Genomic DNA, 288358 nt, shown 5'->3' with positions numbered 1-288358 from the left:
CTGACAAATGTTTACTGTATTTTTCATTTCAATAACAGGCCAAATAACAATATTCACTCGACAAGGCATTGAATTTTCCCGTAATTATAGTAGCGTGCTCTTCAACGTCAGCCGCTCTATTATCAGCAACGAGCCGCTAAGACATTCGCTCGAAACACTTACAGGGGTTTTAATTTTTGGAGGCAATGCCGTTAGCAGAGTAGTAAATCAGAGGATCAAATATGATGTGTTCACGACTCCGTCTTTTTCGCTTTTGCAGCATCAGCTTCAATGCATGCTATAATTTTTTTGGTGTGGCCGCACTGAGCCTATCTTGTAGAAGAATGTGCTAAACAAATAATCATGAAGCCTTCTACAAACGACCTAAAAGAGTCATGCTAATAAGAAACAGCATACCTTCGTGTTCCTCGGTGCAACGCATATAACGCTGTAATTGATGGTGCACAAAAAATATGATTGTAGTTACAATTAGGTAATCTATTTTATTTTAGAAATATGTACTGGTTCTATTGTACTTCGGCACACAGAAAAACTAAAAAAAGAAGAGCAAGACTGAAAGCGAAGGAATGATATCCCACATGTTCTAGATATGTTGCTCCTTTCCATCGCTGCGGGTTTCAAGGCTTTTGTTTCGTTTGCAATACTCAACTGACCCAGTTACAACCCCACAGACCAAAATCACTTAGAACGCTTGCTCATCATTCAAGACAGGTGGTTCAAACCAGCTAAAAATTGGAGAGGAGCCTTCTTGAGGAAAAAAAAAACATCCACTGCGGAAGCCCTGGTAAGGTTTCATTGCTAAACACTTAGAGACAAAAATATTTGAACATATTTTAGGCTCACCTGCAAATGATACATGCGCGACTGGTGAATGTCCTCATAATATGCACCACCCAAGCGGCACTCGTTTGTGGCTTATCAGCTCCACAGTGAGCGGGAACTTGTCGCAGTCGCACTCGTCACAACGACCCCTCGGTACGCCCGAGATGTCTTCGGCCACAGTGGATGCCACAGCCATGACGTAAAGGGTTCGTGTAGAGACTGGAAATAATGTTTTCATTTTTTATTTTGCATGCAAGAACAAGAATATTTGTCAGGAACTATCCAAGTGGACACAGCCATATACGGTTTCTGCATAGGTTATTGTCGAACAGAGAACGTAGCTATGTTTGCAGTATATTAAGTTTGAGGACGCGCAGAAATGGCATAATTTTTGCGGGCACATCATGATGTAAGAACTTAATCAGCACGCACGCGTTGTAGGCAATTGTTCTGTCGTGCTACCAAACCTGACGTCCACAGCATAGATGTGGCGGCACAATGTCTGAATACCAGGTCAGGCATGTGTTCCTCCCTTTCTTCCCTCCACGAATGAAATATTTTGTTAACTAATATAAGGTGCCGCAATATGGTTATGTTATAAAGCGACAGCAGCGTTAGCTCACGTTATTGCTAAGACAACCCCTGTCACTTCCATTCTCTATGTCAGCGTGCAAGCTAAGGGTAGCGTGAACATAACATCTGAGAAGGCAGACGGCACTGCAAGAAACATGAAACAACTACCTCACGTACACAGCCAAACCTAGGCAGTGCGGCCGCCAACGCCTTGAACCATCATTACCATTTATGCTGAATGACATTTTACTCGCGCGTTCTCCTTGGTGCATTACGTGCGCGCAAGGGGCAAGGACGAAGATTCCCGGGACGAAGATCCCGGTTTCGCAAGCACTGTAGATCCATGCTACCTGGCAGAATAAAACAACAGCGGGAATAACCCACAAGTTTTACAAAATACCGAAAAGTCCAAGGTCGCAAGCTCCTACAAACTTGCTTGGAAGTTGCTAAGCGTGTGAGCGCGAGGAGATGGCAAGCGGCAAACACGCGGTCGCACGGTGCGAATATTCACACCCGCTGTCAACTAAAGCGACCGTCAATATACTACTAAGCAACATACTGTAAGGGGGCATACAGATTACTGGGAAGCTAACACGCGAACCAGCAACGTGGATGCAGTCAAATGTCGAGCGGATTCCAACGCACGAGCGCGCAAATTGACGCCGATTGCCGTTTACCGATTACGTTTCGCCAAAGCAAATTAGAGTTGCACGCTACTAATAAAAATTTCAGTGCAGAATTAGACAGCATAAATGACGAAGTACACATAATTCGATGTGCCTAATCGTCCTTTGTCTGGCGATCCGCAATTAGGCGGAAAAACTGCTATCATTCCGTCATCTAGATTGCTCTATTACGAGCGCTGGAAACAAATCCGCTGGGATGGTACTCAAATTAAGCTATCGGACTATATAAGCAGTAATGTCTTCGTAGAGCGAGTTCAGCAGGCGTGCCTGAATTCAACTGAATACATAGGGCAGCGTAGCGGTATCGTACCCGATACAGTGGTATTCTTGGTTTCACTGAGCAACATTCGTAACGCGCACATAAATATGCAGCACTCACCTTTTCTTTTTTGCGCCTCCTGGCAACTTCACCACTCCGCTTCGTCCAGCAGCGAATACAGTGATACAGCCACAGGATCGGAAGAATATCGCAGTCGGTCGTCCACACAAAGTAACGGTTTCCTCCTGTTTCCGCTCAAACTGGCCGACACCACACCACCTCCATTTCTAGTAGTTCAAATCAGGCGCGGCACGCGCCACTGTACTGCGCCTGCCACTGGTTGCGTTGGTGAAGTAGAACGTTCACAACTAGCGGAAGAAATGCTCAGAGATGGGGGCGCTGCGATCGTTACAAACGTTTGCGCCATAGAGTTTCTCACTACATTACCTAGAGGGGAATCTGGCGCTGCTGAGTTGTGGTATGCATGGGAATGCCGGTATCTTGTGGATTCGGATTGGCATCGTTCTCGTAGACACAGGACACCTTGATGACGCGCTTGGCAAGTACCATTCCGTCTGTCACAATGATTCATTTTCTACCAGAACAGCACGTGAAAAGCTGGTTTAGCTTTATTATTACGCGAAAACATGTTTTGTTTAACTATGAGAACTTGTTATTGTGTGTATGACTACATGTTACGTAAAAAGTATCAGTGGGCCGCTAAAGTTGGAGGACAGACGACAAGGTTCGCGCTCGCTTTGAAACAGTTGGCCGTCTGTTGTTGCTTTTCTTCGCTTGGTCATGCATTGTAGGTGAGTAAAGATGTAATATGCGTGAATGGAAACATTCTATGAAGATTTTACTTTGAGAACACGTTATTTGCGTAGCCATATGCACGTTTTATACGAAGCCTCTTACAACACCAGCCAACACGAGCCTCGCAGACACATATACCGTCATTCCCATGACGGCACGGTGCCCCCTTAAGAAACTCCCATAGACGGTGGCGCCAGATTACCCTCTAGGTGTTATAGTGAGAAACTCTATGGTTTGCGCATTCCCGTTTTCGCACTTTGGTGTTGTAGCAGTTGCAGCCCCACTGTACTGCGTGTCACAACGCAACGCAAACCGCGCCGGCGAGAAGAACTCGTCAGACGTCGCGCATGCGCACGTGGAGGTATACCGATTGGATGGGTGTCGTGGCCCATGGAACAGCGCGTGAAACATGGAGTGGCGTGAAAACTCCGCGGCCGTCGGCGCTTTTTTTTTTTTTTTTTTGCTGTCCGGAAAGGACAACGCGCCGCGCGCCCTCAGGGCACAGTGTTTAGGTATTCACAGGTTAATACGTATACTTGCGAATATATATATATATATATATATATATATATATATATATATATATATATATAATCGCTTAGAACGTTAATTAGTACTGAAGTTGTTTCGCGCTGCTGGCCGTGAGCGCGCGCAACTATACGTAATTTTTGAAGACAGCTTTTCAGCGTTGCTGTTTTCAATAAGCACAAAATGAGCGCTGCTTCTTTTGCTGCGTTTCCTTGACCACAGCAAGCCTGGTCATTACCGAAAAAATATAATGCGACACTCTTTGATATACACATGTCAAGATTACTCGCACATAACCAGGGGAAAGCGTGGCACAATTTATTAGAAAGTAATGTAGCGGACCGTTTCGACACAGTTCCTTTCCTCCTAAACGCCAGCTCTGCAGGAAAATAATAATCAAGGGAGCAGCAGGAGACGGAATTCGGGTCATTCAGTGAGCTACCGTTACCATGAAGAAATTGATGTTTACAATACGAATTTTTCCTTTGTTGAAGTGCATAATTTAGAAAAATAATATGATATAAGCATTAATGCACAAGGTTTACTGCAGATACTGTGAAGTATTTGAAGTTCTCAAAGTTTAATTTCGTTCCCCACTTCTGAATCGTATAGAGTCGACTGTTCCCTGCAAACTGATATTTTTGTTTGCTTGTGGAAATGAAAGAGCCACCACGAGCAGAAAAATGAAACCACACTTGCATGTGCATAAGCATGCGGAATGTGCCGCAACGTGACCCAAGGGCTCATTATAACTGAAGGCTGTAGTCATTCACACATTGCTGAAACGTTGAAAACTGTGTATCGTACTAGACCACAGCGAGCAAATGGCTGAACGTAGAACCAAAGCTGTTGTTTCTATGGTGCTACTTGTTAGTCAAACGCACAACACGCGATAGCCTCAACAATTGTTTCGTAACCAAGGTGTCCAGAAAAGCGCGCTGTCCACCCGAAATTCTTGAGCCCAGGCAGTTATGGACTTTGTCCAAACACCAGAGTGGGCACCGAAATACGCCAGACCTTCTAGAATTCAAGTTATTAATTTTAGAAGCGCTGAAGTAAAATCGAGAGACGAGCTAGTTGTTGAACATTTGTCATTGAAACTTAAGCGCAAACTGAGACACGCAAACGAGAGGGCAACGACACCAACGCTTTGGTGTACTGTGCGTCTGAAATTAGTGACAGCAAGACCAGGTACACAAAGGCTGTTTGAGCGTCACAGAAAACCTGACAAGAAGTTCCTGCAAGTTCTGCTTTAAGATATATCCTTTGCTTGCGTCGTTTATTCTTTTTACGGCGTTGTTGAACAGGGATATTGTTTTATGTAAAATGACAACACTAAACATTCTCCTTAGCAGTTTATAAATGTCAACTGCTTTAAGATAGCTTCGCAGATACAGCATAAGTTTTTGTTTTTCATATGTCATGTGTCTACGTGTCAAGAGGGTCTTGGACCAAAGAGTGCCAAATTTATATGTGGTGCAATGTTGTAGTTAATGCACGATACACTGCACACTTCACTGCAGCGCACGAGTTATCTGGAACAAGAGACAAGCAAAAAATAGACAAACGCACTGTCTAGAAGTTTTACTGGAACGTAAGTGGAACGATAACTGGATCATACAACATTGCCTCCTCCCCTTTGCGGAGTTCCAGATAAGAACGATGAACATAAAGAAAACAGAACGAACGTTCCACATAAGATCCACTTATATGTCTCGTTCCACTTATTAACAGTACGGATCCAGATAAAAATATGTGGATCACACTTTTAACTGGAACTTACATGGAACCATATTAAGAGTGTAGGAGCACTCTGCAAACAACGCAGATGGTTTTGAAGATGAGGCATGCGCTGGCGCGCACTTTACTCCCGCCGGAGTCAACGTCGGAGACACGAGCGCCGGCAACGCGTCCCTACGGCACCAGCCAAAGCGTCTACTACGACGTCCGCGATTCTCGTGGCAGCTCTCTTGTAAACGCCGCAGTTGTCTCCACTCTGTACGAAACGAAGGGCGAGGAGGACAACGAGGCACTGTCGCAGCCGCCGGAGAAGAACGTCCCTCCTCACTCGCCTCATCGCCCTGCCTCCTGTGCCAGCGGAGAGGGCACGCATACGGGCCGTGTTCCTCGTTCGCGCACACGAGATTGAACCGCGTTCGCCTGCTCACCCACACACGCTTTCGCTCATACGGAACCTCATGTCCATATATTTGCTTTCGAAATAAAAAAAGAGTTACAGCAGTTTACTGCAGCCACATTTCCTATGTAGATGCCTTCGTATTGGCAGCACACGGGAATGCTGTAACGTTTACAACTTCACTGTGAACTAAGAAATTACAACAAGTAAATTAAACTCGGCGTAGTGATAGAGTCATCTTAGCGGCCAATTTCCGTATATTTTTTTTCCAAAATACCTACATAAGATTGAGAGCTACAGAGCAATCGTGAGAAAGGGTAGCCATAACTAGCTTCGCTGTAAAAAGGGAGCGTGAAGCCGCAAACGACGACAACGTTGCCAGAACTGGCTAGACTATGAACTGAGCTTGTTTCTGCTCGCGATCGCTGTTGTTTGTGACTCTGAATTCGCAAAGTTATAAAACGCGAATTCTTGCCACTTTCTACTTCCTATATTATAAAATTTTGTGCAACAAATGTGGTGAGGCTCTACATAGGCAGGAGAGTCCATTTTAACGAAAAAAGTTCCCTTGGTGGTTGGCGTGAAATGTAATTTATGACGTCGGCGCCATCGCTGGTACAGACACAAATGTGGCTCTAGTAACAGGAGCCTGGCCGTTCTTGCAAAATAACCCACGGAAAGTCTTTCTGGGGGTAGGGAACCGCCCCCACATCACCCTCGCGCTCGTATGGGACGCCCTTTGATAAGAATGCAGTAGGAAGCGCGTGACAGAACTGATAGAAGTGAAGCACGTGACAGGCTTCTTTTAAACTTCAATTTATGTTAGGAAAGCGTGGCGACTTTATTGTTACGCTTCTGAGCACTCAAGAGAATTGTGAAGAAAAGCACAGCTCAACAGTAAAATCAGGGGGCGGACACTCCGTATACATCCCATTGGCCGTTTTCGAGCAGACGCTCTTTCGACGCTAGCGCCAAGGTCCCCTTCAGTTACGGCCCTAACCAATGGGCGACGCGTTAAGCAAAATGGTGGCGCACATGATTGTTTACGTTGCCATGGCAACAGCAACAGCAGCCGCGCGGCGCCTCCTCTCCCAAACGTTTTTCTTTCCTTTTTGTTTTTATTATGCCGACCCGCTCCACTTCCTTTCTCTCTTTCCCAATGCCGCGCGCGCCGCTCACTTTTTTTTTGTTTTTACCCGTAAGCGGCGCGTTTTTTCTTTTTTATAGCGCGCTTGTTACCGCGCGCCACGCGCCAGCTCGCAAGCAATGCGCGCGCTACGCCGCGCTTTGGCATTGCTTGCGAGCTGGCGCGTGCTGCGCCGTGGGCTATGCGTTGGCACGCACGCAGTCTTGCCCATACTTATATTATACCAGCATGTGCCGGGACATAAAAAAAATTCTACTTCCAACACAACAGATGTTTAGTCTCGCTTTATTGACTTCGTTTCCGAAAAGAGATTTTTCTTACAACGTGGTGTCATACACGCTCAAAAAATGAGCAAAAGTGAGAGGTGCATGACATATACAAGAGTACTAAAGACAAAAGTTCACAGATGGTGAAATAACAAAAGAAAGCGTGCAGTGAAAGCGCTAGAAAACGCGAAGGCCATTTCATGTACACACATATAAAAACAAGATTTTTATATAACGTCCTCAAGACCTAAATGTAGACAAGCTCCTGATATGTGCACTAAGATATTGCACAAAATCGGACGACGTGTATGACATAGTCATGACAACTATAAAAAGGGATAACTCACTAGTAATGGCAAAAACAATGACACGCAAAACACCTGAAAGATAGAATAAAATGCTAACATTGTTTGATTGAGAGCCATACCAAAAGAAAGCTTACTTATAAATCTGCACGAAAGTATATGAAATGCTTGACATGTTCATTACTACTGAACAAATTGAAAAAAACATGGCAGAAAAAAAATAACATCGTACTAAAAACTGAAACACACATTATCACATTATTTCGCACTTGGCCACAACTTGAGTAACGGTGGCAAAGGGAACAGAAGATAGTCGGCTTTTGCAGCCCTGTATTACATGTTCCGTGCACGTCTGCAGCCACCTATATCCGATCAGTTCCACAACGTCCGATTCCGCCAAATTTATGAACATGATCGCTCAAGACCTACTTGCAGAAAGCCTGCGGATCTTTGTCACGTCCTGGTGTCTTATCGCGGCGTCTTTGACTTTGAGGATCGCCCCTGGGACAGGCTTCTCTTTATCACAAAGACTGACATCGCTGATGATAGTCCTATCCGAACGACGACCATATCGGGTGTCTCACGCAGAACGCCAGTTATCCAAGCCAAAGTAAAAAATATGCTAACCAAAAGTGTAATTGAGCCCTCTTTGTGTCCTTGGGCATCGCTGGTTGTCTTGGTCAAAAAGAAGGATGGCAGCTGGCGATCTTGTGTCGACTACCGTCAACTGAACCAAGTCACGAAAAGAGATTTGTACCCTCTCCCGCGGATCGATGGCGCTTTTGACGGCCTTCACGGTTCAAACTACTATTCTTAAATCGACCTCCGATCTGGTTATTGCCACATTTCTGTTGATGAACTTGACCGTGAGAAGACTGCTTTCGTTACACCACGCGGCCTTTACCATGTTAAGGTTTCGGCTCTCTGACTTTGTAATACCGCAGCAACTTTCGAAAGAAGGATGGACTCTTTCCTTTTGGGCTATAAGTGGTCCATCTGCTTATGTTATCTGGGCGATGCGGCGTACGTTTTACAGCCACCTCAGTCGCATGGATGCTATTTCTGAAGTTTTTGGGGAGGCTGGTCTTCAACCTAACTCTTATCTCTTTTGGACGCCGCCAAATGATAGTTCATGGCCACGTTGTCAGTGCTACCGGTATACGTGCTGATGCTGATAAGATTCACCCAGTCAAGAACAATCCTGCACCCAGCTCAGCAAACATGAGCGCAGCTTCGTGGGCTTATGCTGCTATTTTCATCGGCATATTCATTTTGCGAGTATCGCCCGCCCACTGACTGAACTTCTCAAGGAGGACGCGGTATTTCTTTGGGGCCGCGAACAAGCCGACGCCTTCGACACCCTCACCCGCTTGTTAAAGACGCCTCTATATTAGGCGACTCTGATCCATCGGCGCCAACTCAAGTTTGCACAGACGCCAGTGGCCATGGCATAGGTGCTGTCCTCGCCCAACAGCAAAATGGAGTCGAGCGCTTCATTGCCTACGCGAGTCACTTACGCGCCCTTTAGAGCGCCATTTTTCTATCCCTAAGTACGAGTGCCTCGCTCTGACGTGGCCAGTGGCTGAAGTTCGCTCTTACTTGTTTCGCCGCACATTTTCTATGATCATGACCACTATGTCGTGTCTTGGCTATCGTCATTGAAAGACCCGACACTCTGCCTTGCTCGCTGGGCACACAGACATCAGGAGTATTCTTTTGTTGCGGTCGTCAAGTCCGGTCGCTTACATCTGGACGTCAACTGCCTGTCCCGTCACCTCGTCGCAATTCCTGACAACGACAAACAGGATGCCGGCACTAGCATCCTGGCTATTTCTGACTTTCGCGACATTGATCCTGAGCAGCAAAAGGACGACTCTCTCCGTTCGATCATTGAGCGCTTGACTTTAGGACAATCAGCTCGCTCAATCTGAATGTTTCTGCTCGATGGCGACATTCATTATCAAAGCAACATGAGCTCTGATAGACCAGATTTCGTCATCATGGACCTCGTCCTCTCCGTTCTACTGTTCTTGCTGAGCTCCACGACGAATCCACTGCCGGACTCATTGGCACCTCCGCACCTAAGACAGAGTTCGACGTCGCTTCTTTTAGCCAGGCCTTCACTGTTCCTTGACACGTTGCGTTGCGGCTTGCGACCACTGCCAGCGTCGAAAGAGGCCATGTGCGCAACCTACTCCCCACCTTCATCCAATCAATGTTCCCACAGAGCCTTTCTTCCGTGCCTTCATGGACCTTCTTGGCCCCTTCCTCACATCTGTAAAAGGAAACAAATGGATAGCCGTTGCCACACACTCTGTTGTGCGCTATGGCATTACACGGGCCCTGGCCGCCAGCGGTGCTACAGATGTAGACTTTTTACTTGAAGGCTTCATTCTTAACGATGGCGCTCCAAGGCAGCTGCTGACAGATCTTGGCCGCTACTTCCTGTCTAAGTTGACGACGACATACTTCGTGCCTGCGCCATCGAAGCAAAGCTGGCAACCACATATCACCCAGGAACGAACAGACTGGCTGAACGACTGAATCACACGCTTACAGAGATGTTGTCTATGTAAGTTTCAGCAGACCACGGGGGTTGCGACAGCACATAGCCCTAAGTGACATTTGCGTACAATTCGTCACGTTATAATACCACGGGTTGCTCGCCTTTCTACCTATTATTTGGTCGCCATCCAACTCCGACTTCTCACACCTTGCTACCGTCGGTGTCGAGGCACCATGGAATACGCCCACAACGCCAGTGGTTGGGCTCGTATAGCTCGCCAGATTGCCTGTGATCGACTTACAATGGTTCAGGCGTCACAAAAGACTCGCTACGACAGTCGCCACCGGACCCTTCAGTTCTTTCCCGGAAATCTTGTTCTGCTGTGGACACTAAGTCGCCACGCGGGCCTGTCCGAAAAACTGCTGTCACGTTATACCGGGCCCTACCGGGTATTGCAAAGATTAGGTCGATTAAATTACGAAACCGCCCCTATTAACGACATGCCGTCCTCGCTCTAGCTACGAACAGACATCGTCGACATATTCTGTTTAAAACTGTACTGTTCATCCGGTCTGCTGTCATTCAAAGAAGCACCGGCACGGCTCTCTAGCCCTCGGGGGATATGTTACGGTGTATATAGACAGGACCATACGCGGAAGAGGGAGACGAAGAGGAAGTGGAAGACTAGCTCTTCGAGCTGTGACTTTGTGCCAGCCTGCGCAATTATCGCTAGCTTCTCCCCATAAATAGTCCTAATACATTTGCGCATCAGGCTTCCTGTTAATAACACCATAGACACTCCCGGCGAATGTCGGCCGTCGGCTTCGCCGGCACCATAGTGTGTCGCATAAAGTCCAAGAGTGATAACATCGCGGCCGCGCGTCTTATGCTGTGGGTAGGAGTGAAAGCGTGCATAGATGAGCCGAGGAGGTAGGAGGGGGGGGGGGTCCTATTTGGCGCGTGCAAGGCAGGAAGGCAATAAGAAAGCGCTCCATTTGAATTAAAAAAGAATATGCGGTGTTTCGTGACAAGAACACGATCTGATTATGAGGTAGACCGTATAGCGGGGGACTCGGGAAATTTAGACCGCCTGAGATTCTTTAACGCGCAGTACACAGGTGTTTTCGCATTTCTCCCACATCGAAATGCGGCCGCCGTTGCCGGATTTCGAACCCGCGACCTCGTGCTTCGCAGCTCAACAACACAGGCACTAAGGAACCACGGCGGGTCTCGCTCCATTCTCCATCGTGCGGAAGGCTGTGAGCGGAACCGCAGAGAAGTGGCCAGCTCGAGCACCATGCGCTGTCGGGATCATATAAAGGGTGGCTAAAACAACTGTGATCGTCTGCAAGTCTCGCCTTGCCATCGGAAGAAGAGAGATGGCGATTGCGACCTGTGCGTCTCCGTCGGTTGCGTTGCTGGCGAGCGTTATCAAAAAACGACATGACAAGAGGACACGGCGCAACGCGTTCGCCATTAGCGAAGGAGAGTTCCGAAGCCAGGTTAGGCTCCCCAAAAGCACAGTGTAATAAATTTGCGGCGAGCTAATACGTCTCGGACCACAAGATTTAGTAGCGTTGACACTGCGACGCAAGTGCTGTGCGCACTGTGCCGTTCTTTTTTTCGCCAGGTTTCTTTTTCAGTAGTGCGTCGGGAATGTGGAACCTATTTGGCTGTCGCAACCGTCAGCCAGCCGCCTGACTACTGCAGTCGCTACAGCCATTAGGTTCCCTAAGAAGTTCAGCCCCGGCGAAACAAACTCGTATTAGAGCCGCGACATAAACCCAGAGAACCGCCAAGGTAAAGTACACCTGGTAGCGAAGCTTCCATAGGAGCCCATGGCTGTCAAAAAAAAACATGGCGGCCCATCGGTGGTTCTGGGGCTTAGCGCCATCTGTATGTGGTGAGAACACTTCCGGCGGAAGAAAAAAATATTGTGACGCCATGTCCGTTAAAAACAGAAGTGACGTCATTTTGTTTTTGAAGGCGCGAAATTTGTTTTGTTGGCTTGCCTTTGGAGCTATATATTCAAATGCCCTGCCATTCGACTTGATGGGCGTTTCGAGCTTTCAGCGCGGAAAGCGATGCAGGAAAAGGCCAGCCATACGGTTGTGGAAATCACACCCCTGCACAGAACATTCTTTGGAGGCCGACGAAAGCTTTAGGTGTAGAGTGCTGATCCTATCGTAGGATGCCAAGCCCGTCGGCCAGCGCAGTCGCACGAAAACAATACACAATTATCTGGCGGTCGTAACTCACTGCTTTTGACTGAACAGATTAAGAAGCGATGAAGCTATTCGTGTCACCAAGTTCAGACATACTTCGACAAGCATAAAAAGCACAACGCGTGAGGGGGCGTATTTCAACAGGTCAACTTTACGAGCGCGCCTTCTTGTTCATTTCAAGACGTGCATTGGATTGCGAGTGATAGTGTTGTCAACGGCCCCTGTTACGATGGGTGATGAAAAGAAATGATTTTATTAATAATAAAGAATTCAAATAACTTGTATTTTCTTACCTTGTCACGAATATATAGTTGATCAGAAATTTTATTTTCCTTGAATGATTCTAACTTTGTCTCGCTTGAATTAAAAGACGCTTTTTCCTTTCCCAGTATTTGTTTCCTCCGAACCTAGTCGCACTTCAATCGCTGTCCCCATAACCCCCGTTGCTGATATCGGTGGGAACTTGTACTGAACCGCTTTTCGCCCGAAGCTTCGCGACCTATTTGAATCGACCTTGGAACCGCTTTGATTGCTTAACGCATGGCGCACCACCTAGGGGAAAAAAAAAAGTTATGCGTGGCTCTGCTTTCGCAAACACCAGAAACCAGCGGAGCGGGGGAAAGGCCAGTAAAGTAAAGTAATGCGAAACCGCGCACTCAATCTAACTTTTTCTGGGCTTCCCTAGCTCCGCTGGTCTCTGTGAAAGCAGAACCACGCATAAATTTTCCCCCGCGTTCCTTGTCCGCGCAAGCTCTCGCCTGCATTCTGAGTGCGCGTCGCCAAGGTGAAATCAAAACGCGCTCGTTAGCCCGCGAGGAGACCATAACTCGAACGAACACTCTGCGGTGTTCAATGAGACAGTAATGCCTTATTTTTTCCACTGCGAGAAAAGACCGCCAAAGCGAGCGCGTGGGTTTTTATTGAAGAGGAATGAGGTAACACCCCGTGTCCCAGTCGCGCCGCTCCTTTTCCCCCGCTAGGCTCCGTATTAGTCATGTCGACGGACGTAATAGAGTTTTAGTTGAGCGTGTTTACGCTCCGCTGTGCAGCTAAGCCTTGCTGAAGCGGGAATACGCATGCGCCGTCCGCTTAGCCGTAAGCGGGCTAGTGGAACGAGAAACACGGTCCGCTTAGAAGCTGCCTGAGTGGAGTGTGCCGCTAGCTTTGGCTAGCGTTGGTGTCAGAAAGGATTGGATTGGCTGGAGAAAGCAAGCGCGCTGGCTGTCACGTGGCGTCCCTCAAGACGGCGCTTTATTTTAAATTGGATACAATGGACCGGCAACGCATTACAAGTGCACGTCTAGATACTTCATGGAGAAAGAAGTTATTTTTACTGTATAAGAGTGATCAATAGGTGTTTTCATTTTTTTCATTACCCTGAGTTTGGCCAGGGGGCGCTGAAACTACCAAAGGTCCGCTCCGCTATGCTAAACGTATAACTAAAGCGTGAAAATCGCCCACCGCTCCGCTGTGGCTTGCCGGGCAGCTCGGAGTGGAGCGTACCGTAAAGACGCTCAACTAAAACACTCTAATGACGGATGCGAGTTCGCGTTGACAGAATGAATGCCAGCAATCCTTTCTTGCATCGTATATGGAGCCACGTTGGGCGAGAGGGTTAGTGTGAAAGGAAAAGTACCGCTGGAAGGGAACGATAACTTGAAAGGAAATATCGGCACGTTTGTGCTGGGATGCAAGGATAAATGTGCGCACAAGCAGGTGCGCAACTTTCTCCGTCGCTCTCTGAATTGTTCGCAGTTTCCCATGTAGCCCAAGCGTTCAAGTGGCCTAACTTGCCTGTGGGATCATCTTTAAGACTAGGGTGGCCGCGATGGTATCGCAGGCCATAGCACGTTTGTTGACGGCAGGCGTGCTTTAGCCGATGGATTTGCATCATCATCAGAGTTGTCACTCGATTCATCCTTCGATGCTTCGCGGTGGAAGCACTTTCGTTCTGTGCAAGAGTTGGCTGTTTTGCCGTGGCAGCTTATCGTCTGCCATCTGAACATAATAGGACCTCAGCCCTGCTGGTGCTAGCACTCTGGCCTTGCGTGATCATCAGTCCTTCTTTAGGCTCACACGTCATTCTTGTGCAGGCGCGGGAAGGATGTGCGATTGATGCTTGTCCGTCTGTGCTTCATTAGCTCCACAATTGGCTCTTCCCCAAGGTCTGGCAGTGGGGTTCGCTGGCGGCGTCCTTGAATCTCTCCCGGAGACCGACCGCCTTCCAGAGGGCTTGCCCTGTACCCCAAAACACCAACCCTGAAGTCCTCGTTAGCCTCACAAATTTTCTGCAAAATTAGTTTGGTAATTTGCACACCTTTTTCGGCTCGACCATTTGACATTGGAAACGGCTGACTCAACGTGACGTGAAGGAAGTCATACGCTTTCGTGAACTATGGGAATTCGCGACTGGAAAACTGGAGCCCGTTGCCCGGGCATAACTCGACGGGAGCGCCGTATCAGGCAACGATTGCCCAGTTCTTTCCAATTACCGCAGCGGTCTTGGTCCCGTGCAGCAACCCGACTTCTGGAAAGTTGGACGTTTCGTCGTATGCGCACAAGTTGTATCGCACTGTGTACTGCAATATATCGGCTCCAATGCGGAACCATGCGCGAATCGGCGTTAGACGCATTAATAGTGCTTCTGACGACTGGCTATATGCATGGTTCATATAATGTGAACATTTTTGGATGCCTTCCAATATCACAGTCGAGGCCTTGCCAGTACACTAGCAGTCTTGCTCTTGATTTGCATTTAGTTGGACCGAGATCACCCTCATGCTCACGTTTTAGAATTTCTGGTTGTATGTTGGCTCGAACTAGAACCTTTCTCCCTTCAAAGAATATTCAGTTAATTACCGAAAGCGCAGAAGCCACGGGTATAAGCTGGCCTCTGACAGGTTTCCTTTCTGTAATCTGCTGCAGGACAACATTGAGGTGTGGATCCGACGCGGTCTCTCGTGCTAGACAAGCCGTCATCTTGTCACTTACGAGTGCTGCCACGAAACTGATGGCATAAACTTCGCTGTGACGTCGCCAGTGCCGGTGCTCTCGACAGCATGTCCGCCAGCTGCATCTGTTTTCCGGGAACAAACAGCAGGTTGTTCGAAGTTCGAAGTTTATAGAATACTTAGTGCAGATTCAAAAATATTGATACTTAGTACAAAAAAGGTCCCGTAGTGTAAACACTGTACGGGGACCGTTTATAAAACGTAAAAACACCAATACTACTTAGCAGCAAAAAAGTAGCCAATTATAAGAATACAAACATGCGAATACATATGCAAATAGATAATGAGGCAAAAGAATAATACAATGAAAAACATAAAACGATATAATCGTACTTCAGAAGTCTTAAAGAAGGTGTTGCACCTTGGGCGGCATACCGGCAATAGTTTTCTTGGCAATATCAATCAGAGGCATGTGGTCGCTTTCAAGTAGCAACGGACGACCATAAATGAAGTCGGAGAACTTCTCACACCGAAATAACAGGGCAAAAGCCCATTTTTCTGTCTGAGAATACCGTTGCTCTGTATCTACCAGAGCTCTCGACGCGTGAGTCACTGGCCTTCAGCCGTCCTCACAATCCTTCAGTAGTGCGAATCTAAGACCGCTCTGGGAGGCGTCTGACGTAACTTCTGTTTGCTTGCGTGGATAAAAAATTGTAAGTGGCGGTCTCTCGCTTGTCATGGAAGTCCAGAAACAAGAAAGGGGCTGGCAGATGGAATGGCACACTGTGGTATAAAATTTTTTAAACAGGGTTGAAGTACCTCAGACAGGCTGGCCAACGTTTCGATAGGTGGACCTATCGAAACGTTGGCCTTTGACGAAGATAGGTCCACCTATCGAAACGTTGGCCAGCCTGTCTGAGGTACTTCAACCCTGTTTAAAAAATTTTATACCACAGTCTCTCGCTTAGTGATTTGCATATGGTTCTGAAGTCTTCGTTATGATTGTGTGTCTAGTCAAACACTGCGTCCTGCTTCATAAGCGATCGCAAAGCAGCCGTTTTCTGCGGTAGCAATGGCACGAATTTGCTGAAGTAATTAACCACGCCCGGCAACCTCTGAACTCTCAGATGCCAAGTGCCGATGCCAAGCCTCTCATCGGGCCTTGGCATCGGCACTAGACTGGGTACTAAGGCCGGATTTGAGCCGATTCCTTTGTGACTGATGATATCGCCTAGAAATTGTATCTCTTGCACACCACACTGGTATTTTTGTGCATTGACCGTCAAGCCTGCGGACTACGCTGCTCTTAGCGCGCTACGAAGCCCATGGTTCCCCAAATTAGCACGTCGTCCACGTACACGCGTGCGCCTGGCATGCGATCAAAAATTTCGTTTAAAGCCTCCTCAAATAATTTGCTAGTCGATGCAGAGCCGACGGAGAGACGAAGTAAACGGTAGCGACCAAAGGGTATTGCAAACGTGCGCACTTTTGATGAAGGCTGATCTAACTGAACTTGATGGAAGCCGGCGTTGGGGTCGAGACGAAAGAAAAACTTCGCGCCTATAACCTTAGCCTTGATGTCTTCTCCGTGGGGCATTTGATAATGCTCCGTCTTTACAGATGTATTTATATTTCGCAGGTCCATGCAAACCCGTAGTTTGCCATCTTTCTTTCGAACAATAACAACGGAGCTTACCTAGTCCGTTGGCTCGCCAACTTTTTGGGTGATGTGATCTCACTGCATGCGCGTCATTTCGTCCAGCAACGGTCGCTGCAACACCAACGGAACCCTTCGCCTCGGCTGCACACTTTGGATAGCGTCTTTTTGCAGCACCATTTTGTACTCGCGTGTGACACGCCCGTTCATTGAAAGAGCTGAGGGAACTCGTCGAAGACTTCTCCGCTTCTTGCCGCCACGGCGCCTACGTCTCGATGAAGTAGTCCAAGGCGTTCGATCGCACCCAGTCCCAGGATAGCCTGGTAATCCTTCTCCACCACGAAGAAGTCGGTGCAGATCTTTCGGTCACCGATGACCAGACGATGCCGCATTGCTTAATGATGCCACCATTGTATGAGCACAGAGTTGCCATGCTGGATTTCAGGGGTCCGACGCTCAGCTTTCGGTACACTGGTCCGCTTGAGATCCTGTGTCTGCCTTCATAGACACCTCTCTTTTGCCGATCGTTGCTTTGACGAGCCAATGGTTGCCCGAGCTGACGGCGCTGATTGGGACGTCTAGAACGTGGAAGTCATCCTCTTGCTGTATTTACGCGACACGAGTCCTTCATCTGTAACATATGGCGAAGTGGTTCAGTTCATTGCAAGTACGACAAACTTTGCGGAACGCTGAGCAGCGTCGAGGTGCATGCGATCTTCCACACCGGGATGCCCAAGTCCTTGCCGAGGTGGGCACCATGCTGCTTGGTTTCAAGTGACATCCGCAACTTGAGCTCCATCTTCTTTTGACCACGACACGCTCTGGCGCGCAGAAGACTCGGCATCATTGGGTGTTGTGATCGCTTTTCCAAGAGTTGAATTCTCTTCCCACAGTAGTTCCCTCAGCTTCGCCAAGTTCTTGACAAACACTATCTGGTGTCGACTACGTCCTCTGTGAGACTGCCAAAATTACAGTACCGAGCTTGCTTCTTCAGATTCCGCAAGAAACTCTCCAAGGGTTCTGCTTCTGCCCGTACTCTGGTATGGAACACTTGCCTCTCATGAACCTCGTTCTGTTTCTCGATGCAGTATTCTTCAAACTTGGCGACGACGGTGTGGAAGTCCTCCTTCTTCTCTCCCTCAGTGAATACGAAGCTGTTGAAAGCTTCGATGGTGTCTCGCCTGCCACGCCCATGAACAACGCTGTCTTTGCCGCCTATGCTCGTGGCTTTTCGGTGCACTCCGTTGCTGTCCGCAACAGTTCAATTCGCTGCCTGAAACGCTTCCAGCTTTTTCCATCATCTTCGGTTATGCATACGACGCCGGTGGCTTAACGCCGTCCATGGCGTATCCGCAGGGCTCTCTCTGGTGCGATGCTTCAAGGGGACGCCCACTAATGACGCCATGTATCAGTCAACCGTGGGACATAATGACGGATGCCAGTCCGTGCCGAGGGAACGAATGCCAGCAATCGTTAATTGCTTTGTATATACAGCCACGTTGGGCGAGAGGGTTCGTGCGAAAGTATAAGTACCGCTGGTAGGGAAGGTTATCATGAAAGGAAACGTCGGCACGTTTCTGCTCGGAAACAAAGAAAAATTTGCGCACAAGCATGTATGATACAGGCTCCACCCACTCTCGCCGCGTCGCTATGCTGCGCGATGCTATTTTTATACTCTGCTTTCACTCTCGCTCAGATCTCTCTCCCCCAGCATGGCAAAGCTGCGGACGTCAAGATAAACCCTACGAGGTTCTAACAGCTCCACTGTAAAATAAAACGCGGATAAGATTAAACCACCAGCTGTCTCCGTCGGAAGCTCACAGTTGTTACTGGAAATTGAATGCGCAAATGTTGCGTTCGAGCCAATATTTTTTAATCAAATTGGCTACATTCTTCAATTACCACAACATCAAAGTTCAAACAAAACTGATGACGTCGAGCTTGCGGCAGAACGCCACACGTTCACTGATCTCCCTCGCGCCGCGACCTTACACACTTTCTCCGAGTGACGTAACCCAGACGTAATAGCCGGAGCGAACCGGTTTCAAAACGGACCACTGTAGAATAGGGCACCTGATTCAAAAAGCAATGAAAAAAATGAGGACCCATTCCACCCTGTGAAGGCACTTGACGAGCGAAGCTGCTAATGTGGTATAAATTATGTTGGTATACAGCTTGACACGACGTCGACGGTCTGCTTTCCGGCGCTGTTCTCGACGTCGCTGATCGTCGAGACTCTATTATTCAGGCATACAGATCACGCGTAGCCTTCCCATAGCAAAATGGTACCAAAATTACCCATGGTCGCCTTATCACGCATGCATTACGGCATGCACAACATTTTACGTACACGGAGCTGCCGACGAAGGGCTTTTACGACGCCACTCTAAGGACACGGTTGTCAAGGTAGCTGCAATGGCGCGCCGTTTAGACGCACGTAGCCGTTAAACCGAGACTCGAGGCAAGCGACGATATGCGTTGACCGGGGCGCATTCGAAAAGAGGGCACAAAGAAAACACGTTTGTTTGTAATTTGCTATTGCGCACAGTTCCTAGTTAAGTAGTTGAGTGAAACTTGGAATGACTATAGTTTTGTTATGGCGGACAAACATGGGGCTGTCCGTTTCCCTCCTGCAGAAGCCCAGCTATTGATAGCCAGACAGGAATTCCACGATACTTACAACTTCACTGTGAGCTAGATAATTGTCACAAATAAACGAAACCCAGCGTAATGTTAGCCATCTCAGCGGGTAATTGTCATCTAATTTTGTTTCGGATAAATGCGCAGTGCGGCCCGAAAGGCGAAGCACTGATTGCGACAGCAAATTAATAGATTAGTACGATCTAAGGACAGTTGTTTTATCAGCAGTATACATTTGTAAACACTTGCTTACTAACTAAATTTACAATGATAGAATGTATAAGCGTGACTCACCGAGGATGTCAAAAGAAACAGACACACAGAGACAGCGCTGTCTTTGTGTGTCTGGTTCTCTCTACGTCCTTGTTCAGTCGGGCTTACTCATTCTGTTAGTGATTCAGATCGACTAGCCTGCCAACGTGTTTTAAATAAATTAATCAGCACGGTGTCACGCGCTCACAGGAAAACATGAACACATCTCGCTGGAGGAGAGCGGAAACTCGCTCTGAAAATTCAGGGGTCAGGAATCGTGGCGGCTGGAAGCAAATTGAACTTCATGCATTATTCGTTTCAGCGCGAAGGAAACGTCAACAGCACAGCGCGTAGCCTGCTACCGGCACTACGCTCTTAATCTGGATCCACATAAGATCCACTTAGTAGCTGGAACTTTTTTGCAAAAAAGTTCCGCTTATATATTTGGAACCACGTTCCACATACATTAAAAAGTAGATGAAACGGTGCACCACATATTTTTACTTATTAATTATGTGGATCATCGTTCCACATAAGTGTATATGGAACCCTGTTCCAAATAAAATGGTTCTTTCAGTTACTGGAACGTTGATCCAGATAAAATAGTCATGGCTATATCCGGTGCGCCGTTCCAGGTATTTTCAGACCTGCTTTTTATATAAAACAGTTTTCTAATAGACAAGAAACTATCTATGGGTTCCCACTTCTGCAGTATTTCTGCTTTCCTCTGTTGGTACAAATTGAGGTCATATGCCAAGCTGGCTGATGCATTTGTGTCAGAAGGGAACCACTGACAGCATTTTGACAGCACAGCCTTGGCATGTGGCCTGCGGTGATACCAACAATTGAAAAGTAGAAATTTTAGCAGCAGTGTAGTCCCTGGCAGTTCCCAACAGTTGCCTATTAGAACACAGTTCTATATAAAAGTAGCTTTGAGGTACCTGGAATGACACAGTCGAAACTTTGGCTTCGCCTGCCGGATCCTGCTCTGGCCTTTAGCTGCATGTAAAAGAAACGAAGTACCTAAATTAAAATACCTATGAAACAAATTATTACACTGCTTTTCAAAATCAGTAAACTTTATTGAGTGGCAGTGTTGCATACACTTATGATATGTCCGTCTCAAATTTAATAGAAAATGACTAGTCAACAAGGAACAAATACCAAAAACGAAAGGAGACTAGGCACTAAGTGGCATTCACACGTATGCCTCTATATTAAAAAAGTGGGTAATAAAAATGGCCCGAGACACAAGTGCACCACATGCAAATAAACTTGCACATTGGCTGTGGAACAAATAAATATTAAACAGAGACTATAAAATATTCTGGCTGATCACACAAAATGACGTAACTCAAACGCGCAAGTATCTGTCTGCCATTTACCGAGTTTACGCATCCCCATTCCAAAAGAATTCAGCACTCTAAAATTATACAAAAAAGGCATAAAACAATGGGTTTGTACACTTGTATTATCACAAGACCAATGAAGAATGTAGTGGATGAGTTATTAAAGGGAAAAAACAGTGCAAGCCAAAGCAAAAACTGGGCAGAAGCACGTGCCAAATATCACAACAAAAACTTGAACACTAGAAACAATACAGTTGGCAGATCACCGACGTACGTATAATATAAAGCTAATTGTGACCAAACCACTTTTCATAAACACTCTGAAAAAGCCTCCCACTTGAGGCAGATTACTTGTCCCAGCATTATGTAGTTTGGTATAACTCATCCCAAAACATTAATATAACAGCTAGTGTACACGTTTATAAAATTTTATGCACCAAATAGCTGGAAGAATGTTACACATTTTAAACATTAAACAAGGCAACAGCGAAATACAATGGTAAGAAATTCTGGAAAACAAGTGAGAAATTTTTATATAACTAAACAACTCAGCCTTGTAAAATGCAAGTAAAATATCCTAAAGGAAGAAAAGAAAAAACAAGCCATCCTTGAAACATGCAGCCGACGCTTTACCCTACTGATAAACAATCGTAAATAAAGGCACAAATTCACAGTATTGCAACTGACATGTTGCTTCTACCTACCAAACATTTAGCACATGAATATTAGGCCTGACTGCTTCAGGTTTTTCAACAGAGACTACCTTAAACGAGATCAAGCCACTGTCAAATGGCTCACCCTTCACAACAACTGTCTGCACAAGTCCTGAAAACTATCCAAAAAGCGTATGGGTACGACAAGCTTAAAATAAAATATAAAGTCAACAGGAGGCTGACTGCTTCTCAGGTGATGATGCACGTGTTTTCCTTGCAGGCAATTTTGAAGTTGCCATTCTCTTTCAAAATGCATGCGCCTGGCGGAGACCTGTTGCCAAGCTATCGTGCCTCAAAAGAAAAGAGAAGCAGCAAATTTTAACTACGCAATGGCTTTAAATTGTGGTGTTCGTGATAACACCCTTTTTATAAAACTAATAAGCTATTTCACTGATTTCTTGGTTTCTCTTCTTTCAACCCTGCAAAAGGTATTAGTGTGCACAAAAATTCTATGAGCATGCAACATCAACGGTTTCTTAGTGTGAATGGAATCGCTGCTTCACTTCTGGAAAAAGCGCTACGCTTTTCCAGTTGAATGACCTTAACATCAATTGGAGTCTACAGCCTTGAGGGATTTTAGTTAGCAGCCAAACAATATACTAATCTATGTGTACTTCACACTTCGTGCACCTTTCCACTAGAAATAAGTGTCCTCTTTACTCCATTATGTGCTTTCTAGTGATGTTATGATGCTTAACATAAGAATGGCAAGAACCTGTACATAGAGTATTGTTTCTGTTCCATGTACTGTGAAGACAATACCTTCAGCTGCAAGTTCATTCACTTTTAAAAGAAAGTCCTGCAGCAATTCTGTTTGACTCAGTGGTTTTAGGATCATTTGACTGGCCTTCTCCAAGAAAATTGAAATCGTTAGTGAACGCTTCGAAGGTGGGAAATTAGGAAACATGATATAGAAAATCGTCAGTTTTGCACAGGCCCCTCGCTTAATTTTTAATGAGTTAGCCATATCCACATCATAAAATGAAGTACAAAATTTATTTTTAATTGAAAAGCTTTACAGCATATCTATTTTACTTAATTCCAAGTACTTATATTTTCAGTTTTTACAAAAATTTCAAAGCAGATTACAGTTGTGAGTTTGCTTCGTAGGAGGGCTGGAAGAGTTGTAAGTTCTAGAAACCTCGCTAAACCATGCGTCACAAGAAGGCAAGACTGTGCACAAAGCACTAATAAGCATAACCAATTATAACACTGTAGAACACTTAAAGTCGAATGAGGTGGGGGTGCTTGTTTATGGGTGCGAGAGTGCTATTTTTTCACCTTGTGGTTAACAAGTGCGCAAGAAAATGGGGATGAAAAAAGAACACGTACAAGACGTGGGACTTCGAACTTCCAAATGCCGTACTACCAAAATCTAGTTGGAAGTTCGGCACCATGTTGTTGTACGTGGACCCTTTTCATTCCCATTTTTTTCGCCATTGTTAAATCATGCACGAACTTGCCCACAGTAACCTTTTGCGATTTTTCCATCCTAGGAATGGCTTAGGATTACACTGACAAATGTTTACTGTATTTTTCATTTCAATAACAGGCCAAATAACAATATTCACTCGACAAGGCATTGAATTTTCCCGTAATTATAGTAGCGTGCTCTTCAACGTCAGCCGCTCTATTATCAGCAACGAGCCGCTAAGACATTCGCTCGAAACACTTAAAGGGGTTTTAATTTTTGGAGGCAATGCCGTTAGCAGAGTAGTAAATCAGAGGATCAAATATGATGTGTTCACGACTCCGTCTTTTTCGCTTTTGCAGCATCAGCTTCAATGCATGCTATAATTTTTTTGGTGTGGCCGCACTGAGCCTATCTTGTAGAAGAATGTGCTAAACAAATAATCATGAAGCCTTCTACAAACGACCTAAAAGAGTCATGCTAATAAGAAACAGCATACCTTCGTGTTCCTCGGTGCAACGCATATAACGCTGTAATTGATGGTGCACAAAAAATATGATTGTAGTTACAATTAGGTAATCTATTTTATTTTAGAAATATGTACTGGTTCTATTGTACTTCGGCACACAGAAAAACTAAAAAAAGAAGAGCAAGACTGAAAGCGAAGGAATGATATCCCACATGTTCTAGATATGTTGCTCCTTTCCATCGCTGCGGGTTTCAAGGCTTTTGTTTCGTTTGCAATACTCAACTGACCCAGTTACAACCCCACAGACCAAAATCACTTAGAACGCTTGCTCATCATTCAAGACAGGTGGTTCAAACCAGCTAAAAATTGGAGAGGAGCCTTCTTGAGGAAAAAAAAAACATCCACTGCGGAAGCCCTGGTAAGGTTTCATTGCTAAACACTTAGAGACAAAAATATTTGAACATATTTTAGGCTCACCTGCAAATGATACATGCGCGACTGGTGAATGTCCTCATAATATGCACCACCCAAGCGGCACTCGTTTGTGGCTTATCAGCTCCACAGTGAGCGGGAACTTGTCGCAGTCGCACTCGTCACAACGACCCCTCGGTACGCCCGAGATGTCTTCGGCCACAGTGGATGCCACAGCCATGACGTAAAGGGTTCGTGTAGAGACTGGAAATAATGTTTTCATTTTTTATTTTGCATGCAAGAACAAGAATATTTGTCAGGAACTATCCAAGTGGACACAGCCATATACGGTTTCTGCATAGGTTATTGTCGAACAGAGAACGTAGCTATGTTTGCAGTATATTAAGTTTGAGGACGCGCAGAAATGGCATAATTTTTGCGGGCACATCATGATGTAAGAACTTAATCAGCACGCACGCGTTGTAGGCAATTGTTCTGTCGTGCTACCAAACCTGACGTCCACAGCATAGATGTGGCGGCACAATGTCTGAATACCAGGTCAGGCATGTGTTCCTCCCTTTCTTCCCTCCACGAATGAAATATTTTTGTTAACTAATATAAGGTGCCGCAATATGGTTATGTTATAAAGCGACAGCAGCGTTAGCTCACGTTATTGCTAAGACAACCCCTGTCCCTTCCATTCTCTATGTCAGCGTGCAAGCTAAGGGTAGCGTGAACATAACATCTGAGAAGGCAGACGGCACTGCAAGAAACATGAAACAACTACCTCACGTACACAGCCAAACCTAGGCAGTGCGGCCGCCAACGCCTTGAACCATCATTACCATTTATGCTGAATGACATTTTACTCGCGCGTTCTCCTTGGTGCATTACGTGCGCGCAAGGGGCAAGGACGAAGATTCCCGGGACGAAGATCCCGGTTTCGCAAGCACTGTAGATCCATGCTACCTGGCAGAATAAAACAACAGCGGGAATAACCCACAAGTTTTACAAAATACCGAAAAGTCCAAGGTCGCAAGCTCCTACAAACTTGCTTGGAAGTTGCTAAGCGTGTGAGCGCGAGGAGATGGCAAGCGGCAAACACGCGGTCGCACGGTGCGAATATTCACACCCGCTGTCAACTAAAGCGACCGTCAATATACTACTAAGCAACATACTGTAAGGGGGCATACAGATTACTGGGAAGCTAACACGCGAACCAGCAACGTGGATGCAGTCAAATGTCGAGCGGATTCCAACGCACGAGCGCGCAAATTGACGCCGATTGCCGTTTACCGATTACGTTTCGCCAAAGCAAATTAGAGTTGCACGCTACTAATAAAAATTTCAGTGCAGAATTAGACAGCATAAATGACGAAGTACACATAATTCGATGTGCCTAATCGTCCTTTGTCTGGCGATCCGCAATTAGGCGGAAAAACTGCTATCATTCCGTCATCTAGATTGCTCTATTACGAGCGCTGGAAACAAATCCGCTGGGATGGTACTCAAATTAAGCTATCGGACTATATAAGCAGTAATGTCTTCGTAGAGCGAGTTCAGCAGGCGTGCCTGAATTCAACTGAATACATAGGGCAGCGTAGCGGTATCGTACCCGATACAGTGGTATTCTTGGTTTCACTGAGCAACATTCGTAACGCGCACATAAATATGCAGCACTCACCTTTTCTTTTTTGCGCCTCCTGGCAACTTCACCACTCCGCTTCGTCCAGCAGCGAATACAGTGATACAGCCACAGGATCGGAAGAATATCGCAGTCGGTCGTCCACACAAAGTAACGGTTTCCTTCTGTTTCCGCTCAAACTGGCCGACACCACACCACCTCCATTTCTAGTAGTTCAAATCAGGCGCGGCACGCGCCACTGTACTGCGCCTGCCACTGGTTGCGTTGGTGAAGTAGAACGTTCACAACTAGCGGAAGAAATGCTCAGAGATGGGGGCGCTGCGATCGTTACAAACGTTTGCGCCATAGAGTTTCTCACTACATTACCTAGAGGGGAATCTGGCGCTGCTGAGTTGTGGTATGCATGGGAATGCCGGTATCTTGTGGATTCGGATTGGCATCGTTCTCGTAGACACAGGACACCTTGATGACGCGCTTGGCAAGTACCATTCCGTCTGTCACAATGATTCATTTTCTACCAGAACAGCACGTGAAAAGCTGTTTTAGCTTTATTATTACGCGAAAACATGTTTTGTTTAACAATGAGAACTTGTTATTGTGTGTATGACTACATGTTACGTAAAAAGTATCAGTGGGCCGCTAAAGTTGGAGGACAGACGACAAGGTTCGCGCTCGCTTTGAAACAGTTGGCCGTCTGTTGTTGCTTTTCTTCGCTTGGTCATGCATTGTAGGTGAGTAAAGATGTAATATGCGTGAATGGAAACATTCTATGAAGATTTTACTTTGAGAACACGTTATTTGCGTAGCCATATGCACGTTTTATACGAAGCCTCTTACAACACCAGCCAACACGAGCCTCGCAGACACATATACCGTCATTCCCATGACGGCACGGTGCCCCCTTAAGAAACTCCCATAGACGGTGGCGCCAGATTACCCTCTAGGTGTTATAGTGAGAAACTCTATGGTTTGCGCATTCCCGTTTTCGCACTTTGGTGTTGTAGCAGTTGCAGCCCCACTGTACTGCGTGTCACAACGCAACGCAAACCGCGCCGGCGAGAAGAACTCGTCAGACGTCGCGCATGCGCACGTGGAGGTATACCGATTGGATGGGTGTCGTGGCCCATGGAACAGCGCGTGAAACATGGAGTGGCGTGAAAACTCCGCGGCCGTCGGCGCTTTTTTTTTTTTTTTTTTTGCTGTCCGGAAAGGACAACGCGCCGCGCGCCCTCAGGGCACAGTGTTTAGGTATTCACAGGTTAATACGTATACTTGCGAATATATATATATATATATATATATATATATATATATATATAATCGCTTAGAACGTTAATTAGTACTGAAGTTGTTTCGCGCTGCTGGCCGTGAGCGCGCGCAACTATACGTAATTTTTGAAGACAGCTTTTCAGCGTTGCTGTTTTCAATAAGCACAAAATGAGCGCTGCTTCTTTTGCTGCGTTTCCTTGACCACAGCAAGCCTGGTCATTACCGAAAAAATATAATGCGACACTCTTTGATATACACATGTCAAGATTACTCGCACATAACCAGGGGAAAGCGTGGCACAATTTATTAGAAAGTAATGTAGCGGACCGTTTCGACACAGTTCCTTTCCTCCTAAACGCCAGCTCTGCAGGAAAATAATAATCAAGGGAGCAGCAGGAGACGGAATTCGGGTCATTCAGTGAGCTACCGTTACCATGAAGAAATTGATGTTTACAATACGAATTTTTCCTTTGTTGAAGTGCATAATTTAGAAAAATAATATGATATAAGCATTAATGCACAAGGTTTACTGCAGATACTGTGAAGTATTTGAAGTTCTCAAAGTTTAATTTCGTTCCCCACTTCTGAATCGTATAGAGTCGACTGTTCCCTGCAAACTGATATTTTTGTTTGCTTGTGGAAATGAAAGAGCCACCACGAGCAGAAAAATGAAACCACACTTGCATGTGCATAAGCATGCGGAATGTGCCGCAACGTGACCCAAGGGCTCATTATAACTGAAGGCTGTAGTCATTCACACATTGCTGAAACGTTGAAAACTGTGTATCGTACTAGACCACAGCGAGCAAATGGCTGAACGTAGAACCAAAGCTGTTGTTTCTATGGTGCTACTTGTTAGTCAAACGCACAACACGCGATAGCCTCAACAATTGTTTCGTAACCAAGGTGTCCAGAAAAGCGCGCTGTCCACCCGAAATTCTTGAGCCCAGGCAGTTATGGACTTTGTCCAAACACCAGAGTGGGCACCGAAATACGCCAGACCTTCTAGAATTCAAGTTATTAATTTTAGAAGCGCTGAAGTAAAATCGAGAGACGAGCTAGTTGTTGAACATTTGTCATTGAAACTTAAGCGCAAACTGAGACACGCAAACGAGAGGGCAACGACACCAACGCTTTGGTGTACTGTGCGTCTGAAATTAGTGACAGCAAGACCAGGTACACAAAGGCTGTTTGAGCGTCACAGAAAACCTGACAAGAAGTTCCTGCAAGTTCTGCTTTAAGATATATCCTTTGCTTGCGTCGTTTATTCTTTTTACGGCGTTGTTGAACAGGGATATTGTTTTATGTAAAATGACAACACTAAACATTCTCCTTAGCAGTTTATAAATGTCAACTGCTTTAAGATAGCTTCGCAGATACAGCATAAGTTTTTGTTTTTCATATGTCATGTGTCTACGTGTCAAGAGGGTCTTGGACCAAAGAGTGCCAAATTTATATGTGGTGCAATGTTGTAGTTAATGCACGATACACTGCACACTTCACTGCAGCGCACGAGTTATCTGGAACAAGAGACAAGCAAAAAATAGACAAACGCACTGTCTAGAAGTTTTACTGGAACGTAAGTGGAACGATAACTGGATCATACAACATTGCCTCCTCCCCTTTGCGGAGTTCCAGATAAGAACGATGAACATAAAGAAAACAGAACGAACGTTCCACATAAGATCCACTTATATGTCTCGTTCCACTTATTAACAGTACGGATCCAGATAAAAATATGTGGATCACACTTTTAACTGGAACTTACATGGAACCATATTAAGAGTGTAGGAGCACTCTGCAAACAACGCAGATGGTTTTGAAGATGAGGCATGCGCTGGCGCGCACTTTACCCCCGCCGGAGTCAACGTCGGAGACACGAGCGCCGGCAACGCGTCCCTACGGCACCAGCCAAAGCGTCTACTACGACGTCCGCGATTCTCGTGGCAGCTCTCTTGTAAACGCCGCAGTTGTCTCCACTCTGTACGAAACGAAGGGCGAGGAGGACAACGAGGCACTGTCGCAGCCGCCGGAGAAGAACGCCCCTCCTCACTCGCCTCATCGCCCTGCCTCCTGTGCCAGCGGAGAGGGCACGCATCCGGGCCGTGTTCCTCGTTCGCGCACACGAGATTGAACCGCGTTCGCCTGCTCACCCACACACGCTTTCGCTCATACGGAACCTCATGTCCATATATTTGCTTTCGAAATAAAAAAAGAGTTACAGCAGTTTACTGCAGCCACATTTCCTATGTAGATGCCTTCGTATTGGCAGCACACGGGAATGCTGTAACGTTTACAACTTCACTGTGAACTAAGAAATTACAACAAGTAAATTAAACTCGGCGTAGTGATAGAGTCATCTTAGCGGCCAATTTCCGTATAATTTTTTTTCCAAAATACCTACATAAGATTGAGAGCTACAGAGCAATCGTGAGAAAGGGTAGCCATAACTAGCTTCCCTGTAAAAAGGGAGCGTGAAGCCGCAAACGACGACAACGTTGCCAGAACTGGCTAGACTATGAACTGAGCTTGTTTCTGCTCGTGATCGCTGTTGTTTGTGACTCTGAATTCGCAAAGTTATAAAACGCGAATTCTTGCCACTTTCTACTTCCTATATTATAAAATTTTGTGCAACAAATGTGGTGAGGCTCTACATAGGCAGGAGAGTCCATTTTAACGAAGATGTTCCCTTGGTGGTTGGCGTGAAATGTAATTTATGACGTCGGCGCCATCGCTGGTACAGACACAAATGTGGCTCTAGTAACAGGAGCCTGGCCGTTCTTGCAAAATAACCCACGGAAAGTCTTTCTGGGGGTAGGGAACCGCCCCCACATCACCCTCGCGCTCGTATGGGACGCCCTTTGATAAGAATGCAGTAGGAAGCGCGTGACAGAATTGATAGAAGTGAAGCACGTGACAGGCTTCTTTTAAACTTCAATTTATGTTAGGAAAGCGTGGCGACTTTATTGTTACGCTTCTGAGCACTCAAGAGAATTGTGAAGAAAAGCACGGCTCAACAGTAAAATCAGGGGGCGGACACTCCGTATACATCCCATTGGCCGTTTTCGAGCAGACGCTCTTTCGACGCTAGCGCCAAGGTCCCCTTCAGTTACGGCCCTAACCAATGGGCGACGCATTAAGCAAAATGGTGGCGCACATGATTGTTTACGTTGCCATGGCAACAGCAACAGCAGCCGCGCGGCGCCTCCTCTCCCAAACGTTTTTCTTTCCTTTTTGTTTTTATTATGCCGACCCGCTCCACTTCCTTTCTCTCTTTCCCAATGCCGCGCGCGCCGCTCACTTTTTTTTTGTTTTTACCCGTAAGCGGCGCGTTTTTTCTTTTTTATAGCGCGCTTGTTACCGCGCGCCACGCGCCAGCTCGCAAGCAATGCGCGCGCTACGCCGCGCTTTGGCATTGCTTGCGAGCTGGCGCGTGCTGCGCCGTGGGCTATGCGTTGGCACGCACGCAGTCTTGCCCATACTTATATTATACCAGCATGTGCCGGGACATAAAAAAAATTCTACTTCCAACACAACAGATGTTTAGTCTCGCTTTATTGACTTCGTTTCCGAAAAGAGATTTTTCTTACAACGTGGTGTCATACACGCTCAAAAAATGAGCAAAAGTGAGAGGTGCATGACATATACAAGAGTACTAAAGACAAAAGTTCACAGATGGTGAAATAACAAAAGAAAGCGTGCAGTGAAAGCGCTAGAAAACGCGAAGGCCATTTCATGTACACACATATAAAAACAAGATTTTTATATAACGTCCTCAAGACCTAAATGTAGACGAGCTCCTGATATGTGCACTAAGATATTGCACAAAATCGGACGACGTGTATGACATAGTCATGACAACTATAAAAAGGGATAACTCACTAGTAATGGCAAAAACAATGACACGCAAAACACCTGAAAGATAGAATAAAATGCTAACATTGTTTGATTGAGAGCCATACCAAAAGAAAGCTTACTTATAAATCTGCACGAAAGTATATGAAATGCTTGACATGTTCATTACTACTGAACAAATTGAAAAAAACATGGCAGAAAAAAAATAACATCGTACTAAAAACTGAAACACACATTATCACATTATTTCGCACTTGGCCACAACTTGAGTAACGGTGGCAAAGGGAACAGAAGATAGTCGGCTTTTGCAGCAGCACATAGAAAACATTCGCAGAAAGGCTTATTCCTCAATCAAAAACCAGGTAAAACTAGCCAACACGACTCTTCTTTCTACCCGAATGCAATGCTTAGCAGTAAAATTACGTCACTTAAGGCACTAAGTCGTACTTACTGGGCTGTCCTTTGTATAATAAACATGAACTGCAAAAATCTGCATGTAGGACACTTGCAATGCTCATGCTTTCCAGAGGAAAAAAAGCGTATCATGCCTACACATGAAGGTTGTTCACGCGGTTTTCCCATCGGGGGTTACTGAGATAGTACACAAACACTAACAGTAATTTTTCAGCTGTTAGTTGGTTTGTAGAACGTGATACACCGAAAAAGCACTGAGGGCGGTATGGAAAGCTGGGCAAGTTACTGAAGTTGCAGAATGAGACTTGGCACAGAAAAACACAAGTCAAAGACCAGATGACAATGAGGAGGAACATCTATTTGTCAGCTTTCTCTACCGGGAAGAGGCAAGTGTAGCACAATCAAGGCGCAACGACGTCCGGAGCCTCATGGAGTACACAAATGGACAGGGCTGTGTTCGTGTACATGCGCCTTCTGACGTCCTTGGGTCTGAGCGCTCACCTGTTGTCTTTGGGCACCCGGAACAACCTTGCAGGGCTTGTTTTTGAGATATTTGTGCACCATTGCACGATGCACAAGAAGTACGAGTCGTGAAACGGGTGAAACATCGCGGAGCACAAGCACACAGCTACCGAGGAACACAGAACTGACGAAACTAGCCACGTCGGTCAACGCACAGCAGCGCACGCATCTCGATGACAGCAGATAACAAAAATAAAGCGTTACGTAGCGGACTAAGCAGCAGCCGGGCCGGCGGGGATGGCACGGCAGCGCGGCGCGTAGACAGTCGAAGGTGAGGGAGTTGAGAGTGTATTACGAGAGAGGGCGTAGGGAGAGGAGTCGAGCAGCGGGAAGGGCTTGGCCACCTGGATCGGCGCGCGTGCGCGCGATGATCTACGAGGCCATGCAAGGGAAACGGATTTTTGCGTCGCCCATTACAGAGATGGCGCCAATTTCCTGTGCCACCGGAACCGCGGAGTGTCCTCCCCCTGGTAAAATCACTGCATAGGTACTCTCACCGTCGTTCTGCCGTGCTGGGCAAGAGGTGATTGCTGTGGCTACGCACTTCGGCTACAACTTCATCTACGGCAAGTAGGCGTTTTCGTGGAGCGCAGGAGTTATTTGAACACCTTGTTACTGCGGCCGAATCTACAGGCTCACTACCAAATTTAGGGAAGGCTGCCCAGCAGTTGTTACTCTGCCAGCTATGACGGACATTGACGTGGACGTGCTATGTCTCAACTTATCTCACTTACCAGTAGAGGAACTACGAATGCTAGAATTCACCAAAATCCTTCCGGACTTGTGGCTCGCTGGTGTCGCGCAACGTGACGCCGTTGCGGGGATCCGTAGGAGTTTGCAGGACATCAGCACGCTGGCAAAACGGCTCAACGACGTGGCATGGATTTATTGCTGGCTCATTCCGCGTGACAGGCTGCATTCTTGGGTGCTCTATCGCTTCAGCGGGCCCACAGCGGATGCCAAGGATTTCACGCTTCACAAGAAGATAGCGAACGCGTTCTGTTCGCCCGGTATGAGCAACGCATTTCAATGTTTGACTTACCATGCTGGGCGCTACGCCTGCTTAATGACCAGAGAGCCCGAAAGCGGGGTGGAAGAACACTGTGTCATATGCTTGTGTGCCTGGGCCGACATACCTTACCTGGCCGTACGTGTCGCCGGAGTTCAAGATATTCCAAAACTGCGGTCTGTACTTAAAGTTCTATTGGAAGGCGAGCTCTACCAACTTATCATTGGCTGTCACCGAGACCTCAGCACCGCTTGGGCTTGCGCTGTCCGTGACTTCAACTTGCGCCGTGCAACATCACAAGCGAACTACATGATCCCGACGACACCTGGACGACGTCTCTAGTGCAGCGGTGACTATCTTACCTACACTCTGGTAAGATTTGTTTTCATTCTCACCAATTAGGTGCACCAAATGACGCCACGGTACGCATATAAGCTTCATAGAATGTGTCTCCGGTGCGTGGTTTCTCTCGTACGTTTAAGCTGTTTCCATAAATTCATCATGATCATCATCAGCCTGGTTACGCCCACTGCAGGGCAAAGGCCTCTCCCATACTTCTCCAACAACCCCGGTCATGTACTAAGTGTGGCCATGCCGTCCCTGCAAACTACTTCATCTCATCCGCCCACCTCACTTTCTGCCGCCCCCCGCTACGCTTCTCTTCCCTTGGGATCCAGTCCGTAACCCTTAATGACCATCCGTTATCTTCCCTCCTCATTACATAAATTCCATAAATTCATCAGCATAAAACCAGTCGGCACGTATGTATGTTGTGGGACATACAGACTCGGAAACATAGCGCAAAAAATTACACAGGGACAAGCAGGAACACAGGACGAGCGCTAACTTTCAACAATTCATTTATTCATTTTTGCGCTATGTTTCCGAGTCTGTAAGTATCTCACCAACACGCCCAAACTTCTTCCCTGCTGTTGTGGGGCAATTGAGATAGCATATTATACATTGGCTTTGAAATACTGAGTACTAAAATATACGCCAGTTCGTTATTCGTTCCTTTTGTTGAAGGCAATATGCGAACACAGCAGTCATGTTTTTTATATCACTAGACTGAGTGCATATCGTGAAACTGTTTTCATGTATAAATATTTCTACTACATATCTTCCATAATTTACCTAAGCCTGCAGCATCCAGACTGCGGAATGTTTGTGTCACGAATATTCGTTTTAAGTGCTATAATGTGCGATTCATGGTGCGCGCGCAAGCAGAACAGTGTGTAGCATCCTCGCGGTGTTCGTCGACGGGCTCCGCAGATTTGCTTGAAACAAATGTAAACACAAAAGTGCGTTGCAACATTTGCCATAGCTTTACATTTCGGGCCGGTCGTTGGCCGGTCGTTGGCACAGTGAACCAGCCTTTTTTTTTTATTCTTGCAGTAGAAAGAGCGCCTGCGCGAATCCATTTACGTGAGTCACAGAAAGAATCTGGCGAAAAATCTTATTTTTCAGCGCAGAGAACAAGACAACCATATAAACATTACGCAGGGCTACCTTTGTGGTTCATCCATTAGATGGTATCTAACCAACTAAACGAACAGCACAGCCTTGGCGACAGACGTAGCACCTGCTATAGGTGGGAGAAAAGCGTACGTTATGAAAATAGTGTGACATATTATTGCCTTGTTTTGCAACATTCACCTGCATCACCGTTTTTCATGTTAGTCTGCAACGATGATTGCCCATAATTACACGCCGTGAGCGCGAGCGTGACAGTGAATAATTATCGAGTAGCCTCAAGTGATTCCAATATCGAGACGATAGCGCGCTTGTTCTGGTTTCAGCGAATGCTGCAGTTCTGGGAGTTGTCAGCGTCAATCTATTAAAATAATGTTAATCATAGTTCGTTGTGATTCTTATTCGGGTGTTAATAAATGCAACTGCAATTTTTATCAAAAATAAATGGGGCACATTTTACGCCCTGTGAAAATCAATGTTATGCGTAGCATTTTGCAGGCAACTAGACATCGGGCATTTTTTAGGGTACAATTTCTACTGCTTCCGCTCGAGGCGAATTTATACATGCCGATTGTTGGGGTCTATGCATGTATTCAACTGGCTTTAGCGAAGGAAACACGAACAGTGATGTGACCTGCGACGAAGTGTTCTATGACAGTACGTAGCCACGCTGATGTCATCCGGTATATGATAAGACAATGGCATTTTTAATCTGACAAACGAAATCCTAAAGCATGATTAACTGGGGCCTATCGGGAAGTCCTCAGAATATAGCGCACCTTATACGTAGTGTCAGCTGTTGCGCGGAAAGTACTAGGGAACGTTGGCTGATCGCTAAGTTGAACCTGACATGGCACCCCAAAGGTCGAGCTGTGTCGAGAAACGAAGTCCAGAAAACGGAACGGGACGCACATGTTTGAAAGCGCTGGCTGGCTTTCGAATGATCGTACACGAGAATGCGTGCAATTGCGGTCTAATTATTGTTAATTTTTTTTAAAGTTATAGTGGCTTGATGGCTAGAGCACCCGGCCGCTGTGCTGTTCGGCGCAGGTTCGATTCCGACATCGGTCAATAAATATTGTTGTTTCAGTAAAACGAGACGAGACTAGAACCTACCTACCTACCAACCGCAAGCTGTCTGGAGTGCGGAAAGGGATGATTCGCATCAAATTGTCCTAGTTGAGTTTTTGTCAAGTAGTCACGCAGTTGTTTGTGGAAATATCCCTGGAGTCTGTGAGAGGTTATTCCTGTGAAGGAATATCCCTGTGAGTCTGTGTGAAGTAGTTCAGAGTGTTTTCGGCGGACTGCAATCACCGGTTCAGCTGAGGCAGACGTTGCTGCTGGAACTCCTGTTTTGGATCAGGTTTATCCACTCTTATTCTAAATGAAGACAAAAGTCATGGAAATGTGGGTTTGCCTGTGTGCCATTAGCTCCCTGCTTAGGCCGGTGGCAATTCCGCGTTGCCGTTGCATAACGTGCCGAAAGTTGTTGCTGAAAGTTGTTGTATGGCTTGTTTTTTTTTTTCCAGAAGAAAAACATCGAAATTGAAGAAATACTATGTGTGCAGTAAGAAGGCTCAGATTTGCTCTCGGGTAACCTGCTGCTACAACTGAAATTTGCTGACGTATTTAGGAAACTTAAAATGGGCATTCCGGAAGTTCTGCGTTTTTTTTTCGCACGTTTTTGCATTCAATAAAATCCCACTTGGCAGGCGAACGTTCTCGCGTTGTGACTGTGTAAAACAGTTGATAGTGCAGAGATGGCGACTTCAGTATACGCACCGTAATGATTGCAGCAAAACGAGTTTCTTGGAGCATTAACGCTAATTGGAAGCAACATGCGCAACACTGTTTTTCGCGTCACAGTTGGCCACATGCTGACATGTTTTAATGGACAACCACACATGACGTCAAAATGAATTTATCCACTGAGATTCCGTATATCGCGATATCAAAAGCCTCAGAAAGGTCAGCCCAGTAAATCCACACCCGATAAGAAGGCTGAAGTGCTAGCATAGACGACTCCAAGAAATGCAGTAACCGACGGTCTCTTGAACGGAGTGAAGGCCCTCGGTCGGCCATTTAGGAATTCTTTTTTTTAAGTTTTTGAAGCAGGCATTACTCGCAGACGTTCAGTAGGAACCTTTTTTCCCGTGCGTCTTCTGTAACAGCGCAATAATATTTCTCTTAAAGCTCACCTGGCGGCATGTGTTATCGAAACGCAACACAGGTATTGCACCCTGGTGATACGAGGTGGGTAGAATATGCTATTTCGTCTAATCATTTGTGCTGGCTGCCGGATGGCCTACAGAGGGACACTACGACACCGAAGGTGTTCACGCATGCGTGAATAATAGGGTAACAACTGCTGCTGAAAGCGTTAAAGAATATCCGTTATGGAACTTAACAACATAAAAACGGAAATATATTGGCAAAAGAAAAAAGAACGCGTGGGGAGGGAAAGGAAATGCATTTGAACGGGTGTAGTGCACCTTTGCTCCAAAGTATAGCAAAGAGACAGCATGGCCAAAAGTCTCGTTGAGCATCGTTTCTGTCACGACAAGAATACTTCCCGACGCAGTTTCTGACGTAGTTCATGATATCGCTTTAACACTCAATGCACGCTCGACTGCACACTGCTAAAGTATAGACTGGATGATACGAGGTGTTAAGTGGCATCCAACGAATTTGCTTCTTTTGCTGCATTATGCACTACCTCAGTCAAACGTCTGACAATACCGGATGGCCGCAGCCTGCGGCGGGCATGTCTTTTAAAAATTATTTGTAAACTTGCTGCGGTCTGTGGAAAAACAGACAATGAAAAATTGCAACCGTTTGTGTTCATTAAATAATCAAATCACCGGTTGGTTGCGCAGTCAGATAGAGCGTTATCACCACAGCGAAAATATTAACACTGGCGAACGCTTACTTACTCTCTCCTTTCTTCGATGTGCTTGCTCACCGTAAGAAAAAATGAGAGTATTTATTTGTTTGTTGAGCTATTCGAAATGAATTGCAGAAGGCAAGTGCCAATGAGAAACGATGTGGATACATAACATGGCCAGACGAGTGCGTCTCTGCAGTTGTACTGAATACGGTTTTCTACTAGTTATGGAAGTCGCAACAACGTCGTAAAAGTTCGTATGGCATGAGAAAGGTAACGCCATGAACTCTGTGCGGCATGCCGCTGAAAACAGAGCTTAAGATATGTGATCCAGTCGATAATAAAGCGTTTCACTATGGCCCCTTCCACACGTATCGACAAGCATCACAATATCTAATGGGTAAGTCTTCAGAAATATACAGATGGCGAGTCCGTCAAATAATTTTGGCGTGCACTAGAGTTAAACTAATAAGGAACACTTGTTATCTAAACAAATGCTAAGTGGTCGGTTTATTTTATTTATTTATTTATGAATACTGTAGCCTCACTTCAGGGCCATTACAGGAGAGGAAAAAATAAAAATAAAAATTTCAACACCCACAATTCAACGTTATACATCATTGTCAAACACAAATTACAGGCAGGATGAACAAATATACACAGAATACCCGTAAGCATGATCGATTCTTAATTATCCCGTTGCCTGTAATACAATTCCAATAGACTATGAATTCGTTAGCATTTTGTGCTGTTAGAGTGCAGTCCGGAAGGCCATTCCATATATTGATACACGAAGGAAAGAACGAATATTCAAAACCAACAAGGCGTGTTTTATAAGGCTGTACACTAGCACTGTGGTTTAACCGCGCACTGTGTTGTAAAGGGGGGTGAATGTATGTTTCTTTGTTTATTTTTATTTGATTTCGGGTTATCTGGAAAAATAATTTCATGCGTTGTTTCTCTCGTCGTGTTTCTAGCAATTCCAAGTCACAACATTTCAACATGTGTGTTACACAATCGGCTCTCCGATAACGGGAACAAACAAAACGCACCGCGGTTGTCTGAATTTTTTCGAGTTTATCTCGCAAGTACAGTTGGTGAGGGCTCCAAACTGGGTAGGCGCACTCCCAAACCGGGCGAACAAATGTTTGTACGCAATGAGCTTCAAATGTGGTGGTGCAGGCTGCAACTTTTTCTCAAAAAGAACAGTTTCCTGTAAGCTCTAGAGCAGACCTCTTCGACTTGGAGGCACCAGCACAAGTCATGATTAATGATCACCCCTAAAGCTACGTACATTCAACAAAGAGAGCCAATTTTATAGTCAATGGACGGCGCAGTTTTCTTTCTTGTTATATGAGCGAAGGTCGATTTCGAATAATTTATTTTCATTCCTAATTTTATGCACCGGTCATGTAAACCTTGGAGGCACCGATTAATTTTCCTTTGGTCCGTTTTATCTGCCACAGTCGTATAAAGCAAACAATCGTCGCCAAAAAGTTTCATTTTAAGAGGTGATTCCAGAACACTGGAAATATCATTGATGTAAATCAAGAAAATAGCGGCCCCAATACCTACCCTTGTGGAACCCCAGACAATACTTCTAGTGGATCAGACATGATTTTTTCAATCCGGACGGATTGTACACGACCATTCAATTAGGCTGCAATCCAGTTCACAATGTCTGGAGCAATACCTGCGTTCTGGATTTTAAAAAGCAATTTACCATGCGGTACCTTATCAAAGGCCTTTGCGAAATATATGCAGATGACGTCAATTTGTTCGCAGGCATCCAAAGCTAGATAAAAATCACGAACCGTCTTAATGAGTTGCGATATAGTGGATAATCCGCTTCGAAATCCATGTTGTGATGAAAAGAAAAAGTTATTGGCTTCAAGGAAAAGAATGATATGCTTTGCTACTGCATGCTCTATAAGCTTAAAAGTCACAGACGTAAGTGATATGGGACGATAGTTGCTAACTTGATTTCGACTGCCGGATTTAAGAACCGGAATCACAACACCGCTACGCCAATCTTCAGGCAGTGAACTGGTTTCCAAGGATTTCCTAAAGATTATGGTTAAGTAAAATGACACCCATTCAGCATATCGCCGTAAAAATTCAGTTGAGATCCCGTCTGGCCCGCTTGCTTTCTTGGCATCAAGTGTAAGGAATTGCTGAAATGTGCCTGCCTGAGTGATTTCTAGTGGGCGCATTGCGCAGGCGCCCTATACACTGCGCTCATTGTTTCCTTGCTCTGTTCTCATCTTCGTGAATACTGACTGGACGAATACGTTGAAGCAGTCTGCTATTTGTGTCTTTTCCGTGATCGTTTGAGATCCGCTTTGTATCAGGTGTATCTCTTCTTTTTTTTACCCTTAAGTGCATCCAAAACTTTTGTGGCGAAGATTTCAGGAACCTAGGAAGCGTTATGTTAAAGTATTTTGCTTATATTCCCGTAACGCTAATTTTAGTTGAGCACGCAAATTGGAAACCTGGGCTAGGTTTTGTTTATTTTGGCGTAATCCTTTTATTCTGCGTTTTAAGTGCATTATTTCCCGAGTTATCTATGGGCTATGCTGCTTTGTTTTTTTCATGCGGGTAGGAATAAATTTGTCTACGCAATGCTTGACGATTCCCTTGAAACGTTGCCACAATTATTCTACAGATTCACTAGATGACGCAAGTTCAAATTCACTAAATGATAGACCTAAGTTATCTACTATTGTTGTATCGTCTGCCCGTGCGTAGTCGTTTATAAGTTTAAAAGCAGGTAATCGCCGTCGACTGGGTGTATCGATTGGTATATCGACAGATATCATTTTGTGGTCCGATATTCCTGGTTCAACTGACACGCTATTAGCAGCTATTTTGCAAGATAGGAACACAAGGTCTAACAATGACTTAGAATATAAAGATTCTCGTGTATTTTCTTCAACAATTTACCGTAAATTATGATAAATCGTAATTTCCAGTAGTTTTTCAGCACTCGAAACTTCCGTATGTCCGGGCGAGAGAGTTTTCCAATTTATGTGGGGTAAATGTGTATCTCCAGTTATTATTAGCCTTGTATTATTATTCAAATGAGAGCACAAAAAAGCGTTTAATTCGCCCAGGAACTCAGGCGTGGTAGCAGGGGCCCTGTATATTCCCCCCACTATGAACGCAATGGCACCTAATGAGATTCTGCACCACACTGCTTCTGAAAGGCTGCAGTCTATTCTTTCTGCCCTAACTGATGCTACAGCTACGCCCCCACCTCTTGAGCCCCTATCCCATCTGAATATTTTGTACCCTGGAGGAACAGCACAGTCATCGGGAACTAAACTATTCAACCACGTCTCTGTAATAATAACTACGTGTGGATTATGAGAGAGTAATATAGATTCAAGTTCTGTGATCTCATTTGCAATACTCCGTGCATTCAACAAAATAAGATGTAGCTATGCGTGCTGCTTGGAATTAGAAGCGCCCTCCGAAGCAGTAGTTACAGAGAAGCAGTGCAATTTTGGGGCAATTTTGTCCCTGCTTTGCGCTATCTCCCGACGCTGTCCTCGTGCTTGGTCCCAAACGCACCACTGTCTTTCATTTTCAGTTTTTCGTGAATCAGTGAAACTTTCACCCCTTTAGCTCTTTCCGAAGCAGCACTTTCCCATAACCTCTTTCGAATTTCTACCGCTTCTGGTGCATAGTCAGTGCTGAAGGAGTAGGAGGATCCCTTTAGTTTGTAGCAGTGTCATATCACGTGCTCCTTTTCCTTATATTTATAGAATCTCGTGACAACCGGCCTCCTTTTTCCCTCTTTAATCCTGACGAGGCGATGTATTCTTTCTATCGTCTTTACCTCGATGCCGAACTTGTCCTGAAATACCTCTTCCGTGACAACTTTTTTCAGATCACTCTGTTTCAGAGGCACTTTCGTCGACACCAAAAACGAGAATATTGTTGCGTCGGCTCCTGTTTTCGTATTCGACCGATTCGTTTTTGTGTCAACCGGTTTTCGAAAACACCTTGTCATGGGTTAAGAATATTAGTGCAGCAGTTCGTCTATGCGTTCGAGAAGGGTGGTAAGGCTGCAATTTACGTGCTGGAAGCAACGTAGCCGACACCCGTGCTTAAAAAAGTTCTTGCTGCACGTCCACGTTTTCAGAGAAGGTATTCGGCAGATAGTACATTTTAGTACCAGTAAATAAATACAAATACTTCTTGCATTGCCGACTACCTCCGCTACCCGACAAGCCGCGATGGCTTAGAGGCTATGGTGTTGCACTGCTGAGCACGAGGTCGTGGGATCAAATCACGGACGTGGTGGCCGCACTTCGATAAGTGCGAAATGCAAAAATGTCCCTGTCCCGTACATTGGGGCTGCGTTAAAAAAACCCTGGTGGTCAAAATTGTGTCGCCGTCCGCTACTACGGCGTACCTCATAATAAAAGGGTGGTTTTGACACGTAAGGGCTCAGGATTCATTCACCTCCTCGAACACGTACTCAGGATGCTCAATCAGCTCTGCATCTTCCCACGAGAAGAAAGTAATCCACTTCACAGCTGTTTCTCGGATGTCTTCTTCATCCTCTTCAGCGTCTCGCTACCGTAGAGACTGCTCGGGTAGCGAAAAAAGCAATTAAAATTGAGCATTGACCATATTAAGAGTATATGGGCGAAATTCTTTACCTGCTGCCACTAATACACAGAGGCAGAGGGCTGCGCGGGCAGCCATTTTCAGTTGCATACTAAAGGCGGCGCGGTCTGCCAGTTCCAGGAATATAGTCCTGTTGCCCGAAAGAACAAGTGTTATCATGTCATCGACTGTCTTGTTTGATGCTTCGAGGCATTGCGCGATAAACTATATATCTGGAAGTGGCACTACATGTTTTGCCAATGACATAGGGCTGATTATGGCTAAAGAAAAAAAACGTGGTTGTACCTTATCCTGCTCTGGTACACAAACTGAGCGTTGGTACAATGAACTCGTGGAGCGTAGTCTGCCCCACGTGACTCGCTTCGACTGTTGGGTGGCATTCTGTAGGCATACTGCGTGATGTGCATAAACAATCGCTATTTGCTCGCAATAACATAAGGTAGATCTGTCACCTGAACATCCTTATGTTTTTCCTATTGCTCTTTTCTTTCATATCATCTATTCGCACCATGGCTGGTGAATGAAGTCTTTAGCTTTCTTAAAATGAATGTTTGGGAATTTGTTTGTCATTTTAGTCTCTTTAATTTTTCTTTTTACTTGCATTGGTACAATGACTGTGCTCTACAGAGTTCCCGATTTTCAGTACTGCACTTTTTTATATTTGCTGTTAGTGTTCTCTACCATTCTTTCAAGCCTGAAGCCTGGTACTTAGGCTGTATAAACTTTTCAAATAACTATGTCCCAACTGGGACAAAAATGTAAAATGCAGATCATACAAAGCTATTGTGCCTGTTACATTATTGCCGCAAACCAATTCATGTCACTGAAGCTGCTTGAACACAGTGGCAGGATAATTAGACGCCACTTATTTAATATCTCTTCCTCATTTACCTTAGAACTAACCAAAGAGGAAAATTAAACTGAATAATTTACTACCGCGGCATGTATTAGTGGTAATGAAGTGCTGGGGCCTTTTAATAGTGAATAGATATTGGGACGTGCTTGTGCATGGTGTAAATTTTCTTCAACAATCCATGCCATCTATTCTGTTGATTATACTCGCCCAAAATTCACTGTTTCAAGGATGTGCACTGAATTTGTTATTTTTTTCAGGCAAAGTCAAGCCACGAGAAGAAAAATACGGGCCGAGAAGCCTGTTTTGCTGCGCATGAATTGGGACAATATTTTGTACCAAATTTTCAAACCGCGCCTCTACTTTGAACGTGATGCTAACCGAATATCGTACGTCTGCCAGCACTCCAGAAGGAGCCGGTTCCAGAATCTCCTTAGCGTCAGCACGAACATCCTCTGATCGACTGTCAGGATAGAATGCCTACAAATAACCTTTTTATTTTTTTGACGAGTGCTTCCCTTATGTGCTCAGACTATCTGTAGACACTTTGTCACACGATATGCACCTGAATAAAGATGATCTTTGCGTCCATCACCCTCTTCGTCGTCAGCCTATTCAAGTCGTTTTCATGGAGAAAATCTGTGAGCTGTTTTCTCTAATCGTGGTTCCACTCAAGTAGATTCTTTGCTGATCGAACCCAAACGCCACCATTGTGCTATGTTCAAAGGAAGCAGAAACGCAAGCATCAAGTCGTCATATTTTCTTGAACTTTAGTTTCTTGCTTTGCAATTCATGTACTTGTACCGAAAAACGCGAAACGTTTCGCCGTGAGGACTCTACGCCAGCCTTTTTATTTCTTCAAAACGTATTGTGTGCAGCAACCTTCCCGCTTGGGTGGGTACCACAAACACTCAATATTGAAATGGTGATGACCACAACACCCTCAACCCTTGCATCATTAATCAAGCGCTGAATTATTACATATTGGTGTCATCAAGCGGAGCAATCTGACCGTTCAAATGCATAATTCAATCTTGTCGGGTCACCTAAGTCCTGTAGTGCAGCGCGCGTTGCTTGGTTGCCTTACTTATTCGGGCATAAATGGCAAAGCCTCCATACCACAGGCTACCATGAAGGCTGGATCGTATGGTGCACCCTATTGTCGTGTTTTACTACATAAAGTAAAGCGATAGTATGAGGGACGTTCGGAAAATAAATGTTGTTTTTTTTGGGGGGGGGGAAGGGGGAAGGAAAAGATCCTACGACAGGTGAAACAAACAATCGTTATATAAGAATCCATACCGATTGCTGGTTCAGCGACGGAAGGAGCGTCAGTGGAGGAATGGTGCATGCGCAGGGCGCCGAACAATGGATTAACGGCAGACCGGCGTGCCTTAGGTCATTCGAGTAGAAATTACGATGGCAATGAGACGTGTACTGACTGCTTCGTCGCCAATGCAAGTGCGTGCTGCTATCCGGTATGAATGGGCACTGCGTTGAAAGCCGCACTCTCGGGACAAGGTCTATCCAAACAGGTCGCTAAGCGTCGGGCGAAAAGCGGCTCAGAACAAATTGTCACCGACATCAAAAAGGGTGGTTATGGGGGCAGTGATTTAAGCGCAACTATGTTTTGAGGGAACAAACATTGGGAAAGGAAAAGCGTTTTTTAATATAAAGCGAAACGCAGTTAGATTCATTCAACGAAAATAAAATTCCTTAGCAAGTTGACATACGCCTGACCAGTAAAGACAACTCTATTTTATTTTATCATCAATAAATAAATTTTTTTCAGCGCCCATCGTATAAGGGGCGTTGATGCCGCTATCGCTCTAAAGCAATGTAGCTCTTGAGGTGTTAAGAAAAGCGCGCTCGTAAAGTTCATCTGTTACAATACGCCCCCCTAACAGATTGTGCGCTTTTGCTTGTCGACGTTAATCAGAATTGCGTGACGTTGGTAGCTTCATCGTTTCTCAACCTGTTCTGTCAAAAGTAGTGAGTTAAGACCACCAGATAATTGCTTACTTGAGTTGTTTTCGTGTGACTGCGCAGGCCAACAGGCTTCGCGTCCGACGGTAGAACCAGCGCTCTACACCTAAAGCTTTCGTCGGCCTCCAAAGAAAGCACGTTCTGTACAGGGGTGCGATTTCAACGCCCGCGTGGTTGTCGTTTTCTTGCATTGCTTTCCGCGCTGACAAGCTTGAAACGCCCACCAAGTAGAATGGCGGGGCATTTATATATACAGCTCTAATGGCAGACCACCAAAACAAATTTCGCGCCCTTGAGAATATTATGACGACACTTTTGTTTTTAACGGATATGGCGTTACATTGTTTCTTCTTCCGCCGGAAGTGTTCCCTCCTCGTACAGATGGCGCTAAGCCTCATGAACCGCCGGTGAACCGCCATATTTTGAACGTATGGGTTTCTATGGAAGCTTCGCTACCCGGTATGCTTATCTTGCTCGGGGCGTCCCTTCCAAAAGGACGCGGAGGTGGACCAGGCTCTGCGACGGTTCCTTGCATTGCAGAGCACAGAGTTTTACAAGAGTAATTTCTTCGAACTGATTGCAGGCCACGACAAGTGTCTCCATGTACCGACTATGTGGAAAAATAGTGCAAGGTGTATAGTTCATGGTGTATTTTTTGGCAGCAAACTTTCAATATCGAAATAAATGACGAAACTTACTTTCGGAACGTCCCTCGTATTTGACGTGTTTGTCTGTACACCGAAAAGGCAGCGACAACGATTCTATGCTAACACTTTTGAGCGGTCTGATGACACATTGCGCCCTGAGGACTCTTGATGAATCGGAACGCTTAAATAGATACCGGAAGAGCTCCGTGCTCACATATTACGTTGTCAAAGGGTCTGATGTTTCACATAACTCTTAATTATCACAAATTCGTTTGGTGGTGTTAGGTCACTTCACACAAGCTTGCAAAGCAGGCACTTTCATAATTTAGGCCTGGTTGATCACTGAACCAAACAGAAGAATGACCTCAAAGGCTCGCGCTGGCGAGCGATACGGCGAAAATGAAGGTAACCATCATTAGCAATGGACATTTGGATTGCATAACTATGATAACGTGATTCCATAAATAGCGTGACTTTCTCTAAGGATGTAATCAAAAAGAGTTAGACTAGTAGCACTCAGTTCGCGGAGACTCATTCTGCACGGTAGAGGTGGCCACGGTTTTTCTTGCAATTTGCAAAGGAGCTTACGCTGTCCCTTTTTATTTTTATCGCATTATTGTTAACTCGGGGTTGATGCAGCACTTTCTCATATTGTGAGGGTGACGTGTTATTACGAAAAACCGCTAAACCAGGCGCCTTACTGAAAATCCGAATCTATAAATGGAAACAAAATTTCTGATATATATATATAGTCATATCATCAGAAGCCAACAAACACTGACACCAAGGAAAACATAGGGAAAATTACTTGTGTTTAATAAATGAAATGAAGAAACGATAAATTAATGGAAATGAAAGTGGATGAAAAAACAACTTGCCGCAGGTGGGAACCGACAACCTTCGCAGTGGGTTCGGTTCCCACCTGCGGCAAGTTGTTTTTTCATCCAATTTAATTTTCATTAATTTATCGCTTCTTCATTTTATTTATTAAACACAAGTAATTTCCCCTATGTTGCCCTTGGTGTCAGTGTTTGTTGGCTTCTGATGATATGACTAATAAAAATCGGGCCCCTCGGTTAAGCCCCTTTCTTCTCGTTTATATATATATATATATATAATATATATATATAATGTGCGTGTGTGTATGTGTGTCTATGTCTCTATCTATATATATATATACATATGTGCTTATGTATGTATGTATGTCTGTATGTATGTACTTACCCCAACGGAGTTTGAACAATTGTGGTATTCCTTAAAATTTTCCGAGGCCCTATATTAAGTATGGGAACTTTCACGCCAGCACGGCACTTTAACATGCATTTCTGGGGCAGCGTGCACCCTCGGCGTTAGCATGTTCATGGCGCCTAAAGAAGCCGCTGTACAGAACAGCACACCTCCAAGTGACCTTGCTACGAGTTCGCCTAGAGGGCGCAATACCAAATCCCGGCCGCTGGGGCCAGCGGCGGCCGCATTACAATGGGGGCGACACAGAAATGCAATAAACGCCCTTGTGCATTGGGTGCACAATAGAGAGCCCCAGCACGTCAATATTAATTTGAAGACCCCCGCTTATACACATATCGTAGCTCAGGCAAGTAAAACCCAAGATTTTCATTACCTTAGGTTACAAGTTCGCCTAAAGTTTAGTTATTTCAGCCCGCGTGATTTAGCAGACTTAGTTTCATGACTTATTGTACGAACGCCGCTGCGAATTAACGGAGACCAATCAAAATTAGTGAGTCGAAATAGGTGGCAGCAAAGAAAGTTATGCGCATGACTGCGTGCTCTCGAGAATGAAACCATTAGCAGGTACACACGAGGATCACAACATTTAGTAACCTGGCGTGATTACTATGTGGCTGTGGTGTTGTCCAGCTAAGCACGAGGTCGTGGGATAGAATGCCGGCCACGGCGGCCGCATTTCAATGTGGGCGAAATGCGAAAACACCCTTGTACTTAGATTTAGGTGCATGGTAAAGAACCCCAGTGCTCCAGATTTTCGCAGTCTCCCTCTACAGCGTCCCTCGTAATCAGATCATAGTTATGGCTCGTAAAATCCCATATATTCCTTTAAAATTGAGTAGTGCCGAACAGCAATTAGTCTATTCGAAACGCGACTGACTGTAGCACGACCGCATGCGTAGTGCGCAGTCATCTCACCGTCACCAAAGGCAAATGAAAAGAATAAAACTGCATGTAACCCGCAACCAGTACAATACGAAGTGAAACAAAACACGTTCCCGTAACGGCAAGCGTGCGAATTAGCGCAAGAACTGAGGGAAACCAATTCGAACCGGGAATATTTTTGAACGGCGCCACCGCGCCACACAGACATTGCAGAAAAAATAAATATAGCCAGCGAACTATACTGGCTACAAAAGTTTGCCAAATTGCGTTCGTGATCGCAAATAATGCAGAAATGGCGGGCCTGTGGAAGTGGAAAGAAAACAGTTCTCTGTCGGAAGCTTAGTTACGGGGCTCCTATCTAAATACATGAAAGTCGCTTTTTCGGCGACCATTTGACGAAATATGATGTTTGCTGCGTTTGAAAGAGAGAGCTAAAAACTAGTGACTGATTGCAATGAATTTTTATTGAGGCCGTCGATATGTTTTATAAAGGTTCTTCTCAATTGGAAATTCTTAGAAAACAAAACTATGAAGTATACAACTACGTAACTGAGCCATGAAAAACGATATCACAATTTTGTAACTTCTATCTAATAATATGTCTAAAGCGGACAAAATAATGCATTATATTTGCCTCTCAACTAGATCACTAATGTGCGAATAGGACGTTTGCAAGAATCTTGCAAACAATGTAACAAATTCATGCAAGATGTAAATTGATGAACCAGATTCGTCCGCTTTGGGTGCTATAACGGATGCAGTTGACAGAACTGTCCTATCTGTTATTAGTGCCGAGCTACGAATTTGTAAACCTCGTGGTTCCATTTTTTTCAAACTCATCAATTCTTGAAAGCTCTTTTTAAAACATTTGAACTCAGTATGAAAATGTCGCTTATAACAGTCACTAGAATTTAGAAATTTCTCACCAATGCAACAAAGTTCACTGAAATCTGCCCAATGGTTGTCTCAAGAAAGGGTTTCTTTCTTTTACATGTATTTTAATAGGCTGCAACGTGGTTGGGCCCGAGCCGAAACTTCCTCTAAGCTTCTGCATACGTACAACACCCGCTGTGATAAGCCTGTCAGGCGTAATTAACTCTCCCTAATGTCCCGCTAACTCTATCTAACGGATTTCACAGGGCACGGGTGACTGTATTAAACTAGGAATTATAGTTTGTATGTGTAGGTCTCGAACGCGTGTGAGTATCAGGGAGTAAACATGAAAGCGTGTGAAATCACCCACAATGTAGAAAAAGCATTCGTTTATTTGTGAAAGTAGATATCTGAACATTTAATTAGGCACCACGGCACGCTCGCAGTATACTTTACGAGGTTGTTGTGCAAAAATGACATGCTCATGAAAAGAGGAACTCGAGGTAACAATCCTCATAAATAATTCTTCTGAATGGAAAGACGCAAAAATAATCCCAGTGCATAAATCCTGTGACAAGACAATCCCATCAAACTACAGGCCAATTTCCTTGACCTGTACCAGCTGTAAAATACTCGAGACATTTTCCTCAAATTCTTTCGAAATTTTGTGGAAGACAGTGATCTGCTACACTCAAACAAGCACGGATTTCTGAGAGGTCTATCGAGCCTAGCGCAACATGTCGAGATAATGCATGACCTGGCCCAAGGTACTAACGAACACTGCCAAGTTTACGTAATCTTTATGGATTTCCCAAAGGCGTTCGATGGGGTTTCCCATGAAAAGCTAGCTTGACCGCTGGTCCGCAAACTTGAGGATGGGCCTGTGACTTGATGGATATTAGGGGATTTGTCCGGCCCTGAACAATTTGTGCAATGTAGTGATTACGTTTGTAACACGTTAATTGTCACATCGGGTGGGCACCAGGGATCCCTTTTAGAATCGATATTACATTTCTTGTTTATAAATGACCTGGCTGTTAGCATTAACGCAAATATTATGTAATTCGCAGACGACTGCGTATTCTATAAGATGGTTAAAAGCTACCAGTGACAAAATTGAGCTGAACGTTGTCCTGAATGAAGTAGTAAGTTGGTGCTCTTACTGGCAAACGGCGATTAATTCAGACAAAACAGTTGCGAAGTCAATTACGAAAAAGAAAACAAGCTTAGCCTTTCCATGTGGTTTTGATAACGCCACGCCCAGAAATATACGCCAGTACAAATGTATTGGTGTGATATTAACTTCTCATCTGAGCTGGATAGTTCACACGGAAACAATAGCCGCGAATGCCGTGAAATTTCTTTTTCTTTAAGCGGATGCTGCGGCACGCTGACCGAACCTACACCACACTTGTCCGACAGATCCTAGATTATGCCAATATAATATCGTTCCCTTTCACAAGTAGCAGTATCAGTATGGTTGAAAATGGGCAGCGCAAAGCGATTAGATTTATTTTTAACCGCTATGAACGCTTTGATTCCACGACAGGTTCGCTACGCCGTCCAGGTTTACCCTCTCTCCAAAGTCGAGCTAAAATTCACCGCCTGATGTTCTCATATATGCTACTGCACAACTATTTTAAAATAGACGACACAAGATACGTCGGAACTAAGAAATCCAAGCCACCTACGTCCTACACATGATCTCACTCTCCTAGAATATTCGTGCAACAACAATACGTTATATTCTTTCCTCCCTAGATGCATTCGGGTATAGAATACTTTTGACCGACTTGTACTCGAACAGCGAAGAATTGATGATTTCCTGGAACTGTTGTATAACTCACTTAATGCATACTCATAAGCCTGATGTCATTGTATTTGTTTGTATTCTCCAAATGAAGATATCTTTTTTCTATTGGCATGCTTGCCAATATTCGTATTCATACTTACTGTTGCACTCATATTTCTTTCTTGTTTTGTACTTGTTTAGCAAATTTGCCGTTGATAATTACCATTATTCTAACTGCCCCCTTATGTGCTAACTTTTTTTTGTCTTTACCCCACTCGTGTAATAACCCTGTGAAACGGCTGACAGTCACTTCAAATAAAAAATAAATAAATAAGGCGCTTTTGTGCAGTACCCACTCTTTTTTTGTCGGCGAAACGCTGGCACCAACGAGACAGGATCCACTTTGCGAGTGAAAGGTGTGATACTGCGTTCTTCAAGGGTCAACAAAGCTGGTTGGTTAACCACTGCAACCACAAAATTTTGTAGGACGCTTAAGCTTCGCCTTTAAGACTGGAGCGCGATAGCATTCAAATGTCCCAGACTGCTTCTCGCGCTTCCGGCAACTGCATCTTATGGAATCGTAACGTTTGCCGAGAACCGCTGGCGGCGAAAGCTATGCACGAAGGCGAGCTTTCTGGTAGAAACGCTGCCTCTTGTTTGGGCCGCGATGCGACGGAGGGGAGCGCCATCTTGAGGTGTTGCAAGGAACCGGGCGCGTCTCTTCATGGCCTTTGATATTGGCGCGTGCCAGTGCGCGCAAATGTAGGAGGGCATGGCCGTTTATGAATTTTAGAAATGCTGGAATATCGTTTTGTGTTTGAGTTTCCGCGTAACCGAGCTATGTTTTCTCTTATATTCAAATCCCTATCCTACACTATCATGTCTGTAGGATATAAGACGTACTGTACAATTTCTCTGAGTATTTTACTGTGAAAAATTATGTCAGTTCAGCAACTCCTTTGCGTAACATGAAGGGCCTGCGTGGTTGGATATGCGTACTTCGGAATTATTTTTGCTTGAACGACGGTCTACAGTGGACGTACGACGCCGGCCGAATTTTCTGCGACATTGTGCCCTTAATGCTATCGCGTTAAAATAAAGAGCATGCTCGAAAATGTTTTAAATTAAAAACAAAGGCCCCAACCGACTTAACCGAGCAACCAGCGTCGCTTCCCACCAAAAACAGATATGAAAGGGTGAAAGATTGCAAAGGAAGGCGGAGAAATATTGCTAAAAGCGGAAGGCAGAGCGAGGTTGACCTCACGCGACACTCTCTCCATCACTCCCTCCATTACTGAGAGAATGATTGGTAATTTTTGTGGAAGCCGGCTCTACAGCGCGGCCTCGTGGATCTCCCGCCACGAGGTCCGACCGAAAATTTGGCGTAGAGGTTTTCAAAGTGACATGCTGCTTGATTTTCAGTATATACTTGTTCCTGGGAACAAGCCGAGACCGTTGGTGTGCTGCTGCGGGTAATTTTTTGGCGATTTGCACTTGAAAAGCATTCATGAAATGTGGAGCAGACGTACCCTTATGAAAATGGATTTAGAGTTTCTTTAGAACTCCTAATGAGTTCCTATGGAGTCAAAAGGTACTCTATAGGAACTCGCGATCTATAGAGTCGTCTGCATAGAATCTCTATAAGAAGTCTATAGAAACCTTTCTATAGAAACAAGTCATTTCACACACAATAGATGTTCTATAGAGGGTGTATTGACGTCCTATGTACTGAATTCTATAAAGTAAGTTTTATAGAATGTCTTTAAAACTTCTAACGCGACCTGTCTATAGAATGGCTCTCCATTCGTTCTCTATAAATGTTCTATAGAGATTGTATTGATATCATATGTACTAAATTCTATAAAATAATGTCTATAGAAAGTTTTTAACACTTCTAATGCGGTTTGTCTATAGACTGACTCTCCATTCACGCTCTATAAGCAGTCTATAGAGGGTTTATAGTCATCATATGTACAATATTCTATAAAATAATGTCTATAGAAAGTTTTTAACACTTCTAATGCGACTTGTCTATAGACTGACTCTCCATTCACCCTCCATAAATGTTCTATAGAGGTCGTATTGACATTTTATGTACCAAATTCTATAGAAAAAATTTTATAGAACGTTTTCGGAAACGTTCTATAGAGGTCGTATTAACATCTTATGTGCCAAATCCTACAGAAAAATGTTAATAGAACCTTTTCAGAACTTCTAATGCGGCCTGTCTATAGAATGGCTCTACATCCTCCATAAAAGTTCTATAGAGGTCGTGTTGACATCTTCTGTACCAAATTCTATAGAAAAATTTATAGAACGTTTTCAGAACTTCTAATGCGGCCTGTCTCTGGACTGGCTCTCCATTCCCGTTTTAAAAGTGTGCCATCATATGGCATACGTACTGAGTTCTGTGAAGGAACGTTTATAGGAAATTAAACAAGCTAAAGTGCGACCTGTCTAAGAACGGCTCGATATTTTCACTCTATAAACAGTACCCAGTATCCAGTGCATCGCCGGATTATGGGTCCAGTGCCGCGCGCTGGATGCATGGGGCGCTGGGCAAGCGCGGCGTACTGGGAGGCGCTGGTTACTGGTGCGAAAAACAGCTCTAGCGCGTTAAATACGCGGTGCCTGGACACCATATGTATTTTTTTTAATACAGAAAGCAACAGATAGCATTTTAGTACAATATAAATCGAAAAAATGAACATGTAAAAACAGAAGTGCTCTGACCAGGATTCGATCTTCGTACCTGCAGATCCCCAGCCCGACTCATTACCGCTACGCCACGCCAGCTTTTTTTTTCTTTATTACATGGAAAAGAAAACTGAAGGTGTATTACAAAGTGGACACAACTACACACTTAAAACTCAGGCAAACACACACATGCATCCAACAAGTGCATCCAGTCTGGCGGAGGTTCCTGCGCAGCGTAGACACTTCTTACATAAGCAGCACTTTCGCGAAAGAAGGACTTTGTAGATCGCGGGCTTTCGGCATGGCGGTCACACAGTCTACTTCTCCATAGGCTATGTAAGCCAAGTACTATGAACATGTCATAGGGAGGACCACCCGTAACCTTAAACGGTAGAAACCTAATTGTATATGGAGTCATGTCAATGTCCTTTTTGAGCGTCCGTTGGAGAATGTCCCAAAAGAATACAGCGTCCCTACAGTCTATGAAGCAGTGATCTATGGTTTCGGCACGTGGACAGAGCCGACAGTTTGTTGACCACGGCACAAAGCAGCCTCTCGAGTTCAACCAAGTTTTAACAGGGAGTGTTTCCGAATGTAATTTAAAGAAAAATGTTTTTACTCCAGGAGGTACACACATTTTTCGGACGCGCTTAAGTACATCCTGATAAGGTTCGTTTCTTATTTTTCTTGGTGGTACAGGCGTGAGTTGTAGTTGCTGGCCGATAGCGCATCTACCACGTCTGTGCAAGACTTCTCTCTGTGAAACTAAAACTGCTTCTCGATTTTGATAAGCTAAATTATCCGCCCATGTCCCTATGCCACGCCAGCATAGGGACATGGGCGGATAATTTAGCTTATCAAAATCGAGAAGCAGTTTTAGTTTCACAGAGAGAAGTCTTGCACAGACGTGGTGGATGCGCTATCGGCCAGCAACTACAACTCACGCCTGTACCACCAAGAAAAATTTGCTCTCCGTATTCAATAGTGTGCTCGGAAGTGCCATAACATCGACTGCGATGGGTATTTTAGCTTCGAAAAAAAAAGAAATAGCCGTTTCTTGTTCTTCACGCGAGGGGTATGCAATGTTTTCTTAGTTCAGTGATGCCTTTCAGTCTACACGTCTGTCTAGCGATATATATTCGTCAGAGAAACGCGGGCTAGTGCTGGGAGCCTTCGGCGACAGCACATATACCTGCGTTTATGATGCGTCACATCGGCGCTCCTCACTTCTTGTGCTGGCACTGTAGACATGAAAAAATTGTTTATTTAAAAGCACCGATGCGAAATCTGAAATATAAAGTAATTTATCCTTTTTAGACTTCTTGATTCTTGAGGTTAGACGCGCCGATAGCGTGCAGACGGACTCGGCGGATACGCTATGCCTATGCTTCGATGGGGACTGATCTCGGCGCGGGTAGCTGGCGAAAGCTATAATGTGTGTATTTGAGCCTCAGAACTCTTTTTAGTACAATAGGGAAAGTGGAAGCGCACGAATCGCCTCAGCCTTGTTATCGGTGGGGTAATATCAAGCAGCGGTAGGCTTCGAACTCGGGGTCCGTTCGAGCGCGTCTGAACGACTTCTGGATTTCATGTCCACTCCACAACACTGCGGCAATGGCGATAACTCCCAGTCATACGTTACGTGCGAACTACTAAAAAAGCGGCGTCCTCTGCGTTTGCGTGGTTTCGTTAAAGAATTTAACTGTCCGCCCTGTCAAAAGGTAAAATGCAAAAAACGAAAGTGATTTTCAGTGTCACATGTGCAGGAATAAACATAAGGCAGCTCACGCACCTTTATTCCATGCTGCGACACGATATAGTTCTATGACCCTAAGATATAGCGTTATTTAGGACAAGAGACTAGTATCAAGCCATGAAATTGTATAAAGCATTTAATATTCAGCAGCGCTCGTCCTTGCGTGCTGGAGCCAGCGCGGCACAAACACAACCAGCGCCGTTTCCAATGCGAGCGTCTCTTCCAGTGTGACCCAGCTCTTATCCAGCGTTCTCACTGGTCTCGAGTGAGTCCCAGCGAGCGCCAGCGTACCCAGTGCGATCCAGTGCTTAAAAAAAAAGAAAGAAAGAAAAAGAAGAAAGAAAAACGCGCTGGTTTCACACTGGAAGGCACTGGAAGACCCAGCAATCGGCATTTCAGAGGTTTTTTACTATCAAGAGCATCGTTAAAAAGACACTCATTGACCAAGGCAAACATCACACTAATCGAAATTAGGAAAACCAAATAAATATAACGGAAGCGCGCATTGTGGTTTATATCGCATACGCAGGTAAATCACAAAGATGTATACCAAGAAACACTAAGCAAAACTGCGCCTTAGCAATCGCGTCATATCTATTTGCTGGCATGCAGTGACTGCAGCACTTGGGGCGGAAACAGATCGAACGCCGCCGCACATTTCTGGCACATACCACTCAAATGCGACAAATGCACGCTGCAGAAACGATTTTTTTTTTTCAAGAAATCTTGAAAAGTCACAGACCACATGAGCGCGATCCGCGCATGTTAAGCGCATCGCCACGAAAGCAAGATAGGGAACACATAAGCGTAACCTGTGCCTCACGGGTAAAATTAAACATCATCGTATATACGTTGTTGTGCGACGGACACAAGCGCACGGAAACATCACACACTGCACACGTGTACCTCCGAGGTTGTGTCGACAATTTCTGGTCTACATTTAAACGACAGCAGGAAGTTACTTCAATGAGAAACGAAGTGAGGGCGCAGGCACTGCAGGTAACGGCTGCGCATAAAGTCAGGGTTTTAAGGCCAGTGACCGAGGTTGAAATCGTTAAAATCACACCGCAGCGATAGCTTACACAGGGTAAATTGTCGAGATCTTGAAGGCCATGCTTTTTGCTGACTACACGTGGCATAAGCGATTCAAAAGCAAGAATACTGCATGTAATTTATTTCTGCCCTAAACTATAGCACACAATATGAGCATGTCAATGTTTCTTCTTGTCTAGCAACACATGTATGTAGTTCGGCTCAAAGGCCGGCTCAAAACGACACAAAACCTGCTGTAGCGGGTATTATTGTAGGAATCACGGAGGCCACGGCAGCCGCACTATTATACAGACGGCGCTGGCGGCGCCGGTATTTTCGTATTCAACGCGACAGGTAGAATACGAAGGTACGGCGTGTTGTTATTGCTCCGTCTTCAACGGTTGTTGTGCGGGCTGCGTCGATGTGTTTGTTTGATCGTGTGTTATTAGGTTTGCTGTAATGAAATGAGACGTAGTTCGCGAGCACGAAAGTGCCAGAAGATGGCTTGAGTCTCGCTGTAAGCACGCCGTATGCGTGGCGCGCCAGCTAAATGTGGACTAGAGTGTACCTAATGTGGACCAACGATTTTCATGCCATGGAGTGCGTTCCCTTTGTCTCCGCTTGTGTTCGTGGAAAGTTTGGTGGACGGCGCAAAGAAGTAATGCGTATTATTAGCGCGCCTCAGCTCGTCCACTACCCAGCGGCTTGTATGCTGCAAGTAACATCGCAGACGCATCACTGGAAACTTGGAGAGTGCCTTTCGACCTCGTCGTACTGTTGAAACGGTAAGCAATCGTGCTCGCCAACTACACGTGCGTTCATCCGTGTTGTGTGTGCTTCCCGTGTGTGTATAGAGTGCCTTGCGAACGTAGTAAGTGGAACACCCACGACAACAGTGAACCCTGTGCTGATACTTGTTACGCGCTGGTTGTAAGAATTGTGTACGCAACTCTATTGCCACAGTGCGGAATTGATAATCCTGATAAGTGTTTGCTTCCCCTGAGAAAAGTTTCGGAAATCGTGTTCGCCTTGTGCAGTTGTGCGTGAGCTCCCGCTTGTCTGCTAAAGTTGCATAGTAACGACCCGTCTACCTCTTCATCGGTTCTTTCTTCAATGACGTTTCCTCACTTATAAATGCTTCGACGTTGTGCACAATCTCTGCTTACGAGGTTTTTGGCTAACGAACAGGTCTAAGAAAAAAATGTAAGCCAATCACAGCTTGCTACTAGTACAGCTTTATTTCCAAGGCAAGATGTGTTGACATAACTGACTTAACTAAGCATGACAGGGGAACGTTGCCTATACTAAGTAATGGAAAAAAAACATTAAGTTTAGATTGCAATCTGCTGCTGCGGTGCGTCCAAAACTTTATTTGATGTAGAGGTCCGCATTGTCATGACATTCGATGATTTCAAGCATTTGCTCTCTTTCCACATTAGTGCAGACATTGTTTTCGTGACTGTTTTAGGTGCTGATTGCATGTTTTCACGATATCACAGCTTTATTGTGCCACTGCTATAAGCTAACATAGAATTGATTTTGTAGTGGCGAGGCCGTGACCCACAACATAAACTACAAGATCGAGGAGCCCCAAGAAATGCAGACCCTGTGGATATATGGCTGCAGCAGCATGGCGTGTGATCTGGATGGTCATGACAGGTGTGTATGAAATGTACGTGTTCCAAAAAGGGGGCTTGGTGTCATTCATGGTGAAGTTTGTCAACACATTACTTAATGCAGCATACTAAAGAGACTAAATATTTATGCAACCTTATTGAACTTGCTACCTATTAGTGTGCATAGCCATTATGCCCACATGATTGTGTTCTGTATAAAACTATACCCAACCATTCCTGATGTTTAGTATTTCTTTTGCGTAAGTTGCTTACCTGCAAGTTACATATATTTTTTGCTTTGTACATATTGTATTTATGACTTTTTATTGGGGTTTTATTCTTTGAAAACTATTTCCTATGCTGTACCCCTGCCATTTGTTGGGCGTGTTGGTAAATTGAAAGCATATTTAGCGCCAGCAAACAAGGACGTAAGGGAGACGACGCATTGTGTTGTCGTCTCCCTTAGGTCCTTGTTTGCTGGCGCTAAATATGCTGTACCCCTATTTGCATAATTTTTTTCTGTTTGTGCTACAATCTCGTGCAGTTTTCTGTGCATGTAGGAATTCGAAGGGTAGTGGACTAAATATGTCACAGGTCTAAGCACGTAGTGTGCACATCTTTGTTTATCAATGATATCTTTACAGTTACTTCTCTGTTCCCATAGTAACAGCCACTGCAAAATACACATTTGGTGAGCTTTAATTTCTTGAAAATTAATATGAAGGTCAGTATTTACTAAGCTGCATTTACTTCTGTAGTACATAGGCACAGACTGATATGGATACCTTGTGATCTACACAGGATGCCTTTTTTGTTTGTTGCATTAAATATTGGGGCTCACCCACATCTCTTACTATATATGTGGTATGCCTCATCGATTTCACTTGTCAGTTTTTACGGTGGATGAAAACAGATGAACAATTGTAATCCAACATGAAGCCCCGTTGTAGAAATGTACGGCCAAGTTGGATGACCATACTGGTCTTTTAAATGAAATATGGTGATTTCTTATACACATGAGAAGATACCAGCCCGTTTGCCCTATGTACGCTTGACCACATGTGAAAGGGATACAGTGCACTCACTGCCTGTGACACACGACAAATTTGGTGGTATCTTTCACCGAGCAAGCCTCCCTTGCCTGCTTGCCTTTCTCAATTTCTCAATTCTCTTGCACACTGCTGTGCATATGGCACCCTGACAAGAAAGGCTTGCTTAGATACCACTAAATTTGTCTTGTCTGTCAGGGGTAGTGTAGTCTATTCTTGTGATCATGTGTATATTTGGTCAAATGTACATGCAACAGATTGGCCGGTGCCTCAACACGTACCTAAGACAGTACCATAATTCACTCCCCGGATCAGTATGTTCGTCCCACTTGACCATGCACCGATGGGACTGGGGCTGCGCGCCAGATTTAGACTGTTCAGCTGCGGCAACCAATTGACCAACAACATCACTGAGGAATGCCACATAAAAAGACTGGGTCACAATCTGTTTACTGAATTGTCCGCACCCTTCGTAGTAACAAATTTGTTTGTTGCAACTAGTTTTAGACACGTTATTTCTTGTTAAATTTTCTGCTTGACCTATAGAGCAGTTATGCTATCAGTTTTCAAAGTTACTTGATTAGTATAATTTTTGTTTCCTGTTTTTCACGTGCCAGGTTGCAAGAAGGACACTTTTTAATTAAAACTGAATTAACTTTTCAATTGCAATTGGGCAGTCTTATCATTGCGTTTAGGATACATATCAGTGTACATACCCGTACTAGATTAGAAACTAATTGTTTCAATAACTCAAAAAGCACGAATATACTGTGTCCATTGTATCTGACAGTGACACCGCGACTGTGTTCCAAATACCACAAATTGGCAGTTATCCATCATAGTTTGCGAAAACAACTTAAAACATTATTGTTCCCCATACAATGCATACTTAGATGCATCGTCATGATTGCCCAAGCTCCATGTGAGAAATTTATTATTCGCATATTAAGCATAGTACATACCAACTATGGCTAATAGCGGATGGAATATTAATTTTGTCTACCGCTCAGCAATAGAAGCCAGTAGGTCATTCCCTTCTTTTAAAAACAAAATTTTTCTATGCATAGTGTGACATCTGTATAGGACTCTTAGCTCATGGGTTTTCCTGCTTGCTTATGTTATAAATGGGAATGTGTTGTCATTGCAAGATGAGATTAATGTGTGACTAGGCTGTTGTCGTTCGGAGATGCTTTTTGTCATCAGCAATGGTATTCTACTGCCAGGCACGTTGGCCCAGTGCTGATTTCACCGAATCTTGGGAAAGTAAAAATATTCTCAAAAGTGATTCTCAAAAGAACTGCCACTGTTTGGCAGAGTGGTGGGGAGGTGGGGCATTCTGCCACCTTTCTGTTATAATTTTTTTCTGAAATACTGAAAGGAAACTTAGCATAATGCTACAACTATATAGATATTTGTGGCATATTTGTGCCTGCTAATACATTATGAATGAATGTTCATTACACCTTTTGAAAATTAATTTCAATTTTATTTTCCAGGCTCCACCGTCGCCGTTACTAGATGGACCAAATGAGGCCAAAAACTAGCCTTTCCTCGCTCCATTCCTGGGAAGTGAAATAGCAGGTGATCATGTAAGAATGAACTCGCAACCGTGTGGGCAGTAGCCAAAGCTCCCTACAGTTCATGCTGGTGGTGGAATGATAAGACAAACCGCAATATTTATTTGTTTACTTATTCACTTAATATTTATTTATTCATATCTCATGAATACTGTGCAGTTTTTTTAGCAAGGAGTCAGGTAAAATAAAGAAATATTGTTGCATCAAAGTAAACGTTATTTGAAAAAGCATAATTCACGTAGCACGAATTCATGGAAACTGTAAATTTTGAAGAAACAGAGCAGTAAGGTTAACAAATCTTATATAACAAAAAATGAGATCACATTTCTGTTGCACCCAATACCATAATTTAATCTGTCAAATTAGAGGTACCATATGCTGCTCTAATATACAATCACTAATTTATAAGTAGATGCGTGAAACTCTCAAACGTTGCAACAATTTCATGTAAGCTGTAAATTCATATATACAGTTTGTTGACTTTAGACATAGCAGATGGAGTCTGCAGAACTATGATATCTCTTTCTGGCACAGAGACGGGGATTAGCAAGCTTCGTGGTGTTATTTTTCTTAAACCTGCCAAATAGTTCTTCCTGCAACAGGTAGAATTCTCAAATGCCGCAAACTTAATTTAAATGAGTGCTGTGGTTGTCTTAAAAGTATTTCTGTATTTTGGATGTATTTGAGTAGGAAAATTTACAGAATTAACGAACTTGTGCTAGCTCTTTTTTTATTTACAGTTGCAAACTAAGTCCTTTTCCTTCAAGTTTTGCTATTTTCAGCAAATTTTAATAAAAATTGATGGTGTTAATGTAAAAAATATAATTTAAACATTTTTAAATGTATCAAACCTCATCAAATTTGGTTGCACAGTTGCCGAGAAAAACGATTTTACTGTTCATGTGCATTACATAGGAGCTCCTGAGCTAAATCTCTTTAGTCATTGCGTGTGTCGGTCTGGTTTGTATTTCTCACCCTAATTAGAATATTGGCTCTGATCTCAAAATTGTTTCCCTTACAACGAAATACGAGCTTTTAAACTTTTTACGATATATGCTGTACTGCTCTATGATAACCCCTGTTTGCCACATTTTTGCAGGGCCTACCAGTGCTAATTTTAGACATAAACATAGACTAAAATGCTGTGTGGTTTCGGTATATGGTGTACTTATCTGTGAAAGCCATTATTTGCCACATTTTTGCAGCGACTGCCAGTGTTATTTTTGCTCATACTAAAATGCTGTGTCGTTTCGTCAGGCTGACACAACATTGCAGTGCACTTTCATATCAGTCTATTTTCAGGCTTTAGTATCCAAACATTTAATGTGCACTGCTGGAACAGGCACTCCTTTTGCAGTTTTAATGGTATGGTTTCTTGTCCTAGTCAAGCCTGTTATTGCGAGGTGTCAACTGTAATCAAGTCTGCCACTGATTCTTTTACCTCATGTTTCGTGTGTTTGCACCACCAGCTTGACCTGAGAAGCATGTTGGCAGCTACAGTTTGTGTGTTGCAAGTTCTAGTCTGAAGTGTGTATGTCACATATATGAAGCATGTATCTAGTCTGAAGTGCAATAAACATTTCAAACTGAATACTTTGTGGTTGTAGCACCAATTATTTTGCCACTGCATTTACTGTAGTCCTTATTGCCTACAGTAGAACTTTGGTAAATTGCAAGTACTTTACACACATCGGCCTAGCTTTTATAGGCATTTGCTTGTAGGGACTCGAAAGCAACTGCATAGAAATATTCTATAGAATTTTTGTCTTTAGCATCTCTAACGCAACGCGATAGAAATATTGTATAGAAATTTGCCTTTAGCATATCTAAAGCAACTCGACAGAAATATTCTATAGAAATTTGCCTTTAGCATCTCTAAAGAAACTCGATAGAAATATTCTATAGAAATTTGTCTTTAGCATCTCTAAAGGAACTCGATAGAAATATTCTATAGAAATTTGTCTTTAGCATCTCTAAAGCAACTCGATAGAAATATTCTATAGAAATTTGTCTTTAGCATCTCTAAAGCAACTCGATAGAAATGTTCTATAGAAATGTGTCTTTAGCATCTCTAAAGGAACTCGATAGAAATATTCTATAGAAATTTGTCTTTAGCATCTCTAAAGCAACTCGATAGAAATATTCTATAGAAATTTGTCTTTAGCATCTCTAAAGCAACTCGATAGAAATGTTCTATAGAAATGTGTCTTTAGAGTTCCTATAAGAATGCGGTGGCCAAATAACTTTTGAAACTCTATAGGAAAATTCTATAGGCAATCAAAATAAACACAATAGAGTTCTATAGAGAAAGTTCAAAACACTTTCTAAAAAAACACATTAAAAATTTTTGTAAGGGTAAGGTGCGTCCGCTCCTTCCGGCTTCGTTTTCCTCCTCCAGCTTGGAGATGCTCAGATTATTTTTGGCATTTCGCCCGGTTACATAATTATTATCAATAAAATTTCTTCTCAAATATTATTTGCATGAAAAGTGTCAATACGAAAATTTTAGAGCAGCATGAAAATTATAGTGCAACATGAGAATCTTGCGATGCAGCTTTCTGCTGCTCAATACGTGCTACACAAAAGTGCTTTACGGAGCGTGAAAGGAGCCTTCCAATACACGTGAAGTGGGTCGAGCGGCCAGTCGCGCGGTGATTTTGCGTGCATTTGTGGGTTTCGTTCAGGCTGAAACACTTTTATGGAGCGCGTATTGAATAATCAATTATGCATCGGGACACCTGCTGGTGGTGACATCGTCGCAACCTAAATAAGTTCGGGAAAATTTGTCAGTATCCCATCAGCATTTCTAACTCTTCGATGTGAATCTTTAATTCCACACAAATTAGGCCTAAATGATCCGGCAATGATCACAGCGTCTTGAATCGCTTCATATCAGGTCTAAATAAAATAAACACAAAGTCAATACCCTGCATGACAAGAGCTTCTACCTTCACGTGATCTCCACCAAATCCAACTTCTACTTCTGTCCAGTGCTGTAACCTTCTAGTTGTTCCAGCTTAACTTTGAACACTAACTATTCTTCCTTCACACACCTCGCTGGGTTGAACAAGTTCCTGATTTACCACGGTTAGGGATGCTCCAGTATCAACCGGGGAGTCCACACTATTTCCATTAACCACCATTTCACCAATTAGGGATATTATTTCAAAAGGTATACATTTTCAATCGTTTCACAATGGTCGGACTCGGTATTAAAGAGTTCTACCGTTTTGCCATGTGCATCAATGCTCAGCGGTAGAGTACTATGCCTTTTGATGGTACGATCAATCAGATAATCGCTGGACACATACTTAAGGCAAGCAAGTAAGTCATCCGTGGAGGTTGGATGGTGTGCACAAACCTCTCTTTGCGATTCGATAGTCATGCCATAAATTTTCATTTATGCCTGCTGCTGCAACAGCGCTTTCAACAAGGCTTTATTTATTTGCTCAGCCTCATTCTTGGAATCTATCTTTGAATGTCCCGGAAACATAATCTCAAATTCAGACATAGAAGCATCGATTCGTACCGCACCTTTCTCAACAAAGGCCGCTTCGTTCAGTTGACTCTTCTCAACGACGATGCGAAGCAGTTCCGATGAATTCGCTGATTCCTGAAGCAGCCGGTCTTCGCCATCAAGCTGGTTTTCACGGTTGCCTGCTCATCTGTTCGTCTTACCAACGTTACTTCAAGCCATATAGTCGGCTGCGCCAAATATAAAGTACAAGTTAAAATACACTGCATTATTTCATCATCATAATCATCCGCCTGGCTACGCCCACTGCAGCACAAAGGCCTCTCTCATACCTCACCAACCACCCCGGTCATGTGCTAATTGTGGCCATGTTGTCCCTGCAAACTTCTTGATCTCATCCGCCCACCTGACTTTCTGCCGCCCCCTGCTACGCCTCCCTTCTCTTGAAATCCAGTCCGTAATGCTTAATGACCATCGGTTATCTTCCCTACTGATTACATATCCTGCCCTCGCCCAATTATTTTTTCTTTTTTTCAACTAAGATGTCACTCATTAACTCGCGTTTCTTCCATCAATCAGTGTGCTCTTTTCTTATCCCTTAACGTTACACCCATCATTCTTTCCATAGCTCGTTGCGTCATCCTCAATTTAAGTAGAACCCTTTTCGCAAGCCTCCAGGTTCTGCCCCGTACGTGAGAACTGGTAAGACACAGCTGTTATACACTTTTCTGTGGACAGATAATGGCAGCCTGCTGTTCATGATCTGAGAATGCCTGCAAGACGTACCCCAGCCCATTCTTATTCTCCTGATTATTTCAGTCTCCTGATCCGAATCCGCGGTCACTACCTGCCCCAAGTACATGTATTCCCTTACCACTTCCAGTTCCTCGCTACCTATCGTAAACTGCTGTTCTCTTCTGAGACTGCGAAGCATTAGTTTTCTGCAGATTAATTTTTAGACCCACCCTTCTGCTTTTCATCTCCAGGTCAGCGAGCATGCATTGCGGTTGGTACCCTGAGTTGCTAAGCAAGGCAATGTCATCAGCGAATCGCAAGTTACTAAGGTGTTCTGCATTAACTCTCATCCCAAATTCTTCCCAATCCAGGTGCCTGAAGACCTCCTGTAAACGCGCTGTAAACAGCATTGGAGAAATCGTATCTCCCTGCCTGACGTCTCTTTTTATTGGGATTTTGTTGCTTTCTTTATGGAGAACTACGGTGGCTGTGGAGCCGCTATAGATATCTTTCCGTATTTTTACGTAGGGCTCGTCTGCACAATGATTCTGTATTGCCTCCATGACTGCTGAGGTTTCGACTGAATCAAACGCTTTCTCGTAATCAATGAAAGCTGTATATAAGGGTTGGCTATTTTCCCCACATTTCACTATCACCTGATTAATAGTGTGAATGTGGTCTATTGTTGAGTACCCTTTAAAGAATCCTGCCTGGTCCTTTGGTTGACATAAGTCTAAGGTTTTCCTGATTCTATTTGTGATTGCTTCAATAAATATTTGTAGCCAACGGACAGTAAGCTGATCGGTCTATAATTTTTCAAGTCCTTGGCGTCTCTTTTCTTATGGATTAGGATTATGCTGGCGTTCTTCCATTTCGGTAAGCTCGAGGTCACGAGGCACTGCGTATACAGGGTGGCCAGTTTTTCCATAGCACTCTGCCCACAATCCCTCTTCTATTAAGTCATCAGTAAATAACAAAATATAATAATAAAATCGCAATCTCTTCAAAATAAAGGCACTCGATTCATATCAAAGAACTACTCGCGTACGGCAAGTATGACTGAAATAATGAAATCTCTGAAGTGACCTCTTCTTGAAAGACGTAGAATGCTTTCCACTCCGTAGTTTTTCCACAAACTGTATCACGGCCACTCTTTCTTTGCTATGTCCCGTATCACGCCAGCGCATCGCATATTCCCACCCATTGACCACCAACTGAAAGTCGAATCCATCCTTGTTCGCACTAATCTCTTCTTTCATTCGCCTGTCGTCCTCGTCATCCATCAATGTAATCTCATGCCTGGCACCATTGCATCTGTCATTCATCACGAAGCGTTTCTACCCAGTCTCACTTTGAGATGTAGCCTTCATCCTTCCCCTCCCCACTTTATATATATACATATATATATATATATATATATATATATATATATATATATATATATATATATATATATATATATATATATAACTACTCTGTAAAAACTGAATGCTTGTTGATGCTTGTTGCTATCTGTATTTATATTTTAGTTTTTTTTAGAGCGCAGCTCTTTGGCGTCCGTTCCTGGGTTTCGCGTCGTCGTCGTCGTCGGCGTTGTCGTCGGCCTCGTAACCAGCTCGCCGACGAATCTGCTGCTCCGCCGCCGCGCATGCGCGCTGTCGGCTCTCCGGGCGAGGGAGGATGATGGAAGGGAGGAGGAGAGACTGTGGAGGAGGGCTGGCTACACAAATGGCTCTTTGGCGTCCGTTCCTGGGTTTCGCGTCGTCGTCGGCCTCGTAACCAGCTCGCCGACGAATCTGCTCCGCCGCCGCGCATGCGCGCTGTCGGCTCTCCGGGCGAGGGAGGATGATGGAAGGGAGGGGGAGAGACTGTGGAGGAGGGCTGGCTACACAAATGGCTCTTTGGCGTCCGTTCCTGGGTTTCGCGTCGTCGTCGGCGTTATCGTCGGCCTCGTAACCAGCTCCGCCCCCCTTTCATCCCCCCAGCGCTAGCAGCGACCGACTGATACCGCTTTCGTGAGTCCGCTACCGCACTCACGAAAGACGTCGTGCACTTCCTGCAACTCGCATTAACCGTCCATCGATCCACACCGATGTTAGTAGTGGGGGACTTTAATGTTGACATAAAGACAAACAGCAATTTCCTAACACTTATGCGGGAGAACATCCCGTTCCTCTCGCTCGTAACGCGTCCCACGGCTGTGACAACCTCGCGAGGCACTTGTATAGATCTCGTCTTTGAGAATCAAGCATTGGTGTACCAAGTCGAACATATATCAGTCTATTTCTCCGACCACAAAGCTTCCTTCATGACTGTCAAGAACTGTTAGTGGAGTCTTTGTTAAAGGAATACGTGTGAAAAATAAAAAAAAAATTCTGTGATAGCGCACACATGTGTTGCTCGATTTCTTTGCCTCAATCTATCGAAAACGTGAAACAGCTTATTTGCTGCGCTCAAATTTCGCATTAGGAAGTAACGTAATCGTCGGTAATTTTTCTTTTCAGCATGCTCTTAACGGCCAAGGACATCTTTACATATCGTAGTGCTGCGTTGCTCTGTGCTTACCGTTGTTCCCCCCATGTAGTGCCTGCCCGGGCCTTTAGAGTATCTGAATAAGTACATAAAAATAAATAAATGCTGCACCGCTATCCGTAATCAGGACAGTGGGCGCGCCATGACGCAGTACAATGTTGTGGACAAAAAACTTGGCAACTTCAGCAGCAGTGGCCCGGGGTACAGCTTTGGTCTCGGCGTAACAGGTTAGGTAGTAGGTTATGACGATTATCCAGTTTTTATCCGAAGATGAGTAAAAAATGCACCTAGGGGATCCATTCCCACTTGTTGTGTTGGCGCTTGGCTCGGGTCCAAAGGGTGAAGCACACTAGCGGGCTCGACGGGTGGTACTACACGTGGCTGACAGTCGCGACATGTTTTAACATAATGCGGAACCGACAAAAATTGCCGTGGTCAATATTTTTCTAGAGTATGTGCGCTAGTATTTGGTGAAACCTAAGTGTTCGGCACAGGGATCGTCGTGACATGCCCGCAAAACTTCTTCGGGCCATGCCATGTGGACGACGAGAAGGAATGTTTCATGACTGTTTTCAAAGTTTTTCTCGTACAGTACATTGTTGCGAAGGCAGTGTGATGTCAATTCGTGTGGCAGCGGGCGTGGGCTAACAACGTCAGCTCCTCGAAGATATCGGATAAGAGGAAGTGCTTTGTCTGCACGTTGTAGGTAAGTCATCCGTACGGAGTCAACGACACCAAGAAGCCCCATATCTTGCTTAAAGTATGATGTTGTCACTGGAGTGGGAGCACGTGACAGCGTCGCTGTAGTTTTGTCCAGATCGCTAGACTACAGTTATACTACTAAAGGCGGTGGCTCCAACGGGCGAGGCGACCTGATGGATCCCTGAGAATGGGTGTCCAAGAAGATTCAGTGTTTAAGAAACTTGATTTCCTGAAACCTAAAGTGACATTTTTCAAGCTTGATGCTAAGATTCGCCTTGCGGATAGCATTAAGAACGCCTTTCAGTCTTGGCAGGTGTTCATTAAACGCGCTCGAAAACGCAACGGCATCGTGCAGCTAGACCAGGCACGTCTGGCACTTCAGCGAGTAGAGTCTCTATCACTCGCTGAAACGTAGCGGGAGCGGAACACGCCGAACTTCATCATCATCATCATCATCATCATCATCATCATCATCATCAGCCTGCTTACACCCACTGCAGGGCAAAGGCCTCTCCCATACTTCTCCAACAACCCCGGTCATGTACTAATTGTGGCCATGTCGTCCCTGTAAACTTCTTAATCTCATCCGCCCACCTAACTTCGTGCCGCCCCCTGCTACGCTTCCCTTCCCTTGGAATCCAGTCCGTAACCCTTAATGACCAGCGGTTATCTTCCCTCCTCATTACGTGTTCTGCCCATGCCCATTTCTTTTTCTTGATTTCAACTAAGACATCATTAACTCGCGTTTGTTCCCTCACCTAATCTGCCCTTTTCTTATCCCTTAACGTGACACCTATCATTCTTCTTTCCATAGCTCGTTGCGTCGTCCTCAATTTATGTAGAACCCTTTTCGTGGGCCTCCAGGTTTCTGCCTCGTACGTAAGTACTGGTAAGACACAGCTGTTACGCCGAACTTGGGGGCCTTTAAATCGTATAGCCCGTCAGGGTTCACAAATGCAGTTTTCTCGCGTTCACTCTCATCTATTTCAATCTGTTAGCACGTGGACTTAATATTTAATGAGGTAAAGAAATGGGCATAGCGTAGATGGTCGAAGGCGTCTTCCATCCTTGGCAGCGGGTGAGAATCACATTTGGTGACTTTTTTTAAGCCGTCAGTAGTCAACAAAGATGCGTAGTGTGTAGTCAGAACGTCGGAAGACGCCCACAGGTTTGTCGAATACTTATCACATCAACAAAAAGCATTTCTTTAACCTGGCCTTTTATCGCCTCTGTCCATTGGCGACACTCGGTATGAACGTTGACGAATTCGCTGTGCCGACTCCTCTGTTAAAATACGGCGTTTCAAAAGGGAGCTGCGCTGAGCTTTAGCTTCCGTGGGGAAGTATCCAGAGAATTCGCTGATGAGCCCTATTCGCTGCGTATGGAGTTCCGAAAAGCCGGCATTGATGTGAATGCGGCTGCTGAGGGTGGTAGCATTTTTCACGTCCGGTGAAGTCACTTCTAATGTGACGACGTCGGAGAAGTCAGAAATTTCGCTGACGCAGGCGACAAACGTACCTTGAGGGAAGTGCCGGAACTCGTTGCTGAAGGTCGCAAGAACTAGTGAACGTTTGTTCTGCAATTGAACAAGTCCTCGAAATATGCAGATGTACGGTTCAAGCAGCAGCGAAATATTTGCCTCGGCAATGCCCTCGTAATCGTCGACTGCGTCGCAGGTTGCAAGGGCTAATGCGCTATTCCTTGGCGGTAAAGTCACGTTGTCGTCCACGATGCGCAATATGTTGTCGTGACTTTCGTATTTGCTTCTTGTTATGGCGCGCGCAGTCGAAAACGTTGCCCAAGACTCTTGCAAACAATTGGCTCCATCGTCCTGCAGGAAGTCCATTCCAAGAATCGGGTCTCTCGAACAACTTGGTAGGATAATTAAATCTGCGAGGTACGTGAAGCCGTGAATATTCACTCGTGCTGCACAGCTGCCCACGGCATTTAAGACGTGGCCTCTGGCAGTGCGGACCTGTGACCAGTGGCGTAGCAACAGGGGGGGCTGGGGGGCCGTGGACCCCGGGTGCAAGGGGCCAGACGGGGGGGGGGGGGGTGTTGTCATACGCCTGAAGACGCCCCTCTTTCTGCCGGCTTGACTGGGCGCAAATGGCAAAGAATGCTCAGGTATCCAGTAGCCCGAGCTCATGTACCCGATGCGTTGCGCCGAAGAATTGTAGGCTGCAGCTCTATCAACACCCCCCGAAATACTTGCACGAATGTGCGGGCTAAAAAATTTAATTCGCAAAATGGTCTCTAAACTGTTCGGCTTAGCGGAACGTTCCATGTGGGGTGCACTGCACTCATGCCGTGTGTTCATGCTGGGAGCAGGCGCCGCTAAACATACAGTGAGGCGTTGTAAGGCGTAGAAGCTCTTGGCTCCCTCTTCCGTTCAGAACGCGCAACGCAGACGAACAAAGAGCAGCAAGAGGGCGTTCAACGAGCGCGCCCGGCTCTCGTGTTTACGCTGAAGCGTTCTATGAGAGCGACGTTGCATAAGTGCGGCCGTGAAAAGTCGCGAATGGGATTCTCTGGATCGTCTTGAGACTCGGTGCGGCCGAAGAGTTCGGCGGCGAATGACTCGACAGGCTGTATATAGTCGCGGGCGCCGCGATGTTCAGCTCGCTTTTTCTTCCCCTCTCGCGCTCGCTCCGAGAAGCCGCTACGCTTTCCTTCTTACCCTCGAAAGTTTAAGAAAACTGTTGTTGTGTGACTTCATGTCACAAGTACAGTGTCTGTGTCCGCTGCGCAGAATTTTACAAGAAAAAAACGTGAATTTTGTAAGGATATTTCCTTATATTCTATGAAGTTACGTGTCTTTGTGATTGCTAAGAATTCGGTAGCGTGAAAAATATGGCAGAAAAGTAATAACCATATCCTTAATAATCCCTCAATTAGTACTTATAGAGGAAGCACTTCAATTCAATAATTGAGGACTCAAAGTCATATTATTAACTCAACAAAAGCTTCTTAAACAAAATCGTTTTGAGTGCTACAACCTACAGTACTTTGGCACTACGGGCGGCGCCCAGTATGGCAGGAGCGAAAGAAATATGAAATAGTGGACCAGTGAGGTCCAAGAATCGTCAAGAATCGACGCGAAGCCTGCTCTATTCTGTTCCCAATCTTTTGGTGGCACCGCAGCTCGGATAATTACGTTTGTCCGCATAGCAGCAAATAAAAACAAGGCGTTATTGATCAGAATGAGAAGAACGCGTAATTGTCATAACATTGGCGCCCGCGCAGCAGGGAGGCAGGTGGCGTTTTCCGTTTTTCTAGTATGGCGGGGAGATCAGCGTCACTCAGACGCAATTTAATTTTCGTTTTCGTTCAGGGCTGCCCACAGCCAAAAATACTGCGGGCCGTAGTACCTACGACGATTTTTGTGAAGTTGTTGCTGGGCAAGATATGAATGTCGGCCTTCAATTTTGCAACTGAAATGTAGCCGCTAAAATTGGTAGTTAAAACTTTATAGTTTTTTTTATTTGTGACGTGACCTGTTTTTGCCACGATTCCGCATTTGTATTGGTTGCCGAGCCTTACAGTCTGACAGAAGATGTGCACATGCGCTTATCACAAGTTATCAGTGCAGCACCCTGTGTTATTTGGGGCACAAAAAACAGCGTGTACTGGCCTCGAGCTGCCCTTATGAAAATGAACCATGAGTTTCTGTGGAGGACGTGATGTGTTCCTAAGGTGACATCAGACATTCATAACAGGGGCGTAGCCAGGGGGGGGGGGGGCTTATGGGGCTTCAGCCCCCCCCGAAATTTTTTCGTGTTGCCCATGCACCGCCGACCAAAGCGACCCCCGGCGCCGGAAATCACTCTGGATTTTGTCTAGAATGTCTTTTTGACGCTCGAAAAGACATTTAACCGCGAAGATTGCAAACTCGGGCTGGATTTCGTGGCAACGCCCATACACCGGCAGTCACATAACGCCAAGCAGTCCCATCCGAGCACAAAGTTTAAAGGGCGCTTTGATGGTGAGCGGGCTCGCCGCGGCATCTCACTGAGGCCACGGAATCTATGGAGCGCATGGATATCAATTGCGAAACTTTATAGGTATAAATCTCATAAGCTCTTGATGTGAAAGGTGCATTGACATTTCCAATGTTGTGCTTTAGATTTTGTTATAAATATTTGACGCCAAAGGTCCATTGACTTTTCTAAAGACTTACATCGGAACATACAACGAGACAAGCCAAATCAGCACACCAGCAGACGAGTTGACAAAGCAGGCAGCGAGGTCCAATGAGACGAAACGTTGGGGTGGTTCATTTGTGCCGTCATGTCACATAAAAAAATATCAACATTTTTTTAACCTACGCCAGAACATCCATGTCAAGACACCAAAGCCAGCCAAAGTAACTACCTTCTTATTTATTTTTTTTACTTTGACTTTTATTCGCGAGGACACATTGAGCCTCTTCAATTTTTTTTTTTTGTTCTTGCTACCCTACCCGCGGGCTGCCAGAGCCAGCCAGAGCGCATACGTTTTTCTCGTATGGCCCCGACCCCCGTGCGGTGCATTTCGGTGCGTGTTCGGTTTGCTCTGGCCGAGTGCATTAGTTTTGGACGCTTTCTGGCTAGCAGACGAGAAAAAAATCAATGGTCGCTCGCCGCCATCAGTGTGGGGACTCGAAGGATCGCACCGCATTCCTTGAGCGGAACCTTTCCGGAAAGTCTTGTTTCGCCGCTGTAGGATACTGAGCATTATGCGTATGATTCTCAGTGGACCAAGTCTCATGTTTTCTTCGGTATTCCTTCCGTAGCCCCATTAGGTGCCCGAAGTAGGCATTCGATTCTGGCCAACATACTTTCCTATGCGTTTTTTTTTTCATTTCGGTGCCTCCGCCTCACACAAAAAAATACATTGTTGCGGCGCAGCGAATTGTCGCATGGTGAAAGTTCGATTTTGATACTTCTTTTGGGGAAAGTAATGGGCGACGGGACGCTTCAGTTGACGGATACGTTTATTATATTATTGCGAAAGCAATTATATGGACACTCCAGGCGCATTCCTGCCATCGCCCTCACGTTTCGTATAAAGTCCAAGGGTGATAACATCGTGACCACGCGCTGCATGCTGTATGCGTGAGTGAAAGCGTAGGAGGGGAGGTAGAATGGTTGAGCCGACGATGGTGGCTCAGTCTTGTGTGCGCAAAGGAGAAAAGCGGGCAGCAAGCGCGTCGCCTTCCGTAGCGCGCAATGCATCGGGGGGAGTGGATGGAATGGGGGCGGAATCTAGGATTCTGTGAATCTATGATTGTGCAACATGTTTATTTGCCTTGTTTGACGCATTATATACAGTTACTTCTTCTTAGATACATAGACTCATTGGACACTTAAATGTATACTTAAATATCTTGTTGCGAGGTTTCGTGTATACATGCAGTGAACTTTGTTTCCAGTGACACTTTTTTGTCCTTTATCAAGCCGTATTTTCGCATTTCTAATGTACGAGGGCGAGTCAAATGAAAGTGAGCCTACCCTAACCACGCAATAATGGTTCGGCTCATTACCTGCGAGGCATGCGCGTAGGAGAACGGCATGTCTCATTTACAAAAGTGACACGCAGGTGTGAAAAATGTTCTTTAATGCTCTCATACACTGGGTTGAATGTGGTTGCGTCACATTATGGACACTTCAAAAGTTGAACAGCTCGGTGTCGCGAAGTTTTTGACAGCTGAAGGTGTTTGCAAAACAGAAATTATTCACCATATGGCTGCCGTGTACGTTGAACACTGCATTTCACTGACCACTGTGAAGCGTTGGAGCAAACGGTTCAAAGGACGTTGCAAAGACATTCTAAGACCGGGCCAAAACCATCGTGCAATCATCCCCCCCACAATTCCAAAGGTTCATGAGCTGCTGAAACAAGAACGGAGGATAAGCATCGATAAACTGGCAGACCGTCTGAACATCAGTCACGGTTCGGTTCACGCCATAATTCATGAGCTTCTCGGTTATTGGCTCTTTGGTGCGCAATGGATCCCCAAGATTTGGATCCATCGCGAGAAGACGGAGAAGTTTCGCGCTGCCTTGACTCATCTGATCGGGTATCACAATGAGGATGACGACGTCTTGTTTGCAACTGTGATCGCGGACGAACCTTGGTGCCACTACTACGAGCCTGAAACACGACGGCAAAGCTTACAGTGGAAACATTCGAATTTACCACGCCGAAAGAACGTAAAGGCCATCATTTCCGCTGGAAAGGTGTTGTTGACTTTTTTTTTTCGATCGACAGAGTCCATTACTGATAGAATTCACTAAATCTTGAGAAGCTATCAATTGTTTCCGATATTGTGAAACGCCAGAACGGCAGCGTGTCGCAATCAAGAAAGAACAACGTGGAAAACTGACGAATGGGGTCATCTTGTTCCACGACAATGCCTGTTCCCACGTCGCTTATGTGGTTAATAGAAAACTGGCAAAGTTCAAGTGGGAAACGCTGCAACATCCGCCATACAGCTCAGACCTGTCACCTTGCGACTTCTACATTTTGGGGCAACCAAAAGAAACAGCTCAACGGAACCAGATACAGACTTTTTGAAGCAGCAACCCAAGGAGTTTTATAAGACGGGAACCACGCGACTCATTAGTCAATTGGACAAATGTCTAAATTTTCACGAAGACTACTTTTAAATAAGGTACCCCGTTGTTGGCTCATTCATTTGACTTGCCCAGATATATCTTGCAGAACTCCTGCTTTTTATACGTGCTCTCTGTCGCGACTATAACTTCGGTGCAATTACTCACGATACACGACAAGGGACAGCTACTCCTGCGTAATACATTGGAACAAACGACAGCGTCATTGAGATTTTTCACTGGCCGTTGCATATATACAAAAATGTACGCACGGTTCTTGAATGACAAAGTTTCATTAACATATTTGTCCTCAACTTGTTCAGTTCATTGCCTTTTAATTTTTCATATCAGCGGCATGCACTGCTTTCCTGGTTTCGAACTGCTATAGTTCTAAAGTTTGTGTAATATTTTATTTACTGAATAACTAGACAAAAAACATGGAAGCATTGACGTCAGTTATGTTGGGCACAATTTTTGGCACATACGAGCATAATATTTTATGAAAAAATACATATTTTACTTGTATTTACAGTGCGTAGCTTTCAAGAATTCGTTTGCAGCATCTTTGGCAATGACAATGCAGTTATTATTTATGTATTTGATCCCTCGATAAATTGTTTAAGAGGAAGCTTTAGCTCGGGCCCAATCCGACGCGGCCTATTCAAATACTTGTAAAACGCAGAAGCGCTTTTCTGAGATAATCCTGCTAATCGCTTTTATTGAAATTGGTTGCATTTGAGAGAGAAAGCTATATCCTAGTGTCTGTTGGAAACAGAACTTCGATTTAGGGCCTGAATTTTGTTTAAAACATTTTGAAAAACTCGAAAGTTTGAAAAAATAGAAGCACGACGTTTAAAAATTATTAGCTATACATGAAGAACAGATATTTTGGTTCTGTAAACGGCATTTATTATAACAGTCAAGGCGGACAAGTTTGCTGTGTCAATTTGTAGCTTACGTGAATTGGTTATGTTGTGTACAAGGGTTCTGCAAAAGACGTATTTCCACAATACTAAATTTTTTTTGAGATTCATGTGTAACATATCTATTTTGTCCACGGTACATGTACTATTAGATGCAATTCACATAATTCTTATATAATTTTTCATTGTTGAGTCACTGAGTTTTAAACTTGGTAGTTCCGTTTTCTGAAAATCTTCAATTTTGGCCAATTTTTAATAAATAATTGACCGCCTAAATGAAAAATTCGAAACCAGTAGTCACTAGATTTTAAGTTTTTCTTTTAAATGCAACAAACCTCATCAAATTTGGTGCAATGGTTGCCGAGAAAAACGAATTCTTCTTGTATATGTGTTTAGATAGGAGCGCCCGAGCTAAAGCTTCCTCTTAAGGAGGAGGTGGAGCTGCAACGTGCAGCTATATATATATATATATATATATATATATATATATATATATATATATATATATATATATTGGGCCAGTGGCGTAGCCCCCCCCGAACAAAATATCTGGCTACGCCACTGATTCATAAGGAATGCATCGTCTAATGTTTTTTGGCATCACAAGTACATCAGAGACTCAAATGACAATGCACCTTAGGATTTCTGATGAGAGGAGTGTACAGCTTTTTTGTGTTATTGCTAATGTCAAAGTACATCATACATGAATGTGTACGATGCCAAGTCGCGAAAAATTCTTTGTAATGCGATAGCATTAAATGGCTCATGAGCCGCAAAATCCGGCATTGTCGGCGTGAGCACTCGATGTACAAAGAGGTTACAAACTCTCAACCTTTCATGGGAGTCGAACTAACCTACCTTTGGCGGCAATTAAGGCTACGAACCCACCACCTTTGGTGTTGATTAAGGCACCGTTAATTAAGAATGTTATTTAAGATATGGTTAATTAATGCACTCGAACGCACGTACGACTCTTAGTGGAAGTCGAAGCCTGTTAATTAATATGTTAATTAAGGCGCAGCTGATTATTATGTTGTTAATTAAGACACTCGTATCCACGACCCTTGGTGCTTATGAAGGCGCTGTTAATTAACGCGCAGTTAAGATGCAGTTATTTGAGGCACTCGAACCCACGACGTTTGTTAATGATGACAATGCTAATTAAGGTACAGTTAATTACGATCTAGGAATTAAGTCACTCGAACACATTACCTTGTGTGGGAATCGCACCCACGACCATTGTTGTTAATGAAGGCGATATTAATTGAGGTAACGTTAATTAAAATATAGGCAATTAACACCCTCGAGCCCACGATCTTATGTTCTAATGAAGGTGGTGTTAATTAAGGCGCAGTTATGATACAGTTATTTGAGGCAATCGCACCCACGGCCTTTGTTAATGAAGATGGTGCTAATTAAGGCACAGTTAATTAAGATCTAGCAATTCAGTCACTCGCACCCAGTACCTTGGGTGCGAATCCAACCCATGACCTTTGTTGTTAATGAAGGCGATGTTAATTAAGGTATTGTTAATTAATATAGTCAGTTAAGGCACTGGATCCCACGGCGTTTGTTGGTAAAGGTTATGTTAATTAGGCATATTCAATTAATATATAGTTACTGAAAGCACTCGAACCCATGATCTTGTGTAGGAGTTGTGCCCACGAATTTTGTCGTTAATGAAGGCGATGCTAATTATTGTACAGTTAATTAAGATATAGTTGATGAAAGCACTCGGACACATGACTGTTGGTGGGAGTGACCATCGGTGTTAATGATGAAGCTGTTAAGTAAAGAACCGTTAATTAGGATACAGTTAATTAAGTCACTCGGACCCTTGGCCTTTGGTGGAAGTGGTTCCGATTCATCGTTAGGGACAGTCTAAGAGACAAAAATGATGGAAACGATATAACACAGCGTGAGCGCCGAGTACTCAGGAAACGCTTCCGATATATCAGGGCTAGGCACAAAACAACGACGTCATTTTCTTTCCTTTTTAAAGAGCATTGTAAGATGGTGTTACCCCGTTATCACATTTGGTAAACAGTGCAATCCTATAGCGTATGCCTTGTTCTGAGCAGTTTGATTTCTCGGATGTGTTACTGGTCTTTAAGTGGCAAACCGACAATTGTGCAGATTGACATAATCATGACATGGAAAACTGCGCGTAAAAAATTATGGGGTTTTACGTGCGAAAACCACTTTCTGATTATGAGGCACGCCGTAGTGGAGGACTCTGGAAATTTCGACCGCCTGGGGTTCTTTAACGTGCACCTAAATCTAAGTACACGGGTGTTTCCGCATGTCGCCCCCATTGAAATGCGGCCGCCGAGGCCGGGATTCGATGCCGCGACCTCGTGCTCAGCAGCGAAACACCATAGCCACTGACCAACCACGACGGGTAAAAAGAAAAAAAAAGAAAAAAAACTGCACGTAAGCGTCAGCGTCTATTTGCTGGAACGGAGGAAGCCTAAAAACAGTGAAGAAGAAACAAGGAATCGGCAAGAATCAGATGTATGGGTTAAGAGACAAAGCCGGCAATATCATTACTAATATGGATGAGATAGTTCAAGTGGCTGAGGAGTTCTATAGAGATTTATACAGTACCAGTGGCACCCTCGACGATAATGGAAGAGAAAATAGTCTAGAGGAATTCGAAATCCCAAAGGTAACGCCGGAAGAAGTAAAGAAAGCCTTAGGAGATATGCAAAGAGGGAAGGCAGCTGGGGAGGATCAGGTAACAGCAGATTTGTTGAAGGATGGTGGACAGATTGTTCTAGAGAAACTGGCCACCCTGTATACGCAATGCCTCATGACCTCGAGCGTACCGCAATCTTGGAAAAACGCTAACATAATCCTAATTCATAAGAAAGGAGACGCCAAAGACTTGAAAAATTATAGACCGATCAGCTTACTGTCCGTTGCCTACAAACTATTTACTAAGGTAATCGCAAATAGAATCAGGAACACCCTAGACTTCTGTCAAGCAAAGGACCAGGCAGGATTCCGTAAAGGCTACTCAACAATAGATCATATTCACACTATCAATCAGGTAATAGAGAAATGTGCGGAATATAACGAACCCTTATATATAGCTTTCATTGATTACGAAAAAGCGTTTGATTCTGTCGAAACCTCAGCAGTCATGGAGGCATTACGGAATCAGGGTGTAGATGAGCCGTATGTAAAAATACTGAATGATATCTATAGCGGCTCCACAGCCACTGTAGTCCTCCATAAACCAAGCAACAAAATCCCAATAAAGAAAGGCGTCAGACAGGGAGATACGATCTCTCCAATGCTATTCGCAGCATGTTTACAGGCGGTATTCAGAGACCTGGATTGGGAAGAATTGGGGATAAAAGTTAATGGACAGTACCTTAGTAACTTGCGATTCGCTGATGATATTGCCTTGCTTAGTAACTCAGGGGACCAATTGCAATGCATGCTCACTGACCTGGAGAGGCAAAGCAGAAGAGTGGGTCTAAAGATTAATCTGCAGAAAACTAAAGTAATGTTTAACAGTCTCGGAAGAGAACAGCAATTTACAATAGGTAGCGAGGCACTGGAAGTCGTAAGGGAATACACCTACTTGGGGCAGGTAGTGACGGCGGATCCGGATCATGAGACGGAAATAATTAGAAGAATAAGAATGGGCTGGGGTGCGTTTGGCAGGCATTCTCAGATCATGAACAGCAGGTTGCCATTATCCCTCAAGAGAAAAGTATATAATAGCTGTGTCTTACCAGTACTCACCTACGGGGCAGAAACCTGGAGGCTTACGAAAAGAGTTCTACGCAAATTGAGGACGACGCAACGAGCTATGGAAAGAAGAATGATAGGCGTAACGTTAAGGGATAAGAAAAGAGCAGATTGGGTACGGGAACAAAGGCGAGTTAATGACATCTTAGTTGAAATCAAAAGAAAGAAATGGGCATGGGCAGGACATGTAATGAGGAGGGAAGATAACCGATGGTCATTAATGGTTACGGACTGGATCCCAAGGGAAGGGAAGCGTAGCAGGGGGCGGCAGAAAGTTAGGTGGGCGGATGATATTACGAAGTTTGCAGGGACGGCGTGGCCACAATTAGTACATGACCGGGGTTGTTGGAGAAATATGGGAGAGGCCTTTGCCCTGCAGTGGGCGTAACTAGGCTGATGATGATGATGATTATGATGACTGCAGTACTTGGTTGAAAGCACATCGTACGCCAGCGCACATTTCTGGCATATACCACATAGGACAAATGCACGCTACCGAGACATGTGGGTTTTTCGAGGAATCTTCGTGGATAGCACGATCAACACAGAAGGCACGAGCGACAGTAGTGCAACCCGCGCAGATTAAACGCACTAGCACGAAAGCAAGATACGGACGACAGGGGCGTAAGCTGCGCCACTCGAGCAGATTTGACGCTTTCCGACTGACACTGTTGCAACTGGCACTAAAACATCGCACACTGCACACATGTGTCCCTCGGAGATCACGTCAACGATGTCTGAGGCCATATAGTTGATGTTAACGACAGCAGGAAGTTATTTAAATTGAAGTGACGGCGCAGGTAGCACGGGGAGCAGCGAAATGCGTAATTCACGGGTTTTATGAGAGCTAACCGAAGCGAAAATCGTTCGAATAACGTCACCGCAACGGCTTTCTATAGGGTTAACATTTTCAGATCTCGAAGGCCATGCTTTTGCTGTCTGCAGATAGCAGAAAGGATTCAAATTGAAAATGCGTTATAGAATTTCTTTCTATGCCAAACTATAGCTTACAATATAGACTCATCTGCGGTTCTGCTTGTCTTGCAACAGCTATGCGCAATTAGGCAGCCGCACAAATCCTCAGATGACGCTAGCCGAGGCATTGGCCGGCCCCAGCCGACCTGTTGGTGGCGCCACCCACCATCCCGTTTGCTATCCAATCCAATCCAATAAGCTTGTCGCTCTGTTTTCGAGTCGGTCGGGCGTGCGAGCTGCAACGATGTGCTTGTTTGATCGTTTGTTTTTGTGTTTGCTGTAACTAAATATGACTTAGTTCGCGTGCGCATAAGTGCCACAGACAGCTTGTGTCTCGCTGCGAACTCGCCGTGTGCGTGGCGCGCCAGCCAAATGTGGACCAACGATATTCATGCCGTGGAGTGCGTTCCCTTTGTCTCTGGTTGTCGTGGAATGTTGGGTGGACGTCGCGAAGAAATAATGCGTATTGTTAGCGTGCCACTGCTCCTCCACTATGCACCGGTATGTCTGCTGGGAGTAACATCGAAGCATCGGCAACTTGGAGGGCGCTTTTCGAGCGCGTCGTGCCATTCAAAAGGTGAGTAACCGTGCTTGCTAACTACACACGTGTTGTGCGTGCTTCTCGGTGTGGGCATAGGTTGCCTTGCGAACGTAGGAAAGAGAACTCCCACGACAACAGTGAAACCTATGCCGATGCTTGCTGGGTGTCAGAGTTTAGTTGCGCGAATTTATTGCCATAATGCGGAATTGAAAATCTTGATAAGCGTTTTCTTCTGATGAGAAAGATTAAGTTCGGAAATAATCGTGTTCATCATGCGCGCTTGTGCGTGAGCTCCCGCATTTCTGCTGATGTCGCATAATAACGACTCATCTACCTCTTGACCGATTCTCACTGCAATGACGTTTCCTCGCTTATAAATGATTCGACGTTGTAGATAATCTCTGCTTACAAAGTTTTCGATTTAGGAGTAGTATTAGGAGAAAAGAAATGTAAGCAATCACAGCGTGCTACTGGTACAGGTTTGTTTTGAAGGGGTGTTGCCATAACTTTGACGTAACTAAACATTACAAGGGATAGTCACATAAAGTCATTAAAGAAACTCTAGAATCGTTATGTAAACAAACATTCAGGTAATGCGCTGCTGCTACGTGTAAAATTTTGCCTTGTTGAAGGGGTCCCCGTTATCGTGACATTCATCAGTGACTTTGACTTTGTGCTCTGTTGCCACCCTGCACCAGTGCAGGCATTGTTTTCGTGACTGTTTTTACATGCTCCTTGCATGTGTTCACGATGTGATGGTCTTATTCTGCCACAGCTATAAGTTAACACAGAATTCTCTTTGTAGTGGTGAAGCCGTGACCCACAACAGTGTCCACATAACCCGTGGCCATGGCTGCAGCAGCACGGCATGTAATCTGGATGGACATATCAGGTATGCTTTAAGTGTACGTGTTCACAAAAGTGGGCTTCGGTATCATTAGTGGATAAGTGTATCGACATATTACTTAATGAATCTTGCTAAATAGGCTAAATATTTATGCAACTTTATTCCACTTGCTGCTTATTTGTGTTTGTAGACATTATGCACACGTAATCTTGTTCTGTTAAAACTACACCTAGCATGTCCTGACGTTTAGTATTTTTCTCGCATCAATTGCTTGGCTGCAAGTCCATTTTATTTTTGCCTATTACGCAGTATGTTTCATTTTTATTTTGGTTTTATTTGTTTGGAACTGTTTCTTATGCTGTAGCATATATTTCCCTGTTTTCCTTTCTGCTTATGATACACACATGTGCTGTTTTTGTCCATGTAAGAATTTGAAGTTTAGTGTGCCGTATATGTCACAGGTCTAAGCACGCAGTGTGCATACCATTGTTTAACATTGATATTTACAATTATGTCTGTTTTGTTCTCGGAATAACTGTCACTGGCAAATACACATTTGATGAACTCGAATTTCTTGAAATGAAATAGGAAGGCCAGTATTCATTGTGCTGCAGTTACTTAAGTAGTGAGGTCTTTTCTGGTAAGCTTTCTATTTTTTCTCTCACTTTCTTCGTGTTCTTTTCTTTGCAAGCTGCCCCTATTTATGCTGGTAGGCATTGTAGCAGTTGTGAGTGTGTCTAGTGCAGCAATGTCACAGCTAGGTTGCACACACTACAGGATACCAACAGATACCCATCACTGTTTTTGTGCATTTCTGAGAACCAGCTGTGTCCACTCGGCAAAACTTGTAGTGTCTATTTGAATTTGCCAATCAGTTCATGTAACTTTTCAGGACAACATTTACGCAGCGAGGGAAGGGAGACCACGCAACATGACCTTGGCTAACAACTGTTTAAGTTGTTGGAAGGACTAACAAAAATAGCACTCGTTGTGCACCAGTTCATTTGAGGGATGGCAGAAGTTGTAATACAAAGGCATAAAATCATGATAAATGGTGTTTGCATAAAAAGAAGTAAGTGAATCGGCACACACTAATTTCTATCCCTTGTAATCTACAAAGGATGCCTTTCTTCATGCATTGATAATGGGGGCTGCCTGACACTTATTGCTGTTTATGTGGTGTGCCTGACTGATTTCTCTTGCCAATTTTCATCCATGGGTGAAAACAGATCAACAATCCTAATCCGGCCTGAAGCCCCATTGCGGATATGTGTGGCCAAGTCGGACGAGCATACTGCTCTTTTGAGTGAAATATGGTGATCTCATAGGTACATATTTAGGCACCAGCCAGTCTGCACTATGTACATTCAGTGGCGTAGCAACAGGGGGGGCCGGGGGGCCGTGGGCCCCGGGTGCAAGGGGCCAGACGGGGGGGGGGGGGGGGTGTTGTCATACGCCTGAAGACGCCCCTCTTTCTGCCGGCTTGACTGGGCGCAAATGGCAAAGAATGCTCAGGTATCCAGTAGCCCGAGCTCATGTACCCGATGCGTTGCGCCGAAGAATTGTAGGCTGCAGCTCTATCAACACCCCCCGAAATACTTGCACGAATGTGCGGGCTAAAAAATTTAATTCGCAAAATGGTCTCTAAACTGTTCGGCTTAGCGGAACGTTCCATGTGGGGTGCACTGCACTCATGCCGTGTGTTCATGCTGGGAGCAGGCGCCGCTAAACATACAGTGAGGCGTTGTAAGGCGTAGAAGCTCTTGGCTCCCTCTTCCGTTCAGAACGCGCAGCGAAGACGAACAAAGAGCAGCAAGAGGGCGTTCAACGAGCGCGCCCGGCTCTCGTGTTTACGCTGAAGCGTTCTATGAGAGCGACGTTGCATAAGTGCGGCCGTGAAAAGTCGCGAATGGGATTCTCTGGATCGTCTTCAGACTCGGTGCGGCCGAAGAGTTTGCCGGCGTATGACTCGACAGGCTGTATATAGTCGCGGGCGCCGCGATGTTCAGCTCGCTTTTTCTTCCCCTCTCGCGCTCGCTCCGAGAAGCCGCTACGCTTTCCTTCTTACCCTCGAAAGTTTAAGAAAACTGCTGTTGTGTGACTTCATGTCACAAGTACAGTGTCTGTGTCCGCTGCGCAGAATTTTACAAGAAAAAAACGTGAATTTTGTAAGGATATTTCCTGATATTCTATGAAGTTATGTGTCTTTGTGATTGCTAAGAATTCGGTAGCGTGAAAAATATGGCAGATAAGTAATAACCATATCCTTAATAATCCCTCAATTAGCACTTATAGAGGAAGCACTTCAATTCAGTAATTGAGGACTCAAAGTCATATTATTAACTCAACAAAAGCTCCTTAAACAAAATCGTTTTGAGTGCTACAACCTACAGTACTTTGGCACTACGGGCGGCGCCCAGTATGGCAGGAGCGAAAGAAATATGAAATAGTGGACCAGTGAGGTCCAAGAATCGACGCGAAGCCTGCTCTATTCTGTTCCCAATCTTTTGGTGGCACCGCAGCTCGGATAATTACGTTAGTCCGCATAGCAGCAAATAAAAAATTACCGACGATTACGTTACTTCCTAATGCGAAATTTGAGCGCAGCAAATAAGCTGTTTCACCTTTTCGATAGATTGAGGCAAAGAAATCGAGCAACACATGTATGCGCTATCACAGAATTTTTTTTTATTTTTCGCACGTATTCCTTTAACAAAGACTCCACTAACAGTTCTTGACAGTCATGAAGGAAGCTTTGTGGTCGGAGAAATAGACTGATATATGTTCGACTTGGTACACCAATGCTTGATTCTCAAAGACGAGATCTATACAAGTGCCTCGCGAGGTTGTCACAGCCGTGGGACGCGTTACGAGCGAGAGGAACGGGATGTTCTCCCGCATAAGTGTTAGGAAATTGCTGTTTGTCTTTATGTCAACATTAAAGTCCCCCACTACTAACATCGGTGTGGATCGATGGACGGTTAAAAAAATTACCGACGATTACGTTACTTCCTAATGCGAAATTTGAGCGCAGCAAATAAGCTGTTTCACCTTTTCGATAGATTGAGGCAAAGAAATCGAGCAACACATGTATGCGCTATCACAGAATTTTTTTTTATTTTTCACACGTATTCCTTTAACAAAGACTGCACTAACAGTTCTTGACAGTCATGAAGGAAGCTTTGTGGTCGGAGAAATAGACTGATATATGTTCGACTTGGTACACCAATGCTTGATTCTCAAAGACGAGATCTATACATGTGCCTCGCGAGGTTGTCACAGCCGTGGGACGCGTTACGAGCGAGAGGAACGGGATGTTCTCCCACATAAGTGTTAGGAAATTGCTGTTTGTCTTTATGTCAACATTAAAGTCCCCCACTACTAACATCGGTGTGGATCGATGGACGGTTAATGCGAGTTGCAGGAAGTGCACGACGTCTTTCGTGAGTGCAGTAGCGGACTCACGAAAGCGGTATCAGTCGGTCGCTGCTAGCGCTGGGGGGATGAAAGGGGGGCGGAGCTGGTTACGAGGCCGACGACAACGCCGACGCGAAACCCAGGAACGGACGCCAAAGAGCCATTTGTGTAGCCAGCCCTCCTCCACAGTCTCTCCTCCTCCCTTCCATCATCCTCCCTCGCCCGGAGAGCCGACAGCGCGCATGCGCGGCGGCGGAGCAGATTCGTCGGCGAGCTGGTTACGAGGCCGACGACGACGCGAAACCCAGGAACGGACGCCAAAGAGCCATTTGTGTAGCCAGCCCTCCTCCACAGTCTCTCCTCCTCCCTTCCATCATCCTCCCTCGCCCTGAGAGCCGACAGCGCGCATGCGCGGCGGCGGAGCAGCAGATTCGTCGGCGAGCTGGTTACGAGGCCGACGACAACGCCGACGACAACGCCGACGACGACGCGAAACCCAGGAACGGACGCCAAAGAGCTGCGCTCTAAAAATGAAAGGGGGGCGGAGCTGGTTACGAGGCCGACGATAACGCCGACGACGACGCGAAACCCAGGAACGGACGCCAAAGAGCCATTTGTGTAGCCAGCCCTCCTCCACAGTCTCTCCTCCTCCCTTCCATCATCCTCCCTCGCCCGGAGAGCCGACAGCGCGCATGCGCGGCGGCGGAGCAGATTCGTCGGCGAGCTGATTACGAGGCCGACGACAACGCCGACGACGACGCCGACGACGACGCGAAACCCAGGAACGGACGCCAAAGAGCCATTTGTGTAGCCAGCCCTCCTCCACAGTCTCTCCTCCTCCCTTCCATCATCCTCCCTCGTCCGGAGAGCCGACAGCGCGCATGCGCGGCGGCGGAGCAGCAGATTCGTCGGCGAGCTGGTTACGAGGCCGACGACAACGCCGACGACGACGACAACGCCGACGACGACGCGAAACCCAGGAACGGACGCCAAAGAGCTGCGCTCTAAAACAAGGCGGTATTGATCAGAATGAGGAGAACGCGTAATTGTCATAACATTGGCGCCCGCGCAGCAGGGAGGCAGGTGGCGTTTTCCGTTTTTCTAGTATGGTGGGGAGATCAGCGTCACTCAGACGCAATTTAATTTTCGTTTTCGTTCAGGGCCGCCCACAGCCAAAAATACTGCGGGCCGTAGTACCTACGACGATTTTTGTGAAGTTGTTGCTGGGCAAGATAAAAATGTCGGCTTTCAATTTTGCAACTGAAATGTAGCCGCTAAAATTGGTAGGTAAAACTTTATAGTTTTTTTTATTTGTGACGTGACCTGTTTTTGCCACGATTCTGCATTTGTATTGGTTGCCGAGCCTTACAGTCTGACAGAAGATCTGCACATGCGCTTATCACAAGTTATCAGTGCAGCACCCTGTGTTATTTGGGGCACAAAAAACAGCGTGTACTGGCCTCGAGATGCACCACTGGAAAAGATGGTGCCACCGTCGGCGTGACGTGCTATTAGGGATCACGTGGACATAGCGGCCGCGTCGGCTGCTTCGGAAGCGCCGCAGCGAGCGGAAAACGAGAGTTTAAGTTCCCTCGTACGCTGCGGTCCTCATTTAGTGGCGAGATTTTCCCGCTTCGGGTGTCTCCTTTACAACGATTGAAAGCACTACAATAGGTAGTGGCTGCCTTTGAAGGCGCGCAACATGGTAGGCTACCGCTCGGTGCCGCAGTGCCGGACGTACGCAACGGAGCCCGGTGTCAGCCTAATTCATACGTAGCCGCAGGACAAGAAGCTGCGTGAAGCTTGGCTTGCGAAACATAAAACCGACAAACAGTCATCGGCTACAACTCGGTTATGCAGCAAGCACGGACGCGAGGAAGATTTCTGCTACGGCACCGGGTCTGCGATGTTCGAAAAACCCGCAATGAGACGCTCGCCCGAGTCCGCTGCCCGACTAATGTCATGACGGTTTGGTATATGAACTTGTCGATGCTATAGATACTGGCAAGTTCACTGGAGGGAAAAGGGAGCGGTAAGACGCACATAAAAAAAAGCATGGCATATGATCATGTTTGTGTTACGAATTAATGCACTGGATTACAAAAAAAAGAAACGGCGGGAAATCGCACGCTGAGAACACTGATAAACATATAGTTCGACGCAACTCAAAAAATAATATTGAAACGTCCAAGAATTTAGAAAAAAAAAAGATTGAATCGTCGCGACGGCACATCACAGTCCCCGTAGGCGTCGAAGTCTCTACAATGAAATTATTTTTGAACAGCTCCGATAGCGCCCACGCAACAATGGTTGCTTGTATACTGTCAAATGCTCGTATTCTTCGGCCTAAAGCTCATGGCACGGTGCGAAGACGCGCACGCGGCGAAAGCGAAACAGTGCGCGGACAGGCATGCAGACGCGCGGCCGGTCGCTGTGAAGGTGTGCGATCGCTACATTGAGGCTTCCTTCTATTACGCTCCATTTAGTTATACACCCTTACAAAAATCATTGTACACTTGCTGCAGAAATTCTGCATACCCCGAGTCACCCGGGATGCAGAATATCTGAAGACAGGTAACAGACTTTCTGTCACCCCCTGTCACCTCCCAGCGCCCAATTGGTACACCCTTTCTGCAGAAAGTCTGCATACCCCGAGTCACCCGGGATGCAGAATATCTGAAGACAAGTAACAGACTTTCTGTCACCCCCTGTCACCTCCCAGCGCCCAAGTGGTACACCCTTTCTGCAGAAAGTCTGCATACCCCGAGTCACCCGGGATGCAGAATATCTGAAGACATGTGACAGACTTTCTGTCACCCCCTGTCACCTCCCAGCGCCCAATTGGTACACGCTTTCTGCAGAAAGTCTGCTCAGTCTCTGTAGCCGCAGGATACAGCATTTCTGCAGAAAGTCTGCTTAATCTGTGTAGCCGCAGGATACAGCATTTCTGCAGAAAGTTTGCTCAATCCGTGTAGCCGCAGGATACAGCATTTCTGGGAGTCTGTCGAGATTGTGGTCACAGGATGCAGCATATAAGCAGACATTTGACAGAATTTGTGCAGCCCACCTACCGGGAATCGGCATGCACGCATGCAATGAAATACCAGATGCAATATGATTTTTTTATCGATTTGACTTTATTTGACTGGTTTGCATATAGCTTCACTGTTTGTTGTGCTGTGACAGGCACTAGCAGTTAGTGGGGAAAAAATGTGTTTTTTTTTCTACTAACCTTATTTGCCAGTGCCTGTCACAGCACAATGAACAATGAAGTAGTAGGACCTCTTTTCCAGCACTTCATTCCTCGGAACAGGTGTCATTCCTTGCTCCCATTTTTTGCAGCATAGAGCCCAGGCTTCTCTTTACTTTCACATCTGAGCACTTGAACCTGCTGCATGTGTATTCTGTAAAAGAATGAAAATTAATGTTCAAGACATTATTTAGGGACATATCTTGAGAAGTACAACCCTGAAATAATATGACGAACAACATGTCTTGCCATATATTGGCAAAACACAAGGGTCATACAGCTTGAACTATTTCCTGAATTTTGGTCAGCCAACCAAGATGACTTGGAATTGAGATTAACTGGAATCCAGCATGCCATATTGCAGTCAATATAATGCCAGTCAGTGCAGTAAGATTTGTTAGTGGTGCTGACATCAACACAGAGGCAACAACATGCTGGGATTCTGCACTAAGAATCACGAGTTCAGCTCCAGTCTGTGGCGGCAACAATGCATGTGAAGGGGCAGCAAGGCATTGCAGCTGGCACTGCACACCGAAGTTTTTCTGTGCATGTAAAAATGACTTAGTTGGATCCAGCTAGGTTACTTTTAGTATCCTGTGGCAAGTGCAGTGTAATGCCCACCAGAAGCAGGCATGCAAGATATTTACAGCAGCAAAATTTTTTCCCCAACTCATTAGCACTTTCATTTGTAGCAATGAGCACTTTCAACGGAAACATCCAACCACTTAGGAAAACACTGCATAGACCATAATAAGGCCTACCCACCTGTTTCAAGGTGAAACAGGTGAAGAATGCAGCACTGTATTGGCAACAATAAACCATGGAGAGCCAATAAGACACAGCAACATCCAGACATTAAAAAAATACTCTGTAGAAAGAGAGAAAAGGAGTGTTGACCTAAAATGCACTATTCCAGTAGGTCAGAAGACATTTTAGGAGAGAAAGAGTTGTATGGAACACAGAACAAAAGCAACTAGCTAAATGATATCTAAGCAAAAAGTGGTACAGTTGAGCTGGGCGTGTAATAGCTCTTAACAAGGTGTAGATTGCAAGAAAAAAAAATAGATATGGAAGGCTGCAAATAGGAAACCTGTAGGCATAAACTGCACTTATACCAGGATCATTGTTTTTATTTTCAACAAAATTTCTAAAATTCTGCTGTTGCAGATATTAAGATTTTGCCTCTGCAGTTGACTAAAAAAGCAACATTACATGTGTGACTAACCACAGCACAAAATTTGGCAGTTTACAAATGTATGCTAATTGCTTTAAGTTGCCTTAAGGGCACATATTGCAACAGCACAATTATAGCCATTGATATCCAAGACATCTTTAGTTAGAGCTGATTCTCTATACCAGCACTGCATTCAGGGTATAGGAAACTGAAAATGTGTGGTAGAAAGCATTGGTGCACCAATCACTGTCCTGCTGCAAAAAATTAGGGGTAACTGGGACACCAGTGCATCTTGCAGCACACTTTAACGACACAACCTTAAAGTTTGTGCTTATTGAATTGCTAAAACTGAATACATTCACATACTGATGAACTACTATTGCTTATTAAGTGAAACAAGTGCCACAAAATCAAATTACAAAGGATAAGTATCCCCACAACTTAGCCTTCAGCTATTATTTGTTAAACATGTGATGCCTGCTATATAAGTGATACCAAGTGGGAGGTGCAATGATGGCATTAGCAATTCCTGAAAATTCTGTTCAGAGATAAAAAATAAATGGTACAGCATGGAATAAGGTGCGTTGAAGAACGATAGAACAAATAAAAAAAGGCTTGATTCCTCTTGCAGCAAAAATGATTGAGGCTGACACAAATGATGGTCATAGCGGGTTTACACATACTTTCAAATTCAGAGTATCTTACGTATGTCGAACGCAGCAAATGAATGATAGATTACACGACACAGTGCTGTAAGGTCATCAAGCTGAACAATGTGGTTTCTGAAACCACACATTCCTTCATAAGCATTTGTTATATTAGGGTATACTGCAAACAAGTCAAGCAAGGTTACAAAAGCAAAGGGCAAAGTGCTTTGTGAGAGATAGAACTTCTTCAGAGCTTCACACAAAGGCAAACAATCAGCTATTGCTTGTTTTTTAACCTGACTTATCATATGCTAGAAAGAATGCTCACATCTCAGCAATGAACTCGCCTGTAACTACAGAGAATGTCTTGAAATCTAAAGGATTGTCGCAAAAAATTGTTTAGCCTAAGTAACCTTGCTCATCCTTGCTTTATTGCTTATGCACAAATTTTGCTCCACTTGTTACGTCTTTTTACATGAGAATAGCTTATAATGGTTACGTCAGGTTAGTTAGCAAAAAAAGTTACATACCAAGGACTGCAGAGACCCTCTTCTGGTCCAAGGCTGGTTTCACCTTGTTTTCTTTATGGCTGTTTGCCTGCCGGCCAAAAAGTGTCTTGTTGGCAAGCTCCTCATCAGTGAAAAGCACCCTAATCAGTGCCCTTGAGAATTTGCATGGAGCATCATGGTAGGTTTGTTCCAGCCTCGTCAGTGTGGCCTGAGACACCATGACGCCTCCACCAATATCTCGTTGCTGCAATAAGAAAGAACACAAGGCGTGGGTATGTTCACAAAATATAACTGCGTAGTTTGACTACAGAACACCATAAAATCTAACAGCAAACTACCTTAACAAGACCCTGGAATGGCTTATTTCGGTTTCAGAACAGTGATGAGGCAGGGAGTATTGTGGTAAAGTGACCCTTTTGCAGTACAATTTTCTTAATACGTTGACTATTAAGGCATGCCAGTAAACATTGCCCTCCTCCTCTGGCATGTCAGGCTGTGTTATTCCTCCTCAATATGTGTGTGTCACAGCTGGCGGCTCAGCCCGAGCTTCTGGAGGCATGCATCATCCTTAGAATGACAGAGAGCTGAGCTAGTTGGTAAGGATTCATTATGCAAAAAAAGAGGTGAGGCGTGCAGGCAGAACACAAGAGTAGAGAAGTGGCGTTCGTGTTGTCCACTTCTCTGCTCTTGTGTCCTGTCTGCACGCCTCACCTCTTTTTTGCATAATGCATCATCCTGTGATATTATTCTCGTCTACTTCCACTTGCGAGTTCGAGAAGAGCACCAGTGACGCGGTTGAGCTCTTTGAGCCATCAAGCATCTCAGTTTGTTTGGTTTCTCCCCGAGCAGAAACGGACCCCAAACTGTGAGTGCGAATTCAGATTAAATGCAGAGATGGCATTTGGATCTCACACCAACACGTTGCTGACGACGACAATGCCTGTACAACACTGCCTAGCCCGTTGGATTCCTCTGATAACCGAAAGTAGGTCGCTACTGTGGTAGCTGACAGTCATTTGCCTTAGTATTTGAGCGTTTTGCGGCTAAATAACATTTCACTATTATTTTAAAGTTCGGAATTAAGTTGAAGCCTGCGTTGTTGTGATGTCACGTTAAGTATGTTAAAGAAGCAGGGTTGGAAAAAATCAGCATACAGCTGTGTCACATACAGATTGCTAGCAATCAGGCACATACCCAGGAGGGGGCCCTTCCCCGCCCGCGCCACCACTCCTCACACACATTTCTAAAGCACCACCTGATCAATGTTGAGACTTAACAGCTATTCGGCAGTCAACATTTTGCTGCCTTTTTCACTCCTTTTGGATGGTGGTAGTTATCGGCATCTCCAGGGGTGTGACGGTCAGTTTTCTCATCGATTCAGTGCCCGCACTAATAACTCAAGATACGTTCAGTCACCATCTGTTCAACGGTCACGCACATCGCTGTTGCTTCGTTAGTTCAACCTTCTTTGTTTAGATTAATCCAGGGACCAGGAAAGGGATTTCGTTCGTGGTCAGCTGGTCTGATTATATGTTCGAGGAACGAGCTGCAGCTGGAGAAAACACCACTTGCGTTTAACTTTTCCTTTTGCTTCATTATTTCCTCAAGTGACGGATCGCTGCGACGCTGGCAGAGCCTTGGAACCATATATACCCGTGATATGTATTAGATGAGGTGGAAAACAAGATCATACGAAACAGCATCCATAACCAAACCCTGCAATAACATTTAAACCCATAAGCAACATGACTGTCACCCGTTACATAGTCTGGTTTTTCGCTAATTGCACAGCACTTTTCGTGCGAAATTGGCAACTGGAAACAAGAGTTACAAGTAGTTGAGAAATTAAGCAATATACTAAAGGAGAGAGCCAAGGCAACAACCAAACAGGAAGAAAAAGCAAAAATGAACTAATTTAACCGTCGTTTGTGAAAATATTTATCGATCAACGTCTTTTTATTTAAAGGACATAGAGAAAATGCCGCCGGAAGTGCACAATAATGCCGTGCATTTTGAATGATGCTTCTACAGTTATCAGTCGAGCCACCTAATGTAGCCACTTCTCAGCTGTGTGTTTATGCAGGCGTTTTCCTAACCTTGCGCAGTGGGCACAGTACGTCTAGAACTGCAGCGTTCTGCGCTCTACGCGGTTGTATGGGACTGGCGGTCAGGCATCGTTATGCAACTTCCCAAATGACAACACGAGTGGGTTTTGGCACTTAACGTGGTAGAGCAGTAAACGAGGGATTAAAAAAAACTGTGATTGTTCCACAAATATATAATTCTCTATAATTCTTCCAGAGATAATTAAAAGAACGCTACTATAGTCGGATACAATTTAAGTCTGCAGTGAAGCCCCGCCCACGCCTTCATAACCGCCAGCCACTGCTCCTCCGCAAGGCTGCAAATAATTCGTACTTCAAACTTTTCCTGTTGCGCAAATCAGGCGGTAACCACAAAAATAAAATTAGTAGTGCGTAATTTTATATGTTTTCCCTCGCCCGCTATAGTGGAATGGCGACAGCCTACTTCTTTATTGAACCGAAATAAAATGCTTGCTTCGATCGAACTATTTATCTTCAAGTTTCACTTCAGTTGGCAGTAAAGTTTCATGAGCAAAACCGGCTCAGCAGTGAAACTAACTGTACCGCAGACTTTTGAAGATTAATTATGGAGTTTTACGTGCCAAATCCATGATCCAATTATGAGGCATGCCGTAGCGGGTGACTCCGGAAATTTGGAGCACCTGGGGTTATCTAATGTGCACCTAAATCTAAGTACATGTGTGTTTTCGCATTTCGCCCCCATGGAGAATGCAGCCGCCGTGGCCGGGATTCGATTTCAAGACCTTGCACTTAGCAGGCCAACACCATAGTCACTAAGCAACCACTCTAGGCAGACATTTGAAGAGTGAAATGCTCAGACTCCATACACTTTGGCCATGTCTGTTGTACACCTCACTGCTCCTTCCGATGAAAAGACTCTTCAAGAACAGCGGATGCTCCGGAGCTATCAAGTACAATGCCATCTTGAAAAAGCCGCATGATGATGATTTTGTTTGCTTCTCTGATTGGCTAGCAGAGTAACACAACCTCGCGCAGTCTGTGTGCCTTGGTTGCCAACTGCTGTTTTTTAAGTTGCATGCTACTATATAAATCATTATTTTACACTTTCGCTTGTTTTCTTGTTCTTGGCAGTGTTCTTCTGGCGCTTCTTTTTTGCGCGAGTACATTTGATGTGGTTCCTTGTTTGCCAAGTAAAGGAGAGGTGTATCTCACAGACCTACCTGTGATATACACCTTATTTCATTTCTCGTTTGTGGGTTTACGCATCTTTATGCTGAATGGTGGACATTATTTATATTAGTACTACTAAAGCTACTCGCCTCTTCATTTGCATAGAAAAGTTACCTTGGGTTAGGACCCCCCCGAAAAAAATCCTGGGTAATTTTTGTGCGTGTGAATCTACATGTGTAAACAGTACACAGTTAACCCAGAGCATTCAAACTGTGTCCTCAATGTAAACTTATGGAAACAGCCGTGCACTACATGATCTGCGTGATGCTGATGAATGCAGCCGTGTCCGCATAACGGCCAGTGAACATATCCACCCTTGCGGGTTACATTTCGAAACTAGCGAATTAGGCATCAGGGTGCACTCCCCAGGCGATACAACCCGAACACTACCCGGTAATGGGTTCGGGAGCGCCTGTACCTATTTTTTTTTTTTTGATGGGTGCGAGCGGTGGGTTTCGAACTGTCCACCTACCGCTGCCGTGGCGGCCACCCTATACACTCGGCCACGACTGCGGTCAATGTAAACTTCCCTTAACTATTTAGTGCATTTGTCAAAATAGTTTCAGGGTCCCTTTACTTAGGCATTAATTAAACTGGTGCTGAGAAGTTGATAAACAAGTGCTGCACACCACAGATCGAGCAAGTTATTGCAGTAAAACTCTTACCGTGTTCTCTTCAGGCTCGGCAGGCTTTGCCCCTTCAGAAGCTGATGTCAACTTGTCAACAGCCCGCTGCAGCTTTTTAAGCATTTTGGAAGTGTCTGAAAGAAGAAGAGTTAAGAAGTTCAAGAGTAAGCATTTCTACCATGGAGTAAGATGTATAGGAGCACTGACTGCTGATTAGAGAGCTTTTAGTGATGCCATGATGGGCAGCTTTGAAACTTCTCTGCAGGTCATGACACTGCACATTACTCCGTTCTGCTTAACTGGCAGCTATGAAAGCTTGCACTTTATATTTTTTTGCCACTTATGAATCTCCGTATAGTTGATTGTTGCCTCAGCTTAGGCTGCAGACACTCGCATGTTGACGCTCACTTCATGCGAAGCAGGATTATCTTAAGAATTTCATTGTGAAACACTCCTATAGGAGAATGAGAATGTGCAATAGACAGCACAAAAAGGTATTTTGGCCACTGGTGATGTGTATGAATAATCAAAAAGCACATACCGATTAAATCTTTGTGCTCTCGAAGCCGTTCTTTCAGGACTGCATTTTCCGCCATGAGGGCTTCGATTTGTGACACGTGGTCACAGCATGGCGTTTTCTGCAAAAGAATTGCTGAACTGTATAAAAGCAACGTCGATTCTCCCTGCAGGTTTGAGAATGATACATGTGGATCCTGCAGAGGAGTCTGATTCTTTAACGCACACCCACTGCTGCATCTGCACTGAATAGGCATGTGCACCTGTGGAGGCTGTAAGAATAAACAGTACCCAGCACAGCAGTTTGTTTTCTTTCTTAACCCTTTGAGAGTAACCACATTTACGGTTACCAAGAGCGAAGCACCACAATGATGCATCGCAGCCTGTACTCCTGTAAAGGTCAGCTGACTGAACTGTTTGTGCTCGTCAATATTAAACATCCAGGAGACAGTGCATTGAAAGCATATTTAGCGCCAGCGAACAAGGACAGAAGCGAGATGACACCACAGTGTGCTAACTTCAACAACTTTATTTTCAGGAAACAACCACCTATTTAACCCATGACTTGTTAGATAAGGAGATGGCTTTTTTGAATGGTTAAATATTTGGATGATGTGGCGCCACTGTGCACAGGTTGAATAGGTGGTTGTTTACTGAAAATAAAGTTGACGTTAGAGCATTATGGTGTCATCTCCCTTCTGTCTTTGTTCGCTGGCGCTAAATATACTTTCGATGTCTGTTTACAAATACGCCAAACAAATGGCAATGCTGAGACAGTGCATACCACACACTGGGTATGTTTAGACTTTCAAAATAAAAGTCAAAGAATGTAAGCCACATTATGCGCATTTGTGAAAGGCATTAGGAATAAAAGTACAAAATCAGTTCCATAAGCTTTTTAGAGGCTGGCTTCCTGTGAGAATTTACTGCAGTGAGAATGAACAAGTTCTATTTGGGGAGAGTGGCACTTAAGCTTATTAAATGGGTGAAAGAGATAAGCGTAGGAACCTGAGCAAGATGGTCCAAGAAAGGATGATCACAGAACTGCAGCATGCCAACAAGGCCATGAAAAACGACAAGTGGTACTAAACAGCACTTAAAAAATTACAACATCCACAGTTTTTCCTGCTTCTAACATACCCAGTCTCAGGATACCAGTGAAAGCCTGAGAACTGCGGATGGAGGGCAAATAGGATCAGCCATATTCAAGGCCACGGTGATTTATTAATTGCTGTTTGAAGACAGTGTGCTTGACGTTTGGTTTCAGCTTCACAAGTTAGTCAAAGCTAACATAGCTTTTTTTGTTTTTATGCTATATTTCGCATAATTGGCACAGTTGTTCCATCTCTATTCTGTTAATGTGCAAGCACTCACTTTCTTCATATCAATAACAACTTTGATGTAACGAATTTTGCGACATTCTTAACTGCAGAATTTTCAAGAAATTTATTTACAAGTGCCTTACGCGCCTTCGAGAAGGGGAGAACCATATTCGTAAGGAATTAGGAAGCAAAAAAAAGTATTAGTAGAATGAAAGGAATATTCATGCGAAACAGCAGTATAGAACATTAATATGACATCAGCAAAAACAATATGAAGCACATAACATTACAAACAGCATATAGTAACAAACTTTTGCCTGCACACTGTAATCAATGCAGCAAAAAAAATTAGAATCATTGAAATTCTGTTAGCTTGTAGAGAAATGCAGGAAAGAGAAGGCAAGACGTGTTTGACATGTGAAACGGCATATTGAGTGACTGATTGATGATGAACCGAATATTCTGATTATTGAGCATGAAAGCAGGTGTGTCATTCAAAAAGAGAGGTGGGTACCTCAGCACAGTTGCCATTGCCACTATGCAAGCTGAAGATGTTTGCACTCCACTATCGATTGAATGTTCTGCCCTTACCTTTGTCAAAGGGTTGCGTTCTGCACGTGTGGCTAACTTCGTCCTCTTTCTTTCCATTTTGTCTGCCTCACCTGCAGATATAATGCATATTAGATACACACGCCTCTGAGGCCCAGTACCTGCAAGCGCTGGGCCACTTGTACTAGTGCCACACTTCCCGACTCCACGTTTGGTTTTGAGACCCACGAAATGCACCCATGGATGCACAGCTTTGACTCGCCAACACGCTGGTTCACTCGATGCAATCCGACGCATTGCGGGGCGGCTAATTCTTTTTTGCAAGGTGCAGCACAGCATGGTCGTGCAGATGCCGTTACTGGGCATATGAGATCTTGTCAACAGCGCGGGACCGCACTGGCCATGCAGTGCTACCTTGCGTATGGCTCATGATTACGCAAGCAGGGTGCGTATGTCCCTGGACAAAAGATCCGTACCGTACACGGGGTATGCACGCACAAGCAGGCCATATAGCGCCGTGCGCCATATTTGCCGTGCTGGAAAAAGCTACACTTAGTAGAGACTGAACCACACAGCCGCGATTTCACGCTCGAACGGCCATGCGAGATTGATGAGCGACAAGTTCGGCTGTCACCCAAGCCTACTTATTGCCGTCGCGCATGCAATCGCTCGGTTTTGGGATTCTATAGTTTATCACTCGTCACCCTGAAATTCCCAACGCGATGGGTGTCTCGTCACGTCGTCACTCGCTCAATCGCGCTCGTGTGGTTCCCACTTAAGTTAACGACCGATATAACGAACAAAGGCCGCGGATGCACACTTTTAGCCTATCTCCATGACAGGAGCGCAATCTCGAAATGAAGCGCCTATTTATTGCTCAAGCACTCGCACTAGTAGCAAGATAAATAAATACACAGATAATAAAATTTAAAGTGCAGTGATTTTCACCATTACTTACCAGCAGCCACCAGGTATGCGTCACATGCCTCGTCTCCATCCTTCCAAAGCACCTTGAAGGTTTTGCCGACTAAAGCCTCCACCACAGTAGCATCTTTTATAATCGATGTGGCAGTGGCTACATCGACCATGCGTCTAGTCTCATACACATCCCACTGTTCGGTCGACGCCCACTTGACTAAAATATGCGACATTACGGAATGAAACAAAAAAAGCCGACAGAGAACAAAACAACAAGGATCGAAAAGCGCACGACTGGCTTGACTAGGCTACAACGTGCTGGGCTACAATAGCCGAGCATTGCTGAAGGGGCTAAAACGGCACGTAAAAGCGGCTAAAGATATTTTCTTCATTTTGGCTACATTTCTCATTAAACGTTATAAAAAATGACAAATTAAAACAAATAGGAGTACGAAAATATCGATAATTTAATATAAATTGTTATTATTGACTACTTGCATTTGTACTTGAACGTTGGGTGTCAAACTCTTCAAGTTGACAAGTTTTCTTGGCACTTGCTTGTAGCGCCATCTGGAAGGCTTATTATAAACTTGGAACGCGCAAATACTTTAAAAATAAAGCGTATTTTTGTAACATGAATCTGCAGTGGGAATCGCGACGGCACAGTAAAAAGGGGTGGAGGGGAAACTATCGCGCCACCGCCTTCATGACTTCGTGTTGCGTATGGTAGCAACGATTGTTTTCACAACCCGAACATGTGGCCTCTTTCCGAGTAAGCGCAAGGCACCGGCACTGTACGTCAATAGCTACACAGTTCCTGCAGGAAATTGCCAGCTGCCCCCGTTTACCGGATTTGTTCTGAAAATATGCCGAAAAGATACCGAGAGTGGCTGTTCAAAGACAATATTGGGAAGCCTCGCTCAACAGAAGCTAGGCACGCGAAGAAAGCTGCTCATAGTGATGGCCCCTCGCTGCTTGGAGGTCCCGACAGAGTGGAAGATGCAGCGGCTGCAGTGGGAATGCCGGCTGACGCTTTAAGTGGCGAAGAATCTACGAGTGACGACTTCCTCGACGACACAGCAGCAGACCCGTCCCTCGGCTCCATAAGTGATGGGCTTCCTGAAGCAAGCGATGGGCAGCTGAATATCGTACAAAGTGTAAGTGCGACTTAAGTACTGTTTAATTTTCTTGCAAGACTTGTTTTAACACACAAATCTGCTGTTGTGGCATCGTGAATGTTCGCGTACATCATTTTGCATTTCGCGTGTTGGCACGTAGTGCGGCCGGTGCCCAGGCAGGCAGAGAACAAGGCGAAGTCGACCAATAAACTGGAACAGTTCATTTGGCAAACTTGCGCCCGCAAAAAAAAAAAAAACGTTAGTGGTGATAGTAGCCTGCATGGACGTCTGTCGTCGAACCGAATGCCGCCCCGCTGGCGTGCACGTAATTTATAACTGTCACTGAACTTATACCTGTGCCACATTCGCGCAAATTAACGCCATTTGAGTTGAGGCCTTCAATTCCTTAACGTCACTAAATCTTGGGGTCCGTGACACACATCTAGATTTAATGGAATCAATTAAATGTGCGATGACGGTAGTTACAGTTCGATTTTCGTTGCAAGCTTATCAGAAAATAAATGTTCGTTCAGTTGAAAGGATATTCTACAGAAAAAAAAACGTATAAAGCGTCTTTATAGAAGTAACGCGCCTATTAGTACATAACTCATTCGACTGTACGAAAGCATTTGTTTATCGGTCGCTTTCGAGTGGACAGCAATTAGAGAATGGCACAACTTTTTGTTTTGTTACAACCTTCATGCATCTGTTCAGCTCCACACTTTGAACTTTGTCAAGCATTATGCAAGATAAAGTTACTCTTTATAGCTGTAGCATGTGCTTTACACTCTCTGCTGCTATGTGCAATGATGCAGTAAGCCCTGTTAAGCCTGCATTCTTCATATATTTTTCTCGAGTAATAATACAGAACAGGTCTGTTTCCACAGGATTCAGAAGCAGATTCTGCAACAGAAGAAGATCCTGCTGATGCTCTGAGATATGACCTGCTGGATGATGTATCCTTGTGCTCCAGTGATGACGAGGACTTGTCGCCCCAGCATGAACCCTCAGCAAACCAGACATCAGAACTGGTCAGTCTTTTCAGTAGTCATACTCATGGGCACTATAGAGTCGTAAGTCAAGGACAGGCATGTCCTTTCTCCTCCTCAAAAAATCCTAAGTGGGAGCAAATCCATTAATGAAAGGTTCATTCTTTCCTGGTTTTGTTCATGACACTCCTGCTTGTCATGAAGGATTGTTCATTCCACATTTGTTTCTCCTTATCAGCTGTTAGTTACTGGTCACCACAACACCCATACCATGCCTCCGCTCATGGTTGGCTGTCATTTTTGCAGTTCTGTGCATTAAATTATTGTAGTTCTAGAAATTGACACACATGTCTGTACGCAGCCCGGTTCTTGCGGTATTCAACTAAAAAATAGTACATCTGTCTTGTCAGCTCCTCAGGTGTTAAATGAGATTAGTTGTCATTACATAAAATTGTGCTGTTCAAACAGATGACCATCCGCCCTTCCTTGTCTTAGCCCTTGTCATCCCCTGCACTCCTGCAGAGAAAATGGAACAGGGCCAAAATACCTGCTCAAGATGTCCAGGGAAAACACGGGGAATGCGGGAGATGGAAATTGAAGACGATGAGCAAAACTGATTGCATTCACCTTGTTCACGTTTTGCTCATCTGCTCATAACGTGACACTCCTGTTGATGAATCCATCTGTCCGGCCACCAACAGTCTCTAAACTGTACTGAGCATTGTTGCCACTAATTTAGAGCAGAATTACTTCAAAATATTTTGACTTCCTCACATAGTGCAATTCAACACGGTGACTTGTAAAAAAATGTAAACATGATTTGCATGCTACTTTTTTATGAATCTACACAAATGCAGCATGTTGCAACCTGCACAGTGGAGAGTGCTGTGCTTACTCAATGTGAATTTACTGTCATTGCACTTAGCAGGCTGACTGATTAATACCCGTGTCACACGGGCACCCACGAACTCCTTCAGCATAAGGGAGCGCGAGACTTCCTAAGGGAGTTTGAGCTCAAGGAAGTTGCGGTCGTGTCACATGGCCAATAACAAGGTTTTAAAAGTAGCCGCCAGAGGCGCATTCAGCGGTGTTTGTTTTTTGTACAGGTAAAAGAATATAACTTTTAATTACACTCGTAGCTATTATAAGTAATGCTCTTTCCATAAGAATATTATTCAATGTGTTTGATGCGAAAGTCGTGCCCCTCATTAAGAATCAAAGTTCGCTCGCTAAACATAGCATTGCTGACAGTGACATTAGCCAGCCTGTGCTCATGTGTGGTTTCCTTTGCAGCGCGACTAGCCACCATAGCATGGCGAGTAGGCTCTGGGTTCTGCTACCCGAACTGCTGCAAACTATATCCAAAATGCACAAATGCATGGGGCATTTTGTGCATTTTGTGGGTCTTATTGCTACGATGAGGTTTCACTGCACAGTGCCTTGTCTTGGCCTTTAACCTGATACTATTGCCGCCGCTGACCCAGCATTCTTGTGCAAGTCTCCGCATGGCAAGCCGGAACCGGACTGGTTCAAACTACCCTATGCAGTCGGGCTGACTCAGCCGGACTCGATGCTTGTTCAGTCCGACCGGCTAGCATTTACATGAACTCGACAGGCATATTCCAGCCTGACAAGCCGACTTGATCCAATTCTGTAGGGTGCCTGTAAACGGCCTGAAAGACTAGAAAAGCATTGCGCCAAGCGGCCTAGGTTGAGAGTATTGTGTAGTAGTAAGCATAACTCTTGCTGAATTGTGCTTGAACTTTTATTCATTTCAAGAGAAACATTCCAAACACGTGCAAGATTAATTTTAATGCAAACGATAATGAAATCATCAGCTTTACGACAGCAAGTATGGGCACGAGAGGACTCCTTTCAGCCGCCAAAGGAGATCACCGATCTCCCTTGACCAACAGCACCATTAACTCCCTTATTAGAAGGGCGACGATGTGACACTGAGTGCATCTCCACTGAGATAAAGACAACGAAGTTAAAAGGAGTTTGTGGGTGCCCATTTGACAGAAGTATAACACAACCTGTGTCTCAATAACCACAAAACAAAATAGTGCAAGCGAAGCATATAAGTATGGAAGCAGAAGGGAAAGGAACAGGTAAATGAGAATTCTTGTTGTGGCATAGCTTGCATCTATGTGCTTCTGTCTTTTCTTGCTTAGCTTACTCTCCTCACAAGGCTGAACTTGCAGCTTTTACTGTGCACATAAACCAGTCAGCCTGACAATTTTTTGTATTGTAATCCTGCATACAGGTGATGTGATGTATGACAGTTCAGTATTCAGGACTGTTTTTCTTGTTTTGCAGGATGAGCCACTGTACGCTGGATCACGTGTGACCGTTGGTGAAAGCATGGTGCTTATTCTTGGGCATTGCCTGCGGCATAACACCACTAAGGAGGCAACTGAGAGCCTTCTGAAGCTTATTGAAGCCCACGTGCCTGAGGAAGCTGCCATACCAACGTCGAAATATGCCTTTTTTAAGCAATTTACAAATGCTAGGGAGAACGCCACATTACATTTCTATTGCCCGTCTTGCTCACTTTATCTGGGCGAGAGGCATGCACAGCAACTACACTGTTCTACCTGTGGTGCTGATTTTGTTGTCGACATGCTAGAAAAAAAAGAAAACTATTTTCTTACATTCGACATTGCCAAGCAAGTCGAAGACAAACTTTCGCTCGCTGCACTAGACTTTAAGTCGTTGCCTAGACAACTGTCGTATGATGTAGGCGAGGTAACGACAAGCCAGGGTTACCACAACCTGCCAATGTCTACTCATGACTTGTCGGTAACATGGAATACAGATGGTGTTCCTCTTTACGAGTCATCTGGGTACAGCATATGGCCACTTCTTCTTCAAATAAATGAATTGCCCCAGAAAGTGAGAGCAAAACACATGCTCCTAGCTGGGTTGTGGTTTGGTCCCACAAAACCCAAAATGAATTCCTTTCTGAAGCCATTTGTTGAACAAATGAACATTCTCTCCAACAGTGGTTTCCAGTATACAGATGTGAAAGGAAATGTCCTAAAGGTGCGAATTTTTCCAGGGCCCTGTTGCGTTGACACAGTGGCCAGAGCCATGGTAATGAACATGAGCCAATTTAATGGTTCTTATGGCTGTGCATGGTGCATGCATGAGGGACAAGTTGTTCGGAAAGGCAGCGGTCATGTCCGCGTATACCCTGTTGTCTCTCCTCGACCAGCGCCCAGAACACACGAGACATTTTTGCGAAATGCTGCTAAAGCAGAGGCAACACTGCAAGCCGAATATGGTGTCAAAGGTTCAAGCGTGCTGTTCGATTTGGCATTTTTTTCATTTCCGGCAGGTTTCGTTGTCGACTACATGCATGCTGTGTGTGCTGGCTTTGTTAGGCACATGGCATGCATGTGGTTTGACACCTCCATGTCGTTCCCATACAGTCTTGGAGGCAAAATTAATGAAATCGACCAGCGGCTGCATCTTTTGAAACCTATCTGGGAGATTTCTAGGCTGCCGCGCTCACTTAAACTCCGGAAGTACTGGAAAGCATCAGAGTGGCGCAACTGGTTGTTGTTTTATTCTCCAGTAGTGCTCCATAAGATTTTGCCGAGAGCATACTACAAGAATTGGTTGAAGTTTGTTAGGCTCATGCACTTTCTTCTTGCTGACACAGTCGCAGCAGAAAAACTGAAAGAAGCTGGCAGGACAATGTGCGAGTTTGTGAGGGAGTACGAAGAGCTGTATGGAATAGCACACATGACATACAACGCCCACCTTTTACTACACCTTGTTGCATCAGTGGAAGTATGGGGCCCATTGTGGAATTATTCAGCGTATGCTTTTGAGGGCATGAATGGGCAGCTCGTGCAACTTGTGAACGGCACACGCTATGCTGGCTGGCAAGTGGTTGAGAAGTTTTATTTTCTGTCGCACCTTCCCATCATATGGGACAAATGTTCCCACTTTCAGGATGCCCAGTCGAAGCACCGGCTAATGAGGTACTTTTTAAGGGGGTACAACCTGCCAAAGAACTCCGAGAGCACTGGTGGTGTCGTTTTTTTCGGAAAAGGAGAGATGGGTAACCGTGGCATCTCATACAAAAAAGTGCTAATTGGCAGTTTCCTCTACTGCACGAAGGGCCTTGATAAGTCGCGCCGCCTTAACTCGGTCGTGTACATCAATGGTACATTTGGCCAGATCGAGGATATTTTGGCGACTTGTGTAGAGGGACATCGATCATGTACATGTGTTCGGCGTGTTGTCTTTCGTTTGTGCAAACTTAAGGTTGCAAGAACATTTGTTGCCGATAACTTGAGTGGAACCATCATACATGAAGTTTGCACGACGTCAGACAGAGTAGAGATGGCTTCTGAAAATCCACGAAAATGTATGTTGTTGCGGTCATCGTCAAAGACATTTGTGTGCTGTGTTGCCAGCAAGTGCATTTTTGAAGCAACGTAAAGATGTCCTTGCAAGAGGAGGGAGAGAGCCAGAAGTAACAAATTTTTATACTGAAGCATGAGCGGAGAAAATAATAAAATATCTCATTTTGTGCACATACTGCAACGTTGTTAGCACTGTTTGGCAAAGCAACATCCTTCAAACTGGTAGAATTTCTCAACAGTTTTGAATAAGCAAACGACCGATAATATGAGTGCATTGCCTCTCAGGGAGACTACATTGACAGTTATGAAATTCTTAGAATGATTAGAACGATAAGCGACTTAAAGAGATTAGCACTACTTTTGTGTCCCTCTCATTTGTGCTGTTGCAGCACACAAAGTACCATTGCTCATACTGTTACTATATGCTTTTCTGTTTTTGCTCCTTCTACATTCCCCTCAGAGTTGCTTGTGTTTTGTCTGTGGTAGGTGTAAGCTTGTTTCTATTGTTTCATACAGGGTGTCCCAGTTAACTTGGACCAAAATTAAAAAACTAAGAGCTCTAGAGAAATCGTACCGACTGCATAGTAGTGGCAGTCGTACGTACTTGCAGCCAGTATTTTTTTATCGCGAATTATTAATTCATTGCTTTTAAATAGTCAACTTGTAATTATTGCTGGAATCGCAAACATATTAATTACAATGTTTTAGGGCACCTTAAATAACCTCCAAATCAAACATTTATTTCATGCTGAAGTGGTCCTGGTTGTTTTTTCCAAGAAAATACAAAAGCCCGCGACATGCGAAATAGATTCACTCGCACGCCGTTACTCAAGCTCCTACAAGCAACCATTGAAATAAGTACGGCTGCATTCTCTTATCGCCGCATCATACAAGGCTCCGCTACGCTTATCAATCCGTCAGTGGCGTGTTCTTTTGATGCCGCGACCATCACATAGTGTGAAGCCCTGTATCGAGCTGCCGCCACTAGTAAAGCTGTGTATCCATGGCTATTCGCTTGGGAGCGCTTGTGTAGCAGAGTGTGTACCTATCTCGTATTTTGGATGTTTTGCGCGCTTTTGTTCTTTCTCAGAAAAACCAATGAGGCAAAGCTGAGCACTAAAATGCTTGTTTCGGAGGTTATTTGAGGTGCCCTACAACTTTGTAATTGATATGTTTGCGATTCAAGCAATAATTAAAAAGTTCTCTAATTAAAAGTAATTAATACTTCGTGAAGAAAACAATATTGGCCATAAGTATCTACGGCTACTGTGCAGTCGGTACAATTTTTCTAGAGCTCTTGGGCATTAATCTTGGTCCAAGTTAACTGGGACACCTGGTATATAGGCTGTACACTATGTATATAGGTTTTTTATATATAGGCCTGCAATTCAATGCAACAGGTTCATGTATTTGTTTTCCTGTCATACAATTGTGCCTACCCACAGATTTATGAGAGTGCATTATTTTTGTGTTCATGTACAGGGTGTGTCCTAAAAGTAATGTCAGTAAGGCCATTACAAGTAATTTATTGAATTTATCCTTGCAAGTGTTTAAAAATGTTCCAAATACTCTCATTTTGCGTCGATACATCAGTTCCAGCGAGCCTTCCAGCTCTCGAATGCGTTTTGTTAGTCCTCCTCCGGAATAACCTTTAATGCTGCGGTGCAAGCTGCTCTGATCCCGTCCACAGTCCCAAAATGCTTGCCTTTCAGGGGTGTTTTGAGGCGTGGAAACAGAAAAAAAGTTGGGGGGGAGCCTAGTCTGCGTTGGACGGAAGCTGGGGGATAGTTGACGCCCCTGCTTTAACCAGGTAGTTTGTGATGATGAAGGCGCTGTGGGCCAGCGCATTATCGTGGTGCAACTTCCAGTTGTCTGCGATGTCCGGCTGGATGCGTTGAACCCTGTGTTTCAGTCTTTTGAGGACTTCCACATAAGCTTTGGGGTTCACTGTGGTTCCAGGTTCTACAAACTAGTGATGAACCAGTCCGTGGATGTAAAAAAACAGATGAGCATGATCTTGATCTTTCATTTGCTCATCCTGGCTTTCTTCTGGCGAGGGGATGAGTGTGTGTGCCCCTCTGATGATTGCCTTTTGGTCTCTGGGTCATATTCAAATACCCAAGTCTCGTCACCTGTAATGACGTCCAAAAATTTTCGATCACGTTTGCACATGTCGAGCTTTTCTTGGCACGTTTCAATGCAGTGCGACCTTTGGTCGACAGTGAGCACTTTTGAAACCCTTTTTGCGCACACCTTCCGCATGCCGATATCCTTTGTAATGATTTCATGAACTTGAGTTTTTGGCATGTTTAACATGTCGGCCATTAAATGAACACTTAATCGTCGGTCAGAGTTCAGCGGTTCCCTGACTAGCGTCACATTTTCATCCGTGGTGGTCATGCATGGCTGTCTGGCACGGTCTTCGTCGTCAACCTCTTCCCGGCCTTCCAAAGAGGCCTTGTGCCTCTGAAACACTTGCCGATCTGACAGGGCATGTTCTTTGTAAGCAATCTTGAGCATAGTAACACTTCCCGCAGCGGTCTTGCCAAGTTTCACGCAAAACTTGATTGCAAATCTTTGCTTTAATGAGCGCAGCATTTTCACTTGCACAAGAATGAAAAATAACTCTCACGGACAAGCCCGTCGTACACTCTCCGATGCTCGGAGCATACTGAGAGGGACAGGCAGTAAGCGTCATTATGCAGGCGCCCTGACTTATACATAATAGAAAATGCATATTCTTGTAGACGCAATGCCCAATGTGCAAGTCGTCCAGTTGGGTCCTTCAAAGTGGAGAGCCAGCAGAGGGCGTGATAATCGGTTACGACGCAGAAGCTCCGACCGAAAAGGTATGGCCGAAATTTCGCGACCGCCCATACGAGCGCGAGGCATTCTCTCAGTGATGGAGTAATTTCGCTCAGGCGTGGAAACAAGGCGGATAGTGTAAGCGATGACACGGTCTTGGTCCTGTTGATTCTGAGCGAAGACAGCACCGATGCCATGACCACTCGCGTCAGTTCGTACTTCAGTGGGTGCAGAAGGATCAAAGTGTGACAGAATTGGGGAAGTTGTAAGCCGCTCAGTCAGGGTAGAGAAGGCTTTCTCCTGCAGTGGTCCCCAAGAGAAAGAGGCGCCTTTCTTAAGGTCAGTGAGAGGGTGAGCGATGTCGAAATTTTTCACAAATCGCCGGAAATAAGAGCATAAGCCCAGAAAACTATGGACATCGTTTGTTGAACAAGGTACAGGAAAATTTTGCACGGCGTGAACTTTCTGTGGATCAGGTTGGATTCCGGCGGTGTTTGTAAGATGGGGGGCTGAGCATGTTAATTTCACGGCGACTGAAATGGCACTTGGGAGTTTAGCTGAAGGCCAGCCCTGCGAAACACGGAGAGTATGGTTGTGAGGCACTGCAGGTGGCTCTCAAAGTTCGGCGAAAACACAATCGCATCATCGAGGTAACAGAGGCACGTAGACCACTTCAAGCCGCGCTAGAGAGAGTCCATCATGCGCTCGAATGTAGCTGGCACATTGCACAATCCAAAGGGCATGGCTTTAAATTGGTACAGACCGTCCGGTGTGACGAAGGCGGTTTTCTCGCGGTCCATCTCATCGACGCTAATCTGCCAATAGCCGGAGCGGAGGTCAATTGATGAAAAGTATTGGGATCCGTGAAGGCAGTCAAGAGCGCTGTCAATGCGAGGCAGGGGATAAACATCCTTCTTTGTTATCCTGTTGAGGTGACGGTAGTCAATGCAGAAGCGCCACGAGTTGCCGTTTTTTTCACTAAGAAAATCGGTGATGCCCACGGGCTACTGGAAGGTTCAATGATGTCCTTGTTCATCATCCTGTCTACCTCTTTCTGCATGATGGCCCTTTCTGTTGCAGAGACATGATATGGCCGCCTATGAATAGGGCTGGCGTCACCGGTGTTGATGCGATGTGTGACAACAGATGTCTGGTCAAGTGGACGGTCATCCAAATCAAAGATGTCCCAAAAAATGACAGGAGGTGACGAAGAGCTGTTTGCTCAGAAGGAAGGTCGGGGGCGATCATCTTACAAGCATCATCCGCAGGCGTCTAGTACAGAGGAGTGGGTGACAAAGGTCCGTTGGGTACTGAGGAAGGATTCAGAGGTCAAAGAAGAAATCTTAAATTCTTATAAAGGAGTGGTATGCGCTATGGCGATACCGTGTGGCAGCACATGCGACAAAAATCCAAAATTCAGGATCGGCATGCGTGCGCGGTTTTCGCGGATCCGGATTAAGGTGCTCGGTAGGGCAATATTGCGGGACAAAACCACATGAGTAAGCGACGGCATGACGTACTCGCCATCAGGTATGGGAGGACAGGGCGTCAGGAGGACATTTGTAGCCGCCTGTGGAGACAGCCTTGCAATCTCAGCAAAACATAAGCGGTGTGAAGCACAAGTTGTTGCGTCGGCAGGAAGTGGCAGATCCAACTGTACAACACCTGCGGAGCAGTCAATTTGGGCAGAGTGTTTCGAAAGGAAGTCGAGGCCGAGAATTAGGTCGTGCGGACAGTGTTCAAGGACGATAAATAGAACAACAGTATAATGGCCCCCAAATGGTCACACGTGCTGTGCACTTTCCAAGGACAGGTGAAGTACTCCCATCGGCGACTCGCACAGTGTACAGTACGGCGGGTGTCAGAACCTTTTCGAGCCTTCGGCGGAGAGCAGCCCTCATAACTGAAAGCTGCGCTCCTGTATCAACGAGAGATCTAACAGGAACGCCATCAACTTCAATGTCCAGTAGGTTTCCACATGTAGGCAGGGGCAACAGAGGATTTGTGGGCTGGGTTGCAGTTGCAGCTTCAACTCCGGGAGCTGCACCACCTAGTTTCCCGTAGCGAAGCAACCGGTTGCAGAAGGGGACGAAGAGCGGTGAACGAGGCGAACAGGACCTACAACCTTGCGGAGATGGGGAGTGGCTGGACCTGGGTGGAGCACTGTCGGCGTTGATGTTCCTAGTCAGCATAAAGGGCGAGAAAGTAAGATTGTCTGGTTCTTGGCGGTAGTGACTCGGAGACAACCACCGAGGAGGCAACGACCAGTGGTTGCGGCAATGACGGGCGATGTGTCCAATACCGGAACAATTAAAACAGATGGGTTTATGATCCGCTGTGCGCCAGTCAGCTGGGTTGCGACGGAGTGGCAGAAAGCTTTGCGTCTGGGAGCGAGTCGCCAGAGAAATCTTGTACGTGATCGTATGGCGGACCGAGCAGAGAGATGGAATGCCCAAACTTGCTATTTCATCCCGAATGACCGCTTGTATAAGGGAGATAGCGGGTATGCTCGGAACGAACTAGAGCCGGAGCCATGGCCTCAAGCTCACGGCGAACGATGCGCGTGATATCTTCCAGTCCTGTGGGCCGAACAAACCGTGGCGGTATTGGGCAATCGGTCAAAAGTTTGAGCGACACGGTGGCCCTTCACTTGTTCGAAGCGCCGGCACTCCTTTATAATTGCATCCACGGTGGCACAATCCTTACACATCAGAAGATTGAAGGCATCGTCTGCAATACCTTTCAGTATGTGACCAATCTTGTCTACCTCGGTCATGTTGTTATCAGCCTTGCGACAGAGGGCCAGCACATCCTGTATGTACATGACATAGGATTCTGTGGACGTCTGAGCGCGGCACGCAAGTTCTTTTTTTGCTGCCAGCTGACGACCGACAGGTCTGCCAAACAGGTCTTGCATTTTTTCTTTGCAGACATCCCAGCTCGTTACGTCAGCTTCGTGTGTGTGGTACCATTGCTTTGCAGTTCCTCATAGATAAAATATCACGTTTGCTAGCATCATTGTTGGATCCCACCTGTTGTTGTCGCACACTCGCTCGTTCATCGTAAGCCAGTCCTTTACGTCGGCGTTGTCCGTGCCACAAAATGTCCCTGAGTGCCGCAAATGAGTGAAGGTGACCGTTGGCACGGGCTGCTGAGGCGTCGCTTGTGTCAGTTGATTTGCCATTGTGGCGGCAGGTAGATGAGGTCCGCTGTGAAGTTCCGTGATTGTACCCCACACCTTCCACCAAAATGTTGCAGGAAGAAAGCAGACCCACGAGTGTAAAATAATGTGTACTTACAACTGAGGTATATGGCGTTTAGGCAACTGCCAGACTTCGTCTTCCTCTAGTCCAATTCAACTTCTTCCTTCCTTTCACCGTAACAATATAATGCTCATTTCATTGATTCTAAATGCTTTCAAAAGCACTGGTCAAGTGCTCTCGTATAATTGATTGAATGTTTTCCTTCAGATCGTTAAATCAGCCTTGTTCAAATCATGTAAATTGTTACATCACTGTGAATTAGCTATAAAAAACTTGTTTGTGTCACAGAAATGTTGATTTTTTAGTATTTTGCCATAGCAGCAACACATGAATTATGTGTGCATCATTTGTGGTTCTCTAACAATTGTTAGATTTTAGTGTGTGACATGTCTGTACTTATGTACTTAGTTGACTTGCCTGTGCACATAAATTTGATTTCAGTGTTTCTGCTATATCTTGTGTGTTTGTTGGAAAATTAGTGTGCTCAGTTTGAAATGTTTACCCGAAGAGAATAACTACATGTGCATCTTCTATATACCTACTTCAAGTATGTATCGCCGATAACACATTGCCTGAAGTGGGCGCCAACTAAATGTGATGTTTGCCTCTATTTCTGTCTTCATTGCTTTGAAGGATAAATATCTTGTCAAGCTGCGAACTAGCACCTTTTAGTTCTGATGCAAGCTTTTGTTTTGTAAATGAATGAATGTCAAATAAATATTTATTGATTGATGTTTATATAACTACCTTATTATTAGCCTATGTCGTGAGCATCTTTTTCGTTATCACAGGCCTGTGTGACCTGTATGCTGTTCTGGTAAGCTTTTCTGTAAGCTTGCTGGAGTATAAAACTGCATACCTTCTGTAGATCACACTTTTTTTTATTTATGGGAGCACTAAGGGTTAGCTGATGGACATGCTACAGATGTGCCATGAGCTATTAAAATCTGCTTTAATTTGGACATGCCTCTAGACATGCTAGGAATGGGCACTCTAGTTTTAGCAAGAATTGTGTTCAGCACCAGGTTAACCTTGGAGTTCTACTGATCGAACAAGTTTTCGTAGATGCAAGCATGCATGGTTTGTAACTAGCATTCGATGTGAGACTGAGTGTCGAATAACCATGTATAGATCACTTTTATCCAGGCTGTGACTTGACCCATAGTACAACTGGTACATTTAAGGCAACTTACATAGCCACTACCTTATTTCAATTAATATTAATTGCTTTAGCTTACGGCCATTGTCAGACTGTTTGTAGCAATGGGTGACAAAGTTGAAAACTGTAAAACTAACCGTAATGACAAAATGTGTCGTGGTTCAGTCTGCAGGCTGTCTGTACGGTATTTGCAGACGAAGTCTACGTGGAGGTGACTGCTGGGTGACTCGAGGGTGACTGAAAGGTCAAATTTACCTATTTGATCGTAATTACAAAATGTGTAATCGTTCAGAATATATATATATATATATATATATATATATATATATATATATATATATATATATATATATATATATATGTATATATATATAGACACTCGCTGGGCATGCATGCATATTACATGACGGGTCGATCTACTTGCCATCCACACATTGTCTGCAGACAATCTGCAGACTAGGTCTACGTGGAGGTGACTGGTGGGTGACTCATGGGAGACTGAAAGGTCAAACCTATTTAACCGTAATTATAAAATGTGTAATAGCTCAGAATATGTGTGTGCGTGTATATATATATACATATATATATATATATATGTACACTCACTCGATGGACATGCATATTACAGACAAGTGTACTTGCCGTCCACACGATGTCTGCAGACAATCTGAAGACTAGGTCTACGTAGAGGTGACTGTTGGGTGACTCATGGGTGACTGAAAGGTCAAACCTATTTAACCGTAATTATAAAGTGTGTAATGGCTCAGAATATGTGTGTGCGTGTATATATATATACATATATATATATATATATATATATATATATATATATATATATATATATATATATATATATATATATATATATACGTACACTCACTCGCTGGACATGCATATTACAGACAAGTCTATTTGCCGTCCACACGATGTCTGCAGACAATCTGCAGACTAGGTCTACGTAGAGGTGACTGGTGGGTGACTCATGGGTGACTGAAAGGTCAAACCTATTTAACCGTAGTTATAAAATGTGTTATGGTTCAGAATATGTATGTATATATAGATACATATATATATTTACTCACACACTCACTGGGCACGCATATTACAGACAAGTCTACTTGCAGTCCGCATGGTGTCTGCAGACATTCTGCAGACTTAGTCTACAGAAAGGTCGAGTCTACAGCTAGGTGACAGGGGTGACTGATAGGTGACTCATGAGTGACAGAAAGGCCAAACCCATTTTTGTAAGGGCAAACACTATAAGAACATAGTTCACATAGTTTGCTCTCAGCGTTTACCTACCTTTCACGCAAGAAGCCGGTTCGGAAGACTATCGCGGCGACTGCGCACAGTGGCGTGCACTATACGTATTCGGTAAAGAGATAGCGTCTGTAAACGAATCTGTGCTTTCAGTTTGCCCAAGATTATTATTTAGACAGTAAAAAAAATTCCCTCGTTTCGAAAGTACTTAGAGAAATGTACGGGAGAGCTCGCGCGTGGTGTTTTCAGTGAGCGCTGACAGCAAAACCTATGAGGAGCGCGCCGCGTGATCCCTCATACTACGCCAGCGAGGCGCTTCCAATAGATGGCGACTCCGTAACCCCTCGCCGCCAATACCTGCTTAATTCGCGATCTGGGAAAGAATGCGAAGGAGAGGGGGACCCGGGGGACGTGCGCGGTATCCAAGGCGGCAGTACTGGTGCTGAAACCCGGAAATTGTCGATATCCTCGCCTTCCTCGACTACACCCGGGTGGGGGGGGGGGGGGTGTGACAGAAGACCTATGGGCGCCGGGCGCCAGATGACCTAGCTACGCCACTGTGTACATTTGATCACATGTGAAAGGAATACAGTACAGTGCCTCTGACACGTACTGGACAAATTTGGTGCCACCTTTAACCAAGCAACCCTCGCTTGCCTCCTTGCCTTTCTCGATTCAATTTTCAATTCAATCAGTTCATGTAACTTTTCAGGACAAAATTTGCGCAGCGAGGGATGGGAGACCACGCAACATGACTGTTGTGCATATGCTGCCTAATTTATTTTTGCTGGAAATATATGTGCATTGCAATCCACAAGTGAATTGACAAAGGCACCCAGGCATAGGAGGCTTGCTTAGTTAAAGATACCCAAAATTTGTTTTGTATCTCTGAGGGGCAATGTAGGCTATTCTTTTGATCACGTGCATATTTGGTCCAATGTACATTGGGCACGCTGACTAGCCGGTGCCTCAGCATGCGCCTAGGAGAGCACCATAATTCACTCAAAGGACCAGTGTGCTCGTCCCATTTGACCATGCATTGACATGACAAGCTGTGCACTAGATTTAGATTGTTTATCTGTTTCGTTCGCCTATGGCAACCGATTGATACAACAAAATCAGTGAGGAATACCACATCCAAAAATGGGACATGTGTCAGTCAACGCTCATTATGATTGCATGACAAAGAGGAATACTCAATAATGACGTGGGATAGCAACCACCATGCTTATTTATTAAATTATTTTTATGCAAGCTTGTTCATCATGCTTCTACGCATTTGTTTTTCAACTTGTGCCCTCCTTCTGAAAGCAGCGCTCGGGTTTAAATGATAAAAACACCAGACATGGTGGGGTGTATTTCTTGAATTGGATGTATGCCGTCATTCAGGAGGCCAACACATACATGACATAGTAGACTTGGAATGTATGAGAACTGTGCCTATAGCTGATGCAAATATTCTGTAACGACTGGCACTTGGATGTCTCTGGGATGCATTGGGTTGCCCTTGCACAAACACTCCTACGCTCATTTCCAAGCCAAGTAATTAGTGAGATTTTACACGTTTTTGCAGCCAAGAGCAATTTCTGCTTACTGTAGTTACTGCTCCACCCAAAGGCCACACAGTGGTTCCTCAACAACTTTGTGTGAACCGACCCCACATAAGTTTTTCGCAGAACTATCTATAACATCTCCAGATCGTTCTGCAGCAAGTGATACAGCGTGTATTTCTGTGGTTGATTGCCAAGTTTTGTTAATTTTTTGTGCTTTCTACCATGCAGGGTACACGTGCACTTACTTCAAGATGACGACACTCCACCTCAAGAACAGCCTCTCCTCAGTGATAAGTAGCGAGATTAAATGAAAGGACCAGACTGATACTGTGTTTTCCTTCCATTTAACCTCCTTCTGCATTTAAGGAAGCATTGATATGCCCAATAAATGTTTTTGTTAAATATCTTTCTTTGAGTAATGTCTAACATGCAGCATATGTAGGGCCAATGTAAATGTTGACAAAAGTGCTGCATCTTCGCTGGACATACATACATGCATACAGGCTGCATATATCAAGCACCAAAGACAGTCACGCACAGGTAACATATTTAAATAAGGTCTGACTGCCATTGGGACACATGAGAAAATGTTACCACACGTGGTGGCCAATTTTGTTATAGGAGTAATATGAGCACCAGCAGTCTAATGTATAAGCTCATTAGAGATTCATTAGGAAGACGTGAGAAAGTCACAAGAAAACTGCTTTCGAGCGCACGTTAGGAACACATTTCATGCTCACAAGAAAAACACTCGTCAAGAATTCTACAGAAAGACGGTGGCCAATATGTTATAGAATGACATTAGGAATACATCAGAAAATTCCAAAGGAACTCATCAGAAAGTCTAATGGCTTTGATGTCAAAACTCGTCAGACTTTCTTGTGAAACTCATCTCATATTTTCATAAGGGCATGCACCACTGGAAAAGCTGGTGCCACCGTCGGCGTGACGTGCTATTAGGGATCACGTGGACATAGCGGCCGCGTCGGCTGCTTCGGAAGCGCCGCAGCGAGCGGAAAACGAGAGTTTACGTTCCCTCGTACGCTGCGGTCCTCATTTAGTGGCGAGATTTTCCCGCTTCGGGTGTCTCCTTTACAACGATTGAAAGCACTACAATAGGTAGTGGCTGCCTTTGAAGGCGCGCAACATGGTAGGCTACTGCTCGGTGCCGCAGTGCCGGACGTACGCAACGGAGCCCGGTGTCAGCCTAATTCATACGTAGCCGCAGGACAAGAAGCTGCGTGAAGCTTGGCTAGCGAAACATAAAACCGACAAACAGTCATCGGCTACAACTCGGTTATGCAGCAAGCACAGACGCGAGGAAGATTTCTGCTATGGCACCGGGTCTGCGATGTTCGAAAAACCCGCAATGAGACGCTCGCCCGAGTCCGCTGCCCGACTAATGTCATGACGGTTTGGTATATGAACTTGTCGATGCTATAGATACTGGCAAGTTCACTGGAGGGGAAAGGGAGCGGTAAGACGCACATCAAAAAAAGCATGGCATATGGTCATGTTTGTGTTACGAATTCATGTACTGGATTACAAAAAAAAGAAACAGCGGGAAATCGCATGCTGAGAACACTGATAAACATAGTTCGACGCAACTCAAAAAATAATATTGAAACGTCCAAGAATTTAGAAAAAAAAGATTGAATCGTCGCGACGGCAGATCACAGTCCCCGTAGGCGTCGAAGTCTCTACAATGAAATTATTTTTGAACAGCTCCGATAGCGCCCACGCAACAATGGTTGCTTGTATACTGTCAAATGCTCGTATTCTTCGGCCTAAAGCTCATGGCACGGTGCAAAAACGCGCACGCGGCGAAAGCGAAACAGTGCGCGGACAGGCATGCAGCCGCGCAGCCGGTCGCTGTGAAGGTGTGCGATCGCTACATTGAGGCTTCCTTCTATTACGCTCCATTTAGTTATACAAGCACTATAAGAACATAGTTCACATAGTTTGCTCTCAGCGTTTACCTACCTTTCACGCAAGAAGCCGGTTCGGAAGACTATCGCGGCGACTGCGAACAGTGGCGTGCACTATACGTATTCGGTAAAGAGATAGCGTCTGTAAACGAATCTGTGCTTTCAGTTTGCCCAAGATTATTTTTTAGACAGTAAAAAAAATTTCCTCGTTTCGAAAGTACTTAGAGAAATGTACGGGAGAGCTCGCGCGTGGTGTTTTCAGTGAGCGCTGACAGCAAAACCTATGAGGAGCGCGCCGCGTGATCCCTCATACTACGCCAGCGAGGCGCTTGCAATACATGGCGACTCCGTAACTCCTCGCCGCCAATACCTGCTTAATTCGCGATCTCTGGGAAAGAATGCGAAGGAGAGGGGGACCCGGGGGACGTGCGCGGTATCCAAGGCGGCAGTACTGGTGCTGAAACCCGGAAATTGTCGATATCCTCGCCTTCCTCGACTACACCCGGGTGGGGGGGGGAGGGGGGTGACAGAAGACCTATGGGCCCCGGGCGCCAGATGACCTAGCTAGGCCACTGCCTGTGACCCAAACTTTTTTCAGCTTAGCGGAATTAAGTTCTCTGCTCATAACTGAAGAGTCCATGCCAGTGTCGACTAAAGCTGTGAATTCGTCGTCTATGCTTACTCGTTTACCCGACGTTACTACATGCTTGGGCTAGGGACGTTACTACGTGCTCGCTGCAGTGGAGGATATTCGGTACTCCCGGCGTCAGCGGCCATACCTCTAGAGGTCGGTGAGCTCAGTTTTCTCCGGTTTGCAGGGCTGGGCGACTGGCGCCTTGGGGCGTCTCTTTCTTTCTTTCTTTCTTTATTAATTTATTCAAGACATTCCTTACAGAAATGCCTTGGGGGACGCGACAAAAGGCACTGAACGTGCCTGACTGGGCCTCGCCAGCCTTGGCAGCAGCAGTCACTCAAGAACATAAATAATAACAAAAGTATTGTCTACAATAGGCTCAATTTGGAACACGGTAGAACTTAAACATCAATAAGTGTTTGTTTTTTTACATCAATAACATAGATACACATACAAGCAGATACATTGTACAGGTATGTCGAAACAATCGTCCGCGTACAGAAAATATATCGGTCTTTCACAATGAAAAGCCAAGACACAGAGTAAGCGGAAAACAACTGGGATCAGTCCGGCACTATTTTTAGTCTTTGTTAAGGAAAACATTTTTGAGCATTTTTCTGAAAATGTGCACTGAGGTAGCTGTAACGAGTGCTTCAGCAATTTCCGGATATTCATTGAGAAGGTCTGGTATCATAAAGCTTAGTTTTTGATCGAGAGAAGACAGGACTTGGCGACCGGTATTGTGATGAAGCAGGTGATGACGACTGAGACTCGTGCCTTTGCTGTTAGAAGAAATTGGTGCGACTGGCGAGGAAAAAGCTCCCGTTCCCCCGAGGGCACTCACCAGGTCGGGGAGAACCCACGGAGAACCACGCCGTGGTAGGGACACGTCCTGTAGATATGGCCGGCTTCGCCGCACTGAAAACAGAAAGGGCTGTGGTCATGAGCACGCCAGACAGCACTCTTTCTTAGGCTGGATGCGTTGATTAACGGTGGATTACGACGCCTGAACCCTACTTCTTTCTTCTGGGCGCTGCGCGCAACCTTTCGGGTGTTATGCAGCGACGGACCTCCTAGGGCTTTCGCGTAAATCAGCGTAACTTGCTCCTGCTGCTGTGGTGCCCCTGAGCGTTCTAGAACTTGCATAGCTTGTTTGATCTCGTCTCTCACCATCTCCCCCAGAGAAAGTTGCGCGAATGGAGGCTCGAACGCAGGCATTGTCTGGAGCTCTTTCCTTATGACAGCTCTTATCGATTCTCTCGTCACTGACGTCACCTCCCAGGGTCACCTTAGGGATGTCACTGGAAAGTGCTGTCACGTTTCGGTTGTACTGCATGGCGCGCTGTTGTAGTGCCTTTTCCATATCAATCGCTTCTGAAAGAAAGTCCGCAAGCGTTGCCAGTGTTGTCGGTGAGTTGTAGATAAGGCCAGCGAAGATTTGCAGCTTTGCACCTCGCGTTAGGTGTCGGACTTTATTGTTTGCGGGCATTGAAGCGTCTGGACGCCTGAAGAGCCCAGTCATGTATTCAGTGCACATCGAGACGCTCCAATTAGGAGCTTGAATTTTTGCCTGGATGGCTAACTCTGCTTTTACCTTTTTGTCTGCGCTGGTTCGCGTGTGGCGACTAACTACCTATGAAATTCGTCTCACGACGCCAATCTGGCTTCGTGGTTCTCGAACCATGTCTTTGCAGAATCCCCGAGAGAGAAATACAGATTGCGCAGGTTGCGTTCTTGAAACCAACCGCTGAATTCGGCGATCCTTTCAAAGTGGTCAAACCGGTCTTCGACGTCTTCAAGAGTACCCCCGTGGAACATATTAGGTGTCTGCAGCAGACGAAAACGGATCTGCGCCAGCACTGCAATCGCAGCAGTAGACGGTTGGTTCATCGTCCTGGTAGGATCTGGTAGCAGACCGTGCTCTCGTTGGAGCCGCTCAAGACGACGGCTGCCACGTACGTGCACAGGGCTGAGCTATGTCGGGCTACTCACAGGCATCGATTCAGGAGTACGCTGGGTCTCGGGCAATCGTGTCCTTTACCCAACACCTCAACCAGAAAGAAAATATGTCACGAAGTTAACAAGCGAGGCCTTTGCAAAGCGGTGTTCCTTAAATAATGGTTGTAACACGTGCCACTATATCCTTCGTCTTTCTGGTTCCAGTGGCCGACGGCCGCAGGTGCCAGCCCATCTCGCGTCGATACATTGAAGGCTCTTGACCACGTTGTGTGATATTTGGACGACGCACTGTTTGCTGGAGCCTGATTCGACGGGCGTTTGGAGAAAGTAGAGAGCGCGTCTCTGATAGCACAAGAGAACGACGCCTGATAACTCAAGGCCAGAACGCGTAATTGTGACTATAATCAGGTTATTCTTTTTCTGTGACGTCTACATGTCTTTGAGAAGCTAAGAGCTGATGAGGAAATGCGCACATTTAAGTAGCGTAACATTTAACGGGAAACAGGCATGCACATTACAAACCCGCATATACGTTGAACGTATACCTTGCAAAAGTAACCTTGCGTTCAGCGCACTCACCGAGTGAGTTTTGAGAGTTGGCGTTGATGTCTTTACACACACATAAAGAACGCGAGGAAAGATGAATATACATGGGCACAGCGTGTGAGTTGTTGACGAAAATTTTCAAAAACAATTGTCAGAGATAATAACGTGTGAAAGACAACTACAGCGGACGCTTTGAAAAAATTAAGTTATAAGGTAATTTCGCAAGCTGTTATGAAAATTGGTAGGAATCTAAGGTCATCATCATCATCAGCCTGGTTACGCCCACTGCAGGGCAAAAGCCTCTGCCATACTTCTCCAACAACCCAGGTCATGCACTAATTGTGGCCATGCCGTGCCTGCAAACTTCTTAATCTCATCCGCCCACCTAACTTTCTGCCGCCCCCTGCTACGCTTCCCTTCCCTTGGGATCCAGTCCGTAACCCTTAACCCATTAAAGACCAGCGTGACCATATGGTCACGTGAGTCTGCACAGTGGATTCCAATTAATTAAGATTAACAAAATGGCACCAAAATCGCCTTTGACATGCCGATTGACAGATTAGAGTCCCCTTTATGGATACCAAGTGTCAGCAGCTGTCAGTCGTTTTGTGGGAGCCCCTCGCAAAGGCGGGAATAAGTGTTGCTCTGCGAGTGGCGTCGCGATGCATCGCTCCAAGGGTTAAGTGTTTTTTTTTCACTACTTGCTTAAGCAATAGCCGGATACAGTTACCTCCATATTGGTCTTTGAATATGTGACCTTCGATGTGCATTTGGGAAAGAATGATGTTTGATTTATCCATGAACGGGTACGTTATCTTGTGCGTTGCCATATGGTCACGCTGGGCCTTTAGGATACCGAACTTTTTATGTTTTTTAACCTGCATTCTCATCTCTTTCACGGCTGCTGGTGCGTTCCTGCAGTGGTTATTTGTTATTTTATTCTCTGAATAGGTACATGTTGGAAGAAATAGTGAAGATACTCGAAGAGGAAGATGACGATGTGTCAGTGATTTACATCGAGCTGCCAGAGGCTAACACCTATTCGGGTGAACACTCGGCCGATGAAGACTCAGACAGGCTCATTGACATTCTAAGCGGGCGGCAGCTATGAGCCGGCGCTGACGCTGTTTTCTCTGACGACCGCCACATTGGTGGATGCGAGTCTGACCACAACGACCCCGGCGGGCAAAGTTACGGAGCATCAGAGGTTTTTTCTGCTGCAGTTGATGCGGCCATTCCTGCGAAATCATCCACTACTTCTAAGTGGACGAAGGGTGACCTCCAGAAAAGCCTTGGCATACTTCGCGACCCAAACTTTGCTGCTTACAGGGACTTTTCAGCTGTTCAGTTGTTCGAACTCTTTTTTGACGAAGCCGTCGTGGAGCTGCTAGTCGATCAAACAAGAAACGTAATTTTGAATACGCCTGATCCAAAGGTTACCAAAGAAGAATTAAGATAAGTTTTCTTGGAGCACTTGTTTTTTTCCGGCTATAACCGCTTGCCAGAGAAAAAATGCTATCGGCATAGCGGCACGGATATGTGCAACACGATGGCCTAGAGTGCTATGCGAAGAAATCGCTTCATACAGATAATGTGATTCCTGCACGCAGCGAAATGCAAGCCTAACACTTAGTGACAAGTTGGCAAAGTTGTGCCCATTGATGGCACTATTGAAAACACGGTTTCTGGAGCACTTTCAATCTGTGCGTCACCTGAGCTATGATGAAAGCATGATTGAGCATTTTGTTAGTCATGACTGGAAACAGTTCATACACGGAAAGCCTATGCGCTTCGGGCATAAAGTATGGCGGCTAAATGCCAAGAATGGATACCTTGTAAACTTCAAAGGGTATCAAGGCAAGCAGGGGATCTCGGAACATCTCAAAAATATAAAAAGGACTTCGGAAAAGCAGTGGCGCCACTTCTTCAAATGGTGGACGAACTCGCAGCAGAGACGCACAAACTTCCTTTCTTTTTCTTTATTCACAAGCATACAGCTATTCAGGCATCTCAAGGCACAGGGCTACGAAGGCACGGGCACAGTGAAGCAGAACCGTGTTCCCAAAGAATGCCCTATCGGTGGACCAGAACTCGTCAAGCGTCAACCTCGCGAGCACGAAGAGCCCGCGCTGAGCGACAATGGGATAATTGTTGTCCGCTGGATTGACAATTCTGTAGTAACGATCGTAAGCACCATTCACGGCGTAGAGCCAATGTCATCTGCAGACAGGTACTCTCATGTTCAGAAGAAGCGAATCAAGGAGGCCCGTCCAAACACTGCTGCTCAGTACAAGATTTATGAGAGGTAAGGACCAGATGGATGCAAATGTAGGCGCCTACAGGTTTGCAATCCGTGGCAAAAAGTGGTAGTGGCCGAGTTTCACTTGACTTTGTTATGTATCTATCAGCAACACTTGGACGCTAACTCGTAGCACAAGGTTCAACGTCACGCAGGTGGAATTCCGCAGGTAAATTGCACAAGCTACCTGATGCGATGGGACAATAAGCCTAGAGGACCTGGTCAACGCAGAATCCCAAAGACTGGTGATGTCCTGACTGGTACAGGGTATGACAAAGTGACCCACTTGCTTGCACCAATACCTAATGGCAAGAGGTGGAGGTGTGAATGAGATAATTGCAACAACACGGTGCACTAAAAACGCACAAAGTATGACGTCGGCAGGCGTATTCCATGATTTAAACCATATTACACTAAATAAGTGCTCGACTATTCGCGATGTATGTTTTTTGTGACGTTTCATGGCTTGAAATAAGTGTTTTTCACTTCGCGTATTTTGCTGTAGCGTAAGGGCCCAGCGTGACCATATGGTCACGGGCTATATTTCAAAAACTAATTAGACAAGAGTAATAATTTTTTGCATGTGAATTATTAGTATAAAGGTAAGTTATACTAGATTTATTTCAAGATAGCAAGAAAAAAAAGAAATCGGTCCCTAATGGGTTAATGACCATCGGTTATCTTCCCTCCTCATTACATGTCCTGCCCATGCCCATTTCTTTTTCTTGATTTCAACTAACATGTCATTAACTCGCGTTTGTTCCGTCACCCAATCTGCTCTTTTCTTATCCCTTAACGTTACACCTATCATTCTTCTTTCCATAGCTCGTTGCGTCGTCCTCAATTTGAGTAGAACCCTTTTCGTAAGCCTCCAGGTTTCTGCCCCGTAGGTGAGTACTGGTAAGACACAGCTATTATATACTTTTCTCTTGAGGGATAATGGCAACCTGCTGTTCATGATCTGAGAATGCCTGCCCAATGCTCCCTAGCCCATTCTTATTCTTCTGATTATTTCCTTCTCATGATCCGGATCCGCCATCACTACCTGCCCTAAGTAGATGTATTCCCTTACGACTTCCAGTGCCTCGCTGCCTATTGTAAATTGCTGTTCTCTACCGAGACTGTTAAGCATTACTTTAGTTTTCCGCAGATTAATTTTTAGACCCACTCTTCTGCTTTCCCTCTCCAGGTCAGTGAGCATGCATTGCAATTGGTCCCCTGAGTTACTAAGCAAGGTAATATCATCCGCGAATCGCAAGTTACTAAGGTATTCTCCATTAACTTTTATCCCCAATTCTTCCCAATCCAGGTCTCTGAATACCTCCTGTAAGCACGCTGTAAATAGCATTGGAGATATCGTATCTCCCTGCCTGACGCCTTTCTTTATTGGGATTTTGTTGCTTGCTTTATGGAGGACTATGGTGGCTGTGGAGCCGCTATAGATATCTTTCAGTATTTTTACATACGGCTCGTCTACACCCTGATTCCGTAATGCCTCCATGACTGCTGAGGTTTCGACAGAATCGAACGCTTTCTCGTAATCAATGAAAGCTATATATAAGGGTTGGTTATATTCCGCACATTTCTCTATCACCTGATTGATAGTGTGAATATGATCTATTGTTGAGTAGCCTTTACGGAATCCTGCCTGGTCCTTTGCTTGACAGAAGTCTAAGGTGCTCCTGATTCTATTTGCGATTACCTTAGTAAATAGTTTGTAGGCAACGGACAGTAAGCTGATCGGTCTATAAGTTTTCAAGTCTTTGGCGTCCCCTTTCTTATGGATTAGGATTATGTTAGCGTTCTTCCGAGATTCCGGTACGCTCGAGGTCATGAGGCATTGCGTATACAGGTATACAGGTATACAGGAATCTAAGGTATAATGATGTAATTTAATAAGTTTCAGAAATCGATCAACTGCTGTCGTGGTAAGTGGCAGCTGCGATGAATTAAATTGTACTGAAATAATTATGTTTGCAATCACCCTATACTTTGCTGTAAAATTTATAAGTCGGCCAATAGACGTGCAACACTATGGTACACGGCAAAATGTGAGCTGTGCTTTACTGAATGGCTGACGCGCCAAAACGCCTTAATATTCCCCTCAAGTTTTTTTACGAGACAAGCTTATGGAGTAGTTGAAAAGACGACAGCGTAAAAGCCTAATATACGGACGGAGAAAGGGCGAGAAAGACGAGCGCTGAACTTCCGACATGATTTTGAATCTTTCGCGAAAATATATACGTGCTGTCCGAGCCAGGGGGTTAACATCTGCGCATGCGTAAATATGTCAGCTGTTTGTCTGATGGAAGCCATGCTGATACATCCCTCCCCAAGTCTAGAGATCCGTTCAGATTTTTCAATCTGCTGTGTCACACGCCTTTTACTTCTCTTGATAACGGAAATGTTTTCAAGGTTAGGCGAGCAGTCCTTGCAAGTCAAGCAACGACTTACCAGTAAGCCCCCAAATCTTTCCCTTCCGAGTATGCCCCCCACGCAGCGTTCCGATGCTCGCAGCACACTTCAGCCGTGGGCGTAATGGCGCCCTTCCTTCTAGGGCTTGTCTGGCGCGATACGGCACTTCCTTCCGCATTCTGCCCGGGGGTTTTCTTTTCCAAGTTCATCGTCTCGAGACCCTCGGCTTTTCCCCAGTACTTGCAGCTTGACCTGCACTCGACCCAATGTCGGTTTGCTCACGGACTTCATATACTGATGGCCGATCAGGTTGCGAACTTCGGCCACTATTCTCGATTTCGCTCTCCTTTTGTTGCGTTACAGCAGTTTCTTGTTGAACTTCCTGAAGTTGCAGTTGGTCGACATGTCGTCACTGCTCTCCGTCCTTTGTATTGACCGTGATCAAACGTGCACCACTGGCGGCAGTCACTCTTCCAGACAGCCATCTATGTCCGCTGCGGTTATACTGTCGCGACCAGACTTGCGTTTCGGAAGGAGACAACGGCGTAGATGTAGCCGAGTCATGAATCCTGACTGGAACAATTCTGGCCTCGTGATCTGGGAAGCAAGCACTTAGTCTGTTCCTTGGATGGGTGTCCAGCAACTTCTCTGTAGGCGATTTGCCTTTCTTCGTCGGCGTTATCCTGTACTGAGGCAACAATCAAGCGAGTTGGCATTGCAGCGACCCCGATTTATTTTTATTTAGTGCTCCTTTCAGAGTGCGCACTCCGCACTTTGCTACAGCGTTCGACAGCGCATAATAACGTAGAGTTGTAATGTGGAACACATGGTTGTTGCGGAAGAATATCTTTGTCAGCGCGCTGGTGAATTGATATCCATTATCGCACACCACTTTGTTAGGCAGGGCGAAATGGACGAAAATGCTTCCGAGCACTTCCACTGTGGAGCCGTCGCAGTTTTGAGCGGCACCACCTTAATCATTTCGTCCCTGCATCCACCAAGACAAGAATCATATGCTCTTCCGCCGGACCAGCAAAGTCAACGTGCAACCGAGATGATCGCTTGTCGGTTTCCGGAGAACTTGATGGATCCTGAGCGGCTGGAGGTCGCCAAACATTGCACACATCACGGCCAAATGTTTACCAGGCTTTTTATATTGCGATCCAGCACAGAGTACTAAAAGACCGTGCGAGCGTGGCTCTTCATTGCCGCCATGCCCGGATGGGTTTCGTGCAATCACACAGCATGAGGGAACGCGCCTTCTGGCTTGAAATAACGGGCTGCCTCGAATAAACTAAGCCGTCACGCACTGTTAATTCATATCTACAAATGTAAAAAGGTTGTAAACGCTAGGATTGAGGTTTGTGTGAGTTGGTATTGGATTCTAAAACTGGTACAGCGCAACATAGAAAGGAAGAAACAAGTCTAGCCGGGCAGATGAAAGAACAGAACTGTTAATTTATTCTTTCATATGGCCGGTTCGGCTTGTTTCGTCCTTGCTATGTTGCGCTGTAGCAGTTTTAGATTGCAAACACTGCTGTTCTGCACTCAATTCTCTTGGCCAGCCATGCAGGATCCACTGTTCGCCTGACGAAGCAGTCTGTCTTCGGTATTGTTGGCTACTAGCTTCTGGGGACACAGAGTAAACTCGTTCAATTCTTGTGCGTGCCGCACATGTTCCCCGGACGTATCTTCTCCTGCGTTTTCTAGATAAAGCAAAGGTAAGCGGCTCAAGTAGTGTTTAGCTGTCCTTTCTGTTATGTACTGGGAATTACTTTATTCCGCATATAGTACACATAAACAACGTAGACTTGCCGGAGATGGCCACCACACTATATCACTTGGCGCGAACACACTGTCCTCGTGACTGTCCCGCACCAGGGCTTGCCTAGAGTCACTGGAAAAAATTCCAGAGTACGGCATTCGTTTTCCCCGCGCCAACGACGCGTTCATTGGCCCAACCGTACCACGTGACTTTGGGGTGCTGTATACCTTCCAAGCGCTGGGCGGGCCGGCTTAGTTAGAGCGCAGGCAGCGCAGATTCCCTAGGTTTTTTGTGTTCCGATTGTCGCGCTCGCGTTTGACTGCAAGGAAATCATGCCTGGCTGCTGCGCCTTCAGATGCAGCAACCGAACCGAGTCTGGAATGGCTTTTTGTTCGATTCGGACCGGGAAAAATGACCGAGAGCGTCGTTCTGCGTGGTTACACAGAATGGGCCGGGAGAATTTCAAGCCTACAAAAAGCACCCAAGTACGCGAGGCATAAGTACACCTTGCTTGTGCTTTTCGTCACTGTTTTAGAAGATATTTAAGCGAAGTGCACGCCCTGTTAGCGATGCTACGAAAATAGGATTTCATTGTAGGATCGTTCGCGTCTTGCACGCTTGACGCGGGTACACGTGTACACGCGTTTGTTGCTCAACACACACGGTTATTCCGTGCCCGTGGCACGTGAAGGCACACTTGTCGCGCGAGAATTCCGCGTCCTCACGTGCACCAGGTACTTGCATGATTTCTCCGCGCACGTGAGTGCGCTCTTGCCTCGAGTCACTCGACCCATATGGCACTTATTTTTCTCAGACCGTGACGATCGCAGTCAATAAAAACATGGTCAGTACATCTCGTGCGTCCACATAACGGCCGCTTTCTGTGCAGTTGTGTTGGCACTGGTAGAAAAATAGAAATGGGTTAAATGTTAGCAATCCTTGAAGCTGCGCGTTTGCGGCCACATTCGCGTTAACATCTCAATTGAGCTATTTTAATTGTCTCACTACGTAAACTTCTAAACCTTTGTAACGTATTCTTCGTCTCCTTAGTTGGGTCTTTCGAACTATTATTACAGCTGTCTTCCAAGTATTTCTTGTTTCACATGTCTGAAACAGGGCTTCATTCAAGAAAGCCCCGGGAGTCTCCTTCGGCAGCCCAGCGTTAGGGTGACCAGCATCACACTTCTAACCATACAACAAACATTTGCAGGACCACTTTTGTGCTGAAGACTTTGAGAAGCCTAGAGTGGATGGGTATTCCACTTATCCTTTGCTCATTTATACATACGCATCTTGAGGTTGAAATCAACGGCCAGGTGATGTTCACAGCACATGCTTCAAATTTTGAGCTTGTAAGCCGAGCACATGCAATGAACTGAAGTGAGCGTACATATGATGTTGTATGTCGAAATGCTACGGTGCATACCCAAATAATGTTGTTCTTGATCCATAACAAGAAATACAAAACAAGAGAACACCCATTAGCTTTAGTTTCACTCTGTCAGTATGCATGTTAGATAAACCGCTCTAAAAGCACAAGAATTTTATGCATCGCCCATGTAACTTAGAAAAAGAAGGGCTCCTTTTTTTTTTTTACACAGGCAGCAAATCTTGGCAGTCTAAGAAAAGAGTCATAAATACGTTGAGAAAAGTTGCCGCTCATGATCGCACAGACGGCTGCGTTCATAAATCGCAATATAGCAAACTCGCTCATTATCAGTGTACAGAAGTACATATACGTTGCTGTAATCATGCAAAAGGCTCATATTGGCCTTCCACAAGATTCCGTGCGCAATATGGTCATCGAAGTTGGTTTTTATACCTGCTGTGCACAGATCGTCTTACGATCACGGCCAAACAACGGTGCGCACACGGCAGTCGCAGTGTGTCGTGCGTATACGGCGGACGAAGTCGCCCGGCAGAGTCGAGACCATGCGGTATCCTATTACAAACTAAATAAATGTATCCGATTTAGCTTGTGAAGTTATATACAATGAACGTACGTACATGTGACACTGTCAGGTTTTAGTTTCGTCCTGCTTGGAAACAGTCAATAGACGGCGGTGGTCCACGATGTTCATGGCCAAAAGCACAAGCTTGCCTCATTCCAGCTCGAAGTGACGAAATGTTTCATTCGTAGCTCACTCCGCGGAAGGGGAAAAAAACGCGTGCATAAGCTCCCTATAGCAGCGCTAAGCTGCTGCCCACAATCGTAGCACAGTTCCAGCAGTAAACACGGTCGGCGTGCAAAACATCCACGGGGTACATTAATTCGCACAACATAACATTTTCTGTTCGCTCTCAGCAACCATTATCTCCGGGCACAAAGTATTGGTATTTGGGTAAACACTCAACCCGATGTGTCACCCAATATCAAGCTCTTCCAACACGGCGGCCTTCCCGCGACGCAGTCGGCTTGGAAGGTATATGGCGGTGGCCGCTCACTGTTGCCAGTCACACACCGACCTTTGCGGTACTCTGAAATTTTTTCCAGTGACTCTAGGGCTTGCCTAAAGCGCCTCAATTTTTCAAAAGTAGCGCCATTCTTACACCTTTCCGCCACCCCGCTCACCCTGGCGCGTCCTCCTCCACGTCTGCTGTCGCCCCAGCCTCCTCCGCTCCCCCATTGGCCAATCTGTGTCACGTGGAAGCAGGTGCCGCGCTTTTGTATATTCTTTTCTTTCCAGCGCGCGCCGCCCTATATTGTTGGGCCTGGGCGACGAAAGTACGGCAGGAGGACCGACGGAGTGCGTTAGCGTAATATAAAGTGTAGGGCCGAGAACTTAATTGCGATGCCATGCTGCTGCGCCTTCGGTTGCCGCAACAGTTACAGCGAGGGCAAAACGGTGTTTGCTTTGCCGTCCGGCGGGCGCAACGCAAAAAGAAGTGTGGATTCGCAGGATCAGGCGAGCTGACTTCAAGGAAGTGGCACAGAAACAGAACGCACAGCTTAGTGAAGTAAGGGCCACGGCTACTCACAACCTCTTATTTCGAGCCTAGTTCACGCCTTCCACTTCGAAAAAGTGTGTGTTCATGCTCTGCGTTGTTTTTAGCGCATTGTTTGACTTTTTTTTATCTTTGTTTCATGTAGTTGCGTCTTGCGGTGAAATGCACGCATCTGCAGCTGGCCTGTGACATAAAAGCGACTTTATTCAGGGTGTGTTTTGAGCTCCACCAGAAGTTAGCACATTCTCGACGTTTTTTTTAGTCTTTTAGCTTCGAATGTAAGCCCGCATGTATTGATTTGGTTTATGGTGATTAACGTTTTTAACGTTCCGACGCGACAAAAGCTGGGATGCAGGTCGTAGTGGATGGCTTCGCATAACTTTATCTAGCGCGCCTGGGGATGTTTAACGCGCACTTTGATCGTAGCGTCGTACATGGGCCAGTAAATTCCTCGTTGGCGTTTCACAATACTCGCGCGGGCGCGCTAGCGCTGCTTTAGAAGCTGGCGCCTCGGCGCGATTGTATTTCTTCAATAAATTTTATTTACTATTTGTAACACCTTGTCATTATTTCGTATTATTGACGGCGCCTCCAGTGCACCAAAGCGGCAACGGGAACACCAAAGCTGGAACCAGGGCTGGATGGGGCTCGCCGAAGCCTGTGCAGGCCAAGGGGGCATAAGATCGCGGACAGCCAATATTATATGCAAACACTCCCTGCGACGCCTGCATTTTTGTAATGTCACGTGCTCTTCAGAGGCCTCCATTAGCCATTACATGTGCCCTCCCGGAGCAGTACTTGTAAAAAATATATATATATCGTTACGATTAACAAAGCACCCCGAATGAAAAAAAAAACGGCCCTGTTGCAAGGCATTGCTGACCGCACACAGCCGAAATGGCTGTGTGCGGTCAGCAATCTCTCACGCGCCGGCCGAACAAAAGTATCCTGCAGGTACGTAAATGAACCTACGAAACCACGAACACATAATTTCACGTTGTCAACACCTGAAACTTTGGTAATTAAGCGCGTGTTTGAGTACACCGCGTGCTTGCGTCGTGTTTCAGCAACACGAACTCTCAACGTCGCGCGCTTTACGCCTTAAATACGCCTTGATTAATGGTAATTTTCTCTATATGTTCCGCAATTCCAACACGATATTCTAAAGGCTAGTTACTGACTGACGAAGAAAGATCTTGATTGAAAAAATTACCGACGATCACGTTACTTCCTAATGCAAAATTTGAGCGCAGCAAATGCGAGCCTTTGTTTGCGTTTGGCCTCGGCCTCGGCCGCGCGAACGGTCGAGTCTTCTCTGCGACGGCGATGAGCTTCTGCTTCAGCCTCGCTTACTGCTGGTTGCTCTCGACGGCGGCGATGAGCCTCCGCTTCGGCGGTGCGAACGGCAGGGTCTTCTCGGCGGCGGCGATGAGCTTCTGCTTCAGCCTCGCTTACTGCTGGTTGCTCTCGACGGCGGCGATGAGCCTCCGCTTCGGCGGCGCGAACTGCAGGGTCTTCTCGGCGGCGGCGATGAGCTTCTGCTTCAGCCTCGCTTACTGCTGGTTGCTCTCGACGGCGGCGATGAGCCTCCGCTTCGGCGGCGCGAACGGCAGGGTCTTCTCGGCGGCGGCGCTTAGCCTCTGCTTCGGCGACGCGTACTCCTGGATCATCTCGACGGCGGAGACGGTAAGCTTCTGCTTCGGCGGCACGCACTTCTGGATTCTGACGGCGACGGCGCTGGGCCTCTGCTCTGGCAGCTCGTTTAGCAGCAGCAGCAGCAGCAGCAGACGGAGGACTTCCATCGGTCGTCTCGCTCATGGCTCAGAAAGAACTGGCAGATAATTTCGCAGTGGCGAACGGCAGCGGCAATTTCGGCTCGGGTGGTGCACATATACAGATCCGCCGCCACCGATCTGGCTCTCTGATTGCCACCGCACAGGGGTTGCATTGGAGGAGGAGCGAAGAAAGCAATTAAGTTCGAGCCGGCGCTTTGACAACCGGAGACTCGCAGGAAGAGGGGGGGGGGGGCGGCGTGTACACCCAGCGGCAAACGATGGGGGCAGAAGCGCGCGCAGCAAGCGGACAACACGATAAAGGGAGGAGGGAAGAGATAGCAGCGACTGACTGATGCCGCTGACGCCGATAGTGAGTCAACCCCAGCTGCGGAGTTGGTTTCAGGGACAACGCCGCCGATGCCGACACAAACAATATGATACCCTCGCTTCCGCAGCGCTAAGAACCAGGTCTAGCCGTGGGAAGGTGGTCACGTATTCGTCGACGTGCCGGGGCCTACGTGAAATAACCGGCGCGTCGGCAACTGAAGAGCACCCTATCCGCCACACAAGAACAGGGGGGGGGGACCCTTTCCTCCTCTTTCTGCATGGCGGCGACGGTGTTCTATGCAGTCACATTATCTTGACTCTCTAGCGGCGTCAGCGGCATCCAGCGGTATCAGTCGGTCGCTGCTAGCGCTGGGGGGATGAAAGGGGGGCGGAGCTGGTTACGAGGCCGACGACAACGCCGACGACGACGCGAAACCCAGGAACGGACGCCAAAGAGCTGCGCTCTAAAAAAATGGCTGTGGCTTAGCTAAGGTTAAGCCTAGGATGCGAAGCATACTAGCCTTTATTTTAGTTGTTGAGCCACTGTTTAGCCTGGTGAACTGCTGTTGCTTGGCTATATTTGGTTCGGCTAGACGAAGAAACAACTCATGCAGGCGAGCGCACGAGCTGAGACCCGGCTATGTAGCTACGCGGCCGCAAGCGAGCGCGCGAGTTGAGCCTCCGGTTTTGCAGCTGTTATGACGTCATATGGTAGCTACGCGGCCGCGCGCGGCGCAGCAAGCAGCGCGGTTGTGCGGCTAGTATGCTTCGCATAAAACTGCTCCGCAGGGCTCGAACAAACTTTTCTGCGGATTTCCTCCCGTAGCGTGTTAGCCGTCGTCTGCTACGGCAGGCCCACCACCGGCGGCGCCACCATCGAGGCCGCGCCGAGCGGAGGAGGAGGGAAGTTAATGGCGCTACTTTGGGAGATTGAGGGGCTTTAGGCTTGCCAGGGAGGTGGCGCCACCTATCGACATAGTGGGGAACGTTCACATGTAGTTCCGGACACTCCCACCATGCGGCTGCACCCGTCCCCTAGCACTGTTTGAGCTCATCAAACGCTTTTTGATGCCGTTGTTCCCACTGCCAAGTCTTATCCTTTGCCAGAAGTTCATACAGGGTTGGTGCCACTGTAGCCCGGTGCTCCAGCAGGCGATCATAGAAGGCCAACATGCCTAAAAATGACTGCAGTGTCTGCTTACTTGTGGGCGCTGGTGCCTTAACGATAGCGCACACTTTTTCCTCAGATTTGTGAATCCCTGCTGCATCAATCTTGTGACCCAGGAATTTGACCTCCGCCACACCAAACTGACACTTGGTTTTTACACAATCGTAGGTTTTCCTGAGCCAGCCGCTGGAGAATTGGCGCTAGGCGGTCGTTGTGTTCTTTTGCTGTGGCTCCACTCACGATGATGTCGTCCAGGTAAAAAACACAAGCTCCCGGCAAGCTGCTCAAGGTGGTCTCCATAAACCGCTGGAAAATTGCTGGGGCGGCTGAAACACCAAATGGAAGCCTGTTTACCTTGTACAGCCCTTTTGTAGTGTTTACTGTGAGAATTTGTGCTGTCGCTGGAGTCGCATGAAGTTGAGTGTAAGCTTGAGCCAAGTCCAATGTGCTGAAGACCCGGCCACCATTCAAAGTGCTAAACACTTCCTCTGTTGTATGAAGCCTTTTTCGCAGCTTCGTTCACTGTACAACGGTAGTTACAGCAGGCGCGCAAGCTTCCATCCTTTTCCGCACCCATACTAGCGGTGTAGCCCAGTCTGAGTATTGGACTGGCTCCCAAATACTGTCTTCTACGTACTTGTCAATCTGTGCCTCTGTTGATGCGCGCATGGCAAAGGCCACAGGCCTTGCCTTCAAAAACTTGGGACTTGACTCCTCCTTGAGTTCCAGATTCACTGGCGCACCCGTGTGTCCTGTGGTGTCTTCACGAAAAATCTCTTCATGCTTCTGTAGCAACTCGGTGAAACTGCTTTCCTCCGTTGTCTGGTGAATGCCGTGAAGCTTGATGCCCAGCTTGTCAAACCAATTGCGTCCCAACAAGCTGCATCCAGTGCCCTCGACAACGAGAAGTGATAGCTTGCAAGCTGTGTTCTTGTGACGAACCATTACTGTCGCCGTTCCGACAACCTGCAGTTGCTGACCTGACCAGGTGTGCAGATGTATGTCGTCCTGCCTCAGAGAGGATGGGTGTGCCTGCCATACGGTTTGAAATGTGTCTCTGCTAACCATGGTACACGCTGCACCGGAGTCGACCTCAAAAGTCACAGGCTTGCCGTGCACTGCAAACGTCAGAGTAAACTTCGGGGTGCTGAATTCGTCTGCCACTGCACAGAGGTCATGCAACGTTGAAACCTCATGATTGGTCTCGTTAGTCACTTCCGCAGTCTGTGCAGTTTCTAAGGAGATGCTATGCTGGTATGTCTTTATCTCAGCCTTCTTCCTGGAAATACAAGCCTTGGCAATGTGGCGTTGTTTTCGGCAGTAATTACAAATAGTTGTGCTGAACTTACACGTCTTGCGACTGTGCGAACCGTCGCAACGCCAGAAGCGTTGCCCTTGGTGATAATGCGTCTTGGACGTCAAAGCGCAGCCACCGGCGCGCGTAGCCGCCTTGTTGACTTCCGCATGATCAGCTTTTATCTGTCGTTGCTGCTGGACGGCGCTTTCCGCTCGAATAGCGAAATCATAAGCCTTGCAAAAGGTCAGGTCCCTCTCTGCAAATAGTCGCTGCTGAAGATTCTGGTAGCGGAGGCCACACACGAAGCGATCGCGCAACATCACATCTAATGGCAGAAGCGTTGGATTGCAGTCCGTAGCTCCCTGCTGTGTTGGTGATGCCGTTCCCTCAGCTGGCGTCGCCGTAGCTGTTGTTGCCGTCGGCAGCGTGCCGAAATTGCCGCTCGTAGCCAACTTGCCTAGAGCGGCCACGTAGTCGTTTACCGACTCGCCTGAGAGCTGATCTCGTTTTTGGAACATCGCACGACTGTAGACATCGGGCGGTCGAGGGTCGTAGTGTGCCTGAAGTGCAGCCACCATCTCGGCATAGCTCACTTGGTCGGGCGTCTTCGGTTGAAGCAGCGCACAAACCACGTCGTAAATTTGAGCACCGCACAGTGTAAGCAAGTGTGCTCGTTGCTTGACAGGGTGAGTCGCGTCGTTGGCCTCGTAGAAAAACTGTAGCCGGCCGAACCACGATGCCCAGTCGTAGCCAGTAAACTCCTCCAAACGTGCAGAAAAATCATGCTGGCGCTCAGCCATGACTCACTGGATGCTCCACGATGCCCTCTGCGCTTCCCCGCCGCGGGTGAACCGCATCCTCGCCAATGTTATGTACTGGGAATTACTTTATTCCGCACATAGTACACATAAAGAACGTAGCCTTGCCGGGGAGATGGCGACGACACTACATCACTTGGCGCTTGGCGCAAACACACAGTCCACGTGACTGTCCCGCACAAGGGTTTGCCTAAAGTCCCTTTATAATTTGAAAGTACCGCCACTCTTTGAACTCTGCCGCCGCCACGCGACCTCCTCGCCTCCTCCTCGCCCCTTGCGTGCCCCCTCTCCCCCGCGGCAACCAGTTTTGCCCCCGTTTTTCTGCACGACGATTGGCCTCCCTGCCGTTGCCCTTGCAAACACGCGGATCTTGAGTTTTGCTGGTTTTTCTTTTTCGTTCGCTCCATTTTCCTCCTGAGCACGCCTGGCTCGGTGCTTTAGCTCGGCGTAGCGAACGTTGCACGCCGTGTTTCCTGCTCTATGTGCTAGCGCTATGCCGGGCTGTTGCGCATATAACTGCAGCAAGAAGCCTGAAGATGGTTATGCCGTTTTTATGATACCACAACGAAAGCGTAACGGCTTGCGTAGGAAGCAGTGGCTGCATGACATTGGCCGAAGCAACTTTGTTCTGACAAAGAACAGCGTTGTTTGCGAGCTGAGGAGTCTTTCTTATAGCTCGTAGCAAAGCATCCCTTAATGCTGCAATTTTTATCATTCTTCCGGCCTGCTCACCAGCGTTTTTGTTGCGGTTGTCCTCAGTACGCTTAATATTTTGGGGTGGCTCCATCACTTCGCACGTCGCTAACTATTGTTATTCAGTCGGAAGCGCAGTATTATATGATTCTGCTTTACGCCCTGAAAAAATTAGTGGCTAGTATCCCCGTAGTATTGTAGGTGATGAGCGTTCACTAATCAAAATTGAGCTTTTTTTTTTAGTTTTAAGGCGAAAGCCTTTAGATCTTTGTTTCAAGGTCGCATTCTAAACTGGACGTATCACGTGACCCAAGGAAGGCCAGAGGGGACCCAAAGCATGTCCACCCCTGTATGAGAGAATGATTACCCAAGTTAATTAATGAATCATTAGTGGTTGACATAGGGTGGATTAGGGAGGATTAAGGTTGATTAGAGTGTATTAAAGAAGATTAAGGTGGATTAGAGTGCATTACGAAGGATTAAGATGCATGAATAAAGATTTAGGTGCGTGGAGGAGAATTAAGGCGGATTATGGTGGATTAAGGTGAAGTGTTGATGAAAGGGTATTAAGACCGATTGGGGTGGATTAGGGTGCATGAACAACAATCCAATCACTAATCAATCATTACTTTGGTAATCATTAATCATCTCTTATACGCGGCTGCACATGCTTTGGTTGGCTTCCCGCCTTCCTTCGGTCACGTGATATTTTCTGTAGCTCACAACGGGACCTTGAAACAGAGGTCTAAGGCTTTCGCTTAATAAGCCACACACAAAGGGATGTGTCACAAGCAATAGTAGACCAGACGCACGAAGTAAGGCATCTGATCATGTGGCAGAAAAATCGTCTGGAGTGTAGAACTCGCCTCAAAGCTTCCTTTAAATCAGTATACCCCGTTCATACGGCTTTAGGAAAAAACCAACCTCCTCATAAACGTTGCCTCCAGCATTATCGATGCTGTTATTAGCATTCCTCAAAATTTTCAACCCCACTGGGGCGCGCAACTGGCCCAAAATAACACACCTCAATAGAATCCTGCGGCCCGTCCGCGGGAGCCCAGGAGGAATAGCGTGCCGTGCGCAGCCGGCGGGTGAGGAGAATCGAGGAGGAAAGCGCCGTGAGGAGGAGAGTGTCGCTACTTTCAAATTATCAAGGGGCTTTAGGTTTGCCAGGGATGTTGCGCCACCTATCGACACAGTGAGGAACGTTCATATGTAGTTCCGGACACTCTCACTATGCGGCTGCACCCAACCGCATCCGAAGACCGAAACCCGAACTAACCACGGACACAACACTTTCCACTACGCCAGCTCATATTGATAAGGGGACAAGGGTAACGCCTAGCGTTGGATCCTATCTGCGGTGATTTACACAATCGGCTTATTATCCTGGTGAAAAAGCCCGGTCAAGGATTTCTGATCGGCTACTAGTGTGAAACGGTTGCCAAAACGATAATGACGAATCTCGGTCCCACAAAAACCAAGGCAATCCCATACGCATTCCAATCCCAATCTCTTCGTATTTCCAAGTGACTCACATTGTCAACAAGGCACACAGTGGTGCTAGCGTAGGTGAGAGGCTGGGCAAGAATTCAGCCAGCGGACATTGAAAGTTGGCGTAGCGATGTCGTATACGTATCAGAAGGGCTCAATAATGTTACAATGCGAGGCAGAAGTTAGCATATGTAAATAGACGCATGCTCCCCGGCAACTCTAAGTCGGATACGTACCGTGTTGCGGCTCGGAGTAGCGTTTAGGCCAGCAGTCCTCCAGCTACAGAGATGGGCACGTGCGGGAGTACGAGCGAAAGAAAAAAAACTTTTATTTTACACTATATGTACATTGGCTCCAGGTAGAGAAGTCCATTCCATGCAGGAGATGTTTAAATGTCTGAGTTCCCATGTCTGAGCACACGTCACGACATACATGTCAGCCGACGTCAGGACCCCTCACTGCACCAAGGATGTCCGCATTTAAAGCAGTTAATTTTTCTAGGTGACCAGACTAAGGAATCGGGTGACTGTGTCTCGGGCAGTCATAATCGTGGAATTGTTCGCAAAATCTTACCCATGAAGTCGCACGGTGCCGCCGGACTCCGCTTCAAATGATACAGGATCGCACCCGCAAACGACGTAACTACGTCGCAATCTGGGAGCCTGACTTCGAGGTCGTTCCCACAGAAGACGTTGGCCCCTTGCATCAATTAGTGGGCTGTGCGTGCCGGTCAGTTTTCAGCCACATGGCAAGGCTGCGTTCACGGTGCTTACCACGTCTATAGAATCCGGTGTTAGTCGTCACCTTGAAGGGACCTTCTTCTTGGCCCCTCACCATTCGGCGGCAGGGCTGCGTCAACGTCAGGGCAGGGAACAGATGAAGGGGGCTGCCCTGTGGGGAGCACCTCATGAATGTCTTTGCCGTTTTGAGTCGTAATAGACGAAACGACTCGATAACCTTATGCTGCCACGCCGATTTTTTTATTAAACGCCAATAAATCCATTCTACCCGACAGCTCCAATTCGGCAGTGCCAGAGCGATTGGCGGGCAGCCATTTTCTTTTCCTTTCGAAACGGGGCAGTCTCCGGATGTATAAAAAAAATTCAGTTTTGTTGGACATATTCATGGTTCTTTAAACGGAGAAGTCACATGATGCGGTGACTTTTCGAGTTTTTGGGACGCCGTGTGACAAGCAGGCAAAACGGGCGCAGCGCAAAAGCTTTTTAGCAACAGCAATTGGTTAAACGGCACCTTTCTCAATAATGGCGAAAAAAGCGTCGGACCATAAATTATTCTGTCCTTTCCTTGGGTCTAATCAGGCATAATCAGTGTGCACATACCGTATCTGATGGGTGTTTTCGAGATTTGCGTGACGTCGCGTGACACACAGGCCCAGTGGGTGTGGAGCAAAACGTTTTTGACCAATTGTTGCGGATGCATTTCAGAAGTGGAATGGAAAAGTTGGGAGTAACTTTATGCCATAGCATCCTGGGGTTAGAAACAGTTTTAAACATACTTGCGTTACAACGCCTCGGTTGGGCAAAAGTGATTCGTTTGAAAAAATTTAAAGTGAGGTAATTGCAAGTCACAAGGGCAGTAGTAGGCAAATACTCCCCAGGGAGAACAATTCCTGTTCTGGTGAAGGAGTGTCTTGCTGAAGATCACTAGTCCTTCCAAATTAACGCGATAGCGTTAAGGAGCTCGTGTCACGGGAAAGCCGGCGGCGTTGGCCGTGCGCGGAAAATCCCGGAAGGCAATTCATAAATAAAAACAACTTGCAAGATGGGCTGGGTGGGAATCGAACCAGGATCTCGGAGTGTGAGACGGAGACGCTACCACTCAGCCATGAGTTCGATGGTTCAAAGCGGGATAAAAGCGCCTCTAGTGAATACGGTGTTGCCTTAGAAACGTGCCGTAGAAAGTTATACTGCGGTGTATATCGGTAATTATGAGCATGTATTTTACAGAAGTCACAGTTAAACGAGTATCGAAGTATGTTTCCGCTACATTTCTTCTCCGCTTGGCTCACACGCAGAGCCATCTTGCGGCAAACACAGAAGACCCCCTCCTCGAAATGTACGGCATTGGCCCGACAGGAGGTGCGCCACTCGCCCGCTTCTCCCCTCTGTCTCGTTTGAGTTCATTGGGGCCGTGCGGGGACCGGTGCGAGGATGCCCCAAAGTTGTGCTGTGGACTTAAAGTGTTGTATATGAAAACTATGTCTTTGTGTGGCTCATGAGCATGCCGAGCGAATGAGTGGGCGGCGCGAACAGGGTGCGATAACGCTATCGCGTTACACTCTTGAAGGCGAAGCTTAAGCGTCCTCCAATTTTTTATTTTAACGCCAACTGGTATAGCCCGACTGGCTCTTTGCGATTATTGAATATTTTGGCCGGTTTCAGGCGCCACTCCAATCATTCACAGCAAAATCCCTGTGTAAATTAGAGAGCAAATTGGGGTAAACGATATTCTAGTTAACTAAAACCAATAAATTAAGCTGGGAAGGCCATATGCGTAGGGTAGATGACTGGCAGCGTGGTAGACTTACAGAATAGGGGCGAGCGGAAGGGAATCATAATCAACGAAGCAATAGAACTAGGTGTTGTGACGAACTTAGACAATTTTCATGCATAGCTTGAATCAGCTAGCGCAAGGTAGGGGTAATTGGACATCGCTGGGAAAGGTCTTCGTCCTGCAGTGAAAATCAAGAATCGGCGGATAAGAAATGCCACGTTTATGCGTGAGGCACTTATTTTGTGCCGCTATCACGATCCAACACACCTGAATATGTCGGCTGTGACCCCGGTAACATTTCAGCATGGTGAACAAACTTGACCATAGGGTAGGTGCCATGTCGGCGACAATCAAATCGGAACACCCGTATTATAGTAAGAATATTGAAAAGACGCACGGTACATTTCAGGTAGTGCTCCGGCACATTGTCAGTGTCTACAAGCGGCGCTGCCACCTTAAGGTTCTCGTGCGTTTGCATCGGAATATATTCTTTATTTCTCCACGAAATTTCTGTCTTCAGGTGAAGGCTACAAACTTCACAATGACGACGTAACCGCAACGACGGCTTCTGTTAGCTTTTAGATATGTTAAATTGCATTGCTAACTTCCACAAACCGAAACTTTGCTGGCTTTTCAGGCCTACTGGTGAATTGTGTAAGAAAACCGATTTCACCGTGATGGTTCTCCACACGGTACCTGTGCAGCACCTGCAGAAGACAAGAAAACTTGTATTAGCTTTCCCCGAAGCATACACAATGCGCTTTCAGTAGTTTTTTTTCAGCCATTCAGAATATTATCGGATCATAAAGACACAAAAGCGCCTACTAAGTGCGCTATCTGTAAATATAAGAACGCAACGTGCATTTGTAAGCGAATAATAAGTAAAGACTACGGTAGTTTCATTATACTGAAATATTTGGATAAGCTAAGCAATTTCTTATAAGCAAAAGTTTAGGCTGGTAGACAAGGCCAGAATGACGATGCTCAAATTATGTATTTTTTTAGTAGGCACCATAATCCAAGCAGAAAAGGCGCTTTACCTTCCGCAAAGATAACAACAGACCCAGCAACAGCGAGCAGTTTGCCGCACCAAACGCACCTTCCGCTTGACAAAACGACAAAGAAAAAAGGCAGCCGCACAAACACTTCTCTACTAAAAGGAACACCTCTAAAGATGTCCAGTAACCACTGGATAGTGGCACTTCATTTGTTATGATTCCCCAAAATCTACACGGACTTTCAGATCACGTCGAACAAGTTTATCAGGTAAACTAGCCGCACAGCCCAAGCAAGATTGACTCGTAAGTGCTAACTGTGGGCTTTGATTTTTTGTGTTTGGGGAAACGGTCGTAGTATCGATAGGAGAGTTCATTCCTTGACAAGGGATTCTATGCGAGTTGGTTCTGTTTCTTCAATCTCCTGGAAGAAATGAAGACCATTTATTGGCCACGGTGTGCCTGACTAATTCTCTCTACTGCCTACAATGCCTTTTCTTGAACGCATAGCAATGAATTTTTTTTCTGCCCCACTTCTCCCTGCAACGCCATCTGGCCTAGAGAGTACTTGAAGTAAAGAAAAATAAGTGACTAAAATAAATTAAAAACGCCGGCTTCAGGAATAATAAGAGGCCAACAAGGACACCAAGGAGAACGTGGGGGAAATTACTTGTACTTACTAATTGAATTAAAGAAATGATAAACTAATGGTCATGGAAAGTGGACGAAAAAAAACCTGTCGCAGGTGGGGAACGATCCCATGTATTCGCTTTACGCGTGAGATTCTAGAACCAATAGAGCTGCCGCGCCGTTTCCTTATCTACTTGCTTGGGTATTTCTGCATTTACTACAAGAGCTAGCCTTGGGAGTGTTAGCAAGCGCCACCGCTGACGTACCTTAGCGGCGGGTATAGAACATCCTTTCCGCCGCAGGCGTCACGAGTATGTGATCTTCTCGGGTGAAGTCAACTGATCCATAAACCCACACATGCTACCTGAAGGTATCAATGTCGCCGGATTAGAGACCCCCGTTATGTAATGCACGAGAAAAAAAGGGAAAAGGGCATGGCACGCGTAATGCGAAGACGTGGCATCGTTCCGCACCTGCGGCAAGTTGTTTTTTTTTTATCCAGTTTTCGTTGCCTTTAATTTATCATTTATTTAATTCAGTTAGTAAGTACAAGTAATTTCCCTTATGTTGAACTTGGTGTCTTTGCTTGTTGGCTTCTTATGATATGAATAATAAAATTCGGGCTCCTTGGTTAACCGCCTTGCCTCTAGGCTTCAGGAATGTCACTGATACATACGGGGCTATGAAGCTTGACACTTTCGCTGCCTATTTCTGATTTCTATAACGCAAAACGTTACCGCATTTTTAGCGCCTTTCTAAACGGGAGACTATACCTTAAAACTACGCCAATTTCTTGCTAATCCAAACTGCGGACATGAAATTTACGTAACCACTGACGCTAACGCTGGCCGGTAACCCAAATTATTGTTTGGAAAGCCCAATCAAACGCTCTCCGCGTCTATGGAAGGTCACGTTTGTTTGTTTTCAAAGTGAGTGGCATTGCTAAAATTGAGAGCTTTTCTTATATATTTAGCGCTCAAGAAGCGAGCACATGCTGGAGTGGAGAGGCTTTTATTGGGGTCCAGCCAGCGCAGTGGAAATGCATAACGGAATGCGGAAGGTGTGCCGGCGTCTGCGATTCATCCGCTTTCCCTTCCTGTGCTTGTGGTGGCTCGTTGAAAACAACAATGACGTGCAACGGGAGGCTGAAACTGCCACTTAAGCGGATCCTCAGTAAAGAAGAGTTGGCAGACCGATGTCGGATACCTGATAAAAGCGGTCGATAACGTTACATTGCCACAGACAAATTTATAATGTAAGCAAATTATTCTATGCTCCCCGACAGCTTTCAGTAGCCAGTGCTAGAGCGATGGAGGGCAGCCCCCTTCTGTTCATCTCGAAGCGGGACAGTCGCCGGCTATTATGAAAAAAAATTCATATTCGTTGGCATAGTAAAGCATCACTCCTTCACAGGTTAGATTGAAGGTGTGAGTTTTCGCGGTGTTAGCTAGGTGCCGTAAGAGGCATTCGAAGAGGGCCCAGCCCGAAAGCATTTCACCAATAGCAGAGGGCTGATGACGAAAATTGCGTCGAATGATAACTAATTTTTTTTCTTTTCTTTCGTCTAATCCCACATGATCACTCTGTAGACATCATATTAGATATGGTGTTGGCGTGATTGTCGCGACGTGACAGACAGGCGAATTGGGGGTGGGCCGATAAAATGTTGACAAATTGTCGAGGTCTGATTGCAGAAGTGGAATAGAAGGAGCTTGGAGTAGGTTTTCGTTATAGCGACCGTACTTTATCGGTTTCTTCCGACTACGCGCCACGTAATGAACGAGCGCGGCAATGGCAGCGAGGAGTTTAACAGATCGAGCTTCATGAGGAGGGCTTTCCAAATAAACAATGAGCGCTAAAGCGTAAACGAAGTTATAGCCATAGGTGCGTTTCATTGCCTCGCGCAGCCTTACTCTCTAATCCTGTGAATGGGCGCTTCTCACATAAAAACACCCTTATTGTTGCTGAACATCGAAACGATACACCATTTCCGTGGTCTACTACTCATTGTCTGTACAAAACCACGCCCTTCCAGTGGCAATCAATATTTAAATGACATGATCTGTAACGGACCATATGTTCGCGAATACGCCGCTGTGAATGACCCTCTGACTGGCTACTTACTACAGAAATAGAAGGAAATACATTCTGTGAATAAAAATTCAATTTGGCGCGAACACAGAGAACGTAAATTGCCATTTTCTAACGCTGAAACCATGTTAATAGCAAAAAAAAAAGAATTTTGCAGCAGAATTCGCTTTTCTGAATCTCTGCATGAGAGTAGTGCAGTCCACTTCATGATTAAGAAGTACCGAATCCAATTTAATATCGATGCATTCGATGGCGCCTATCAAAGGGGTCGACGTCTATCGTTTTCCACAAATACGGAGTAATCTGCAGATATCGGCGAAAGCTTTTGCGCGGTTTTAACGCGATAGCGTTAAGGAGCTCGTGTCGCACAAAAGTCGGTTCGTCGGCGTCGGCATTGGCGTCCGCGGCGTCGGCCGTGAGCGATAAATCACGGTAGGCACTTCATAAATAAAAAGCAACTTCCAAGATGGGCTGGGTGGGAATTCAACCAGGGTCTCCGGCGTGTGAGACGGAGACCCTACCACTCAGCCACGAGTTCGATGCTGAATAGCGGTACAAAATCGCCTCTAGTGAATGCGGTGTTGCCTTAGAAACGTGCCGTAGAAAGTTATACTGCGGTGTATATCGCTAATTATGACCATGTAACTTACAGAAGTCGCAGTTTCACGAGTAGTGAAGTAAGTTTCCGCTAAATTTCTTCTGCGCTCTGCGCACACGCAGAGCCATCTTGCGGCAAACACAGAAGACCCCCTCCTCGCAATGTACCGCGCTGCCCCGACACGTGGCGCGCCACTCGCCCCATGACCGCGTCCGCCTTCATGGCACGTCGGGGCCCGGCTATCTCTGCCGATCGCGACGTTTGGCTGGCGTAGCGCGTTTGAGTAGGCGGTGTGAACGGGACGCGAAAACGCTATCGCGTTCCACTCTTGAAGGCGAAGCTTAAGCGTCCTCCATTTTTTTATATGTTTGTTACCTACCCCCAATGGTCCGGGAAGCATCATCACACGACCAGAATTTACGGTAGTAATTTTACATTGACATCATTGGCAATACTCAAAAAATAAACACCCCTCATCTTTACACTTTCCCCCAGGAGAAAGCAGTAACAAGACAGGAGAGGCCCTTGTACGCTGTAGGACGGTCGCGGCTACTAAACACTGCACCGTCGGCATCACTGCGCCTGCAGAGGCGGCAGACCGGCGACAGAGGCAGCACAAAGCTGAGCACAACGTACATTTGTTTTAGTAAACGAACGCGGGACATTGGTTACACCAATGTAGCACTGCGTTGTGACCACGTTGTCGCGCATTATGCACCGAAACAGGATTTGATTGCATGAGATGAGTGTTCGAGCAATGAATAGTTGCCAGCGCAGATTTGTCAGTGCGCGCACAGCATGAGCAGACGACGCTGCGACGTTCGCAAACCAAGCTTTAACTTGACAGCGTTAAAGGCCGCGTGTCGCAGAAAGTCCGGTGTCCCTCGTTGACCGTCGCATTGGCAAACATCATTTCGAACCACGCATACCCAACAAAGCAGGCCCTCATGTAGCGTACAGAAAGTTACTGAACTAATTGAATTTCTCAAGGTAAATTACATCAGAAAAATTGTGAAATACGACTTGCACACAGCATACATACAGACCTGATAGCATCGGATTGTAACTTGAATATACGAGAAGACATAATGCTCCTACGGCAAAACTCAAGACACAAACCCAGTTTCCAGCGTTTCGACCATTCATTGAGAGGTCGTGGCCTTCGATGTTTGCCCGCTCCAGTGCGCGCATATCTCAATGGCCATAGACCGGCGCGCCCGATTATATGCAACACCTCCAGATGGCGCTCGCCTCCACCGCATCACCGTAATCGGTGATGCGGTGATGCGCATCATCGTAAAAGGCGATTGGAGGATTGGTGGACGAAAAGTAGTGAAACGACAAAAAACGGAGACCAGAAATAGGGGATCAGAAAATTTGGGTGTGGGAGTTCATAGTGTTTAATTGTAAAATTCTTTTTATTCTTTAACTTAGCTAGGACATTAGGCAGTATAATAGCAAGAGCTTGGTGGCGCTACCCACCAACCCGTTCCAAAGGGGACGCTCATAACATGCATGCATCCATCCATCCATCCATCCATCCATCCATCCATCCATCCATCCATCCATCCATCCATCCATCCATCCATCCATCCATCCGTCCATCCATCCATCCGTCCATCCATCCATCCATCCATCCATCCATCCATCCATCCATCCATCCATCCATCCATCCATCCATCAATCCTTCACGTTTTATGCGAAGCGCACAGATACGCGACTACAAAACAGTGAATTAGGGCTTGATTTATCCTACATGCGTAATGAAAATATGGTGCAACAGAAACTCCCTGGACTGATGTATAGCTGTCAAGTCTGAGCATTGATGTGGCGGCGCTTCAGAAATTCGTGTGAGGAGTGGAGGCGGGGGTGGGGTTACGCCGCTTAATTTCGGGATGGGGGCGAGGGCTGCTGGGCACCCCCTCCCCTGGATTCGTGCCTGCCTCGGGATATACATACACGAAGGAAAGGCTTACTCAAACACTCACCACCAAAATCTGAAAATAAAGGGGGAGCGGAATACTGCAGTAATGAAGCACACAGCATTGTAGGGACACAATAAGTATTAGGTAGCGCGTGGAATCTCGATTAGAGTAATGATGCCAGCGCTAACGTTCCCAAATGATGGTTAAAATCGGATATATTCTTTGGGCTGCAAGTTAACCAAAGATCGGTAGGCCGGTTGGTTTAAGAGCCCCCGGTAAAACCCCAAATGAGGCAGTGCAGGTTGACATGTGTTGGGCCTCTTTGAAGTCAGCAAAACAAACAGCAAAATAGCTTTTGACGAACGACTGAGGAATATGGACGAAAATAAATGGACAGCTAAAGTGCACAAGTATCTGTACTTCAATTGCGTGGACACAGAATGGAAGAAGACGTCCGGAAAGTTGGCAACCAAGTACAAGGTAACTGAAACTGTAAATAGGCAACCAGGAGTCATCAAAAAGAAAGGGAGAGAAACAGAGACAATTAATTGGGTGTATGGAACGGAAGCAAAAGAAGGATCATGGAGATTGACAAGAATGAAAAGAAACAAATTATAAGGAAAAAACCTGTACGATAACGCAGAGGGCAGTGCCTTGCTATTTGAGGCTCGAGCCGGTTGCCTGAGGACAATAACATACCGGAGCAAATATTCGGAAATAGATGAGGCATGCATATGCTGCAGCGAAAATCCGCAGACCACTCAGCACATCCTCAGGGAATGCGAAGAGATTCGCTCAGTGAGAACCGTAGGTAAACACCTTCGAGAAACGCTTGACTGGCTTTAAATTGGACGAAAGGGTCAACCGGTCAACAGCCGAGATGACCAAGAGACGTTTAGAGTATTGGTCCAAAAAGAGCATGGAGGAGAATGATACGAGGTGGTATTGTTACTGTCATGGATAGCGGTACAATGCAGATTTTGAAGGAAAGAAAGATAAACGAATACAAGGATGCTACACAAAAAGCATCTATAGCACACCTGGTTAAATCAAGCAGGCTAGCTGACTATTTTTCACTACCCGGTTTCAGAGGGTAATCGTCATCATCATCATCGCGGCCCACGCAAGAGGCTGTGTTTCTACCAGAACGCTCGCCTTCGTGCATAGCGTTCGCAGCGAATGTTTCCCGGTAAACATTACGGTAACGTAAGGTGCAGTTGCCGGGAAGCGTGAGAAGCAGTCAGGAATCTTAAATGTTATTGCGTTCCACTCTTAAAGGCGAAGCTTAAGCGCCCTCCAAATTTTTATGCGAAGCATATTACGAGAGCTCAACCCAGCTCCTCAGGCGCGGCGGTGTCGCCTTGAAACCACGTGACACCGTGACGTCACGACAGAGGAGAAGTGGCTTTGGCTCAACTCTTGCAAGACGGGCTGGGTGGGAATCGAACCAGGGTCTCCGGAGTGTGGGACGGAGACGCTACCACTGAGCCACGAGTACGATGCTTCAAAGCGGTACAAAAGCGCCTCTAGTGAATGCGGTGTTGCCTTAGAAACGAGCTGTTTCTAAGGCGTGCGTCTCTTGCTCAGGCGCACATTTCGTTGCCGCGCCGAACGCTGCTTTGCTCGACGCTCACCGCGTCCAATGCGGGGCGCGTAGTCGCTGCCCTGTAGCCCATTGTCTTACACCCCTTGGCGGGTCGACGGGAACGCTGTCGCGTTCCACTCTTGAAGGCGAAGCAGTAATGCATGAGTTGTTTCTTCGTCTAGCCGAACCAAATATAGCCAAGCAACAGCAGTTCACCAGGCTAAACAGTGGTTCAACAACTAAAATAAAGGCTAGTATGCTTCGCATCCTGGGCTTAACCTTACCTAAGCCACAGCCATTTTTTTATCACTGAAGTCCTGTAGGTGCAGTACTGTGGTGCCACATATGTGATAGTAACAGGTGGGAGCACTGCTTGAAACTGCAAGTTTAAGGACACTCTTCTCCATCACTCACCAAAAGAAATGAAGAGAACGTATCAACAATATGGCGATAACGGGGGGCGGTAATGGGGGGATGGGGGGACGTACAGTGATCGGCAGTCGTGAGCGTTGTCGGTGATGCAGGGCTTGATTTTCTATTAATAAACTCCCTAGGCTGCGCCTGCTGCCGGAAACAAACTCGGAGGTTCTCATGCAACTCTTGTGCGGCATGTACTGTTAGCCGATTGTGACCTGCTCATACAGGAACAGGCGTTTTTCTCTTATAACCCCAGAAAAATGTAACGAGGAGGGAAGATAACCGATGGTCATTAAGGGTTACGGACTGGATTCCAAGGGAAGGGAAGGGTAGCAGGGGGTGGCAGAAAGTTAGGTGGGCGGATGTGATTAAGAAGTTTGCAGCGACGGCATGGCCACAATTAGTACATGACCGGGGTTGGTGGAGAAGTATGGGAGAGGCCTTTGTCCTGCAGTGGGCGTAAGCTGGCTGATGATGATGATGACGCTCATCTACAGACAGGGAAAAGTTATCGCGCTTCTTTCGTGTTTCAGTGATCAACACATACTTAAACGTTGAGCATGATGTGAAGATAGAACTTATCGCAAATAATTTTCTGTTGTGCTCTAATGCTTCGCTCTGTTGTATTGTATCCCTACACCACACCCCTTGGCAAGGCCTAACCTGCGAAAGATTCATTTCGTACGAACTTGAAGGCCTTTGAAGGATTTCTTCGGTGTTGCGCTTGATCTTAAGAAAACAATTCAGGTCCAGCGCACATGTTGGAATCTATGTCGATGGGGGCCCTATAAGGTAAACCTATTCCAATATGTTTTTATTCCCATCACCTGAAGTCAAATTTGTGTAACCACCGAGGCGAGCTTCGCGCAGTGACCCGGAGGGTTGTCTGAACTGACCAATCATGCTCTCCTCGTTCATAGGTCGCTTTTGTTTGCTTAAAAAACGAATAACATTGCCTACACTGAATGATTTGTCTTATCTAATTCGCTGACAAGAGGTGAGATGCACGCCTAAGTGGAGAGGGATTCGATGGGACTGAGCCAGTGCACTGAAAATTTATAACCGCATGAAGAGGCTAGGGCCAGCGTGTGCAATTGGTCCGATTTCTGTTACTTAGCTTGCGGTGGCTGGGGGAAAATCGCGGCGGCATGCAACGCAAGGTTAAGAATGCTGCTAAAACGAATCCTCAGCAAATAAGAGTTGGCAGAGCAACGTCGCAAGCCTGCTGAAAGTGCCCGAAAGCGTTACACTGCCAAGAAAAATTTTATTATACGCAAATAAACCAATCTTATTCGCCAGGTGCGAGTCGCAAGTGCCTGAGTGATCGGTGGTAGCTATTCAGAAGAAAATTCAGTTTTGTTAGGAATATTAATGCATCTTTAACTCGTACATGTCACTTTCACGCGGTGAGTTTTCGCGTCCCATGACAGGCAGGTGAAGTGGTTGCAGTCCGAAAACTTTTGGCCAATAGCCGAGGGGTAGTGGAGAAAAGGCGTCGAGTCAGAAATAAACATTTTTCTTTTGTTCGGTCCAATCATGCATAATCAGTGCGTATACGTCATGTCAGATGGGGAGCTATTGCAGTTTCGTGACGTCGCGACAGAGAGTCAAAGTGGGAGGGGGGGGGGGGTGAAAGAAAGTTTGTGACCAATCGCGAGGGCTGTTTGCACAATTGGAAGAGAAGAGATTAAAATAGCTATACCTTACAGCGCCCTAGGTTCGATAAGCCGTGCAAAATTCTCTGCAACTATAGGCGACGCGTAAGCCTGTGTTTTCATTCCATGCAGCGAGTAAACTGAAGCAATCTCTATGTGTATAGATCATGATAGGTGCAACATTAATCTCATTCAACTTTGAAGACAAAATGTTTTCTTCATGAGTCACTGACAATTTATGTCATCATCTATCCTGTTTTCTAACATCTTTTTCTGTACTCTTTCCTGGTCGGATGGCCAAGATAGTGCAGTCAAAAAAAGTGCAACGATCAATATGACAATGATGGCAATGAGGATGATTATGCTGACGATTCTGGCATGCCGATGATGATAACCGCTAACAAAAGTTTGGAACACAATTCAAATTACAACTGACGTCGATGAAACAATGTTGCTCTATTGCGGCTCTAATAATTAGTTATGCGGTTCGCATCCGGGTGCACTGGCCAAAGGGCATTCGGAAGCGTAATTACGTGGCAGTTATTCCATTTCGCCAGTTTCGCGTAAAGAACCGAGTGAATAACCACGTCCGATGCAACTCGCTCAAACCTACTCAACACGGAGCACACGATAACAGATTTCGCATCTGAACTCAGGCCGCTCGTTAATCAAATCAACCGTTCGATTAATATTCATCTCGAATTAGTTAATTCGCGCATCAAGCTATCAACATGGTGGTTGAGTGGTGTCCACCAAACGCCATACGCCTCATAATCGTGTATTGTACCATATTGTTTTACAGTTCGGCTAGCGTTAGCAGGGATACTGTATTATCTTCGTGTATATATATATATATATATATACCAGAAAAAAGCAGTTCTGGGTCCGGGTAAATATTCACAGTGAAGTAGACGCACGTATGAAGCGGATTATTGACGTTTCGGCCGGACCCCGGCCGAAACGTCAATAATCCGCTTCATACGCGCATCTACTTCACTGTGAATGTATATATATATATATATATATATATATATATATATATATATATATATATATATATATATATATATATATATATATATATACGTGTGTGTGCGTGTGTGTGTGTCGAGATACTGACAGGCCCGGCAGCACCAGCTACAGTGACAGCAAACTTATAGACAGGATTTAAAGGAGTCAATCGCAGGAACACGACCAAGATAAATCATGTCCCACCAGCGTTCAACATCGAACCAGCGTCCAACACACACCATGTGCATGACATCATCAAGCCGGCACGGCTGCTCCTTGAACATCAAGGCGCTCATGACCCGCCTCCGGTGAGCATGGTGGAACCCAGCGAAGGTGAGAGCAGGAGACCTCGTCTTGATGAAACACCCAATCAGTAAAACGACTGTACTTGAAACTATGACTAAAGAGATTATGAAGCCATTGCGAGTAAGGAAAAACCTTTAAAATTCGTGACCTACAAAAAGAAAAGAAGTGAAGGAATCCCGGTGGTGTTCCGACCATCAGAAGAAAGATACAATTTTTGGCAAGCGAATCCAAATCATGCGGCATCAGAAATTGTCTCGGGGCAAAGGAAAAAGTTCAAAAGTTTCGAGTAAACGCGGACGTCAGTTTTCTGAGAACTTTGGTCCAGTCTTGAGCTGTTATAACTGTCAGAGGTTTGGACACCTGAGAAAAAGCTGTCGTCGGACACGGCTATGTAAAATCTGCTCCAAGAACCATGAGCATGCTGAGTGCAAGTCTATGCGACAGCCTAAATGTGCATATAGAGTGGGTAGTCATACGGCTTCTTTCTCAGGATGTCCACAGAACAAGGCCGCATCCATGTTATGCAAACATGAATTAATCCATGTTAAGCAACCACGACAAAAGAAACCCCTTCAGTATTTTCATGCAGTGAGCCCCTCAAAGAATCGCCAGTTTACAGCAGCTCAACAAAAATCTAAACAACCATCGTATTCGTCGGCATCAAAGCAGGAAGCAACGCTAGGGTCCCAGAGATACTGGAATCTTAATTCTGCTACGGCCACTGAAGGCCACATATCACAACAATATCAGCGACGTGACCTAGGACAACCTCAGCAATCTTCTCTGAACAGCCCTCAACGGTCACCGCAGACGGCGACCCAAAAAACGGCATTCCAGGATAACACCGCGCCGCTCAGTGTTGGGCAGATGATTCTACCTATGCTGTTTGCTGCACTTAGAGCAGTTGTCACAGCTCTACCTCAGGCGAACAAGCTTCCAGAAGTAAAGACACTGTTGTCTGTGGAGCCATTAATGAGTCAGCTGTCCACATCAGTGCTACCGGATGGCAATCCTGAATAGTCTTTCCGAAGATGTTGCAATATTTCAGTGGAACGTTAATAGCCGTCGATCCAAATCTGCTGATTTTCGCATATACAGCTTCCTCTACTGTGCATACAAGAGGCTGGAGTTCGGGATGATTTACGTCTTGCGAATTACATAATATATAAATTCTCTTGTCCAGATGGAAACACTAGAACAATGCTCTGCGTTCGAAAAGGTTTGTCCCCTCACCTCATTCAGTCAAGTCGTTCAGATTTCGCTGAATATGTAGCTGAAAAGTATATCTCGCTAAAGTATGTGTAACAGTCGAAAGCATATACCTGCAAGCATCGAGATGTATTACGATTAATAATTTGGAAAATATTTTTAGCTTCTCCGGATCAAACATTATAAGTGGGGAGTTTCGCGTGCACCACGTAACATGGGGGAATAATTACTGAGATGCCCTTGGGAATATGCAACCTGTCAGTATTGAATGATGGATCCGTCACATATCATATAGAATCCGTCACAGGATCCGTCACAGAATCAGAAATTCGCAGCAAATCTGCTCATTCATACGGAGACCAAGAATTTAGGGAAAAAAAAATTACCGACGATTACGTTACTTCCTAATGCGAAATTTGAGCGCAGCAAATAAGCTGTTTCACCTTTTCGATAGATTGAGGCAAAGAAATCGAGAAACACATGTATGCGCTATCACAGAATTTTTTTTTTATTTTTCACACGTATTCCTTTAACAAAGACTCCATTAACAGTTCTTGACAGTCATGAAGGAAGCTTTGTGGTCGGAGAAATAGACTGATATATGTTCGACTTGGTACACCAATGCTTGATTCTCAAAGACGAGATCTATACAAGTGCCTCGCGAGGTTGTCACAGCCGTGGGACGCGTTACGAGCGAGAGGAACGGGATGTTCTCCCGCATAAGTGTTAGGAAATTGCTGTTTGTCTTTATGTCAACATTAAAGTCCCCCACTACTAACATCGGTGTGGATCGATGGACGGTTAATGCGAGTTGCAGGAAGTGCACGACGTCTTTCGTGAGTGCGGTAGCGGACTCACGAAAGCGGTATCAGTCGGTCGCTGCTAGCGCTGGGGGGATGAAAGGGGGGCGGAGCTGGTTATGAGGCCGACGACAACGCGAAACCCAGGAACGGACGCCAAAGAGCCATTTGTGTAGCCAGCCCTCCTCCACAGTCTCTCCTCCTCCCTTCCATCATCCTCCCTCGCCCGGAGAGCCGACAGCGCGCATGCGCGGCGGCGGAGCAGCGGCGCATGCGCGGCGGCGGAGCAGCGGCGCATGCGCGGCGGCGGAGCGCGGCGGCGGAGGCGAGCTGGTTACGAGGCCGACGCCGTCGACGACGACGCCGACGACGACGACGCCGACGACGACGCGAAACCCAGGAACGGACGCCAAAGAGCTGCGCTCTAAAACTGCCGTGAATTTGGCGATACGTTGTCTCTCCTAACACCAGTTCCACGACTACGGATGACTATTCGGGCGTTAAGCGGCCCCTTTGTTCAAACAGAACCATTTCGTGCTCCCGAAATAGCCAATACTTCAGAATTAGTGATTGGTGGGGAACTCTGTAAAGTTATAACTAGAACAAGCGCATCTATTACTAGTACTGAGTTTGAATGACCGGTTTAAGTGGCAACACAAAAAGTTCTTGCGAGTTTTCAGTCACAACATGTGCAATTAGACTACGAATTCTCTATGATGGAGCCAAATGTGCGCTTCCGTCTTGTAAGACAAAGACTGCTGCAGGTGCAGATTTCATTAAATACAGTAGATTAAACATGGGAACTAATAGTCGATTGCCACTTTTGATTTTACCCAAAAGCCTATCCCTGACTCTTCAAAAACGGCACGTGTGATGCCTATATTGAAGCCTCGCAAAGCACCTCTTTCTCTTTAATCTTTTCGTCGTGTGAGTCTGACGAGCTGTTTGCGCTCATGGAGGACATGGACATGGAGAAAATGATGGACATGGAGAAAATGATGGACACGAGGCCACAATGATGGTGTGAGCAAACACAAACACTTCACGATCACATGACAGCATTTCGAAGGCGGCGATGCACCATGGATGCATTTCTGGATATCGTTACCAATGTTGAATACGAACGAGCTAGGCGAAATGTCACAATTGCGGTTTTTTCAGACATTAAAGGAGCCTTCAACACCCTCTGTGATGCTCATATAATGTGTGGCCTGCTAGAACTGAGAATCTCTGGAAGGACGTAGCTACGGTGGATATCCAACTTCTTGAATGGCAGGTCAATGTTTATTGAAACAAGCGAAGGAAAAAGTTCATCTCATAATATTATTCGAGGAGTCCCACTAGGCAGTGTCTTTAGTCTGTTTCTTTGAATTGTGCGATGGCGGATTTATCGCGGAGGTTCGCATCTGCACTACAGTATATGTGCGGATGATGTTTGTTTTTGGGCCTCTGGTTCAAGTACCAGACTTGATAAATCAACTATGCAGGAAGGCCCAAAGATTGTGCACAAATTCTTAAAGGAAATTGAATAGAACTGTCGTACGGTAAAACTGCTGTGTTGCCTTTCACCAGAGGATTTTCAGCTGTGCCTTGATGGAGAACCTTTAGACCTAGCGAAACAGCACAAATTTCTGGGGGTCATGCTAGACCGGTAACTTTGTTGGAATTCTCATAATGAAGCCCTCGATGTACAACAAACTCATTAACAGATGTCCTTCGCCGCGTAGCAGGCATGACAAGGGGCGGGTTGGTTTGATCCTTACTAAATCTGCATAATGCACTTATAAGGCAAACGATAACGTATTCGCCACCTCTTCTGCATGCGATCTCCTGCTCATCTAAAGACAGACTCCAACAATAAATAGCTAGGAGCTTAGAGTATGCTTCGGCGTTCCTCGGGCAACCTCAAGTTCCTTAGTAAGTGCAGAGGCACGTCATCCTCCACTTCCTATTAGCAGGATGGTTTAAACCTGTCGGCACTACTTTCGCATTTCAGTGCAGCACAAAAGGCACCCAGTAGCAAGGGCACTAATTGAAAGAGACAGGGCGAACATCAATTTCCTGATTCAGGTGCACAAAGATCTACGACATCACAGATTTTCTTTCTCAGATATCTCTTATCCTCCACGGCAACTTGTACTTCCGAAAATTGAACTTTCGTTTCAGGGAATTATTCGCAAACCAGATATGTTTATGCTAGAAGCACAACTGACGTTATACCAAATATACTTTCGATACCTTGGCTATATTCAAGCGTATACAGATGTTTCTTGCCAAAGAAATTCTTCTACAGCTTCCTTTGTCACTCCAGAATGGAACCACATGCAAACGTTTAAACCATCTCACACAACATCAACAACAGCAGGGCTTTTTGAAATATTGTCTTTGTTACACTACGTAACTTCAATGCAAAAAGGGGAACAATGGGCCATCCTTTGTGACTCGCAGACAACTTTGTCTTCATTTCATGGTGACATCAGAAATTCGCAAAATGTGGCATTAGTTAACGGGATATTAAAGGAACTCACAAAAGCAAGTGAAGCATGTTCATGAAGCATTAAAAGTATGTTCCAATGAAAACCTGTCCACTGCAATATCCCTGGGAATGTTTCAGCTGTTAAGACAGCTGGACGAGTGCAGGTTAATAACGCCACACATGGCATCCCTCCAGCACAAGCCGAATTGCACCGCATACATAGATATCAATCAGTAATTGCAAAGTGACCTAGTTTGATCAGAACTCAAAATCTTCAGTTTTATTTCATATTGACCCACCACTTTATTTGGAAATTCCGTCCACATTAAATACAACCATAGCCCATGAAACCTTTATTCGCCGTCCGCGGCTTGGTGCGGCGTACATAAAGACACTTTCTAAATAAAATTTCAAGAGCTGATAGTGCTGCATCCACTTGCCACGCTGATGATGATGTACAGCATCTTCTGCTTGTGTTTTTATGATTTGAAGTTGTCTTTCAGTAATAATGTGACGGTGATCTAACGTTACCGAAATTTGTGTTGTTATAATTTTGTTAATTTTATTACGATTTATTATTTGTTTTAAATCCCCATCTGAAAATGAGTGGCCGGCGCCAATCAAATGCGACATCTCCTAAATACCATATAACGAAAACAAGCTGTAAATACCACCATTCCATATAATTTAATCATCCGCTTCAAAAACGTATTGCTTCACATTTATTCCAATATGCGCGTTGCATCAGAATGTTTTCCCATAATTTCTTTGCCCTGTCGAACGTACCTTGGCCAGAAAAATGCACAACTCCATTTCAGCGACTCTTCTGCCAATGCACATTCTTGGTCCAATGCTGAATGGGAGAGAGGCGAATGGGTGCAGGTTCCATGTATCGTCATTCTTATTGGATGAATGTTCATCGCTCGATCGCAGCCACCTTTCGGGTATAAATTCCGAAGCCCTAGTGAAGTTCTCCTCTAGTCTTCCAGCTACGAAATGCTCTGTTCGTAACACAGTCTGAAAAAGTTGTACATACAATATTGCAGCCCTCATCGCTTTAATATCCATTTAGAGCTGTAACAATAGCGATAAGAAGTCGTTGCTCGAACAGAATGACCCAAGTACACAAGAGGAGCAGGCAAAAAAATTGAGTACCCGTCGCGGTTATGTTTGTAATGTAAATGGTTTACGTTTTACTCTGTTACTTGTCCTCCTTATGCAGATCCCGTCAACTTAATCAAATGGCAAGAAATGTCAACAGGCGTTTCAAACGTGGACATAACATGGATATTATTATTTACTACTGAAACAGAGAAGCTTCATTGTGCTTCTGCACTCGTTTTTTCTTCTTTTTATTTACACAGACCTTATTATCAACGACTTACTTGCCGATAGCGGGAGGACTAGGGTCCCCATTTTGTGCTAATATGTCTAACCCTTTTTAATGGGTTCCTTCACTTTTGGTGAACGTCTCCCAATTATTCCCTCGAAACTCTATAAGACTGACACTGAATTGTTTGCCTTAGCTTTAGCGGTGAGCTCCAGCAACAGCCACTTCACAAACGCCACAGATAATTCAACCAGCAAGATTGAGGTCACATGCTGTCACACCGGCGTGTCGCACAGCATTTCCCGTGTACCTTGAACTTGGCCACCTAAGAACCTAAACATCCTATGTATAATATGACTGTCAACGCTACTACGTAAATGAGGTTTTTACACTTACATTAGCCGGTATGCAATAACCTGACATTACGACGTCGTGGTTTATTTTCCTGTTCACTCCTGGTATGATGGGGTGAAATCTATACCACAAAAAAGAAACGGTGAATAGACAATACACGCAATTCTTATGATGCATGTAAAAATTATAGGAACATTTAAAGCTTTTCGTTTTGATAGCATTAGTGCCACTTAGCCAGCTCCAGCAACGCTCTTTCGAAAACGAAAACATCCTACTTTAAAGTTATGCGGTTGTTAGACCGTTGTGTAAGTCCGCTAGGTCAGCTTGAAGAAGCCTACCATGTCTTTTATTAAGGCTTCCAGCAAAGCTTAGTTCGCAGAGGGGTGGGAGGGTTCTCGTTAGTGGATATTCTGTGAGTGCAAAGACAGTCTTGAACGACGCAATTCGAAGATGTGGTATCACAAACAGCTTGTAGTACAGGATTACTGCAATTCACGGTGTAATTCAATTTTGCAATACTTCTAAAAGCTAGAACTCAAGGCTACAATTCCGGGTGTGAAAAGGCCGTGGAAGAGGACCTGCAGTAGCTGCCACAGTAAAAGGTGTAGCAAAATATTCTATTAAAAATAAGCACGGCATATATTGCGCTGCAAAATTACAAGTGGCTGGGGGAAGCGTTTCAAGAGTGCTGCTGTCGCACATCCCTAATTTTTATCGTCATCTTTGCAACCGCTTCCGGGCCTCCTTTGAGATCTCTGTTGTCCTTTCCTATTTTAATGGCACCATCACCGTCTTCCTTATCGACCACAACCTTTCGCCCACTCTTTAAAAGGCTCATGGCCCTGTAACGAGAGTGCAATGCCATTGCCCCGTGAGGGCGTTGCACCTGCGTCATACGGCAACGGTTTCAAGACAGGTCGACTTCACGTCCCGAATAAAATACTGACAGCCGCGTTTCCTACTTTGACCTTGTCCTGCTTGTTTACATCTTTCTTGACGTTGGTTGTATTCTGGCTCGCGGGCTTGATTTGTCATACCATTGTGTTCTCACCTTTGCGCACCGGCGATCGAGTGATCTTTCAGCAGAAGGTCCTATTTTGCACCTGTTTATACTTTTACTGTGCGACAAGCTGTGTCAAATTTCTTCTGGCTTGTCTTTTACCTCCACGTTCTCTTAGACCCCCAGGCCCATTGAGGCAGACTAATATTGACCAAATGTGTACTTCTTCCCCGCGAAACGGTGGATGGGGTTAGATGACAATGGTTTCAGAAAAACAGCTAACTAAATAGGACAAGCTCCAGTAGAAGCAGTTGCTGGAGTTGCCTTTGACATAGACACAATATTGGCTCCGCGATGTCAGTTCTTATATTAAGCAATTCTCGGTACAAAATAAATAACACGAATGTGAAGAAACTATTGTATAATTAGTTGTTTCACTGCTGCTGCCAGTATTCTTTTATTACAAAATATGGGCATATTCACGCTGTCGCTGACGTGGAAAGCGTATTGAACAAAATTAACACCTACCGGAGTGCCTCTTTTATGCAGGCTTTGACGTAGTCTAAGTGATGAATAATGTCTCCAGAAAATGTCCCAGAATTGTCCTTCATTGCAGCGAGAACTTCCTGCCGTGCTTTCTCTTGGGCTGCTGGGTTCATAGCTAAGCAATATAACGTGTAGGTGGCAGCACCAGACGTCTGAAAGAAGAAATGGAAACACTTTGCGCTGTGTTAACATCAGTCAGTACAAATAAAATACGCAAATGATATAGCCCTGTTCGTAAACAGCTAATAGCCACAGAGGATGTCTCCCGTAAGCTATACAGGAAGCTGCAAACTTTTTTCTCTTCTGCGTATCTTTTTCTGATGCTGGAATGGAACATGCGATTCTACAATCCTTTGGCATGACAAACCGGCAGGAACATGTTCTCGTACAATAGTGAAGACTGCGCTTGCAGTACCTCTATTTGCACCTTTCTCTTGATAATGTATTAAGTCAAAATGAAAGTACGCCATTTTCCTGCTCCTCACGAATATATTAGGGGAAATGTGCTTGGGATAGTTCTCTCCAAAACGTTCTTACGCACGCTGACTGTAGCTGACTGATTGCGCTGACTGATTGCGTTTAGCCCCCATCTAAATGCGGCTGCCGTTGCCGGAATTTGATCCCGCGACATCGTGTTTAGACGCGCAATGCCGTACCGTATAAGCTGCCACGGTGGGAACTGCCAAGTGTTCACGTGAAGTGTCAAGTGTTCATGAGTACACGGTGTTAACAGTGTTTCAGTGTAAACGTACTTGTGACAGATCGAGCTTGTTGCATTGAGGCATAATTCAAAATTTTTCTCCGTTATTGTCACAGGCGTCGACAACTTCAGGTTCCTCGAATTAGTAAAGGCAAGGCGCAGAAGACCAGGACTCGAGAAGAACACAAACGACAGGACAGGCGCCACTCCAACTAAGTTTATTTCCGCAACAAGCCTGCCTTATGTAGGTGAATCAAGCCGAATCACACGAAAGTTTTGAAGTAAAATACAGCAATCTATCGACCACTCAGGAATCATATCTGGCACAAAATATAAAATGAGGAAACATGAACCACACATTGAGCAGCACGGGGAGCTATTCATCGAGCATAGTCTTTTCGAAGTCAACGGGGAGAAAAAAACGAGACATAAAAAGTACCGTCTACACTTCACTATCAAACTATCCACAACATAACACACTTCAAACGCCTAAGGCTCAGTCAATGATAAAACCCGCACGACTATGGGAATAATGACCTACGAATAACAGAGAAAAAACATGAATAAAGCGTCTAAGTACGCGTGAGTCAAAACTAAAATCTCTAAAGTCACTCACCTAAAAAATTGATAACGCATGTGACCATGCGGAAAATGAACCATGAGACAAACAATGAAATAGACAGAACAGTTGAACGCTAAAGGGTCTAAAGAACAGTGCGTCAAAACTAAAAAGAAAAGAACGGAACAAACGTTTAAGAGCCACTAGAAAATCGTCAACAAAATAAAAACTAGCTAAATAAAAGGAAGACAGAAGGAAAAAACCTAAATGAAAGCACTAACATGAGGCCTAAATGAAACCTTCTAAAAAAGTAGTCTCCTTGTCACTAAGCACAATGGTCGGCCTGCTGACGCATTTGTTTCCCTCTTTCTTGGTGAAATAGGCTTCCGAAATCTCCCGCTCGAACGCTTCTTTTCCAAACTTCAAAAATTTAGTTTTGTCGAACTGAGGGCGGCAATTACTGCAGTCTCTGCAATGCCGTGCAAGAAAGCTCCTTTCAGACGGCTACAGCGCAGTTTCCTATTAATAAGGACGAATATCGCATTAAGAGAAAGAAAGCCAGGGATGTTTTGCTACGATCTACCCTTAACGAACTTGCTGCGCAGTAATCTTTGAAAATTCTGGGACTCAGATTTTCCGAAAGTATGTTTTTGCAATGCTTTTATCGTTAACAATGCATCCTCCAAAGTTCATAGACTAATCGCCACAGTTTTTAAGCGCACTTACGATGATTTTACAATAGGCAAACGCAAAATTCCTCCTTTCAGAGATGTGTCTGACGGATTTAAGGTGCCTTTGTCTCTGAGGAACCTGTTCTTAATATGATCCTGAACCTTTAGATGAATAAGAGTCCCTGCGCAGATAGGATTCCTTTTTTTTCCGTTGGTTATTCTATTTGGTGTTGTCGCTACCTAACACTTACATTCAAGAAATGACTATCGGCTAGTATAGTCCCTTGGTCATGGAAAACAGCAATAATTATTCGGTGACATAATTCTGGTGACAAACAGTGTCTGTAAAGCTACAGTCCGATCTGTCTAACATCCGACTGGTGCAAAATGTTGGAGCACATGCTACGCAGGCATATTTATGACTAACTTGCGAATAACAATATTTTATCTAACCTTTAGCACGGTTCTCACCCTGGTTACAGTATTGTTACTCAATTGACAGAAATTTTTTCGACACGTTTTAGTGCGCTTGATTCAGGTTACCAAATTCATTCCCTCATGATCGACCTCTCTAACCTTTTAATACAGCTACTCACTCCAAACTTTCATTCAAGCTTGACTCAATATTTAACAATATCCCTGTCGTTAACTGGATCGCTAGTTTTCTCACTGGCGGTTCACAAAGCGTTTCTTCCAGGAGGACTAATTCTGCTGCTGACGTAACGTCTGGTGTGGCGCATGTTTCCGTCCAGGGGCCAATGCTCTCCTTGCTGTTATTAATGATCTACCTTATAACATACCTGCCAATATACGTTCACAAGTGCACTACTGCGTGCTTTATCAAACTATAAACTCACCTAAAAATCATATTCATCTTAGCGATGATTTTGATAATTTCTGCCAATCGTGCAAAAACTGGAAAATGACTATATATTTTAAGAAAATCTAGTACGTATCATTTTGCAGGCGTTTGTTTCCATCCAAATTTTCTTATGTATATAACGGTTGCGCATTTGAAAAGCTCTCAGAATATGAATATCTGGATCTTCACTAATACCATGTCATGATCTCATCATGAAAATATATTTGCAACACAGCACTTAAAGGGACCCTGAACCACCTTTCGGGCTTGGTGAAATAACACAGTCTGCAGGGTAGCATACGCTGCTGTGCACACCTCAGCCAAATTTTGCTGTCGTAGGCAATGCGTGGAGCTCGCAAGTGGATCGCGAAGTCGCCTTTCTCTCAAATGCTTTCTTTTCAATAGAAGAGTCTCCCCTCACTATATTTTAGAGGCACTATTTCGTCATTTCCTTAGACCGTGGCAACTGGCCGACAGCTGACATCAAGCTGTAGTCTGCTACACGGCGTAGGTACAGGGGCCGCCGCGGCGTGCCGCCACGAGTCCACTGGTTAAGCACACTACGGATCGCTGAGTACAAACGCGTTTGGCTTATGTTTAGCGCGTCGTTAGCACAAAATGCGGTAGTCCTGGCGCCTACGTTAACATCCAAATTGAAATTTGAACTGCGCGCCACGGTGACATCTAGAAGGCGGAGCGTTGTGGGCACGCCCCACTGCGTCATAGCATTCGCAGTTCAAGGTATTGAAGGAGGAACGGGAGCAAAGCGGATGCCGTGTTAGATTGCCAATAACTCCGCTAATGCTGAACACGTTGAAGTACCTTTTGCAGCAAGGTATTTCTGAAAAAGCCTATTTTCACTTCATATACCTTTCTCCACTTCGATAAAAAGTAGTTCAGGACCACTTTTTAAGGGAGCCACAAAAAAAGTTATCCAGCCACTTCTGGAGTATGCCTTTCTGGTATGGAATCAACATAAGCCCTGCAGTGGTCTTAAAATAGTATGATGATGCTAATAATAGTAAGAAATAACACACCATGAAGTTGGAAAGGGTACAGAAAGAACTATCACGTTCAGCCACCGTTCATACGATACCAATTTTCCCCGTCTTCCAAACGACTCGGCATCCGTCGCAACATTGAATCGCTAAAGCTCTTCCACTTATTATTTAATTCATCGCACATGTGTTCCCTTGGTATATACATTAAATTTTCGGTATCTTTCTCATCTAGCCGTTATCTTAATATAGTACCATCTCGGCCACGAACTGAAATGTTACTATATAGTTCTTTTCCCTTTAACAATTCAGTTATGTAACTCCCTACCTGGTACCATTTGTTCTCTTTCATTCGACGATTTCCAATTTTGTTTTCTTAGTATTTTTATTCTCCTGCAAATTATAATTTCACTTTTTGCATGCTCTACAACTGTATGATTTCTCACTCCTGCCTTAGCCCTAACAGGGCTGCAGTATGTAAAAATTAAAATAAATAAATAAATTTAAATATACACTAATATAACGATTATCGATGTCTTAACTTCGCTAAAACGCATTTTTCTGCAGCTACAAGGCAATACACTTTTCTCGTGTCATGCCGGGGTGCAAGACAAGGAATGATTTCACGTCAAAAACAAAATCTCAGTAAGCTTCAACTACGAAACATTCTCTCTGGAAAACGCGCGCAACCTCCTTGCAGAGCGTTTCTTGCTCTTGGATGGACCAAAATGTTTCTATTTTTGTGAAACACCGTTTCCACATTAAATATGGTAAACATCGAGTCTTTAATGAATTTGTCTTCGCTGTAGAATTTATTAGCATTCTGCTTATTTCAGGTACTGCATCAATTGCCTGAGAAAGGTGTTGGTTCCATGTTCAAGCCTCGAATGAGAGCCCGTTTTTGTCCCACTGTGAAGACCTTTCTTGAGGCAAGGTTTACGCATTTATTTTGTAGCCTTGATGGGGAAGTACACATCTCTTTGAATAATACATATTGTGTTCTTTCGCAGAATATTTTGTGCAACCTACAATGGCGTGGCGCAATCGACTGTAGAGAACTGCTGCAACTACTTGTAAAACCATCTCTGGAAACACCAGTCTCCACACTTGGTCGCACTATTGGCTCTATTTTTAAAAAGCAATTCAAAGTGTTCACTGAATTGGTCCTTCGAAGACAGGAACTGGTTCACGCGTGGTACCATTTTTTTGAGACGTCAGTAAATGTTCACTCAACCACGGGTTAGGCACCGAGCTTTTCTTTTGTGAACAGTGTCGTCCATAGTCAACCATCGGTTCTAGAGACTAAACGAGGGGCGTCAGGATATTGAAGAAGTCCATATACAACTTTCTGCTTCTACTCAGGCGGCGGGTGCGTATGACACAGATCAGCGCGGTTGCGCGGGCCATGCCTCGAAAGCAATCTGCGACGGGTACCGAGTCTAGCTTCTCCAAGGGCTGATAGCTTCGTGTGCGCCCGTTCTCGCCGCTCGCGTTCAAGCGAGAGGCCAAGAACGGATCGATTCGATTGCTGCTGCTGCAGCTCTTCCTCACGCCAGCGTTCTGATCGCAAATTTCCGCGGTCATCAAGTCAGTTGCGTTTGCACGCGTGACACCATGATTGTTTACTTAGTTATTAAGAGCTAGTATCCTTACTTCGTATAGTTATGCAATATTTTCCTACCGCTGCCACAACCGATGCTTCGCATTTCAGAGAACACTGTGGCTTGCTTTTAATGGGCAGCCTTCTTTACGAGCTCACCCTATTTTTCCGTTAAGGGTATATTGTATCTGGCCTTTTTCATGACACAGGGCAACGCTAGACACGCGTGGCTGACGTCAACATGCCCGATATGTACTCCCTCACATCCTAATTTGCATTAAATACTCATACACAAGTATCTCTTTCGTCAGTCGGCTGAAATGAGCACATTTATATCAGCGTACATATTGATTCACGTGGGTCGAAATAAAAGAGCCATAATTATAATAGTGCCAGGGGCCACATCAGGTGTGGCGCCTCTCTGCGCTCGCTCATTGGATATGTGCCTATGCATATATACATCATCTTGACACTCTAATACAGCAATGCTGCATAATCGCTTTTGAAGCTGCTTTTGTTGGCTACTGCTAAGTTTGGAATGCAAAATGCAATTTTTTTTATTTAAACACCACGGTTACGTGTCAAAAGCAGCATCGCCATTTATGTACATGGAGGAAGTAACCATCTCCTCTTGGTTGCTAGGGTAAAAACTTAATTTTGCTGCCTATAGATAGAGATGAAGATGAAAATTTGAGCAAGTCACTCGATACGTTGCTGCTGCGCCCTGATTTTCATGCAACATCCAAGAATTCTAAACACTCAAGGTTGCTTTCCGCCATCTGTGAAAACACAGAGATGTAGATCAACATAAGTTTTTTTTTCGAAAATAGATAACAGCAACAACAGTAGAGCGCCTCCGCATGGTTCCATGTGCACCAGTCTTTACATCCAAATGAATATTTTGAGTATTCTTTCGAGTGAACTAAAAACAAAGATTGAAAGTAATGGGCAATATATTGCCAGGTTGTCGTGACGATGAAGAATTCGAGCGTGACAGTACGGCGAGTCACGAAACAAACCTATGTTTGGGCAAACATGTGCCCAAGAAAAGAAATCATACTCGCCCAGGACGATAGAGACTAGCGTATGCGTCAAACTTATAAATCTGATAGGCGCTCGAAACGAGTAGTATATTTATTCAAGACACGTCAAAAACTCCAGCATATGCACTGGTACTCACATGTCTTCCATAATGTACATTAATCGCATCGCGCATATTATCTGATTGCTCAAGGTGAGAGCGGCCACATACACAGCAGATACAACCAGCGATAACATTTGAGGCGTTTTTGATACCAAAATACGCCTCCTGCGCTGAGCGATAAATGTTACCATTTGTTAGCCGGTGAAATGTGGCTACCGGAAAAAGATACACAAGTACGCATGTTGTACTATTGCTCTTATGAGTATACATACGCATTTATACTTAGGCAAACATGTACGAAAAGCAGCAAGGGTTTGCCGCAGGATACCCGTGCGATTCTTAATAAGCATTTTCGACCAAATTAGGAATGCTTCGCAATGCATATATGCAAACTGCAGTTCATTCTTCTGAATTTTTCCCTGACCCGATTTCACAATATTATAACCTCGCGGTTAGTATTGAAGGTTAGTAGTCCAATGGAAAAGTTTGTTTATTGCGAAATAAAATTTGTTATTGAGTGTTTATTTTTGGCTTTTCTTGCTTTCTTGTAATTACGTTATTAAGTTGGTGCAAGAAATATATACAGTGCTAAAAAGCGGGCACGTCCCGTGATACCGGGGCTTAGCGGAGAGACGAAAACTAGGAGTCGGATTCCTGATTGATAAGGATATAGCTGGTACCATACATGAATTCTATAGCATTAACTAGAGGGTGGCATGTATTGTTGTGAGACCTAATAAGATGTACTAGTTGAAGGTCTTACAAGGCTACGCCCCTACATACAGTCATGATGACCAAGAAGTCGAAAGCTTCTATGAAGACGTGGAATCGGCGATGGGTAAAGTCAAAAGAACATACACTATATAGATGGGCTACTTCAATGCCTAGGTAGGCAAGAAGCTGGCTGGAGACAAGTCAGTGGCGGAATATGGCATATGCACTGGGAATCGAAGGGGAGAGCTATTAATAGACTTTGCAGAACATAATAATATGTGGATGATGAATACCTTCTTCCGCAAGCGGGATAGCAGAAAGTGGACGTGGATGAGCCCGAATGGGGAAACTAGAAATGAAATAGACTTTATACTCTGCGCTAACCCTGGCATCATACAAGATGTGTACGTGCTCGACAAGGTGCGCTGCTGTAACCCTAGGATGGTAAGAACTCGTACTGCGGAGATCCGTAATGCAAAGAAGCGTAATGAAAAAAGAAAGAAATCCTACCGTATCAGTTCCGCCAACAAGAAAGTCGTGGAGAAAAGTAAAAATTTCCTTGAATTCCATTTTCTGCAGATTGTAGAGGTGCTGGAGGATGGTGCAATTCTGACTGTCGTCTTCCTTTGATTTCGCTTCCTCTGCAGCTTCCTTTATCGTGTGAAACAGGCGCCTACAAGAGAACATTGCAGAGAGAACAATTCAAGATAACAGACTAAATCCTGCAAATACTTCCGCATTATATTGGCCTGCGCAAGAAAGACGCAACACAGAAAATTTATATCTGTGGCTTAAGTGAATGCAGCGAACATAAAGTGGCAAAATGATGGAGACTCTCTGAAGGTAAACACTGGTGTTGTTGTATTTTATATTATTCTGTGCGACAAAGAAAAGATCATTCCAGACAACTTGGGCGTTCTCTAGCCGTGGGCTGCGGAGTAGTCATGCTTACTCAAGAATGATATCTTCCTGAGCCGCACATTCAAAGCCTACTGTGTTAAGTCATATCAATTCTGACTGATAGAACATCTATGAGAGAAGCTTATTTTTAATTATATTCTCCCTCGAAGACTCTACATTTTGTTCTAATGCAAACGCATAATATACCCTATAACACGAGAATCCGCAGGCGTCGATGTGACCGAAAAGGCCAAGATATAGTCCGGCGTTCTCGGCGCGCCAGGCCGCGGCAGGCGAAGTCGGATACGCTGCGCTAGCGACGCCAGGGGTGCAAGAAATTTGCTTCCTCTAGAGTTCAGCGTGCGCGCGCAGCTCGAGGCTGGCGCCATCTGTGCATCCGGGAGCGTAACTTCGCCGCGGCGAACAGCTGTTTACATGGCGCATGCGCGTCGTTCGGGTAGCGCGCGCGCTTCTCGTTCCGCGCGCTGTTTGTGCGCTAAAATGAAAACTATTGCGGGATGGCGTTAACTTGTCCTGACAGCCAGAAAAAAAAAACATAAGGTTTTACGTGCGAAAACCACTTTCTTTCTGACCTGGGCTTCTTTAACGTGTACCTAAATCTAAGCACATGGGTGTTTTTCGCATTTCGCCCCCATCGAAATGCGGCCGCCGTGCCTGACAGCCAGAACATCGCACTCATATTGCTAGTACTTCGGCTACGTCAAAAACGGAAGCGGACCATGCATGTACATGCGAAAGCTATTCGACAAGCGCCCTCAACTCGGCGACTACCACCAGCTAGTACAGGAGCTGCGAAACGCAGCTTACCTGTGGCGAGACCACACTGCTTTCGTATAGCTTCCCACGCGTTGTTCTTGCGCTCTGTGTCGCGGTGGTCCATGCGTTTCTTATCGTATACACATGGAAGGTTGCAAATCGCTTCAAGCAGGCGTCCTCACTCGCGCTGTCATCCCACACGGATGTTCAAAAAACCACAGCCGCACTGTCAGTACGCGCACCGCAGGCCGCCATTCTGCCTTCTGCTCGCTGCCGCTGCAGCGCGCAGTGCATTCTGGTCTAGCGGCAGCCGCGTGAAATAGAACACGCTCTATGTCCGCGCCGGCGGCGTTGTGCTCGCCAAGCGCGCCTAAGCACGCCGGCTACGCCGGGACGCCGGACTGTAGAGTGCGCGCTTTTCACCGACGTCGCTTAAACGCGCCGCGCGTGGCCGCGCGCGCGCGTTACGCCGGACTATATCTTGCCCTAAAGAAGGTGCCCAGAATGACCGACGACGCAAAGAGCAAACCAAGTGAAAGAAATTCGCCAGACACAGTTAAGACTGCTTAAGTCTGGGAATGCGAAAGCATTACACTCCCTTTCGGGAAATGTTTTCTATTGATGTGCTCAACGTGAAATAACGTTCTTTCTGCTGATTCGCTGTATGTGTTTGCACATGCGCTGGCCACACAGCGGCTTATTTACACGCTCATGGCTTCGCGTCGACAGTTCATCGCAGTACACACAAAACTGACCGAATCCGAAGAGCAAGTGACGCGCAGGAGGCAAGGTGCTCATTTTATGCACTCATGACGCGGCCCCACCTCTTCCCCTTTGTCCGCGCCATACCGTGCCCAATGACGCGCGCAGCCCGATAGCTGCGACGTGACGTGTGCAATGATATACGAACCAGACAAAACCAGTCAGCCACAACCATGAAACCGCAGTGGCCTCGGGAACCGTGCTCGTCTCGCACCCCGGAGGCCAGGCCATTTTTACCACCGAGACTGAAATGTTAAAAAGCTTTCTATACAAAGCGATTAACTTAATTTGTTTACAGGAACCTCCCTGAGAAATTAAACGTCAACCCGAGCATTTTTCACGTGTTTTTACTCTTTCCCATGTTATCTATTTATTGTACTATGTAGAAGACGCGCCTCCGTCCAGCTGCATCGCCCCTGCTAGGCTCGTGCTGTTGTTTGCTGGTACCTTTTGAGGCGGTGCCTCACGCTGCTTTACCGTTCCTAGAACTCGTAGCGGCGTTGAAAAACACGGACAACAAGCTCTTATCAGTTGGTGGAAGTTGCTAGAATTCTCCCATCGCTTGCACGCTGGAGCTTCGAACCGGAACGCTTCCCAACATCATGACCTGCAACACAGATCCGCCGGCGGCTTCGTCCGAGTCCGTCGTCTGCAACGAGTTTCTCCGGCAACGTCATCCCAAGGTCTTCAGCGGTACAGATGACACCGACGTGGAGAACTAGCTATAGGTGAGTGTACATAGCAAGAGAGACGGTGCTGGGTGGTTGACCAACCTCATACTTTATCTTACAGGCACTGTCTATCTTTGCAACCATAACTACAAAAGCGAAATTCCCACATGTTCAACTTTCAAGACGTCATTCACTCAATTGTGTGGCCTGCCTGCTGTCAACAAACTACGCGCTGAAGAGCACGCGCGAGCCTGGGCACAGAAGACTGCTAAAGCTTTCAGGAGTTGCGTGGGAGAATTCATCGACGCTTGTAAAAGTGTCAACACCGCCACGCCCTAAGCTGATAAAATTCAGCACATTCTCCAAGGCAATAATTGCGGTGCATTGCAGATGCTCCTAGCGAGATATCCGCGCACCGTTTCTGAAATTGACACCCTATTTCAGTGCGACGATGAGCTGAAGAAGCAACGCACCCTGACTATGCAGCCTCAGTCGACCATCGACTGGCTGTAGAGGCTCGTTACCGTTTACGAATACTCTTCACTACTTCAGCAGATGAAAGACTTTGTGCGCGAGGAAGTTGCCCGTCGACTTTCCTTGGTTCCCTTCACGCAGGAGCCGTCCTCTCACCTGCTTTCAATGCTCCGCACTGTCATTGCCATAGAGCACTCTCTAGCTCTTCCCATCGCTCACCACAAGCCACCTAAAGCCGCGCCACTTACCTATGCGCAGGAAATGCAGCCTGTAGCCGCCCCTAATCCTTATTCGCAGGTACTGCGTAGGTCTCCGCATCCACTTTTCTCAATCATGCCAGTCTGCTCCACCCGCCGCTCCTATTACATCTTGGCCAGGCCGAGAGTCAGCAATTCTTGATGGACGCATGACCATCGTCTCATTTCTTACGCCTGTTACACTCGAGGACATGCCGCTCGCTATTGCCGTCGTTGTCTTCAAACTGCCAACGACGCTGCCCAACTTAGCGAGAAGCTTTTACGCCGCTATTTCTGACCCAACAAGATCATCCGAAGCATTGGCGCACTCGACTATGAGGTCGTACCAGACGCCATTTCGCTACCACAGCGGCGCCGCTCACGACCTGAAATAGTCCACGTTGTGCGACTTAAGCCGTTCTACCTGCGTTTGTGAACTTTGGAACTTCACGTAGCTGACCTTTCGAATTTCTATTTTTTTTGGACTGCGTTACTTTGGACTCTGTTTCATTTCGTTGTTTTGTTACTTTTGTTTAATAAGTTTCCTTTTGTGTACCACTCTCCTACGTGTGTAGCATTGGGAGGATGCTTTTTAAGGGGGGCGTAATGACACGTGTACTTGTCCATCTTTTGCGTGTGAGCACTTTTCACGTTCTAACAAATCTTATCGGTCAGTACGGGACGCGCCTGCGTGTATTGGAGGGTTCTGGAGTGCTGTCGAGGATGCCACAAACCTTGGCGGCGGATGTGGAACATCCTTTCTGCTGGAGGCGTCACGAGAACGTGATCTTATTGGACGAAGGCAACCTGTCAATAAATCCACACATGTTACCTGAAGGCATCAATGTTGCCGGATTCGAGACCCTCGTTGTGTAATAAACGAGAAGAAAGAAGGTTAACCCAGGGGCCCGATTCCGGCCCCTCGGTTAACCGTCTTCTCGTTTCTACTAGGAAGCATAAATACGTAAACAAAAATAACATTTATAGAGCATAAGCGTAAAGATTCTTATCGGCTTTATTAGGAAACATAAATATCCAAGAAATTGGATGGGAAGAGATGGCGCCGCGGTAGCTCAATTGGTAGAGCATCGCACGCGAAATGTGAAGGCTGTGGGATCGTTCCCCACTTGCGGCAAGTTGTTTTTTCATCCGCTTTCATTTCCACTAATTTATCGTTTTGTTATTTCAGCGAGGAGGTTTGAGTCTTCGTCTGCTGTTGCTAGTTGTGTTGCTGTCATGCTTGCTTGGGTTTTTTTGTATTGCAGTAGGAGGTGCGCCAGGGTGTCTGACACGTTGCAGTGTGGACCGGTGTAGCCGTATAGCACCGGGTGGAAATGATGCAGTAAGGAAGAATAACTTCATTGAACTGAGGAAAGGGAGATATGAGATTAGGACCCTGATGGGTGGCGCCCCAAGTCCAGGGCTCCACTGGCTTCTGCCGCTAGCTGAACATGACTAAGAAGAGCCTTCTGCACTTTCGGGTCTGAGCTGGCGAGTTGTGCCTCCCATTGCTCCAGTGTGTTGGTTAGATTATGCCTAAGTAGGCATTTAACTTCGGCGGTCTAGTTTGGCATTCCCATGAGATCTGGTACAAAAACGGTGGCGAGTGGCTACACCACGGACAGGCACACCCGTACATCGTTGAGAAAATTTTCCTAAATCTTAATAAATTTGTGTAGACCCCCGTTTGAATCGTGCGGAGATCTATTGCGTCTTCCCCTTGCAAAGATGTGTGGGGGGCTGCGTATCTTTGCAGCATGCCGCGCTGGTGGGCAAGAGTATCGCGTGGTGCCATACATGACGGATCGTTATCCTCCTCCTCGCGACGGCTTTCTTGTGAAGTGGCGGCTCGTGGGTTTTGAATGGGAGGGTGATGGTTGCTCCGCTCGGTTCGTGAGCTCTCAAGCTAGAGCGTCAGCCCTCTCATTTCCCTCCAGGCCTGCGTATCCCGGATACCAGACCTGTCTGTATATATTCTTGACTTCCTTTCCAAGGAGGTGGCTAACATTGTAAGGGAGACGGCCGTTCTTAAAGAAGCGGCACGCGTCGTGAGTCTGAGATGATGGTGTTGTACGACGGCCCCGTCCGTTCCCAGTCCTTGATTTCCAAAGCGATGGCGAAGCATTCTGCCTTCGAAATAGAGATGGTCATCAGGAAGGTGCTTGACATTAGACTAGTCTTGCCATTGCCTATGACCGTGGCTACCGCACGCTTCCAGTTGTACTAAGAGGTGTCCACATAAACGGTATTCTTATTATATCTTACTAGTTTGCCTAGCCATTTCACGCTCTCTTCGCTTTTTTTTTGTTTCCGTCTTTGTGCATATTTCTCGGGACATGAGCGACTGAGATCTTGCTTTGGACTAGACCGGGAATATCCACCAGTACCTCGTCCAAGTTTTGGGGGTTTGGTGGAATACCCGCTGTTACCAGGATCCCTCTGCCCGATCTCGTCTGGCTAAGTCGGCTTCGTTGTAAAATTAAAGTTGCCACCTTGAACTCGGCGTATGTGTTGTACGCACCAAGGCCAAGGAGCCTGTCTGTCAGGGTGCCTGCCGGTACGCGCAAGGCCACCACAAGGTGGCCTTGCTCGTACCTGATGCGCCTCTGGTACGCCTTGTGCGTACCTGAGGCGCCTGTGATAATAGTGTCAACCAGCTCCTCCTCACTCTTGTAGAGTGCGTGAAAAGTGAGGCTGCATGTTAGTTTGCTGATAATGAGCGCCTGTACTAAACGGGCAGTGTCGCTTTCCTTCATGCCTTGTTTGTGAAAGCTGATTCTTTTAATGATCCTTGCCACTTCTCTTGTTGACGACATTAGTAAATTGATGGTGTGTGGCCCTGCCGTTGCTCTGAACCCAGAATTCCAAGATCTGAGTAACACTGACCTCTTTGATTTTCTGATTTTCGATTGCTATTTTTATGTTCCCATTAATTTTATATTGTTTCCCGTGGATGCGTATTATCTCCGATTTTTCTGCAGCACAGCTGAGACCGCTCGCCCTGGCAATGTTTTCAACTGCAGTGGCCGCCTCTTGGAGGGTCTGCTTCTTCTCTGCTAGGGACCCGCGCGTGGCCCAAAAGGTGACGTCGTCAGCGTAAATAGTATAACCCATTAGCGGGACACCGTCTAGGATCCGTCCAAGTCTACACATAAAGATGTTAAAAAGTAGAGGACAGATGATCGCATCTTGAGGCGTACCCTTTTTGGGGATTTGAAACGGATCGGATTTGGCATGCGATATTCCTATCGTAGCTTTCCTCCCCGTAAGGAATGGTCTAATGTAATTAAAGATATTTTCTCCGCAGCCAAATATATTAAGCTCGGTAAGTATCAATCCATGTGATATATTGTCAAAGGCGCCCTTCAGGTCAAGAGCTAACCATAGGCGTTCCCCACCCTTGGGCACGCCTTTGAGTACCTCTTCCTGCAACAGGGCGAACGCGTCTTGCGTCGAGAGGCCGTTGCGGAAGCCAAACATGGTGGCCGGGAACAAGCCCCTGTCTTCAATGAAACTTCCAAGCTTCGTGTCTATGACCCGTTCGAAGAGCTTTCCCATGCAAGACGTCAGCGAAATGTGTCTTAGCGCCTGCAGGGATGACTTCTTTCCGGGTTTTGGTATTGTAATAATTTTTGTTTTGCACTCTTCGGGGATCTCTCCCTTGCCGTGTGATAGCTTGCCGTGTGATAGCTTCTATCACTTTATCGTTAGGGTTTCCAATCATAGCGTTGGTAATCTGATCGGCACCAGGGGCTGTATTCTTCTTGGCCGCCTGGGCTGCCGCAAAACCCTCTTCCGTAGATATTGGGGCGTCTAGTTTCGCATTTTGGAGGCCCGTATAATTATTTTGGCCTGTTGATTGTATCGCGCTCCTTCCGGCATATCTTTCGTTGAGAGCCTCTATTAATGCCTCATTCGTGCCTCGAAATTCCTCCGCGATCCTTTGCAATATTCTGCTGGTCGCGGATATGGACTTTTCTGGGTATAGGATATCTCTCAGGATGACGCAGGTTTTTGCGGTGCTCAGTGTGTCTTGTAGCGAACTGCAAAACTGGATCCAGCCCTTAGTTGAGTTGCGAATGTACTGGCATATAGATTTGCTTCCTCCACCAGAGCTGCGATGCTGCGCAGAAGGCTTCTGTTCAAACCTTGTTTTCGCCGCCTGTTTAGCAGCTTATGCCTGCTTTCCCACAGGCTTAGGAGGTGGCTGTCCACAGCCGGTGCTTCCACGGTCTGTGTAATCTTTTTAAATGCCCGCCCGTGTGCTGCTTTAATGACATCGGATCATTCCCCAGTGGAATCCGGTTCGGCGTTGGGCGGAGGGTTGTGTAGCCGGAATTTCGTCCAGCTTGTCAGCGTCGTTTCCCCCCACCATCCGGCGTAGTTTAAGAGTCGATAGGAAAATGTTGTTGAGGAAGTGATAACCTCCAAGATTTTCATCTAGGTTGGTCCAGGTGGCGTCCTTGATGTTGCGTGTGAAAGTGAGGTCCGGGAACGTGTCGCGGCTCACGCTGTTGCCCATCCTGGTGGGCATGGTGGGGAGCGTGTTCAAGCTGAGCCCCAGCCTGGATGCAGCTTGTTCGAGACGCGTTCCCTTGGGTGTGTCTTTTGGGTAGCCCCATGTGGCGTTGGGAGCGTTGAAATCTCCCAGCACCACGACGCGGTCCTTGGCACCCGATATCATAAGAGCCTCCGCAAGGAGTTTGCTAAAATCTTCATTCCTGTTTTGGGGCGGACTGTACAAATTTACTATTACAGGTCTTGTCTTTCCTCTTTTTAGTGGGAATAAGCTTATCTGATGATTGATCTCAAGATTTCCTATCTGCTCTGCTTTGGTCACGATAGTCCTGCTCACCAAGGTGGCAACGCGGGGATAATTTGAATTTTGCAGCCTGTAATACCCCTGAAGCTTGACCACTTTGTGGCCAATTTCCTACAGACATATTAGATCTGGTCAGATTGGTGCACCGTCTATACAGTTTTGGAGGGCGGCTGCGCGCTTTTGAAAAGGGCGGCAATTCCAGTGCCAAAACTCTAATTGTTCCGCACTTTTCAATTTACTTTAGTCCTTGATGTACGAGAGCCTCCGCGTCGTCCCGACTCGCCTTTGGTGGTTTATGGGTGATTGGGGCACTTACTCACTGCTCTCTGCGAGCCTCCCACAGTCTCATTTACATATTGTTTCTGGATTCCTTATTCCTCGCCGATGAGTGGTATTATGTCTGGCATGAAATTCGTAAAAAGATCGTGGAGATTCGCAATGCTACTCCTATATCCTTGGACTTGGTTCTGGATCTGTTTTTTAAGGTTGTACGTGTGCGTGGGGATGCCAAGAAGTCCATCACCTCTTCCCTCGCCCACTTCCATTTCCATTTCTTGGGTGGGATGTATTTGTGTCTCGTGCACGTTAGGGCTGACCGCAGAGCCAGGGGTCTGCAGCGTTTTAACTGTGTTTTCGAACTTCTTTTGCAATGAGATTGCCAATCCGAATTCTTGACGCTCTGCTTCGATTTCGATCTTAAGCGGCTTGATTGCTTGCGTTAGTTTTTTGTTTTCATCCATGATTTTTCTGTATTGCTCGTTTTCTGTTATTGGAGCACTGGGAGACACTACCCCCGCCAAGCTCGCTTGATTGTTTGGTTGGCAGCTGCTTCTTCTGCTCCGGTACCGGTCTGGGGGAGGGGGGGGGGGAGGTGTCTTCGTGCCGTTTTTCTTGCCCGAAGTGTTCTTGAGGTTTGGTTTCCAAGGGGTGTCTTCAGGTTTGTTGGCTTTAGTTTCGCGTGCCCTCGATGGTGGTCTTGATCCTGATCGTGATCTTGATCGGGGCTTACTTCGACTCATCGATTGCTCCCGTTGCGAGCTGAACCATCAAGGGTATCTCTGTTGCTCGATTTCGGGCAGTCTTTTCTCGAACTAATCAACTCTGATTTCCGTCGAGGCTGCTCAATTCGAGAAGTTCGGGGGACGATGTTCTTTAGCTTCTCTCTGCATGAAATGTCGCCCGTCGCGTGTTCGTCGCCACAGATGGCACACTTTGGCGAGCACTCGTGCCCCTGATTGGGTTCAGTTGCTCCACATTTGTAACACATGCTGATATCGGGTGTTGGGCAGAAATCGATACGATGACCCGTTGAACGGCATATTTTGCGAACCTGGATTGTGGGTTTGTATGGGTAGCAGATCGGTTCAACTCCCATAAAGTACACGCACCTTGGAAGCACCGTTGCGGTGAAAGTCACTATCGCCGATTTGGACGAGCCCAGCATGCGAGCTCTTTCAATCTTCACACCCTGAGTGCGAATCGGCAGGTTCTCCATTAGTTTCGCCTGAGGTTTTCCGGGTGGTACGCCGTGAACAATGTCTCGCAGAACATCTTCTGGGTCTGCCACACATGCATTAAAGGGTTGAAGCTTCCCCCTGATTTTTAGTTGCCTGATTTCTCGCAACCTTCCCGCCACTTGTTCGTGTGGTGTTGATAGTATGACATTATTAGATCCGGGATGAATCCGCAGCAAAAAACTGCTGCCTCCAAAATTATTCTGGCATACTGCCATAGCGAGCTCCGATCGAAGCAGATCTTTAACCATGAGGCCCTCGTGTGGTCTCACAGTTACCTTGACGTCATTCTTCGGGAGCGCGGGCGGTCCTCGGCGTTTCCTACGTCGGAAGTCGCTCTTAGCCTGGCTCTCTCTATTCTTTGTCGAGTCGCCCTCGGATTTCTTGATATTCCTTTTGGTTCCCTCTTCGGGTTCCATTTCCCTTTTCTGACTGCTCTTTTTCTTTCGATGCGACAGAACGGGGCGCCAGCCGTCCTCCAACCATGTTTGAGACGCTGAGGTATCCGCGGCGTTCTCGAGAGCCGCGTCGTTATTTCCCCGCGCCTCATTCTTTGAAGTTACATGTTGCAGCACGTCCCCCGCTTCATTTCGTTGAAGGTCTGACGCCCAAGAGGGGCCCGGAATCAGTTCATCAACGTCCATATGGCCTTGAGTAACTGTTAAGCCCCGCCCGGCATACTCGGTAGCCAAAGGGAAATGATCGACCGCGGTCGTCCACAGCGCTAAACCTAATCCTAGGCTTGGGCTTTTCCGTCAATACGTGAGTCTTTTCCCACTCAAAAGTCTGAAAAGAGGTGGGAACAGCTCACCTTCGGCTTTCTTGGTGTTAGGAAAAGTTCTTAGCGTCCGTAAAAGGTTGATTGGAGTCCTGCGATCACACACAAGCACCGCAACCGGCACGTACGAGAGTCTTACCGCGCCGCGTCGTGGGCCGAAGTCGACGTTAGCGTTAGCACTTCCGCATGTGCCTCGAATCTTGCGGTGACGACAGTTCTTCGTGAAGTTGTCGTAGGTCCAAGAATTCGGTGTCCTCGCGAACTTTGCGACTTTACAAACATGACGACATACTATTTTGGTAGTGTTCGGCAAGGTTTGCGTACGGTAATATTTTAGAAACTGAGCGTGATGCGATCTGGTACTCAGTGCTCTCAGACGCTTGGAGCGTAAGCTTGCATTAAGCTTCCGTGGGTACATCTATTGCTGTGGAGTCGCCTGTAGTCGGTGCCTTCGTTTCTAGTTAGTTTTGGACGTTTTGGCGGGTATACCCTGCGTCCAAGCCAATAGTGCTGCAGTAGTGCTTGAGAAGTTAGCGGTATGGCTTCCGTTTCCTCCGATGATTTCGGTGGGAGGGAGATGTCTAGAACCTCGTGCGGGGCCGCCTGGTTGACGCTTGCGCGGGCCGCGGTGTGTGCCGCTTCATACACCTCGTGCCCCGGAACCCACGTGATGCAGGTGTAGAGGGGAGTAATGTCGCTACGTTTCAGTATGTTGATCGCTTTGATGGAGATCCTGCCCTTCATGTAGTTGCGTGCCGCTGTTTGAGAGTCGATGAAGCCCAATAATGGCATCCTGGCTTGTATGAGTGGCGGGTGCTATAGAGGCCTCCTCAGTTGTGTGCGCTCGTTTGGCGAGAATTGTCGTCAACGCCAGTGTCGTCCCCATTTAGTCTGTGGCACCGATGGCGAAGATGTTTCGGCCCGGATAATGGGCTGCGTCCACGTAGCGCACCTGCGGGCCATTACGGTTCTTGTGTCTGATGGCATTTACCTTGGCGAGCCGTCTGCCTCGATGGTGTTCTGGATGCATGTTCCCAGGCATCTGAAGAACTTGTTGACATTCTCGGAGCTTTGACGTCACCTTTTTCCTTACGTTGGCCATCGTGTTCTAGGTTGGTTATGTATCCTGTGCGTCGGAGGAATGCTCGGCCTGTAGTTGTGAGCTTGCGTCGCTCGATCTGGTCGGTGAGGTGCGCTTCCGCGAGTTCTTCCCAGGAGTTGTGAACTCCCATGCGAAGCAATCGCTCAGTGGAGGAGGTTGTCAACAGTCCTAGGGCGAGCTTCATGGCCCTTCGTATTATGAGGTTTAGATTTTGTTTCTCGGCTGTCTTCAGGCTCAGGTAAGAAGTTCCCTATGTAATAAGGCTGTGAAGGAGGGCTTGTACCATTCTCAAGGTGTTGTGCTCTTTGAGGTCATCGCGGCGATTGGCCACATGTCGTAACCGATGAGTAAGCTGTGCCACGGTGTTGTGTAGCCCGAGAAGTGTGGTGGAGCCGGACCTGTCCTTCTGTATATGGACTCCGAGGATTCGAAGTCTTTAACCAACGACTGGTCGTTGTGGTGTGAACCTCTCCTCTTGTCCTTTTTGTTTTTGACTGGTTTTTCGTTCATGTATGTAACAACTGGCCCAGATTTCAACCCTTCTGCAAAGCGTTCTTTTTGGTGGCACTGTTGAGCAGACGTCAAAGAACGGGCCAGTCGTTGGTATTTCTCGGCGTGCTGAGCAACCGCAGAAACAGGTGAGCATTCAGCCGAGTCCAGCCGGTACGGGAGAACCGTATCAATGGTGCTGGAGTGATGGCGGCCGTAAAGAAAAAATGGTGAGAATCCGGTAGTGGCTTGAGAAGCAGTGTTATATGCGTAAGTGACAAACGGAAGTACAAGGTCCCACTTGGAGTGTTCAGATGCAACATACATTGATAGCATATCCCGAAGAGTTCTGTTGAATCGTTCCGTTAGGCCATTGGTGTGTGGATGATAAGCAGTAGTAGTGCGGTGAATAATTTGGCATTCAGATAGGAGTGACTGCAGGACATCCGAGAGGAATACGCGGCCCCGATCGCTCAACAGTTCACGAGGTGCGCCATGGCGGGGACCGAAGTTGTTTAGAATGAATGAGGCGATGTCTTTTGCTGATGCGGCAGGCAAGTTGGCAGTTTCAGCATACCGTGTCAAATGGTCTACGGCGACAACAATCCATCGGTTGCCAGCGCCAGTAGATGGACGAGGCCAGTATATATCAATGCCGACACGGTCAAATGGCTGAGCTGGGCAGGGAAGTGGTTGGAGAGGTGCGGTGGAGAGATGCGGGACACATTTGCGTCGCTGGCAGGCTATGAAGGAGCGTACGTATTTGTGGACGAAGGTGCACATCCCTCGCCAATAATATTGTAAGCGAAGCCGTGTGCAAGTTTTTGACACTCCACCATGACCACACTGCGGGTCAGAATGAAAAGCGGCGCAGAACTCTTGTCGTAGGTGGCGAGGCACTACTAAGAGCCATTTGCGGCCGTCATTGTGGTAGTTGGGGCGGTATAGAAGTCCGTCCCGGATTGTGCCGCTCGAGGTGCCGAAGTTGCCGGAGGATTGGACAAAAAGTCGAATATCATGACAATCCATGGGTCTTTTAAGTTGGACAACCAGCAAAGAGCGTGATGCCGTCACCACGTCAAAGCATCGACCGTAGAAATATGGACGAAATTTTTGAAGAGCCCATACGATAGCCAGGCACTCTTTTTCTGTTACTGAGTAATTGGCCTCAGGTTTCGTGAGGGCACGACTGGCATAGGCGACTACGTATTCGGCATTAGCGTTTTTGCGTTGTGCGAGCACAGCACCAAGGCCGACACCACTGGCGTAAGTGTGAAGTTCTGTAGGTGCGCTTGGATCAAAATGGCGCAAAATTGGCGGAGACGTGAGTAGGTGACGAAGAGTCGTAAAGGCATCATCAGAGGCTTCCGACCAAGCAGAACGTTCATTGTTGCCTTGGAGAAGTTGGTTTAGTGGTGCGATCACAGTAGCGAAATTGCGAACCAAACGTCGAAAATAAGAGCATAGTCCAATGAACCTGCGTAGTGCATTTAAGTTAGTGGGCTTCGGAAATTCGGATACGGCGTGAAATTTAGCAGGATCAGGAAGAATGCCTTCTTTGGAGACAACGTGGCCTAATATAGTCAGTTTTCGAGCTGCAAATCGACACTTTTTAAAGTTAAGCTGGAGACCAGCATTCCGGAGACTGGACAAAACTTGATGTAAACGCCGAAGATGGGTCGGAAGATCAGGAGAAAAGACGACAACATCGTCGACGTAGCAGAGGCAAGTATGCAACTTCAAGCCGCGTAGGATGCCGCCCATCATGCGTTCGAAGGTGGCGGGCACATTGCACAAACCGAATGGCATTACAGTGAATTCATACAAGCCATCTGGTGTTACAAACGCGAGTTCCGAACAGTAGGCGTCAGCCATTGGCACCTGCCAGTAGCCAGAGCGGAGATCTAAGGAGGAAAAAAACACCGCTCCTTGCAAACAGTCAAGTGCGTCGTCAATACGTGGCAACGGGTATACATGCTTTCGAGTAATCTTGTTCAACCTTCGATAATCGACGCAAAATAGTATGGTGCTGTTTTTTTATCTAACTAGGACGACTGGTGATGCCCAAGGACTACTAGAAGGCTGGATGACACCGCGATTGAGCATATCGTTCACCTGGTCATTGATAACGTGTCACCCGCCGTGGTTGCTCAGTGGCTATGGTGTTAGGCTGCTGAGCACGAGGTCGCGGGATCGAATCCCGGTCACGGCGGCCGCATTTCGATGGGGGCGACATGCGAAAACACCCGTGTACTTAGATTTAGGTGCACGTTAAAGAACCCCAGGTGGTCGAAATTTCCGGAGTCCTCCACTACGGCGTGCCTCATAATCAGAAAGTGGTTTTGGCACGTAAAACCCCATAATTTAATTTTTTTTTTGATAACGTGTCTTTCAGTCGCCGATACTGGGTAGGGATGCTGTCGAATCGGTGCATGGCTCCCAGTGTAGATAGTGTGCGAAACAGTCGCTGTACGGCCGAGTGATGTTGCTTGGCTGTCAAAATACGGAGAGAAACCTTGGAGCAAACGAAGAAGTTCGTCGCGCTGCGTCGTCGTAAGGTCACTGGCAATAGATGGCGTAAAAAGAACGCGACAGTGACTGAGGAGGCGATGCCTCGAGAGCAGCAAAATGAGTGGTCGTCCATCGTGTCAAATATTGAAGATGAGGTCAGCTGCTCTGCCCTGCCAAGGCTTTCATGGTGGCGTAAAGTAATTGGCATAGCCGATGGGTTTGAGATGGACATGAGAGAGGCGCCAGCTTTGAACTAAAGTACGGCGAACGGCAGTAGTAGTGAACGGGGGTGAACTAAGAGTTCGGACGGAGCGAAGAGTACTGTGCCGTCATCTTCAGATTCGCAAGAGCTACTGACAAGAGTAGAAGACCAGGCAGGTATAACGGTTTCTTCTGAAACAGTGATTTTGCGACGATGGTCCTTTGGGTCAGCGATAATATTGGTCAAAAACTGAAACAGCTCGATTTCAGCGCGGGCGCATTCAATTATCGCATGATGTGTGGAGAGAAAGTCCCAACCTAATATGACGTCGTGTGAACATGATGGCAACACGATGCATTCTATGATATAGTTGACCTCCTGAATTACGACACGCGCACTGCAGGCGCCGGATGGCTCAACGTGCTGCGCGTTGGCAGTTCGAAGACAGTCCAGAAAGTGGCGTCGTCACTTTTCCTATCTTGCGGCAAATACGAGCATCTATCGCTGAAAGTGCAGCGCCGGTTTCGACAAGTGCTAGCGTCAATGTTCCTTCTATTGCGACTTCAATAACGTTCGTCGGGGAAGTGTGAGGTCTTATACATTTCGCTGGCGCTGCAGTTTTCACCTTCTGAACTGCGATATTTAGTTTTCCTGGCGCAAAGGGCTCCGCCTCCGGTGCATGGGGCAAAGCAAGCGGCAGCGACTAGAAGGTGAACGATGAGCGGCGGAGAATGCGGTGTCGACGGCAGAAGCAGATTCAAAGGCGTCCGAATAGTTGCGGCGTTGTTGGAAACGTGGGGCATACGGACGCACATTGTTCGGTACGTTCGGAGTAAGCAGGCGACAGTGACGTGCCACGTGTCCAGCACGGCCACAATAAAAGCAAATCGGACGGTTGTCTTCCATGCGCCAATGTTCTTGAGGTCGTGTATAGTGCACCAGTGGACGAACTGGAGGGGATACGGGTGGGCGCAAAGGTGGGCGAAGGGGGCCGTAGGTCTGTGGTGCAGGCCTCATCGCGACTTCGGCGTAAGTCAGGAGAGCGGCCGTCAGAGCCTGCTGAAGAGAAGGCGAAATGTGGTCGGCTACCTGCTCCTTGATGACAGACTGGAGAGCGGGTGCCAACGGAGTACTCGGCTGGCCATGTGCAAGTGGAATCAAGAAAAGCTGACGAGCCACCTCTTCACGGACGAACTCCTTGATTGGTAGCAGCAGCGAAGTGTTATCCGGGGCAGCAGCCAAGCTTGACATTGAAGTGGCCTGAGGTGTAGATTGGCGGGTGGCTACGCGTTGTTTGCGCAGTTCGTCGAAGCTTTGACACATCCTGACGAGTTCAGAGACTGTCGAGGGATTTTTCGACAACAGCATCTGGAAGGCGTCGTCTTCAATGCCTTTTAAGATATGGAGGATCTTCTCCGCACCAGCCATTGCGACGTCAATGCGGTTGCAGAGGTCGACAACATCTTCTATATAGCTGGTGAATGTCTCCCCGCACTGTTGAGCACGGCAACGCAAACGTTGCTCGGCGCGAAGCTTGCGAACCGCGGGGCGCCCAAATGCCTTTGTCACATTAGTCTTGAAGGCCGTCCACGTCGTCAGATCACGTTCGTGGTTGCGGTGCCACACGTTGGCCACACCGCTCAAATAAAACGACACGTAATTAAGTTTTTTGGTGTTGTCCCAGTGGTTGTGGATGCTCACCCGGTCGTAGTCAGCGAGCCAATCTTCTACGTCATGGTCTTCGGTACCACTGAAGATGGGTGGGTCGCGTTGCCGCAACGGGCCGGGGCAGACCACGGTATTCACCGGGGCAGCGGGTTGTGGTGGTCCTTCTTCCGGCATTATGAAGACGGGCTGCAGTGCCTGATTACGAAGTTCCAGAATTCTGGTTGTACCCAGCACCTCCACCAATTGTAAAGGGGGGTTTATTCGGCTCGTAGAGCAGCAGCGACAAACTCAGCACCAGCAGGTAGGGCGCAGCCGGCGAACGAACTGGGTGTCACGCGATGGCAAGGGGGCTTTTCAGCCTGCCGATCTTCTTCGTCATGATATATATATATATATATATATATATATATATGTGTGTGTGTGTGTGTGTGTGTGTGTGTGTGTGTGTGTGTGTGTGTGTGTGTGTGTGTGTGTGTATTTTTTCATTTATTAAGCACAAGTAATTTTCCCTATGTTGTCCTTGCTGTCACAGTTTCTTAGCTTCATGTGATACCGTTAGACAAATGAAATTTCAGGGATTTTACTTTCACTTTATACATCAAGGACAACTCTTTCAGATACTTTGTTACTGGGAATACTGTGGGCTACTACATAAACAACATGGCGTTGTCCCAACTTTACTGTTGGCGTTTACTTTGTCAATGTTTTGGAGGTTGTGGTGCAGCAACCACCTTAATCAGAACGCATCCTCTATCGTAAATACGTGCCACGTTTGAGGCTTATTATCATCGTTTTCACAAACGCCTCCTTTGTACACCCGACGCTGCTTTCATGACCATGATAACACAATTGTGCGCAAACGCAGAACTATCGCGTCAATACAGATTCTATGCATTTCACATAACGTACGCTTTGTACAATGCAGTACTGCTCATTGTGACTTATAGAAAGCATCCATACATGCACCTGTGTTACTTTTCTCGGAGTCTATGCGGAGCGCAAAATCTTGCTCTAATTGCCTAACACTTGTTCTCAGCTGAGTAGTTTGCGCGTTTGACTCCCGAATGCTGGCATGGGTTCAAATCGTGGTGGAGGTGGTTGTGGACACGCCGTATTTTTTTTTCTTAAGCCGTGGTAGCGGCGAAGCTGAGGATGACGGGAAGGTCTCTTGCGAAAATAAATTACGCGGAACCTCCGTGAACGGAAACTGTCGAAGATGTGCGTAGCATTATATGAAGCTCGGCATGGTGCGGAACGTCTTGTTGCTTGGACATGATGTGTGTGGGAATTGTGTTGGCATTGTGTGTGGTATTTATTTATATATGCAAGAGAAGTACGAGCAGCAACGTGCTCTTCACTGAACATAAGCATTCCACATCATGCCGACAGCCATATAAGGCTACGTATGTCTACGAATGTTCCTGTTGAAGGCGGTTCCGCGTAATTCTTTTGCGCGATGCTCGGCGCGGCATAGCCTGCACCTTAATGCTTTGATAATCCGCGGAAAGGAGACGGCTGCGCGCCCATTCGTTATTGTTCTGTGAGTGGTGCAACCTTTTGTTTTGAGACCCCTATTGTCACCTTCCATCGTCAATCTTCAGGCGTTTACCAAAGTGTCCCATACTGAAACCAAGAAGTATGGAAGCAAAGTAGCAACCTTCCTAATCCCCCTGTTAGTATAAGCCTAACCATTTCTGGCCTAGGTCTGACTCCTCATTTCTACGTATCGCGTATAGGGAATGGCGAAAGCGAAATAGTTGGTAGTGTTTTGCATTGGTGCGCCCATTGTTATCGCGGAAAAATGAGTCGTTCTTTATTGTACCCCGGTTGGCAGCTATTAACCACGTACACGCTGGTTTTAAGTGCACATTCCTGCCCTGTATTGGGAAAGGAATTTCCTGGCTACACAGAACTTTTCAACCTGCATTTTAGCGCTACGCTTTAAAAGTGACCGTGTGTGTCGTCGATGACGACAACTGTCTTCGTCCGAAAAACAGAGTCGACCATGGACGGGACAGGTCGGACACAAAAAGATCAGTTTCGGGCACATAGCTGATGTCGCCGTACAACAGAAAATAAACAGGCAGCTCACAGTGACGTGACTAACGATCCGCGTTGTTATTGGCTCACCATCTACGCCACATGTGCGAATTCGCAGAAACGCTTTGATGCTCCGAACATGGAAAACTGCCAGCACTACAGGGTTGAAGCAGCATTTGCCGCGCCTGCCACGTGTTAAGTTCGAAATTGTGCCCCGTAAAACAGTTTTTACAGGCCGCATCTTTGCAATGCAGTACGCAGAGCCAAAGGGTCAGAATATCGACTGTTACCTTACAGTGCAGTTTGAGTTATTAGCCTACGTCAGCAAATTTATATCTATCTATTTATAAATCCATCTTTTTATTGAGGTCCTCCCTGTAACCCCAGTTTTCTACACGCTCGGGCTGCTATGGTGGGTGCTGGCTGTTGTCTTACTGAGCAGACCACATGGACCCCTGAGTATGTGCCCTAATAGACAGATGGCACCTGTCGTACCTAGTCGACAACTTTAATGACTGGGTATGTGTGGGAGCATACAACTTGCACTACGTTATTGTAACATATACAGCAGTATAAAAATCTCTACAAATAAATACTTTCCCGTCGCCAAATTAGTTTTAAACGATTACTTTTGCCTGGATATTCGGGCGTTCATTACCTTACCTTCCATAACAATCCCAAATGATGTGTTCTGTCCGATTTGTCTATCTGTGCGTCAACTGTTTTTAAGAAATATCATGAAATTGTGCGAAGATAAAGATGGAAACAAAATTCGCACGCACCACACATATGTACAGGCTACTTTCCCCAGTTTAGAGCCTCAGCCTTTAGCGGGAAATATAGGTTATGCCGGCCTCCCTGTAAATTAGTTCTCCCTCTCAGAAAAAAAAAACACAAGAACACACGCACAATGCGTAATGGTACTTACGGAACTAGGTAATCTCCAACACGTTGAAACCTCCGAATTGTGGGCGTTGGAAAGTACCGATAGTAAGGAAATCGCGTCACCAATTTGTCCAGGTCAGAAAAAATTGTGAAAACTGCATTAAGTATCCCAGCTGCATCCGAGTCGGGTGGCAGCGGATTCTCGAGTAGACCCAGTCTCTTGTCTAGAGCAACAAACATGACAGCTGCAAAGAAAAGAGAGAGAGAGAGAGAGAAAGTGAAATAAAAAAGTTGACAAAAACACCAATTCATCCAAACCAGTCCCTATATCTTTATGATTCGATGTACACTAGTGCGCCGAAGCAGGTGCACGCGGAATACGTGGTAGCAAGGGATGCCTCCGTTGTTATTGCAAGCTGTGCTTCTGCCATTTTCGTTTGCCCAGCCTTGTTCGCAATGCACACACACAGACACACACGCACGTACACACACATATATATATTAGTCATATCATAAGAAGCCAACAAACACTGACACCACGACAACATAGGGGAAATTACTTGTGCTTAATAAATTAAATAAAGAAACGATAAACTAATGCAAATTAAGGTGTATGAAAAAACAACTTGCCGCAGGTGGGAACCGAACCCACAACCTTCGCATTTCGCGTCGTATCGTGTACCAATTGAGCTACCGCGGCACCGTTTTCCCATCCACTTTCTTGCGTATTTATGTGTCCTAGTAGAAGCTGTGTCCTAGTTCATCCACTTTACTTTCCATTAGTTTATCGTTTCTTTATTTCATTTATTAAGCACAAGTAATTGCCCCTATGTTGTCCTTGGTGTCAGTGTTTGTTGGCTTCTTATGATATGACTAATAAAAAAATCGGGCCCCTCGGTTAACCCCCTTTCTTCTCGTTATTACATAACGAGGGTCTCGAATCCGGCAACATTGATGCCTTCAGGTAGCATATGTGGGTTGGGTTTGTTGACCAGTTGCCTTCACCCTTAAAGATCGCGTTTTCGTGACGCCTGTGGCAAGAAAGGCGTTCCAGGTCCGCCGCCAAGGTCTGTCAGTGGTGGCACTGGCTAACACTCCCACGGTTCTACTAGGACACATAAATACCCAAGAAAGTGGATGGCAAAACGGCGCAGCGGTAGCTCAAGTGGTAGGGCATCGCACGCGAAATGCGAAGGTTGTGGGTTCGGTTCCCACCTGCGGCAAGTTGTTTTTTCATCCACTTTAATTTCCATTAGTTGATCGTTTGTTTATTTCATTTATTAAGCACAAGTAATTTCCCCTATGTTGTCCTTGGTGTCAGTGTTTGTGGGCTTCTTATGATATGACTAATGAAAAAATCGGGCCCCTCGGTGAACCCCCTTTCTTCTCGTTATTACATAGCGAGGGTCTCGAATCCGGCAACATTGATGCCTTCAGGTAGCCTATGTGGGTTTATTGGCCAGTTGCCTTCACCCTTAAAGTTCACGTTTTCGTGACGCCTGCGGCAAAGAAAGCGTTCCACGTCCGCCGCCAAGGTCTGTCAGTGGTGGCACTGGCTAACACTCCCAGGGTTCTACTAGGACACATAAATAACCAAGAAAGTGGATGGGAAAACGGAGCCGCGGTAGCTCAATTGGTAGAGCATCGCACGCGAAATGCGAAGGTTGTGGGTTCGGTTCCTACCTGCGGCAAGTTGTTTTTTCATCCACTTTGATTTCCATTAGTTTATCGTTTCTTTATTTCATTTATTAAGCACAAGTCATTTCCTCTATGTTGTCCTTGGTGTCAGTGTTTGATGGCTTCTTATGATATGACTAATAAAAAAATCAGGCCCCTCACTTAACCCCCTTTCTTCTCGTTGTATATATATATATATATATTATATAAATGGGTGTGTGTGTGAGTGTGTGTTGTAGTGGGGCATATGCATGCAGCACTGTGTGCACTGCCACCGCTGCGTCGTGAGACCCCAGCTCGAGCTGCTGATGCCAAGAGCTAGGACTGGCCATTAAGAGCTACTTCCGATCCCTCGAACGAGCTGCAGTAACCCCTCTTTTATTTGGTGGAAGTGCTGGGTAACCTCGCAAACTGGTACTCCGAAGCTGGACTCTACCCACTGCTGCCGCCATGCCTGACGAAACCACCCAGGAAGATATACCACAGCCTGTAGCGGTGAACGTTTCTGGTGTGTTGCGCCAGCGTGACCCTGCCATTTTTAGTGGCAACGATTACCATGACGTGGAGAATCGGTTGTCATCGTACGAACGGGCGAGCCAGGACAGCCAGTGGGACGACGGCTGCAAGTTGCATAACGTACTGGTTTATTTGATCGGCGTCACGAACCTCTGGTTCCGAAACCACGAAGACGACTTCACAACATGAAGCGCATTCAAGACAAGTTTCGCAGGTGTTCGGGCGCCCTGCTTTGTCTAAGCTTCGTCCTGAACAACGCTTACGTGGGCGTGCGCAAAATCACGGTGACACTTTCACAAGCTACATCGAAGATATTATTGACCTGTGTGAGCGTGTGAATACGTCAATGGCATAACACGACAAGATAAAACACATTATGAAAGGCATTCATGACGACGCTCTTCAAATGTTGTTAGCCAATGATCCGCGCACTGCGGCCGAAGTTATCAATTTGTGCCAATGTTTTGACGATCTACAGAAACAACGTATCTTTGCTCGGGGCCCACAGCCCGCGGACGATTCGCTAGCAGGATTGGTTATTGGCGGCAACCAGACAACTTTGCTGTCGCAGACAAAATAATTAGTGCGCGAAGAGGTCGTGCAACAACTCTCCGTTTTGCCGATCACGGCGAAGCCTTCTCAATATTCGACTTCAGCGATCCAACAGATGATTCAAGAGCAAGCGGCCCCAGCTCCTCCACCTCCGTGTCAGCCGGTTACCATGGCCGCGCCTCTGACGTATGCTGAAGCCGTTGTACGGGCGCCTCGTCTGCCGGGGTTCTCTCCTCCGCCTTCACCTCGTTAGCCGGCGGCTCCCTTTTATAGTGCACAGCAGCAGGGTACGAATCCTAGGCGTACTGTTGACAACGGCCCAAGATGGTACGCCTGCAGTACTCCGAGACATCTAGCACGCATCTGCCACCGGCCAGATCTTCACGGGCACCGCGCGACCCCCCAGCTACGGCTTACAACCATTCCGTGTGCCTCAATCGCCGCCACCCGAAGTCTACGCTGGTGGTGACATACGAGCTCCTCAGCCACAGCTCTATGGTACTCGTCGCTCGCCTTCCCCTCGTCGGCGCTCACTCTCACCCATGTGTCGTTGGTGCAGTGCCGGTACTACTGAGGCGGAAAACTAAAGTTAAGGTTGTTGAAGTGTCCGTTGATGCCATCAAATCTCTTGCGCTCGTCGATATTCGTGATTTGTGAAAAGCTTTGTCGTGCATTGTGGGAAGTGATCATGACGCCTTCGGCACTATCGCTTAGAACAGCCAGTGCACAACAAGTTCAGCCCCCTGGCTGTGTGCACTGCCAGGGTGCTGATTCGAGGCATTTTGTATTCGATTGACTTCTTTGTGCTAACTTGTTGCTCACACGATGTGATTCTCGGTTGGGATTTTCTGTCGCGCCATCATGCCCTCATTGACTGTGCACATGCTGAGGTTCAGTTCTCCGTTCTGTGTGATTTGCCATCTCACGACTTTCAAGTTCATGATAGCAGGTTCTGTGTAGCTTCAGATACTGGCCTTCCTCGTCACAGTGCTATATTTGTCTCTCTTTCATGCGGATCGCTTGCCGATCCGACGGTCATGTTTACTCCCGTGGCCATCTTCAGTCGCCGGGAGCTTATATTGTTGCCTTTCACCCTCCTCACGGTTCACGATGGTGCTGCAGAAATACTGGTTTCTAACCCAGATTCGTGCACTTTCGCTTTGCACTGTGGCGCGACTATCGGTACCGTGTAGACTGTGGGCGTTGGCGTTATTGTGCATTCCCCTAACGTAACAGCATTCGCACCCCATGTGCCATCTAACCGAATATCACCGGATATTTTTTGTCGCTCTAATGCCGATGACCTCGAGCCGACACAACGTGAGCGGCTTTTTACTCTCTTGAATAATTTTCACGATTCCTTTGACTTTAACCAAGCATCATTAGGTTGCACAAGTACCATCTCTCACTACATTGATACGGGAAATCACGCACCATTACGCCAGCGTCCGTACCACGTGTCACTAAGCGTCGTGTCTTCACCGAGCAAGTTGAAGACATGCTTCAACCTGATGTTATCAAGCCATACTGCAGTGCATGGTCGTCTCCCTTAGTACTAGTTAAGAAAAGAGGAGGCTCGATTCGTTTCAGTGTAGACTATCGTCGCCTCAGCATGTTTACAAGAAAATATGTGTGCCCTCTACCACGCATAGATGCCCCTCTAGATTGTGGTGGATTCTGGACACGGTGCCGAATTCTTTTCTTATTTGGACTTGCGTTAGGAATATGGGCAAGTCCCGATGGATGATTCCTCCGCCTCGAAGACAGCTTTCATTACGCCTGACGGCCTGTATGAGTTTACGGTAACGCCATTCGGCCTAAGCATTGCGCCCGCGACATTAAAGAATGGTGCACAATATTCTGCTAGGCCTCAAATGGAAGACATTCTGCGTTATTTAGACGACGGGGTAGTTTCCTCCCCTAATTTCGCCACTCACCTCTCCCATCTACGCGAAGTTCTTATTTGCCTTGGCACCGCCGGCCTTCAATTTAAGTTGGAAAAGTGTCACTTTGGCGCCCGCCACCTTACCATACTTGGCCACGTCGCTTCCAAAGGTGATATCCTTCCAGACCTGGCAAGCTTCATGCTGCCATAAAATTTCCGCGGCCGACTACAGTGAAAGAGTTCCGAAGTTTTGTCTGTCTTTGCTATTATTTTCGTCGCTTCTTGCGCAAGTCAGCCTGCAGCATCGCCCCGTCGATAAAGCTCCTGGCTGGCCCTTTGACGCTCGCGATTGGATTGCGGTATTTGACTAAGCTTTCACAACTTTCCGTTGTCTTCTTACCTCATCGCTTGTTCTACGCCACCACGACCTGAGCGTTCCAACCGAAGTTCATGCGGGCGCCACCGGCGTTGGTCTTGGAGCCGCCCTTGCACAACACAAGCCAGGCTTCCCGGAATATGTGGTTGCAAATGCGAGTCGTGCCCTCACGAAGGCAGAAATCAATTATTCTGTCACAGAAAAAAAAGGTTGGCTATTGTTTGGGCCTTAAACAAATTTCGCCCTTACTTTTACAGACATCCGTTCGACGTTGTGACAGACCACCACGCGCTGTGCTGGAATGCGTCACTGAAAGGCCCGTGAGGACAAAGATGTCCTCACGGGCCTTTCAGTGACGCATTCCAGCACAGCGCGTGGTGGTCTGTCACAATGTCACGGCTCCAAGAATTTGACATTTCCGTCGTCTATAGCTCCGGGCGTCAACTACCTCACGCAGATGCGCTCTCTTGATCACCCATGCGATCCGACGAAACTCCATCCTCATCCATGGAATGCCCGTTTGCTACGATTGCTGTTATTGACATGCAACTGAACAGAAAAATCATCCGTGTTTTACGTCTCGCATTGGCCTTCTCGCCAGTTCGTGAATGTCTACATGTCTTCCAACCTTTCGTCGACAAGCCACCCTTTTAATGCTACGGGTCACCATCTTGTATGCCTTTGCCCAAAGCCTGCTCCGACACATAAGGATCCGTGCCGTTTCGTCGAGCTCACATCGCCTGTGAACTATGTGCTCGAACCGCTAACTCCATCTTCAGACAAGCTCCACCGTGGCCTTGAGAGGTGGTTCACGTAAGGGGCCTCAAGCTGTACCACGACCCCCTTATCGTTTCTACACCTTAGGTCGCCAGGATGGCTCCTCTTCGCCACGGAGGCAATTGTAGTTGGGATTACACTAGTAGCGCTGTGCTTACTGCCACCGCTGCGGCGCGAGAGCCCAGCTCGATATGCTGATGCCAAGAGCCTGGAATGGTCATGAAGAGCTACTAGCGACCCCTCGAACGAGCTTCAATAAACCTCCTTTCAAGATATATATCATCATTATCATCAGCCCATTTCATGTCCAATGCAGGACGAAGGCCACTCCCTGAGATCACCAATTACCCCTGTCCTGCGCCAACCAATTCCAACTAGCGCCTGCGAATTTCGTAATTTCGCCGCTCCACCCAGTGTTCTGTCGTGCTCGATTGCGTTTCCCTTCTCCTGGTATCCATTCTGTAACCCAAATGGTCCAAGGGTTATCTTACCTGCGCATTACATGACCTGCCCAGTGTGATAATATGCTGCACGCGGGAGTGGAAAGTATAAATATAAGACAGTGCGCCGTGCGGTGGCGAAGATGACAGCGACTGTTTGCAAACACCTGCAAGAGGGCCATCATCATCATCGACACCAATTTGGGAGCGTCGGCAGTGGCGCCTAAAAAAATGGCTGTGGCTTAGGTAAGGTTAAGCCCAGGATGCGAAGCATACTAGCCTTTATTTTAGTTGTTGAACCACTGTTTAGCCTGGTGAACTGCTGTTGCTTGGCTATATTTGGTTCGGCTAGACGAAGAAACAACTCATGCATTACTTCTTCGCCTTCAAGAGTGGAACGCGACAGCGTTCCCGTCGACCCGCCAAGGGGTGTAAGACAATGGGCTACAGGGCAGCGACTACGCGCCCCGCATTGGACGCGGTGAGCGTCGAGCAAAGCAGCGTTCGGCGCGGCAACGAAATGTGCGCCTGAGCAAGAGACGCACGCCTTAGAAACAGCGCGTTTCTAAGGCAACACCGCATTCACTAGAGGCGCTTTTGTACCGCTTTGAAGCGTTGTACTCGTGGCTCAGTGGTAGCGTCTCCGTCCCACACTCCGGAGACCCTGGTTCGATTCCCACCCAGCCCGTCTTGCAAGAGTTGAGCCAAAGCCACTTCTCCTCTGTCGTGACGTCACGGTGTCACGTGATTTCATGGTCACCGCCGCGCCTGAGGAGCTGGGTTGAGCCCTCCACTTCTCCTCTGTCGTGACGTCACGGTGTCACGTGATTTCATGGTCACCGCCGCGCCTGAGGAGCTGGGTTGAGCCCTCCACTTCTCCTCTGTCGTGACGTCACGGTGTCACGTGATTTCATGGTCACCGCCGCGCCTGAGGAGCTGGGTTGAGCCCTCGTAATATGCTTCGCATAAAAATTGGAGGACGCTTAAGCTTCGCCTTCAAGAGTGGAACGCTACAGCGTTCCCGTCGACCCGCCAAGGGGTGTAAGACAATGGGCTACAGGGCAGCCATAACTCACGAGGCGCCCCGTATCGGACGCGGTGAGCGTCGAGCCATATGGTCGAGCAACGCGGCGTTCGGCGCAGCAACGAAACGTGCGCCTGAGCAAGCGGAACGAACCAAAGAACTCCGTATCTCTCAGAGGGGGAAATGATGCACGCCAGCCAAACGTCGTGATCGGCACGGGCAGAGAGATAGACAGATAGTGATCTAAAGAAAGGAAGGACGCTTAGGGAGCAAGGCGAAGCGTTGTCAGGGGAGAGACTCCGAGCCGCAACAGCTCCAATGCGCGCGTGGCGCTATCTGTCGGGGCAGCGCCGTACATGGAGAGGAGGGGGTCTTCTGTGTTTGCCGCAAGATGGCTCTGCGTGTGCGGAAAGCGCAGAAGAAATGCAGCGAAACGCACTTCGCTACTCGTGTAGTTGCGACTTCTGTAAGTTACATGTTCATAATTACCGATATACACCGCAGTATAACTTTCCACGGCTCGTTTTGAAGGCAACACCGCATTCACTAGAGGCGCGTTTGTACCTCTTGGAAGCATCGAACTCTTGGCTGAGTGGTAGCGTCTCCGTCTCACACTCCGGAGACCCTGGTTCGATTCCCACCCAGCCCATCTTGGAAGTTGCTTTTTATTTATGGAGTGCCTGCCATGATTTATAGCTCACGGTCAACGCCGCGGACGCCGACGCCGACGACACCGGCTTTTCTGCGACACGAGCTCCTTAACGCTATCGCGTTAAAAGCGTGGCGCGAGAGAGGGTGGCCCGTGGTCCCGTGGCGTGAGCAGTGCGCGAGTTTCAGCGTTCGACGGAAAAGAGCTTCCTCGCTGGGCGTCTGGCCCATAGGAGCTATCGCCGCCGGCGCCACTGCGCCACACCCGAGCCAACGCTGTCGCCCGCTGAGAGGTTACCTCGCCCCGCTCTTCCGCTGGGCAACTGGTTCAGGAGGGCTGGTGGTCCTGAACCGGGGCGATTGAGCGTTCTCGTGAGCGGCCGCAGGGCTACTCCGCCAGCTGCGGACGCAACCCGGTGAGTGCGGCCGGCCACCTGAGCCCCGCGAGGCGGTCCGACCCAGCCATCCGACCCGGCTGTCCGACTCGGCCGTCCGACGCGGCCGTCCGACCCGGCCGTTCGACCCGGCCGGCCGACGCTGCTGTCCGACTCCACTGGCCGACATCGGTTCCACAAAGTCTCCAACACGGCGACATGCGCCTCCGCCTGAACTGTAGGCCGATTATAATTGACTGATAAAAGTATATAGCTGCATGTCATCTGAGTTATTTTGGGGAAGTGTCGCGTGTGTGTGCCGTATATATGTTGTGTGCGTCAATACAAGTCTGATGTGTGTTTGTGCTTCTGCATGCTGCTCCTGCCTTTTCTGGCGTGATGCTGCACCCAATAACATCACACCCAGATCCATTTTTTTCTCCTGATGTCAATTAGAATATCGTCTATACCCGTTTCCTTTCTGATCCAAACCGCTATCTTTCTGTCTCTTAACGTTACACTCGAAAAACAGCTGCACACTTTGAGGTGTATAATTGCCACACAACAGTAATCGTCATCTGTCTTGTCCGCATTTCCTTTCTTTGACGCGGCGAGCCCGGCACTTTCCAGTAACGAACGGCATGCGCGTTATCAGCATGACATAGCATACCCGACAGGAAAGTAACGAGCGCAGCGTTTTCAAAAAAAGAAATGCGGGCAAGACAGATGACGAGTATTGTTGTGTGGCAAATATACACTCCAAAGGGTGTAAACTTTTCTTAGAGTGTATGCCTAGCAATCTTCCTTCCATCGCTTTTTGCGTGGTCCTTAACTTGTTCTCAAGCTTCTTTGTCAGTCTCGAAGTCTCAGCCCCATATGTCAGCACTGGTAAAATGATTGCGCACCTTCCTTTTCAATGATAACGGTAAGCTTCCAGTCAGGAGCTGGCAATGTCTGCCGTATGTGATCCTACACAATTTTATTCTTCTGTGAATTTCCTTTTCATGATCCGCATTCCCTATGAATAATTGACGTGGGTAAATGTACTCCTTCACAGATTCTAGAGGCCGACTGGCGATTCTGAACTCTTGTTCCTTTGCCCGGCTATTTAACATTATCTTTGTCTTTGGCATATTAATCTTCAATCCTAACTTACACGCTGTCTCTGTTAAGGTGCTCAATCATTTATTGTAATTCGTCGGCGTTGTTGCTGAATAGAACAATGTCATCGGCAAACTGAAAGTTGCTGACATATTCGCCGTCGATCTTTACTCCTAAGCCTTCCCAGCTGAATAGCTTGAATACTTCCCAGCACGCAGCGAATGGCATTGGAGAGATTGTGTCTCCCTGTCTGACCCCTTTTTTATCGATATCTTCCTACTTCCTTGTGCAGAATTAAGGTAGCTGCAGAACCTCTGTAGATATTTTCGAAGGTATTTAGGTAAACGTTCCGTACTCCTTGATTACGTAATGCTGCTATGACTGTTGGTATCTCTACTGAATCAAATGCCTTTCCGCAATCTATTAAACTCATATAGAGAGGCCTATTATACTCTGTTGATTTCTCGATAACCTGACTAATGACATGGATGTGATCCACTGTAGAGTATCCCTTCCTGAAGCCAGCCTGTTCCCCAGGTTGACTAACGTCCACTGTTGCCCTTATTATATCGGAGATTATTTTGGTAATTATGATATATCATACTGGGTGTAAGCTAATGGGCCCATAATTTTTCAATTCTTTAACGTCTCCCTTTTTATGGATTAGTATAATGTTTGCATTCGTCCAGTGTTCTGGGACGATTGCAGTTGGTAGGCACTTCGTATAGAGAGCCGCCAGTTTTCCAAGCATTATGTCTCCTCCATCTTTGATTAAATCGATTGTTATTCCATCTTCTGCCGCTCTGCCTCGCTTCATGTCTTGCAAGGCGCTTTTGATCTCATCGCGAGTTAGTTATAGGAGGATTTTCTGTAACCTGTTCATTACTGTTTCTAATTGAGGTATCCTGACTTCTATGGGTACTGTACAGGTCAGTGTAGACTTCTTCCGCTACTTTTACTATATCTTCGAGATCGGTGATGATAATACCCTGCTTATCTTTTAGTGCATACATCTTGGTTTGTCCTATGCCAAGTTTCTTTCTCACTAATTTCAGGCTGCGTCCATTTTTCATGGCTTCTTCAGTCTTTCTCACGTTATAGTTTCGAATATCACTTATTTTCGCCTTGAGTTGGACACTTTCATTTTTTATCGTTTCTCTATTAGGTCTTTTGTTACATGAGAGATTGCCTACTGGTTGCCTTGGTGTGTTGCCTCCCACTTCAATTGCTGCCTCTGAAGCCGACCTAGTTACGGTTTCATTCATTAGCACTATGTCATCATCATCATCTCTATGTTCTAAGGCTGCACAGTTGTTTGCAAGTATCAGCCAAAATTTGCCTGCTTTTACCCTTACTGCCTCTAGGTGGACCTGTTTCTTCTTGACCAATTTGGCTCTTTGTCTCTTCAAATTGAGGTGAATTCAAGCCCTCATTACCCTTTGTAACTTTACCCTACCCATCACTTCTACATCCTCCACTATGCTGGGGTCAGCAGAAAGTACGAAGTCAATTTCATTTCTTCTTTCACCATTAGGGCTTTTCCACGCCCACTTTCTGTTGCTACGGTTCCTGATAAAGGTGTTCATTATTCGAGGCTTATTCTTTTCTGCGAATCCTACCCGCATCTCTCCTCTAGCATTCCAAGAATAGACGCCGTAGTTGCCAATTGCTTGTTCACCAGCCTGCTTTTCCCCACTTTTGCATTGAAGCCGACCGTAACTACTGTACACTGAGTTTGCACCTTTCTCGTCGCTCATTCAACATCTTCATCAAACTGATCTACTTCCTCGTCATCGTGACAGGATGTTGGAGCGTAGGCTCGTACTACCTTTAATCTATACCTCTTATGAAGTTTGATTACGCCTACAGCTACCCTCTCATTCTTCATCAGAATATAGCCAAGGTTTTTTTAACCATTAGTTAGTTTTGGCCCCGTGTGATTTATCTGCTATTATTCGAGGCCTAAGTTTATTGTTGTGGCATCATCGTTCAATTCTAAAACTGCTACAAGGTTATTTGTCTATAAAGGCAAAATTGTAGCAGCCGACATCACCTTCTGTCGTTCCCACGCGCTTTATCATTTCTTTCTTTCAAGCAGAATCAATATGCTGCTATCGTCTCTTGCTTTTCGTGGCCTTAGACTCTTTAGCGCTTCAGCAATGCTCGGCCAGCAGCATGCATTTGCACCGTCATGCGATAAGAGCCGCAAGCCCTAGACCAGGCATAACGCCCTGTAGGGGGCCAGTCTCACTGCAGCCAACCTTGTTCATAAATCGCAAGTTTGAGAGTAGCGCAATAATAGTGAGCAAGCACCCCGTCACGTGTTTTCTCATATTTCGCGGGCCTTCCTTGGAACATGGAAAAAAGGGCCATGCGAGATATATAGTGCTGGAAACAATTTATTGAGAGGTTTCTCAAGGCGCTCTACAACTTTGCCTAACACACTTGGTGTCTGCAGCCAATACCTAAAAAGTTGATTAACTAAACATAACTAATCCGCTAGTTAAAGGGAAAGTAAAAAATTAGCCTGATCGACTCTAGGCCAGTGCCAATATTATGCCTTTGGTTCAACTCTCGTCCGGAGTGTATTTCATTTTTTAAAATTTGGCTCTTGTTATGTGGGACGACCTGTTTGTATAAGTCAATATGAGGCATAAGTCGATATAAGGAAACTTCGCGCCTTGAATGCAGTCAAGGGCATCGTAAATTCGCTGTAGAGAATGGACATCTTTACGAATAATTTTGTTAGGACGATGGTAAGCGACACAGAATCCAATTGACCCGCCCTTCCTAACAAGAACAACTTGAGACGCCAAGGGGCTATCCGAAGGCAGCATGGCGCTACGCTTAAGCATGTTAGCGACTTGGTCATAGCAACGCGGCGCTCTGTCGCGCTTACACTATGTGGTGTTTGTCGCAGTGAAGCAATGCTACCCGTGTCGATGCGATGACAAACATTGACATGCGGTCCAGGGGAACATGCTGGCAGTCGAAAGAAGAACGGAGGTTGAATTATGGGATTTTACGTGCCAAAACCACTTTCTGATTATGAGGCACGCCGTAGCAGAGGACTCCGGAAATTTCGACCACCAGGGGTGCGATCGGAGATGGTTGTTCGGCGCGTTCGTTCGGTTACCGGAGCGCGCGATTTGCCTACTCCACGCCGACGTCGACAGCCGCGGGGCGCCGCCCCGTTCGTTTTTGGTGACGTCAAAATGACGACACGCTCCTGTCAATCATCCGCCCACCGAGCATTTCGTCCGAACGCGGCGGGAGTTGAGAAGTTTGGAGCGATCATACGGCTTCGCATCGCGCCTCTGGTGGATTGGATTGGATCCAACAGGCGGCCTTTTCGGCTGTGGAATGGCACGTTTGAATCTAATCCATAGTTTAATTCTAGAAAATGGCGCTTCCATTGGAAACGTAGATTGTTGCGCTGGCGTTTCTAGAGGAAGGAGGAGAGCGGGTGGCGGTGCGAAACGCGTTTGAAGAAATGGCAGAATGTGAATTCCGGCGTCCTTTTTGTTTCTCGAAACAAATAATTCGTTGGTTGTACAGAGAAATCGACAACATCATCGGTGCCAGCGAGCCACTGGGATGTTGTCGCTGCCTCTTGAAAAGTGCGCCACTCTTCACGTCGTTTTTTTTCCTTTTCCTTCTCGCTGTGCGCGACACCACCTAGGGACGACGCAAAGAACCTAATAGTTATAAATTGCAGTAGTCAAAAGTACTACTATTTGAAAACGTGTTTGGGCTGGAGAAGAAAAAATACATTTTTTTAGATAAAGATTTCACTCAATTCGAAGGCGAGAAACATTTGGCTTTGTAGTATACTGTTTGCAAGCAGACGACAAACGACGGAGGTAAACTTCCGGGGAGGTCACCGCTTCCTGATTGGCTGCTCTCTCCGCCCCGCTGTCACAAATTTTGCATACTGCAACTTTGTGACGTTGCAGCAACTGAACAGAACGCGTATCGAACAAAATATATCCGATCGCGCCCCTGGGGTTCTTTAACGTGCACCTAAATCTAAGTACACGGGTGTTTTCGCATTTCGCCCCCATCGAAATGCGGCCGCCGTGGCCGGGAGAAGAACGGAACTTGCCAAGAAGGCGCGGAAGCTGGGCGCGTTGTGAAGCAGTCAAGTTGTCGGCGATGAAGCTATGTTGCACATCAGGTTAACTCAGCCCTTCAGCGGACTTACAGGCCACTCCGGCGAGCTCACGAATGGCGATGGAACTAGTTGGGGTGATGGCAGCAGGGTCGACATGCTGGACGCGGCCACCGCACTCCCCCCGAAGCAAAAGTGAGGGGAACAGACAATTGGTTGGAAACGAACAGTCTGCTGACGCCGGCATGAACTTCAAAAAGAGGGAAAGGCAGCGGGAAGAATTTGCGACGAAGGAAAATAGCAGATGGCGTAAAAAGGTCGTTTACATCAGCAACAACGTTTCATAACCCCGTGGAAATGGAATATGAGTGCGGTGGAATTGCAACGTCTTCGTCAGCAAATACTTTATCTTCAGCTTGACGAGGGTCAAGAAGCGAAGCCCTTGAAACTCCACTTCAGTGGGAGGACATTCAATAAATACCTTATTAGCGGAAAGGAATTCCCAGCCCAAGCTAAGATCGTTGGCAGAATAATACAGCACCGACAATTCTACGATGTAGGGGAGGCCGTTAATCACAACGCTCGCACAACCGCCAGCGAAAGACGTGACGTGGTCTGTGCTGGCAGCACGAAGTGATATGCTAGACTGTGGCGTTGCCACTTTTCGCAGCAAGCGAAAAAGTTCGGCACTAATAGCTGAAAGTGCGGTACCAGTGTCGACGGGGGCGAGTGCAGCGACGCCGTCCGCATACACATGCATACGTCAATAACATTAGTCGGAGAAGGGAGCGGCCTTCATCCATTCGTGGGTGACGCACATTCTGCCTCTGGAACTACGGCGATTAGTTTTACTGTTCCGGCGTAGACGGACGATGACGGATTAGCGAAAGTGAGCGGCGTCGAGGTGACGGTGAACGTCGGTCAACAAGAGGGCGGTTGTCAGAGTATGATGACATCTGGCCGGGGTTCCGAGAGGCAGAGGACTACGGGCATGGCGAAACATATGGAGCAGGGTCGAAGCTACGGCGATAGGATGATGCGCGGTACCGGAAAATGTACAGATGGATCACACGCAAAACAATTTAGCCGGTTGTCAGGAGGATAGGTTGGCTGGAGTCACGAGGATAGCATGACGGTGACTGTGTGACGACGATTACGAGACGACAACGGCATGTCATAGAGAAAGAAATTCAACACGGGGGTACACGCTGCGAAAACTGGCAACAGGAAATACGTCATGCTGGTATTAACGCGGACCGTTTGCTGCCGCGAGCATCGCAAAAAAAAAAAAGAGACTGTGAAGCGAAGTTAACAGGCATTCCTTCATTTTTTTACTGTTCCTCGGAAAAACTAAGAATATCTGCGTGTAAATTAAATTATACTTTGCGGCTTACCTTTAATCCGTTGCCTACCGACAGGTGAATGTGTGAAAACGGGCGAAACTGTGTGAAACGTGCTTAGAAGCGTGAACTTGCGGGCGCCAGTGCGGCCGCTTTTTGTCGAGTCACGAGCGCTGACGCATAGGGTTGGCCCGGTGGCGAACGCAACAAGTCATTTCCTTTTTCTGGGCTGCACCTTTTCGTGGCCTATCTTCGTTGTTTCTTTCTTTTTACGAACGGTGCGTTCTACCGCAGAAGAGCTTGGCAGAAGACGTGCTCTATAGAAGGAGACCGGCACGACGAAAATAAAGGAATAAAGGAAGTTCTGTTCGTCGAAGCAGCCACGGCGCATATCGCCAGAGGGCTACCTCGCGGCTACATTCGCATATCGCGGCGCGCAAAGAGGAAGCGCGGATGCATGCACGCTTGCAGTCTCTGAGGGACGTGCATGTGTTCAGGCGTCGGTCTCGACACCAGGGGTTCACCGCTAGAAGGGGAGGATGGTCGCTTTGCCACGTGCTCGCGCATCCCGCAATCTTTTGCTGTTGACTGTGCAAGATAGCGGCCCTGGTTTCTTGGGCTCCCGGCGAAGTCTTGCGTTTCTTCTGCACTTCCACAACCCACCACTGCACTATTCCACTGGGCAAGGTGAGCAATTTTAACGCGACAGCGTTAAGGAGCTCGTGTCGCAGAAAAGCCGGTGTCGTTGGCGTCTGTGTCGGCGTCGACGGCGTTGGCCGTGAGCGATAAATCCCAGCAGGCACTTTATGAATTAAAAAAAATGGCCAGGCTTAGCTAAGGTTAAGCCCAGGATGCGAAGCATACTAGCCTTTTTTTTAACGCGACAGCGTTAAGGAGTTCGTGTCGCAGAAAAGCCGGTGTCGTCGGCGTCGGCTCAGGCGTGCGGCGCTTGCTCAGGCGCACATTTCGTTGTCGCGCCGAACGCTGCGTTGCTCGACGCTCACCGCGTCCGATGCGGGGCGCGTAGTCGCTGCGCCGTAGCAAAGCCACCTAGAAACAGTCTCTGTAGCACGCCGCAACCTTCGCTTCTCATTCCAACGAGCAGCTCTGTCTCCAGGAGGTATCTCACCTCGTGAGTGTCTAGCAGAGGCAAGCGCAGCTGCTTATATGGACCGCCGCGACGCCGCGAGCGACGGCGCGAGTTGGAGCCCCGTTTCTCCTCTGTCGTGACGTCACGGTGTCACGTGGTATTGAAGGCGACACCGCCGCGCCTGAGGAGCTGGGTTGAGCTCTAGTAATATGCTTCGCATAAAACAACTTGCAAGATGGGCAGGGTGGGAATCGAACCAGGGTCTCCGGAGTGTGAGATGGAGACGCTACAACTCAGCCATGAGTTCGATGCTTCAAAGCGGTGCAAAAGCGCCTCTAGTGAATGCGGCGTTGCCTTAGAAACGAGCTGTTTCCAAGGCTCAGGCGTGCGTCGCTTGCTCTGGCGCACATTTCGTTGCCGCGCCGAACGCTGCGTTGTTCGACGCTCACCGTGTCCGATGCGGGGCGCGTAGTCGCTGCACCGTACCCCTTGGCGGGTCGACGGGAACGCCGTCGCATTCCACTCTTGAAGGCGAAGCTTAAGCGTCCTCCAATTTTAACGCGACAGCGTTAAGGAGCTCGTGTCGCAGAAAAGCCGGTGTCGTCGGTGTCGGCGTCGTTGGCCGTGAGCGATAAATCCCAGCAGGCACTTCATGAATAAAAAACAACTTGCAACATGGGCTGGGTGGGAATCGAACCAGGGTCTCCGGAGTGTGAGACGGAGACTCTACCACTCAGCCACGAGTTCGATGCTTCAAAGCGGTACAAAAGCGTCTCTAGTGAATGCGGTGTTGCGTTAGAAACGAGCTGTTTCTAAGGCTCAGGCGTGCGTCGCTTGCTCAGGCGCACATTTCGTTGCCGCGCCGAACGCGGCGCTGCTCGACGCTCACCGCGTCCGATTCGGGGCGCATAGTCGCTTCCCCGTAGCCCACTGTCTTGCACCCCTTGGCGGGTCGACGGGAACGCTGTCGCGTTCCACTCTTGAAGGCGAAGCTTAAGCGTCCTCCAATTTTTTGTTTCACAGTCTGCGATGCATTTCAAGCAATTAGGCTTACGGCACGGAATCTAGAGTTGTGACGCAGTTAGCGCAAAACAGCTTGGCCGTCGTGGCACAGTTAAGGTGAATTATTCACTCGTAGTGAGAGATGTCTGCGACGCTTTCCATGAGCCCAACATTATTTTAACCTATTTTGGTAGTTTTTGGGCATAGTGGCCTCACAGGGTGCGTGCACTGAGCCTTACTGGGGAAAGCTCTGGCTCTTTCTCTAGTCCCAAACATTATTGTAACTAATTTTATTGCGTTTCGGGGTTTTCCTAACTAATTTCATTACCTTCTGGGGTAGTTTTCAAGCGCAGTGGCCGCGCGTTGCGTTGTGACGCGCTTAACGAAAAGCAGCTGGGCCCTAGTACGCAGTTAAGTTTCACGCTCTAATGACAAGACTGACAAGATAAGTTTGTGGCGCCTTCTCTGACGCCCAACATTGTTGAAAATTGCTTTCGGCATTTTTTTTTACTTATGAGGCACGCCCCCCGCGCCTGGCCTTGTGCCGCGGATAGCGAAAAGCAGCTCCGCTATGTGGTGGAGTTTTCTCGCGTGAACTGATTCTTACTGGAGCAAGTTCCTGACGCTTTATCTGACCCCAAACATTATTGTAAATAAATTTTTTTGTATTTTAGGATAATTTTTAGGCACAATGGCCGCGCCTGCTGTGACGCAGCAAAACGCAGCTCAGCCATGCTGAAAAATTTAGTTTGGCGTTTACTGAATCTTCCTGCGACAAGTTTGGGACAATTGTTAGGGCCCGCAACAACTTAAACCTTCATTCGGTACTCACGCTTGTCGAAAATTCAACGAGCAATTGGCAAGAGTGGTAACACGGGAGTGTGTCGCTTGCGCTGGCAGAACGCGCAAAAGATAATGCGAAGGAGCTCAAACGCTAGGAACTTGCAAGTCGAAAGTTGTCTTCTGCACGACTGAAGACGGGCTTCGCGCCCACGCATTTGTCTTGAGTGCGAGTAGAACGAATTCTGCGAACGTCCAGCTTGGTCTGGTTGAGGCCGTCTGTTGCGGTCACCTCTCCGTATTCGTAGCATACCATCGCGTCGATTGTAGCCATGTTCTTTTGGAAACGCGCAGTAGCCCGTGTATTTGTGCATTTAAGGTGCAGAAAGGGAGTCCCGAGAAGAGGGGAATGCTAGGAAGTAGAATTTTTTCGTGGTATGTACGGTATTGTTTGGGATGAGGCGGGTATTGTTTACGCTGTGTATGTAAAAGCGAACTGCTTTTCTTTGTATTGGCGCCCATTCGCCACTTCCGCACATTTCGTCTCTAAACCCATTATTCGTATGTGTTAATGCCAAAATAACACGTGCTTGTAATTAACCTTTTTCAGCTGATGTCGACCGGTGCAGCTTCGTACGGGAACTACAGCTGCTTACCTGGTCACACAACGTTGGATGAATGCACGAAACGGCCGCAACGCGCAATTATCTAGAATGAAATAAACATTTCCTCATTTCACAAGGCGTCTTGCGTCTTTATGAAATTGCACGTGGCACGTATTCGATGGAGGTGGGCAGAGATCGTTCGCAATCATTTATGCTTATTAATAAAGCGGTTTTGCATGTAAAGCGCGCGCGCTTGATCTCTAGAAGCAAAAATACGAGAAAAAATTGGAGGGCGCTTAAGCTTCGCCTTCAAAAGTGGAACGCGACAGCGTTCCCGTCGACCCGCCAAGGGGTGTAAGACAATGCGCTACAGGCAGCGGTCCCTTACGCGGCGCCCCGCAATTGGACTTTGCACCCACCTATTACACGGTGAGCGTCGAACAATGCAGCGTTCGGCGCGGCAACGAAACGTGCGCCTGAGTAAGCGGAACGAACCAAAGAACTCGGTGTCTCGGAGGGAGAAATGATCTACGCCAGCCAAACGTCGTGATCGGCACGGGCAGAGAGATAGACAGATACTGATCTAAAGAAAGGAAGGACGCTTGATTCTGCAACCCATGAGGGAGCACGGCGAAGCGCCGTCAGGGGAGAGGGAGTCCAGGCTGCGACGGGCCTCGCACCGGTCCCCGCACAGCCCCAATGCGCGCGTGGCGCGCCAGCTGTCGGGGCAGTGCCGTACATTGAGAGGAGGGGGTCCTCTGTGTTTGCCGCAAGATGGCTCTGCGTGTGGGGAAAGCGCAGAATAAATGTAGCGGAAACGCACTCCGCTACTTGTGAAACTGTGGCTTGTGTAAGTTACATATTCATAATTACAGAAATACACCGCAGTATAACTTCCTACTGCTCGTTTCTAAGGCAACACCGCATTCACTAGAGGCGCTTTTGTAAAGCTTTGAAACAACGAACTCGTGGCTGAGTGGCGCTCCTCTTGGCAGCACTCGTTGAAGAACATAATTTAGAGGATATAGGCGACGTTTTAGCCAATAATGATACACCTCGGTTCACTCATTTTCAAGGGGACAGCCATGCCAGACTGGGTCGTGTCTATGTTTCTGGGGAAGCGTTGCCATTGTGCAGTGATTATGAAGTCAAACATGTTTATTTTAGCGACCACAGTTTGGTCCGTTTTTCGCTTGGTCCAAAGAAGCCGTCAAGCTTCAACTGGGGTCTTTGGAAATTCAATGAAAAATTGCTGCAGGACGAAATATTTTTAGAAAAAATTCAAGATAGCATTCAAGAGCTGTTATCGGGTGTTCACGGTGACTGCATGGAAAGGTGGGAGTGTTTTAAGCAAGAAACAAAGTTAATAGCCATAGAAAGGTCCAGCGTTTTACACCACCAAGAAAAAAGAAATGAAATAGAATTACAAAGTGAGCTCAACTTTTATTTAAACATGGAAAGCATCCGTCCTGGTTGTTTCGCTAAAGAAATACAGCGAACGAAAGCACAGTTGGAACTTGTCGATAAGGAAAAATATCGGGGCGCAATCATTCGCGCACGCGCAGAACATCTATGGTGCGGAGAACAACCTACAAAGCGCTCGTTTTCGGATGAAAAAAGTTATGCCTCACGAAAGGAGATAAATGCGATAACATACCGTAATGAAATAGTACGTGATAAGAAAACCATCCAACTTGCCTTTGTAGAATGTTACAGCGAACTCTTAGGACATGAAACGCAATGCGAACAGGGGTTCGAAAATGATTTCTTACACCTTTTGCCAAGTCTAGATGATGAACAACGAAATAGATTAGAAATGCCAATAAGCATCAAGGAAATAGAGCAGGCCATAGATGACCTGAGCCCTGGGAAAACGCCAGGACCTGATGGACTGAGTGGATCATTCTATAAAGCTTTCAAAACAGATATAGCTGCAGCTCTTTATTACGTTATCACAGAAGCCTATGAAAAGCGGGTACTGCCACCGTCGTTTCGCGAGAGTCATATTGTCCTGATACCCAAAACTACCGATCCCTCATCGCTCCTATCCGTGCGAGCCTATCGACCAATCAGCTTAACAAAGTCAGACTATAAGATATACACTAAAGTTTTGGGCAGAAGGCTACACAGTATAATAACACGATTGATAGGGCCACATCAAACATGTGGCATTAAGGGGAGGTCAATAACTACAAACGTACACGTAGCTAGAACAGTACTTGAGCATTGTGATGACTTTTCTGGTAAGGTGGCCATGTTACAATTGGACCTAGAAAAAGCGTTCGATAGAGTGACACACACAATTCTTTTCAATGTTTTGGAGCACGTGAATCTGGGAACAATCTTAACAGAAGGGATCAGAATGTGCTATACAGGCGTTTCCACAAAGGTAATCGTTAATGGAACACTCTCTCCCAGCATTGCCGTCAGGTCTTCCGTAAGACAGGGATGTGGCTTATCGCCTCTACTGTTTGCCCTATATCTCGAGCCACTGTGTCTAAAGATAATAAAAGAGAGCCATGTCCGGGGTTTTAGGGTCGGTTACAGTGAGGTAAAATTGTTAGCATACGCGGATGACGTCGCTGTTTTTTGTGATGACAAGCAAAGTGTAAGCAATACAGTTAATGTTGTGACAAAGTATTGTAAAATGACGGGGAGTGCGATTAATTGGGGTAAGTCGATTGGGATATGGTATGGACAATGGGAAGACACGCCTTCACTTTTTGAAAAAATGCAGTGGACGAATAAGCCTACCAAGTACCTTGGGGTACCTCTGCAACACCACCAGGACACCAAAGATTATTGGCAAGGAGAGGTCGCAGAAATTAAGGCGAAAACGGCAAGGCTGGGTGGGAGAGAACTATCAATATTCACAAGAGCAACAGTGTGTAATGTGTTTTTAGTGGCCAAAATTTGGTATGTTTTACAAGCATTGTGCGCATCAAGAGTCTGCATACAAAGAATACACCGGCAGTTTGCCATCTTCATTTGGGGTTCCGTATGGGAGCGCTCTAGTCGCACTAATTTGTTCAGAACAGTGAAAAGTGGAGGCCTAGGGTTGGTTCATCTCTTTTTAAGACAAGTCGTGTCGAGATTTTTGTTCCTACGTGATCAGAAAGATACATTCTTGTGCACAGTCCTTCAAAGACGTTTGAACAACGCGTTGCCTCAATTCGTTGTGTCCTCCAATTACACCACAGGACCTAGGCTCAGAGGCTTCCTGCGAGAAGTCGTATTGGCCTTTGACTTCCTACATACGCGCTTTTCATTGAATTACCTTGCAACTGTTAAACGGAAAAGACTGTACAAAGATTTACTTGATGTATCATTGCCTGTGCCTGTCTATCGTTCTATGTACCGCGTTGAATCCAGAGGAAGAAATGTGCTCAAGCGAGTGAAGCGGATGCCGATACGGTCATCCGCAAAAACCTTTTTCTTCCAATTACACAGTGGAACGCTCCCAGTGAAGCCATGGCTAAGAGAAAGGGGAATATTTGTGCCGTGGTCTGTAAACTGCTCAAGATGCAGGCAACCAGAGACTATTGAGCATATCTTTCTTGATTGTTCAGATGCAATGTTCTTGTGGGACATCCTACAAAGAACGTTGAAAAAGGAATTACCGATAACACCGTACGGCATCCGCTTCTTGCCAACTGAGAACGCAGATATGCCATGTGACATGTTTATGGCAATATGTTTACATAGCCTGTGGAAAACGAGAATGGATGAGCGCCATGAGAGGCTTGTTATTCATCCTGCGAGAGAGCATTTCATTGAAAGCGTGCTATATCTGCGTGAAGCTTATAAAACGAGAACAGAACCACCCGAATGGATGCATATATTGGATGAACTAGCGGTAATCAAGTGTTTTTAACTATTCGCAAGGGCCCAAGACGGTCATTGCTTTTACCATTATGAAGTGTATCTGTTTATGCCGTATGTGTACGTCGAAGACCGGCAATAAAGAAAAAAAAAACTCGTGGCTGAGTGGTAGGTTGTCCGTCTCACACTCCGGAGACCCTGGTTCGAGTCCCACCCAGCCCATCTTGCAAGTTGTTTTTTTATTTATGAAGTGCATCCCGGGATTTATGGCTCATGGCCAACGCCACCGACGACACCGGATTTTCTGCGACACGAGCTCCTTAACGCTGTCGCGTAAAAAAAAACGCCTCTATCAGCGTAGCGTAACGCGTACCAGCTAGCGTTCAAAACGCGCGCGCCCGCAACCGGAAGTATGGTTCACGTATTAACGCCGTGGGCTACGTGCGCTGCAGTCAATTCGGCCACTGGACTACATAGGAGTGTTCGAGTTGGAGTTGGAGTTTATTTCACCACAATGATTCAATGTTTACATGATCATACATGAGGCAAAGATACAATGTGGTGTGGAATGCGGGAAAAAAGCTGCGACATAAACGCAGCTTGACTGGCCCCACATCCCAGCAAAACAAGGCAGAAAAGTGAAAGCATTCGTAGTCATGGAAACAAGTAAATAGGCACATCAATACATAGTGAAATGGGTACAATAAGGAAATATAGTAATACAAAAACGCATAAAAATTTGTACTCCTCGAGAAGACAAGAAAAATCGTAAAAATGCAGCATCTCATGCCGCGTTTTTTTTCACCAAGAAAACACATCATGAAGTACATCATGTCATTAAAAAAGATTGGACATATCCTGTCGCGAAAGAAGGCGACAGGATATGTCCATAGAGAAAGGCTCGTTAAAGCCTTTCTCTATGGGCATGTCGAAAAAGCTAGAATACCCGCCGTGGTTGCTCAGCGGCTATGGTGATGGGCTGCTGAGCACGACCAAGCGGGATGAAATCCCGACCACGACGGATGCATTTTGGTGGAGGCGAAATACGAATACACGGACGTACACCGAAACACCGGTGTACTTAGATTTAGGTGCACGTTAAGGAACCCCAGGTGGTCGAAATTTTCTGTGTCCTCCACTACGGCGTGCCTCATAATCAAAAAGTGACTTTGGCACGTAAAACCCTATAATTTTTTTAAAAGCTGGAATGACGACGTTGCAATTACCACGACGGCAACGCGACCCTGAACACACAGCAAGTCGCTCAAGCTATTAAACAACTTGGATTGCTGCTTTGGAGAGAAAACGTGTTGATGACAGCATGACGACAGTCAGGTCCCGAAGCGGAAGTGACGATGTTTGAACAATCACGACGGCATCACTATGGCGGTGAGACAACGGATGTATGACGACTGTATGACGATGGTGGCGTGAAGACGACGTTTTGATGAGTCTCTAGAATGACGGCGATGCAACGACCACGACGGCACCACATTAACTAGCTCACGTATAGCGGCCCAAGCTATTACAATGTGGGCCGCCATTTTCATGTCGAAGGCGCGACGAGAGCAAGATATTACTAAGCCAGGACAACCACGAAGGTATGGCGACCAGGAACACATACATACCTCGTAGCCGAAGCAGGTAAGCAACCTGGGCCACTGGGTTGGTTTAGGATTATGAATAGATGGCTTCATAGAGCCAAAACTGCTGAAGTAGGAAAGAAATGCTACTTGCATTACTTTTGTGTGAAATCCACAGAGTGAAAGCTACAGGTGTATGTATTGGCGAGGATTTCTGTCGGATAGTGCTGCAGGAAATTGATTTACTAATAGAATTTGCACGAGCTTGGGGTAGCCTTATACTACGCGCTTTAATATGCTAACAAGAAAAAATACTTATGTATGGTGCTTTGCCACACATAGGAGAGGCGAGCTTGAGCCCAGATGTAACTTGAGGCAAAGTGCGGCTACCACTTTATAAGATAACGCGCCCAATCCTACGAAATCATAGCTGTCTTCTGCCCGGCAGCAACCTGCTTATGTTTTGGCCTTCCTTACTGACGCATGTAGCATTTGAAACCAGCGCGCAAACTTTGCCTCCCTTATTGATGCTTGTTCACCCGCCATTGCCTGGCTCACAGGAGTTTTTATGTTAGTAAAAATGAACAAAAAGGTATGTCATTGTAAAAAAAAAGTACAGCTTTTTTATTGATTCGAACGCTAAGACCGTATAGGAGAGGTCCCATTGACTCTCGTGCGTGGGTTGAGTACCACTTGGCACGGTTGTTTGTCTGCCAGACCGTCAATGGCGGAAATAAAACACTAGGACGAAGCGACATGTGGCAATCTTAAAGGCTACACATAAAAGAATATAACTACGAAGTAGGCCCTAGTCACGTCAAAGGCAACCCGTAGATTCTAGCCGGATTGCTTTGGTTGCTCCTGCTGCGGGGCTTTCGGAATAAGTGCACATGTTAGGCGTGAGACATGCAGGCGGATGTTAGTGACGGTTCAAGCCTGTGCAGCATTCGAGTCCGTGTTATGTAATTGGGGTAACGAACTGAAATACCACGTGTTACGTAGACGCGGCCAGCCGCTTAAGCAGCAGGCAGCCGTCAAGGCTGTAGCGAACGGAGGCGTCGCGTAATCGGCATTGTACCCAACAACCAGACGACCAATTTCAACGACCACTGGTCGCGTTTAGGGGCGAATCCAGGGAAACCAGGAAACCATTTGCCCTTCAAACGTATGCAGGCAACCACACGAAACTTACGTCTGCAATTTGTAAGGTCAGGGGACGTCTTCTGAGAAACAATGACGTTTTTTTTTTATCCCCGTGAACATGTTCAGGCTATTAAGCGAGCGTCCAAGGCGCAAATCAACTGAACTCCAACGCGAAAGAAATGCGCCCCTTCTTGTGCCCAATAACGCACTGGCAAGTCGGCCGCATATGCTTTATCTTCAGCTTCACGAGCGTGAAGAAGCGGGCGTAGCAGAGCTCTTAAAATTTCAATATATTGAAGGCCATGCCAGCCCATTGTTGAAGCAGATTGCTCTTCTCAAAGCTCTAATTCTGCTCAATATCTTCGCCCTCCCAGCATACTGGTGAGAACTCAACAGCGTAACGATTTCGCAGTACACAATCTTACAAAATAGTGCAGACATTAGGCCCCCTCATATCGCCTACAGAATTATTGCCTACGCATTGGTGGATCCCCTTCCTCGTGGAGCGACGTCATTGGCACCAAGAGCATTAAAGGACCATCGAGACACGGCCCACTTCAGAGGGCACGGCACTCAGCCTGTAGACAGCATGTCTAAGCCGCCGCTGCTGCTTTTGCAGGTCCTGCCATGTTGGCCATGTTTCTCCGCTCTGGCTTCTTCGAGCGACACCAACCGGACGCCATACTTGCCGCATCATCTTGCCGACAGCATTATTGCCTACGCATTGGTGGATCAGCTGCCTCATGGAGTGACGTCATCGGCACCAACAGTATTGGAAGAGCATCGAAAGACACAGGCCACTTCAGAGGGCACGGCACTCAGCCTGTGGACAGCATGTCTAAGCCGCTACTGCTGCTTTTGCAGGTTCGTTTTGGATATGAAGTTACATCTTTTCGTAGCGACAACCGTTTTCCGTTAGTCCTGCTGTGCTCTCGTAGATTTTGTCAGACTGTTGTCGATTGTTGGTCGCGGTTGTTACTGCTTTTAATATCGGGTGATATTGAAAAAAACTCTGGGCCAACGACCGCCCAACTATTGCAGACGATACTAGATAACCAGACCGCGAGTGATAGTGGTTTGAATTACTTTAAGTTTCAGAATTGCTAACTGAATGTAAAGATAAGCAAGGCATTCGATGCACTAGATGGTATCCAGGAAATAAAAGCCGGAATAGATTCTCTTGAGGAAACTGTGTGGTTACAAGCCAAAAATCTGGTAGATTACGAAAAGAGAAGCAGACGAAACATTCTTCCCGTGTTTGGTGTCGAAGAGAGTGCCTGTGAAACAGACATTAATTTGACAAAGCGGTCATGGAAGAAGTATTTCAGGGCAAGTTCGGCATCGTGGCAAAGACGATAGAAAGAATACATCGCCTCGGCAGGATTAAAGAGGCAAAAAGGATGCCGGTTGTGGCGAGATTCTATTACTATAAGGAAAAGGAGCACGTGATGCAAAACTGCTACAAACTGAAGGGATCGTCCTACTCCGTCAGTAATGACTATGCACCAGAAGCGGTGGAAATTCGAAAGAATTTATGGGAAAGTGCTGCTTCGGGAAGAGCTAAAGGGGTGAAGGTTTTACTGATCCATGAAAAACTAAAAATAAATGACAGTGGTGCGTTTGGGACCAGGCATGTGGACAGCGTCGGCAGATAGCGCTAAGCGGGGGCAAAATTGCCCCAAAATTGCACTGTTTCTATGTAACTACTGCTCCGGAGGGTGCTTCTAATTCTAAGCAGCTCGCATAACTACGTCTTCTTTTGTTGAATGCACAGAGTATTGCAATTAAGATCACAGAACATGAATCTATATTACTCTCATAATACAGACGTAGTTATTATTATAGAGACGTGGTTGAATAGTTTAGTTTCCAATGACTGTGTTGTTCCTCCAGGGCATGAAGTGTTCAGATGGGATAGGGGCTCAAGAGGTCGGGGCGTAGCTGTAGCTGTGAAATCATCATTTAGGGCCGAAAGAATAGACTAGTCTTTCAGACGCAGTGTGGTGCAAAATTTTATGAAAGATCGTTGCGTTCATAGTGTCAGGCATATACAGGACCCCTGCTACGATGCCTGAGTTCTTGGACGAATTAAACAAGTTTTTGTACACTCATTTGAATGATAGTACAAGGATAATAATGACAGGTGATTTTAATTTACCCCATATAAACTGGAAGACTGTCTCGCCTTGACATACGGAAGTTTGGGGTGCTGAAAAACTACTGCAAAGTGTGATTTAGCATAATTTACGGCAAATTGTTGAAGAAAATACATGAGAAACTTCATATTCTAACTCATTCTTAGACCTTGTGTTTCTATGTCGCAAAATAGCTGCTACGAGTGTGTCACTCGAGCCAGGAATATCAGACCGCAAAATGATATCCGTCGATATAACCCAGTCGCCCGCGATCACCTGCCTTTAAACTTATAAAAGACTACGCACGGGCAGACGATACAACAATAGCAGGTAACTTAAGTCTATCATTTAGTGAATTTGAATTGTGTCGTCTAGCGAATCTGTAGAAAAATTGTGGCAACATTTCAAGGGAATCGCTAAGCATTACGTAGATAAATTTATTCGTACGCGCATGAAAAAAAGCCCATGGATAACTCGAGAAGTAATACATCTAAAACGCAGAATAAAACGATTACGCAAAAATAAACAAAACTCAGCCCAGGTGTCCAATGTGCGTGCTCTACTGAAAGTAGCGTTACGGGAATCTAAGCAAAAGTAACTTAACCTAACGCTTCCTGGATTCCTGAAGTCTTCGCCACAAAAGTTTTGTCGCTCAAGAGGCAGCGGAGGGATATCGGTCTAAACGGTCTCTAACAATCATTACAGACTCGCAAACAGCGTGCCGCAGCTACCTACGAGGCAGAATAGGGCACGGAGCACTCCGCATACTCCGCTCCGGAGACCACATAACACAACGACAAACAAAAGAAGAACCAATTAGGCATACGATAGTATGGACGTCATACGGGAGTGGCAGGGAACCAAGACGCGGACAGGATAGCTCGAGGGTACACTTATTCCCGAGTATCCAACGTAGGCGACCTCGAGGAGACCGAACCTGTACCCCAAGACTATTCGGCGATACTAAATTACTACAAGGGCTGCAGAAAGCGATATCCACCACCACACAACTACCTCACCAGAGAGGACTCTGTCGCGTGGAGGCAGCTACAAACGGGCGCGTACCAGAGCCTACACGTACTCAGCAAAATTTACCCCACACAATACATTGACAAATGCCCCTGGTGCCACGAAACACCCGCGCTGTATCACATAACGTAGGCATGCCAGGAGATAGACGTGGTAGCCGTTATACCAAACCCGAGTGCGGAGCAATGGGAGGGAGTGCTCTCCAGTGATCGTCAGGTCGACCAAGAAGGTCTGATTCGGCGAGCACAACTGGCAGCAGCAACCAGCGGAGCCCTGGACTAAGGGCAACCGACCGTTGTGCTAGAAGATGGACGATTCCATCTGAAGACCGAAGAAGACCAGCGAACCTAGAGCTGATAAAGTTTTTCACTCACTCACACATTCCATGCACTTAGGGAAAAAAAAAGAGATACACCAGATAAAAAGCGGATCTGAAATGAACACGGAAAATACGCAAATAGCAGACTGCTTCAACGTATTCTTCCAGTCAGTATTTACGAATAGGAGAACAGAGCAAGGAAACAATCGGCGCAGTGAATTGTGCGCCTGCGCAATACGCCCACTAGAAATCACTCGGGCAGGCATATTTCAGCAAATACGCTCGATGCCAAGAAAGCAAGCGGGCCAGACGGGATCCCAAGTGAATTTTTAGGGAGATATGCTGAATGGGGGTCATTTTACCTAACCATAGTGTAGAAAATTCTTGTAAACCAGTTGACTAGCTTAAGCTTGGCGCAGCGGTGTTGCGATTTCGGTTTGTAAATCCGGCAGTCGAAATCAAGTTCGCAACTATCGTCCCATATCACTTAGTTCTATGACTTGTAAGCTTATAGAGCATGCAGTGGCAAAGCATATCATTCTTTTCCTTGAAGCCAATAACTTTTTCTTTTCGTCACAACATGGATACCGAAGCGGATTATCCACAATTTCGCAGCTCATTGAGACGGTTCATGATCTTTATCTAGCTTTGGATGCCTGCGAACAATATGACGTAATCTGCATAGATTTCGCCAAGGCCTTTTGTAAGGTACCGTATTGCAAATTGCTTTTTAAAATTCAGAACGCAGGTATTGCTCGAAACATTATGAACTGGGTGGCAGCCTATTTGAGTGGTAGTGTACAATCTGTCCGCACTGAAAACATCATGTCTCATCCGCTAGAAGTCTTGTCTGTGGCTGCACAATGGTCAGTATTCAGGCCGCTATTGTTCTCGATTTACATAAATGATATTTCCAGTGTTCTCGAATCACCTGTCAAGACAAAACGTTTGTTGATTGTTTGCTTTATTCGACAGTGTTCCAAGTGCTCCAACAGTGCCTCCAAGGTTTACTTGACTGGTGCATAAAATTAGGAATGGAAATAAATTATTCGAAATGGACGTTCGCTCATATAACAAGAAAGCTGCGCCATCCTTTGACTATAAAATTGGCTCTAACTCTTTGTTGAATGTACGTAGCTTTAGGGGTGATCATTAATCATAACTTATGCTGGCGCCTCCAAGTGGAGGAGGTCTGCTCTAGAGAAAAAGTTGCAGCCTGCACCACCACATTTGCAGCTAATTGCGTACAAAACATTTGTTCGCCCGGTTTTGGAGTGCGCCTACCTAGTTAGGAGCCCTCACCAACTGTACTTGCGAGATAAACTCGACAAAGAAATTCAGAGAACCGCTGTGCGTTTTGTTCGCGTTATCCGAGAGCCGATTCTGTAACAGAAATGTTGGAATGTTGAGACTCGGAACTGATAGAAAGACGGCAGGAAATACAATGAATGGAATTCTTTTTCCAGATAACAAGAAATCAAATAAGAATAAACAAAGAAACATACATTCGCCCCCACCCCTCCTCTTAAACACTGTGCGCGTTTAAACCACAGTGCTAGTGTAGATCCTTATAAAACACGGCTTGATGGTTTTCAATACTCGTTCTTTCCTTCGTGTAATAATATATGGAATGGCCTTTCGTACTGTACTGTAACAGCGCAAATGTTAACGAACTTTATACTCAACTAGAATAGTATTACAGGCAGTTGGACCATTAATAATTGATCATGCTTACTGTTATTCTGTGTATACTGTGTAAACTTGTTCATCCTCTTTGTAATTTGTGTTTGACAATGCTGTATAACGTTATATTGTCGGTGCTGAAATTTCTTTTTATTTTTACAATTCGTCTCCTGAAATGGCCCTAAGTGAGGGCTACAGTATTCCTAAATAAGTAAGTAAAGTCGATTGCTTTGGCATTCAGAGTGTAGGATAATTCCATTTGTTTCTCTCATAGCGACATACGCACTCTCTGGCGTTATGAGCAGATTTCGAGGTGAAAGCACTGGCAACTCCACTAACCGTGGTGCTAAGCACAAGTGACGCTCTGAAAATTGTGTCATCACGGCTCAGCTGCTCCAGCCTTTTTCCGCGCTTCAAGGCAACGCATTTGCAGTCAAGAACGACGCGCGGTAGCAAAAAACTACCCGTTGCTTCCTACGTGCATCGACGCTTTTGACGGCAGGCGCCACTAAATGTTACCGCATACCGAACCATCTCGAATGATCCCGCAAACATGTGAGCCGAATCGTAACCAAGAGGCACCACGCACATGACCCCGGAGAGAAGGAGGGGCGCCGTCAAAGGAGCTTGGCTTGCCGAGGCTAGCGGAATGACGTGACGCTCCATGATAGTTGTTTTCCTGCCTCCATGGGAGCGTCACGGTCAGCTAGCGAGGTCATCTATGCGCCAATAGTTATGAAGATGGTCATGGATATCTTGCCGCCGAAATAGGGATGCTACTGGCATTCTCGACAGCAGTTTAGAGAACTGATCTTTCTTTAGTGTAAATCCAAGGCTAGACAAAGTGCCTAGCTTCAATAAGTTACATTTCGGAAATACACTACTTAAAAAAAAAAGTAGAGCGCAGTAGAACTTATGGAAGAGCTAAGAACGGCTCTACCGAAAGGAGTCTTTCTTTAGTTTTATACAGGTAAATTAGGTTCTTTCTTTTCGTCTGTCCCTTCAGGATTGTCGTTCCAATGAAGTTTCGTGTGATACATTTAGTGTTTGAGTTTCCACCTTGTTGAACCAAGCAACATGCAAAGAAATAAATCTTAGATGCAACCTCATGTAAATAATTTTCACATCAATAGCCGTTATATCTACACTCAAGGCTGACATTCATCTTTTCCGCCAGCGTCACCAAGAGGTTCCATGCAAACTGCAAGTGCGATAAGGTTCAGTCGCACCATGGATGCAGTATGGCGTAGGCGTGAAGGGAATCTCACGACAAGCAAAGGACGCTGTACTGATACGCACTTATTGTGGTAGTTCGTATGATAAATCGCGGCCAAATCGAGGATGGGGGAGGGGGCGCGCTAAAAGGGGGAAGAGAGGTAGGGACAGGTGAGCGCGTCTCTTTTTAAGAAGACGTAAAAAGAATAATTAGCCCAGTCTCATATCCTTCTCCTTCTCTACCCTGGCACTGCACCGTCCCAGCCCTAACTTCAATGTAATCTCCTGCAGCTACAAAGATTCAACCAGGCGTGTTGGCTGCTAGCTGCATGCAAGCTGCATTCGCCCCCGTTTAGTGCCTGGAGGCCCCGTAGTCGGCAGTTTAGGAGACTGCCGGCTACAGATGTTGGATGGAGGGCCAGCAGAAGCGTTTGCTGCCCTCTTTTCGCTCTTTTGATCACGCCATAGTTGTGATAGTTCCTGTTCGTGGTCATGAAGTGATATCTGTTCTTCTTTGTCTGTGCACACTTGGCACAATGCTTGATGATCTTTCGGAAGCAAGGGCTTACTGCACTTTATACGTCCCGTAATATTTAGAGCTTTAGTTCGCGCATTTGTGTAATAATTTGCGATGTATATCAGTACTTCTCCTTGCGGGCGATACTGCAACTCTTATAGATGGCTGCGACATTGCATGATGATTTTTCTGACAATTTCCATTCGAACGCATTATTTTTGAAATTTTGTGGAGGAATTCACCCCCCACATGAATCCCATTGATTTGGCTTTAGCATGGAAAACGATTGTGTGGCACACCAACGAAATGCGGCTTTCGGACATTACTTTTACCATGACCTAAGCGCTTAATTTCATTTCTTTCGTTAATAATGTCGTGAATTATCGAGCGTTAGTGCTGTCTTACCTCGGGCATTCAATTCAAAAATAATTGCAAGCCCACTTACACTCCAGCGCCCATCTCTGCATGATCGTGTAGCAGTCCGGCACGTCTCCATTTTTGTCCCGGTCACTGGCGATGAGCTCCAAGGCACTGTCGGCAATCTGGCTCATTCCTTCAGCATACAACTGAATAGTTCGGGGCTTCAAGGTGCAAGGCTGAACCGCTGTCCTGATCTGGCGCCATTCTTCACCCTGCCTGCGGGAAGGCCGACATATCCAAACGTCGTTTTCATTCATGATTTCGAGGACTCATTTGTTGGTATTACGTTGGATTTAACAAACAGCGAAGCTTTGCGTAGCCTCGTTTCGAACGTGAACACTTACTGTTCTGTTTGCAAGGCTTACGATATATAAGCAGTTCTCGATAAATTAGAATGTGATGGTTACTGACACAGTTTCATAGCTGAATAGCTGCAATACCATATAACGCCAAAGCGATTCTATTCACATCGCTAAGGTCGACTGATGCGAGTACAATTATTTGGCTGTACACAAGCGCAAAAAGCATAAACAAACCTTATGTGATATGATCGCAGCGGCTGTACGCAACAGAGCGTGAGGTACAGGGGAGTAACCTTATGGCGGGGGGTAGGGGGGGGGGTGCGTGCCGGTATTATCTTCGGATGGGCGGCAGCTTAATTTCCATTAGGCAATGAGACGCAATATTAACACCCTCATATTTTCTTTTAAATTTTGATTGAGGTATTTATTCAAGTTTATTTATTTATTCATTAACGATATCAAATCCTTCTTACGCACTCCGCAAACCAGGGTTGTGAATATGTAAAGGACATGATTGCCGTACCTTATGGTAGAAGAGGGCGTTCTAGCTATGCTAAGATGAGCTGCGTGACAAACGGCTTTGTTTTTTATGTGATTTACATATGTCTGGTACTGCTAGTGCATAGGCCAGCGGTTTCGTTGTAAAAATGCTTGTGCGCTCATTTACTTTCCTTTGCTCGGCAGAAGACGAAGTCCTGCTGCAGCACATGGCGTAGCGTTTTTGCATCGCGACACATCCGAATAAAATTCAGAAAGCTTGTATTTAAACTGTAAGCATAATTTTTGCTCTGGTACTGCTTCTTTCGGGGCACAGTACATGCCGATATGCAGTACCATGTGGTCTATTTGAATTCAGGCATGATCCAATGGCTAATCATTTCTGTGTAGACTAGCCGTATCTCCCAAAAGGAGATTGTCATCTTTGCCACAATGTATTAATAATGAGAAAAAAGGTTTTTGATAAAGACCAGCTGATAGACCATATTTTTATAGGCTCATATCGCGAGTGTCAGCCGCGCCGTTACGCTCAACATTAGGTGCTGCCTTTTGGCGAGGGGTGTAAGAGACGCATCTAGACAGCTGGACTTGCAGTGCATGCTCGCATGTTGTTGTGTTATAAACTCGTAAGCATTTTTGATGCCTATCCAACGAGGAAACATGTCCCGCCGTCCGTCACGTAAGACGGTCGGTTTGAAGATAGGGCCTGCCGCAGCGAGCGAATTGACCTTTGCGCTGCTTCTCGCATCAACGGGAAGCGGCGAGAACACAGCGCACACGAAGCTATCGGCACTCAGCGCGCGCTGCCCCTATCGCAAATGGCTTTCAAGCTGCGCCCTACGAAGCCACCGCCGTAATGACGTCTTGACGCAAATGGATAAGGCACTAAAGAGTGATAACGGTTTGTAACAATCGGAACGTCATCAGCGCAACTGGCGTCGGCCCGTGTACTAGTTCGTTTGCGTTATCGCGAAGAATACCGCGTGACGGCGCTCCACCAATTGGGAGATGCAGTCGTGCCGAGCAGGGGTCCTTCATTCTATTTAAAATTAATTTGCCGTTTCATTCTGTCCCACCGTAAAATATTTTCAATAACATCGGCGCCATAGAGGAAGATGCCGTTCGTACTGACAATCTCGGAGACATAAACTGTGACAACGACTAAATTGTGCAGGCGCTCATTCCCTGAGTGCGCATATTTTCTGATGGCAGTTCACAGTAACAATGAATAAAGCAGTCTGCGGGCATACGTTCTTATAGGTCGTTTCCTATTTCTATTCCGCATCAATTCGGGGTATAACAGGGAAATGCAGTCTTTTTTTTTCAGCAATGCTATTCTTCATCATTTTTTTATCAGACAGAAATTGTCCCTGCACCTAATACTCTTGGTCGCGTTATTTACGTGAATATACTACGTTATGAAATACAAATTATTGTGGCAAATCATGGCAAGCGATTTATATTCCTTATTTACTCCAATGCCTTGTTCATGCATAAATCCGGGTAAGTACTTTGCGCCATGAAAAGAGTATTGACGTGCTTCTTTTAGGTACACAATTAAAATCAATTTTTTCAAAGCAGTTCTATATGTTATTTACTTGAGGATGGATTTGACTTGCGACTTCCATGATTGGAGAGCATAAAGTTAGTTCTTCCGTTCCTGAACATAAATGGAGCATCATTTCGGTCAAGGGGTAACAGTGCTACGTGAATTTTCACAATAACTAGAGTGCCATTAAGTACACGTCTTTGTGGACCGACATTTTTGCTACATAAATACCTGCGAGGGGCCATAACCCACCTTAAAACTGAATATTCGCTGGGAAAGATAACTTCTTATGCTCTTAAAATATTACCGCCAAGACTAATGGAGGAAAGTTGAGTGTTGTAGGTACTCTCGACTCTTCCGTGTTCCCTGATGTTGCTTTAGCGGCATGGCCCTTGTATCTGCTGGAGTGCAGCTTGCACGCATAGCACAAGCCGTAGTGAGGGTTGGTGTCGTCAGGTGCCGATCACGACGGGGTGACGACACAATAGCGCTCGTAGTAGTTTTCTTTTTGACAAGCTGTGTTTTATTATTAAACCCTCCACACAACAATGATCCCCAGGACAGCTAACGGAAGCAACTCGCATATTAACTTGTGCGCGTTCTAAGAAACAGTGTACTTTCCTCATGTTCTCCAGACGAGATCGTATTTTCCGCTTCTGCGCTTTTGCCGTTCCCGAAAAGTAGACATTGTTCATGCCGAGCAACACGGTATCATCGCTTTAGGGGATACGTGTAGAATACAAATATAGACAGTGATTTGAGGTTCATATTAGCGCATTTTTGATCAAGAAATATTGCTAGTGTAGCTTTCGTTACCCTTGAGTCGATATCTAAAAAATAAATTATTCTTATAGAGCTATGGAACAAAGAGACATGGCGAAGACTGTCTTTAAAAATACAATGACCGATAGACATTTCTTAAGCTTCACCATGACAGCTTTCGCTTTATAGATCAGGCTTCTGCTCTACAACGAGTGGTTGTGAATTGTGCATCGCCATGTTATTTTTAATTTGTCGCTCTAGCTTTATAGCGTTTCTGTCTGGAATAGAAATATGAAGACATTTTGTCTCGACCTCCGACCCCTGTCTTTGTATGTCTTCTTCAAACTAGAAATCTATTATTCGTTGATTCGCTTAGGCGCCCATGCAAGCGTTCTCCGGCGTGAATGTAAGTGAGCTCTTTCAGAATATTTATGACTGTCACGCTCTGTACAGTGAAGCTGCTCTAATTTCCTACACGGCCTGACAGGCGGTGTTTCGTATCAAGGTATAGCTAGACTGGACGATTCTTACATAAGCAATCAATGAACAGATTTAAGCGCTTGCCGCCAATGACGAAGCGCGGGAAGAATGTGTGCAAGATCATACTTTAATGGCTAGAGGTATAAACGAGCCTACGGTATATTCAATGTTTACGGAGTGCAGCAAAATACCAACAAATGGTATAGGCGGTACTTAAAGCTCACGGCCCCCCCCCCCCCCCTCTGCTTCCTCACAGGGACCACTGTCATCGTTGTCGTAATGCTCGCACAGCTGTGGCAACGTGAATTGAAATTATAAATGTGGTGCATTGCGTATTGCACAGAAAATAAATGAAACCACACTTTCTCCATCACCAGGGAAATGAGCCCTTTGCCTTCTTAATTTTACCATTGATACGTTTGCGTTAAGAAATGGACTTGTATTCTCAGAAAAGAAATATTTTTTATTTAACTCTTTTAACGTTGCGCGAAGCATCACTTACAAGAAATCTCCGGCCGCAATGGCCTAAAGGCAACGGAATAAATGCTTAGTTACTGTTGTTTGTTGAGGGAGACAACTTTGTTCTTCTTTACAAAGAATGCACTTGTATTTCGCTTTTCTTTCTAAACTGGTCTGCTCGTACGCAGTCTTGTCATAATTATCAACCTGAATTTACCCTAAAGGCCAGAATACTTGGAGCGAATATGCGACGAATAGTCGGCGTTCGACGCCCGGCGGCGTACGCGCGACGCGCGGCGGCGGAGAAAACTCCGTTCGCCGCCGATCTAGCTGGCGCAGAAAAGTTCGTCGGGCGTCGACAATACCGGAAGCGGCAAACGAGCGGCGCCCGAAAGCGAGCCAATCAGGTCTCACTATCCGCCCCGACTTCCGACTAGGCTTCCCGCCCAGTGTTGCCACAACACATAGCATCACCGCTTTTTTTAAACAACATCGGCACATGAATGTCTCAAACACATAAAAAACACTAGAAATCTTTTCTAAACAAAATTTTACGCGTTTTTAGAGTGTTCCGCAATTCAAAAGCGATAATAGTTGTCATTAATGTTTTTTTTTTGTGTAATGTGTTTTACTACAGCGCATTTGCCTCGTCTAGCCACACTGATAACAACGCAGCGACTCGCCGGCGGCGGCCGCCGTGTCTTCGCTCCATGTAGCGCAGACCGACGAACAAACGGTGTCGCACCGCGGCAGATTTTCTGCCTCCCAAACTTCGTCGTGAAGTTCGCTCCATGTATTCTGGCCTTAATGATTTCGAAAAAAATACGCTCGGTACGTTTGCTAAGCCTAGCGATAAATCGAAGGGAACAAATGTTCTCACGCATTAAGTATCCCAGTGTTGGCAAAGTACTCCTTCCTGTCTGTGTGGTAAAATTTGAACGGTAGTGCTCCCATGCGGTAAGGTGTCCTTCCCTCCTCCTGGTACAAGGTCCGAATATCGTCCGCGCTGAAGAGGTGCACCAGGACCCGCCTTCCAGGAAGGTGCTCCCCTACTACGGGCCCGTACCGTTGGTACATATCCCAGGCAGCTTCGTTTAGATTCCTGATGTTGTACCTGCCTGCAAAGCAGAGAGATAACATAAAGTTGAATATTTTAAAACATATGTTTTGATATGTCAACTATAGGAGGGGGGTTTATCGTGGCGATAATATGTTGCTTGATGTATGACGAAAGACTGAACATTTTATAACGAATATAGGCTGTGGAACCTGTGGATAAATTATGAATCGTCGACAGTGGCATGTACATCGAATCCTCAATATAAGCAACAGTGCACTTTGAGAGAAACGCCCTGTATAGTTGGCATCGCTCTATGCGTGTAAGGTGTACAGAGTGTGTCAGCAAAGGTGATGCCGTACGGATGCAAATTAATATGTTCTTCTACAACATTGCATTTACCTGTATCTTAAGCTGACCGACCCGCATTCTTCACCGGAACTGCCGTCGGAGGCTTCAGCAATCTACAGTCATCACTCTGAACTCGGGGGCGGCGTTCTGGTGTTCCTCGGAGTGCTTGAGTTTCGCGGTAACAGTAGCGGTGACGGCATACGGAGGAGAAATAAGCAACTCTTCAACAACTTTGAAAGTCAGCAGAATTCTCCTGTCACGTCTTTGCGAATCGTGCATTGCCGACGCTGTTGCTGCCATGATTGGTGTATTCTGATGAACTAATGTAGTGCATGGGCTCTTTTCACCGATTTTCTTTACTGTGATAGCAATTGTATCGGCCCTACAGGCGCATTTCTGAAAGCAATGAAGGGTGCTAGTTGGTGCACCGTGGACGTTCATGATTATATTGCGCTTTGTGTTACACTGACGATTTAAGTGAAGGACAGGACGCGCACGTACGTAGCGCAAACTACTACACTGTTTAATACTGTTAAGGGACGCGCCTACGTACAAGGAGATATGGCGCGCGAGGAGATATAAAAAGATATGACAAAGTGACGACATGTTATCATACCTTGGGCCAGGCATGCATCGTTCACTTGCACCCGTTCGCCTTGGCAAACTCGACCTCAGCTTCGATAAGTGCGATGGATGGAGTGCTTACACACATCTAGCTCTCTTTAGAAGTCGCAAGTGCGTCCCATATTACTCGCTCCGTTTTTGTTTTTGATGTGCCAATGAATGTGGTGCTTTCTAGTTGCGGAGAGTATTTGCATTGCTTGCAGTGTGCAACCAAGTTGCCACGTACTCTCAGAAGCTGCCACGTGTATTTGTGCTCCCGTAACGTATCGGTTAACAACGTCCAGTTGCCCAATGTACACTTTCCCGCAATCTGCTGGGATTTGGTAAAGCACTGAAGTAGCAAAGTCCACGTACTTTTTCACGTACTTAGTCGGACAGACCGTAGGACTTCGATTGCCCTCTGTGGGTTCTGCGTTCACCCTCTTGCACATGTCTTAGTTTTTGTGGAGTGGAGAACAGTACTTAAACATCATGGCGTTGGGCTGCCTTCTTTATTCTATGTAACAACCCATGGATGTTAGGCACCACCCCGCGTTTTTTCAGTTTTCTCTTTTTCCTGTGTTCAATTTTCCTTTTCCTATTGACTCTGATTTCGGGCAACATGTATTCACAGATTTGCACCACCATACATGTGCTGGTGCTACAAAAGAAGAGGAGAAAAAGAAATCCTGAGGTATGATACTTGCCATTCTAAAATCATAAAAAGAGCCATTGCCAAGGCTTACATCAGTCAAACAGTTTAAAAATCATGCCGCCCTGCTGTGGGGGAAGGAATCGATTTTCAAGTAAGCCGCTTAAGGAACAGTGTGTACCCGAACAGTATGGTGGTGCACATCTGGTGCAAAAACGCCGATTCGTTCATACATGGGTGTTTCTTAATCAGATCTTTCGTCTCCTGCGATAGCTTACCGTCACCACATCCATAATTTCAGCGGTATCACTCCACCTTTCACAAACGTGCTCCACAAACACGCTGAATGGACATGCAGAGAAGCATGTGAACGAGCCTTTTCGGAATCTCAAGAAAACCATAACTGAAGCACCAGTACTTCGCGTATACGACGCGTCAAGACGGTGTACTTAGTTTATAGTGGGATACATCTGGTGAAGGGATTGGTGCCCTGCTAAAGCAGCCAGGTGACAATGGCAATTAACATCCCGTCGCTTATTATTCGTGTAGCCTACTCAAGCACGAAGTTTACTACGCCATCACAGAGAGAGAATGCCTTGCCATCGTATTTGTGATAAGTGGCATTGTTATCGTCAGGGGAAGCCATTCACTGATGATACGAATGATTATGCGCTACAGTGGCTGAAGAAGGTGAATAATCTCCAAGGTGGGCTCTTTCGGTAGTAGTTAAAGTTGTCAATGTACGAAGTAAATGTTAAACACTAGGAAGGCATGAGGAATGTTGAAGCTGATGCACTTTCCAGTGCTTCTATAGTCCCGCTTCTCTCACTCACCAGCGATATAGTCATCGTCAAAAAGAATCGCCGACGGAAGACATGTGTGCCTTGTACACTGCACCTAACCATTCTCACGGACGCTAATCATCACTTTCAGCATGTCGGCGTGACGACGTTGTCCCTTTCGTCTCCACAGTACTGTTGGCCATGCATGATAACCGATGTTTCCAACTACATTTCACCTTCTGAGACTGTCTAGTTAAGAAAGCAGACCAAATCATAAAAGTACGGATCACTTGAATCACTGCCTCTAGCTAAATAACCTACAGATGTCCTTCCAATGGACGCGAACTTAAGATTTTCTAGATATGCCTCATCACAAACTTTCTAGTTTGTGATTGACCATGCCACTGGCTATGTATGGGTGTTCACTCACAAAAATAAAAACAGCAAAGACTACACTTCATGCTTAAAAAGCGTTTTTACGGCCATCAAACCAAGGAAGTTCCTTTCAGATCGTGGAACAGGGTTCACCCAAGGAAATTTTAAGCAGTTCATAAAGCATATGATCGAACAAACCAACTCTTCACGTTGTCTCATCATTCACAATGCAATTGTATGAACAAGCGGACAAATCAAAGGATAGTCAGAACACCTGAATGCAACATCAGCTATGGACGACAAAATTGTAGGGCTAAGCTGTTCTCGGATGTCATCTACGAACACAATAGAACAATAGAACACCTCCCGAAGTTACTGGTTAATAACCTTCGTATCTGAAGGATGAAATTCCATCTGATCCAGCCATATTGAAGCAACTAAATGAAATTTTGAGCAAGCAAGGAAGAAGTTGGTTAATTACTTGACTAATCATGCAATTGGGCCGAATACAAAAAGTAGTGTGACTTACTCCGTACAACAGTGAGCCGCATGCATTTGGCCGCGTCATAATGCAGTGCAACGACATATTTTTGAACTCTGGCTAGACTTAGCTGAAACACCCTGTACATATCTATGTATGCGTATTATATATATATATATATTCCGTGGACGCTGGGTATATCGAAATACTGTATTTCCAATATGTATACAAGCAGCCAGACTAGTTAGGATGGCTGACCAGCAACAACACGCAGCAAAAAGCGTCTCGCGATCAACCTCTCCCTTCCACTTCTTTTATCCTTCTGCAACAGGTCCCCCGGGTGCCCCAGGCATCCGGGGGACCTGTTGGGCCCCTGGACGAAGAACTGCGAGCGAAGTGCGGCTTTAGCCGCGAAATTCGCACGAGATCAACATGCATCGGACTTGAGGATGCATCAAACTGTAACAACGAGGTGTCGTAATTGATGTCGTTAACTAGACTTAGGACTTCATAAGACTCTTTGTAGCGAGAGAGAAGCTTCTGGGAGAGGCCGACCCGAGGACATGGCGACCAAAGGGGCAACCAAGCACCTGGGGCGAACTTAACATCGCAATGGAACCGGCCGTAACGCTCTTTTTGCATATGCTGCGAGGCTAATAAGCGAGATCGAGCAACTTGGCCCGCCATGTGAGCGCGATCGATGACTTCACGAGCGTACTCAGTGGCAGTGCAGGGCACAGAAGGTAGGATGGTGTCAAAGGGCACAGTGGGGTCGCGTCCATACAGAAGATAAAAGGCTGAATATCCTGCAGTATCATGTCGGGACGAGTTATACGCGAATTTAAATGATACTCCTAAAGGCCCCCGAAGGGGTATTACATAGGGGGTACCGATACATAAAGAATGTGAGCTTTGCGCATTACGGAAAAAACAACTGAAGTACACAAAAGTTATAGAAAATTTTTACAAAAGAAAACACAAAAGTTATACAACAGTACGATATCAAGCAAAAACAATATTCAAAATACATTAGTCAAGTGAAACTCAGATAGAAAATGCAAAACTGTATGAGAAAATAAATTAAGGGAATTAAATAGGCACAATGTAAAAAGAAGTAAAACGGGGTGTTGCTCGAAACTGCGTCAGCTATCACGTTAACAAATTAATGAGACATGAATCCACTTGTACAATGTGCACGCAGAACGGTAAGCCAAATGATCAAAACAATATATACACTGAACAACGTATGAAGAAATGGTACATGAATAGATATTTACACGTAAGTATTGTGTAAAAGTTCCTGAAAGGTTGCGAGATCGGTTTGAGTAGCAATGTGGGATGGTAGGTTATTCCATGCAACAATTGTTCAGGAAACGAAGGAGTTAGCATAGTTAGCTGAGCGACAACTGATGCGTTTTATCTTGAAGATATGGTCTGTGCGTGGAAAGAAGGCTGTCGCTGGTTCGAAGATACGGTGAAGGTGCGGATGATGACAAAGTTTGTGCAGCAGTGAGAGGCGGGCAATTCTGCGGCGATGAGATAAGTCGTCAAGCTGAGCACCAGCTTTTAGTGCTGAAATGCTAGTATAGGGTGAATAATCAGAAAAAATGAAACGGGCCGCGCGGTTTTGGAGTGATTCGATTTCTTGGGTGATATATGTTTGAAAAGGGTCCCAGATAGCTGATGCATACTCGATTTTGGGGCGTATTAATGTGATGTATGCTAGTCTGCGTAGTTTCGGTGGAGCATGCTTAAAGTTGGGTTTGAGGAGGCCTAAAGAGTGGTTAGCTGATGCCAACATCAGGCGGATGTGATGATGTCACGTTAGATCAGACTCTAAGTGAACTCCAACGTACTTATATGAAGTTGTAAGTTCAATTATGTTGTTAGATATTACATACGATGTTGGAATACGGTGGTTGCACCTAGTAAATGATAATAACTTCGTTTTAGCTGTATCAAGAGTTATCAACCATGTCGAACACCATGTGGTAATAGCGATAAGATCGGTTTGAAGAATATCTTTGTCATTGTCGCACAAAATTAACCGGTATATTACGCAGTCATCGACAAAACGTCTGATGTGGGAAGACACACAGTTAGGCAGGTCATTAATATAGATTAAGAAAAGTAAAGGGCCAAGAACGCTGCGCTGCGGAAGACCGGAGGTTACTTTGGTATAAGAGGAATTACTGTTGTTAACAGACGTATATTGTACTCTGGATGAGAGGTAATCCTTAATCCATCCAATAACGGTTGGGCGTATGTTAAGGTTCATTAGCTTCAGTACTAGTCTATGGTGAGCAATTCGATCGAAAGCTTTCGAGAAATCCAGCAAGATAGTATCAACTAGAAACCCTAGGTCTAGGTATGAATGTATGTCATGTAAAAAGCCGGCTAACTGTGTTTCGCATGAATAACCACGACGAAAGCCATGTTGGTAATCAACAATAATTTTGTGCTCTTCTAAGTAGTTAATGATTTCAGTATAGAACATGCGTTCAAGTAATTTACAAATAGTACTAGTTAAGGAGATGGGGCGGTAATTTAACGGGTGAGCTTGGTCTCCGGACTTAAAAATGGGTATGACTTTTGCCACCTTCCAATCGTGCGGAATAGTGTTAGTTGATAAAGAATGCGAGAATAGTGCACATAATATAGGTGATAAAATAGGTGACAAATGTTTTAACACTTTATTATTAATGCCAGTGTGATCAGAGGCGGAAGAAACTAGAAGTTTATTTAGTAAAGAAGAAATACCTGCTTCGCTAACAATTATTTCTGGCATTGATATGTTAATGAGATTGTCAAGGCTTGGTGAAGATATGGTGTCTTCCTATGTAAATACAAATGAAAATGCGCTATTCAATAAATCAGCACATTCCGAGTGGTAGACCATATCACCGTGCTCATCAACTAGTGTTAAATTGGGATAGCTCTTGGGTTTATTACGCGACAAGAACGTTGAGGATTGTTAGTAAGCCTAGAATATACGTCATGGGCAAAGAAATGTCGTTCAGATAATTTTAGCAGTGACTGATATTTCTTATTGCCGATCTTATAACGGTGCCAGGAATCTGAGTCACGGGCTTTACCGGCTTTACGATATAAACGCTTTTTCTTGTTATTAAGACGCCGAAGCTTTACGGTAAACCACGGGGCTGTCGGGGTGCAGGCTATTTTTGTTAGAGGGACGAATCGATTAATTAGTTCAGTAAGAGTGGTTTTAAGTTTAGCCCAGTCAAGTTCGACTGTTTGAAATTGGCATCTATTGAGGAAATGTAAAGAGAAGTCAGATAGCGCCGAGTTTATGCTGTCAGAGTCCGCTCTATTGTAACATCGGATGTACTTATCAGAGCACGGACGTGTTGGAAGGGAAACTGCAAGACTACCTGTTATGATATCATGATCAGATAGCCTATCTAGATGAGTTGAGTCGAAGCACACGTCAGGATCAGTGGTTAATACTAGACCTAAAATATTAGCGGATGTTGCCGAATATTGCGTAGGACGGGTGATAAGCTGTGTTAAAAAAAAGTCGAGATATGACTGCAGGAAACTGTGGGCCTCAGATAGGTAGGTTGCTGTTGAAAGGTTAGCCCAATCAACTTCGGGGAAATTAAAATCCCAAAAATTAGTACTAGAGATTTAGAAAAAACGAACAGTAATGATTTCAAGGAGCCGTTGGAATTCACGAGAAAACGTATTGCCCATGTCAGGAGGTCGATAACAAGCGCCATTGATTATAAGGCCCGCTTTATGTTTTATGGAAACCCACACACACTCTAAAAAAGTGTCAAGGTGAATACGTGTGGCGAAAAGATTTTTTTGCACTGCCACCAAAACGCCACCGCCTATTGGATTTGTCCTGTCACATCAAAAGTTGTTAAATGAAGTCCAGCATTCCAGAATGCAGGTATCGGGGACAGTATCGGTAAGCCATATCTCAGTTAGTATCACTATCGATGCTGAACATGAGTCAATGATGGATGATAGCTGTACTGTTTTAGAAATGACGCTTCTTATGTTTGTGTAAAGAAAAGGAATGCGGTCTTGGGCGTCATTTTTCCTCGATATCGATCCAGTGGATTGATGCTTAGTGTGATCACATGACACTCATCATTCTGTAGCTATTTCAGACAATCGCTTCGCGCGTTTCTGATTGCTATCCCAGATATAAACGTCATTATTAATAAACAACTTGCTGAACAAGGGTCACACACGATCGCCTTCCTTTCGTATTGTTTTGGAAAATAGCACAAAGTTGCGGCGTTTATTTCGCACTGTTTCCGAGTGGTTACGGGAAATGCTAAAAGGTTTATCTTTTAGTTTGTAACCATAGCTAAGTAGTGCAACAATTTCTTTGTCATTGGAAAACTTTGGAATAATCGGTCGCTTTTTATCTTTAGAGAAACGACCTAATCTCTGCGCTCTTGCTATTGAGGACACTTTCATACCAAGATGATAGTCGCAAAATTCCTGAACCAGGCGCTCAGAAGTTTCCCATCGTTCGTTTTGTTCAGAGTCAGAAAGCCCGTAAAATAGTAAATTGCACCTGCGGGAGCGGTTTTCTAAATCGTCGACCTTATCTTCTAGTTTGGAGATGCTCAATTCGTGAGTTGGAAGGGAGTGCGCATTAGCCTCCCCTGACAAAAGCCCTGAAGTTATCTTTCGCTCGAAATCATCAAGTTGATTCTGCATTTTAGAAAAGCGTTCTTCCCAGTTAAGTGCTACTTTCTCAGAAACATTGGACAGAATTTTAGTTTCAAGTTCAGAAACACGTCGACTTAGTTGGTGTAGGTCACTTTTTAGGCCGATATGGATTTGTAGTAACTTATTAACAGATTCTAAAATGCCTATACTATTAGAATCTAGTCTCTGAACAGTGCTGAATGCAAAATCAAGTTTTTTTCTTCTTGTGGTTTAGTCAGGGGACCCGGGTTGGCCTCTACGTCGCCCCCGAGCAGCAAAAGGCGCCATAGATGCAAGACACAATCACAAAAACACTTCATTGAATCGGGTGGCCACGACACCGCTAATAAGAACACATCGTTTTTACGAAATAAAAAGCACCATTTAGGCTCACCTGCACAAGCATTAAAAGTGAACGTGGCATCACAGCTGCGGTGTCGTGGCCCGAAGTGCTGTCGAAATGGCTGTGCTTTAGTACTGCGCTTGTCGTAGATAAGGTTCTATGTTGCCAGCCGAGCAATGCAGTCGTATCCAGAACTGGTGGTTGATCCGGTGACGGACTCGACGATTGACTGCGCGTCCAACGTAAACCTTTCAGCTCGGTGTCTTCATTAGGTCCGGTATTTTCCGATGGATAACCCAGGCGCTGCAGTGCGACGGCCGACGGTGAACCGAGCATCGCCATGAACACCTGCGCAGGCATGAAAAGTGAGCGTGGCATCACAGCTGCGGTGTCGTGGCCCAGGCCAATGACGTAGGCCAGCGTGGCATCCCAGTCGCGGTGATCGTTGGAAACTTACATCGACAGCATCTCTGTGAGTGTTCGGTTGAGACGTTGCGTAAGGCCATTCGTTGGCGGGTGGTAGGCGGTGGACACCTTGTTCTCAGTGGCACAGCAGTGGAGGAGGTCGTCGACAACTCGAGACAAGAACGAGCTGCGTGGCCTGTAAGTAACTGCCGAGGTGCACCATGGTGGAGCATCGCTGACGTCAGTTGCGCAAATAGTCGGCAACGCCTTTGTTATCGCGTAGCATGGCACGTAATCAATAGCGACGGCGATGCGCTTATTCCCTCGCGTCGCCGTCGCGAACGGGCCAAGTTGGTCATGGCCTACGCGAAAGAAAGGTTCGCAGGGAACTTCAATTGGATTGAATATTCCGACATGTGGCAGGGGAGATTTCTTCCGGCGCTTACAAAATTCGCCAGGTGGGACATAACGACGCACAGAGCGGTAGAGACCCAACCAGAAGAACCGGCGTCGTACGTGACCGTACGTACGCCAAACTTCAAGGTGTCCCGCCGTTGGTGTATTGTGAAGTTGTTCACAGGACGGATCGCAGATAACCAGGACGGCGAAGGAGCAACTCAGGGTCATTAGGCTTTATACTGCAGCGGTAGAGGATGCCATCGTGTAGCACGAACATGCGGCACGTGCCGTTGGTGAGGTCAGATTGCACTCACGTGCTGATGGACTGTAACGATTCGTCGTGTTGTTACTCAGCGCGCACGTCGGTCATGTCAGTAAAAGCCATAACGCAAGTCACCGGATCATGCGCAGCAGGTTCAGGAGAATCCACGGTTTGACCAGAGATGCAGTCAGAGTTCTTGTGCAGATGTCCATACTTGTAGTTGACAATAAATGAAAATTCCTGCAGTCGCAAAGCCCAGTGACCAAGCCGTCCTGTCGGGTCCAGGATGGCCCAAAACCATGGCCGGGTCCAGGGTGGGCCCAGGATGGCCGATGACCGAAAACCTGCGGCCGTATAAATATGGCCGGAACTTGGCGACAGCCCATACTAAAGCCAAGGACTCCCGCTCGGTGATAGAATAATTTCTGTCGAAGGTAACAGCAGGCGGCTGGCGTGACCTATCGCGCAATCGGAACTATTCTACTGTTGGGCGAGAACACCACCGATGCCGTGGCTGCTTGCGTCCGTGTGGACTTCGGTCGGTGCAGATGGTTCAAAGTGAGGGGTGGTCAGAAACTCTATGAAAGCCGCGAACGCGTGAGCCTGCTCCGGGCCCAATGGGAATGGCTAATTCTTCTTTAGAAGGTGTGTCAAAGGCCAAGTAACGTACTCCACGAGGCAGCACACGTCAGGAGCAGAATGTGGAACAGGTAAACTTTGAACGGTGCGAACGTTTTCCGGATCTGGTCGCACACCGGATGCGCCGACGAGATGTCCCAACACGGTAATCTGACGATGCCCGAATCGACACTTCGTGGAGTTCAGTTGGATGCCGGCTTTTCGGAAATCCGCAAGAATGGCAGCGAGTCGGGTAAAGTGGCTGCCGAGACTCACCGATGCGTGGTAGTGGGTAGACGTCTTTTCGCATGATCTTGTTTAAGTGGCGACAATCGACGCAATAACCCAAGGTTCTTTTTGACAAGAACGACAGGCAGCGCCATGGACTGGCTGATGGTTCGATCACCCCTTTGCGCAGCATTTTGTACACTTGTTGACTCTACGGTCAGCGTGCGATACACGATAGGGCCGCTGGCGAATAGGACTTGTGTCTCCATTGTTTATATGGTGGTGAACAACAGATGTTCGGCCTAGAGACCTGTCGCCGAAATAAGCGATGTCACTGTGCGATTTGAGCAGGAGACGTATGTTTGTGGCCTGTGCAGAGGTGAGGAAAGTTGCAATTATTTTCGCGATGTCACCTGTTAAGGAAAAAGAGCTGTGAGCTGCTATTGGCGGTAAGAAGCCACTCTCAGTATTCAGACGCTCAATGTCAAATTTGGAAGTACTAGAAGCGCTGGCCAAGAACATGCCGGCCGGAAGCACTTGAGTACACAGGCTGAAATTCAGAAGCGCTAGAATGACGTCGTTATTAGTAGCCATGACCAATGTATGCGGAATAGCAACATTCCGGTTCAAAAGCACGTCGACGATAGGGCGAAGCACATGACCGTCAGGAAGCTGCATCTGTGTGATCAAAGTGACCTAAGTGACTGCCTCGGCTGACACACGCAAATCATGAAGCGAACACAAGTGCAGTGGGATGGTAGGACGGTGAGGCAGTTCCAACTGAAGAACGCTGGTGGCTAAGTCGATGAGAGCACAATGAGCCAATAAAAAATACAATCCAAGGATAACGTTGTGGGGGCTGTTGTCGATCACAGCAAAGAGAACAGAAGTCGGGCGTCTGGCTATACTTCAACGCGCAGTACACATTCCAAGAACAACCAGCACGCCGCCTTCGGCCGAAGCTCTGGGTCCGAAGCAATCGAAGAACTCAGGCAGCTGCTGGGGAGAGGACCTTAATCGTCTACTTAGGCTAGCACTCATCACAGACACGTAGGCTCCAGTGTCGACGAGTGCTTGGGCATGTAGGCAGCCTATTTTAACATCAAGTACACTTCTCTTTGTGGGCACAGACACAGGATTTCCTGCAGTAGTAGGCAATGCAGCACCACTTCCGAGGGCTGCATTTCTTAGTTTTCCGATAGGGTGCGACCAGAAGCCACAGGAGACGAAACGTGACGTGGCTGGGACGAACGGGAAGATGGGTGACATGTTGGCGGTGAACGAGTCTAGTGTACGCGCGGTGATGGTGAGCTACTGTACCACGTGTTCCTAACAGAGTTGGCGCTGTTAGTTTCGGCGGTGGGCGAAACATTGCGGGCATTTTCCTCGAAACGGCCCAGGTTAATTGTCATGCGAGGTGTTGAGGGCCATGTGTTGCGACAGTATCAGACGACATGACCAATGCGGCGACAGGTGAAACATATCGGCTTGTCCGCACTTCTCCATTCAGTCGGATTGGAGAGAAGCATCGGGGTGGAGCGAAGATAGTAGAAGGGCGTTCGTTCGCTCTGGGATTGGCGACAGCACAGACAGAATGTACACCATTATATTTATGTTCCTGGTGCACGATGCCTTGTACGAGGGGAACATAAAAAGGCATCGGGGCTACGGGAACACAAATCTGCGGGCGCCATCGCATCCAGTTCACGTCGAACGATTCGCAACATGTCCTCTGATGGCGATGCATGCTGTTGTGCGGGTATATCTTCACACGTCGACGTTGCGACAGTATTGAGAAATCTGGGGAATGCTTGCAGAACGCGCCGGCTTTTGGTGTGCTTAAATTGCCGGCACTCTTTGATATCATCGTCTGTAGAGCGGATTTTGGACATGAGCAGATTAAAGGCATCGTCAGCAATCCCTTCAGAACGTCATTGGCGTTACGAGAAAGCGCCAGCACGTCCTGGATGCACGAGACATGGCACTCCATCGGGGATTGGGCACGGGAGGCCAGTTCCTGATTTGCGAGAATTTTACGGCCAACTGGTTTGCCAAACAACTCTGTCAACTTCTCGTTCCATTGGTCTCAGGTGGTTAGCTTCTCTTCGTAGTTTTCGTACCACACGTTTGCCGTGCCTTTTACGTAGAACAACAGGTTAGCTAGCATAAGCGTAGGGTCCCATCTGTTGATTCCACTAACGCCTTCGTACATAGCCACCCACACATGAAAGTCGGCGCCATCAGTGCCGCAGAAAGTTCTAGGATCCTTCGGTTACGCAACAAAAACCTAAGGGGATAGCGACGTAGCTGGCGACGGCGACGTTGGAAGCGGCAACGACCTTGACCCCGCGTGCTCACCGCCATTCATAATGGAGACACGGATGTGATGCCCACTGCAAAGCTCTGTTTCCAGCCATGATACCCAGCACCTCCCACGAATATGTTATGGGGATGCTGGGAGTATAAAAAGACTGTATTTACAATATATATACAAGCAGAGTCAGAATAGTTCAGAACCAGGATATTGAACATTATCCGGCGCAACAGCGCTTGCCCCCGCCTTACGAACGACAATCACACTCGCGGTCGACAAGCCGATTCTCACCGCCAAACCAGCGATATTCGAGCGCATGATTACCAAGTCCATGCCGGGAAAACTAACTACACGAACTTCTGGGGCGAGGCCGCTGGCAGTCGGCGCGCTGAAGACTTCCCATCGACGCGAACAAAACGGGGCACCGAGCGCCTCCAATTGAGCAATGCTAGGCATCACAAGTCTACTGATTACCATGCCCAGTCCAACGCACATACGGAGCACTTAAAGAAGGCCGCCAGGGACATGATCTCTAAGTACATCAACGTCTAGCACAAAACATGGGTTTATATCTTGCCTTACGTGATCTTCGCGTACAAACCACCGTACAAGAAGCAACGCGCTTTACACCTTTTTATTCTCCCTTACGGACGCAAGGTTGAGACGATGCTGTACGCTATGCTGCCGTGTCAAATCGACGATCGTCTAACTAATGACGCCGAAGAAATTGCTCAGTGCGTTGAGGAAGCTCGCCCGCTTGAGCGGCGGCACATCGGTCAGCAGGAGCATGTAGATGCACGGCGTTGTAGCATCCGTGGGTGTGGACTCCTTTTGGCCACCGTGGTCTTAGTAAAAAGTTGTTCGGTCAGTATTTTGGCCAATACAAAAGTACTGCTTCAGATTAGTGACGTGAACTACAAAGCCGTTCCGGACAATTCTGGCTCCACCACGGCGTAGACAAGAATCTAGCCCTGACATCGTTCCCGTCGTACGCATGAAACCATTTTCGTGATTATTTTTTTCTATTTGCGCCTATATTTGCAGCTAGTGCAGTTGCCTATCTGTTTCTTTAGATTCTGCAAGTCACCCTTGACTTCTACTGTACTTGGGTCTTTCCTGTTGTTGTCACTGTGTTCTTTGCGTGAGCATCTGCATTGACCACGTTTTTGCTTCCCTTTTTTTTTTTCTTACACCACTTAACCATGGAGTCGATTCTCTTCTCGGGGAAGAGAAGCTACCTGCAGTAGTGGGAACAGTGCAAGAGGAGAGGGCGGAAGGACACGAAGGAAGAAGTGCGCTGCGGCAGAAAGGATGTTCCCGATCCGCCGCCATGGTTTGTGAGTGGTGGCGCTGGTAACACTACCTGGGTTAGTTTTAGTAGTAAAAACATAAATCGCCCAGAAAGTGAATTTGGAAACGGCGTCACGGGAGCCAAATGGCATGACCATCGGAAGCGTAGCGCGAAGGCGTGGGTTCGTATTTCACCTGCGCCCAGTTGTTTTTCGATCCACTTTCACATCCATTAATTTATAATTTCTTTAACTCAGTAACTACAAGGAAGTTCCCCTATGCTATCATAGGTGCTTTGTTTCTTCGCTTCTTATCATGTGATTAATTAGAATTGGGCCACTCGGTTTCCTTTTTTCTCGTTCATGCATATATATATATATATATATATATATATATATATATATATATATATATATATGTGTGTGTGTAAGTGTGCGTTTGTGTGTGTGTGTGTGTGTGTGTGTTTGTGTGTATTATGACGGCACAGTAAGGGGCGACCTTTATTGAGCCTGAGAGACGCGGCGAAGAACCTTCGGCCCTATCCACTATGAAGATGCGACTACCCGCACGATGAAGAAGGGCACACACATGATGGTAATATACAGATGATGAAGAAGTGCACAATAAATGCCCACACTAACATCTCCCTGCGAGAGCGGCCATCCTGTACTGGGAACGCCGCGTGAAGGGCTTCATGCGAGAAACGTGGACTACTCCGGTAGAGTGGCGACGGCGGTCAGTTGAGGGAACAAATGGGGTCACACGACAATGAACGGAAGAAGTGATATCCAGGACCGTGTATGGGCCAATAAACCGGGATTAAAACTTCTCACACAACCCAGGAGTCTGAACTGGTCTCCAGAGCAGCACTTCCTCGCCGAGCTGGTAGGAAATTGGTGTTGAAGCGGGCAGGCTGGCGATAGTGGTCAAGGCGGGAAGCATATTCTTCGCAGGAAGATGGAGATTGACTGACAGGGGCAGAGAAGAAAGAAATGTCGAGAAAGAAACTGGGTGAACGGCCATAAACAAGGTAAAATAACGAGTAACATGTTGTGCCTAGAACGGCGGTGTTATACGAGAAGGCGACGAATGCCCAAATTGCGTCCCATTTCTGTGATCTGGTTGAATATGGGCGACTGTAATGTCAGAGAGCGTACGATGAAGTCGCTCAGCGAGACCGTTCGTCTGAGGATGGTAACCTGAAGTAGTCTTGTGAGTTGTGCCATTGGTTCTCGGGGGAGGGGGGGGATGACTTTGCCTACCAGTTCTGGAAGAAATGTCTTTCCGCGGTCGCTCAGAAGGACACGAGGGGCGCCGTGACGCAGGATTATGACTTGAAGAATGAAGGTAGCAACTTCGGAAGCAGATGCAAAACTGACACAAGCTGTTTCGGCATAGCGCGTGAGATGGTCGACGGCTGTAACTATCCATCGACTACCGGCGGGAGTCATGGGAAATGGCCCATAGAGATCAATTCCAACCGCCTCGAACTGTTCCGCAGGACACGAGACTGGTATTAGCTGCCCGACGGGAGCTGATGTTGGCAGCTTTCGACACTGACAAATGGCGCAGGAAGAGACGCATCTCGCCACACTGGTAGATCGGCCAGGTCAGTACAAGGGTCTTCTTATACGGTCGTAAGTTTTCTGGATGCCAAGCAGTGAAATTGTCATGAAAGGCCTGAAGGACACGAGCACGAAGGCAGAGAGGCAGAATTGGTACCCAGCGTTGTCCGCCAGGATGATGGATATGGCGGTACAGCACGGCGTTATGCAGCTAGAATTGTGACAGCTGTCGATGGAGCCTGGCGTACAGCGGGAGCGAAGCTCCACGAAGGTGGTCTACATTAAGTGGACAGTACGAATCGGCGAGTTGTTAAGACGAAAATTATTCATGGTTGTCCGAAGTGAGATGGTCAAGAGTGGCGAAGGACAAAATCACCGTTGAAGAGACGTCAGGAATTTCGTCCCTGGAGGTGGCTGCGGAGTCATTGATAAGTGCGGCTGCAGGAAGCGGGCGGCGAGAAAGATCATCTGCGTCTTGGTGTTTTTTACTAGACTTGTAGGTGATATAAAAGTCATATTCTTGCAGACGAACAATCCAGCGACCAAGACGTCCTGACAAGTTCTTGAGTTTGGAGAGCCAACATAAGGGGTGATGCTCCTTAACGATGGTAAAATAACGGCTGTGGAAATAAGGGCGAAACCTCTGGACCAACCAAACGGCAGCTAGGCATTCCTGCTCAGTGATAGCATAGTTCTCGGCAGGTGTGAGTACGTGGCTTGCATATGCAACGACTCTCGCGCAAATAGGTGTGTCGCTGGCGAAAACAGCACCAATTCCATGGCTGCTAGCGTCTGTGTGCAAGAGTGTGGGTGCAGTCTCATGAAAATGACACAGGACAGGTTTAGATGCGAGGGCGCCCTTCAGCTGGTCAAAGGCAGGTTCACATTCCGGTGACCCCACGAAGGAGCATCAGAACGAAGTAGGTTGTGTAAACAGCAGCTATAGAGGCCAAGTCGCATATAAAACGGCAAAAAAAAGGAAGTGATGCCAAGGAAACTTCGTAGTTCTTTCGTCTTTTCTGGTCGAGGAAAGCAAAGCACCGCCGAAAGTTAGGCAGGATCAGGTCGAATACCATCCTTGCTCACAATGTGACCTAGCTCCTTGATCGTCTTGCTTGCGAAACGGCACTTTTTGGTGATGAGCTAAAGACTAGCGTTAGCGAGGCATGTGAGAAATTCGTCCATGCGTTGCAGGTGCTGGGCAAATGTCGATGAGAAAATAACTGTATCGTCCAGATAGCACAAGCATGTTTTCCACTTCAGGCCGCGCAGAACAGTGTCAATGATGCGCTGAAAAGTTGCAGGAGCATTGCAGAGGCCGAAGGGCATGACGTTGAACTCGTAAAGCCGTCTGAGGTTGGAAACGCTGTCTTTTCTTTCTCGTCTTCGTGCATCGAAATTTGCCAGTAACCTGTCAAGACTGGAGAAGTACTTGGCACCTTGCAGAGAATCGAGGGCATCGTCAATGCGAGGCATAGGGTATACATTCTTGCGCGTAATTTCGTTCAGCGCTCGGTAAATGACACAAACTCGCACGGAGCCATCTTTATTTTTGACCAAAACGATGGGAGACGACCACGGGTTAGCAGAGGGGCGGATTATCTCACGTTGCAGCATGTCGGCGACGTTTTCCTCAATAACCTTGCGCTCGGCTTGAGACACCCGATACCGACCGCGACGTGCGATAGATCTGCCGTCTGCCTGAATGCGATGAGTTGTTAGTGAAGTCTGACCCAATGTCAAAGAATGGGCGTCAAATGACGTTGCACGCCTCTTCAACAAACTAACTGTTGCATCTGCGAAGTGGCCAAGCCGGGGTCGATTATGGCTGCAAGAGCGGAGGTAGAGCGTGGATGTCCAGCATAAGTGATTTCAGGGGGAGCCGTCTTCATGGGTACGACACAGAAAGTCTCGGAAGCAACAACGCAAGCCAAAGTGGCGCCTTTCGGAAGGGTAATTTCCTAAGGTGTTGTGTTTCTTGCGGCGAGAAGCGCAGACTCATTGTCAAATCTAACTAGGCCTGATACAATGGCTATTCCTTTTGTGAAACAACGCGCAGAAGTTAATACTTACGCATCTCTATGGTCGATGACGTCGGACGTGATGGTCAGAATCTGTTGAGAGCCTGGAGGTAGCTCGGTATCTTCTGCAGCGAGCAGACGAAGTGGCCGGTACTTCTAATCGCCAAGCGAATAATCGCTGTCGGTCATATGTAGGACACCTTGCCCAGAAGATATACCAGCAGAAGCAGAGGCAATGAAATCCCATCCTAAAATGAGCTGGCGGTAGCATGGTGGCAGCACAGCAAAGTGTATGTTGTGGATAATGCCGTCTATCATTACACGCATAGTACAAAACGCGGAAGGGCGGATAGACTCCCCTTGAGCTACAAACAGCAGTTGTCCACCGTAAGGCGTTGCAAGTTTTCTGAGACGCTTACACAAATCAACATGCATAACAGATAATGTGGCGCCAGTGTCCACTGAAGCTTAGACTTGCACACCTTCATAGAACACAGACATCATATTACAAGGGCGCGCAGGAGGAATTGTAGACCACTTGGCAAATGCAGTTTTTGCTCCGAAAACTGGATTACTTAGTTTTGCGGGCGACGGTCAAAGGTGAACGTGGCAGGCCGGAGCGGTGACGAGGAGCGGCCGAAAGGCGAAGGTGAGCGGTGTCTGGTGCTGGTGGTAACCCTTCGGTGTCTCGGTTGTTGCGAACGGGGATGTGGAACGGCGCGTAGGGGGCGCGTCGCGCCGGTTTTGAGAAGTGGCCCCACCAGAATGCGCATCGCGTTCTCTCATGTCGTACACACGACGCTCATCTTGTTGGTGTTTGGGGCAAAAACGTGATATGTGGCCGCGGTAACCACCGTAATAGCATATGGGACGTGAAGGTCGCCAAGGCGGGAAGTATGGGCCACTTGATACGAGGGGAGACAGTGTGGTCAGATCGGGCGATGAAGGCTTAAGTGGTAATGAGGGGGTATTGGCCGGAGGAGCGACACCAACCGGCGGGCATGTGGGTAGAGACAACACTGAAGGGACGTTAGTTGGAGGCGTGGTAGCAACCTGGGCGTACGTTAGCAGGGGGCGAGGAGCAGGAGGGCCAACATGCGCAGAGCAAGTCATAGACGCGAGCTCTTCCATGATCACGTCGCGCAACGCTGCACCAGAAGGCGGAGGTAGAAGAACCAACGGAGATGAAAAGCCAAGGGATTGCAGCTCTTGGCGGATAATCGCCCGAATCATTACACGCAGGTCGGGGTCCGCCATAGAAAAGTGTTCGCAGTCCGGCCGCAAGCGTTAGGACTCGAGCTCCTCGAGGTGCTGGCACGTCAAGACGATATCAGCGACGGTAGCCGGGCTCCTCACGGCAAGCGCGTTGAAAGCCACGGTGCCAATGCCTTTAAGAATATGACATGCCCTGTCCGACTTAGCCATAGCATCATTGACACGGCGACAGATTGCAAGCACATCCATGATGTACGATGTGTAGGACTCACCACAGTGATGTTTGCGAGCATCAAGAGCTTTCTTCGCAAGGGCGGAGCGAATCGCCGGCGTTCCAAATATTTGTCGAAGCTGCCGCTTGAAGGTGGTCAAACCGGGCGAATCAATCTCATGGTTGAAAAACCAGACCTTCGCCAGTGTCGGGAAGCGGCATCTCAATGGAAAAAGCACTTCCCTCTAGCGTACCGACAGCAGATCTCTTTACACCCATATATGTTCCTTGGGGCTGACCCGCTTTTATGCGAAGCATATTACTAGAGCTCAACCCAGCTCCTCAGGCGCGGCGGTGTCGCCTTCAATACCACGTGACACCGTGACGTCACGACAGAGGAGAAACGGGCCTCCAACTCGCGCCGTCGCTCGCGGCGTCGCGGCGGTTTATAAGCAGCTGCGCTTGCCTCTGCTAGACACTCACGAGGTGAGATGTCTCCTGGAGACAGAGCTGCTCGTTGGAATGAGAAGCGAAGGTTTCGGCGTGCTACAGAGACTGTTTCTAGGTGGCTTTGCTACGGCGCAGCGACTACGCGCCCCTCATCGGGCGCGGTGAGCGTCGAGCAACGCAGCGTTCGGCGCCACAACGAAATGTGCGCCTGAGCAAGCGCCGCACGCCTGAGCCGACGCCGACGACACCGGCTTTTCTGCGACACGAGCTCCTTAACGCTGTCGCGTTAAAATAAAGGCTAGTATGCTTCGCATCCTGGGCTTAACCTTAGCTAAGCCGCAGCCACTTTTTTAACCAAAAACAGTTTTTAACTTTTTACAGGATGTTAACGCATTACGAATCCTAGGCCCACAAGTTTCGTACCACGGCCTCTAATCAGAGGCTCCTGCTGCGAAAGCAGCGCTTTGTATAGCACTTGACTCTGGGCCCTTTCAGTTAAGGACTTCGTCGAGGCAGTAGTGCTACTGACATATATACATTTTTAGTACTTCACACCTTCATGGTATAACTTTTAGGTTAACAGCAGACCTCACAAGCCATTGTCATTATGTTAACATGTTTATATCCTGCTTCTTGTCTTATGCCTCTATACAACCACACTATCTCGTCATAGACAGCCACCATACCCTTCGTTGTTACTTTTCTCACCGAGTACATAACACCATTGCTTGGCGCTCTTTGGCTATGACTGGCCCTTGCGCCACAAAACCCTATACATCATCATCATCATAATCATACCGTCAGATAGAGCGAGACATGGCGGAGCTTGAGTAGGTCATCCCACCGATTAGCAGAGCTTACGCGCTCGTAATCGTCCAGCCAGCCCTCAACATCTTCGCCGCGAAGAACAGCGATCATATGGGGATCACGCTGTTGGCGACTGATGATCGGAGAAGGTGCGGCTTGCGGTGTCAAGATGGCAACAGTAGAAGCACCAGGCTGCTCGTCCTGCGACATGCTGGCGGGAAGTCGTCAAACGCGGCGAGTAGAACGAAGCTCCAGGGAGTATGCCAGGCTTGCAGAGGACGGGGGACCAAGAAGCTCCTCCACCACTTATGACGTCACAGTAAGGGTCGACGTTTCATGAACCTGAGAGACGTGGCGAAGGACCTTCGGCCCAGTCCACTATGCCGGTGCCATTACCCGCGCGATGAAGAAGGGCACACTCATGATGATAATATACAGATGTTGAAGAAATGCGCAACAAATGCGCACGGTATATATATATATATATATATATATATATATATATATATATATATATATATCCTCATTACCCTGTTCAAGTTAACTGCAGGACGAAGGCCTCTCGCTGCGACCTCCAATTACCTCTGTATTCTGCCAACCGATTCCAACTTGCACCCGTAAATTTCCCAATTTTGTCGCACCATCTAGTCTTCTGCCGTCCTCTACTGCGCTTCCCTTCTCTTCGTACCCACTCCGTCACCCTAATGGTTTAACGGTTATATCGTGTGCGCATTACATGACCTGCCCACCGCCATTTTTTCTCTTAATATCTATTAACATGTCATCTATAGCCGTGTGCTCTCTGATGCAAACCGCCCGCTTTCTGTCTCTTAAAGCTGTTCCGTCGCACTTTGCGCGGTCCTTAACTTGTTCTCTAGTTTCTTTGTCAGCCTCCAAGTTTCTGCGCCGATGTCAGCACCAGTAAAATGCACTGATTGTATACTTTCGTTTTCAATGACAAGCGTAAGCTCCTAGTCAGGTGCTCATGATGTCTGCCGTATGCATTCCAACCAATTTTATTCTTCAGTGAATTGCCTTCTCATGGTCAGGGTTACCTGTGATTAGTTGACCTAAGTAAACGTACTCCTTCACAGACTCTAGAGGCTGACTTGCGATCTTGAACTCTTGTTCCCTTGCTAGCTTATTTATCGTTATCTTTGTCTTTTGCATATTAATCATCAGCCCGACTATTACACTCCTCCCTCTTAAGTTCCGCAATCATTTGTTGTCACTCGTCTGCATTGTTGCTGAATAGAACAATGTCATCGGCAAGCCGAAGTTGGTTGAGCTCTTCGGCGTCGATCTTTACTCCTAAGCCTTCCCACTTTAATAGCTTGAGTACTGCTTCTAAGCACGCAGTGAATAGCATTGGAGAGATTGTGTCTCCTTGTCTGACCCCTTTCTTTAGAGGTATCGGTCTGCTTTTCGTGTGTAGAATTAAGGTGGCTGTGGAATATCTGTAGATATTTTCTGGGGAATTTGCGTAAGCGGTGTGTACTGCTTGATGACGCAATGCCTCTATGACTGCTGGTATCTCTACTGAATCGAATGATTTTTCGTAATTTATTAAAGCCATATAGAGAGGCATATGTAAACTGCGGATTTCTAGATAACCTGGTTAACGACGTGGATGTGATCCATTGTAGAGTAACCTTTCCTGAAGCCTGCCTGTTCCCTTGGTTGAATAGAGTCCAGTGTTGCCCTTATTCTATTGGAGATAATTTCGGTAAATATTTTATATAATATTGGGGGTAAGCTAGTGGGCCTATTATTTTTTAGTTCTTTAATGTCGCCCTTTTTGTGGAGTAGAATAATGTTTGCGTTCAACCAGCATTATGTCTGGTCCATCTTTGATTAAATCGACTGTTGTTTCATCCTCTCCTGCTGATGTTCCTTGTTTCATGCCTTAAAAGCCTTTCTGACCTCATATCTCTAGTTATAGGAGGAGTTTCTGTATACTGTTCAATATTGTTTCGAATAGAGTGCTTCTGAGTCCTATGGGTACTATAATGGTCAGTACAGAATTCTTCCGCTGCTTTTATTATACTTTCGAGATTGCTGATGATGTTACCCTGCTTATCTTTCAGTGCATACCTCTTGCTTTGTCCTATGCCAAGTTTCGTTCGCACTGATTTCAGGTTGCGTCCATTCTTAACGGCTTCTTCAGTCTTTCTCATGTTATAATTTCTAAAATAACTTATTTTTGCTTTGTTTATCAGTTTTGACAGTTACTCGAATTCTATTTTATCTCTTGAGTTGGACACTTTCATTCTTTGTCGTTTCTTTATTAGGTCCTTTGTTACTTGGGAGAGCTTGCCTACTGGTTGCATTGGTGCCTTGCCTCCCACTTCAATTGCGGCCTCTGAAGTCAGCCCCGTTACAGTTTCATTCATTACCTCTATGTCATCATGATAATCTCTCTGTTCTAAGGTTCCGTTTTTGTTTGCAAGTACCAGCCCAAATTTGTCAGCTTTTACTCTTACTGCCTCTAAGCTGGCTTGTTTTATCTTGACCAATTTAAATCTTGCTCTCTTAAAATTGAGGCGAGTCCAAGCCCTCACTAACTTATGATGCCTTTAAATTACCCTACGTATCACTTCCACATCCTGCGCGCATCCTGATCAGCAGAAAGTAAGAAGTCGATTTCATTTCTTGTTACACCATTAGGGCTTCTCCAGGTCCATTTACTGTTGCTACGTTTCCTGAAGAAAGTGTTCATTATTCTCAGTTTATTCCTTTCTGCGAATTCTACCAGCATCTCTACTCTACCGTTTCTAGAATCGACACCGTAGTTACCAATTTCCTGTTCACCCACCTGCTTTTTCCCCATTTTTGCATTGAAGTCCCCCATTACTACGGTATAGCGCGTTTGCACTGTTCTCATCGCTAATTCAACATCTTCATAAAACTGATCTACTTCCTCATCGTCGTGGCTGGATGTTGGAGCGTAGGCTTGTACTACGTTTAATCTATACTTCTTATTGAGTTTGATTACGACCACTGTCACCCTCTCGTTGATGCTTTAGAATTCGTCAATGTTGCCCGCTATGTCTTTATGGATTAGGAATCCCACCCCTCATTGCATCTTATCCGGGAGACCTCTATAGCAGAGGACATGACCGTTATTCAGTAATGTGCAAGCCTCACCAGTTCTTATCTCACTAAGGGCGATAATATCCGAAACAATGTCTGATAGTCCTTCAAAGAGTTCTGCTAAGCTAGCCTCACTGGAGAGGGTGCGGCTGGTAAACGTTGCAATGGGCACTGTCTATGGGAGGCACGTCCGGACCCAAGTATTCTGTCTTTATATATATATATATATATATATATATATATATATATATATATATATATATATATACCCTCCATGGTTGCTCAGTGGCTATGGTGTTGGGCTGCTGAGCACGAGATCACGGTATCGAATCCCGGCCGCGGCGGCCGCATTTCGATGGGGGCGAATTGCGAATACACCCGTGTACTTAGACTCAGGTGGACGTTAAAGAACCACAGGTGGTCCAAATTTCCGAAGTCCTCCACTACGGCGTGCCTCATAATCAGGAAGTGATTTTGACACGTAAAACCCCATAATTAAATTATATATATATATATATATATATATATATATATATATATATATATATATATATATATATATATATATATATATATATATATATGTGTGTGTGTATATACATATGTGCCGCAACTAACCTCAATGATAGCGGTGAACACACTGAGCGATCGTCTGAATCTGATCTGCGGGTTAAGCGCGTCATCTTTTACACAGGAGTCATTGAAGGTTATAGAGTAAACGCTTGTGCCCGCGTATCTTCCAGATAGTTCTACGCCATTGACGTCGCACATACAATCCTATTACTGGAGGTTAGGGGACAACAGACGACGGATAAAACCATCGATAACATTCCAGGAACTTCAGATCATGCGGGAGCGTCTGGCGCTGAATGGTAACTTCCAACTGTTAGTGGCTGAAATGCAGTCCCTGCAAAATGGATCAATATCTACACGTGTGAAAATGGCAATGAAGCATACAAACTGGAGAAACTTGCACGTTCGCACAGCTTTATTATATATATATATATATATATATATATATATATATATATATATATATATATATATATATATATATATATATATTGTAATGAAGCAGACGCGCCGCTGCAGTGTGTATGTGCCGACTGAAAGGATCGTGCCGTAATCGCGAGCGAGCCCCGTGCTACGGACAGCCCTTGCAGTGCCTTTACGCAGCATTCTACAACGTTGTGAACGACAATACACCTCGTCGCATTCAATGCGAACACGTTCATTGACTCCCGTCGAAGTCAGCGAAAACAGTCTAGAATAAAAGCTTGCCTGCACATACCATGGCGCTCTAGCAGGAGTACAACGTTACGCGTCCATACAGGTGCATCATGGAAAAAAAAGGAAGGTTAAAGCAAGCCACGTAGGTAGGTGGTCAACAACCCACACGTCTGCACGCACGCATTCAGCCGTGTCCGCAAGAGATAAAACACGAGAGTCGTAGACAATGGAATGTAGGGGAGAGGTGTGAGATGTTAAAATAGAGCATGCAAGTGGTCGTATCTGTCAGGCGAGTGTTTCTTTTGTTCTTTGTTTAAAGTCGCTCCAGCTTTGTGCGACCTCGAAGTCAGTCGATGCAGCCCCACCGGTTATAGGACACCTGTACTGTTGCCTCGGCTGAGTTGAACGAACTCCGTTCCATTGCATTGTTTGCACTAGTAGTATCGTTTGTGTCTGCGGCTAAGCAGTTCTTTTATAGAACGTTTATGCGTCTGTAAAAAAAAAATATTATATAAATGAAAAATTATCTGTTGTAGTGAAATAATGAACCTGAACATAAGTGCAGGGAGAGAATAATTTCTGATAAAAAATTTGTAAATATACAAATCAATTCCTAAACGTGTCATATGCTATATGGCATATATACTCGTTGGGAAATGCATAAGATATCGAGGAAAAAGGTTCGTTGGTGCACCAGACTGATGTTTCGGCCGCACAAGCAAGTGCGAGAATAAAAATATGGGGAACCATGACAGCTAGAAATGCATGTGCAAACATTTTGACAGCGTACCAACCAAAAACAGTCAAAACGTGTACTCGTGCATGTGGAGCTGTTCTGGTTCCCCAGTTTTCTCTTCTATTTTGTCAGTTGATTGTGCTGCCGAAACATAAGTTTGGTGCCCAGTATTTTTCCTGGTTTCCCTATGCATTTCCTAACAGTTATACCGGGTGTACCAGTTAACATTAAAAAAATAAACCAAGAGTTCTAGAGAAATCGTTCCGACTGCATTGCAGCCGTAGTCGTGTCTACCATACCAAGTATTTTTTTTCGTCAAGAAGTAATAACTCATTGATTTTAATTAGTTGGCTTCTTAGTTATTGCTTGAATCGCAAGCATTTGAATTACAAAGTTGTACGGCGCCCTAAATAACCTCTGTATAAAGCATATGTCTAGTGCTCAGTTTTCTCTGGTTGGTTTTTCCGAGAAAAAAGAAAAGTTTGCGGAACACCCAAAATAAGAACTGATACGCACTCGCGCGCCGCTACTTAAGCGCTCCCAAGCGAATAGGCACGGATACACGGTTTCACTAGCGGCGGCTGCTTGATACAGGGCTTCATGCTACATGATAGCCGCGACGTCGTCTGAACACGCCGTTCATGCATAAGCGTAGCGGAGCCATAGGGAGGGAGGGGGGGGGGGGGATTTCCAAGCCGGATAACCCCGACGGCGCACTTTGGACTGTACTTGTGCGCACTCATTTTGTTGTGTAGGTAGGCGCGCCCTTCATGTATGTTCCTTTTGTTCCCTTTGGCAATAGAAACAAACCTTGCGCAGGCTATGTCAATCTTGTGCATATTGGCGGATCTGTACGGCCAGCATATGCTGCTGTCCGTTAGGTGAATCATTTTCTGTTGACGTATCAGTGCGTATATAATAACGGGAGATCTCAACGGTACCACGCCAGTGATCTGCTTTTCAAGAAAACAGTCATGCCCTTCACGAATGGTCAGAAGGCTGAAATGTTCCGGGCTATGGGTAGGCACAGAGCGACAAGAGGAAGGCAGTTATTGTGGAGGACGCCCTGGTCCGTCAACAGTACTTAGGACGTGCGAAGTCCTTTGCGAGACTGGTGGCTTCACAAGAAAGCGGCACAGAACTGCGAGGGTTGTTCATGTAGCACAACCGGATGTTTTGGTACTATTTCCTGCTAACTCTCACTGTAGTGTGCCCGATGCCAGCTCGGAGGCCGGGACATCAACGTCATCAGTGCGGAGGATTTTAAAGAAAGGTCACATGCACCCGTACCATGTACATCTTCATAAAAAACTTGAAGACCAAGATTTTTAAAAGAGACTTGACTGTCCCAACTGAATTTTCAGGAAATATGAAGGACCAGACTTTCAAACTGGTGCGCTTAGGATAAACGAGGCTAATTTCTCCAGAAACGCACAAGCTATTCACATCTCGAACTATTGGAGTGATGGAGTCCCCACTGGCTGGAACCAGCTGACCCGAGCTGACGACAGTGGTCATTTAATGTGTGGTGTGGTACTTTTGATGGCAATATCATCAGAACCATCTTTTTTGACCACACATTAGCGATGCAAACCTACGTCGACGACATTCTCGAGGGCCTTGTGAACGTCTGTTGCAGCGTTCCACTTGCATACCTTCGGAAGATCTCGTGTGAACACGATAGCGCTCCTACGCATGGTAGCAGTCAGTCTCGAGCGTGGCTCCACAAGTTTTTTCATGGACAGTGGATTGGCCGGCACAGCGCTGTACCCTAGCCTGCAAGATCACCGGACATGACAGCGCTGGACTTCATATTGTGACGCTACGTGAACGACGGCGCGTATAGCGGCGAAACTACCACACCGAACACCCTACAGGCAAAAATAACCAGCCTGCCGTGAGATTCCAATGTCGTTGCTTAGAGCTACAACAGCACGAGCGCTGGAAAGAAGCAAATACTGTATTGCCTTCAGACGGTGAACTGTTTAAGCACGTGCTATACCATTTTACAGCATTCAAAATTGGTGTAAAATGTGACTGTTTAACGCACCTTCATGATGTCACCCTACACTTCCATAAAAATATGTCTGGTGACAATGAAATAGATTAAAATATGACAATCAATCCACTCTGTTAAGATGGAATGGCTGCGAAAGCGGACGACCGTCAAAACTCTCAAAGAAAAAGCAAAGTGCTTTCGCTGCCATTCAATCTTTACAGAGTGGAATGGTCGTCATTTTTTCCGTTGGGAGTCTGGCGTCGTTGCTCGTTCGGAGATGCCCGGGCTCGCGATTGTTGTTTTCGTTCAGCATCGCGGGACCGTTTTTACAATTGCTACTAGGTACAGCGGCGCATTGCGCTTTTGACGGCTCGCGCCCTTTCTGCGCAGGCGAGAGTAAGAGCGGGTGCGAGAGAGAAAATCTGGGGGCCTTTGCTCCTTGAATATGTGAGTTTGCCTAGACACAACGGAAGAAGTTACTTAACGCATGTTGTATGCGTTTGTCCACTAGGCATGGCGGCATTGCGGAGTACGGTCCAGTTTGTTTACGCTCCGCCACTGGCTGCCGGCGCGGTGAGCCAGTGGGCACGGGCGCCCCATTTGGTGATCGCTGTGTCTGAAGGGCCAAGGTTCTGCCTGGTGTTGTACAAGTCGCGGGTCGCTTTTTAATTGCGACGATAGATTGCTATTTTTACAAGCACTGCTCCAGGAGGGCACATGTAACCGGCTAACGGAGACCCCAGGAGAGCACCTGAGGTTATATTAAAGCAGGGGGTGCAGGATCTCCAGGGCACCCATGCGGTAGCGGGGGGATCAAAGCTGGAAGCAGGGCGGCTCGTGGGTTGGGGCCACGGATGCCGAAACGTGCCACTGATGTTGCTATCATCACTGAAACGTGGCTGTCCGCAAAAATAAGAAGCAGCGAAATATTGGATTGCGAAATCCCTTATAATCTGTACCGATATGTCCGCAGCACTCGATCAGGAGGGGGAGTCTTCATAGCTATCATACATGCTCTTCTGTCACAAAACATTGCGCTTCTTTCGTCATTAGACTTGTGTGTGTGTACGATTGATCCTTTCGTACCGCAAGTCTATTTTCTGTGCCTGTTATAGACCGCCTGCTGCTTCTATTTCTTTTTGTCACGAAATCCACGATGCAATTAATCATCCTATTGTTAGATACCGTACGTCACCTTTGTTTATACTTGGGGACTTCAATTTTCCGAATGTTGTGTGATCGAATGACTCAGTTACTGTTAAACAAAATTATCCGCACTTTTCCGAATTTTAAAGCTTCTGCCTTGATTTTAATTTAATCCAACTTTTACACTACCCCACGCGTTCTGCACGGACTTCTGCCAACACATTGGACCTCATTCTTACCACTGCACCAGACTTGATTTCTCCCCTAACGTTCCTGCAAGGAATAAGCGACCATGTAATGATCGATCCACTTCACTGTTAAGGCGCACGTCAGCTGTGAGAAGAGCTCAAAAATTATATGAGATTATAACAGAGCCGATGTTCCTTCAATAAATGCCGAGTTTGAGCATTTCATTGCAAACTTCCTTGTGCACTTTTCATAACGAACGATAGATGAAAACTGTTTGCTGTATAAAAATAAACTTCTATCTTTAATTCATCATTACGTGCCTAAATGAAGGGTGCCTCCTTATCCCCGCTCACCATGGTTTACTTACTCGCTACAGCGCCTGGGCAACAAGAAAATGCGGGTGTTTTGGCGCGCCAAAGTTACCAATCATCCTGATCACTGGTTCCATGATCGCCACATTGCCGATGAATTTTGTTAAGCATCAGCCAATGCCAATGCCAGCAATATCATTCCAGCGTTTCTAGTTTCTAACTCTCGAAAGTTTTGGTCCGTTGTCACTAGTACTAAAAAGAATGTCATTCAGTTATTTCAGTCTCACATGCCAGTTATGCCTCACGAGTGCTGTGATAACTTGGACGACACCTTCTCATTTTCTCAGCCGTCGCTTGCAACTGCTGTGCCACTCTTATCCCATGCAAATTTGCCGCCCGTGGATTCCATCTATTTTTGACTCGGTGGGCGTCGGCAAATATATCAGCAATCTAAAAATTTCTTCTTCTTGCGGCCCTGACTCCATGAACTCAAAAATGCTAAAATGCACTGGATTGTTTTCATCTATAATTTTATGGAAAATTTTTTACCCGTCTTCATAGCTTTTTGCCCTGCCCAAAGACTTGAAGGTGCGAAAAGTTGTTCCAGTTCATAAATCAGGTGACGTCCATTCCGCTAATAATTAACGTACAATTTACTTAACATACATCCCAAGTAAAATCTTGGGACATATAATTTATTCATATCTTAATAATTTTCTCGAGGCCAACTCTTTCTTTACGGCGACAGCATGGCTTTAGAAGATTATTGTCCTGTGAAACGCAGCTCCTTTCTTTCACGAATGGTTTGTTCAATAATGCGGATCAGAAAATTGACAGCGACTGCGTATTTCTGGATTTCTGGCGAGCTTTCTATTGTTTCTCACGATTTACAGGTCTTTACACTTTCCTTTCTTAATATTGACTTCAAGGTATTTGTATGGCTAAAGGATTTCCTCTTTAAGAAGACCCTGCATGTAACCGCTAAGAAATTTTCGTGCAGATATTGTTCCGTAACGTCCCGTGTACCACAAGGCTCGGTACTCGGTCCATTCCTTTTACTAATATAAAAAATGACCTTCCTGACTGTATGGTGGTGGTGGTGGTGGTGGTGATGTTGAAGCAGGCGGGGTTAAACATCACCACCACCACCACCACCACCACCATACAGTCAGGAAGGTCATTTCTTTTATATTCCTGACTGTATCTCTAATTCATCCATTAGGCTTTTCGCGTACGATTGTGTCATATATTGAAACATGACTAACCTTAGAGACTCTGGTAAGTTAGAGGACGACCTGGACAGCGTATCCAACTGGTGCAACCAATTGCTAATGCAGCTTAACATAACTAAATGCGAAAGTATGCGCGTCTGCTCTAGCTCTTCCGCTTGTGATGTATGCCCATATTCTATTGACGGTGCTATCCTGTCGGTTGCTAACTCCCACAACTATCCTGGCCTGTATGTTACTGCATCCTTTCATAGAATACGCATGTTGCATATGTCACTAACAATGTTAACCGAACGTTAGGCCATTTGAGACGAAACTTTGCATCAGCACCCACCTCCCTAAAGCTTACTCTATACAAAACACTCGTCCCCCCAAAATTATAATATGCTTGTGCCATGCGGAACCCTGCTTGTGTCCATCTTTCCATTTCCCTTGAAAGCATTCAGAACCGCGCCGCCCGTTTTATTCTTTCAATTTAGTCTCGTCATTCTAGCGTCACGTCCATGAAAACAACACTATATCTACCTGACCTATGGTTGCGTCCCAAGTACTTTCGTCTTTATCTTTTTCTTAGAAAATATTACTTTAACCCTTCTTTTAAAGAAAATATTTTCACTCCACCAAATTACATCTCGTCTCGCATCGACCATCAACACAAAACTGAAGTGCCAGGTTGTCGAACTAACACGTGCCATTCTTCCTTTTTGCCAAGAACAGGTATTGAATGGAACCGCCTTCCCGCCTCCAGAGCCTCAATTTGTGACACGACTAACTTCGTGATAGCCGTGCAAAGTGCCTAGAATAGAAAAGCTATAGAATAGAAAATGAAACTATAGTTTGATTTTCTATTCTTGCCCTGTACTTCAAATATTGTATATTTTCGCCGCTCATTTCTATTGTCCCTACTAGGCCTTGAAAGTATAATAAATAAATAACAAATAAATAAATAACTAAATAAATAACTAAATACTTCTTCAAGCCGACACCCACATTCCCCCGGACTCACTCAATGGTCGTGCCCATGTCCTGACCGCTTTCTCACACGGAAAGGTCTGCTGCTGCATTTTGCGACAGTGGACATCGCACGGGGCTACAGCAACATTTTCGTTTGCAACCCCTTTCCATACCCTGTGCTGCTGCTCCGAGGGGAATGACTTGACAATGTAGAAGCGCTCGAAGACGTGCAAGTTATGGACGTGCCCAATGACAATTACTACGCTGGTTCCAGTGCGCTCAGTGCTGTTTATACGTGTGACCTATCGCCGGTTCGGTTCTCCTGTTGCCGATGCCTTTACACCGGTACAGCTGTCTTAGCTTTTGTGCCTTATAGAAGAATTTCATTCTTTATACGATGCAGGGCAATCTTTCATGGGCCGGACGCGAACTGTTACACATGGCATCGATGTTGGCCCGCAAACGCCATTGCCGCAACGTCCTTATCGTGTGTCTCCTGCCGAACATTGTGTAATCAACGAAAAAGTCGACGACATGCCCCGCCGCGACGTGATACGACCTTCCAACAGTGCATGGGCGTCCCCGGTCGTGCTTGTTGCGAAGAAAGAAGGTTCTGTGCGGTTTTATGTGGACTACCGCCGCGTCAACAAGATCACTCGCAAGCACGCCTACCCTCTCCAGGCGCATGGACGACGTAACTGACGGTCTACAAGGCGCAGAATTATTTTCAACTCTATATTTGGCCCAGGGCCCATCAAGTACCCATGGCAGAGGCCGATCTGCCGAAAACAGCTTTTGTCACACCCGACGGCGTATGCGAATTTAGCGTAATGGCTTTTGGACTTTGTAATCCCTCCGCAACGTTTGAGCGCATGATGGGGACAATTGTGCGCGCCTTGAAGTGGCACACGTGCTTGTGCTATCATGGCGACGTTGTTTTTTTTGCTCCTGAATTCACCACACACCTTCAACGGCTGCGGCCTGTTTTAACGTGCTGTACAAACGCATGGCTACAACTAGACCTAATGAAGTACCGATTTGTTGCTCGACAGCTGACAATCCTAGGTTACGTTGAATCGAAAGATGGAATTCTCTGCGATCTAGCGAAACTGCGGGCCGCCGCGGTATTCCCTAAGCCAACGTCCGTCAAAGAATTGCGCAGTTTCATTGATCTGTTTTCCTACTTCGGATGCTTCCTTAGCAGTTTCACCACTATTATATCGCCCCTCACGAAGCTACTTAGAAGCTATTTAGAAGTAACGGACTCCTCACTTCATGGTCGCCCAAGTGCTACGAGGCTTTTACAATGCTCTGTCGTTTGCTAACCTGTCCGCCAATTTTGCGTCATTTCTACCCGATAGCCTCTACCGAGGTGCATGCACATGCCAGCGGTGTTGCCCTTGGCGCTGTTCTTGTCCAGCGCGAACAGGGGTTTCCTGGATATATCGTGGCTTATCCAAGTCCTACGTTATGAAAGCTGAGACCAATTGCAGTGCTACATAAAAAGAATGCCTGATCATCATATGGGCCCTCACAAAGTTCAGGTATTATTTGTGTGACCTTCCATTTGACGTAGCCACGGACTACCATGCAATATGTTGACTGTCGTCCTTGAAAGATCCCTGAGGCCGTCGTGCCCGGTGGGCACTTTGCTGCAGGTCTAACATATCCGCGTGTTCTACCGCAGCGAACGCCAGCATTCTGACGCCGACTCGCATTATCCCTTGCCTGACGACAATGCCTGCGGCGCACTATCCCACTTTACCGTTCCGTCGCTTGACCTTAGAACCATCGCGTCTGAGCAGCGCAAGGAACATTGGGTTGCCTATCTTAATGACTTGTCTCTCTTATAGACTTGCTTTCTGTCTCATCAGCACTACCAACCACTCGCACGCTGCGTCATCATGCTCACCATTTCGCCATTCGCGACAACCTGCTTCACTGACGCAAGTATAACCCCGACGGGAGCCAGTGGTTATTACTAGTACCTTGCCGTCGCCGTTCCGACAAATGCGCATATTTCTACGCCAATCCGCAGTGTGGACACTCGGGAGTTTTCAAAACTTATCAGCGCCTTCGACAGCGGCACAACTGGCGAGGGTTCTGCAGTAACGTTCAGAAGTTCGTTCGCTCTTTCCCCGAAGGTCAGCGCCGGAAATCTCCACCCGTCCAGTCGGCAGCCGGTCTGCAACCTTTACCTTGCCCTGCCCGGCCGTTTGGGCGCGTCGGCGTCGATTTCTATTGGCCCCTTTCTCTGACAACGGCTGGAAACCATTGAGCTACTCTAGCGGTTCACTACCTCACGCGTTACGCCGAAACTGCTGCCAAGCTGGCAGCTACAGCGCGTGATGTTCCCTGCTTCGTGCTCCTTCCTGCGTCAACTCCCGCCACACAAATTGGAACGTCATTCTACCGCTCGTAATCAATGCGTACAACATTGCTGTTCGGAGCACCACCGGCTTTTGACCCTTTTTGTTGCTGTATGGTAGGCACCCGTGGCACACTACCAATACAATACCACCATACCGGCTGGACGCGTCTAAGTTTGATCCCATTTCTGCCAAGGCAAGAGATTCTGAATAGTGCCGCGGTCTCACACGCACCTTTACCTCTAATGACTATAGAGCCAGAGGTGCACTCGCGGTTACAGCACATCTGCGCCCACCTTGCTTCCTGGACCGCTTGTGCGGCTTTCTGTTCCTTCCACTGCACCTGGGCTCTTTCCAAAACTACTGCCCAATTATGAAGGGCTATACCGTATCGGCGAGCGCGCATCGGCCTCGATGAAACCAATTGAACCTTGTTCAGACATGCGTCGTCGCGGACGAGACATTGTGAACCTCGAACGGCTCAAGCCTTGCTATGATCCACTCATAGTGAGGAGCTGTTAGGCCGCCGGACGGTTCTTTTCGTTTCCGGGGGTAAATGTAGCGAAGAAGAGCGACACATAGTGGTCCACCCTCTCCAGCACTCTCACATGGGTCTAGCTCTACAGCACTGTTTTCGGGAATGGCCGCTCCTACTGAGAGTCCGTGCCCCGCTATAACGGTGTTGCATTCGGAGGCGATCTCACCGCTGCCAACCAGATGTAGGGGTTGAAGGACGGACTTCGGGATGAAAACAACTAGGGAGGGTTTATTTTACATTATATACAGACAGGTGAGAGTCAAGTAACAGTCGTACAGTCATTACGGGCCGGCAGCAACTCGGACGCTGCGGCCCGCGGCAAGAAGTTCGAGAGAGGTGAATCAGGGAATCCTCTGGTTTCTCTGGAATGCTTCTTTTAAACCCTTCGAGGACTGGAAGTCGCATCATGTTCGGCCAATGGGAGAGTCCGCTCAGATGACGCCATTTTTGGCCAATGGTTGGCGCCCGTGCCGCGGTGCCACACCAGGCGGCTCCCTGCGGTCTTGCCTTCTGACTTTCAATGCGCTCTTCAAAGGCGGAGAAGGGGGACGCTGGGTTCCATTGTCCGAGGGCTCACCTAGTCCCGGCGGTACGGCTCCGCTGTGGTAGCAAATGCCTTCTTCAAAGGCGAAGAAGGAGGACCTACTTTGCTTCGAACAGTGCCGGGCTATCCCCTCGCTTTCTGGAAGACAAGCAGTGAATAGTTCCCCGGCGGCACACGACCTGGGCGCCGCCAACTTGTTTGCACGTGTCTTGCCTCAGGAATGTGGCATCCCTGCTTCTGCATTCCTCAATTAGCCGGTCTGCGATTCGATGTGGTCAGGGGAACTCGAAGTAGCCTCAGAAAACGGCGCCATATCTAACAACGGTCGGTTCCAGACGCATTTATAATTTACACACACGCACACACACACACACACACATGCGTGTGCTATACTGCTGCACGTTGCCCTATGAGGACACCCTTCCACTTAGGAAGGCGTTAAGCCCGAGGATCGGGGCGGGACCGAACATCAACCGGTGGAAGTAGACACGACAACCAGTAAGTAAAACAGACAGGGCAAATTATTGACTCAGATCTCTTGGTCCGTGGTTTCCGTGGGCGGTAGCCTTTCTCTTGTGCTCTGTTTAGCTCGCTTGATGTCGACCGCTCCACTAGTGATGGTGTAATGAAAGAAAAGGCTTCCTATGGACTTTGTTTTCTAGGCTGCTGTTGGCTTCGCAATTAAGGCGTAAGCCCATAGTTTCTCGAACTGGCAACATACCCCATATTCAGAAATGCATCTTGACTTGAAGCCCATGCTGGTCTTGATCAAAGTAACACCTTTCGTCAACGTGCCAAAGGAAATAGAATGTGCGTCCTAGGAATACTCATGCGAGGCGTCACTCATATCAAGTAAAGTATGCCATTGAAATCAAGATCTTGGAAAAACTGCCTGTTGCAGACAATGCAGTTCTAGTCCTTGGGCTGGATTGTTCACATAGGTGGACATTGCTTGCCCAAAAAGAATGGAAACCCGTATTCAGCCAATAAAAATTCACCAATTCAGGTCTGAATTTTTTGATTTAAGGAACATGTTGCAATTTACGAATTGTAGCCGGTGAGTTTGTCAGGCGTATCCACTTCGAATGAATTTCCACAACGACACAAGTTTGCAGAAATGCGCCATCAGACTCTCCGTAAAAATGCCTTGTTGGTCAATTTCCTTTTTCCAAATATACTCCTTTATGAATTGAAGCAGAATGGTAACTGGAACACCTGCGTATTTGATTCCACAATTTGGCAAATAATGTCTCGATACTTGTGTCATCCTTGACGTTAACTTCAAGTGGATGTCTTTTGCAAACTCAACAGACGCACATCGTAAATTGGAGTGCGTACCGCAAGGTGATGATACAAAACTAGTTAGTGAATTTTTTGGTTACTTCAAGATGTGTTTCGATTTCTCATGCAAGTATTGCCTACCTCTTCGAGTTATCCAGCTCAAAGATAAGAATTACGCCATCTGCAACAGGCGTTCTTGAAAAGGTCCGTAAAACTTAAAAGTGATCGGTCTCTATCATTGCTCTACTATGAACAGAGCCGGAATAACCCCTCAGCAGGCGCACATCCAGGGGGTGGGGGAATGGGCTGGGGGGGGCAGGGCCTCCTTTCTAAAATTAAGTGACATACTCTGCCCCTTTCCCCACCCACGCCACCACTCCTCACACACATTCCTAAAGCGCCGCCAAATCAATGTTGAGAATACACAACTATAGGGTAGTCAACATTTTGCTGCCTTTTTCCCTCCTTTTGGATGGCGGTAGTTATCGTCACCCATTGGGGTGTGAAGGCAAATTTTCTCAGCAATTCGATGCCCGCGAGAATAACTGGAGATGCGTTCAGTTGTCACCATCTATTCAACGGTCACGAGCATCGCTGTTGCTTCGTTACTTCAACCTTTTTTGTTTAGGCTGATCCAGGGACCAGGAATGGGATTCGGTTTGTAGTCAACTCGTCTGTATGCTCGCGCGACGAGTTGCGGCTGGAGAAAAGGCCACTTGCGTTCAACTTTTCCTTTTTTTCATTATTTCTTCGAGTGACTGCTCATCGTGACGCTGGCAGATCCTCGCAACCATATACTAGGGATGTGGGCTAGATAAGGTGTCAATTAAAATAATGCGGAACAACAGCCATCATCAAACCCTACAATAATCCTTAAACGCCTAAGTATGACTCTCACCCGTTACCTCGTCTGGTTTTTCCCTAATTGTACAGCACTTTTCGTGCAAAGTTCCCAACTGGAACGAAGAGTCGCAAAGAGTTGAGAAATTAAGCGATCTACCAAGGGAGAGAGCCAAGACAACAGCCAAACAGGAAGGAAAATTGAAAATTTGCAAGTGTAATCGCTGTTTGTGAAGATATTTATGGATTCACATCTTGTTATTTAAAAAAATCACCCGATAATTACGTTTCTTGGTAATGCATTCTTTGAGTGCAGCTGCTGCTTTTTTTGAACAACAGGCAACCGCATACAGAACACGCAGTGCCGAACGGAGGCGCTTCTGCGTTTCGGATTGGGCAGCGCACACCGCGATCCGCCGCTACCGAGCCGGCGCTCCGGCAATGCGCCATGTTGCCATTCTATAGTGGGTCGCCACCGTTGAGAGGGGGGAGATTACCAATTATTGTTTAATGTTTCTTCTGGGGTGGGATGAGGAAATGCACGGAGAACAGGGGTATTGAGTAGAGGTCACACGCTCATTCACTCACAGACAAGCCCCAATGTGGCCGCACAAGGTTTGGGTGGGAAGTACAAGAGGATGAAACGCTATAACTGTCTTTCGAGTCACCGCAACGGCACTGCCCCAAGTAAGCAGATGTTTAGGGCAAGAGTGTAGGCGAGAGAAGGACAAACAGGCGTAAGCACTGCCAGAGGGAACAAAAACCGCTGAGGAACGCGCGCCGCAAACGAGGAAGCGCGAGACATGGCTGAGAGGCGCACGGCCACGCGACGTGGAGACGGAGGAGCGGAGAGCCGTGGATCAGGCGCGAGGCGTCAAGGAGCGCCCGCCGCCGGCACCATGGCAGTGCCGCGACAGCGGGAGAAGGAACGGCGGTGGTGGAGTGGACGATAGCGGCGAGAGTCACCGCAATGGCGCTGCGCCGAGAAAGGGGGCAAGAGGAAAGGCGAGAACACGTGATGCGGCTGTGGAGGACAAGGGGCATGAATTTCCTATAATTGCTTTTGTTGTATGAAACTATGACCAGGGGAGAAGATTCGCGCCGCGCGCGAGAGATGGCAGCAGGAGCGGGCGCAGCCAGAGCAGCGAGCAGATGGTGACCATGTTTACGACGAGGCATGACGGTGAGGCCGACGGCGAACGGGAACGTTCGCCAAAGAGCTGCGCTCTAAAAGAAAGTAGAGAAAGCGCCAGTGGAAGTGGAGAACAATTCCGTGTATTTTCAACGGTGCTTTCAGAGTTATCACTTGAGCTGGCTGGTGCAGCCGATTTTCTACTGTGCTTATGTGGGTGTTTTTCTAACCCTCCGCAGTGGACTCAGTACGTCTAGAACGGCAACATCCTGCTCTCTACGCGGTTGTGCGCGACTGGCGGCCACGCATCATTACTCAATTGCTCACATAACAACAATACCTGTCAGTTTTGCTTGGTAGAGCAGTAAACGAGCGATCCAAAAGAAATGTGATTGATCCGCAAATGTGTATTTTCCTATAGTTCTTCCACAGGTAACTGAAAAAACTCTACTAGAACTTTTACACTTTCCCTTGTTTACCTTATTCTGGCAGTGCTTTTCCCGCGCTTCTTTCCTGCGCAAGGCCATTTGATGTGATTCCTTGTTTGCCAAGTAAAAGGGAGGTGTATCTCGCAGGCGTACCTGTGAGATACACCTTATTCCATTTCTGTTTTGCGGACTTACGCGTCTCTATGGCGAATGGTGGGCATTAGTCACATTTGTACTAGTAAAGGTACCCGCATTATTTGCATAGAAAAATTACTTCGGGATGTGCGCCCCTCCCCTCCCCCCCAGAAAAACAAATCCTGAGTATGTGCCTGCCTCTCAGTGTTTGTCACACACTTAAGTGGCACGCACTGGGGGGCTAAATCAAACAAAATAAAGGAAGCCAAACCATTCTTCACCCAAATTTCAGCATCCATCGGCAGGTCGTTGAGCTTTAGCGATGCCTCTAAGTCTAACCCGACATTGCGTAACAAATATACCATTTGATGCGCGAGACAGGAGTGGGTGTACGGCGGACGCTATATCGCAAATCTATTACACACGGTTTCCAATCCCTTTCTACAATCAGTCCTCCCAAATGGGTCGAACGTTTTTGGGGCCACACCCACATCGCTTGTCGGTTGCCCGGCATCTCGAAAAACAGCGCATACTCCCCACTTGACATGACGTGTACACAATTAGTGCGCAATATGACACCGAAGAACACACACATTGCAGGTCACATTACCACAAAAACGGACCCAGTTGAAGTGAAGTGTAAATGCATTAAAATACATTATTATGCCGAGCAAGATTGGTTTTTTCCTGGGTAGATGAATACTGTGTCATTTCGAAAGAAATACATGCCTACTCATAGACTGCTCTGGCACTGGCTACTCGGAGCTGCCGGGGCCTATGAAGTTCTTTGCGCATCATAAAGATATTCGCACAGCAGTATAGCATTGTCGGGCCATTTCGTCAAGGTACACAGCACCGCCCTGCCGACTCCTCTATGATGAATATTCATTTTAGCAATGTTTTTAACATGCCAGGGCACGCCAGCGCGATTTTCGACGAACCAACTTAAGCTACTCAAAGGAAAGCAGAGCAATCGCAGACACCAGTACCTATACACTTATCTCTTTATTTACTTTACTACGTTAGCTGCCCCCGCCCCTTTGGAACTCTCCCTAATACTGTGTGCTCCTGGCCTCTTATCAGCCAATTAGATTTAAAAAAAACAGTCAAAGTGCAGACAATGGTGTTCGCTTTGAAAGGCGAGTGACCTCCTCTAGGTGCCAAGAGCGTTTATTTGAACCGCTCCAACAAAGCTCATGGCCACCATTCGATGCTTTCGTCAGCGATTACCTAAATTTCGTCTCTCGAAATTGCAATAAAAACAGATTGGAATACATTTTATGTAATAAGGCCCCAGGTAAGCATAGAAGAGATAAGCCATTTCGCAGTTAATTTCATGCACCCTTTCTAAAGCCAAGCTTTATTTGCCTCCTGACCCGACTTTTGCACTGCTGCTGCTGGCGCTGCTGTCTCGCACACCGCGTCGGAAGGCGGTTGAGACCGTGTATAATGTGCACGATAGATTCCCGGGACAGGCCTATGTGAGCTCTTTCCATCTAGAACTCCGTGGGCGTCGTGACAATGGCCTCTGGAGCTCTCTGGTTACTGTCACAGTGCACTCTGTCACTCCCTGGCCGCCGAAACAATGCCCTATCTTTCTGGCTCTAATTATTCGTTTTCCCCCGACAAAAGCTTTGCAGAAGTTGTAGTTGTTACTTTTATACTCACGTGCAACAGCTGAGAGGGGAGATAGTATGGGAGAAAAAGAACAAGGAGAGTGCATAAAGCCAACACCCGACGAAACAGGGGAATGATAGCCACTCTTCGCGCGGGACAGCTTGCGTAGATGACATGATTGCGGGAGAAGGGAAAGGGGCTGTGAAAAAGCATGCTTTGTGTGGGTTCTCTTCAATAAAAGAAACGCTGCTACTAGACTTGGCAACAGTCCCCGACAAACTGTAAAAAAATTCTAATCCAAGTTGTGATACGGCACGTTTCTGATGTTTCTGTAAAATAAACGATGTACAAGTTTGTAAATGCGAATAACTGACGCAGGGCGTGCACATGTAGAAGCATGGCATATGCAAACTGGTAGCAAAGCTTCCATAGAAACCCACATGTCAAGAAAATATCGGCTCGTTACAACAGGTGCCATCTACATATCGGGGGGGGGGCACTAAGCAACAAACCGAAAGAATAAAAAGTGACGTCACAACCGCAATTGACAGTGACGTGAAGAGCTTATACTTATTGGCACGAAAGTTTGAATTTCTTTACCGCTCGGCATTTTGACCGCTACACCAGCAATTATTTCTATTTTGAGGCTGAGACGACATTGCGACTCGGCTCAGCTGAAGCGCCAGCGTCCGATTAAGTTATAGGAGTGGCGTATGTCTGAATGTGTACATAATTAGGCTGTTAATAATAGCGATTGCTCTAGCATATTCTTCAGGAAGGTGAGCGAATGCGATGAAAATAAATGGGAGTGGCACAGACATTCCAAATGGAATTTAATGTTTGTTGGTGTAAAATAATGCACCCGATATAATTGACTTAACAAAACAGGTTTCATTGTATGAAAAGTACTATAACCAGCGCACAGTCGAATGCATAGCAACATATACGAAAGGTTTTCACAGAAACTTCCGCAATTTCGCCCCACACCATGAATGCATATCCAACAATTATCAGAAAAGACAACATTGCCCCCCATAATCATTTAGAAAGCATTAGACTGAGTATTTTTTTTGCCATTCGGACACTCATAGCCTGTGTAGCGCGACGTTTCTCCGCGGAGCCCTACGCATTTATAGTCACGACGAGGCACAGCGCATGGTGTGCCGCAGCGTCAACTTGCACGATAACAAAAGAACGTGCGCTCACACCTTTCGCCAATGAGTGCCGTGGCTAGGCAACGCAAAACTTCAAGTAAAGCGCATGCCACACTTTGAACGAACATGCAAGGAAGTAAACAAACTTCGATGAAACCGCCGCGTTCATGTGAGCCACGCCATTCCGACCGACATAACAGCTGGTTTCGACAGTCTTGCCAAGTGTTCTGCCAAAATCGCTGGTTGATAGGGGGCCACCAAGAATGAAATAATACATTGTGAAACAAAAAAAAGAATACATTTCTTGTTTTAGTGTACCGAAAATACTTAGAACACAATATATACCAGTATGATAGCATTCTGCTTAACAATTTCCGCATTTTTTCACATACGTATTCTACTTTTAGTGTTCGTCGGCCCTCACCTAGTCGCCCTTGAATCATGCACGACTAACTGATATTCCTGGCGATGGCTTTTAACGCGATAGCGTTAAAGAGCTCGTGTCGCAGAAAAGCCGGTGTCGTCGGCGTCGGTGTCGGTGTCGGCGTCGGTGTCGGCGTCAGCGTTTTGCGGCGTTGACCGTGAGCGATAAATCACGGCATGCACTCCATAAATAAAAAGCAACTTCCAAGATGGGCTGGGTGGGAATCGAACCAGGGTCTCCGGAGTGTGAGACGGAGACGCTACCACTCAGCCACGATTTCGATGCTTCCAAAAGGTACAAACGCGCCTCTAGTGAATGCGGTGTTGCCTTCGAAACGAGCCGTGGAAAGTTATACTGTGGTGTATATCGGTAATTATGAACATGTAACTTACAGAAGTCGCAATTACACGAGTAGCGAAGCGCGTTTCGCTGCATTTCTTCTGCGCTTTCCGCACACGGAGAGCCATCTTGCGGCAAACACAGAAGACCCCCTCCTCTCCATGTACGGCGCTGCCCCGACAGATGGCGCGCCACGCGCGCATTGGAGCTGTCGCGGCTCGCTCCCTCTGTAGAATCAAGCGTCCTTCCTTTCTTTAGATCACTATCTCTCTATCTCTCTGCCCGTGCCGATCACGGCGTTTGGCTGGCGTGCATCATTTCCCCCTCCGGGTTACCGAGTTCTTTGGTTCGCTCCGCTTGCTCAGGCGCACGTTTCGTTGCTGCGCCGAACGCCGCGTTGCTCGACCATATGGCTCGACGCTCACCGCGTCTGATGCGGGGCGCCTCGTAAGTGATGGCTGCCCTGTAGCCCATTGTCTTACACCCATTGGCGGGTCGACGGGAACGCTATCGCGTTCCACTCTTGAAGGCGAAGCTTAAGCGTCCTCCAATTTTTGGCACACTTTTCCTTCCAAGCTGCGCTACCTATTGAGACTGACCTTCTGCAAAGCCGCATTAACGCATCGCCGCATCAGGACAACACGGAAGCTCCTGCGCAGGTAATCAACGCTTCAGCCACGATGACATTCGCCCGCGTGAGGGGATGACTGTGCTAACTTTTTCGCAGGCTACGAACGACGCCTCGCCCAAACACGGCTCGCTGTGTATTATGTGTACTACTGTCATGTTGTGCGCGTTATCATTCTGTGGTCCGTGGTTTCAGTGGTGCGGGGCGATGCATTGGGAAATAATGCGAAGACGACGAAGAGACAGGGACAATGCTGCTGGCACCTGGCAGATGAAAGTCAAAGAAAATGAAGAGAGCAGAAAATAACGAAATAATATATTCGGCAAATGACTAGACTAGACGCGGAGAACAAAGAGAAGTCAGAAGTCTGAGGCCATCTAAGCATTCATATTAGTTGTGAACACGAAAGCATTAATGTTCAGTTGAACGCCGCCGGGAGGTCCTTCGAGCTTCACGCTGCGAGTAATGTACCGTTGCGGGACGAGTTGCCCGAGCCAGCAATCAGTGGTAGCCTAGGCTGTCAACGTGGTGAGCCACCGACAACCTGCTCGACGATAGACCGAGGAAGCAGCAATGGCCAGCGAAACCGATTGATTTTTTCCCGGGTAGATGTATACTGTGCCATATTGAAAGAAATACATGCCTACCCATAGACTTATCTGGCACTGGCTACTCGAAGCTGCCGGTGTGCCTATGAAGTTCTTTGCGCATCATAAATATTTCCGCATAGCAGTACGAGCATTGTCGGGCCATTTCGTCCCGGTACACAGCACCGGCCTGCCAACTCACCTATGCTGAATATTCATTTTAGCAATGTTCTTAACATGCCAGGGCACGCCAGCGCGATTTTTGACGAACCAACTTAAGCTAGCCCGCGCGAGGGAAAATTGGCACTCGCTCACAAATTTAACCAACACTTTCACTTAGTGTTTGCTGTAGATAACGGCAGACTTGCATATTAGCCACCGTCATCATTCACCATTATTGACAGAGTAACAATAAATGTCTCCGAAATACTTAAGCAATTACTTGAACTAGACGTGAAGAAAGCAAATGTTCCTGTTATAAGAAAAAAATTATGGGGATTTCCGTGCCGAAATCACTTTCTCATTATGAGGCACGCCCTAGTGGAGGACTCCTGCAATTTGGACCACCTGGGGTTCGTTAACGTGTACATAAATCTAAGTACACAGGCGTTTTCGCATTTCGCCCCCATCGAAATGCAGCCGCCGTGGCCGGGATTCAATCCCGCGACCTCGTACTCAGCAGCCCAACACCATAGCCACTGAGCAACCACGGCGGGTTGTCCTGATAACGTCCAGAATGATTTCTTGAAAAGACATGGTGAATGTAATGGCAAATATATCGGTCGTATTTACCGCAAATCACTTTCGCCATCATAACTGCTTGAAGATTGGAAAGTTGCTAAAAATGTACCAGTCCATAAGTCAAGGTATACTAACATACCATCTAACTATAGATCAATTTCACTTACCTGCACACTGTTTAAAATATTTGATCCCATTATTCTCAAGTACAGAAGCAGATATGTTGAATAAAATTTTCTAGTAGGCGTCCAACATGTTTTTGGAATAGGTTTATCGACAGTCACTCGCTAACGGAGGTCGTACACGATCTTGCTTTAGGTAATATTTATTGCAATAAAACTGGTCTAGTTTTAATAGATTTAGGCAAAGCGTTTGATCGTGTCTGGCATACTACATTACCGGCCAGAATTACAGCTGTAACAGTTCCATTGTAATTACCAATGGATTGTGACTACAAAGATAAAAAAAAAAACTTCTTATCTCACCGATCACACATATAATTAACCAATATTTTCCCTCATACATGTTCCGTTTCCGAACCCACGTGTCGGTGCAGGACGTTTTTCTGCTACAAAAGTATGAGGTCCTGCACACCATCAGAGGGTCGGACGATCAAATTGCGTTGGTATTGGAGATCAAAAAGGCCTTCGACGCCATCTGGCACCACACTATTCGGGGGGGGGGGGGGGGGCGTCTGGAAGCCGTAAACTGTAGACGACGAATTTATAACTGCAAGCGTTCGTTCCTCAGAGACCACGCGGCCACAATCAGATTAGGCTTCACGAGGTCCGACACCTTCAACTGTCCCGACAGAGGCGCCCCTTAGGGTTGTCTGTACCTTCTCCACTGCTATTAAACGTGGGGTTGAAAAAGCGAGCCCTGGAGCTAGATAAACACTCGAATTGTGTCTGTGCAATATATGCCAATGACATCATGCTCTGGGATCACTAGGTGTTCTATGGGACAAGCAATAAACCTTCAAAAATCTATAGACGCAATCGTAGAATACGCGAGAGCTTGGCATGCGCAGCCGAGAAATCTGCACTGCACGGTTGCGTGCAAAATCAGCAAAAAAAGATGTACTGGGTGCGAATCACTCTGACTCTCGACGGGGTGCTGATTCGAGAAGTGGACATAGTCAGAATATTGGGGCTGTTGACACAGAACGCTCTGACATGCCACACCCTTGAAAAACTAAAGGGGGTCGCGGGAAACGTGGCTCTAATGATGCGGAGAGTGCCAAGGAGCAGAGCCTGCCTTACTGAGGGAGAGCACGTCAGCCTGGTCCACGCATTCGCAATTAGTCGCATCACAAATGCCCTTCCGTGTCAGGCTTTGACAAAGCAAGAGATAATATAGACAAAAACAAAAGCCTCCAAAGTTGCCCTTGGTCTTCCCGAATGCGCTAGCACAGAGAGTTTCTAGGGAATGCGTCTGCACAACACTTTTTATCAGTACGCAGGTGCGACATTATATGCTCAGAAAGAACGACTTTGTTCATATCAGGGCAGGGACACATTGCTGAGGTTAAGCATTACTCGGGGACTGCAGTATTGGGGCGAGGAAATGGCAATTATCTCAACGTTCCATCACATGACAAGGTGGCCCCAATTCCTAAAAACATGCACCCCAAGTACCATCCTGGACAGCGCATAGCAAAGGTAAGACTCTTCACAAACGTTTCGGCATGGGACTGGGAGTGTATTACACGGATGCGAGTCGAACTAGCTCAAACACTTTCACCATAGTCCCTACGCGTCAATACAGCATAATAGCGGCATCCTTCAAGGCGACTTCGGCATGCGTGGCGGAGGCTGCAGCCATTGCCTTGACCATTCAGGACGACGAGCCACAATAGCCTTGCCGCCTGTTTATAAATTGAATGACACCCCAATCAATAAGCAAAGTTTTAGACAATCAACTAGAATGACACCACAGTATCAAATGGTGGCCGGTACACGAGGCACTGGCAGGAAACGCGATGGCAGACCGTGTAGCATTAAACGTCGGAGCAACGGAATGACCCAGCGACGACCTTCCACCGAATCCTCGTGACATCCTCTTAGAGCAAAGACAGGAACAGAGACTCTTTCCACATTCTCACTCAAATTCGAACCGCGAACAGGATGGGGAGTGGCGTCGTATTCAGACGAATACATACATACCCCAACCTGCACCGACTACACGAGGTTCACTGAAGAGTGCCCGCGGTGCAAAGATACACCCGCACCAAAATAAATCACGTGTGAGTGCCGCAAGAGGCCGCCACACATAGACAGCCCCATAATACACAGACATCGACGATTGGATAATAGGCAGGGGAGGCATGGCTTGCGGATGAAGGTCGGGAGAGCCAATTTGCTCCTCAGGACCAAGCCCAGTGAGCTGCCAGGCCCCCAGTGGCTTGTGCCAGTGGGGCCCTGGAAGATGCGCCCAATCATCTAATCTTTATTTATTTTCCATAAAATTTTTACTAGCTCACTCACTCCCTCATTCACTCACCGATCGCAGTTTCTCGTCATCTGCTTCTGTCCCTGTTTCGTCAGGTGTCCCATAATGAGTAATGGGTCCGCTGTTATTTTTGATTTTTTACCAATTACATTACAAATAGCATTGACTGCAACATGAAATGCTTTGCAGACGACTGCATAACATACAGAGAAATGCATAATCACGAGGGTCACATTCTGCTCAATAACTCACGAGCAAAAACAGCGTAATGGTGCAAGAAGTGGCAGCTGACCATTAACACAGGCGAAACGGTTCGCATGGCATTAAAGAGAAAAAAAAAAGGAAGCAACCATCGCTTTTTCCCTACACATCTAACGGCATCCTCGTCAATAGAGTTCAGCATCAAAAGTATCTTGCTTTAACTATAACGTCCGAACTTAACAGGGAATCGCATATTAGCAACGTTAATTCTTGTGCATTACGAAAATTCTCTTTTTCTGAAACGGTGTCTGCGGCTGGCACCAACTAGCTTCATACATTTAACTCACACTGCATTCGTGATACTTCTCCTCGAGCATGCTACTGCTGTGTGATTCGCGTACACTAAAGCTAATGTATCTAAACTGGAAAACATTCAGAGAAAGGCAATCAGGTTTGGCCACAGAAAATGCCAAAGAGAGTCGGGGCTTACAACGGCGGCCCCTCGATCAAAGGAAGCTCGTCTAAAATTTCTGCATGAAATACTAGACAACGGACTAAAAATAGATGATTCTGCGTACGTTGCCTTTTCTAAATACAGCATAGCTCGTCACAACTAACCGTATAGAGTAAATGAGGTCCTTTCCTACAACGACATACTTCACTTTTCCTTTATTTTTGCCGTGTTGTTCGCGAGTGGAATAGCCTAGATGCTTCTATAACTAACATAGCCTCGCATTCTAATTTTGTAAAGTTAATGGAAGATGTAACAAGCAGTTAGGAAAATAGTTCTTACTTATAATCGTCAAAATATCAATTTTTTCGAACTATGGCTAATTTTTGCTTCCTTAGCTTCTTGGTATTGTTTTCGTAACACTCTAACAATCTTTACTGACATGTAACATGAAGTATACCAGTTAAGTGACTTGCTCTTTTTATTAATAGTATATTTTATAAATATGCACATTGAATCTGTTTGATGTACGTATTTACACGTTGAAACACTGTTCACGATGTTTAGATGCATTTACCTTTCCTTATACAGGTTGTCCCAAGTATTATACGCCATGATTTGGATATATGCAAATGCCACATAGCGGGACAGAGCCTAGGTGATGCTGTTTGCCGTCGCATGGATATATTTGGAGTATGTTTTTATCATTCTGAGTAACTAAATACTTAGTCCTAATTAATCAACTTCTGTGTCAATGACAAAATTGTACAGCAACATTAAAAGTCCCGATACAGCTCTCTTTGGCTCAATATGCCCTGCATAAATGTGTTTTCCGAGCTTGAAAGACGCCCACGACTATGCGCAAAATTACCGCGTGCGGCAATTTTGCGTGCATCCAGGCATCTCAGTAGGCAGGCAGCCACAGTAAGGGTGGGAAAGTAGACAAAGAAAGTATTGCTTATAAAACATACGCATCTTTCGTTGGAGCTCTATATCCTCATTATTATAGGGATAACCTAAGTTCAGCCAAGGGGCGGTGCCTAGTCAGGATTAATTGGCGTGGTGCAGGAAGGGGGCTTGATGCACCCTTCAGTTTTCCAGCACTGAAGTGCCGGTATGTTCCGAGTAATCGCAGTGTGTTCTTCTCCTGATGGTCTAATAAGTGAAACATTCTAAAAATTTCTAGATACTACGCCTGTCCAGCGCAAGATTTCAAAAGATGCAACATAATAAATTGTTTTAGGTTAGCATTACTGCCAGTTCATTGTCTAGTTTGTAGCTATGTTCTGGTTAGCTAGGAATGTTCGGTAATCAAGAACGCACGTATAGATTTCCGAGCAACGGTGTTTTCAACGTTTTTTTTTTATGTCTCCGTACTCCATGAGCCACGTATTGTATGCAATTTCGTTTATAATCTAGGCATGTGCACAGCCTTCGGTAGAAATATCGCTGTGCTTCTGCAAACGCCTTGTCATTCATTGCGTGTCTGCCATACCCTTTTGTTTTTGCGTTAGCATGGACTGAGCATTTTTTGGGGAGCTGTGTATACTTAGTTCAAGGTATAGTGACATCCGGCAGGACATTAGCGCTTTGCACTATAACGCTAAATGTATTGCTCACTTGTACTCCTACATCACTGCGTGCGGAGCAACGTGGCGCAAAACGCACTTCTCTATGAAAATATTCCAGGTGTTTTTGACGTTGCCAGAAATGTTAAAAATTACCCATGGCGTATAGCAAAAATCTACTCATTCAGCTGGTTTACAGGAACATGGGCGTATTGCTTGAAGAAAAAGTTAAAATGCATATCTGAGTAATTGCCAAAATGTACTCAATCAAGTTTTTGACTAATTACTAACAGCATATATTGAAAATGATGAATTTCGGGCAGTTTTATCACATGGCGCAAGTATAACAAATTATGGAGCTATAGCACCAGCTCTAACGTAACCATTGTCAAACGTCCGTTGAAAAGAATATGTTGTGCGGCTTGCTTTTCCAAGAAAATGCCTTTTTATCAATTCGAGCTAAGAAATGAGTAGAAGGATAACGCATTTCGTCGCAGACTCCGGCTACTCACATATAGAACCTGGCGCACTGATAATTCGTTGCGAGTGCATATGGCTTTGGAACACACCGTATAAAATGTTAGGCTTCAATGTTAAGAAAAAAATTTCAACTACTTGACAGTATTCGAACGTACAAAGAAAACTCATATGAGTTTCTCAGAAAATAATGCTTCCAAAATAAAGGAAAAGCTTGAGGGCTTCCGCCGAGCTAATTTGCAGTATTCTGTGTCCTTGTGCTTCAATTTCTTAGTTATTTCGCCCGCACGCTACAATTTGTTAGCCTCCAGGCTAGTTCAGGTGGCAGAGTGACTACCGCGGTACGGCGTTCGTCCCGGGTTCCCGCAACTTCCCTCCCCCCCGAACCGCAATAAATTTTCCTTAAACTGCGAAGCATTCCTTGTTCAACAACACGTACGGTTTTTTTTTTCTTATCTTTGGATAGTGTGGGTATGACGACAAATTTTTCCTTCCATGATTCTTTCTCCAGCTTGCGGCCTTCGGGAGAACTGGTTTAGAAAGGTCTAATTGGTGGTTATTGCTTAATTAGTTCGAAAGAAAATTAGAGGCTGGTGAATGCTCGATTATGCATTTATATTTCTGGCGCAAATAATTATTTTGCGTTTCGGAAATTCTAGCTGAAGTAAAATTTAGGCGCATAAAACTGGCGGTTATATAAAATCAAATCGAATAAACGATAACGTAAAAGGGGGTCCAGCAGGAACGGACGCGAGCACAAGTAAGAAGAAACGGACGCCACTACACTGGTCCTGTCTTTCTTACATGTGCTCGCGTGCGTAATTGCTGGAACCCCTTTTAGGATCACCATGCACCAACTGGCCCAGCAAACCACTCTACTAAGAATCAACGTAGTCGTTCTAAATAGGGTGTAACGTTTTGTTGATGAAAACTTGAGTCAATATGAGCGAAAATAGGAACTTTACTAAATTACGCAATAATAATATATGGGGTTTTACGTGCCAAAACCACTTTCTGATTATGAGGCACGCCGTAGTGGGGGACTCCGGAAATTTTGACCACCTGGGGTTCTTTAACGTGCACCTAAATCTAAGTACACGGGTGTTTTCGCATTTCGCCCCCATCGAAATGCGGCCGCCGTGGCCGGGATTCGATCCCGCGACCTCGTGCTCAGCAGCCTAACACCATAGCCACTGAGCAACCACGGCGGGTTAAATTACGCAAATATTGTGCTTACCAAGAATAGGAAAATATATCCACGAACTTCCCACGATCGGTAGAGCTGGAATCCTTGGAACATCGCTGAAGGGCTTGGGGTTCTTTAGCGGATCGGCACAGCTGGGTGAAGCGACACTGAAACGCTGTTTAGAAACTTGAAAAGAAGTTAGTTTTCTCTGCATTGTTCTCGTACATGCAACAGCGAGCCGCATCCTGAGCCGTTCTGCTCATGAGCTAAGTGCGACACAAGTGCCGTTGCATTCCGGCAGGTTGGCAGGCAGGTGTGTTTTGCCGGACGAGATGTATATCAGTAGTGACGGCAGGACGAACATGACGCATGAAAAGGGCATAGTTCTACGGATGTCGCTGAAGCGCTACTGCTGCTGTTGCCCTTTTTCTGGTGATTCTGTAAGCATCCCAGTAATTGCTGGCAGTCAAGCGGTCGTTGTAATCGGGAGCGTACTCTGCGTTTGCGAGCAACCGGATCGAGCCGTTTCTGATGCCACGTCTACCAACTTTTAAAGCAATAATTTTATTTCACTATACATTCTTCATTCAGCTAAGGCGTCTTTCTGTCTTTTTTTTTCCTTTCATGCAGCTAAACTAAGAGCGCCCCATGAACTGTGCGCGCTCTACTATTCCACATACAAGAAGAATGGTGTCAAGCAATGACCGTAAAGCAGGTCTTAAAAGAAGCTTGCTGTATCCGTTGAGATGGTCGTCCATGACCGAAACAACAGTTATGTGAGATGCCGAAGGCAAACAGTTAACGTATAAAATTGACGGAATGGTTTGCCTTAAATGCGATATTATGTAAATGCACGTATTGCGCTTTCGCGTTGTGCCAACTCTGGAATGCCCCTGCCTTAACCATAGCTCGATTTCTCCACCCAGCGCTCATGAGAGAGAGAGCAACCCGGACTGCTGTTACTGCACTCAGTTATACTGCTGTAGTATTAACCAAGAAGAGAACGGAAAAATATTATTTGCCTATTTTTGTGAAACCACTTCTTAAACACTGCATGCAAGGTAGTGTGATATTTCACTTGTAATGGTACTGCAGTAGAAACGTAATTTGGAAGGTTTGCTAGAACGTCAGCGACGTAGAGTAAGTGTTTAGTATTACTGTGAAATCATGCACGGGTATTTTAAGTTAATATTGACACATGCATGCATTGATACATGCATTGATACATGCGCTACGTCATCAACAGAGCTTTTCCAACGAGCTCGCCACAGATGTCGCCGATTTTCTCTTACGCGACGTGATTATGCGGCTCGGCGCTCCACACCAAGTGCTCGCTGACCGTGGTAGGACATTTCTTTCTAAGGTCATCGCCGACATCCTGCAGTCCTGTTCAACCAAGCACAAGCTCATTACGTCTTACCATCTACAGATTAATGGTCTCACGGAGCGTCGGAATCGCACTTTAACAGACATGCTTGCAAAGTATGTCTCGTCCGACCCTACTGATGGGGACCTTACCCTACCCTATGTCAGTTTTGCATATATTTCTTCGCGTTACGACACTGCCGGTTATTCCCCGTTCTGTCCGCTGTTCGGCCAGATACCACATGGCCATGGGATGCATCCCTTCCATCCGCCGCAGCACACCAGCGAGTATGCACTTTATGTCTTCGCCAGGGCAGCCCAAGCACGGGAAATTTTCCGCGCTCGCCTCCTGACCTCGCAAGAGAAGCAACGGCATTTGTACGATCGCTAACACAGAGACGGCCAGTTTTCGCCTGGATCTCTGGTACTCCTGTGGTTCCCTACTCGTCATGTTGGCCTGTCCGAAAAACTCCTGTCTCGGTACACAGGCCCATATCGAGTACTGCATGCCGTGGCTCCAGTTACGTACGAAATCACCCCAGTCAGTACCAGTGCCTCATCTGCCCGGAATTCCACTGACGTTTTGCATGCCGCACGCCTCGAACCTGATTACTCTCCTCTTATCGCCGATATTCAGACGCATCAGAACGATGTTTCTGCCGCCGGGGATAATGATACATGCATGTTGCGCGTTTCTTGTGGACGATGCACGCGGGCGCCCCCACGAAGACGACGAACGCTTTCTGGGTCTCGAGCTGTTGGCTGAACTGGCCAGCGCTGCAGTTATTCTTTGTGAATATACTTTGTACATAGTCTCCGGTTTTTAATCCTTCGTTCGCTTAATATTATCGTGCAACAAAGGTTTTTGAGAACAGCGTCGTACGTTTCTTTAAAATAAGTATTCCTCAAGAGATAATTTATTTTGTGCCAGTGTTGAAGCATAGGAAGTGGCTGGCTTGACTTTCCACACATTATAATTCATTCACTTTTATGTGGCATAGATTTGCAGTAACGTCATAGCAGTGCAAAACGTAAAGGGAGACATTATAAGACAGTTATCATAAGCCAAGTCTTTTTTAACAGCAGCGGAAACCACAGTTCCGTACCTTCCAGTTCTTCTGGAACTACTAAACACTGAGACATCACTCCATTGGATTAACATTAAAACGATTATTAGCACTAAAAGTGACGCAATTAGCCCACATTTCATGTCTAAGGACTGTGTCATAGCTGTTTACGTGCATCTCAGCATCAGCACATTATACCACACTTGACGGTTCGCAAACACATTGCCGCGGTACAAGGCGCACAGGTAGACGTTCTTCAAGCACAATAGGACAACTCGTTCAAAAACAAACAAAATAGAAACATATCCTCTTCGTCCTCGCCCAATATCACCGACCTACTAGACGGAGTCCATTAATGGCCCTATGGTCATCGTCGTCTGCATAGAATACAGGCGTCATTTGCCCCCTCCCCCCCCTCCCTGTAGGAGGATCAGCTCGATGCTAGACCAGAAATGACACTTTCGGAAGTAAGGGTCCCTGGCATTATAGTTATTCGCATAGTTATTCACTCACATACGACTTCATGAGGACAACGTGCACAAGTTCAGGACGGCGCGTGCTTCGCCGCGTACAATTATGACTGTCAGGACAGACATCGCATGTGACATCACTGAGTCACTGCAATACGCGATATGGTCCGAAGAATCGCCTTAAGAGCTTCTCGCAGATGCATTGTTTCCGTGTGGGTGTCCAAAGCCACACTCTGTCACCGACATCATAGGTTACTATTCTACGGTGAAGGTCATAGCGGCCTGCCGCGTGGTCTTGCTGCTGGCAGATCCGCAAGCACGCGATCCTCTTCTGCGGGTTGCGTAAACACATCGGCGTCCGTGTCAGTGTCGTCAAAGTCGTGTGGAAGCATCGCTCGTACATCCTGTCCGTGAACAATGATGAACGGAGACATGTGCGTCGTCTATTGTTGCGCCGTGTTATGTGCAAATGTGATATAATGTAGGATGTCATTCCAATTTTCATGTTCAACATCCACGAGCCTTGACAGCATGTATTCAATTCTTTTGTTTAGGCGCTCTGTTAAACCGTTGGGTTGTGGATGGTAGGCGGTTGATTTCCGATTAGCCGTTCCACTTAGCAGGAAGACGTGGTCTAAAAGTGCAGCCGTGAATGCAGTTCCTCGGTCTGTTGATACGACGGTTGGTGCGCCATGTCGCAATACGACATCCTCAATGAAAAAGCTCGCAACCTCTGCTGCTGTGTTTCTCTGTACTGTTTTTGTTTCAGCGTAACGTGTAAAATAGTAGGTAGTGACGATTACAATGCGATTCCCTGCAGTATAATTAGGAAGTGAGCCCGAAATATCCATTCCGATTTTATCAAATGGTCTTCGAGGAACCTGGACGGGTTGTAGCAGGCTGGCTGGTTTCGTAGGAGTCGACTTGCGCCTCTGGCAGTCGAGACAAGTGCGAACGCGATGTTTCACAGCAGTCGTAAGTTTCGGCCAGTAGTGCCTTTGTTGCACTCTGCCCAATGTTTGCGTGTAGCCTAAGTGACCAGAAGTCACCCGTCGTGACAGGCTTGAAGCACTTCCGTAAGAGGAGCTGCAGGAATCACAAGCATATAGGGGGCCCGTTCGAAGAAAAGTTTCTGTCGTAAAGGACTTTTGCCCATAAACAAAACGGTAACACTCGTCTTGCGAAAACTTTAGCCAGTTTCGCAGATCTTCCCTTTAAATAGTTGATTAGTTCAAGCAACTCAGGGTCGTCCCATTATTATTGCTCGATGGCGATGTGTCGAGAACACAAAGAAATGCTGAGTCTTCTTCGGGTGGGCCAGGCGACTCTAACGGCAATCGAGACAGGCCGTCAGCATCCGTATGTCGTGTTCGCGACTTGTACATCACAGTCATATGAAAACTCTTGCAGCCTTAAGCTCCAACGTGCCAAGCGTTCAGAAGGACCTTTAAGGTTTGTCAACTAACACAATGAATGGTGGTCGCTGAGAGCTGTGAAGTGAAGGCCATACAAATATGGGCGAAATTTGATAACCACCCATTCTACAGTGAGGCATTCTTTCTCAGTTGTGGAATAAATAGGCTCTATGCGTAAGAATGTTCTAATTGGATAGGCAGGCATTATTTATGTGTCCTCCCGTCACTGCAGAAGAACAGCTGCGAAGCGAACATCGCTGGCATCACTGTGGAGCAATGTAGGAGTGGTCTCATCCAAGTCAGCAAGTACTGGAGGTGTCCGGAGACTTTACCGCCAGTCGTTGAGCGCACCTTGGTCTTCGTCGCCCCATACAAAAGCAATGTCGTCTCTCTCGTCAGGTGAGTTAATGGTGACGCAATGCGAGAAAAGTCTGCAAGAAACCTCCGGTAACATGCACAGAGGCTGAGGAAGCGCCTGACAGCCTTTTGATCGGATGGTACGGGTAACTGTGCGACGGCGTCAATGTTTTCAGGATCCAGGCGGGCACCTGCGCGGCTAACGACGTGACCAAGAAACTGGAGTTTCGCAAAGCCAAAGTGGCACTTCTCCGGTTTCAGGGTAAGGCCGGCGGACCGCATAGATTGCAGAACCGCTTCAAGCTGTTCGAGGGGTTCTGAAAACATTGCGGTGAGCACGATGACGTCGAGGCGCACAAAGCAAGTTTTCTACTTCAGACTCGAAAGCAACACGTCAATGTGGCGTTGGAACGTAGCAGGGGCAGAGCAGACGCCGAAAGTCAAGACCTTAAATTCGTAGGGGCAGGCTGTCATCACAAAAGCAATTTTTTGACGGTCTTTCGCGTCTACCCCGATTTGCCAATAACCGCTTTTTTAATTCCATTGAATAAAAGTAACGTGGGTGTCGACGCCTATCGAGTGAATCATCTATACGGGGAAGCGGGTACACGTCTTTCTTTATCACCTGATTTAGTTTTCGGTAGTCCACACAACACGCTAGCTGCCGTCTTTTTTTACAAGAACTACAGAAGATGCCGAGGGACTCGTTGGTACTTGCATCACGTCGTCTTCAAGCATTTTTATCTCTTGCTGTATGGCTTCACGTTCTCTGGGAGCCACACGATAAGGTTTTTGGTAAATTAGTCTTGCTGTGCCTTCTGTAATTACATGGTGCTTTGTTAGAGGCGTCTGACCGACGCTGGACGTCGACGCAAAGCAGCCGTTGAACTTGGACAATAGCGTGAGAAGCCGCCCTCGTTCGTGCTGCGACAAAGAAGTGCTGACGTCAAGAGCAGTGGCTGGATCTTGCGTAGGCGCTTCTTCGAGTAGTGAACAGCAGCCAAGAACATCCGAAACACCGGCAAAGTAAACCACAGCCGTGCCGTGTGGAAGCTGCCGTTGCTCTTTGCTGAAATTTGTTAGCAACAAGTTCGTGCGCCTGTCGGTGACATTTACTATTCCTCGTGCGACCGAGATACCGTGAGTAAGCAACAACGTGGGCATTCCGTCGGCAGCTCCTTCGCAACTAAACGGTACGTCACGTGCTACCGAAAGAAGGGTACATGATCGAGGTGGGATGACGACGTCGCCTTCTGTTAGACGAAAGGGGTTGTGTTGCGGCGATAAGCAATGGGCAAAACAAAGGTTCTTATTAAACGTCACCATGCGGTAAGGGATGTTAATTACGGCGCTATATTCAATCAGGAACACCATTCCAATAATAACATCTTTACACCACACAGGAAGAACGATGAAAGCGCCGACGACAGAACATCCCCGATTATAAATCTGGCTGTACACCTTTCAGTAGGCATCAGTAATTGGCCGCTTGCCGTCCTTTTGCGAGGTACCGTCCATGTCCTCCTTACTTTCTTCGGGCAGAGGACGGGTCCCTGCCTCATTGTAGAGAAGTCGGTACCTGTGTCGACTAACGCTGTCAGCGGCTGCCTATCCACAAAAACATCAGTGTCGGGCCTCACAATTTCTACGGTGTCGGTGTTTATCGGCTTCACAACGTTCTGCTGCGGGAGAGTTGAGGGCTTTCTATTTTCTTGTGGCGGGCCTGCAAGCTTACCCCCCGAGGTACCCCTTCAGTTTCCGCGGCGTGGGTTGGGCGACCGTTGTCCTCGGTGGTCAGCAAAAGTACGTCCAATCGGTGAAGCCATCTCACGTGGAGGGGTTGGAGAGCGCGCCCGACGGCCGAAATCAGACCGATCATGGGGCGCGGTTTCGTCATTCTGGTGCGCTATGAGAGGATCCTAAAAGGTAACATCATCGCGGCGTAGCGTGGACTCGTCATTCAAACGCTGACCATGGGATAACGGACGAAGACGTCGAAATCATGTGTCGGGATGCCAGCAATGACGTGAGGTATGGTCGGCGCCTCCGCAGTAAAAAGCAGAGTGGGTGTCTATCAACGGTGCGCCATACATCGGTTCTCCCGAATTGGGGCCCTCCCGTAGTGTTGTTTTGTAGCGTTGACCAAGATGCTGCGAACGACGGCTGGTGGTATGACTGCAGCGGCCTAACAGGTGCGCGCCTCGTAGCATCCTCTTGCAGCGCCCACCAAGGAGCTGCTGTCGGAGGCTGGTAGTACGGCGGTGTGGTATAAACGGGTGGTGGAAATCGTACAGCAGCGGCATAACTCGTGTGAAGCTGGTGGTCTTGCAGATCTGTTGCCGGGAACGCCTGCCTGATTTCGTCGCGCACCGCTTCGGCGATTGGCGTTACGGGTTTATCCAGTGTCAGTGTCAGAACCTTTTGAATTTCCCCTCTGACGAGCTGTCTGATCAAGTCGCGCAAGGGGTGCTGATACTCGCTAGTCATTGCGGCGGCATCGATTGTGGTGCTGGAGGAAAGTCAATCGTACTGCCTGCATTGTTGATGAAGGGCCCGATCAATAGCCGTAGCGTCTTCGATAAAGTCAGCGACGGTGACTGGTGGATTCCGTACAAGCCCCGCAAAGAAGTGCTCTTTTACACCCCGCATAAGGTAGCGCAACTTCCTATCTTCGGTCATGTTCGGGTCGGCTCTACGAGAAAGGCGGTCCATGTCCTCGGCGAACATTGTGACTGACTCATTCGGTTGTTGCATCCGTCGCTCAATCTATTGGGAGCGGCTGCGCCAGTCGGCACTCGCCAAAGTATGAGTTATCTTATGCCGAAAGTAATTCCATGTCGTTAGGCTAGCTTCGCAGTTCTCGCACCAAGTACGGCCACTGTCATTAGAGGCGAAATAGACGTGGGATAGCTTTTGCTGCTGAGTCAACTGGTTTATCTTTAGGACGCGTTCATACTCCTAAAGCTGGTGTTCAATGTCTTCGAAGACTGCACTGCGATAGCGACTGGGGACCAGCGGATGCGGAACGGTTACCTGTTGTGATTGGGCAACCGGCTACTTTGGGGCGCTTGCGGTGGGCTGGTCTCGGCCATTGAACTATGTGTGCAACTTCAGGAGAGAGGTGGTTGAAGAGGGTAGAACTCCGGGGCAAAGCCTAGCAGTCGACGATAGGGCGACGCGCGGATATGGTAACTGGTGACAATGCATCTGGGCTAGATGAACGACTCCCAGAAGGACTCCGGAGCATCAGGCACGGTAATTACCCAGCACCTCCACCAGTGTCGCGATACAACGCGTACAGAGAGATGTCCTTCAAGAACGGCACGACAACCCGTTCAAAAACAAACAGAACAGAGACTTATCGTCTTCGTCCTCGCCCAATCTCACTGACCCACTGGACGGAGTTCATTAATGCTCCCATTGTCGTTGTCGTCCGCATAGAATACACGCGTCAATATCTACAGCATCGTCTTGAATTAAGTTCAGATCAGTTCATTCAACATCGTTACATGATGTGAGTTGTACAGAAAGAAGCGATATTGAATAATGGCTTGAAGACGTCTGCCGCCGGTGGCATACAACAGGGTGAAACAATATCTTGCCTGCAAATTTACAATGTGTGCGAACTGCTGATGTGAGCGCACTGTAATCATGGTCTGATTTTCCTGGCAAATGCTAGCATAAGACAAAGGACTAAAATAGGTATGAACAGCAAGGTCATTGCAGTAGTCAAGGTACATTATACAATGCATGACATATTGTTGCGGAAAAGCGTGTTACGTTGTTATAAGAAAACAATACATAATACTGAAAAGCGAAGTGCAATAAAAACACGAGCTTCAGGTTCATAAATGACTAGCATTAATAAAGTCAGCCATAAATGGTCATAAAATCTGACAATGCCTGCTATCATGCAAATAAAGCATGAAATTCCTGTAGGCAACGGAAGGTACGTCGACGATGCTTTATTTGAAAAAGTATTCAGCATAGTTGGCAAAGTCAACTTTAACATCTATTTGCCGTAATTTTTTCGGCAACTGCCAAATTTCAAGGGCTTTGGATTTCGGCTGTGGTAGACACTCACGTTTCTGCCGATTTTAGCCAATGCCGTTATTGTCTCGTGATTCCTTGTTGCTCCTATTTATAATATTTACATAGTATCTAACTGACCTGCAAATCAGTTTTAAGTATCTTGCTTTTTAAAGCGAAGCTTTTCTTGCCTCTTCCTTAGATTTTTGCAATGCTACTGCTGCTGCTGCTTTAGCTGTATTGCACGCTACGTCAGGACCTGGTTCATAGCGTGCATATACATGACAGGAGCTTGGCAGAGAGGAAAGGCAGGGCCTAAACTGATTTGGACCTATGCGCCGCCTCGCATGCGCACAATGTCCTCTGGAGAGCCTCTCGGCGTCGCCACAGTACCTGCTTCGGGTGCAATGCAGGATGCCCCGAGTTTCGCTAAACTCAGGATCTTCACGAGCTCTGGCGACACCCCAAGATGAAAGCACAAATGGTACCGAGACACAGTTTATCTTTCGACAAGCCTCCAGTTTTATTGGTTTATCTAGATTCACTCTGGGTGGCTATCATTCCTTGGGCGTTGCCGTCATGGCGGTCGACAAACTGGGGCTCACGTGATCATACCGTCGGTGCATGGTCGTGCCTTCTTTCACTTGTTTATCGTTTCACCGAGTGCATTACATGCACAAGCACGTTAGAAAACAAATGCATTTAGTACAATATTATTAGTTACTTTAACGTGGTTTATAACCATTTAAAGCTTACAAGATATACACTGAATGTGTAGTAGACTAATTTGTAACTTAGTACGCTTCGCATTATGCCACGAGGGAACGCTGTGGTGGCGTCATCACATCCATTTACCGGGCGAGCATGGCGGCTAAACATCGTAGAGGCCCAGTGTAAAGAAACTCCTACAACGAGCTTGCAGTGCGCGACGTAGTGATCAGGCTCGACGATGAGCACTATTTCTTGAATAGTTCTGTTCCTCCGTGAGCAATCTTTTCGTTCTCCCCGTAAGACTGCCAATAGCTTCGGCGATTATACAGGTCGCAACGCGCACGTACTGTTCACGGCGCACTGCTGAAGAAACAACTTGTCCGATGCTGCTTCTGCGAGTGCGCTGAGTTCCTCCACTCTGAGTGACTGCGAGCGTCATGAATATCACATAGTGTGTGCAAAAGGAAGACGGCCTATATAGCCACGATGTGACAAGGAGGTGGTGCCGACGATGGATCTCGCTACCAACACAGTGAATGAGACATCGACAAACTGCAGATAACAATATTTTTATTGTTTCACATTTAGCATAATAATAGTGCACGGATTAAGTCACTTTCATAGTAACGAACTGAATGTGCAGCAGTTTAAGAAATGTATTGAGAACCAAGGAGTGTTCGTGCTTTTACAAGCACGTGGGCCCGCGAAATATGGAAAAAATGAAGGTAAACTTCACTAACTTGCTGAGGTAACAGAAATTCATGAGTGACATTAAGACCGCAGAATCTATGGAATAATATCTTTATCCAGATGAAATATCAATACCAAGTACTGATATAAAGCAGGAAACTCATACAAAAGTTTCATGGGTTGAACAGCACATGGAAGGCATTACCGAATCGTGATCACCACGTTACCGATATCCGTGAAAAAAATGTTTAGAATCATTGCATTCTACCGGTTATGCAATATGGGACATAAACCTGGAGGTTAACAAAGAAACTTGAGAAGTCGAGGACTCTGCGGAAAGCGAAGAAAAATTGTTGGAGATAGCATTAAGGCAGGATGACAGCGGCTTAGTAAACTGTGACAACTGATGTACTAGTTGACATTAATAAAGAAAATGGAATCGGCAGGCAGGACATGCACGTCTTCAATCACATTTTGCCAATTCATAGCAGGTGATTACATAAGCGTGACAGAATGGATGTCAAGGAGAGAAAACTGCAGCCGAGGATGGTAGGAAATTGCGTAATTGGACGAAAATATGTTTGTAGGCATAGGATGCAATCAGCTCGCATAAGACGGGATTGTAGGCAGAGGCATTTGTTTTGCAGTGAACAAAAATAGGTTTGTGGTGCTCACAGCAGAGACTCGTGAAGGTGCGGGGCCACCTCAGCTGCTGGCACACTAATCGACATGACAATAGGCTCTGAAAAAGACAACCCCAGTTATGAAAAATAGAGCAACGTTGTCCCGACACATTGTTTTATTATGCATACTACACTAAAGGCTTCCACAGTTAGTTAAGGGCACTTAGTACCAATAGTGTAACAAGCATGCTTCTTTGTAAATAATGGTTTATATGCGGTTGATTCAGTCCAATATTCTACTTCTTTTGCAGCAAAACATTCTGCCGCTGGAGGCGCTCAACCACCTGGTGGTAGTAGGCGAGCGCCAGGCACGTGCTGTTGAGAGTGTGACAGAGGTCCAGAGGGCTACTCCGCAACAGTAGCATTGGTGCCTTTACTGCTCTCCAGTCGAGCCCCGAGAAGACGCCTTATAAAGGAGCTTTCAGTTTATTATTCAGTTTATTATTCAAGAGCATGGATAAAATTGTTGCAGTAAACGTAGTGGTGTGCATATTAGGACACTTGTAACATGCACTTGGTGTATCTTCAAAGTGGGCAAAAACGTAAGACAACCTGTGCACTCTTGGACCATATAAATGAAAAATTCACTAATGCAGCATACACGTCATTACGCTGTTTGTTCTTTCTGTGTCCAAGAATACAGTGAGTGTTCATTAGCCACAAGATGAACGGTGTGTGTAATTCACACTGAAGTGACAGGAAGTTCCAATGCAAACGTGCCATTACATGCATGTTCGACACTACATATTATTTAACAATGTCATATATTTGCATGCACTAATTCTCACACAGCTTAAGCCCTTGCGCAGCTCACTTCTGATGTATCCATTTGAAAGGCCAGATAGTTGTACACTTTGTCCTTTTGTGTTGTATAAAAAAGCGGCATCCTCTACAGTCGGATACAACTTCGGAACACAGGAGAGGCCCCGCCCAGATGACCAAAGCGCAGCAGCCCATTGCCTCCACGTCTTAAGAAATAGTCATTCTCCAACGAGCTGGTATTAGTGCGTCCGGCGGCACGACGTCACTCTAGACTGCATGCCCATTCGTGCAGGCTTGTGTTCCCCTGCTTTTAAAGTGCAGATTCCGCGGCCTCCTAAAGTTGTATCCGACTATAGAATCACGGAATGCCTTGCGCCAGTTGCATAGACTATAGCAACTTGATAGCACACAATGATCAGGAACATAAATCCATAAAGGCATCCAAGCAAAGCTGGCTGGCCACACTTCCATTATGAGGGGCTGTAATAACGTCTCGCCAAATATTTCCATGGCATCCTTGAAAAAGAGGTGGTGTTTGGCACTTCTTTAGAATCAAAAAACAGATTGCAGTGAATGTTCTGTACTACGTCAAAATAAACTGAGCTTGGTTATCTGCACAGCGTATAACGGAAGCTTGCGCTTCACGTAGGAATCAAACTGTTCTGTGCAGTACAATTTGGAGGCTGGTATGGAACCTATTATGTCAACAGTGTCAATGCACAAATTACACTTTTCACGGGCCATTGATTTCACCATTATTTCTGTATGCCGGTTATTCCAAGCAGTGATTGTATTACATAAGGAAGTGGATTTGAAAGCAAAGCTTTGTTTGCAAACCTTCAGACTTCCATAATTGTGTGGCGAGGCACTGACATGGTGTCAAATAGCTCACACTTCTCGGTCATACACCAAAGAAGCCGAATGCTCTATTTGAAGTTCGATTGCACAACTATTCAACCGGATACAAAGAAGAGTAACTCACACAGCAGAGCGTTCTACTCTGTGTATTTCTCTTCTTTGTGTCCCGTCGAATTGTTGTGCAATTCTACTTCAAGCTTCTATACCAATACACCCAGTCTTCAACCTCGCCAATGCTCTAGTTATTAGGCTACAATGGCGCCCATCTTTGAAATGTCCCAACACAAATTAGCTCTCCAAAAAATTACGAGTGTTAAATTTTGCAGCACAGGTCCATGCTCGTGCCATATTCTTTACCACTAAACTCACAGGAATCAAAGGGGCAAGCATTAACCAGCCTTACTGCTGCCATTACGAGCATCATCATGACACCAATGGAAAGACAGTGCCATGTTTCAGTAAAGGGAGTGCCAGAGGGAAATGTGTGACAGCGAGGCTTACAATTAAAATAGCGGTTACAAGACATGTTCAATGCCAAAATGCTGCATGTCGCTCATCCTACTTTTGCATTGCGGCAAGCTTTTACTCGTTTGAGCATATCGCGTTTTGTGTAATCATTGCTTTAAAGCTGTGCAAAAGGTCTATTTGCTCTGCAATTTTTATTTTTATCATGGCGGGTGAAAGACCTACTTTTCATTGGTATCTGCACCGCATTTCTCCCAATATGTAATTTTGCCTTGGTGGTTCATGACATCTTCACGCACACCGAGTTCTGCAGAGCATTGAATCTGCATTGTTCTACTGCCTAAGAATTACAGCCCCATTATGAGACGAAAATATATGATTTATCCATCCAAAATAACGCTGCCCCCCCCCCGCCAAAAAAAAGAAAGATGCACTGAACCTGTGCCACGTGCATCAACAGTGAACGAACAAACTATCTCAAGTATTTTCTTCGTGCAAGACAGCACACTAAGATTCTCAATGCATTTTCATTTCGCCGCAAATGCATAGGCACAACCAACTTGGCGCAACATCCACATCTCGCGCTGCAACAAATTGTGCAATGCCTTGCTGTTTCATACTTCGGCTGATTGATGACGGATGACCAAAATTCAGCATTATGCATACCAAGTAAGTTCACCAATGAATAACCCCAAGTTCTCTATGAGATTAGCAGTCATAGCTTACTTCACACAATTTGTGATATCCATTTACCTATTCATACTTATATAACCTCTTTCCCAAAAAAGTGAGCCATTTGGAAGAAACCCTCACAGACAAGGACAATCGGCAAAAAGTCAGCAACCAGCGAAAAAGTCAGTATCATAGTCAGCCGCATGCGAGATGTCGGTAACACAAACTTTAAGTCGGCTATACAGAAGTGACAAATTTGGCAATATGGCGTGTCTAGACATTGCTTGAATGCTAATCACAGTAATGTTGACATTGAAGGTGCCTTAATTCCTACGTAGGTTCCGTCGACACACCCGACTACGTTCGTAATGTTCCCGCGAAGTAGGAAGCATTCTTTCATATAATCCCGCTCAGCCGCAGTCTTCGGGAAAGCTAGCCACCGCTTACGCACTGCCGCATCGATAAGAGGGTCAGACACATCTCTAACACAGCGCACTGCACACAGCCAGCGCACTGATGTCTTCAACAGGCGAAAATGACGCTCAAGCTCCACGTCGGTCATGTAGGTGAACGGATCCAGATGGTCATACTGACGCTTGCTGCCGCTGGATGCAATGACACAGGCTGCTGCTGCCACCGCCATGTTCCCGAGTTGAACTCGCAGGGGGTTTTGTACGAGTTTAGCGCGAGTTCACCTGTCAATCAAATCCAGAGGTCACGCCCCGCGCGAGGCATGTAACTCTTGTGCGCGCAACCACCACGGTTGGGTCACGCCCAGCTTATATTTCGGCAACAGCGACGCGGTGTCGAGCTGAGAGGCATCAGCAATCTTGACCGCCGACATAAAAGACGCACAACGCACTGTGATCGGCGATGTATTGAGTACCACTATCAAAAACAAAGCGTTGACTGTCGCTGGCTTATGCATGCATCTTCGCGGGCTGAGATGGCCCCACAACACGGTTTCATTGCCTGCATTGTGGCGACGTAGCGCACAGTAAATATTTATCCGCACGTCACTGTAGCTGCTTGCAAGGCGTCGAGGGGGACGGCGATGCTGAGGAGTGCGTATCGCAGCAGTCGTTTGAGATGGCTGTTCTGTTATTGGTGATGAAACGGAGCCACAGCATCGTAAACACCATCAGCGTCCGAGAATCGCTCGCTCTTCTAGACTTAGCGCAATGGCATTTCTTCATCACCAGCACTGCGCACTCAACAGTTCCAACACCTTTCTCCGTTCGAAGTCTCATTTCATAGCTGCACACAAGAGCCCTCACCTGCCAAAATGCGATTGCTGCGGTGTCGTTACGATATCCATCTGCGATCGCTGCTGGCTCCAGAAGAGGTAATCCGCAAGCACCTTGGACTGCACAACACACTCAAATACTGCGTACACGCGCTCAGAGGCACTTTCACTGGGCAAGCGATGACAAACGATGATATATGTCGCTGGGAAGCACGCAGTCCTTCGCAATGAATCGCAGAGGCATCGCGCACAAAGATAAACTGGTACATTTTCACTGAACTGTGTCACTACGGGCCCTAAAATAACGTACCGCCATTTTGCAGCGATAGCCGTTGCTCCCGCATCTATGATAATGTGTCGTCTGTAGTTGACGAAGCGAGGGCCTTAGTACCCTAGTGAAGCGCCCGCGATGAACAGTCGTACCGCGGCGCTGCGTTTCTATTCCCCTAATAGAAAAAGAGTGGTCATGACCCTCCGTGGGTCATGAGTGACATTTATTGAGAATAGCACTGCAGCGCCCCTTGGCGACTTCTTACCGTATGGACTCCCTCGTGCGTGTGACCCTCTTCAATGTATCCGCTTCTAAGCTTTCGCCCCACTGTCGCCACTCGCGGCAGGAAGTGCAAAATTTAATAATTTGCTCGATCTCCGTTTTTCATCAGAAATTTCTAGCATTCAGCAAAAAAAAAACAGATACTTAAAGACGCAAAAATTTTATTTATTTTATTTGTAGTAATTTAACGTATTCGTTTGAGTGAAAGTGTAGGTGCAAGAATGCACCGCATGTACCCTGTTCGCATTCGATGGAGGATAGAAAGATAGTGCCCGGAAGACGAGGTGCGCCCTTGTCGCGCCCGGGAAAGGCGTGGCAAGCGGCTCTCGGCAACTGTGCAGACAGACAGCGGAACAGTCACGGTATTGCTGAGTTGCAATAATCTGCTGATAACAATACGCGGCGCTGTCGCGTTTCGTTGTGCAGCCTTTTGTGCTTGAAACGTGGATGCAGCGTGCCGCGCAGGGTGCGCTCGTGTTGTCATACGCGGCTTTCTGTCTACATTCTTCCCAGCCTGTATCTTTTGCGCGTTCCGCGCTATCTCCGTTCACTGACTGCCGTCGAGCAAACTCGGCTAAAACTCGGGTGAACGAGAAACTCGGCACATCCTGCATAGCACCCTTGATGGCTGTTTCTATCTGTGACCCGCAACAAACGCATAGCAGAAACCGCTGCGCTTTCCTTTTTCCTAACGTGAAACCGGCCAGAAGGAAGGTACCTCGAATGGTAGAGAGGAGGTAGGTTGAGAGCGGCTAGAGAATGAGTAGAACCAACGCAGCCAGGAAACGAGTGAATGACAGCCATGCCACTCTCCGCTCGCAGCTCTCCTATAGGGATGGTCGATCAATTTTTTATTTGAATAACTATTATTCATTCATCATGTTAGCCTTCATCTATTGATCTCTTTTGATGCAGGGACATCGATTAATTCATTATTTAAAATTTTCGCACATTAACGAACTCCAGGTGGTCCAAATTATTTTGGAGTCCCCCACTATGGCGTGTCCAAGTCACAATGAGATCATAGTGTTCGTACGTAATCCTCCAGAATTTGTTTTTTTGCTTTTGCCGAGTACCTAAAAAGGCTTAAACACAGGTATCTACGATACTTGGGCCCTATTTTATTGGTTGAGAGGTGGAACAAATTTAGAAATACAAGCGCTTAAAGTTTGATAAAAAATTATCTTTAATTTGTTAATATATTTTACAGAGATCGTACTAGTGGCCTCAGAAGATACATGCAATATTTGTTATAAAGTGGCGCTTAGAGCAGTATTAAACAAGATAAATGGCACTAGTGAACCCGTGTACTGTAAAGTTATGCAAGAAATAAGAATAACGGAAAAAGTGAAAAGTAAAGTTGAACTAAAGTATGCATGAAATTGCAGTGTGTAGTAGTAAAATTGCAGTAGTAAAGAATGTTACAGGTCTAGGATATT

The 288358-nt window shown here is 46.4% G+C and overlaps 4 protein-coding genes and 2 long non-coding RNA genes across 8 annotated transcripts; 3 read left to right on the top strand and 3 right to left on the bottom strand.

Moving 5' to 3' along the window:
* Positions 1 to 32152: 32152 nt before the first annotated feature.
* Positions 32153 to 43279, top strand: LOC135913439 (uncharacterized). Its single transcript, XR_010568012.1, has 2 exons — positions 32153 to 33209; positions 42946 to 43279. It is a non-coding gene; the product is annotated as an uncharacterized lncRNA (long non-coding RNA).
* A 12716-nt stretch (positions 43280 to 55995) lies between these two features.
* On the top strand, positions 55996 to 59790 carry LOC135913432 (uncharacterized). Its single transcript, XR_010568010.2, has 3 exons — positions 55996 to 56383; positions 57144 to 57270; positions 59760 to 59790. It is a non-coding gene; the product is annotated as an uncharacterized lncRNA (long non-coding RNA).
* A 27837-nt stretch (positions 59791 to 87627) lies between these two features.
* On the bottom strand, positions 87628 to 97433 carry LOC135913431 (uncharacterized). Its single transcript, XM_065446005.1, has 6 exons — positions 97193 to 97433; positions 96277 to 96347; positions 94389 to 94485; positions 93887 to 93981; positions 89947 to 90169; positions 87628 to 87749 (listed from the first exon to the last, which is right to left on the bottom strand). Exons 1-6 carry the CDS (start codon positions 97383 to 97385, stop codon positions 87643 to 87645), a joined length of 786 nt encoding a protein of 261 aa, XP_065302077.1. The 5' UTR covers positions 97386 to 97433; the 3' UTR covers positions 87628 to 87642.
* A 522-nt stretch (positions 97434 to 97955) lies between these two features.
* On the top strand, positions 97956 to 119856 carry LOC135913421 (uncharacterized). Its single transcript, XM_065446002.2, has 4 exons — positions 97956 to 98309; positions 99158 to 99301; positions 101579 to 101829; positions 119697 to 119856. The coding sequence occupies exons 1-4, from the start codon at positions 98019 to 98021 to the stop codon at positions 119854 to 119856; spliced, it is 846 nt and encodes a 281-aa protein (XP_065302074.1). The 5' UTR covers positions 97956 to 98018.
* A 12103-nt stretch (positions 119857 to 131959) lies between these two features.
* LOC135913420 (uncharacterized) lies at positions 131960 to 133537 on the bottom strand. Its single transcript, XM_065446001.1, has one exon. The coding sequence runs from the start codon at positions 133535 to 133537 to the stop codon at positions 131960 to 131962; it is 1578 nt and encodes a 525-aa protein (XP_065302073.1).
* Positions 133538 to 138739: 5202 nt separating this feature from the next.
* Positions 138740 to 230396, bottom strand: LOC135913438 (probable cytochrome P450 12a4, mitochondrial). 3 transcript variants are annotated; one of them, XM_065446011.1, is made up of 10 exons: positions 230271 to 230396; positions 229865 to 230161; positions 221358 to 221595; positions 216453 to 216643; positions 184307 to 184508; positions 164943 to 165105; positions 157167 to 157336; positions 155681 to 155759; positions 154741 to 154971; positions 138740 to 138963 (listed from the first exon to the last, which is right to left on the bottom strand). In XM_065446011.1, the coding sequence occupies exons 3-10, from the start codon at positions 221552 to 221554 to the stop codon at positions 138844 to 138846; spliced, it is 1353 nt and encodes a 450-aa protein (XP_065302083.1). In that variant the 5' UTR covers positions 221555 to 221595; positions 229865 to 230161; positions 230271 to 230396; the 3' UTR covers positions 138740 to 138843. The 3 variants fall into 3 exon arrangements, with proteins under 3 accessions (XP_065302083.1, XP_065302084.1, XP_065302085.1); XM_065446012.1 differs by lacking the exons at positions 229865 to 230161; positions 230271 to 230396 and having other exon boundaries at positions 216453 to 216639; positions 221358 to 221496; XM_065446013.1 differs by lacking the exons at positions 138740 to 138963; positions 155681 to 155759 and having other exon boundaries at positions 154810 to 154971.
* Between the last annotated feature and the right edge of the window lie 57962 nt (positions 230397 to 288358).

This window comes from Dermacentor albipictus, unplaced genomic scaffold (assembly GCF_038994185.2).
Source record: "Dermacentor albipictus isolate Rhodes 1998 colony unplaced genomic scaffold, USDA_Dalb.pri_finalv2 scaffold_15, whole genome shotgun sequence".
Classification (NCBI taxonomy): domain Eukaryota; kingdom Metazoa; phylum Arthropoda; class Arachnida; order Ixodida; family Ixodidae; genus Dermacentor; species Dermacentor albipictus.
The sequence above is the reverse complement of the archived record's forward strand: the minus strand, read 5'-3'. Positions and strand labels throughout refer to the sequence as shown.

Excerpts from the sequence above, each read along its gene's own strand:
- LOC135913431 (XM_065446005.1), bottom strand. The coding sequence starts at position 97,385 with ATGTCGCATATTTTAGTCAAGTGGGCGTCGACCGAACAGTGGGATGTG. Across the intron at positions 90,170-93,886 it reads CCGAGCCTGAAGAGAACACG|CAACGAGATATTGGTGGAGG; the intron begins GTAAGAGTTTTA and ends TTCTTATTGCAG. Across the intron at positions 87,750-89,946 it reads GAGGGTCTCTGCAGTCCTTG|AATACACATGCAGCAGGTTC; the intron begins GTATGTAACTTT and ends ATTCTTTTACAG.
- LOC135913421 (XM_065446002.2), top strand. The coding sequence starts at position 98,019 with ATGCCGAAAAGATACCGAGAGTGGCTGTTCAAAGACAATATTGGGAAG. Across the intron at positions 99,302-101,578 it reads CAAACCAGACATCAGAACTG|GATGAGCCACTGTACGCTGG; the intron begins GTCAGTCTTTTC and ends CTTGTTTTGCAG. Across the intron at positions 101,830-119,696 it reads TCACTTTATCTGGGCGAGAG|GTACATGTTGGAAGAAATAG; the intron begins GCATGCACAGCA and ends TTCTCTGAATAG.
- LOC135913420 (XM_065446001.1), bottom strand. The coding sequence starts at position 133,537 with ATGGCTGAGCGCCAGCATGATTTTTCTGCACGTTTGGAGGAGTTTACT.
- LOC135913438 (XM_065446011.1), bottom strand. The coding sequence starts at position 221,554 with ATGTACCAACGGTACGGGCCCGTAGTAGGGGAGCACCTTCCTGGAAGG. Across the intron at positions 216,644-221,357 it reads AACACTGGGATACTTAATGC|GCAGGGTGAAGAATGGCGCC; the intron begins GTGAGAACATTT and ends GCCTTCCCGCAG. Across the intron at positions 184,509-216,452 it reads GCAGAGATGGGCGCTGGAGT|CTGTCATGTTTGTTGCTCTA; the intron begins GTAAGTGGGCTT and ends TTTTCTTTGCAG.